General features: G+C 48.5%; 1 protein-coding gene across 1 annotated transcript; it reads left to right on the top strand.

The window, feature by feature from the left end:
• The first annotated feature begins 63,882 nt into the window (after window positions 1–63,882).
• Window positions 63,883–231,026, top strand: PAPPA2 (pappalysin 2). Its single transcript, XM_065409588.1, has 22 exons — window positions 63,883–64,522; window positions 74,906–75,968; window positions 113,239–113,384; window positions 126,570–126,863; window positions 129,249–129,441; window positions 132,074–132,195; window positions 134,997–135,489; window positions 137,149–137,277; window positions 138,925–139,016; window positions 139,170–139,363; window positions 141,174–141,311; window positions 145,326–145,461; window positions 146,107–146,323; window positions 163,535–163,703; window positions 167,992–168,169; window positions 170,362–170,575; window positions 179,539–179,707; window positions 182,867–182,999; window positions 187,353–187,462; window positions 192,756–192,827; window positions 225,516–225,614; window positions 230,952–231,026. The coding sequence occupies exons 1-22, from the start codon at window positions 63,883–63,885 to the stop codon at window positions 231,024–231,026; spliced, it is 5,076 nt and encodes a 1,691-aa protein (XP_065265660.1).
• Window positions 231,027–232,821: the final 1,795 nt, after the last annotated feature.

The following is a 232,821-nucleotide window of genomic DNA, read 5'->3' as shown; positions in this document are numbered from 1 at the left end:
GTCCAAAAATTTCAAACGTGTCCTCATGAAACTCACTTTACAAGATTCTCCTCACAAATTTTCATCTTGAATCTGGGCCTATAGACTATGAAAGCCTATGATGATGGCCAAGCTACCACTCAACCAACCAACCAGTCACCTTTTAGCTACCATATGAAGATAATAATGAGGAATTCTCCCACATAAATTCCTTGATCAACTAGACGTAAAGCTACAAAGACACTAAAATGTAACAATTCTCTACCTTTCAACACGCACTTGATCCAGCACCAGCCACTAGTAGTGGTTTGTTTATATAATCAGCTGATCTGAGAGGACATGTTCATCACGGTCTAATCTTGTGCCATTGGAACTGATATTTTTATTAATATTTATGAACATTTTTAACTCTTTAATATGACAAAATCTATATCCATTAACAAAAAAATTCTTTTACCAAATCACATCTCTTATTTGCTTAAATTTGCACTCTAAGTTGAGAGTGTGTGTTACATTTTGGTCCGATAGGGACGCGCATAAAAACAAGTTGCAAAACTTATCAAATGCCAAAAAATTTAACAAGTGTCTAAATTTGAGGCCCCCTTTGAACTTGAGGCCCAGGCCAAATGGCCCTCCTGACCCCCCCCCCCCTCTGATTGGCCCTGGGAGCTGCTACATCACCTTTCACTGTTGTTCCATGCCTTCCACCGCATTTTGCATGGAACAACCAGCGGCGGAGCTGGATTGGCTCCCCCTCCTTATAGTGGGACAAATGGTTATATAGCAGAGTGGGCACTCAGCAGAATGCTGGATGGAATTTGGGCAGCATTTACTGCCATATTGAAAATGGCTGAATTTGAGGGACAGTGATGATTCATTCAGCTCCCGGTGTATAGTGATGGTGAATGCTGGTATTGTCACGGTGTGCCCTTTCAGTGACTCTTGCTTCTGGTGCAGGAAAACCAGTACAGCATAGTGGAGGGGTTACATAGTTTTGGAACCCTGGGATGACTGGCAGTGGCCTCGAACTTCCACTTGAGGAAACAGACCTTCCTGGAGCTGTGTGAGGAGCGTGCAGGGTCAGCTCCAGGCACCAGCGAAGGAAGCAGGTGCCTGGGGCGACCAATAGAAAGGGGCGGCACTTCGTCTGTTATTGGGGCAGCAATTCAGCGGCGGGTCCTTCAGTCCCTCTCTTCCATTTTGGCGGCACTTCGGAGGCAGCTCAATCGCTCTGCTTCAGTCTTCGGCGGCAGGTCCTTCACTCTCTCTCCTCCTCTTCGGCGGAACTTTGGCGGCAGCTCAATTGGGTTTTTCTTTTTTCTCTTTTTTTTTTTTCCTGCCACTTGGGGCAGCAAAAAAGCTGGAGCCAGCCCTGGGAGCATGCACCAGAACACTTGAGTAGCAGAAGCTATATTGGTTCCCAAGCAGATGGCTATTGCCCTGTGGAAGCTGGCAACCCCAGACAGCTATAGGTGCATTGCAAACCACTGTGTGATTGAAAAGTCCACTGTCAGGGCAGGGGCTGTGCAGTGTTTCTGAGACAGTTTAACACTCTGGTTTACCCATGGGTGGCTGCCATAAGAAAAATTCCAAAAATAATAGCTGGATTGCAGAGGATGGGGTTTCAAACTGTACAGAGGTCATCAATGGCATCCGTATCCAAATGCTTTGCCCACCAGAAGGGGCAAGTGAGTGGGTGACCCAAGAAGGTTACTATTGGCTCATTCTGCAAGGCTCAGTGCACAACGAAGGCAGATTCCTGAATATCGATGTGGGGAACCCTGGAGAGGTTCCTGGTGCCAGGGTGCTGAGGAGATCAGGATTGTACTTGAAGGGGGAGAGAAGGGAGTTTATTCCCCAGAAATGATATGGCTCGTGTGACAAAGTTCCTCCTCTATCTTGGTGGGTCCTTATCAGCGGATTTTCTTTTCTCAGAGATTCACCATGTGGGTTGGGGAACAGCCCAGAGACCTTCCCCTCTGGAAGAACCCACAGTCCAGGTCAATTGGGAGGTTTGGGGGAACCCGGGCCCGCCCTCTACTCTGGGTTCCAGCCCAGGGCTCTGTGTACTGCAGCTGTCTATAGTGCCTCCTGTAACAGCTGCATGACAGCTACAACTCCCTGGGCTACTTCCCCATGGCCTCCTCCAAACATTTTCCTTATTCTCACCACAGGACCTTCCTCCTGGTGTCTGATAACGCTTGTGCTTCTCAGTCCTCCAGCAGCACACCCTCTCACTCTCAGCTCCTTGCGCCTCTTGCTCCCAGCTCCTTACACTCGCACCACAAACTGAAGTGAGCTCCTTTTAAAACCCAGGTGCCCTGATTAGCCTGCCTTAATTGATTCTAGCAGCTTCTTCTTAATTGGCTCCAGGTGTCCTAATTAGCCTGCCTGCCTTAACTGGTTCTAGCAGGTTCCTGATTACTCTAGTGCAACCCCTGCTCTGGTCACTCAGGGAACAGAAAACTACTCATCCAGTGACCAGTATATTTGCCCTCTACCAGACTCCTGTACCCCACTGGTCTGGGTCTCTCACATATCCCTCCCCCCTGCTCAACGCCAAGGGGTTGGGCAGCTTGGGACGCCAGACAGTGCACACGTGACAAGCCATCGGCGTTGCCATGACGGCTCCCTGCTCTGTGTTGCACACGGAACTGGAAAGGTTGGAGGGATAAGAACCATCTGGTCACCCTTTTGTTCTTCTCCTTGTTCCGCTGCATCCATTGAAGAGGGGCATGGTCGGTCACGAGGACAAATCTGCGCCCGAGCAGGTAGTAGCGCAATGTTTCCATGGCCCATTTTACAGCGAGGCATTCTCTCTCCACCACTGCATATTTTTGTTCCCTTGGAAGGAGTTTCCGAGTGAGGTATAGAATTGGGTGTTCCTCCTCCCCGACCATCTGTGATAGAACGGCCTCCAACCCTACTTCCAATGCATCCATCTGCAGGATAAACTCCTTGGTGTTAAATCGGGAGACACTCTCACCTGTTTGGAAGGCTTGTTTTCCTGGGTTAGGTCTTTTTGGACCGTTGTGCATGCCTCTTGTGCATGCCAGGGTTTCAGAAGGTTAACGTGATAAATCTGTTCTTGTTTTCTGCGTCCTGGCTGCCGCACCTTATAGGTTACTTCCCCCACGGGTTCAACCACCTCATAGGGCCCCTGCCATTGGGCCAGAAGCTTGCTTTCTGCCGTGGGTACCAACACCATAACCCGATCCCCTGGTTGGAACTGTAGCACTTTTGCCTGGCGATTGTAATGGGTTCGCTGGGCCTCCTGTGCCTTCTCCAAATGTTCCCGTACAATAGGGGTAACCCGAGCTATCTGGTCTCGCATCTGCATTACATGCTCTATTATATTTCTCCCCTCATTGGGTTCCTCTTCCCAGATCTCTTTGGCGATATCTAGTATGCCACGGGGGTGACGCCCGTATAATAACTCGAAGGGGGAAAACCCAGTTGAGGCCTGTGGTACCTCCCGGATAGCAAACATAAGGTAGGGTAGTAGGGTGTCCCAATCCTTCCCATCCCAACTTACCACCTTCCTTATCATAGCCTTGAGGGTTCGGTTAAAACTTTCTACCAACCCATCAGTCTGCGGATGGTAGACCGAAGTTCTCAGGGTATGTATATGGAGCAGCGTACATAGGTCCTTCATTAGCTTTGACATAAATGGGGTTCCTTGGTCGGTTAATATCTCCTTCGGTAGCCCCATTCGGGCAAAGATCCCCACCAGCTCTTTGGCTATAGTTTTAGAGGCCGTGTTCCGCAGGGGGACGGCTTCTGGGTAGCGAGTAGCACAGTCCAAAACAACAAGTATATATTGGTGGCCCCAAGCCGTCTTCTCCAGGAGTCCCACTAGATCCATGGCTATTCGCTCGAAGGGGACCTCTATGATGGGAAGGGGTACTAAAGGTGCCCTCAAGTGGGGACGGGGACTGTGCAGCTGACACTCCGGGCAGGAGGCACAGTACCTCCGCACTTCTTCATGTACTCCGGGCCAGAAGAACCGTCGTAGGACTCGTGCCAGGGTCTTCTCTACCCCCAAATGCCCCCCAAAAAGATGACTATGAGCAAGACTTAATACAGTGTTCTGGTGTTTTTGAGGTACTAGGATCTGCTGTACCTTCTGCCCCTGTACTGGTGCAACCCGGTATAAGAGATCCTTCTTCATTATGAAGTAGGGTCATGGTCCCTGGGTTTTCCCTTCCATGGGGACCCCATCTATTTCAGTCACCTCCTTCCTAATGTTGTCATACCTTGGGTCTTCTGCCTGGTCCGGTCCAAAATTCCCTCTCCCGGGGCCAATCTGCCCAAGATCTAGGGGCCCAGTCTCTGTTGCCTCTACTGGTTCAGAAGCATTAGGGTGGGGGTCAGACTCAGGTGCTTCTCCCTCCTGCGTGGCCTCCTTTTCAGCTGCGCGAGTCCGCCTACCTACAAGAGCGACCCTCTGGCTTTGGGTCAGTATTCGGATTCCCAAGGCCTTAGCTGCTCTTCTTTCCCTTTTTGTCTTTCTACCCTGTCTGGGAGTGGAGAACAAATCTGGGGATATTTCAGAGAAGATTGGGGGTTGACAGTCTGCTGTGGATGCCTCATCAATTTTAGGGTCCCCATCTTTCTCCAATCCTCCTACTGGGAGTAAGTTTCCAAACCCTGGGAAGTCCCTCCCTATGAGCACCGGGTATGGGAGTTTAGGGACTACCGCTGCTGCTACCTCAGTAGTGTTCCCTTGGATCTAGATTTTTACTGGGATGGTGGGGTAGTAACTAACTGTCCCATGGACACATGTTATCCCCATACGTTTAGCCTGCAGCAGCTGCTGACTACGCTTCACGAGCTTCCCTGAGATAAGCGTGATAGCACTCCCCGAATCAACCAGTGCTGTGGTCCCTACCCCATTTAGTTTCACTGGTCTGGTATACATATGTGGGGTTAGTGAGACCCCCACAAGGTGGATTAGGGAGCATGGATCTGCCCAGTTCCCCAGGTTACGCTGCATAGGCTCCTCAGCATTGGGACACTATGCAGCTATGTGTCCCCACTCCCCGCAGGCATAACATCTGTATGGAGCCCTAGGCGTTCCCCGGTCTCTTGGTTTGGGCAGTCTAACATCACGATCCTCTTCTCCCTCAGTGCTCTGACTCTTTGTGGCCTCTGATGGGCCTTCAGCCTCTCTCTTTTTCCACCTGGTCCCTCCTGGTGGCCCAGTCACCCGAACTTTAGGGCTTGGTGCTGCTAGTTTAACCCGGGGTGCCTCTTCCTTAACTGGTCGGGTCAGCTCCCTCGCTGTCCTTCGCCTCTCTACCAGGGCGACGACCTCGTCATAGGTGGAGGGTTCGTTCTGGTTTACCCAGGCACGAAGGTCTGGTGGTAGTCCCCTCATGTATCGGTCGATGACCAGAACCGCTAGTATCTCTTCCGGACTCCGGGACTCTGTTTGCAACCACTTTCGTGCGAGATGGATGAGGTCATACAATTGGGACAGTGGGGTTTTGTCTTCCTGGTACCTCCAACCATGATACTGCTGGGCCCGCACTGCTGTCGTTACCCCAGATCTGGCCAGGATCTCTGCTTTCAGCTGGGGGTAGTCTGCCACAGCCTCTTCAGGCAGATCATGGTAGGCCTTCTGGGCCTCCCCACACAGAAATGGGGCAAGGATGCCAGACCACTGATCTCGAGGCCAGGCCTCCTGTAGGGCTGTCCTCTCAAAGGCCAGAAGGTATGCCTCTACGTCATCCTCCCGCGTCATTTTCTGCAGCCAATGGCTGGCCCATATGAGCCTCGTCCCATCATGGCCGCGATTCAGCTCTGTAAGGGACTTCACCTGGTTTACCAGTTCCCGCAACATAGCTCGGTCTTGAGCAGCCTGGTCCATCAGCAGGCGATTAGTCTCTTGCTGCAGTCGCACTGCCTCCTGTTGGGCGGCTGCCTGGACACGGGTAGCCTCCTGCTGGGCCGCCGTAGCTTGTATCAGTGCCCGCACTACGTCAGCCATTGTGGTGAAAAAAAATAAACCCTCTCCCTTTTTTTTGTTGTTGTTGTTCTTTGTTTTTTTGTTTTTAAATCACCCTCCTTCTTCCGCCGCGCTGTGCACCCCAAGATCCCACTGCTGACACCAGTGTGACAAAGTTCCTCCTCTATCTTGGTGGGTCCTGCGCTTATCGGCGGATTTTCACCATGTGGGTTGGGGAACAGCCCAGAGACCTTCCCCTCTGGAAGAACCCACAGTCCAGGTCAATTGGGAGGTTTGGGGGGAACCCGGGCCCGCCCTCTACTCCGGGTTCGAGCCCAGGGCCCTGTGGACTGCAGCTGTCTATAGTGCCTCCTGTAACAGCTGCATGACAGCTACAACTCCCTGGGCTACTTCCCCATGCCCTCCTCCAAACATTTTCCTTATTCTCACCACAGGACCTTCCTCCTGGTGTCTGATAACGCTTGTGCTCCTCAGTCCTCCAGCAGCACACCCTCTCACTCTCAGCTCCTTGCGCCTCTTACTCCCAGCTCCTCACACTCGCACCACAAACTGAAGTGAGCTCCTTTTTAAAACCCAGGTGCCCTGATTAGCCTGCCTTAATTGATTCTAGCAGCTTCTTCTTAATTGGCTCCAGATGTCCTAATTAGCCTGCCTGCCTTAACTGGTTCTAGCAGGTTCCTGATTACTCTAGTGCAACCCCTGCTCTGGTCACTCAGGGAACAGAAAACTACTCATCCAGTGACCAGTATATTTGCCCTCTACCAGACTCTTGTACCCCACTGGTCTGGGTCTGTCACACTCCATAAGGCGTGTCTGTGCCAACTGTTATTTGAGGGGTCCCCACATACCCACTCCTGCCTTGGCTCATGGCATTGTACTCTGACAACAATGACCCTGGAAAAAGAGACTTAAATTACAAGCTAAATAACTGCAGCACAGGCATGGAGTACGTGTTTGCTAGGCTGAAAGCTCGCTGGCACTGCCTATGTGCCCAACTGGATGCCAATGTGGCAAATGCCATTCATATAATGCTCACCTGCTGCACACTTCATAACCTTTTAGATGATAAAGGGGGGAGTGCTTCCATCCCCAGTGGGCTCTGGACAAGTCTGGTTTATGAATCCTGGCTAGGCAGCTGGAGCCCATCCATGTGTACACTAGTCCTGGTTCCCAGCAGGCAAGGGAAATCCAGGGTGCCATAGGTGCTCATGTGTTGATACAGCAGGGAGGCAGAGGATGATGTGAAGGTGTCCCTTGGCACAGGCAGACATCCTGTAAAACGGCTAGAAATGCACATGAAGGCCCATTGGTACGTATTTATGGGGGGACACAGCTTTGTGAGGGTTTTGTTCCCTTGTAGGCAAAAGGTTTGTGTGCCCTGGCACATGCTAAAGACAATTATAACAGGGCACCTCCATTGGGTTATCACCTTGAGGTTGGGTTTGGTGGCAGGCTGAGTTATGCAGTCATTCTGCAATTTTTTTTTTTTTTAAGTTTTCACTAGTCACACTTCATTAGCTCTTATTGGGAGCACTGGAACTGTTTTAATGAGCTTCTAACAGTTTGCTGTGGATGGGGAGCACTGCACCCATTGTGTGTGGTAGAGTTTGGTTTCTTTTTACTTTTAATTGCACTTACCACTGCTCTAAGAAACAGCTGTTTCGAGAGCACTAATCACTAGTGTGGGCAAAAGCCCGTCAAGTTGGAGGGGCTGGGGTATCAGGAGATGCTGTTATTGCCGGTATGCTCCCTTGTTCTTTGTTCTTGGGGTTTTGATTGTCAACCTGGGTAATAAACCCCTCTTTGTGTGCTGTGTAGAAAAATAGCAGTGCCTTTTAAAGCACATAGCGCCATGCACCGCACTTTCCCCATCCCTCACTTGTGTCCATCCGACTTAAGATATTTCTGAACTTTGCAGGGGGAGGCTCAAATATTTACACTTCAGATGCCACCAGATTTTTCACACCATTCCATTCGTGAAGTAGGAAGCTTGCGGCCCATTCAGGAATGAGAAACACCTTTGGCTCATCGTTCGGGAGAAGGACCAACACACAGTCAAAGCAGAACATTTATTAAAAAGTATGAGGTAGAAGGTTTAATGGAATGCGTCAGGGGAGTGAACTCCCTTCAACTGAGCCTCAGGACTAGTCGGCCCCGCCTCCAGGCAGATTAATGAGCTCAGCTGGACTGTGGTAGGACCCACCTGCTGGTCTGAAGGGAGTCAGCTGGACTGCTTTTAAGCACAGCATCAGGTCACTTGCTGCTCAATGCTTATGCCGGCAGCTGTGCTGACTCTGTGCTTGCTTTGTTCCCAGCCTTGATCCTGTTCTGCTTGTCCCTGACTCTGGCTCTGACCCTTGAGCCTGGAACCAGAGTCATGACTCTTGCTCCAACCACTAGGCCTCCTCTGGCTCAGCAGATGCTGGGTGGCAACTGGAGAAGGAGGAGGCGGTGGTGAAGGGTTGGCTCTGGGGCCTCAAGAGCAGGCAGAAACCAGTTCAATGAGCCTCTCCATTTGGGAATGCTCCCATTCCCTATGGCATGTCTCCATGTCCAGGAACTGGCCACAAGTGTGTTCTCCTACTGAAGAGACCAGTCCCCTCATGCCCTGAAGAATTCAAAATGCTCCTGGCTTCTCCTGTCCATCCCTATGAGCAGCTCCTCCAGGGTCCTTCTCCATCTACCTCTGGGGTGCTGCTCTTGCTTGCTGGGTGACATGGTTTAGCTCTCAAGAGCTGAAGGCCCTGCCAAGTCAAATAGGAGAGCATTATATTTTTGACCTTTGGAACAAGCAGAGAAATCTCCCCCACCCCCATAACACAAGTCTGCTATAAAAGGCCAAAATTTTGATACTTTTCAGCACTGCAGGAATGTAGCTATCACTAGCCTTGCTTCTCAGACTCCTTTTGCAGCCCATGAGGAAGGAGAAGAAGCTAATAATGGTTTTAAAAAACAAAACGAACCCCCCCATACTAGTGATTTTTAGCAATGTAAAATGTTCATACTGTCTCAACGGGAGTGGGAGGAAGTGGAGTAATTCCCTCCAGGGGCCTTATTACCAATTTACAATTTCTTCCCTGAGGGCTGGCTAATGTTTGGAGAACACAGCAGTTTTCAAAGTACCAGAATGGAAAAGAGAAGTGGCTTTTCGGTCCTGTGGAGGAGATCCGGTGAGCTATGTCAGAGAGATGTTTCTGCTAATGGTCACCCCTCTATATTGCTGAATGGAGGGGTTTAGTCAGCTACAAAGGTAGACCAAGCAGATGTGCACTGCCAGGGAACCTGAAAAACCAGCTGGAGTTTTTGCTGCAACAGAAATTTGCTGAAATAGACATATAGGATTGAGGCAATTTGATTTGAAACCGTACCTACATTCTCAGCTAGTCTAGGGAGATTTAATGCAAAAGGAGACCGGAACTGCTTCCTCTACCTAGCTCAGTCCCTGCCTGACAATGGTGAAATGGGCCAGGAAAGAAGGACACCACAACTTTTGTAGGTTTCCTGAAGATTCAGCTCAGTATCACAGCCCCCCGCCTCAAACAACTGGAAAGGGACACTGCACTGTCTTTATCCGACCACCAGACCAGATCCTTCTCCCACCCCTGCTCTCTGCGACTTGTGCAGCATAACTTTGTGTGGGGACAGGGCAGACACCAGGGATAGAGCCTGGAAAGACTTGGCAATCCTCTAAGGGAGACCAGACTGCTGTCGCTAACTTTTCCTTAGACAACCAACTGTAAGTTTTCTGCATCTGTGTCCTGTTCCCTTTCCAAACCCCTTCCTCCAGTCTGCCCCGGGACAATCTCTGCCTGACTGCTGGCTGAGAAATGCACAAGTTCTGGGCCACATTAACTTTTTCCTTTATAATTTATTTGGGAAAATATGCATTTGGCTTTAAAAGCTAACTGTGGTTCATCAGAAATCAATAAATGGATGGACTGAGAACTCTGTCTTGCTTGAGGACCATTTCTGAGGTGGGTAGAGAAGGGCTGGAAATCATGGAAGTGTAGGACTGGAAGGGACCTCGAGAGGTCATCTAGGCCCACCCCCTGCACTCCAGGCAGGGCTACATAATAACTAGACCGTCGCTGACAGGTGTTCATCTAACCTGTTCTTAAAAATCTCCAATGACAGAGATTCCACAGCCTCCCTAGGAAGGTTGGAGGAGTTTTTGGTAAGGGGATTAGGCACAACAGTGCTTTGGTTTCAGCATTGCAGTTCAAAGGCAGACAGAACAATGCCTGGCATGTTATCCAGAGAGGAGGAGTCAGTGCACAAGACTTCAAATGCCTTGATCTTAAATCAGGATTCTAGCACCAGAGCAAGAGAGGGTATTGGTGCGGGTCCATTGTAACTTAAGGCTTGTCTACACTGGCAATTTACAGCGCTGCAACTTTCTCGCTCAGGGGTGTGAAAAAACACCCTCATGAGCACAGCAAGTTTCAGCGCTGTAAAGCACCAGTGTAGACTGTGCACCAGGGCTGGGAGCTACACCTCTCGTGGAGGTGGTTTTTTAGAGCACTGGGAGAGCTCTCTCGCAGCGCTACGCCGTGACCACACAAGCCACACTAAAGCGCTGCCACGGCAGCACTTTAGCATTGCAAGTGTAAACTAGCCCTTAGTAGCTTCAGGTTCTGGTAAATAGGTTGAGAACCACTGCTGTAGTGTGTGGTTCCCAGGTCTGTAGGTAATTCACTCACACCTGAACTTTAGCCATCCTGGCATTTTAGATGTGCCCTGTACAAGTGAAACCGAGCTCTTCTTATAAAGATTCCTTATGCCATTTGTGACTTTGCACTCCATATGTTTATGGAAATATGCTTATGAGTGTAAATACAATGTAACTGGAATATGCTTTATGCAAAAGGTCTCTTGTAAGGTATCATTACAAATCTTATAATCTACTGAGTGTGTTCCTCCTATTTGTATGTATGTATGTATGTGTGTATGTATCATTCTTGTATCTAAAACTAGAAATATGAAGCTAACTCTGAGGTCTTATTGAAATTATGCAAAGTGTGGGCCATTAATAGTGGTTTAGAATCTTGATGGCTCCCATTAAACAGGACAATTGATTGTAAATGGCTCTGTTTACTTGTAAGCCTTCCTGTGTTCGTGTGAGTCAGGCTGGAAAGAATAGAGGCTTGGGGTCTCACAGGACATGTGACCATGTCACCTGGTACTGGAATCCATCTTAAACCTAGTGCTTTTACATTTAGAAGGAGGGGTGGGGACCCAGAGAGACAAAAGATTCCCGCCTTGTGCCAAAGCCATAAAAGGGGGTGGAACAAAACAAAGAAGGTGTTGCCAGTCATGAGAAATCCCCTAGCTACCACCTGAACTGGAACAAGAACTGTACAAGGGGAAAGGATTGGGCCAAGACTAAGAAGGAGTCTAGTCTGTGAAAGAAGCTTATTGGAACATCTCTGAGGGTGAGATTTACCTGTAATCAGTTTCTTAATGTATTAGGCTTAGACTTGCATGTTTGTTTAATTTTGCTTGGTAACTTCCTTTGTTCTGTCTGTTATTACTTGAAACCACTTAACTCCTACTTTTTATACTTAATAAAATCACTTTTGTTTATTAATTAACCCAGAGTAAGTGATTAATACCTGGGGGAGCAAACCACTGTGCATATCTCTCGATCAGTGTTATAGAGGGCAGACAATTTATGAGTTTATCCTGTATAAGCTTTATGCAGAGTAAAACAGATTTATTTGGGATTTGGATCCCAATGGGATCTGGGTGCTGGAGATAGGAAACCTGCTGAGCAGTTTTGGTTAAAGTCTGCAGCTTTGGGGGTGTGGTTCATACCCTGGGTCTGTGGGCTGGTCCACACTAACCCCCCAGTTCGAACTAAGATACGCAACTTCAGCTACGTGAACTACAAGGTACTTACCGCGGGTCCACACGTGGCAGGCAGGCTCCCCCGCCGACTCCGCGTACTCCTCTCGTGGAACAGGAGTACCGGTGTCGACGGCGAGCACTTCCGGGATCAATTTATCGCGTCTAGACAAGATGCGATAAATCGATCCCAGAAGATCGATTGCTTACCGCCGAACCCGGAGGTAAGTATAGACGTACCCTGTGATGCAGCGGAGTAGCATGTCTGGCTCAATAAGACAGGGTTCTGGAGTCCCAAGCTGGCAGGGAAAACGGGCTCAGAGGTAGTTTCAGCACATCAGGTGACAGTCCCAAGGAAGTCTCTGTGACCAAACCCATCACACCATTGATCTGGGCACTAGGCATTTCCTGGGCCCTTCCCATTTGGTTAATCCATCCCCAGGAAATATCCTGTTGAAGGTGATTTCTGCACTTATTAAAGACATATAGCATTTGAACCTCACATTGTAGAAAGCTGAGACCTTCCCTCTCGCCAAGCTCCAGTGACTGCCCCCTTTCTTCCCCCAGTGAGAACCGAGGAATGTGCTTTAAGGTCCTGGGGATCTTCTCCCCAGCTAGTCCTAGCAAGGACGTTAGGAGCAGCCAGCACACAGCTGGCCCTCAGCAAATCTGTGGCTTGTGCTGTGCCCAGCAGCTGCCAGGACAGGACTTTGGTGAAGTTGATGGCTGTGTACCTCGCATAAGGAAGTCCCAGTAGCCATGGACAAGATGGGAGTGTACATCCATACGCTCAATTTGCTCCTCCCGCTTGGCCTGGCTGTGTAGAACAATCGTGTTCTTTGTGACAATGTGACTGATTTCCGGCTGCCCTGTCCCTTGGGCGGATGCTGACACCAACGCAAAATGAGCTTCGAATTTGAAGGGCCCCGTTGTATATCCCCTCTGTCTCAGAGCCAGAGGACACTTTCAGCGGACTAGTTCGTGTGATTGAAAAATGTGACTTCAGTTCACTCAAAATAGTTTGAAAATTTGATGCAGATTGTTTTGGCCATTCACAAAAAGCCCAGAAGAGGAGTGGAAGGTGGGGGTGATGCTATTGCTGCCCTTCTCCCTGCTTCCCCCATAACCTCTTGCTTGGTGTTTAGTTTAGGACCCTCAACTGGGACATGGGAGACCCAGGTTCAAATCCCTGCTCTAGAATGGGTGCATAACTGCCTTTTTCTCTCAATTTTTAGTTGGTTTGACTCCTTCCCCCCCCCCCCCGAATTGCTACTGAACCAAAAACCCAGTTATTCACTCTGCTCTGTACTGGGGTAGCTGGCAGGACAACACACAAGCAGGCTGCCATCATGCTTTCCACGCAAGAGTCTGAGCTTGGGGAAATGGCTCCTCTGTGCTCCAACCCTGTCTTGTGTTCCTTTTCTTCTGTCAGCTTGAGGTGGCTGAGAGGAAGGGGAGGATGGTCGGACTTGCGCAGGTCTCAGGGCCACTGGACACAAAAGGGAGATTTATTTTTTTAAAGCAATGATTGCGAGATGGATCTGAATTTCATAAGGAAAAGCAGAGCCTGGGAATCTCCTGTGCCCATGCCTCCTGGCAGGCACTGGATGTTGAGTGGGTGGGATATACCCCCTTACCACCCGATGCTCCAGCAGCAGGTGAAAGGCCCTCTTGAGATCCCTTCTAGTATTTATGGCTTTCCTGGCCTTGGATATTCAGGGGCTAGTCCTGATTTTTGAGGGGGACCATCCTTCAGGCCCACTGAAAAGTCCCCAAGACAATGTGGGGTTGGCACAGTACTAATTGTGGCATGACAGGTGAGAAGTTTTCCCTGCTGTGCTAAAGGAGAGGGGCAGAGAGCAAGACTTGGGGCAAATTCAACCCTGCACCAGCTTTAGTGCCAGTGCAAGGAGTGGCAGCTCTTCTAGTCTCTAGGTTCTTGTCCCATCCTCATCATGGTATCTGAGCCTCTTCCAGCTGTCCATTAAGTGATGTGACTAACACTGTCACTTGTGGTTTGTTCTCTCCCTCGTCCTCTCCCCGGGGATGCTGTGAGAGCCAGTTTGGAGCCTGTATTCAAGCTAGAGCAGTTTTCAGGGCTGAGACTAGTGCTGTGGCCCCGAGACTGACTTGGCCATGCCTTGGCTGGGACCTCCAATCCAGCACCTCCTCCAGCCTACCCCTTCTCCAACCTCATCCCCTTGTAGAATGCCTCCCATGCTGATGTCTTCTAAAGCAGTGGTGTAGAGGAGGCAGCCCTGGCTCTGTGGCTGCTATTGAAGCCCCCTGTGCCAGAGATATTCCCTGGTGGGGCTTATGGACCCTTTGCAGCAGCCTGGCACAAAGGTCCATAGGACAATGCTGAATCTGGGCCAGAGAAGGGCCAGGAGGGCAAAGTGAGAGTGTTTATCTAATCCCTTGATTTCAATCAGGAGCTGAATGGGTCTTTCGGATGTTCACATGAGCAGCCCCTGTTATGCTCCCTTATACAAAGCACAAACCAGACATAGACTGAGCTGCTCTCTTTCACTTTAAGTGAATGAACAAATGTAAGATCCCCATGAGAGAGCACAGTGCGTGTGTCTTGTCTCTAACAGGTTGCAGTAACTTTGAGGACAAAATGGCTGCTGCCTCTGCAAATCAACGTAAAGATAAATTACACAAAAAGAAAGGCATCATGGTCTCAAGATACATGGATCCTGCTACCTCTAGGCAACAGTGCTGTACTGCTTTCTGACTAGCTTTCTGCTTTATCTTCCCACCCTGATGCTACCGTGTCAGTTTTGGCCCTGTCACAGGGTCTGCACAGGTCTCCGCCCTCTCAAGCCTGTGCCGGCTGGTTAAATAAAGAGTCCCCATGCCTTCTTGGTGCTTCACCCTTGTGTCTTTATTTACAGTGCAACCATGTAGTCCCCTTTATTTCCCCCAACAGCTCTCCCCACTCAGACCTTCCCAGGGTCTAACCACCATGAGGCTCCCTGCCTTTAGTGAAGAGACAGCGATATAAGCCTTCTATCCCCTCCCAGGCTAGCCTCCTGACTGAGCTTTCTCCAGGACTTTTATAGCCCTCCCCTTCCTCAGCCCAGCTGCCTCTACTTAACTCAAGTCATTGCTGTGAGCTGGCCATCATTAAGGCCTGCAGCTGGGCTCTCTGCTGGCTTCCCTACCAGAAAGCAGGGCTTAGCCAGCATTTTAGCAGGGCATTCCAGGGGTTTACCCCTGTCCTGCCACAGGCCCCATGAAGGGTTTGATTAGGGTGCTCTATCTCAGAAGGTTGGCTTGGCCCTTTGTAGAAACAGAGGTCAGCTACAAAATTCAGATCTGCGTTCAAAATCCAAACCCCTCCAAAATTCAGGGTGCTCAGAGCTGGGGAGTGTGGCTCAAGGTTCAGCTGTAGCTAATCTCTGAGCCAGGAATCAGAAATATTATCCTATGGATTAAATACTATGATCTGTCAGAGATGTTCTAGATCTATTTTATCATGCCTTGGCAGGAGGGGGTGGATTAGATGACCTTTCAAGGTCCCTTCCAGCCTGGGATTTCTGTGGATGAACTTCCACAAATCACACTTGAGCTTTTGATACTTATCCAAACTTCTGAATCCTTGAGACTCGTCCATCCCTTTTGAAGCTCCTTGAGACCCTTGAATGGAAGGTGAAGTATTATTATCAAGGATCTTCACGGGAGAGGTCAATGAGCCGAAAATAGGATGGGCTGCTTAATGTTGGGGGTGTGGGATGTGTGGGTGCTAAACCTGAAATGATTTGGGGGGGGGGAGTGGAAAAAACTGGGGGTCATATTTGATTCCTTTTCCCCCCACCCACATCCAGGCCATTTTGGTTATTCTTTCTAGTCCCAAAGCATGCTAAGGTCCACCCTAGATCAATGGCCCTCTATAGATAGCACCCCAAAGGCCTTGCAACTCAATGGACAAAGGGTAGGAGGAGAAACCGACTCATCCAGGGTCACACAGTAGGTGAGTGGCAATAGAATCAATGGCAGACTATGCTGTCTCCAGCCACAGTGCCCTGTCCTTTCCCCACGAAGCTGTGGCCTGCACTCTGAAAGCATTGGGGACCCCTGGGTTAACCGCTGTGGGGTGCTGCAGATGGGTAGAACGATCCCCTCCTTGCCATTGTTTTGGTCTCTGTGGGCCGAGCCCCTTGCTAATGAAGTGTTCAGCAGCCAGTGTTGAGAGCAGGGCAGTGCCCGATGCCAAGGACTCCCCAGACAATCTCTCCCCTGCCCTTTCCCAGTGTAAACAGTGTTCGTTTTCCTGGCAGGCAGTGCATGTAACATGCCCACTTCCTCCGGAGGGCCCTGCCAACCAGCCTCGATGAATGACAGATGAAGATTGTCCAAAACCAAGCAGGCCCCAGGGGGAGGTATATTTGGCAGCGCATCCAGGCCGCTCAGGTACACAGGAATGCATCTGGGGAAGTCCTGTTCTGGAGTGCGGTGACCCCTCACCTCACAGCTTATAGGCTCGCTTCCTAACATGCTGGAATAGCCATTCCCAAGGAGAAGGCCTAGGGTATCCTGCCACACTGAGTCCAAATGCTACAGCTTGTAGTCTGAGCCGCATGCCCCCACAGCAGGGCTTGTCATGTCCTGAACCTCTACATACTAATCCTCCTTAGAATCCCCCCAGAATCCTTTGCATAGGATGGTCACCCCGCTTGCCGTGGAATTCAGATCACTCGGCAATACAGTCTCAAGTTTTTACTCAAGCCAAACTTCTATTCAAGTCCATGGGAGTTTCTTCCAAGTAGAGATTTCAGGTTTTGTACCTTCTGGCTCTCCAAGCCCTTCACAAAGGTCAGTAGGTTTTATGGGTAATCTTAGGAATGGAGAAGTGAAATTCAGTTGCCATGGTCACACTGAAAGTTACTGTCAGAGTGGGAGAGAGAACCCAGGAGTCCTGAGCCCTTGTTCATGCTCTCTCCAGGCCGTTCTTTCTGGGGGCTACTGGAGCCGGAGCAGGACAAATTGCAAGAGACTGAGGCCCAGATCCTCAGAGGTATTTAGGCACCTAGCTCCCATTGATTTCAATGGAAGTTGAGCACCTAAATCCCTTTGAGGATCAGGCCCTGAATCATTCTGCTGCAGCTGGAGAATGGAGATGGGAAAAGATTCACAATGCTCCCCTGCAATGGCTGGTGAGTGACCTCTGACATCCATAGGGGTTGCAGCGTCCATTTGACAATCGGTGCACATGAATGCATGGGGTCTAGGCCTGGTGTCAGAATTCTTCTGGACTGCTGCGGTGCTCTCAGGCTGAGTCTGGAACTACAGCTGGGCCAAACTACTGCAGCCCATCTCTAAAGGGCCATAGACCCCCACACGCCACGTGGGTTCCCCCTTCACCAGGAGACCCAGTTCAGAGTCCTGATTCACACCTTCAAAGCCTCCCCTGTCCAAGGGGCCATCTACCTGCAGGACTGTTCTCTCCTGTGCCACCCAATGCTCCTGTGATGGACAGGTGCAGTACAGCTGATGAGACGCAGGGAGGAAGCTCCCCAGTGGTGGAGATGCAGCATTCTTGGTGATGGTCACCTGACTGCAGATCTCATCATACAATCATAGACCCATGGAGTTTACGGCCAGAAGGGATGATTAGAGCAGTGGTTCTCAACCAGGAGTACACGTACCCCTGGGGGTACGCAGAGGTCTTCCGGAGGTACATCAACTCATCTAGATATTTGCCTAGTTTTACAACAGACTACATAAAAAACACTAGACCATGCCTTGTTTATACTGCTCTATATACTATACATGGAAATGTAAGTACAGTAGTTATATTCCAACTGATTTATTTTATAATTATATGGTAAAAATGAGAGAGTAAGCATTTTCAGTAACAATGTGCCGTGACACTTTTTTGTATTTTTATGTCTGATTTTGTAAGCAAGTAGTTTTTAAGTGTGATGAAACTTGGGGGTAGGCAAGACAAATCAGACTCTTGAAAGGGATACAGTAGTCTGGAAAGGTTGAGAGACACTGGATTAGATCATCTATTCTGTCCTCCTGTCCAACACGACCATTACATTTTACCCAGTTATCCCTGTATTGGGCCCAATAACTTGTAACTCTCTGTCAAAGGAGAATGAAATCCTGTCTCTCCCCCTACCCCCATTTTGGGATACAACCCCAGACTCAGCTGTTTGTATAAGCCTTTCCTCAATAGAGGGGGTGAGCTGTGTTTCCACCCACCAACAGAAAAACCACCTGTGACATCAGTCCAAGGGTGGGACACCGGGTACTGCCCTACTGGTTTGACACATAAGTGTGCCATTTTTGTATTCAGTGCCTAGGTCCTATGGCAAACAGCCCAATGTAAATGCATTGTGTGATGAGGTCTCCAAACCCTACTGGAGTCAGGAAAGGGTTAATGCGCTGCTGGGGGCCCAATCAGCCCCCCCACCACCACCACACACACACACACCTGAAGTGGGACTTAGGCTCTGAGGGAAGAGCTGAAAAGGGAGAGCCCAGCTCAGCTGCTGCCTGGCCAGGAGGGAGAGCAGGGCTGGAGCTCTCACTGTGGGAGAGAAGGTGGGCTGGGAACCGAGCAAGCTGGCCGCCTATCGGTGCCTCCCTGAAGGAAGGCATGAGTGGGTTTATTTTGGACTTTGAATGCCCTGGAAGGGGTGGAAGGGCTATGGGAGCTAGCTGGAAGGCTAGGCCACCGCAGCCTGGAAGGTGCTGGAGACTGGAGGGAAACAGGGGTGGAGCTGCTGCTGCACTGTCATGCCATGAGGGGGGTGTGCAGGGAAGGTGTGCAGCCATACTGTACAGGTAGATCCGTGAAAGGGGGATGGTACCACCTAGGCATGCCATGAGCATTAGTAGGCTGAAAGGGAGTCAGGTGTAGCTTCCTGAGCCTGGGGACAGCTCAGAATAACCTGGAGATTTCTCAAAACTGCGCTGGATGGCGGTAGCCCCCCAAGAGACCATTGCCAGTGAAGGAGAGCCAGCCTGCATGACCCCCGACGTGCCTCTGTCACAGGGGCTGTGGTGGAGGAGCTGCCTCTGTCAGTTCTAGCGCCACTGGGGACTCCCTCCTCTCAGGATCTGCCCAGTAGGGGAGATGTGGCAGCTTTCTTCTCCCTTGGCCCTGCCAGAGATGCTGGGCCAGTACTTATAAGGTACTTTGCAGAGGGAAAGGGCTAAGCTATTTTTTTGTATTACTGTCTCAATGGACAAGACAAAAGTGGCGGAGGGGAAACAGGTTTCTATGGAAAGCAGCTAAACAATGACTGGAAATATCATTGCGTTCTCAATCCTGCAACCACTATGAGTCACTTCACTCCTGTGAGGAGTGGTATGCAGCTGCTTAAGACTGAGATTTCTCAGAGGCGTCTTAAGGAGTTAGGTGCCCAACTAGGGCTGGCCAAATTTTTTTCTTCAATATTGTTTCTGATGGAAAATTGTGGTGGTGTCGAACATTTTTTCACCAAGAAGTGTCAGCTTTCCACCCAAAACCAATTCAACTTTGCATCAAAACCCCCCCCAAACCTGAGCATCAAAGCTTTTGTTTTTTGGCCAAAACATAACACATATCTAGTCTCAAAATCATTGGACCAAAACCCCAAAATTTCCATGCATGTGTGAAATTTTCCAAACAGCCATAGCATCAATGGCAGTTGACAGCTTAACTCCTGTAGGACTCTGAAAATCCTTACATCTGTGTTTGCAGGATTGGGGACATGGACACCTGAAGGTAAAAAAAATGAAAACTCTGTGTATTACCTCTGGAGAAATCCAGCCATTTAACCTGCCTTGGTTGGATAATGACACCTACCTTCCCAGCCCAAAGGATCCCAGGGTTTAGATTCTAAACTCCTTGGGGTGGATGAAGTGACTCCTGCATATGCAGTTGGGATTACGATTACTTAGGCAGCACCCAAGGTCTTGCATATGCAGAAGTCAGTTCATCCACAAAAGAAGAGCAGCTACCCCTGGAGTGGAACAGGGAAGCTGTTTAATAGCACACAGCAGTTTAAAATAGAGAAGAACAGCATATCCAGTTGCAAATACAGAAGGAGTTTTAGGAAGGCCACATGTCATTATCCAAACTGGAATTTGGCCAAGGCACAGACTAACACCCAGACTCTTATATAAAGTATGAAAGGATTTTTTTTAATGACTGCAATTAAGCAGGCCCTCTGTTTGGCTTGTCCTCCAACGGACAGTGACTCCAGCAGCAGAGCTGGGGCACTTGTCCAGCCTTGGTTCAGATGGAGGAGTGCAACCTACTAAATCACCAGTGTCACTCTCCAAAGATGGTTCTTCGCTTGGAGGATGTGACCAGATCCCAGTCAGAGGTGTTCTTGCATCCAGCTTCGCCAGTAGGTTTCTCTTGCTGCTCCCCTGGAGATGTTTCTCCTGTTGTTGACAGGCCCCAGGCCATGAGCCACTTGGCATTAGTAATCCAGAAAGTGTGCTTTGCTCTTTCCACTCAGGCACTGGCCCTCAGATGGCTGATTTCCTTCTCCCTGGAAAAAGACACACACCTACTTCACCAGTGCAACCCACACAGGGGCATTGCTCACTCTCGATACACAGTCCCTGCTTTTGACCAAGGTTGTCATTTCTAAGCCTGCTACTGGTGGCCAGCTCTGATGCTCCTGCTAAGGGGCATCATTTGTGACCCTGAATGGGCACGGGCCCAGCATGGGAGACTGCAGTAAAGCAGCTTTCTGATTTGGCTATACAAAAGGTTTGCAAAATCCAATTCAAAGAGAGGCATTTTCAGAAGATGCAATTGATCTGCTTTGGTTTGTCTCCGGGATTGAAATGCACAGTAAACAAACATCAACGGGGGCAACGAGTAAATCATGTTGATTTTTTTTAATCCTTGAATTTTTAATAATCAAAGGTGATATCATCATCCTAGGAAAAACTCCCACTCAGCATTTGCAAAGCTGCTACTCTTCTGAATCCCTCCTTAAAACTTCTCTTTGCCATGATGTCTACAAATCACCACAGCATTGGTAAAACAAATGACAAACTGTCTCTGGTTTTTTTGCTCATTTTGTTACCTCGTCCTTCCATCTTTGCGGGGGGCTGGTTTGGGGGGGTTCTTTTGTTCTCTTATCTGACGTGTAGATTGTGAGTGCTCTAGGACAGGGACTGTCTGCATTGTGATATGTCCAATTTGAGCATAGTACAACGGGGCTCTGATCTGGGATGGGGGTTCCTCGGTGGTACTGGAATATCTATAGTAAATGATATCAGTAGAGGTAGGTAGAGTAACTGCAACTGATGCTTCAGTGAAATAATTTTTGCCTGGTTTGGGATCAATAAAGCTGGAACAATTTTGAAGCTTTTCTGAACAATGTTGTGCAAAGCTCTTTACACTGTCCAGATGTCTAAAAAATTGAGTCACTTTAGCACAAAAATCTGCCTAATGAATATGGGGGGTTGCAGAAGGAGGCTCATTAGCGAATCCAGCTCTTCTTGGTACTCTGCCCTGTGCACCTGTGTGAAACCTGAGCAGAGAGTTATAGCCATGCTTAGCAGAGCCTGAACAATGCCACCGAAAACTTGTCTGGTGGGTCTGTCGTGATACACGGATTCAGGAGAGCCCAGTTCAGTTCCTGGCTCTGCCATAGACTTGCTTGGGCAAGTCACTTAGTATCTCTGTGTTGCATTGCGTTCTCTCATTCTGTCTGGCTTGTTGATTTAGACTGACAGTTTGTTGGGGCAGTGTGACGTATTCAGGGTACAGTGCAGACTAGTGAGTAGCTGTGCCATCTCTGACCTGGGCTGCCCTTTATAAGGCCTTGCTGCTGTAGCCTCCGGTCTGAACTGCTCACAAACAGCCTCCAGCATGTAAGTCACTCCCAGCCACGTTTGTGTGTGCTGCAGCCAGCCAGCCACACCTTGGTTCTCACCAGCCTTGGTTATACTGCAGGGTGACCTCAACACACTCCCAGTCCTAGATTTTTCCCCAGAAATGTACATCTTGTACTGCCCAGCCCCGCCTGGACAATACATACCTCTATAAAGTCTGGCATTTTTATACAAATCCTGTTATCTCAAATAGAGTTTCCCAAACACTTCAGTTCAAACATACCGATGTAGATAAAACAATAAAACAAGTGTATTAACTACAAAGAGAGAGACTGAAGTGAGTACAAGTAATGAGGCATGAAAGTCAGAAATGGCTACAAGAAATATAAAGATAAAATGCAACTAGTGCCTAACTCAACAAACTATGTTAAATTCAAAGAGAAGTTTTTCTCGCCACATGTGCTCAATAGTCTTACTGGCCAAACTCCTTAAGCCAGGACCCCTTCTTCGGTGTAATGGCTGCTTCCGTTGTTCCTTCTCTTGCAGTGAATGGATGGGAAGAGGGAGGGGTTCCTTGGAGTATCTGCCCCTTCTTTTTATAGTCCTGTCCCCCCCCCTTTGAGAAGCATTTTCCAGCTGGGAGCACGGCAACAGTCAGGCTGTGTGGACGGGAACCCTATGCTGTTTCTTTGCTAAGATGTCAATTTATAGCCCTTGCCGCTTTTCCTGCCAGTGAATAGCCACTTAGCAGGTAATGGCCCATTGGCCTTGTTCACACTTGGCTGAGGTGTCAGCTTGTCCTTTGTCTCTGAGAAACTGGTTTGGCCACTCCCCAGACTTGGAACATGTTTTAGTAACACCATACAGTGGAATAGTGTAACTTTACATTATACAATGTTGCCACACAAATTTTACCAGGACAATATTGACCAGCAAATCATGAGTTTTCAAATGATACCTCATAAGGCGTACTTTATCCAAAGATTATTACAATAGTGTGCAAGGGGTGAATACAGGGGTACAGTCTGTCATAAGGAAAGACTGTCTCTACCACAATGGAGTCCTCATCTTGGTTGGAATCTCTAGTTGCTATTGTAATACAAACAGTAAATAAGAGATCCTGTGGCCCCACATGCTCTAGGCAAAAAATGCTGCAAACTAGCACAGTCAAAGCATTACTGTTTACTTAGGGTGAAACATCTAAAGCTGCACGCAGTCTCCTTGGAATGGATCTACAACTTTAAAAATCTCTTACAACAGTCTTTCTCTTTTGAAGAATCTATAATTATAAAATCGCTTCCCCCAATCTTAAAACTGGGTGCTTTTTTCTAAGCATGCCAGGACTTGTTACACATTTCCCAGTTGCTTTTTAATGAATTTCTTCTATATTTTTGTACAGCACCTAGCACAACAGAGCCTAAGCTGTCCGCCCAGTAGGGATCACTACCACACGATCTTAAATAACGGGCAAGGCAGCTGTGATCCACAGACCAAATGTATAAATGACTATGAGTTAGCGGTGAGATAACACTGGTCAAAAGCTTTGACCTTGGTACTTTTGTATTTAAAGAGAGCTATTGTAAAAGGAGTGGGTCAAATGTATTGCTCCACTGGCTTCAGTGGTGTTACATCAGGGGTGGATCTGGCCCTATAGCTAAAACACAGCCTGATGATTAGGGACGGAGATCTGCAGGTTGTTCCTTGTTCTGTGTGAAACGAGATGGGTGGTCAGTCTGGTTTCTAGTGAAGAGGAGCCCATGTCCTAAAGTATGCCACCACAATTGGCACTGGCGCTGCTATTGAGGCATCTCAGCAGAAAGGCCAAGTTTTGAGGGAGTCTTTCCATTGACTTAAATGGGCTTTGGATACATGGGTATACGGAGCTGCCCGGTCATCCCTCCGGATTAAGGTCGAGACCTGTTGAAAGGACAGCATGGAGGGGAGCTCGCTGGACCTAGCTCATGGATAAATAGAGGGCTTCCATTTCCAGGGTTATCCATCTGACATCTTTTGCCAGAACTAAATTAATCTGTTTTAAAAAATAAATTGAGAGAGAACGTAGGATCAAACTGATCCCCTCCACTCTTGCACTCCTCCCCCCACGCTTGGCATCTAGTCCCCAAAAGGAAATCTAGAGCCCAGCCACCTCATAGCCATATGACAGACCAAGGGCCAGGTGTGACTCAGCATTACTGCATTGACATCAATGTGGCTGCCCCCACTTGCACTAGCTGAGAATCTAGCCCCCAAACCTACCTGGGTCATGAGTTGTTTTTTTCAATGACTTAGGCATGATTGCTCCTGACCAGCTAGCCAAACTTTACCAGCGGGTTTTGTGTCTCCGCTCCCCCCCAGGATACAAAGAGTAGCACCCAGCCTAGCTCTTGCCTTCCATCCCTCCCTCTCTCCCACACACCCCCACCCCCGCCCGCTCTGCCATCCAGCCGTCCGTTCTCTCCTCTGCTAATGGAGCAGGAACGCACAAGCAAGGTTTCCGAAAAGAACTCTGAACCTGAAGCGACAGGAGAGAGAGGCTTTTTGAATATTGAATTAAGGCTGTCTCCAGCAGTATTGATATTCCCATAAGAAAGCAGTTAGCTGCCTTAGTGCCCCATGAATATTTCATCGCTTGATTTAAGCACTGTGAAAATGATTTGACCACACAAAGCACCTTCCTGGCGTACAGACCTCATTCCAATCAAGTGCACACGGCTCCCATGTCTCGCATCAGCTATGAGGTCACCATGGCTGGCAGTCGGAGCCATCCGACACTTAGCCATCTAAATATGTCTAACCAGGGCAATCTTTTTGGCAGAAGCAAAGCAGGAATTTCCAGGAGATAACTGGTTGGGGTTCAAAATGCATTAGTGGCTGACTGAATAAAACTGCTGTGAGAGCTGTGAATGTCAGGGCCGTGAGCTCAGGGTGGCTTCTTAGGCTGCTTGCTTCAGCATTGGCTTCTCGCTCTGCTTCAGAGTAAGGAGAAATGAGAGGGTGACTATAACACTAGCTCAAGGGAGTCTTTCCTGGGGCTAGTTTCCATGGGATATTTAGATGTCAGGGAGCGGATTCTCCACTTGGGTATGCTGGAGTCACTCATGCTTTATATCAGTGTTAGTGAATAGAGACTAAGCCCCATAGGACTGAGGTGCTTAAGTCTGAGAGGGTGGTCAGGGACTTGGGGAGGTTTCTGTGGGACTAACATCGTTGGATGTTAGTGCTGAGTTGTTTCTCTCAGGCTGTTTTTATGGGGAGATAAGCCTGGTCTCAGCTTACGGATTTCAGTGCAAACAAGAGGTCTATGTACTTGAACTGCTCTGGGACAATCCTCAGTGACTGAATTCTCTGTCCCGTTCCTAGAGCTATTAGCATATTGCTCTTCAGTGGCTGTAAACTTCACAGAACAAAGCATGGGCCCCAGCCTCACGCATTGCTGGTAGTTACGCTGATGCGCAACCATAGGAGGCAGAGGGCCTTTTTCCTCCCAGCATCGCATGTGCTTTCAAGCTGTTGCTGATGTAGGCTTCACAATACACCTGTGAGGTGACTAAGTGTCATTACCCCTGTATTACAGATGAAGTCAATGAGGGACAGAGATCATCTAGCAGTTCAGTGACAAAACTGGGGTTGAATCCCAGACACCCTGACAGCCATTCTTACGCACTGCACTAGGACATGGTGTCATTCAGTTCCCAAAGCTTTGGATGCTTTGCTATAGCTTCTCTACTCTCCAAAGCTCTGGAATCTGCCAAATTAGACAGAAAATCTCCCAAGAGCAGGCTCTTTCCAGAGACTACCCCTTTATTTCCAGCTACACTACTGATTCTCCAGTGCCTCGTGCCTTGTGGAGTCACTTACATCCGTGCAAAACGGAGGTGAAAATGCTACTACTGGGATAAGCAACTGGGCCCAGATTCACTAAGAGTTCATCTACGCTGCCAGAAAACCCCAGCGGCAGCAAGTCTCCAAGCCCAGAGCTATAGACCCAGGCTCACGGGGCTTGCGCTACGATGCTACAAATAGCAGTGGAGACATTCCTGCATGGGCTGGAGCTCAGGATCTGAGACCTACCTGCCTAGCCGGGGTTCAGAGCCTGAGTGGGAAGGTCTACGCTGCTATTTTGAGGGCCATAGGGCAAGTCTGAGTCCATTGGGACTTCTTGTTGTGGGGTTTTGTTTTGGGGGGTTTTTTTGTGGTGGGTTTTTTTTTTTTCAGATATACCCTAAGGGACTTCAAAGTTAGGCATTGCCACACCTGGAATCTGCAAACCCTGGGTTAGGTGCCTAGGCCCCCTATACAATGCAGGGGGACATAAAGGGGCCTGAGAAGGCGATCCGCAAAAGCCAGCATGCTAGATCGGGAGCTGTCTAAGGAAGCTAATAGAAGTTGCTGATGAGAGGGGTGTGTCCTAAGCCCTGCCCCTCTAAGTCCAGGCTGCATGGAGGCGCTTATCTCTGCTTGCAATGCATAGCTGGAAACCCCTCCCCTGGCATCAGGCACCTAAGCCATTCTTGCAAGAACAGCATAGGTGCCAAAATGGCTGATGGGAGGAAGAGGAGGAGGAGCCCAGGGGTTAGAGCATTCACATGGGATGTGGGAGACCCCGTTTCAGTTTCCCCCTCTGCCTGAGGAGATTTCCCATTGCTTAGATGAGTGCCCTACCCACTGGACTACAGAATGATTCTCACTTTCTCTAGCCCAATTAATATTTATTAATCCAAAGTGGCATGACTTCAACAATAGTGCTTGTGAGAGCAAAGATCAGAATATCCCATAGCACCCACCTGAGAGGTGGGAGACCCCTGCTCAAATCCTTCTGCCTAATGAGGAGAAGCGGGGAATTGACCCTGGCTCTCCCATATCCTCGGTGAGCACACTAACCAGTGGGCTGAAGGTTATGATGGTAGCTGCTGCCCCCTTGGCTGCCTGGTATAAAGTGAGGCATGCTTTGAACTAGGCAGGTGGGTGCCTACCTGAGGCAGCGGTGCATGTGCCCAGAGGCAGGTGCCTAAGGTGCTTTCACCCTGCCAGCGTGGGTGCTGAGTGGGTGAGGCACCTCCAAGGTTAGGTGGTAGTGAAATGGGGGTTTTGTGGATCGCAGTGGGTCCTCAATCTGAGGCATTGGTGCCCAGGTCCCTTTGTGGATCTGGGCCCTGACGGAACCTGTTTGGATCACATTTCACATCCACTTTGCACAGGTGTACAGGACTGCACAAATACCTCAGGGTTAGGCTTTGTTTTTCATAGTATTTCAGCATTTCTATGTTGCCTGACAGGCGAGTGAAAAGAACACTACTGAGAAAGAAAAATTCACTGAATTGGCAGAAATGAGCTCGCTCTAGTTCTGTGACGAGGCTCTGGCTGGTTCTGATTTTTACTGGGCTCATTCACCCCATCCTTAAGTATTTGCTCTTGTCGCAGGCTTGTGTTTTGGAAGTGCCAACGATCAGCTCTTTCCTCAGGATCCAAGAGAGTCGTCTGAAATCATTTACTCAGCAAACATTCTAGGCAGACGCGGCTGCAGTAAGATTCCATTCTCTACATTACCCGGTGGGTTCAGAGGTCCCCTAACCGCAGCACTTAACATCTCTCTTTGCCATTACCAGACACTTCTGGGCTGATCTGGTGTTACCTGACTCAGTCACTTCAACACTGTTAGCTCTCCCTCCTTGTCTATTTAGACTGTAAGCTCTTCAGAGCTGGGCCTGTCTCACTCTGTGTTCAGCACAGTTCTAGGTGCTACTGAAATACAATTGATAACTTATCATAATAATGGCCCAAAACAACATGGAGAATTCGGAAGAGCTGGAATAGTTCCCTCAGCTTGCATGCCTCCATTCCTAGCACCAGCTTGGGGACCAATCCTGGCTTCTTGGCCACTCCCTATAACAGAGCTGTATAAGGCACTTGAACTTTTTCCCTTAACCCTGATGAGAGGAAAGATGAGCAAGTGGTGAGAAGGGTCTAGAACTCTAGTTTCATTTCTAGCTTTGCCACAGATTTCCTTTTACATCCTATTCATTTTGCATCTCCAAAATGGCGGTACTACAAGGCTGTTGGGGTTAATTCAGCCAGGTGAAGTCCTTTGAGATTCTGGGGTGGACGGTTCAAAGTATCCTTACTCCAGCAACCCAGCTTCAGGAATTACAAAGCACTTGGCAGTAGTTCAGCAGATGCCAAGTCATATGGCACATCCTGCCATATGCCATCCTCCATCCACCCATATTGCGAGCCCTGCTGGCAGCATTCTGCTTCCAGCAGCTTTGGGTAGCAGCTAGCCAGGTTAGTGTTCCAGGCTGAGCTCATCAAGGATGAACAAGTGCTACTGACTGTTTCCTGCAGTCTGCCTCTACCTTGTGTGTGTGTGTGTGTGTGTGTGAGATATGAGAGCAGCATGTTCTTTCAATAATAAATGAGAACATATTGCTGTAGGACCAAAATATTCATACTCTTTTGCAATTTAATTAGGAGAAATGAGAACCCAGGTTAAAAGGTCACACATGTTTTTATGCATACACTCTCTATTTTATTATTTCCGACATCAAAATGGCAACTGAAAAGTATCTCTCGTCCCAGGAAAAAGACATATGGCCAGATTTTCAAAAGGGCTCATCATACTGGGAGCTGAGCTCTTTTGGTAATCTGGGCCCAGTGATGGATGCTGATCATTTGAGAACCTAATTGTGACCAGGTCTGTGAGGCCTGATATTCAGGGGTGTAGCACACTAGCAGCTCCAATTCACTTCCAAGCAATTTTTCAGTAGTGCTGAAAACTGGGCCCATGTAGTCTACAACAGCAGAGCCCTAAAGTAAAACAATGTATCATGCAGTCATTTGGACTGCATTAGTTTTGGTGAGATGGATTGCTAGGCTCATAAATAGGACAGCTAGATAAGCATGATGGATGGATGGTCACAGAGCAAGTATGCTGTAGACAGATGAATAGGTCACTTTGGCTGTTAATATACTAATGGGAGATTCAGACAGAACTCAGCTTTTAAACTTGGGCACTGAAGTCCAAGTTTAAGCATCTATAATGATACCTAGGCACCTAAAACTGGTATTTTAAATGCCTACAATTAATTAGGATAGATAAAAGCCCAGAAGTGTCCATCCTGTGTTTGGGACACCTTGGCAATTGATGTTATCCAAGCGCTAAACGTTTAGGTTGATGAATGACACCACCAAAGTGAAATAACCATCCTCCTCCTCCTCCTCCTCCTCCCAGTAGCTCTACTAATAAGCCTTCCTTCCAGCCTTCAACCTGTTCCCTCCCTGATTGTCCCAGAGAAAAGATGAGCCAGAAAAGTCTACGGAGCTGGGCTTAAGCCACCCAGGGAGAGGTGAATTCCAGGGGCCTTGACACACACACTGTCTCCACTGATCACAGCTAAGTATGGAAATTGGGACCAAGCAGGTTACTCACAGTCAGCACTGGGCCTGTACCATAATGGCTGTTCCTATCTTGCTACAGCACCCAGTCTGTATTAGCTGCAAGTTGTGTGTTCAGAGGTGATCAGCTGGTCAAAATGTGGGCACGTTTTTTGCACACACAAAAAAAGTGTGAAAATATTTGTCCCTCTTTTGTGTGAAAAATGTTGAAGTGTGAAATTTTTCAGCCAATTCTGGTGATCAGGTCTTGGTGATGCAGAGAGCCTTGTATCTATGAAAACCAGGTACTTGGGGCCTTTACTTTTGAGTGTATCCCACCAATACTTCAGGAAAAGGTAACTTGGAGCTGAGGCAAGTTGTCTCCTCTGCATGGCACACCAGAGTTGTGTGGATTTGAGCCTCAGGGTGTCCTCTCCTGATGATGAACTAGTTAAGTGTGGCGGTGAATTTTGCAGAATTGTTATAATTCAACAGGTCAGTATGACTTCGAGTTTCCTGGACCCCAGCTTCGCGAAGTGCTTAAGAATGATCTTAACTTCAAACACTTGACTAAATCCCATTGAAATCAATGGGACTTCAGTGCATACCCTAGTACTTTGCCAAAGTGGGGCCCTGGTGTCTTATCCGGATGGCTCACAAGGAGTGTGCCTTTGAATTTCAGGGCACTCTGTCCTAATAGCAAGCCTTAGGTCTGTTGGCAAGCTAGGTGTGGAGTATCTCTGGTAATCTCCCAGCACACAAGTGAAAGAAGTGGATATCTCACCTCTGTCCTTTCCCAGAGCTCCTTTGTCTCTTTTCCTTCCCAAAGTCACCACCCACCTCTTTCCATGCAGCCTCCACATCTTGCTATCCTTCCCCCTGGAGAGAGTAGTCAGCTTGTTGGGCAGCCTGCCTGCTCATGTAGCCCATGCTTTAGGGATAGGTATCCTAGAAAATGGGCCTTTTCTTCAATGGAACTTGTGTCAGTCATGATGCTTTCCTGAGAGGCGTGGCTCGATCCAGCGCCCACTGAACTCAATGGAAAGATTCCAGCAGGTTTTGAATCAGCCCTATGGTTCTCTAGCTACCCGTCTACTCACTCTATGCCTAATGACAGCCTTCACTATCCTGATGCCCGTCCATGTAATCATGGCTCTGAATTTTGGGGTCTCTTGCCCCAATTACACCCCAGATGAGGATGGCTTTGTGTTCTGTAATAGACATCATTTAGTTAATTCCAATTCCAGTTAAATGTGGCAAGGATTTAGAAGGCACACAGGGAAATCAAACAATTGGCAACATCTCCTGGCTTTATTCTCACTCCCTTCTGGTTCATCCTTTTCAATCTGGTTCCATAGGCTCTAGTACTTCCCCTCTTTCCTTAAGAGCTAAAGAAAGCTCTGAAAGATTACTGGAATTGATGGGAAAAGTCTGTCTCTTAGGCATTCCCAGCTCTGTCTATAGCCATCACCAGTCTGTTAATTTCACTTAGCTATAAAATAAAAACATCCATTACTCAGCCCTCCCCACTCCAAACCAGTCTGGATTTTGCATGAAATTTCACTCTGATATCAAAAGCTGATACGGTTGTTTTCCCTCAGTCAGCTCCCCCCTTTCTTTTGTCTGACTTAATTACCCTATGATCAATCTCATAAAGACACAGCAATGCGGGAATGGCAGATGGGGGAGCAGAGCATGAATATTAATTAGCAAAGAATTCCAAACAGAGGACTTTAATTACATTCAAAGCGCAGGCTTGGAGGCAGCGACTGACTTCCTGCTGCAAAGCTTTCGAAAGGTCATCGCCTCAGCTGTGTCAGTGCATGTACGTACATTTCAAGTGGGGCGGGGGGGGGTGGGAGAAATATATTCCTGTTTTAAAATTAAAAAGAAAATAGTTATGTCAGTGAGAGCACTTCTCCTGCTGGACGCATTTAGGGAGACAATTATTTTGTTATGACATCCTTCCACTGGGGGGACTGAACCGGAGACCACTGAATCTAAAAGTATGATGCCTGAATGTTGGACTACATGATGGGCCCTACACGCTTGTATGCAGCAGCAGACCCAGGAAACTGGTTTAGCCACTAGGGGGGCCCAAAGAGCCACGTTGTATGAGTTTGGGTTACAATTTTCATAGATTCCAAGGCCAGAAGGGACTATTGTGATCATCTTGTCTGACCCCCTGTATAACACAGACCAGAGAACTTCCCCAAAGTTCTGGTTCCTGGAGCAGATTTTTTAGAAAACAAATCCCATCTTGACTTAAAAATGGTCAGTGATGGTGAATCCACTGGGACACTTGGCAAATTGTTCCAGTGGTTAATTATCACTGTTAAACATTTATGCCTTGTTTCCAGTCTGAATTTGTCTAGCTTCAACCAGCCATTGGATTGCATTATACCTTTCTCTGCTAGATATTTGTTCTCCTTGTAGGCACTTGGCGACTGTGCTCAAGTCACCCACCTAACCTTCTTCTAGTTGAACTCAATCTATTTATCTTATCTATTTTATGATCTTTTTTCAGAAGCACTGTTAGGTGTGTATAATGCTTGCTAATCACTTAAACATCCCAGAAAAGGAATAAGATCCCTGCCTTGAAGAGCTTACATATTCAAGTCTCCAATCCTGCAGCCCCTTCTAGAGCAGCGGCAATGAAACCATCCATCTTGAATCTTATCTTAAAGTGGCATAAATCTCGTATCTATTATTATTTTAATTGATAATGTGTATTGCTGTAGCACCTAGAGGCCCTAACTGAGATCAGGGCCACATTGTGCCAGGTGAAAGTAAGTCGGTACGGTACGGTACTGCGTACCAGCAAGAGCCAGTACGCCGTGCCGGACTGGATGGCTTCCCCGGCGGTGATTTAAAGGGCCCAGGGCTCCAGCCATTGCGGGGAGCCCCGGGCCCTTTAAATCACCGCCGGAGCTCTGCTGCCACTACCCCTGCAGCAGCAGGGCTCCGGCAGCGCTTTAAAGGGCCTAGGGTTCCCCTCAGCGGCCGGAGCCCCTGGCCCTTTAAATCACCGCCCGAGCCCTGCCGCCCCGGGGTAGCAGTGGCAGGACTCCCGTGGTGATTTAAAGGGCCCGGAGCAGCAGCCGGAGCCGGAGCCCCGGGCCCTTTAATTCGCCCCTGAGCCCCGGGGCTCCCAGCCGCCTCTGCAGCTGGTAGCTCCAGGGTGATTTAAAAGCCCTGGGGCTCCCAGCCACAGCTGGAGCCCCAGGGCCTTTAAATCATGAAAGGCCCCGCCTCTTCCCGGTGAGGCCACGCCCCTGCTCAGGACTCCGGCGTACCAGTAAGTCCTTTAAGTTACTTTCACCCCTGGCCAGGTGCCCCCAAGGGATTTACAATTTGAATAGACAAGGCAGACACTATGTGGAAAAGAGGAAGAATTACTGTCCCCATTTTTCATATGGGTAATTGAGGCAGAGAGAGATGTGGGGCTAGGTTTTCAAAAATCTGCCCCAGGTTACAAGAATTGAAACCAGGCCTTTTGAACCACAGGCTAGTGCCTTATCTACCTTCTGTTCCTGGAGCCTGCTGGTAATCACTGGAATTACCTTAATATAAATGCAGAGTAATGAGATCAGATGCCAGCCTTGTGTTGACTTGACTGCAATTACATTAGGAATGAATGTGACCTGCCGATCCCTTTATTCCCACTGGGGGTGGTTTCATCCCCGATATGGAAATAGCCCTTCCTGACCAGCAGGGTAACCATCGAATTCTGGTGGCCAACACAACAGGAACAAGCATGACTGCTGCCCCGCCTTACAAGTGATAGACCCTTTAATGGTAATACCCATGTTTCTTCCTGAGGAGGGATATCACTGGTGTATTACTGACCAGAGGATCATATTGGTCATCAGGCTCTTTTGTAAAACTCTCTGGGGGGAGTTATTTTCCCCCTCCTTATTTCAGGATGCACCTTTAAGGGCTGGGGGTTAGGAGATCCTGCCTTGCGGCGTGAGAAGCAGCTTACCAAAACTGTCTCAGTTCCATTGTCAGCTGTGGCTTTGGTAGATCTCAGAGGCTAGATGAGTAGACCCTTGCAAGGTTCCTGAAAGGCAGAGCTGAGAATCATGGATCTCTCCTGGATTGCTCTGGTAGGTTTGATCCCTTGCCGCTGTTTGGAGGAAACACGGGCACCTCGCCACCTTGTTTGGAGGGAGAGGAGCAATGCATGGACCTTGTTTTCCTCAAGATTCAGGCCGTTTTCCCCCACAGGCTCCCAAGCAATGGACTCGGTAGGGCGGCCATGAGGCTGGTTTGTCTGGGCGCTCACTTTGGATCATTGCTGTTCTGTCAGGAGCACATGGCAGGTGGCTGGCACGCCCAGCGTATTGGCAATGGAATGCAGCTCTCTTTGCATTTAGTGCATTGTTTCAAATCCAACGGGGTCAGAGCTGGAGTACCAGGACGTGGGGCCAGTCAGGACCAAGGTGCACTGGCAGAGCTGTGTGCAAGGTCCAGGAGTCGAAATGCAGACCAGCAGATTGGCAGCGTTCTGCGCTTCCACCCAAAAAAGCAGGGTCAGGGGTGGTATTGGGCCATCCCTCCACAGAATCTAAACATACATGGAAACTGGGGACCAGATCCTGAGCTGCTGTAATGCAGTGCAGCACCACTGACTGCAGTAGAGCTATGACACTTTACACCAGCGATGGATCTGGCCTAACATAGCTGGGCTCCATGGGGTGGTGTTATGCACTGTCCTACCATCACCACCACGTACACTCTCCCCCCCAATCCACCCAGCCAACCGACAGAACACCAGGGAGCAGCGAACGTCCCAGGGAGGAGCTAGCCCCCACTAGCTCGGCGGGCTGCAGAGTCCAGGACAGCAGCTGCTCAGGAGTGGAAGAGACGGTAAATGATGGTCTCTAGCATGGGGCTTGAACATTGGGAGATTTTGAACCCGAACTCTATGGCTCTCATTGCTTCAGAATGAGAGTGGCTACAAATCCCCAGGCCCCTGTTTGAGACTGAGCTTTGGGCTAGGGTCCCACCACCCACAAGAAACTGTTCAGAGAGACAAAGCCATCTTCTCTGCCTGCAAAGCCTGGATTCTCTACAGAGCCTTCCCAGCCCTTAGAGGGAAAAGGATTCAAGAGCATAAGGGAGGACAGGACAGAGCCCACCGCAGCGCATCCTCGGTAGCTCCGTGAACCACCTCCTCGCCCTAGCAGATGTCAAAGGAGCGCTGTCTCCTCGGCTGCAGTATTGTCTGGCAAGCCGGGTAGCGCAATCAATCCTCACAGATGGGCAGACTGTGGTTATTGATGAAGCCAATGAGCTAATACAAAATGCTTTCTAGCCTCTTTGCATCAGCATCCTTGCTCCGCAGCAGCTCTCAGTGGGTTGTTTAAAATCATGCTAATAGCCGACCAGGGACAGCTGAGGCCTAGACGTTTCCTGGCAACTTCCAGGATATTCCCTGGGCTGCACAGCCACCACTGGGAAAGAGCGTCTGGATCGATGAATAATTGGTGGCTGGACTGACTTGCGCCTAAGCCTCCTGCTTGCCCATGCGATAGCCAAGCCGGGGTAGTTCTGTGGCATCACTGTGCCTCGCAGAGTGCTGTGTAATCACTAAGGCCAGCATTTTCCGCAGCCACAAGTGGAGTCCGAATTTCAGAAGCGCTCAGCTCCTGTTGAAAACGGTGGAGAATCTGACCCCTCCTCCACATTGAGAGCACTAGGAGCTGCTCGGGGTCTCTTCTGAAAATCTGGCCCTGAGAAGGTACCCATCTCATTTACACACGCTGGCCCCGGGCCCCAGGCAGGCTGAGAGGGGAAACCTGCAGCGTCTTTGCTGCCAGAGACTGCCTGACTAGCTCTGCTCCTGGGTCTGTATAAACTTTTCCTTGTCATTTTACATTGGGTGCCCAGCAGATGCCAAGGGAACCACAAGGACCAGTGTTAATAAGCCACGGGGGGACAGAATGTCTAAGCTTTTGCCTTAGCACAATCCTCCACAGATTTCCTGGGGGTGTTTCCAGATAGCGATATGATCTGTCCTGGTCCCCCAGAGAAAGCTGTCCCCTGCTCTCCCCATGTCTTGAGGGAGTGACAAAGATTCACAGAAAGAATCATTTTCTTCTAGCACTGAACAAGGAGCTACTCCCTGTCTTCTCTGTCTGCTTCACTAGAACCTTCCCCAGACCCTGCCTGCCTGGCTTTCTGCTACAGATTTAAAGACCACAGAGGGTTTCCATCTCCTCTGGTTTTCTGCTCTCTCTCCCCCACCCCCATGCTCTTTTTGGGGGGCCTGATCTTGTGAGGTGCTGAGCACCCAACAACTTCCACTGACTTCAGTGGGAATTGCAGGTGCCCAGCACTACTTTAGATCTGAACCTGAGGCTTTGCCTGCACTAGGATATACAGTGTTTTTAACATGTTTGTGAAGACGGGCCAGAGATGCTAGCTGGTAACGGTCCACCCCCGACTCTCCACTAGGGCCAACCCCTACCAGCTAACCCCTGTTACAATAAGCCTGTTAGCTAACACATGTCTAAACACCTTTTCACCCAAGTGAAGATGTACCCTAAGGCCTTATCCAGCCCAGGTGGGATGTTAGATGTTAATTCACATGTTCTACAGGACTAGCGCAGCCAAAGCAGTGCTGACATTTAAAAAAAAAATAATAATAATAATGGAGATATCCTATGTCCTAGAACTGGAAGGGACCTTGAAAGGTCATCGAGTCCAGCCCCCTGCCTTCACTAGCAGGACCAAGTACTGATTTTTGCCCCAGATCCCTAAGTGGCCCCCTCAAGGATTGAACTCATAACCCTGGGTTTAGCAGGTCAATGCTCAAACCACTGAGCTATCCCTCCCTACTTGTGCTAACATGGGTGAGATAAAGCCTACACCTCATGTTATGAACGTTGTACATGACCGGGTCAATGAGGGGATGTGATTGCATACTGGGGTTATAAGACATTCCTGTGTGAATGCATTGATCTAGCTACTAAGGGGCTGGGGAAGAATAAACAAGAAGGCAATATGCTGGTCCCAGACAAGCAACCTCCTAGCAAACATCCAGGGTAGTTATAAGACTGGCATCCTTCGCAGCTTTAGGCTGAGTGACACAGCTGTTTGGCCAGGCTGGGAGGCTAGAGATTAAAAGGACTATAAACAGTTAAACAGAGACTTAATTCCTGCCAAGGGGGGGGGGGAGGGGGGCGGTTGAGTCTCCAGAGGCTGTGCGGGGGTGTTGTCAGGGACAGGGAGACCAGCTGACATGGACAGGGCTGCTGCAGAAGAGTATATAGGGAGTTAGGCCCAGATCCTCAGGTATTGAGGCTCCTAAATCCCATTGATTTTAAGAACCTAAATACCATTGAGTATCTGGCCTTAGTCTTCCCAGGGTCCCTGCGTGGAAGATGGTGATGCATCTAGTCAGACAGGCTGGTTGATTGGTTTTAGGCTATGTTGTCTCTGAGAAGTTTTCATGCTACGTGAATGATGCTTTGCTTTGAGGTGACTGTTTGGTCACTGACTGCTGTCGTCATTGCTCCCGAGGGAGATGAGGCTGCAGGGGAACTTGAAAAGGCCCTGAGAAGGGCAACAAAGATGATCAAGGATGTGTAATGGCTTCTGCTCAAGGACACTAAAAAAAGCAGAGCTGTTCAGCTTAGAATAGAGATGACTAAGGGGGGACGTGACAGAGGTCCACAAAATCATGACTGGTGTGTAGAAAGTGAATAGAGGAGTGTTATTTACCCCTTCACACAATACAAAAACTGGGGGGTCACACAAGGAAATTAATAGGCAGCAGGCTTAAAACAAACATAAGGAAATATTTCTTCACACAACGCACAGTCAAACTGTGCCATTCATTGCTACAGAACATTGCAAAGGCCAAAAGTATAATTAAGTTCATAAAAGAACTAGATAAGTTCATGGAGGATAGGTCCATCTATGGCTATTAGCCAAGATGGTCAGGGACGCAACCCCATGCTTGGGGTAAGCCTAAACCTCTGACTGCCAGAAGCTGGAAAGGGAAAACAGGGGTGGATCTCTTGATAATTGCCCTCTTCTGTGCACCTCCCTGAAGCTATGGTACGGGCCACTGTCAGAGACAGGATACTGCGCCAGATGGACCATTGGTCTGACCCAGTATGGCAGCTCTTATGTTCTAAATCAGACCAGTGGAGGCAACCGCGGTTAGTGCCAGGGGACTGCAGGCCAAGCAGTGCCGTAGCCAGGGTCCAAGTGTAGGGGGAGCAAACATAAAAAAGGCGCCCCCCTTGGCTCCTCCTCTGGCCACGCCCCCCCTTGGCTCCTCCCGTTTCCCCCCCCAGATTAACCCCGGGGCCCAGCTCAGGACTCCTGTGGGCTTCCCGGGGGTGCGGATACCCCCGTCCCCACCAGCGGGGTCCCGTCCCCCCCACCCTGGGTTCCAGGCTCCTGCGCCGCGCCAGGGCCCCCCGTCCAGACAGAGCGGCCTGCGCCCCTGCCCTGCGGGCCCAGCCCCGGGGAGCCCCTCGCCCAGAGGGGACCCCCCAGTGCAAGGCACCAGACCCCCGCCACTCACCTTCTGTCCTGCGCCACCGCCTGTCCCCGACCGATCCCGGCCCCGCACCGCGGGCGGATCCCGGCTTCGGCTCCGGCTTGGGGCGGGGAGCGCTTGGCCGCCGAGCCCTGAGCCACCGCAGGAGGTGGCTGTGCCTGCGGCGATGTTGGGGCCACGTGGGGCGGGATAGCCAAGGAGCCGGCCCCCTCGCTCCTCCGGCCGCGCCTGCCGCCCCCCCTCCGGCTGTGCTGCCCCCAGCGCCGGCCCGGCAGGCGCCGCTTTTGGGAAATGTGCTGAGGGGAAGCGGCTGCTTCCTCTGCACCCCACTAGCTACGCTACTGAGGCCAAGGCCCCATCTGAAAGTGGGAGAGTTGTGTGAGTTCTCCCTGAGCCAGGTGGCAGCTAGCGGCCCCAGGCCTAGAAAGGCATGCGTTTGACAAAAGCAGGAGGGGTAGTAACTACAGAACTGGCATGCAATGCAGGAGCTTTCTGAGGGAAGCAATGCGGTGAGCCTCTGTTTCAAAGGTGGGTAAACTATGGCCCGCGGGACCCTCCTGCCCGGCCTCTGAGCTCCTGCCCCGGGAGGCTCACCCCCGGCCCCTCCCCTGCAGCCTCAGTGCGCCGCGCTGCCAGCGCAATGCTCTGGGCGGCCGGGCAGCACAGCTGCAGAGCCCAGCCTGACCCGGTGCTCTGTGCTGCGCGGTGACGTGGCTGGCTCCAGCCGGGCAGTGCGGCTGTAGCGCCTCCAGCCACCAGTGCTCCAGGCAGCGCGGTAAGGGGGCAGGGAGCAGGTGGGGTTGGATAGCAGGCAGTGGAGTTCGGGGTGGTGGTCAGGGGGCATGGGTGTGGATAGGGGTTGGGGCAGTCAGAGGGTGGGGAACGGGGGGCTTGAATGGGGGCAGGGGTCCCAGTGGGCAGTCAGGAAGGAGAGCGGGGATTGGATGGGGCGGCGAAGGACAGTCAGGGGTGAGGGTTCCGGGGGCGGTCAGGGGGCGAGAAGCGGGGGGGGTTAGATATGGGGCCAGGCCACGCGTGGCTGTTTGGGGAGACACAGCCTCCCCTAACCTGCCCTCCATCAATTTCCGAAACCAGATGCAGCCCTCAGGCCAAAAAGTTTGCCCGCCCCTGGTCTATTTCAAGGGGAGGCGGGAGGGGCACATTTAAAGGCCAGCAGTTATGGCTTGTAGGCTAGTTGCTGAACATTGAATGGCATGGCCAGCCCTGTGTAAAGAGCCAGTCAGTAAATGTGCCGATCACTTTGTGTAACTACAGTGATCGGTTATTGCAGCTGAGAAATTAGAATTCAGAAAACAGCAACCAAAATGACAAGGGGAGTTGGAGGGAACAAAGATTAAAAGGGCTAAATATGTATCGCTTGGCTAAGATGAGGGACATGATAACAGTCTGCAAATATTTGACGGGTATAAATGCCAAAGAAGGAACTGAACTGCGGGGGGTGGTACAAAGGGCAGAGCTAGGGATAATAGGGTGCTGTTAAGTATGGGAAGCTTTCGGCTGAATCCTGGCAGTGAGCTCTATTAGCCTGAGAAGCTGTCTCTCAAGGGAAGTGGAGGAAACCCAAGTCACTTGGCATATTGGACAATAGACTAAACAAAACACCCAAGTACACAGCAGTGTATGGAAGGAGGGGCTTGTGGATCAGGTACTGGACTGGAACTCAGGAGATCTGGATACAGTTCCTGGCTCTGCCCTCAGACGCTCTGTGTGACCTTGGGCAAGTAATTGAGACTCTCTGGGCCTCCGTTCCTCATCTTTTGTCTGTTTAGACAGGATGCTCCCTGGGGCAGGGACTGTCTCTTGGTATGTGTATGTACAACGCCTAGCACAATGGGGCCTGATCTGGTTTGGGACCTTGAGGCTGTGCTGCAGTACAGATAAGAAAGGAAATAATCCTGCAGTGGCAGGGAGGTGTACTAGAAGAACAAACAGATCTGGAGCTAGGCACAGCAATCCACTCCTGTTGCTCTGCACCACTCCTGCAATGCAAAGCAGCTCTCAACAAGGTTTCACCTTAAAATGGTTTGGGGGCGGCTTTTGCACTCCCAGAGCAGCATGAAGCAGTGACAGCATGCTGGTGAATCTGGGCCCTGCTTTCTCTGCTGGGAACAAAGTAACATGCCAAACACTTTTGTTCCTACCTGTACATTTTAAAAAAAATCCCCCCCAAAACAAAACCCTCCACTGCACACACAATTCTCCCCTGGAGGGAGGATGAGAGAATCAATCGCATGTGACAGGTGTTCATCACCTTGCTTAATGCTGTAGTGTGGAAGGTGCTGAGATACTAGAGATGCGGGCAGTGTAAGAACCGGAATAGAATAGAAGACTAATTGTAAATACCAAATAACCCTCAGGGACACATAGCTAACATGGCTGCTGCAATCATACTTGACAAGTCTAGAGCTTGCTTCCTCCAGGGAGCTTAAAACTCTCCGCCAATATTAACTGAACATTCAGAACACCATTGTAAGGAAGACATTGTTTTCCCTGCATTAAAGATGGGAGAAGCTGAAGCTCAAAGCGATTAAAGTAGCATGCCCCAGGTTGGAGAAGGAGTTGAGCAAAGACCCCTGCAGTTCTGCCCTTTTGTCCCCTGCTCTAAGCATCCGTTCACTGCATTACCAAATAAAAGTTGTGTGGAAACCATGGCCGGTTGTTAGATATGTTAGATTTGATCATGCTGACATCGGCAGTGCATAGATGGCTTGCATGGAACTATTGATCAACACCATTGCCTTTCACATCCCACCATTCTGTTTATAATGGGACCTAGATGACAGATTTGACCATGAAGATGCTGCTGTGCTGTGGGAACTCTATGAAAAGCCAAGCATACTGGTTTGGTTCAGAATGTCAGGTACGTTTTTGCAGCCTTGAGCGATGCTGGTGCTAGTGTCCTGGCTTTACGTCTGTCTCAGGTCTTGTTGCTCCTTCTAATCTCAGTTGTCGAAGTTCCACACCAAGTCCAGGTGATATGACCAAAAAACCCCATTCAACTCAATTATCCTTTTTCTTATATCAACTTTTCACTCTTCCAGACATTAAAGATATTGGAAATGGGGAATGTCTTAGATTGATCTGGCCAGGCAGGTTTTGTGTAGTTGGCCTCCTCTTTCTCCTCCGTTGTTGGGTTGCTTTCTCATCTGAGAACTCCTCTTGCTGTCTACTTTTTCTTTAAAGCTACAGACTTATCTCATCTTCCCTAGCGAAAGTACAGTTGCACACCACCTGCCAATCAGAGTCATTAGGTGGGCATGCAGTACAAAACAACTTCTCGGTTCCACTTTCTCTCTTATTCCCACTGCTGGAACATGCTGCTAGTATGACAGACTTTGAGAGATTGGTTCCCTGTAGAGAGGGGCCTGAGCTACAGAATTTGCATCTGGATTTTGGACCCTCCAAAGTTGGAGGTGGTTTGCATAAAGGGCTTTTGATTGGCCCATTGCAGCAATAAAGTCCAGATGCACAATTCACAGCAGCATCCAGTTTGGATTCAAACCATCTGCCCTCAAAGTTTGGTGGCATTTAAATGGGAGATTATGATTTGGCTCCAGATGTCATTTATACATGCTTCCCATGGCATGATGGCCAAGGGTGCATCTGCTTTAAGAGATTCCCTTTAGGAAGGCACAAGAATTCAGACTGGACAGGTATGTGCAGCTATTGTCCTTAGCGCAAAGTGTATACAAAGATATCAGACTACAATTAGGGACAGTATATTTTATAGGAACTATATCTCATAATCTTTACGTAGTTAAATAATAACAAGGCAGTATGTGGCATAAATTACAGGAATAGCGAAGTAAGTACACTGCGTGTTGAATACCTTTTGAGGATCTCGGCCTGAGACCCGTTTGCTTGGGAGAGTGCACACGCATATTGCAGGAAGTCAAATGGATTTTAGTTAATATGTAAGAGCTGATGGAATATGATCTGTGATGATGCAAAAGTAAGGTCTGAGGGAGGCTGCCTTCTTCCACACAATGCATGAAGGTGGGAGACCTGCCTCATCCTCTCCAATATATAAAGATGTATAAGGAAAGACATTCGGTTCTGAAGAAGCCTTGGCTTATCCCTCTTTAACTCATTGCGTTCAGGTTTTGTGCAGGACAGAGCATTCTACTGCTGAATTTTTCTTTGAGGGGGGAAAAAAATCTAGGAAACTCCACACAGAGAAGACATAAAGAGAACACCGAGGTTGCAAAGTGAAACTCTCAAAAGCCTGGAAAAGCCAAAGTGAAGGTTGTGTGCATAACCTTATCTCTGCCCCTTTGTATGTGTCCATTACAATACAGTCTTAATTACATGATCACATTTCCCCCTCCCCATCACTGACGCCCCATTCAGCGTGCAGTTGAGATGTCAAACGAAGCAAGGTTATGTAACAAACAGGACTGTGGTCTGCAGGACTCCTGCAGTATGCCACACAGCAAACAATGAAGAATCATAGAATCATAGACTTTAAGGTCAGAAGGGACCATTATTGATCATCTAGTCTGACCTCCTGCACAATGCAGGCCACAGAATCTCACCCACCCACTCCTGTATCAAACCTATGTCTGAGCCATTGAAGCCCTCAAATCATGGTTTAAAGACTTCAAGGTGCAGAGAATCTTCCAGCAAGTGACCCGTACCCCACGCTGCAGAAGAAGGCGAAAAACCCCCAGGGCCTCTGCCAATCCCTGCCAATCTCTGCCCTGGAGGAAAATTCCTTCCCGACCCCAAATATGGTGATCAGCTAAACCCTGAGCATGTGGGCAAGACTCACCAGTCAGACACCCAGGAAAGAATTCTCTGTAGTAACTCAGATCCCACCCCATCTAACATGCCATCACAAGCCATTGGGCATATTTATCGCTAATAGTCAAATGCCAATTAATTGCCAAAATTAGGCTATCCCATTATGCCATTCCCTCCATAAACTTATCAAGCTTAATCTTGAAGCCAGATATGTCTTTTGCCCCCACTACTCCCCTTGGAAGGCTGTTCCAGAACTTCACTCCTCTGATGGTTAGAAACCTTCATCTAATTTCAAGTCTAAACTTCCTGATGGCCAGTTTATATCCATTTGTTCTTGTGTCCACATTGGTACTGAGCTTAAATAATTCCTCTCCCTCCCTGGTATTTATTCCTCTGATATATTTATAGAGAGCAATCATATCTCCCCTCAGCCTTCTTTTGGTTAGGCTAAACAAGCCAAGCTCTTTGAATCTCCTTTCATAAGACTGGTTTTCCATTCCTTGGATCATCCTAGTAGCCCTTCTCTGTACCTATTCCAGTTTGAATTCATCCTTATTAAACATGGGAGACCAGAACTGCACAGTATTCCAGATGAGGTCTCACCAGTGCTTTGTATAACTGTACTAACACCTCCTTATCTCTACTGGAAATACCTCATCTGATGCATCCCAAGACCACATTAGCTTTTTTCACGGCCATATCACATTGGCAGCTCATAGTCATCCTGTGATCAACCAATACTCCAAGGTCCTTCTCCTCTTCTGTTACTTCCAACTGATGCATCGCCAGTTTATAACAATAATTCTTGTTATTAATCCCTAAATGCATGACCTTGCACTTTTCACTATTAAATTTCATCCTATTACTATTACTCCAGTTTACAAGGTCATCCAGATCTTCCTGTATGATATCCCGGTCCTTCTCTGTATTGGCAATACCTCCCAGCTTTGTGTCATCCGCAAACTTTATTAGCACATTCCCACTTTTTGTGCCAAGGTCAGTAAGATTAAATAAGATTGGTCCCAAAACCGATCCCTGAGGAACTCCACTAGTAACCTCCCTCCAGCCTGACAGTTCACCTTTCAGTACGACTCGTTGTAGTCTCCCCTTTAACCAGTTCCTTATCCACCTTTCAATTTTCATATCCCCATCTTTTCCAGTTTAGCTAATAATTCCCCGTGTGGAACCGTATCAAATGCCTTACTGAAATCGAGGTAAATTAGATCCACTGCATTTCCTTTGTCTAAAAAATCTGTTACCTTCTCAAAGAAGGAGATCAGGTTGGTTTGGCACGATCTACCTTTTGTAAAACCATGTTATATTTTGTCCCAATTACCATTGATCTCAATGTCCTTAACTACTTTCTCCTTCAAAATTTTTTCCAAGACCTTGCATACTACAGATGTCAAAGTAACAGGCCTGTAGTTGCCCGGATCACTTTTTTCCCCCCTTTCTTAAAGATAGGAACTATGTTAGCAATTCTCCAGTCATACTGTACGACCCCTGCGTTTACAGATTCATTAAAAATTCTTGCTAATGGGCTTGCAATTTCATGTGCCAGTTCCTTTAATATTCTTGGATGAAGATTATCTGGGCCTCCCAATTTAGTCCCATTAAGCTGTTTGAGTTTGGCTTCTACCTCGGATGTGGTAATATCTACCTCCATATCCTCATTCCCATTTGTCATCCTACCATTATCCCTAAGCTCCTTATTAGCCTCATTAAAGACTGAGGCAAAGTATTTGTTTCGATATTGGGCCATGCCTAGATTATCCTTAATCTCCACTCCATCCTCAGTGTTTAGCGGCCCCACTTCTTTCTTTGTTTTCTTCTTATTTATATGGCTATAGCACCTTTTACCATTGGTTTTAATTCCCTTTGCAAGGTCCAACTCTACATAGCTTTTGGGTTTTCTCACTTTATCCCTACATGTTCTGACCTCAGTAAGGTAGCTTTCCTTGCTGATCACTCCCATCTTCCACTTGTAGTGGGGTGGACACCCGCTCCTGCCCTGAGGGGTTAAAGCCAGCCCTGCAGAGGAAGTAGCTGCAGCTGGGCCATGCCCCAATCAGGCCCCAGCTGGCCTGTATAAAGAGGCTGGGAGCCAGGAGCTTAGAAGTCTCTCTCTGCACTCAGAGAGAGAAGGGCCTGGCTGCAGGGAGCAGAGACAGGGTACTTGAGTGGAGCAGGGTTGGGGAAAGGCTGAGGAGCTGGGGAGCTCCAGCCTGGAAAGCCCCAGGCTGCGGCCTAGCATTAGGCTATGGGGTACTGGGGGTTGCAGAGGGCAACCCAGGTGTAGGCCAAGGCAGCAGGTCCAAACCCTCCTTCCCTGTGATGAGTGGCTGATACTGCAGTCTGCCCCATGGAGTGGGGCTAGATGGTGACTGGCAGTAGCCTTATTCTGAGGTGAGGTGGGGTTAGTGGGTGGGGGTTCCCCTGGGAGGGGAGACCCAGCGTGTGTGGGTACTGCCAGCGGGCAGCACCCAGAGCAAGGGGCACTGAGGTCCTGGGAGGGACATGGGGGGCCAGTACGAATGACAAGGCGGATCACTGGCCTGCAGAGGGCGCTCTGGGCTGGATTGAGCTGATTCCCCAGATGACCAGCAGGAGGCACTGCAGGGGTGAGTCCGGCCCCTTAAACACTCCTTGTACGCTTTCTGCTTTTTCTTAATCACCTCTCTGAGATGCTTGGTGTACAACTCCTGCCTATGAATTTTTTCCCCTTTCTTGGGATGCAGGCTTCTGGTAGTTTCTGCAACTTTGACTTGAAGTAATCCCAGGCCTCCTCCGCCTTTAGATCCCCAAATTCTTCAGTCCAATCCACTTCCCTAACTAATTTCCTTAATTCTTTAAAGTTAGCCCTTGTGAAATCAAAAACCCTAGTCCAAGATCTATTTTTGTTTATCCTTCCATTTAGTTTAAACTGAATTAGCTCATGATCGCTTGAACCAAGGTTGTCTCCTACAACCATTTCTTCTACGAGGTCCTCACTACTCACCAAAATCAAATCTAAAATGGCATTCCCTCTTGTTGGTTCTTCAACTACTTGATAAAGGAATCCATCAGCTATCACATCTAGGAAAATCTGAGCCCTATTATAATTACTAGCACTTGTCCTCCAGTCTATATCTGGGAAGTTAAAGTCTCCCATGATCACACAATGCCCATTAGAATGTACTTCATTAAAAAGGTCTCTATCCATATCCAAATCAGCTCCTGCACACCCCAAGCACTATCTCAGGGGAGGCTCTAGTAGTTTTCTTCCCCAGTGTGATTTTTGCCCAGACAGACTCTGTCTTATCCATTCCATCCCTTCTTATTTCTTTACAGTCTACCTCATCACTGATATACAATGCTACTCCACCACCTTTGCCTTTATTTCTGTCTTTCCTAAGCAGCACATACCCTTCAATACCTGTACTCCAGTCATGACTACTATTCCACCATGTTTCTGTTATCCCTATAATATCCGGTTTCACTTCCTGCACCAGTAACTCTAGTTCCTCCATTTCGTTACCTAGGCTCCTCACATTGGTGTACAAACATCTGAATTCTTGCTGTTTGGCTTTGCGCACATTCTTTACCCGATTTGTACCAGACATTCTACCACCAGTATCACCTATTAGACTGGTATCTACACTACCCTTCCTCTGTATGTCCATTCTCTTACCCACGGCTGTATCCTTTCTTACTTTGTTTTCTTCCCTCTCAATGTTAAAATCCGGCGTGATTACCTGGACATCTCCCAACCATCTCACCCCAATTCCTAGTTTAAAGCTCTCTTAATCAGTTGTGCCAGCCTCCATCCTAGAAGTCTATTTCCCTCCCTACTCAGGTGAAGTCCATCCTGAGAGAACAGTCCTCTGTCCATGAATGCTTCCCAGTGGCCATACATCCCAAAGCCCTCCTTATAGCACCACTGCCTGAGCCATCTGTTGATCGTCATAATCTTGTCACACCTTTGTTGCCCTTCTCTAGGAACAGGCAGAATCCCACTGAAGATCACCTGAGCCTCGATTTCCTTAAGCGTCTTCCCCAGCCTGACCTAGTATCACTTGATACGTTCCAGCAAGAAGCTAGCTGTATCATTCATTCCCACATGAAGGACAATCAGTGGATTCTTTCCCACTCCCGTTACGATCCTCTTCAGCCTCTGGTCCACATCCCGTATCTTAGCACCCGGCAGACAGCACACCCTTCTGTTCTCTGGATCAGATATGGTTACAGGCCTGTCTATTCTTCTCAGTAAGGAGTCCCCAATCATGTAGACCTGCCTTTTCCTGGTGATGGTGCGATGCTTCAGTCTATCCCCTGTTCCCTCTGGCTGCAAGTCCTCTTGAATCCTATTCACCCTTGCAATCCTCCGCAACCCATCCTGTATCCTCCTGGGGCTCATATTTGGTGTTATCATCTCCATTGACTCTTCTTATAGGACTAGCTGCTCTTCTCTTCTTCCTTGCCCTCTCACCTTCAGCAACCACCTGCTGTACCCCTTCTTCATTTTCCAACTCCGCAAACTTGTTCCTGAGCTCCATTTCTCCTTCACTAGCCCGTCTTTTCCTCTGCCTGGTTCTCTTAGTCACATGCTTCCACTGTCCACTTTCCTCACCTAGCAGTCTTCCCTCAGAGTTCTTTGGTCCTGCTTCCATCTGCAAGTCTGAGCGTTTCCCTTTAGCCTCCTCATGTCTTTGCTCCATCATCCTCTCGAACCCCCTTCTAAACTCAACCAGAGTTTCCACCTGCATCTCCAATCCTCTGATCTTTTCTTCGATCAGCTCTATCAGGCGGCACTTCATACAGATGAAATGTTTATCAGGTACCCCCTCCAGGATCATGTACATGCCGCAGCTTCCACATCCAGTCATCTTCATTGTGTCTTCCACTGCTTGGGTCATTACCACTGCTGCCACAGCAAAACAAACCCCCAACAAGCACCAAAACACTGCTAGAACACTGCACACTCCCTTCACTAGCCTGTCTGATCCTCTGCCTGCCTCTTAGTCTTCCCCCAAACTCCCCCTGCAAACTCCCCAGTTTACAGCTCTGTTTGCTGGCTTCTGTGCCGCTGCCTGACTGGCTGGCTACCATTATAGGACCCCTAGTCAGAGAAGTCCCGCCCCCTAATCAGGGCTCAGCTTCTCTCCCAGCACACTGCCCCTACCAGCCTCCACACATACAAATACAACTAGCTACAAAAGTCAATACCAAAAAGCTGCCACTTTCACAGAGCACTGTGCAACCTTCACACTGCATGAGATGACAGTTATGCAGACAAAGGTACCGTGTGATCATGTCATTCAAGAATGCATCGGCTGGCACACCCACAAGGGGCAGAGCTAAGGCTGCATGTGCACCTTCAACATTGGAATCTCTAGACTAGAAAGACAGTTAAACTTTGCAGCCTCAACGGTCTAATAATATCACTATTTTTTATATGATCAGGAGACACTTGTCTTCAGTGAAACAGTTAGCTCAAGTTAGTAGACTTGAGTTGCTCCACGCTATGCGACCATGCTGTGACGCTACACCGAGATTTGATTAGCAGTTGATGAGTCCTAACTTGAGTTGCTGCATCCCTACTACCTTACCTAGCTCAAGCATCAGCAGCACTGGAGCTCCAAACCCCTCCCCCAACCCCATTTTCCACCCTGATGGGCCAGCTAGGTTGATCGTAACTCAAGCCAATGATTTGTGTGTAGATGGGAGTGGGATTGAAGGCAAAACTTGAATTATAACTTGAGATAACACTGCAGTGAAAACAAGCCCTGAACTGAGAAATGACCGTAGGTGAAAAGAGATTTTGCTGCATGTAGAATAGCTAAGATGGTGTTGACCCAGAGAGAATGTAAACACAATCTCTCATGTTATGCTTTGTCTACATGCAAAATAAATTCTGGTTTTGCATCAAGATAGCTAACTCAAGAACTATCTGATGGATAGTCCCAGTGGAGACCAGGGCACTGTAGTTTTCACTTCAGTGTAGCTACTCTAGGTCAACCCCAGATGGGTAGGTGTCAGGTTGACCTCGACTTGTTACAACAAATTAAAAACTTCCTTTGCTTTGCCTCCACTAGGATTTTCCAGCCTGATAGCTACCTGGGTGTAAAAACACCCATCTTTGGTGCAGTGAAACACCACCTTCGATTTAATCAAGATACAAAACTGGAGTTAAGAACAGAGCTAACTGTGGTCAAGGCAAGGCCCAAATGGGAAAGGTCTGTTTTCAGTGTGGAGTGAAATCAAGTTGGATGTTAATCTACTACTAGAAGATTTCATAATGCCAGGCACAATGGTCATGTTCCATACAAGCTGTATAGTAACTGCAATGCATAAACTGCTCCATCCTTTCTCCTTGGGCCAGGGTTGGGTGGTTTTTGGTTTCTTTTTTTTTTTTTTTTTTTTTTTTTTTTTTTGCCAGCTGTGCCATATTTCTTCAGAGCTTTTCTCCTCTAATCCCTTCCCTAATGCCAGGAGAAATACTACCAGCAATGTTGGAGTAGCTCCAAGCAATTGATGCACTAATAAGAAACTGGCTACACAACCGACCAACATTACTTCATACATGCCCTGGAAAAAAAAAATTTCCATGGAAAGCCAGGGAAATGAGATAAGGCCTCAAAATTCAGTGTTATGGATCAGAACAAAGCAGAGGGCGAGGGGAACAAAACAATTAAACCAAAACTGATTTTCTTGTCCTGTATCATTCAAAGAAATGAACAGGTGCTGATGGTTCCACAGCAAGAAGATTGGAGACAGTCCTGGGCATTATGTTTGGATCCAGATAACTAACTTCCCAAAAGTTTAGAGGTGCTCAGCTCCTTGCTTTTGGTTCAAACCACGGTAGGCATGGGGGGCCTGATATGGAGTATTCAGGGTTGTTAGCAGGAGGAAAAATCATTGACTCTAACAGGTTCCAACCTATTGCTAAAATATACTTTACTTTGGAGATGGTAGAGATTGGTTTCCACGAGGAAACCATTGAAGTGGGGTTCCTACATTGTAGTGGTTATCTTATCTGTCTCACACAGGAACAGTCCCCAGCTGAAAACACAAGGGGAAGTTCTCTAATTTAGATAATAAAACTCATTGGACCAGGAATTGTCTCTGCTTCTATGTTTGTACAGCAGCTAGCTCAACGAGGCCCCATTCTCGATTGGCCCTAATCCTCTTAGAGAAACTCAACTGTACGCCTTCATCATCTGGGAAACATACCTTCAGCGCTCTCCAAGAACCCTATCAGTCATATTCCCCTTGGTATCTAGATGCTAAATACAAATGTTAACAAGTTGCATTTGGGGTGTTTTTTCCAGGGGGCAGCCAAAGGCACTTCTCTTACACAAAGTCCACCCCTGCTAAATTTAAAGGCCCCACTCCAAAGCATCGGGTTGCTAAACTTTCTAAAGAAAAGGTTGCTGGAATTTTTTTAACATGGGCAAAACGATGTGTTCCTCCCTAGCCTCATTCTCTGAAGCAGCTGAACTGTTTTGGCTGGAATCTTCCAAAAGTATTCTGCCTGAGGCAGACACCTGGCATGGAAAATTTCAGCCCAAACCATTAAAGTTTAACAAAGTTATAAGCAAAAGGGCCTTAGAATGGGAAGTCTTAGGCCTGGTCTACACTACGAGTTTAGGTCGACTTTAGCTGCGTTAAGTCGACTTAAGCCTGGACACGTTTACACGACGAAGCCCTTTCTTTCGACTTAAAGGGCCCTTTAAACCGGTTTCTTTACACCACCTCGACGAGGGGATTAGCGATAAAATCGGCCTTATGGGGGTCGGAATTGGGTAGTGAGGACGGAATTCGACATTAGTGGCCTCCGGGAGCTATCCCACAGTGCTTCATTGTGACCGCTCTGGACAGCACTCTCATCTCAGATGCACTGGCCAGGTAGACAGGAAAAGCCCCGCGAACGTTTGAATTTCATTTCCTGTTTGCTCAGCGTGGAGAGCACAGGTGACCATGCAGAGCTCATCAGCACAGGTAACCGTGATGGAGTCCCAGTCCCAGTCTCAGGATCGCAAAAGAGCTCCAGCCTGGACCGAACGGGAGGTACGGGATCTGATCGCCATCTGGGGAGATGAAGCAGTGCTGGCCGAACTCCGAAACAGTAAAAGAAATGGCAAAACATTAGAAAAGATCTCCAAGGCCATGAAGGACAGAGGCCATAACAGGGACGCACAGCAGTGCCGCGTGAAAATTAAGGAGCTAAGGCAAGCCTACCACAAAGCCAGAGACGCAAACGGAAGGTCCGGGGCTGAGCCGCAAACATGCCGCTACTACGAGGAGCTGCATGCCATTCTAGGGGGTGCAGCCACCAGTAGCCCAAGCGTGTGCTATCAGTCCCTCTCTGGAGACAGGGAAGCGGGTTCGGCGGACGAGGAAGATGAGGATGGAGAGAACATCATAGATAGCTCACAGCAGCAAGGAAGCGGAGAAACCAGTTTCCCCAACAGCCAGGATATGTTTGTCACCCTGGACCTGGAACCAGTAACCCCCGAACTCACCCAAGACCCTGTGGGCACACAGGGGACCTCTGGTGAGTGTACCTTTGTAAATATTACACATGGTTTAAAAACAAGCGTGTTTAATGATTAATGATTAATTTTCCCTGGCAATCGCGGCCAGTACAGCTACTGGAAAAGTCTGTTAACGTGTATGGGGATGGAGCGGAAATCCTCCAGGGACATCTCCAGAAAGCTCTCCTTCATGTACTCCCAAAGCCTTTGCAAAAGGTTTCTGGGGAGGGCTGCCTTATCCCGTCCGCCATGGTAGGACACTTTACCACGCCAGGCCAGTAGCACGTAGTCTGGAATCATTGCATAACAAAGCATGGCAGCGTATGGTCCCGGTGTTTGCTGGCATGCAGACAACATCCATTCCTTATCGCTCTTTGTTATCCTCAGGAGAGTGATATCATTCACGGTCACCTGGTTGAAATGGGGCGATTTTATTAAGGGGACATTCAGAGGTGCCCCTTCCTGCTCTGCTGAACAGAAATATTCCCCGCTGTTAACCACGCGGTGGGGGGGAGGGGTGAAGTGACCAACCCAGAGAATTGGGTGTGTGGGGGAGGGGAGTTAGTTGGGTTTGTGCTGCATGTTAAACCTTAAACCTCAGCCCCTCCTTTTACATTGCAAACCCATTTTAAATGGCCAACCCAACGGGTGCTTGGTATGGTTAATGAGAGCAGTACTGTTTTAAACCATCCCCACTTGTTAACAAGGTTAAAAAAGCCCAAAGACTGTGTCTTACCATGGCTGCCTGCAAGCTGAAATCTGTGGCCTGGCACTGCGTGAGTGATCTCTCACACCAAACCGGCAGTCCCTCAATATAAGAGGGAAAATGCGACCTTGTAACGAAAGCACATGTGCTGTGTGATGTGAACAGCAAAATCTAACGTGAAAGAGTGTACCCATTGTTCTCAAAAATGTATCTTTTTTAAACAACTCTCCCTTCTCCTCCACCAGCTGCAAATGTTTCACCTTCACAGAGGCTAGTGAATATTCGAAGAAGGAAGCGAAGGACACGTGACGAAATGTTCACTGAACTACAGACTGCCTCCCACGCTGACAGAGCACAGCAGAATGCGTGGAGGCAGTCAATGACTGATTTTAAAAAAGCCCAATATGAGCGAGAGGAGAGGTGGCGTGCTGAAACGCGGGCTGAAGAGGAGAAGTGGCGTGAGCTTGTACTCAGAAAGCAAGAGTCGATGCTCCGGCTGCTGGAGCATCAAAGTGATATGCTCCTGCGTATGGTTGAGCTGCAGGAAAGGCAGCAGGAGCAGAGACCGCCGCTACAGCCCCTCTGTAACCAACAGCAGGAGCAGAGACCGCCGCTACAGCCCCTCTGTCAGCAGGAGCAGAGACCGCCGCTACAGCCCCTCTGTAACCAACAGCAGGAGCAGAGACCGCCGCTACAGCCCCTCTGTAACCACCAGCCCTCCTCCCCAAGTCCCATTGCCTCCTCACCCAGACGCCCAAGAACACGGTGGGGGGGCCTCCGGCCACCCAATCACTCCACCCTAGATGATTTCCACAGCAATAAGTTTTAAAGTTTTAAAGTGCAGTGTGTCCTTTTCCTTCCCTCCTCCCCCACCCATCCCGGGCTACCTTTGCAATTATCCCCCTAGTTGTGTGCTCAATTAATAAAGAATGCATGAATGTGAAGTAACAATGACTTTATTGCCTCTGCAAGTGGTGCTTGAAGAGGGGAGGGTAGGGGAGGTTGGGGTGCTTGGTTTACAGGGTAGTAGAGTTAACCGGGTGCGTGGGGGGGGCTGCGATTTCATCAAGGAGAAACGAACAGAAGTTTCACACCAAATCCTGCCCAGTCACAAAACTAGTTTTCAAAGCCTCTCTGATGCGCACCGCACCCTGCTGTGCTGCTCTAACCGACCTGGTGTCTGGCTGCGCGTAATCAGCGGCCAGGCGATTTGCCTCTACCTCCCACCCCGCCATAAATGTCTCCCCCTTACTCTCACAGATATTGTGGAGCGCACAGCAAGTAGCAATAACAATGGGGATATTCTTTTCGCTGAGGTCACAGCGAGTCAGTAAGCTGCGCCAGCGCGCTTTTAAACGCCCAAATGCACATTCCACCACCATTCGGCACTTGCTCAGCCTGTAGTTGAACAGGTCCTGACTCCTGTCCAGGCTGCCTGTGTATGGCTTCATGAGCCATGGCATTAAGGGGTAGGCTGGGTCCCCAAGGATCACGATAGGCATTTCAACATCCCCAATGGTTATTTTCTGGTCCGGGAAGAAAGTCCCTTCCTCCAGCTTTCGAAACAGAAGAGAGTGCCTGAAGACGCGAGCATCATGTACCCTTCCCGGCCAGCCCACGTTGATGTCGGTGAAACGTCCCTTGTGATCCACCAGGGCTTGCAGCAGCATTGAAAAGTACCCCTTGCGGTTTATGTACTCGGTGGCTTGGTGCGCCGGTGCCAAGATAGGGATATGGGTTCCGTCTATCGCCCCACCACAGTTTGGGAATCCCATTGCAGCAAAGCCATCCACTATGTCCTGCACGTTTCCCAGAGTCACTACCCTTGATATCACCAGGCCTCTCATTGCCCTGGCAACTTGGATCACAGCAGCCCCCACAGTAGATTTGCCCACTCCAAATTGATTCCCGACTGACCGGTAGCTGTCTGGCGTTGCAAGCTTCCACAGGGCTATTGCCACTCGCTTCTCAACTGTGAGGGCTGCTCTCATCTTGGTATTCTGGCGCTTCAGGGCAGGGGAAAGCAAGTCACAAAGTTCTATGAAAGTGCCCTTACGCATGCGAAAGTTTCGCAGCCACTGGGAATCGTCCCAGACCTGCAACACGATGTGGTCCCACCAGTCTGTGCTTGTTTCCCGGGCCCAGAATCGGCGTTCCATGGCATGAACCTGCCCCAGTAACAGCATGATTTCCACATTGCTGGGGCCTGTGCCTTGTGAGAGGTCCATGTCAATTTCCTCATCACTATCGTCGCCGCGCTGCAATCGCCTCCTCCTCCTCAGCTGGTCCTCCTGGTTTTGCTTTGGCATGTCCAGGCTCTGCATATACTCCAGGACAATGCGCGTGGTGTTCATAGTGCTCATAATTGCCGCGGTGATCTGAGCGGGCTCCATGATCCCAGTGCTAGCTATGGCGTCTGGTCTGAAAAAAGACGCGAAACTAGTATCTAAAGACCAGGGGAAGAAGGGAGGGAGGGGCGGGCGACTGACGACATGGCGTACAGGTACAGGGAATTAAAATCAAGAAAGGTGGCTGTGCATCAGGGAGAAATACAAACAACTGTCACACAGAATGCCCCCCCCCCCAGAGATTGAACTCCTAAGCCTGGGTTTAGCGGGCCGTTGATTTGACGGAGGGAGGGGGGAAGGAAATGAATAAAACACAAATCTATTTTTTACATCTTAAGACGACAGTGCAGCATGACTGATAGCCCTCGGCATTTTCTGGGTGCTTGGCAGCCAATACTTGGCAGCAAATAGTATACTACGACTGGTAACCATCATTGTCCAACGAGGACGGTTAAAGGCAAGGGGTTGCTGCTGTGTAGCAATGTAGCCCCACGTGTGCCAGCCACATGTCTGCCAGCACCCAGATCGCCCTCGGCCTTTTCTGGGTGCTTAGCAGACAATACTTGGCAGCAAATAGTATACTACGACTGGTAACCATCATTGTCCAACGAGGACGGTTAAAGGCAAGGGGTTGCTGCTGTACAGTAGCCAGAAGGATCGGTAAAGGCGCTCAGGCTACAATAATCTATGAGCATTTCAGGCAACCTCTAAATTTACTTGCTTTCAGACCTGAGAAAAGCTCTTCTTTCAGATCTGCTGAGCACCCAGATCGCCCTCGGCCTCTTCTGGATGCTCAGCAGACAATACTGACAGGACGGTTACCAGTCGTAATAAACCATCTACTGCCAAAAGGCAAGGGGCTGGTGCAATGCAGCCCTACGGCTGCCAGCCCCACAGCTACCAGCATCCCGAGCGCCGATGAAGGCTACTACTCATGCTGCACCGTCTACCGCCAAAAGGCAGTAATCTGCTGCTGCTGTTTAGCAATGCAGTCCCACGTTTGCCGGCACCCGGAAGACATATGGTGACGGTGAGCTGAGCTGAGCGGGCTCCATGCTTGGCGTGGTATGTTGTCTGCACAGGTAACCCAGGTAAAAAGGCGCGAATCTATTGTCTGCCGTTGCTGTGACGGCGGGGGAGGTGCGTGACGCAATGTACCCAGAACCCCCCGCGGCACTGCTTTGCATCATTCGGGCATTGCGATCTCAACCCATAATTCCAATGGGCGCCGGAGACTCCGGGAACTGTGGGATAGGTACCCATAGGCACCCATAGTGCTATGCGCCGGAAGTCAACGCTAGCCTCGGTACTGTGGACGCGGTCCGCCGACTTCATGCACTTAGAGCATTTTATGTGGGGACACACACAGTCGGCTGCATAAAACCGGTTTCTATAAAACCGGCTTCTATAAATCCGACCTAATTTTGTAGTGTAGACAAGCCCTCAGGCAACCTCAGTAAGAGGCAGTGCTGCCAGCCCCACCTAAAATATGTCTCTTGGTCAGACACTCTGCATGGGGGTGATCCTGCTCCTACCTCCTGACTCATCAGTTGCTATTTTTTTTTATCTCTGTATGATATGCTGTGTGAATGATATGACGTTCTCCCTTCTTGAGATGCAACCTCCATCTCCATTATTTCCAGTGTTTGTTTGGGTCATTTACACAGTTGAGATCTGCTCTGGAGATGAGACCCAGATTAGCCGAACAGTGTAGCTGGGTGAAAAATCCAAGTTGGAAGTCAGCTGACTTCCATCTGCTTATATCAGGTTCAAATTTGGCTCCTTGTGTCTATTCTGTATAGTCGCCGCACTTCTTGAGACGACAGAGCAGTTGCTGAGTTTGGAACATCAATTGTGCATCTTGATCTCCACTTTTGTAAGCCGAGAGAGAGAGAGAGAGATCAGTTATTGTTCAGTGAAGGATAGATGCACCTTTCTGAATTGTTGGTAAGGTAGGATGTCTCAGGATAAATCTATTTTATGGGTTTTCACAGAGATAAGGGAGCTGGTTAGGGTTAAATATGAACTGAGCCTGAACCTTTCATGTTTCTATTTTGTTGGTCAGTGCCAAACTATAAACAGGTGTTACACAACTGGCTGAATAGTAGGACATAAGACATCATGGCTACACGTACATATTTGGAGCAATGTGGTGGATTCATCTTTAATTCACAATGCCAGCCAGTGTAAAATACTACTCTATCTTGGAAACAACTAAATCCTTAATATCATCCATGGGCAATCTACCTGCTTGGATTTCTGCGGCACTCATCACCAGAGCAGCTGTTCTCTGAGTCTGTTTTTGGCGGGAGAAATAAGATATTAGGATGGGATTTTCAAAAGCATCTAAGGGTTGTTTTTGAGAAACCCATCTTTAATCACCATAGATGGGATAACTATTGTTTGAAAGATTCTGCAAATATTCATTCCAGGTCTGAAAGAAATTCACTCTGCCTGTGTTATTTTTTGTGATTATTCTAGCAAATGGCTTTCCGGACAGAAATGGTTGTGGAAACAGCAAATGGTAAAAGGAATATTTGTTGAAATCAGTGGGGTTATGCTGAATTACACCAGCTCATTTAGTTCATTATTTTTCACTGCTATCAAGGTCCAGTATTTTATTCTGCAGGTGTGGATTCATGCTAGGGCCAGCATGGGAAATGCTGACGTACAGCATGAGCAGCTGCCTTTATGGTATCCACAGGCCAACTGGAAGCAAGAAGCCCCAGCAAGCTCCTGAGAGAGCTGCTTCTTGCTAGGCCAAGAGAGCTGGCTTCAGGGGTCCTGATCATTTGAACAGGCTTCTAATCCGCTTAGGACAAGAGCTGAATGTCGGGTGGCTTGCTGAACCTATGATCCTTCGCAGGGTCACTCGTCCCTGGTCATGCTTTGCTTTATGTGCTGTGCCCAGTGCATAGACAATGTGAGTCTCTCTTCGCCTGAGCTAGGGAGGCCAGCTGCTTAGCTCAAGTTGTAACGACTCATGCTTTTAGCCCTGGGGGTCCCCCGTTCAGTTCCTCATGTCTGCAAAGATGGGGACTGTCATTGAAGTGTGGGCTTGCCTGTTATTCAAACTGTTGGGCCTCAAAAGCTCACAGTGAGCTTTCCCTGTCCAGATGATGTATATAACCCACAGAAGATGCCATCTGTTACATTTTCCCCCAACTAAGGACCCAGGCTCTGTAGCTGGGGACTGTAATAGAATCTGGGTGGATTGGGCATAGATGGGCACATACAGCTGACATTTGGTATACAGCACGATGTGAATCAAAGTTATGCTGCCTGGCACCACAGCTGATTGTTGGATATGCAATACAAGTATAGGACAATTGGAAAGCAAGACAGCTGAAGTGTGTGATCAGACTGTGCTAGTGTTTGTGGAAACTCCTGCAAACGTCTATTCTTTGTCATCCAGCAGCCATATGCAAGGAACAGGCCTATTGCATGAAATGTGGTGCAATGTAAGGGACAGCTTGATGCAAGGCATTGTTTTGCCAGGCTTCTCAGTCAGCGTCTTTGTGCTGCTGCTGCTGCTGCAGTGGAAGAAACAGCAACATCAACGATACCAAGAGACTCTGCCAATATGGAGGAAAAAAAGGGATCTAATTCTCTGTTGCCCTGCACCTTGTGCAGTTGTGCAAGATGCTCCCATTCTGCTTTACTAGCCTTTTTCACCTATTTTGCACTGGTATAAATGACTGCAAAGGATCAGGATGATGGGGAATCAGGCCCAAGATCTCTCTACCATATTGCTCTACCATCTAGCACTGATATGTTTGCTAGACTTCATTGCGCAGATATAGGTGTCTGTGTTCTCATGCATTCGTCACATATAAAGGCACTTCAGTAATTGTTAATTTCATTTGAAATATGCAGCTTACCTCCATGTCTCTTCAAATTATTGAAATGTCAGTGGAGCCATGAAAACTGGCCACACTTGTCTTTTATGAATTTATTTTTTATGTATGTTTTCACAATACTTTGCACTTATTGTCCATAGCATTTTTTTCACCTGAGGATCTCAAAGCAATGCTACAAATTGTAGGACTCGCATCATCCCCTGTTCTGCTGACATCAATGGGAGGTACTCATACCCTGCACCTGGAGAATAGGGTTCTGGGTCAATATTATTACACCCGGTTTAGGGAACTGAAACACAAAGGAGTTACATGAATCCTTCAAAGCTACACAGTCCGGGCAAAGCCAGGATGAGAATTCAGGAGTCTCAATTCCCAACTAGCAAGAAACTTGAACTGCAAAATTTTGATCCCAATCTGAATTCTGACCCCTCCCACCCCCACTGCCTTAGTTCCAGATGATTGGATCTGGTGGAAGTCAGTCAGGATCTGTTCTAACCTCAGAGAGAATGCATCCTCTCCTATGCATTGTTTTCTCTATCTTACCCGCACAGTGGTGGGGGGCAGTGGCTCTGGCATAAACTTACCCATTGTCAGTGGAGAATGCACTAGAGCTAGCACAACTTAATATTCAGTGTCTGCTGCTGTCAGCCAAGGTTGTGTCTTCATTTCTGCATTCCAATTCCATGCTGTGGGTTCAAGACTCACCCAGGGCTTGGCCTCAGCTTTATATCTATGTGCATTCCACGGGGTATTAAAAGTGCTAGACAGCTAGGGGGGACCTCCTTCGGTTGAGACATTAAGTCACCAGCCCTTACGCCCACCTCTGGAGGCCACAGAGTTAAAAGTTAAAAACTCCATGGCACCTTTTGAAATCTGCAGAGGATAATACTGCCCGCTCTATGTGATATCCTGTTCTGTAACAATGGTGGGTCCATACCTGTGTGTGAGCTACTGTGGAACACACGATGGCAGCTGCTTGGTCTACAAAGCCGTCCTCACTGAAGTCAGTTGGTTGGCATGGTGCCGGTTTGCACTAGTAATGGATTTGGGTCCTGCTAGCTACCTCACTGCTTTGTAAGGCACTTCACAATATCTTGAAATTATCATGTAAATGTCTATGTAAAACCAAATGCTCTTTTATTCTACTACAATTGCATTAACTCTGCGGCGTTCTGGCACCCCCTCACTACATGTGCAAACAATTTTATGCTAAGGCACAAGACGAGTATATGGAGAAATCACTCTCTGTTCAGTATAGACGACAGAGGCGAGAAGCGGGAACAATAAATCAGTCTTTCCCTGGGAAAGGAGACCCTTCACAGGATTTCTCTTCTTCCAACCCTACACTCGCTGAATAAGAGTCCAGTAAATGGCGCTGCAGAAATATTTGTTTCCGGGTGTCATTTTATCAAGCAGGCAGCTAAGCCTGCTTCAGCTCCTATATATAGATCTTTCATTTTAGTGCATATTTTGGAGACTTTTATTGCTACAGTCTCTGGATCAGTCCCAGACAGGCTGTCCCCAAGGAGTCCAGTTTTGAATCAGAACCTCAGCGATCAGAAACCATTTTAAGGGTCTCTCAGCTGTCGCTTCTGTGGACTCTGAACTCCACGTGGAGTGGTAATCTAGCTAGCTTAGGGTTTTGTGGGGCATGATGATCATTAATAATAATAATTAATCATACCACTGCCACCAAACTAAGCTAAACAATCTGGTGGGCTTTGCATTTGTCGAGCTATATTACATCTAGGACTGAACTAAGCTCACACTTATACACACTGGCACACCCTTTAGACCAGGAGTTGGCAAACTACGGCCCGTGGGCCATGTCCAGCCCATGAGCCCATTTAATCCAGCCCTTGAGCTCCTGCTGGGAAGCGGGGTCAGGGGCTGCTCCACGTGCGCGTGCCGTGGCTCCCGGAAGCAGTGGCATGTCCCGCTCCAGCTCCTACATTTAGGGGCAGCCAGGGGGTGCCACCCCCGCAGCTCCCATTGGCCGGGAACTGCGGCTGATGGGAGCTGCAGGGGTGGCGACTGGACAGGACAGAGCGCAGAGCCGCCTGGCCACGCCTCAATGTAGGAGATGCCACTGCTTCTGGGAGCTGCTTGAGGTAGGTGCCACCCAAAGCCTATACCCCTGACCCCCTCCGGTGCCCCAACCCTCTGCCCCAGCCCTGATCCCCCTCCTGCCCTCCAAACCCCTCAGACCCAGCCCAGAGCACCCTCCTGCATACCAAACCCCTCATCCCTAGCCCCAGCCCAGAACCCATACCCACATCCGAAGCCCTCATCCTTCCCACACCCCAACCCCTTGCCCCAACCCGGAACTCCCTCCCACACCCTAAACTCCTCCACCCCAGAGCCTGCATCCCGAGCCAGAGCCCTCACCCCCTCCTGAACCCCAACCCCAATTTTGTGAGCATTCATGTCCTGCCATACAATTTCCAGAGCCAGATGTGGCCCTCGGGCCAAAAAGTTTGCCCACCCCTGCTTTAGACAATAACTGCTGGCAATGGCCCAGTGCATGCTGTAGACAGACCATTTGGCATTTGTCGAGCTATATTAGCAGAAGCCAACAGGTAACATTATATGCCTTGCACTAACAGAAAGCTTTCAAAGGTAGATTTGCAATATTTTGTATTTGCCTGATGACTGGAAATCCCTGTCCCTGTAATCTCTCTCTCTCAATCTCTATTTTATCTAATCTAATTAGTTTGTTCGTGATCCTGTTCTATCTTTTTCTTTCTGTCTTTTTTTCCCCCTCTGACTTCTTCATTTCTTTCTTGGTTCCCAGATTCTGATCCATCCTTTTAATTTTCTGTCTCAATATTCTGCCTGTCTTTGTTTGCTTTGTATATGAGTGTGTCCTCCCGTTTCTCCCTGAGCTCTAATTCTTCCCCCTATACATTTACCTGCCGGATGAGACACTTCTTAAGCAGTCCTCAGAGAAGAAATGTGCTGTCTTTCTCCTTTCATCACTCGAGTTTTTCCAACAGTGATATTCCACCCTATCCATTTCCCCCCTCCCACTTCTTAAAAAAACGCAGCCAGCTCCTGCTGTGTGTCCTTAAATCCATTCCCTCCAGCTTTGCCGGTTTGAAAGCCGGTACCCTGGAAGGGGCCTCCCAGCTTTTGTTGGCAACCCAGCTCCAGTCTGATCGCCACAGATAGTGCTTTGGGGTGAAGGGGGGGGGAATCCCTTCGTGTTGAGATTTCAAAACAGAACGTGCCCACCTTGAGAGCCGCGCGCTTGTGTGAGGGCGGGACCGGGCTCTTCATAAACAAATCAACGACTTCTGAAGTTTTTGTTTTTTTCACTTTAAATGGGTTTCCTTTGGCACATACTGAGTCTTTTCCTCTGGCACGGCGGGTGGGTTCTATGCACTTCTCGCTCTGTGTGTCTCTTTTGATCCGATTCCCCGCGGCGTGTTGTGAAATTAAGCAATTAATCGATTAGTATGGATTTATTTTGTGGTGTCCCCCCCACCCCCATGACTCGAATCCAGCCCACCTTCCCGCACATGTCAAACAGATGGGATCATTGGGAGATGCCTGGTGCTTGGATCGGTGCGGAGGGAACGGGGCACCCTGGTCTCTCGGCTTTGTACATTTCACACACTGGAACTGACATGAGCACTCCCCCGCTTGACAAGGGATTTTCTCTTTCCCCCTAGGTGAGGGGTGGGATAGAAAGGAGGAGCAGAGGGAAAGAGGGCGGGCAGATCTATGATGTCACAGCAAAAGTTACAAGAGGAGGAAAACACAGACATGGTTCAACTTTAAAAATAATAATAATAAAAAAACCTCTTTGGACTGCCAAGAACGGGCGAGTGGTGAGCAATGGAATGAGAGCGAAAGAGGCTAAGCTGGAGACCTGTGCAGATGCTTGTTGAAACCTTATGAATGGATGCTGAACTGCAATGACCCAGCTTGTGATCCCCAATAACAGGCAAGGACAGTGGAGGTGATGCAAGCTCACTTCCCATTTTAAACGGGGGACAAGCCAGCATGTTATTCTTTCTCGTGCAAGGAGTGCTAGGAAGCCTTCCTTCTGGGAAGGGGGAGGAGCCCTCGATTCTTCCTTGCACCTGGTTCTCTCGCTCCGCTTGTTGTCTCTGCCCTTCTCCCACCCATCCACTTTCCCCAGCGCCCCGTTCTCATGGGTTGCATTTTCCTCTTCCCACCTTTCGGCATGAGCGCCCGTTTCCACCACTAAGGGTCAGCAAGGGGGGAGGGGAAGCAGCCCGGAGGGACCAGAGAGCACGGAGAGTGGGACCAGAGATGGGAGCACGCACAGACCCCCAGCCAAGAAGACCCAGAAAACTCTCCTCAGCCCCGCTCGCGTACGGATTGCACAATGGTGCCTGCTACGCTCTGGGAAGCGCATTTTAAGCCTCTCCTGGAGACACCCATTCCACGAAACGAGGTGTTTTATTTCGGGGTGGGCGGACTGGAGGTGGGGGTGGGGTTTGTGTCTAGCAAATGTAAAGAAACCCCCCACGCTAAGAAAGGGACATGCTGTCAAAATAGCTCTCTGGGCGCGACTTCAGGAGAGCAAGGGAGAAAAAGGGGGTTTACATTGCCCAGCAAAGGGAAGTCACGCGGGTTTGCTACCTGTAGCTCTGGGCAGAAGTAGCGAAGGTGTGGGCGCCTCTGTGTAACAGGGATGGAGTGTGAGAAATCGCCGGTATCTAAGAATAACCACATGGCAAAACAGGGAGAAAGACTCTTTGCCCGTTTACCTCCGTTCCGTGTGAGACCTCCCTGTCTGGTTCCTGGGCTGACCCCTGTTCATTTCATGTGCTGTCCCTGTTCGTCTGTAGCTGATGCTTTAGCAGTGTCTCAGAGGCACTTCCAGTAAGAGAGAGAGATTCATGCAACCTCAGAACGATGCTTCCCACAGAATAACCACGGCTGAGCTCTTAGCGATACATTATTAATAATAATTAATTATTATGATTATTGTGCTTCCCCCCCCCCGCAATTGCCCATCCCCAGTAGCGTACAGACCGCTTTGGCTCTTGAGAGAAAGCGTGAAGAAAACCAGTCGCAAAAAGGCGTTGCTTAAATGGGACTGAAAAGCGAAGTAGACTGGGATGTGTGTGTGTGTGCTGCAAGTGTGGAAATTTGGTGTCTCTGAGCAAGAGTTTGGCCGGATCACTGTAGAATGGGAGCGGGAGGGGGGAGGGACGAGATTATTGATGGATTGTTATTGATTGTCTGGGCTGAGCAAGAGTGAAAACAAGAGGGGCAGCATCCACCAGTGCCCATGTGAGGAGGTGATGATTTCCAGAAGGGAGGAGGGCACGCGGAGGAGGGAAGGAGGTGGAGTGATGTGTATCGGACATCAATCATCATCATCATTTTAAAATAAAGCAAACAAACAGGGCGAGGGGGGAGCCAGACTTTCTAGATAAGTGCATCTGATGCGCTGCCCTCGTCTCTTTTTCTTCGCAGGAGCCTACAGGACCCCAAGAAGGGCGCAGATCTCACAGGGACCTCAGAGCCAGACAGTGACTGGACATCACCTGAAAAGAACGTGGACCATCTACAGGAAGGGAAGAGCCCCAAAAAAACAACCCGAGGAATGAGCTGCAAACAGAAGACAAGCCCCGATGATGGAAGTTAAGCACTAGCTTGCGTTGCATGCTCCCAACTCCTCTGTGGAGAGGGGGAGGCTATTGATCGTGTTTGTACGTGCCCCTCGGTCACCCCTCGGGTGATCCCAAGACCAGCCCGAGGGGAGCGGGAAGAGAGAACAACGAACACCTTGCAAAGGGAAGGCGAGGGGAAAGGAGCAGAGACAGGCTCTGCCCGGAAAGATGCTGAAGGGAAGTTTGTGAAGTGAACCTGAGAAGGGATGCGCAAGCCGGAGAGCCATGTGGGAACATGACCAGGCGCTCATTTGCTAGCAGCAGCTGTCCCACAAACCAAACCTGAGCGGTGTGATCCTGAGCAGGCAGTGGAAGGGAGAGACCTAGGGAAAGGCAGAGAGCAGAGCAGGGACTCCAGGAGATCAGTGGGCAAGGGCAGAGAGCCACCTGGGTTTGGATCCCAACGGGGAGAGACGATTCCCTGACCCCGCTGGGTGAAGCGCTGCGCAGGAGATCAAGCGGCGCCACGTGCATTGATTAAAAGCCCGCGTATTTCTCTCTGGCTCCGTCCACCTGCCCACTTGGCTCAAGGTCCTGGGTGCGCAGGAGCATGCTGCTGGCAACACCCCTGCTCCTAGCTACCTGGGTGCTCAGCGCTGTTGACTCTGACCCAGCCTGGAGACACCCCCAGCCGCTGGCGCTGAGGAGGGAACAGAGCCAGAGCTCCTTGGAGGGGGAACGATGTTGGCTAGGGACCAAGCTCCGCCGAGCCAGGGCCACCCCCCAGCACCACCCCCGTGCGCTCTACCCGGGCAGAGGCGCGCAAAGCCCGGGCGCACAGCCCCGCGGAGAGGGGGCTCGCAGCGCAGGCGTCCGGGAGTCTCCCAGCAGCACCGGGTCCACGGGCAAAGGCGCCGCCACCGCCGCGTGGAGCCCCGGGGAAGGCCCGGGACTGGAGCGGCTGCGGTACCCCAGGAGCGTGGAGGACACGTGGGAAGAGCCTGATGCCTTGCACCAGCGCGCACGCCCCAGGACTAGGCCCCGCCAGCTCTCCCGGCGGCGCAGCGGCTCGGGCTGGGGAGGGCCAAGCTCCCCCCCTCTGGGCGGCCTCTCCGCCCTCTACTTCTCCGGGAGCCGGGAGCAGCTGCTGGTGCGGCCCGAGGTCCTGCCTGAGGTCCCCAGGGGCCAGTTCACCATCGAGGTCTGGGTGAAGCCTGAGGGAGGACAAAGCAACCCGGCCATCATAGCAGGTGAGGTAACCCTGTGCCAGCGCATGCCAGCCTGTGGCCAATGGGGGTCAAACCCCACAGAGTGCACGAGGGAGAGCTGCCTGCTCAGCATAAGCTCCCATATACCAGTGGGTGCAGGTCCCCAGGGGAAAGGTCTCTCCAGGAGCAATACTGCATAGGAGGCAAAGCGCCAGCCCCAGGCATGGGCTAGAACTAGGCTCCCTTGGATCTGAAACCCCAGCACCTTAGGGAGAAGAGTGGGCCAGATGAATAGACTCCATTTAGGTCCAACTGTAGAGCTGGGCACAGAGTGGCATGATTAATGAATCCATCTCTTCAAACTGGGTGCCCCTGGGCTGCCCCTTGGTAACCTCTCCCCCAGCCACAAACTGGGCTTGTGCATCCAGAGCAAGTAGGTGCTGGGTGGTTTAAGATGTAGCAGGTGAAGAGACATCCAACTGTGCGAGCCAAGCCATGCCGGTCATAAAATACAATCCTGGCTGTCTGATCCAGAGCCAGTAGAACTTTCCAGCAGAATCCCTCAAAGCGCCTACTGCCTGATACTAAAGGTGCAGAGTTTAGACTTGGTTCAAATTGGCACCTCTGGACTTGATTCCCCATTGCCCTGCACCCTGTGCAAAGTGTCTTTAGATCACCTACCATTCTGATTTGGTAATGCTTTACATCCATTTTGTACCAGTGTAAATGGCTACACAGGGTGCAGGGCTATGGGGAACTGGGCCCAACCTTTGTCAGTCTCAGAGATTTAGCTCCAGACGGCAACTCTGTGTGGTCTGGGAGTTTTCCTGGAGGAGACCCTTGGGGAAATACATATCTGAGAATTGCTTAACCTGCTGCTGGCACCAGTACTGAATAGAAAACAGCATCTGGGACTGATCAGTGGAGGTATGTCCTTATGGGATAAACACCTGGCAGCTACTAGCTGGATGGTGTGATACCTTGAAACAGGAAACAAGGTTATTAATCTTTCCCATCAAGGAGTCATTGGGAACATGTGGACCTGACATGCCCTCAGGTATCTGAGGTCTGTCCCTAATCTTAAATGATAGGTCAACCCAAAAGGTTTGGAGTTCAGATTCAGTTCCAATAAGTGCCAAAAAGGTTGGATGCATCTCTAAACCTTGCAGGAACTATGCAAACCTCTTCGGTCTGCAACATTGGTCGAGAAATCTCGAGTGCCTCAAGAGATTTGGTGACTTCTCACTTCCAGTCAGGCCAGAAATACTGTAAGACAAACCTTCCTCCTTGTGTTCTGGAAATTCCAGACCTGAATGGGGGCAGAGAAGAGTAGGGGCACAGGGGAAATGGAAGGATAATGGTTGGGAAAGTTAATCAAACTGGGTCATTGTGTGTGGGTTTTTTTGAGCCTCTAAGCAGTTTTGGGTGAAGGTTGGGATCAATTTCTGTTGTAGTCAAACTGGTCCACTTATCCCTATTAAGTTCAGACCAAGTTGACCTCTCTCCCATACTCCTCTGGTCTTATAACTATTGTCATTACCGAAAAAAATTACTGCCATTTAGGAACATCTGAAGAATAATATGTACGTGTAGGAAATGAACCTCACCTAATTTCCACCTTTCTGTGCTGCTGTGTTTTGTCTGAGTTGTGGTAGGTGACAGCTTGACGGTGACACTTCGGGTTAATTGAACCCAGTCACTGGCCATCGCAGAGAGATCCCCTGAGTGAAATACCCGTATGCTGGCTGAATTAGAGATGTGTCTGAAACAACCTCCCCATAGCCCCAAACACCACTCAACTTTGGGGAAGTTCACACCGAAATCTAGACCAGATCCAAACTATTACCTAGTTTCTATGTTTCCTTTCATCAACTGGTTCTGGGCTAGGTTTCCCCATGGAAATGCGTACAATCCCCCCACTGCATCCCACTGCTGTTCTGCAGGTTTGGATGGGGGGTTCCCATTCCTCCCAGTTGAGTTAGCCATTGCTGTTCTCTCACATTCCCAGCCTTACTTGGCAGGGCTCCGGTGTTTAGTTCCCTTCAAGAGACCATAGCAGCAAAGTTCCTCCTGGTATTTGTCCAAGAAACCCCCTGGGAGATCTGGCTGCAGGGAATACGTGCCTGCTGGCCACAGGGTGGCACTATTGCCACACACAAAGGTAGCCAGACCAGTCTGATTATGACCACAGGAATCATAAGAACAGGGCAAGCTCCCCAGCCTGCACCTGTGCAGAACTATGTCTTCCCTCGGGGCCTTGCTCGCTGGTGGAGACAGGTGTTTTGGGGGGAAAGAGAGGAGAAGAGCTTTGTGGCGGGAGCATGGCTGATAAACTTTTAAGGACTCCTTTTTCCACCGGCCATTAGTGAATTTAATGCTGGCGAAAGGTGCTGTCCCACCCGCCCTGGAGATGACAGGGCCTTTATTTTGCAACAGAGCAGGTACAGCACAAGTGACAGCAGCTAAGCCAGGCTTCCCTCACCTCGCCGCAGCACCCTGCCTCTGTCCTGCTCTTGAGTGAGCCCTTCTAGCAGGGTAAGGGAGTTCAGTCTCCATGGTGCAATGTATTCTGGGCCTCTCTACTGAGGCTGCCAACAAAGGGTCTGATGCGTTGATAACGTTTGTAATATAGACACTTGTCCACTATGAACTAGGCCACCAAATCCTTTCTTAGAGGCGAAACAGCTGTGAGATGGTGCTGGGCTTGGCTGAGGCGGATCAGGAGATCAGAACTTGGAATGAAAACATGAGAGCTGGCTCTGTATGGCGGGTTGGTGAGGAGAGGCTCACAGACCTGCTTAGAGAAGGAGCCACTCTCTGAGGCCAGGGTGGTGCTGTGGGTGGGGTTGGTATTAGATAGGCTGGTCAAGATTTGTGTCTGGCCTGCAGAGGTGGGAATGGCAGCCAAAGGTGTCTGGCCAAAGGTGGGAATGGCAGCGAAAGAGTTTACAGGTTGAGGGGATTCAGTTATGGGCGTGTAGAAGACTTTTCTGCTTCTTCTCTTCCTGTTTGATCTTGCGGGTGTTCATCCCCTCCCTGCAGCCCACTGTGAGCATTTATGGATTGTCTCCCCCATCTGCCCTAATGCTCTTCCGTAATGCCACCTTAGCTCAGAAGGCTTCCCTCCACCAATGGAAACTCCACTTAACCTCAAGGAAAAGCAGCTGGAATGTCTTTTTTTCTACTAGTCTGGCAAGCGCTTGCCATAGCAACACGAGCTTCCTGCGTCTCCAAAGAGGCGGCTGCATCTTTGCTGTGGTAGGAGCCGCAGGCGCTGGGTGAGAGGCGAGGAGGGGAAAAGAGACGAACAGCACTAAAGAAAACAGAAACATGGTGTTAATTGTGCTGCCTGCCGGCCCTCTGAGGGGTTCCATGCCCTCCCAACTCTGTTCGCAGCAGGTTGAGGCTGGCAGGGTACTCTGCAGCTACACCAGCAGGGCAGCTGTGCGGATCTGGCTCTCTGGCCTGCAGGTGTCGAGTTTGGCCTGCCTGGCTAGCCAGATTTTCAAGGGGCCGGGCCCGTTGTTATGCAGAGAGGAGAGAGCTGTCCATGACTGCTGGCACTGACATTAGTAACTAGCTCCAGGGTTCCAGGGCTTGAGTCAGCCGAACGCTACTCTCCCTTTCCACCCCGGTTCTGAGTCACTGTCTGATTGGCTCCCTCTGTCCACAGCAGGGAGCTCTGTTTGCATGTTGGAGGAGCAGTTTCCTGGGCACAGGTGGCACTGCCAGTGCTTTCATGCATGTTGAGCTTACGCCAGTTCTTGGTCTCTTCAGTGTTTCCTCCCCACCCCCTTCAGTGCAGGAGCCTGAGGACGGGACTGTCATAGTGTCCCAGGGTGCCTGTGGTGTTGTCAGGGGTTCTCCCTACCTGAAGATATTATAGGCGGTAGTGGAGGAAGATAACAGAACTGGATCTCTCACATTGTCTCTGTTACCTGCTAAGCGAGGTCACCCGGGCGTAGTCATTCTAGGCCTGAACCTCCCTCTTGCTTAGTCCTTCTGGCATCTCCACGCCCTCAGAACTCTCCCCTCTTAGCTGGTTCTGTTGCACTTGGGATTGTTCCTTTGTCGGTGACTCCTGGGCTTTGGCTTCCCTGTGATTCCCCCCATGAATCCTGCCAGCATGGCCCACCTGGGCTGAGTCATTACTCCATTGCTACCCCTCTCGCTTTGCTAGCAGTCTGTGTTAGGGAGTAGCAGGCTGTGCCTCTTCATGGCCCAGGGGATTGGTTTCCCATGGCCTGTGCATTTTCTCAACTCCTCCCCTTCTCCTGCAGGAGGCCTTACAGTGCAGGGGACAGGGCACCACTGTGTGGCTTAAGGAAAGCAATTTGCCCTTTCCGTGCCTCAGTTTCCCCATCTGTAAATGTGGAATAATAAGGCTCAGCCCCCTTGTAAAGCATGCTGAGATCCAGAGATGAATGGTTATTATTTGTATTATTACTTGGTTTTCTTTTCTTTCACCCCTCAGGCTCACCACTCCTTTGGCTTCTATCCACATTCTCCTTCACCTACCTCTCCCACTTCATCCTCATTCTGCTTCCACAACACACTTCAAGCCCGTTCTGTGGCCCCCTTCAAACTTCTCCTCTCCCTCTTCCCACCTTCTAATTCCCCCTCTGCCCACTCCCTTCCACCTTGCAGCTCCCTGCTAAAGTTGCCCTACTCCCAGGGGTGAAAGTAACTTAAAGGACTTACCGGTACGCTGGAGTCCTGAGCGGGGGCGTGGCCTCAACCGGAAGAGGCGGGGCCTTTCATGATTTAAAGGCCCTGGGGCTCCGGCTGTGGCTGGGAGCCCCAGGGCCTTTAAATCACCCCGGAGCTACCAGCTGCAAAGGCAGCTGGGAGGCCCAGGGCTCAGGGGTGAATTAAAGGGCCTGGGGCTCCGGCCCCCACGGAGCTCCGGGCCCTTTAAATCACCACGGGAGCCCGGCTGCAGGAGCCCTGAGGCTCCGGCAGCGATTTAAAGGGCCAGAGGCTCTGGCCGCTGTGGGGAGCACCGGGCCCTTTAAAGCACCCCGAGAGCTCCGGGCCCTTTAAATCCTCACTCAAGCCCGGCTGCCGGAGCTCCGGCGGTGATTTAAAGGGCCTGGGGCTCCCCGCAGCGGTTGGAGCCCAGGGCCCTTTAAATCACTGCCAGAGAAGTTGGTCCAGTCCAGCATGGCGTACCGGCTCTTGCCGATACGCCGTACCGTACCATACCGGCTTGCTTTCACCTCTGCCTACTCCCCCTACATCTTTGTTCCATGCTGACACCACTCACTCATGGCTGGGTGGGGGGCGGGGGAGGGAGCACTTGCTGGGCCCCTGACAGGGGATGGTCCAAATCAGTGCTCACTGCCAGCAAAGATGTGTGGAAGGTCTATCCCACTATCACTTGCTGTTCTGATCTGGTTTCTTTCACCAGGCGTCACTCAACATCCTGCCGATTGACTCTCCACTGTCCCCATGAACACTTTTCCCAACCACCCTTACTCTGCTCAGATGTTTGCTACATTCTAACTTTGCAGCTGGAAAAGATTCCACCATCACATTTGCAGGGCCGGCTCCGGCTTTTTTGCCGCCTCAAGCGAAAAAACAAACAACCTCCCATCTACAGCCACTTTTCATTAGCAAGTGCTATTCTCTGCCGTCGAGGCATTCAGGCTTTCCTCCTATCCAGAGTACCTTTCTCTAGGAGTTGAAGATGCCTTGTTCCTCGCATCTGAGCATGGATCCTGCTCTCTCCCCGTTGCTGCTCTTGAGACTATTGATTATTCTCTCCCTCTTTTGCAGCATCCCCAGCACTCTGCTCTCTTGGCTGGGCTCTATTTTCCTGCATTCCCAGGGCGTTACTACTTCACCTCGTCCCTTCCACTGTGGAATGCCCAATACACATGCCTTGTCCTAGTCTCCTCTGGGACACATGTCTAGCATTAGCCCGGATGATCAGTTATGCGAATAGCAGCTTCTGTTCTCTGTTCCCCTTTTCTCCCCTCTCTTTTTGTCTCAGTTCTTGAAAACACCACAACAGGCAGCTGCTGTGGATTATTTTCTAAGCTGTAATTCTCCATGTCATCGCCTCCAAAACTTGGGTCAGAATTCCTCTTTAACTTGGCCCTGCCTTTGCTGAAATCTTTGAAGGTCAGGTGCAAGGGCAGAGCTGCTGGCCTGGATTATCAAGAGGTATTATAGGTCGGGATTGAAGTGCAGTGGTGGCGTGCCTGGTTTTAGCATGGCAGCGGGTGACCTGTACACGCAAGGAACATCCATGCTGATGTCATATATGAGATGTATTAGCAGCCTTTGGCATAGCTGACCACAAGGCTGGCTTGTTTATGAGACCTGGCAGGAATGAGTGGGTCTGCTTAACCTGGGTCTGCTTGTTTTCCTTGAACATATTCCAAAGGGTCAGGATGAATGGCTCCTCCTCCTCCTCCTCCACATCTCTTTGCACAGGCCTCCCTGAAATAGAGAGGACCACAGACCGCCCAGCTACGACTTCCCCAGGGAACATAAGCAAGAGGAGAACCGTGACGGCTGTGGAGGGATAGAAAGTATGAGCTTTCCAGATCACTGTTGCTCCTTCGTTTGTGTACATAATGCCTAGATACCATGGTGATGGCCAGGTCGGATATGCAATAGACAGAAAGACAGGACTGCAATGGCAGAGGGTGCTGTGAACTTGAGATGCATTGGTCTGTGTGTAGAGAAACTTGCACAATTTTGGTTGTAAGTAAGTCTCAGGCCAGGTCTACAAACCAGTTTAGTTGAGCCAATGCATCCTTGCATGTGGACCCTCTTAAATCAATTTAAATCTGGCTTGTATTGATTTGGCCTGCATTTGCAAATTAAAGGTAATTGACAGGTGAAAGGGAAATTGATACAAGCCAGATTTAAGGCAATATAAGTATGTCAACACAGGTTTACGCCAGTTTAACTAAGGGCTTGTCAACACACAAAGCACTACGGCGGCACCACTGCAGCTGCGCCGCTGTAGCGCTTCAGCGAAGATGCTACCTCCCATTGGCGTAGGTAATCCACCTCCCCAAGAGGCCGCAGCTAGGTTGATGGGAGAATTCTCCTGTCGACCTAGCGCTGTCTACACCCGGGGTTAGGTTGGTTTAACTGAGTTGCTCAGGGAGTTATACTGACCTAGTTTCTTAGCATAGACCAGGCCTTGATCTGTTTCTAAACCAATTTACATTAATCCAGGGCAATGTCTGTGTGTAGACAAGACCTTAGCAAAAAGGGAGTCACTCTGTAGTACAGGAGCAGAGAGAGATGCGTTGAGGCAGGAGACTGAGAAGTGCCCCAGGTGTAGACAGAGGGAAAACTCAGGAGTGGTATTGGAGCATAGGACATCTTGGAGTTGTGACAAGAGGAAAGGGTGCGCATATGAAAGGCATGTATATAACGCACTGCAGGTACTCTTAGCAGTGTCTGATGTCTCTGCGTGGAGCCACCACATCTGGCAATGATGTGTCTCGGTGGTGAACAGGAGGGCCTGGGGCTCTGAGAGGCAGGGAGGGTAGTGGTGTTGAAGAGTTATCATGAACTCTCCCTTCAAGGCGGGATCCCCAGACAGGGGTTGGAGGGCTCAGTTGCTTTTCTGTTTGCTGGGTTTTCTAGACGGTTTGAATTCCATTTTGCTGCCGTGAGCTGTTGGTCTTAGGTGAGGGCCAAGATTTTAAAAAGGGAACCGTGATTCTGGGTGCCTCAGATTTCATGCGCCCAATTAGAGACCCTTGAAAAGGGGTGTGAGGCGGAGCACCCACTCTCTCGAAAGGTATTTCAAACTGGTCACCCACACGTTGATGCCTTCTGAGGCCCCAGTCACTTTGGAAAATCTCGGCCAAACTTGTCTACATGAGAAAGTGGCACTGGCTTCATTTTAAGGTGTAATTTTTAAATAAAACGATTTAGTTAAATTGGTGCAAAAGCCTGTGTGGACACACTGATGTCAGCGTAAACCAGGCTAATTATAGTTTAGCTCAAGTCAGGTAACACTCTCATACTCCGGTGATGGGCAGCAGTATAAACCCCTAAATTAGACAGACTACGACTTGGTTTAAGCCAAACTGACATTGGCCTGCTTTATACAGAACTGAATGTGTCCACACAGGGCTTTGCACCGCTTTGGCTAAATCTCTTTAAACACTGATTGAAGGCCCTGTCTGCAGGAGAAAGTTGCACCAGTTCAATTTAAGCTGGTTTTGAAACATGAAGGGTAACGTTTACACAATGCCGAAGAGCCAGCTTTTGAAGGTATTTAGGTTCCTAGCTGGATTTTCGCAGACATCTATTGATTTCAACGGATGTTAGGATCCTAGAGGCTTTTGAAAATTTCATTAGGCATGTACATACCTTTAAAGATCTGGCCCTGAGTGACTTAGGAGCCCAAGGCCCATTTCCAAAAGTGATGTACATCCTTAGGAGGCTGTCTCAATGACAGCCAATGGGATTTAGGTGCATTGGTCACGTATGCACTTTTGAAAATTGCCCCCCTCCCCCAAATGCATGTAAGGGTAGGTGCAAAGAGACCTGAGGCCAAACCCACCACTAGTGCAAACCCACTGAAAATGAATTATACCTGGGGAAAATATGGGAGACTTGGAGACTCACCTGCCCTGCCTGGCCGGCTGCCCTCTAGCTGGGCTGAGGTGCATTGCTGCGGCATATAGGTGGCTTGCATCACACCTGTCTGTGCTGTACCAGGTCTGGAGAGGGGGAATGAGTCCTTCCTTTCCCTCTCTGACCCTCGCCCACCCATGCTGAGTGCATGACTGAGAAGAAAACTAGAGCGTAAAGGAAAGCTATAAATCTGTCTAGAAGCTGTTAGGGAAACAATTCCTGGAGGAGTCTATTTTGCTTGGGGTTGCCGTGTTCTAATTCTTAAAAGCTTTGGCCTGCAGATAAAAAGCGAAGCATCTAATCCCGTCCCAGAGGAACACTGTACGGAGAGCTGCTCAAAAACACCTCGCTCGCCTCACACTCGCACTCTCGCTTCTCATGCTTTCTCCTTCCCTCCCTTCTCCCTTCGCTTACTCTCCGTCCTGTTCTCCCATCCATCTCTCCCCTCCCCTAGCTGTCCCTCCACCTGCTAATTGCTTCTGCAGACAGTAGTGGCACCCAGCAGAGCACCCGGCGGCCTGTTCTCTTGACTCAGATCAGGTTCATTTACGCTTGTGTTTTCAATCTGGCCAAGATTCCCCTTCCCTGCCCCTTCCCCCAACAGAAAAACAGATGACATGTGTTTTGAGTTATTGCTTCTGGTGTTGCTCTCCTGACTGCGCTGCTGCTTTAGATACCTCCTCCCTACCCGGAGAGACAGCAATGCTTTCTGGGTCGCCTAAGGGCTTGGGAACATGGGCGGCACATGAATCGCATGTTCGAGGAGACTAGCCCCCAGCTTTGCCCCTTCTGCCCCCCTTCCCTGCCGGAGCCCCGTGCTCCCCACCATGGCTGGAGGAGCCCAGCCCCAGCCACCCTGAGTCCCAGCCTGCCAGCCCATCTACCCTAGCTCCAGCCCCGGTCCCCGCCAGCTTCGGGGGAGAGGTTGAGCGAAGGCGGGAAGAGGAGCAGCGTGGGCAGGGCCTCGGAGCGGAGCGTGGGTGGGGCCATGCCTGGCTGTTTGGGGAGGCTTAGCCTCCCCTGGCCTATGAAACGCACCGCCCATGCCTGGGAAGTGCCAGAGGATTCCACTGGTGGAAGGTTCTCTAGCCAACCTGGTGGCATGGGTTCCCGCAGCGATCTTGCCAGTGGCAGCTATGAATTTCAAGGAAATGCAGAGCGTCTTTAGGCCATTGCTTTAGTGTCTCCGGGGAAGTGCCCACCAGGCCCAGCTGTGGCGAGCAGGGCAAGATTCCAGCCCACAGTGCTCTGTCAACAAAAGTTATGACTCTAGTGGCAGCAGCTCTGTGACAGTGCCAGGTGTGGGCGCTTGCACTCGTTCAGGGCCTTGTGTCAAGGAAGCGTAGCGCATGGCCCTTGGAAGCACTCTCCAAGGGCACGGGTCATGCATGGGTGGCTGGGGAGTGGGGAGAGCATGTGTAGGCCTCGAGAAAGGGCTTACATTATCCATGAGCTTACCCACCCTCCGCGAGATGTGGGCTGTGCTGGGCAGCTGGGCAGGAGGGGGAGAAATCCCCAGGAGGATGCTGTGGAATGGCTGCAGCCTCGGGACAGGGCACCAGGACATGGAGCCCTCTGGTTCCCATAGCAGGCCCCAGAGCATCCTTTAGCTCAGCAGCAGAGTGAAGGTTTAAGAGGTTCTGCAGGTTCCACCAGATCCTCCTCCCCCTGCCTCTGAACCTGTGGGGCATAGCAGCAGGAGTCCCAGCTCTCCTGTCTCTTGGCCTGGATGCTTTCCTGTCACAGTCTTTCGTGTCCCTTGCTTTACGTTTTACGAGTCCCTTCTCTGCTCTCTCCTGCCCCCTGCAGGTGTGTTTGACAATTGCTCCCACACGGCCAGCGACAAGGGCTGGGCGCTGGGCATTCGCACGCTGCAGCGCCCAGGGAGGAAGGATGCCCGCTTCTTCTTCTTGCTCAGGACAGACCGGATGAGGAGAGCCACCGTGGTGTCTGGCTACCGCCGCTATCAGCTCAACACCTGGACTCACGTGGCCGCCACGTACGACGGGCAGTGGATGACGCTCTACCTGGACGGGGTACGGGTGGGCAACAGTGACTGGCAGGCCGGCGCCCTGCATAGTCCCTTCATGGCCTCGTGCCGCAGCTTGATTCTGGGAGGGGACAGCTCCGAGGATGGGCACAACTTCCGCGGGCACCTGGCGTCGCTGGCACTCTGGAGCGTGGCTCTGCACCAGGCCAGGCTGCAGCATGGCTTCTTATGGAAGAGCGAGGGTGCGGAAGCTGCCATGGTGCTTGGGGCTGGCTTCACCCGCCTGGAGGAGCAGTGGGTGGCCTTCAAGGATGGGGGTTACCCGCTGCTCGAGTCCCTCCATGTGCCAGAGCCTGAGCTGCTGTCTCCACTGGCGCCCCCCACCTGCGGGCAAACAGCCTGTGACAACGTGGAGCTGATCTCCCACTACAACGGGCACTGGCCACTGCGCAGCGAGAAGGTGGTGCGGTATCGGGTGGTCAACATCCACGACGACCAGGGGCTCCACCCCACTGTCAGCCGGGAGCAGGTGGCACGCCAGCATCAGGCCTTGAGCGAGGCCTTTGCCCGCTACAACATCAGCTGGCAGCTGAGCCTGCACGAGGTGCACAACTCCTCCCTGCGTCACCGCACCATCCTCGTCAACTGTGAGCCCAGCAAGATCGGTAACGACCACTGCGACCCTGAGTGCGAGCACCCACTGACCGGCTATGACGGGGGCGACTGCCGCCTGCAAGGGCGCTGCTACTCCTGGAAGAGACGGGACGGCGTCTGCCACATGGAGTGCAACAACATGCTGGACGACTTCGACGACGGGGACTGCTGCGACCCTGAGGTGGCTGATGTCCGGAGGACCTGCTTCGACCCAGACTCGCCCCAACGGTAGGCAAGGGCATGGGGAGGCTCATGGGTGGTGTAGGCTCCCACACAGCTCTATCAGGGCACCTGTGTGCAGGCCAGGCAATACCTCTGCTGGTCCAGTGCTGGGCTCCCCATACACACGGCTCTGCCAGCGCACCTCTGTCCAGACCGCCAATACTCCCTGCTGTTCTATTCTCACGTCCATGTCTTCTAGTGCACCTGAGCCCTGACATGTAGCGCCACCATTGCAGTCCTGACACAGCCCCTTCTTCCATACACCTCTCCAGAGTCGGTGCTAGCACATGAGGGGCCTTAGCAGGAATATTTCTCCCCCCCACCCCATACTAAAACAGACACGTTCTTATAATCAAAAGCAAATAGGGGGCCCCCTTGCGCTGCTCAGGGCCCTAAGCAATCACTTGGTCTGCTTATGCCTAGCGCCGGCTTTACATCTCTCTCTCAGCATACCTTAGCCCTCATCTGTAGCCCCTGCTATTCCAGTCCTGGGCCTGTTCTGAGGAGCTCCTGCCATTTGCCAAATTCACAGTGGTTGTTTTTTCGATGGACAAACATCCAATAGGAACTAGGAAATTCATTTCATTTTTACATAACTAGGATCAGAGACCAGGTGAGCAGAGATGAAACAAATTTAGCATCAGGCTATAGAACTCATCTGGTGTAAAAATCTCTGAATCGGATTCACCATTGCCCTCCAGCGACTTGGCATCACTGCAGTTGAGCCAAGTTCACTGCTGCTTTGCCATGTCAGCATGGTACCAAGAAGCCAGAATCTGTCCATTTGTGTCTATGCGAATAATTGTGGTATTCCAGAGAGCTGGTGTGCATACTGCAAACACTTCTCCATCAGTACCCTTTCAACGTTGTTAAAAGACCCACACTATCTCAGTGCAAGATACAAACAAAAATAAAAGGTGCAGGGGGGGAGGGATGCATAAAAAGAAGGAGCTGCAACTCGTCAGGATTTCAGAGCTCTGCAGAAAAGATGGGAATCACACAAATAAATTCCATAATATGGAAACATCTGGAGAGATCCCCCTGGAATCTCATGCTGTAGGGAAGAGCGAGCCCACCTCCTGTGAATCTCAAGGGGCCTCTAAGGGCAGGTTTCCCACCTGCAAACTGTACAAGGTGGCAGATCTCTTGGCCCAGCCCTTGTGCACCTCTAGCACCACTGTAATCTTGCCTGCAATGACTCAAGAGAGTGGGTACCAACCTCAGGGCAGATGGTTAGGGACCAGGGCACTAACCCCTAATAGGCTCTGAGTTTTATACTTAGATTTCACCAACCACTCATCAGGTGTACGCTCCTCAGGTACTATGACAACCTAAACATGGAATCACAGACAGTCCCCGTGGGTATGCCCATCTGACTTGCCCCTGAGGAAAGCTTATCTTTATGATAGATGGTCCCTGACATTAATAATTACAGCAATGTTCAGGTGACTCCCAGTTCCTTACCCCAGGTCACTTGCACCTTAGATCTTACACCAAAGAGAGTGCTATAATAAAGAACATACAGATTTATTAAGTAAGAAAAGGAAACAGGAGTTTTTTATAGGGTTAAAGCAGGTAAGCATACATACACAAATGAGTTACAATCTTAAGTTTCAAAAAATAATAGAAGCTTCTATAATAAGCAATCTCTGTATGATCCTTTGGGCTACCTAGGGCTAAGTACTGGGGATCTCTTGCTTATACCTAGCAAACTTGCCCCTCAGAGTCCAAGCAGCATAGGGATCCTCACTTCCTTCTGTTTGGGGTTTTTATCCCCCTCCTGCCATGCGCATTGAGCTGTACACTCAGCTGAAGGGAGGAATCCATTTGCATGACTTGTCTTCGTGTGGGGAAGGGCAGAACAACCAGTGTATTTTGTCCTTTTTAACCTCCCACAATAGTCCATCTGGTGTCGATGGACCTTTCCTGTTGGACAGGACAGAGCACTTTCTGTGGAGACCAGCAGCTCATGCTACTGAATGTCTTGCTCTTGTCTGGTGGTTTACACAGAGGCTCACACTACGACCAGTCCAATATTATCTTATGGTTATGGGATACAGAGATTATAAGGGAGATTACTGCAGGTGGCAACTCCCCAGCATCCAATCAAGTCTAAACATTAAACACATTCTTATAATTCCAATACCCATTTTAACACCACCAACACACAGGTGAGCCAGACTGATCCCAGCTATGCATTTGTCAGTGTTCAGTGGAGACCTGGAGACTTCGGCATTTGCTGGCACCTGGTTTGCCCAGCGTCACACCCACCTTGCCTCCAGAAGGAGTCATGCAGACCATCCCCTGCATTTTCATCAGGGAATGGGGTTTGCTCCCTCTTGTGCAAAAGGCTATGGGACCCACCCCCAAGCCGTGCACATCCCTGGGGATCGCACAGATCCTGGGTACCCATGACGCCAGGGCTGTCCATGCAGATGCCCCATGGCCCCATTGCAACTCTGTGCTCATGGCAGCCCTCCTCCACCTCTTCCTGGCAGCCCAGCTGTTAAGTTCAACACCATCAATCACACTGTACAGGTGTCTCTTTCCAGCTGTCTCCGCGGGGCATTCGGTGCTGTGCCAGCGAGGGAGCAGTTGCCATTAATCATTACTGCAGGTATTGTTATTAATTGTTTGCCCTGAGCCAGCAGTGTGCCGAGCAGGGTCTGCATTCCCAGAAAGGGGGGCGTGGCTCCTGGCCCTGAGACACTGCACAGCCCTAGGCTGCATCACCTTCCCCAGGGCGAAGAAACAATGTGCATCATCCCAGGATCCAGTCACCCAGCCTCGCCCTCCGGGCACGCCCTGTACCACTAAAGGGAGCTGTTGGGTCAGGGGGAGACAGCTGAGCAGGCACGAGGAAGAACCATGCACAGTGCTAAGGGGCATGGTCCCCATTTGGCCTTGCGTGCAGGGCAGCAATCCCTACCCCTCTCATGGTGTGTGTGTGTGTCACAGGATCTGAGCACAAGAGGGAGCAAGCCCCATTCTGCTGATGAAAACGGGGGAGGGGGGGGGAGGAAGGGGGGAGGGTACGTTGTGGGCCTGGTTCTCACTGCCCTGCCATTGCTGTTGTCAATCACAGTTGTGCAAAACGGACTTAAAACACTACCATCGTCCACACACAACACCGCGTCTGCATGGGGTCATTGACTTCGCAAGAGGTGAGACGGTGGAGAACCCGGCCCTGCATCCTTGTATTGATACGACCTATGTTTGCAAAAGTGCCCAGTGGTTTGGGGGGACCTATGCTTCTTGAGGCCTGGCTGGAGACACTTGAAAGGGGATATGGATTATCTGCTCTCTGCAAATCAGGCCCCTTTCGGGTGTCCTAGTTTGAGCACCCAACTCACCAAGTCACTTTTGAACCTCTTAATTGTATCCGTACCGACACTGGCATGGATGGGATCACTGGGGCCGGAGACAAGCCTGCTCATTCCAAGCTAACCCCTGTGCACAGGGAGCACTGGGATTTCCTGCTAGAGGAGGGGCACTACCCACTGCCTCCCAAGAGACAGGCAGATGGTGTCGCTGTTGGAGATGGATGTGGCATCGAGAATTCATGCAGCCTATGCCGCTAGGTGGGTGAAGGGAGGAGACAGGCGCTCGCACAGATCTCCCTGAGTCAGCAAACAAAACCACAGCAAAAGCAGCCTGCTTCCTTCCCAGGCTCTCTGTCAGTTGGGAGCTGAGCCCAGGGAAGTCTGTGGCCCAGAAGGGAAATGGGCTGCCCAGTTTCATTCCAGCCATCGGGGCTATGCCAAAGGTGCCTTTTGGATTGTGATTGGAAGGACATGTCATGCTTTCTTTAGTGCTTTCTTTCTTCACATCAGAGCGAACCTCCTCCTCTCTCTCTCTGCCTCGGCCTGGCTGGCTTTCCGTTGCATCGGGTGCTCACTGAGATGCTCCTGGGGAAGGGATGTAGCAGGTCTCAGTGACTGTGGAGGGAGGAATCTCTCTAAGCGGGTGGAAAGCTGTGAGTGGAAGTTGCCAGTGGCCAAGACAAGTAGGTGAAGTAGCAGAACCTGGTGGGAAAAGGTGCAACATGGACTTCTAGGGATCCGCGACTCACGTCCCAACAAGGGGCTGGAGAGCCTGGGGCTGAGCCAGCGCTGATTATGTGCTAAGCCTCACTGGGGAGGTTTTGGGTAACTGAAAATAAAGGGCAGCAAGGAGCTGCAGGGGTGGGGTGGGGGTGTGCGTGCTCAGAGGGGCAGCAAGGCTAGGGAAGCCAAGGAAACAGAAACTGTACAGAGCTGGGATCGACGCAGGACTATGGGTTTGTTTGGAATTGCAGAAGGTTTGTGTTTCGTGAGTTTTGTTTTGACACCCTCGGGAGAAGGAGGAAAGAGGACTGTGAAGGTGACTGGAACTCATGTGAGTTTTAAATGGGCTCTGCTGAGTGGGAGAGAGAGGCGGCCAGAGGCGTACAGGAAGGCAAAGGGAAGTGGAAATGGGGGAGGACAGGCAGCAAAGGGCTGATGGGTGTGAGATGAGTGAGGGGAAGAGAGACCAGACATTGCTGGCCTTCGGTTTTCCTTCCTAGACTCCTTGAATGTTTCTTGCACTTATTTGGACGGGCTGAGGAAATACTAGTGGAAGATGGAAGAGCTGTCTGTCAAATGGTCATGCTCCCACCTGGCTACTGTCTGAGTAATACAGCTGGAATTGTGTTAGAGCTCCTTGTCATGAGACATTCTTCCTGCCACTGCAATCACTCAGGTGGCAATAATATTCACTGTGCCGTGTCTCTAGGTCTTTACATTTTCCAAGTGCTTTCCAAGCACTAACCCATTTATGTGAGGCTGTGGCCACTTGAGACCACTAAAAATCCCCGGGCATTTTTCCCAAGAGCAGGGAAGATAAATCTCATGTCCCATTTAAATGCCAAAGTGGACAATAGTTCTGCCAACCGAAATTCCTTTTACAGTTTCATATGGTTCACTTCATGTTCTTGGCTGCTGTGTAGTGTTGCCGCGTGCTGTCCAACAGTGTTCTATCCCCAGAGCTGGCTGCATTTTACTGTGTGTAATGGGGTGGTGGTGAATTGATTCTTGTTATTTATGTGTCATTAATGAAGTGCTTTGAGTCTTTGAGGAGAAAGGGTCTAAAATAAGAGAGGCCACATTTTTTGCTGGTATAAATTGGTGCAGTTTCACTGCTTGTCCATTGACTTCAATGTGGACAACAAAATGGCAGATGAAATTCAGTGTTGATAAGTGCAAAATCATGCACATTAGAAAAAATAATCCCAACTATACATACAAAATGGTGTCTAAATTAGTTTTACCGCTCAAGAAAGAGATCCTGGAGTCACTGTGGATAGTGCTCTGAAAATATCTGCTCAGTATCTGCAGCGGCAGTCGAAAAAGCTAACAGAATATTGGGAATCATTAGGAAAGGGATAGTTAATAAGACAGAAAATATCATAATACTACTATATAAATCCATGGTACGCCCACACCTTGAATACTGCATGCAGTTCTGGTGGCCCCATCTCAAAAAAGATATATTGGAATTGGAAAAGTACAGAGAAGGATGTGACAGGGTATATAAACCCCTCACCGGACAGGAGGAGAATAAGGAGCAGCTCTGGGCTAAGGAGACTCCGCCCCTCTGCCCTTGCTGAGCATGCCCGGATTGGAGGCATGGTTTTAAAGCCAGCCAGGCAGCTCAGTCTGGGGCTGGCAAGCTAGGGAGGATGACGTTCCCTGGGAACTCCAGGAGAAGACCAGAACTGAACCTGCACAGATCCGGGGAGCAGAGGAGCAACAGCGACTGAGACTGGGGCTGGAAGCAGAGAAAGCGACGTTCCCCAGGGAAGGATGGTGGCCAGATGGGGTGCAGACTGAGGTAGGAAGTGACTCAGGGAAGCTGACTTGAGGCTGACGCCAGACAGAGACGGGTGAGCAGCTGAACCAGCCTCCCAGGGCCCTGGGTTGGAACCTGGTGGAGTGGGAGGGCCTGGGTTCCCCTCCCCCTCCCTGCACCTCACTAGGTAGGTGGTTTTGCTGCCCCGCAAACTGTAGCCACTAGGTGGGGTCGTCCCTCCCCCCCGCAGACTGCACCCATTGGGGTGACTGCTGCTGTACATGCTAAACATTAGGCAGGAGTCCCTGCGCCCCAATCACAAAGGGTAACAAAAATTGGGGATATGGAACATCTTCTGTATGGAGGAGAGATTAAAAAGTCTGGGACAGTTCAGCTTAGATAACATATGACTCAGGAGGGATATGATAGAGGTCTATAAATTTGTGAGTGATATGGAGAAAGCAAATTGGGAAGTGTTATTTACCCCTTCACATAACACAAGAACCAGGGGTCATCCATTAATTAATCAACAATAGGTTTACAACAAACATAAGGAAGTACTATTTCACACAACACACAGTCAACCTGTGGAACTCATTTCCAGGGATGTTGTGAAGGCCAAAAGTATAACTGGGTTCAAAAAGAATTAAATGAGTTCATGGAGGATAGGTCCATCAATGGCTATTAGCCAAGATGGTCAGGGACGCAACCCCATGCTCTGGGTGTCCCTAAACCTCCAATTGCCAGAAGCTGATACTGGATATGAGGGGATAGATCACTCGATAATTGCCCTGTTCTGTTCATTCCTTCTGAAGCACCTGGCATTGGCCACTGTCAGAAGACAGGATACTGGGCTAGATGGACCATTGGTCTGATCCAATATGACCATTCTTAATGTACATGAGCAGAGAATTTAGCCCAAGAAATTTTTCTTAGGCAAAACTCCCACTCATTCAGGTCTTACAGTATTTTAGGGCCAAAATCCTGAAGTGAAAATTTATGAGGAGAGGGGGCGTCGTGGGAACTTAAAGAGGGATTTGCCTAATGTGGGGGTCGGTGAGGGGAGAACTGGAATAAAAATAAAATGGACAACCAAAAGAAAGCAGTAAAATGGGAAACTTGTGCTTATATCTGGACAGAGTCTTTTAGTCCCATGATTGCAAGAGACAAAGGGCAGGATCCTGGTGTAAACCATTGCAGCTGATTTACACTATCTGAGCATCTCTAGGCCAAAGAGTTTATTTCAGAGATATCAGAGCCTCTAGTAGAGCTGGCAAAAACCCCAAACCCCAAAATTTCCATCCTGTGGGAATTTCAGAGACTTCAGTGTTTCGTTTTGTCCCAAATCAGGATGAAAAGTTGAAACTTGGAATTTTTAGTGAAATTAAATATTTAGGAATGTTTTGCTTCAATCTTATCATTTTAATTATTATGTTATATGAGTTGAAAAATTGTGACTTTGGTATTGTAATATAACACAAAAGTTGAAATGAGATGGTTGAAATGAAATATTTTGATAATTTTCCGTTGAAAATATTGACAAAATCGGTCCGTTCCTGGGAAAGGCTTTGATTTAATCCACTCAGCGGTTTCTGAGGGAGAACAGTTCTGTCAGCACATGTGCAGCTGGCTCCAGTCCGGAGGCGGGGAGGTGCAGCTAGCAGTTGGAGCGTGGAGGTGCACGCTGGTGGATGCATTGCTCGCCTGGGACCATGGCCCTCTCCCAAGGCCAGCCTTGCGCAGTCTGCTCACCAACACAGCTGTGTGTAAATAAAAAGACCCCCTAAGGAACCAAGAGAACCTGCCAGTTGCCACTGGAAGAGCTCCCTCCTGGATGGTAACAATCGTAGGCCAGTGTTACCTGGATGGTAACAATCGTAGGCCAGTGTGTGTTCTATGTATGTCTCTGCACCCAGGGGCAGATGCCAGCCTGGGATTGATACAAGCTGGTGCCATTTGGCAGAGGGGCTAATGTATCAGCCACCTGCCCATCCTCTCCTGTGCTATGGCATACTGGGAGCAGCCCATGTGTAGGGGCACACAAGAACCCTTACCCTAGCTCTGCATTACCTGTAGTCTGGGCAGCACAGGGACTGCTTGATATCTGCTCTGACAAGTACAGACAGAAAGGGAGGCAGACTGGGGTGGGGAGGAGGCAGGGCCATGGTGTCACAGTTCAAGGCAACTACACCTGTATTCCCCTTCTATGGTCCAGCAAGGGCACCTGCTCTAGGCTCCAGACTCCTCAGCCATCACTTCTCTTGGGTGGTGACATGTGGCTCTTTCCCTCCTGAGTGGGGTGCTTTCAGCCTGCTTAGTTCCCCGACTCTGCTGTGATATCCCCCGCAAAAGACAGCCTGGCTAAGCAGGCCTGCTTCCCTTCTGTCCTGCGAGACAGTACACAGCGCGACTGCCACCGTTGAGTTCCCACACAGCTCTGTCTAAGCACGCTCTTTGAGTCCTACGGTAAAAGCACTCCAGAGAAAACGTATTTAATTCAATGCCTGCCTGCTACTAAGCTCACCAGAGATCACCCTCTGTCCCAATCCCCACACGGGATCTGGCTGGTGATTTGTCCTTCAAACCCCACTCAGACTCACAAGTTCATCCCAACTGCACCTCAAAACAAGCCCCTCAGTCTTAGGGGGCATCCAGGGACCAAAGTCCTGCCAACCCTTCCCTAAGGATTGGGGCCCTCCTTGGACAGAAGGTCCTGTCCATTTGCTGGCTCAGAATGAAAGCCCCGAGTCAGTTTAAACTGAGGCAGTTTATCCAAACGTCCTTTCTTTGTCTGTTGGTCCCTGGAGAACCCAGTTTGAACCAGTATATGTGAGCCTCTCTGGAGGTGTTACAGCCTGTCTGAATTTGCCTAGCCACCCCCCTGAAGATGCTGCGGTCACCCTTCCCCATGGAAATGCGTACAATCCCTCAAGAGTACGTACACTTTTGCATTTTGAATACAGTGAACTCGTAAGAGACTTACTGCAGCACGGGGTGTCCAGGATATTGTCATATCTGTCACACACGGCAGCAGTTGCTTACGGAGCGGGGCTTGGGCAGCATGCTGCTCCATCTTGGACAGTCTGCCTGGGGCCCTCCAGGTTTGCACCGTCCCCTCGGCAGGGCTGGAGCATGGACACCACCATCTGGCCCTGAGGGAGGGAGGGTTGAGCAGAAAGGCCATTGTTGGTTTCACTCCAGCTGAGCAGTTGTTCCATCGCTGGCTACTGCCATACAGCGTTAGCACAGACGCACGGCTGGCCCAAAATCCGCGACACAGAGGGCAATGCTGGCAGCTTTGCAGAGAACTTTAACTTGCATAGATATCTAAAATTCAGAATAACAGCCTCCACACCTAATATTTGCCTACTGCCATGCCCAGCTTGTTAGTTTGGCTTCCCTGGGTTGCATGTAAACCTGTGCTTCAGTCTCACTCTGCAGTGATCAATACCCCCCGCAGGGGCGGTGAGTTATATGGACCCGTGGTGCCCGGGCTTCAGCAAATTCAGGGCCCGGGGGACCTGGCTCCACCAATGTTCAGGGCCAGGTCTCTCTCCCGTCCGCACCTGCCGCCCCCTGCGTGCCTCCCCCAGAGCGTCCCCCGGCCCCGCCTGCTGCCCTCACGCGCCTCCCCCGAGCGTCCCTGCCTGCCCACTGCCGGCTACAAGGGAGCGTCGCCAGGGCAGGCTGAGGCGGCTGCTGTGCCTGAGGAGGAGCATGGAGCCGGCAGGCAACTCCAGGTCAACTCTGGGGGGGCTTATCCTGGCTGGACCTCCTGAACAGCAGCCTGGGAGGGCTTGGGAGAGTGTTGGGCCGGGAGGGGCCCCCTCTCCCACAGATCTCGCTGCTGCTGGCGGGGAGAGGGCTGGGGTGAGTCCTTTCTGGCCCCCCATCCCAGCCTGCTGCACCCCAAACTCCTCATCCCTGGCCCAGCCCCACGCCCCGCACCCACTCCCACACCCCAGCCCAGAGCCTGCACCAAACACCCAAGTCCCCTCCTGCACCCAGAACCCCAACCCCCCTGCCCCAGCTCAGAGCCTGCACCCAGCACTCAAACACCATCCCAGAGCCCGCACCCAAACTTCCTCCCAGAGCCTGAACCCCAAACCCCCTCCAGCACCCAAACTCCCTCCCAGAGTCTTAGTCAGGTGTGTGTGTGGTGGGGGGGCCGGACTTGGACCCGTTCTGGGCACCACCAAAAATTATACAAACCTGTCGCCTCTGGCCCCCCCGAACTTTGCACTTGGAGTTTCAGGTATGAACGAACCCAAAATTTCATAGCCAAACTCTGTCGAAATCACAGCAGTTTTTTCCTGATTTCATGTTGACACCATGATTCCTGCTTGATGCCAAAGCCTAAATCACTCCAGTTTGTTGGACACTAGCCCCAGATCTCTGCTAAGACTTGCTTGTTTTTCTGATGGGAGCTTCAAGTTTGTAATGACTCTCCAAACCAAGGGAACTTTGCGTGGTTTGTGGTTTTGTTGTGAACATTTCAAACTGCTCTGGTGCTTTTATCTTTCTTGGGAGAGGAGCAAAAATTGTGTGGTCTGATCGACTTTAAGGCCAGAAGGGACCATCATGATCATCTAGTCTGATCTCTTGCACATCGCAGGCCACAGAACCTTGCCCACCACTACTGAAACAAACCCATAACCTCTGGCTGAGTTACTGAAGTCCTCAAATTTTGACTGAAAGACTTCAAGTTACAGAGAATTCACCATTTACACTAGTTTAAGCCAGCAAGTGACCCGTGCCCCGTGCTGCAGAGGAAGGTGAAAACCCCCCAGGGTCTCTGCCACTCTGACCCAGGGGGAAATTCCTTCTTGACCCCAAATGTGCAATCTATTAGACCCTGAGCACATGGGCAAGACCTGCCAGCCAGACACCTATGAATGAATTCTCTGTAGTCAATCAGAGACCTCCCCATCTAGTGTCCCATATCTGGCTGTTGGAGATATTTGATACTAGCAATTGCAGATTGGCTACATGCCATTGTAGGTGGTCTCATCATACCATCACCTTTATAAATTTATTAAGATTAGTCTTGAAGCCAGTTATGTTTTTTGCCCCCATTGCTCCCCTTGGAAGGCTGTTCAGAACTTCACTTCTCTGACGGCCCATTCTATACATGCAGGTTTTATTTTTTGTTGTAAGGAAACACAGACACACTAAGATCTGCTGCCCCCAAATCCCCCATGCCTTATTTTTCAATCTGCAATATTTTAGGTAATGCAAAATTAAATTATTTTAAGGCAGTTGAGATTAGCGTAAACTCAGAGGAAGTCAGAGGGGCCTAACAAAGTTAGGGGAGTGGGCAACATGATGTCCAATGAAAATCAGTATTGACAAATACACGGGTAATGCATATTGCAAGGAATACTTTGAACCCATCGCTGGAATCTAAATTAATTGTGACCACTCAAGAAGACGTTTGTGTCATAGTGGGCAGCTCAATTAAAATCTCTGTTTAGTGTGCAGTAATGGTCGAAAAAGCAAAGTCTTAGGATGGATAGATTTTTAGGGTAGAAAATAATACTGAAAGCATTGTATGTCACTATATAAATCAATGATATGCCTTTACCTGGAATACTGGGTTCCATTTTGGTCACCTTCTCTGGAAAAGATCTAGCAGAAATAGAGAGGGTTAAGCGATGGGCAGCAAGAATGATCATAAACTTGGAAGACTTCCTTGGGAGAAGAGATTGAGAAGGTGGGGATGGCTCTGTTGAAAGAGGAGACAAATAAGGCTATGTCTGCATGGCACAGTTAACTTGGCACCCAGATCTGTTCACCTGGATTAGCTTAGTCTGGGTGTGAGCAGCCACACTGCAAACCCTACCCATGTGACTGGGGGCTCACGGCTGCTGTACTCATATGTGTTGGGGACATAGACCAGGGTTCTTTGCAGTGTGACACTCTAGGATTCTTTTCTGTTTGGTCATGCAGATTGTGGGGGAACTTGTCTGCCCTTTAGGGGGAATTGTGTGAAGGGCATTGGAGGACTACCAGCACTTGAGTGCATCCTCACTGCAAAGCAGGCAGGTTCCTTCCCAAGTTAAAAGAGGCTCTTGGTCTCCGATCCACACACCCAGCTGGATATGTTAGCTTGGGTTTCAAGCACCTCCAAACCTCGGTCAGTGGGTTTTGTGTGTGCAGAGGAAGAGTGGTGGTGGTGGGGGTTAAGGCTGAAACCCAGGTAAGAGTCTGGGTTAACTGTAGAGAAGGGACATGATAGAGATATGTAAAATGATGAATGTTTACAGAAGAGGTGAATGAGGTGCTCCTGTTTTACCCTGTCTCATAATACAAGACCCAGGGGACCTCCAATGAAATTGAAAGGCAACAGATGGATCTTCTGAAATGATAGAACCTAATTCAGCCACAAACTGTCATGCTTAATGCAGGAATGACAAGGTGAGGTTCTGTGGCTCGTGTGATGCAGGGGGTCAGACTGTGTTTGTAATGGGCTCTTTTGGCCTTACAAATCTAAGCCTCTATAAAGTTGATAAAAGGAATTTTGCCCTTTTTTACCCAATGCATAATTAGCCTATGGAACTCCCTGTCACAAGATGTTCTTGAGGCCAAGAGTTTAGCAGGAGTCAAAAAATGATTGGGCATTTATAGAAATAATGAAAACATCCAAAATTGCATTAGGTATGATAAATAAAAAAAAAAAAAAGAGGTAAAACCCCTCATGCTGAATGGCACAAGTCAGCCGCTAACTGATGGGATCTGAGAGGGGCTTTCCCTATGGGCAGGTTGTGCCATGACTGTCCATTTCAGGGTTGTTTGCACCTTCCTGGTCAGAGGGAGGAGACTGGGCTAAATGGAACACAGGTCTGATCTGGTCAGGTAATTCCTGTTCTTACTTACACACCAAAGTTCTACTTATGGACCCTTGGTTAGCGGAATCCAGCATGTACTTTGGGTAAATGCTAGAGACTCACCATAAGATTGAGGACATTGGCAGAGCAGTGTGGAAGAAGCTTGTACTTTGGTTTCCCATGCTGTCCCTGTTCTGTGCAGGGGACAATACAGAGGGCCAGTGGGTCTCAGTTGTTAGCTATGGCTTTTGTCATATCCTCTGCACAGAGGTGAATTTCACACTGGGTGAAAAGAAGACTTATCCTCCAGGGATGTCAATTCAGCACCTGCCTACTTCAGATTTAAAACACTTTGAAAAGTCATTTAAAGTCAGCAACATCTTTTTAATAATTGAAAGTCGCAGCCAACGAACACCTCTAAAAGTAATGCTATCTGAAGTTATTCTGCACTAGACATTTTTCCACTGGTCCAGCAGCTCCCCAAGCCGGCCAGACATCTGCCTTGCATAGGTTTAGAAGGCCTTTAAGGGTGTGTTGCTTGTCTGTTCATTGTAGTGGTGAGTAACCAAAACAAACACTGCCAGGAAAGCTGTTCTCTCTCTGCCCTTTTCTCTTCTGATCCTGATTAAAAGCATTTGTAAGAAGTTATTACAGTGTAGTGCCAGAGTCATCCATAAACTTGCTTTGATTTGCTGCAGACGCACAGCTTACTGTGTTGGTGTGCTGTTCTAACTGATCCTCTTGGGGAAAAAAGCAGCAACAGCTCATTAGCAGCAATTAACACTCAACAAGCATTGCCAGATCCCGGTGTGTCACCGTTTACATGACACGGAAAGCCATTGGTGTCTGGATGGCTAAAGAGGATGAGGATGGGGTTATAGAGCTTTTCACCTCTGGGTTGCCAGCTGGAATCCGGGCAAGGTAGAAGGGACCAGAAGTTGTGATCTGATTTGAGATGACTTGGTGGGTCTCAGTCCAGTTCCCAGAGGACAAATGTCCATATCTCATAAACCACCCCCATACCTGGCAGCCTAAGCAGAGAGGCCAAAGGGATGGCTGGGCCATGAACTGCTTTCTCATGCCTAGTCTACACTAGAAAAACCCACTGACAGTTGTGTGTTCAGCCACTGCAAATGTAGAGCAAGGCAAATGCTGGTCAGGAAATCTGGACCGAGCCAATGTCTGCTTCCAGCACTTCTTAACTATGGTTTCCTGGTGCCGTGCATGACTGTCCTGATCTGTGCTTGCAGCTAAACTGTGTGCAGCTGAACCTGTTGTTGAGTATTGTCAACAACAGGCAATTCTGCTGGTGTAGAGCAGGGCTCGTGAGGTGCCTCCAAAAGGGGTCTGAGATCTGTTTATGGGGCAGAATGTGGAGATTTCCTGGCTGCTGCCCTTGTTCTGTGTAAGTGTAGAGCCCTTCAGTCCTAGGGCTGGGGACTCAACACGCTTCATCAGTAGGAAATTCACTATGGAAAAAGAACTGACCAGAGACACTTGCTCCAGATCCTGTTACCAGGCAGCAGTGCAGAGCTGGGTGGAGACTGAAAACCCTGCCCCCTGAATAGCCCTTTGAATGTTTCCATCATTTGCTTTGATGCTGCTGTGCTTGAAGCTCATTTGGGCTCCTTTCCTGCAGATGTGAAAGGGTGAGAGATGTACTGGAACCTGTGTTTGCAGACAGCGCATCTCACATTCGTATGAGGGATCTTTAACTGGCACATGACTGTTCATGCAGGAAAGGAAAGGCGAGATTGTGACCCTGGCTGAGTGAGGTGTCCTGGGACGTCCTTGCAGTCACTACTCCTATCACAAGTAGCAGCACGGTGGGGAGAGCAGCTTCGCAAGGCTGTTGCTTTCCCTCTCGGTAGGTGGGCAGGGAGTGGGCAGAGCTATAGCACCACCTTTTCCCTCTGCAATGCACTGCATATATCATCAGGGATGGGGAAGTCATCTGCACCACGAACTGGGCTGGCATAGGAAACAGGTAGGAACCAGGGATAGATTATAACTGAGTCACAATCTCATTCCTTCTGGGTCATCATAATTATGCATGGTCCCTTGCTTAGGACTTATGGCACCGAAGGCACAATGTGACCTAAGTGTGGCCGAAACTGAACTCCCCATTGCTTCTCCTCACTCCTCTCCGCCTCCTCCCTCACTTCAAACACCACCACCATGCTTCCCATGGCTCAGGCTCCCAAATTCAGCAACCCTCAGGGGACAATGTAAGGCTCAGAGAACTCTCTGCTGGCAGATGCACTGTTAGTGCTAAAGGGGAAAGAAAACATTAGCTTATAAGCAGAGGCAAGAGAGAAGAAGAAGTGCATGCTCAGTAAGGCATGGGAAAGGCAGATTTAGGCCAGGTCTACACTTACCAAGTTGCGTCAACCTAATTTAAGTCAATATACAGCCACCACAGTTATTAAATGCTTGTGTGCGCACACTCGGCTTCTTGTGTTGGCGATGTGCGTCTTCACCAGGAACACTTGTCTCTATTGTATTGTCAGCGTGGGGCATTGTGGGATGGCTCCTGAAAGCCAGTTACAGTCAGTGTAAACAACTCAGTGTCTATACTGAAACTGCGTTGTCCTAATTATATCAACCGTGACTCTACACTGCTCGGGGAGGTGGTGTTACTAAATCAGTGCAGAGAGGCACTTACGTCGGCGGGAGCCAAATTTAAGTGAAGACACTTCCACAGCTAGGTCAACTCAAGGCAGCTTACGTCTACAGCTTACTGCTAAACCTGTAGTATAGACCAGGTCCTAGTGACTGAGCAAAAGGAATATGGGAGGTGCCGGAGTTTTGATTAGAGCTGGTTGGGGAAAAGAAGGAAAATATTTTTTGAAACTAAAAATTTCTCTCTTTTCAAAATTTGAAATGTTAAAATGTTGTTCAGCTCTGTGAAGTCGGATGAAAAATGGGGAGGAAAGTTCATGAAATTTTGAAATTTTTCCTGATTTTTTCCCCCCCTTGAATTTCAAAATTTTGTCAGAATTTGAAAAATTTCAACCAGTTGTCATTTTAATACCTCATGATACGCAAGTGAAAGCCAGCTAGGTGAAGACCAGATATGGCAAGTGCTAATTTACCATATCTGCGATGAAAGTATTGATGGACCTATTGATGCCAAGGAGATATAGTGTAATTGACCCAACATCTGAGGGCAAGTTGCCAGTTGTCTGATGGATTCCCATGTGGATTATATAAAGCTTCCACGGAGGTGTTGTAATATAGTTGAACAGTTTCCTAGAATCTTCATGAATTCCAGAATCAATGGGAGAAGCCCATAGCTTATTGACTTTGAACCCAACAAAGATAAAATTGATTGTGCCTCTTCAGGTATATTTCTCTATTACACAGTGATGCCAGGATAATTAGCAAGATGCTTGCTAATAAGCTAGACTCACTGCTGCATGGTTAATTGAGACCAGACAGAGCGTCAGAAAGGAGGAGTATAGTGGATCCATTTGGCCCAGTCAAAGTGTATGCCTGGTATATTGCAGAGAAGGCCTTTGATTGAGTTGAATAGGATTATTTAAGAGGAACACGTGGGTAAATGGAATCTCTTTATATAATCCATTCAGCCAGAGTCAGAGTTAATAGTAGCCACTCTGAACCTATTGACCTGAACAGAGTCACCTCGCAAGGGTGCCCTCTCTGACTGCAATGGTCATGGAATCTTTTGCAAAGAAAAAGTCAGGAAAGATGACATTATCTTGTCAATAAATGGAGGAGGCTTGGAACACCAGGTGGTGTTTTATGAAGGTGATGTTTTAGCGATGACTATGGACCTACTCTGAGACTCATGTGACAGAATGTACTATGGAATTATCAAAAGAACGCCCAGATAAGAAGACCCATCCATTCCATAGTACTAACTTGTTCTCACCCCTTCTGACAGCAGCCCTGGCAGAATCTGGGAAGAGGAGAGAATCCCCTGATAATAGATATTGGTTCTTGGAGTAAAAATATGCTCAGAATGGACTAGCTCATGGATGATTGGAGACCCAAAGAGCGTAGTTTTCTAGCTTCCTTTTCAAGAGTAGAAAAAACATAAGATAAAAGAAACAGAAAGACCTGAGAAATACAGACATTTTGTTTCACTTTGAAGCATCTACACTGTTTAGCCGCCATATTAGAAATGGACAGAATTAATAGAAAGGATGGCCAGGTCACTATCACCTCTTAAAAAAATAGTGCTGGAGTGTAATATGAAATGTAAAAATGATTTTCCCTTGTAGCTGCTCAAAAGCCCCAATTTAGCAAAACACTTAAGCCCATGCTTAACTTTCAGCATGGGAGTTGTCCCATTGAAATCAGCGGGACTACTTATGTTTAAACGTGTTAAAGTGATGTGGCAGATCAGAGCCAAAATCTGTGAAACATTAAAAAAGAAAAAAGTTTTTTAAAAGGTTCTGCGCTGCACCCTCTGTCTACGACAGAGACCAGTGCGTTTCATTCTGCAGACCTTTGAAGACAAAACCTTATTCCCGTTTGCTCTAAGGCCTCTTTACTCTTCTAGAGTGATGTAAATGTGCCTTAGCGTAAAGGAGAACAAGGCCCTGAATCTAAAAACACAGCATTGATCTCACATCCCTTGTTTCCTATTCAATGATCTTCCCCCTACCCGCACATACTGTATATGTCCTCCCATTCACACACACTTTTGAGATATACGTATTTCACACACATATACACCCACATTTTCCTTATGCTGAACTATCACTAGATGGGAGGGAAGTCCCTTTTTTTATTTTCAAAAGTGATCGTTTTCCCATTCTGCACTTCCAGCGAGCTTCTTCCCCAATATGTCTGTGCTCAAATGATTTCACACTCACCTTTCAGCCATTCGCTGACATATACTCTTATAGTCCTGGCTGGTGGAACAATTTTCTGGGTGTTCTCATCCCACAGTGATAGAAACCTAGATAGAGAGACAAAGGAGATATATTTCTCAATTATTGGCCAAAGAGAATGAGGAAGGTACTGTATTCACCTTTTACACCTTTGCCACCTTTGGATAGTTAAGGGAAATTGCATAGTCCAGCAGCCGTTTTTAGTGGTTTGTTATTATTGCCTTATCTTTCCTGTGATTACACTGTTGGTTTTCTTAGATTTTCTAATTTTTACCACTATTTTTCATGATTCCTTATGTTTTTATGGCAATTTATCCTGAGTTTCTTGTGCCAGTTTTTCTTTTTTCCTTTCTGTCAAAAGCAAATTCCATTCATCCATCACACCACCATACTGAATGTGACATCTATTTCCTTTTCCCTCGCAAGTTGTCTTGCGCTGAGGGAGTATCTAGATTAATATCACATGGTGTATAGTTTTGTTCGGCGATAACGTCCTTATATGATGGATGAGGTTGCACGATTGATGTTTCTAATGGCACTTTGTAGCTTTTGATCTCCCCAGGTTTACAGGAGTCCCGAAAGAGGACGTGAAAGAGGAAGGTCTGGGAAAGGGCAATGGAAGCTGATCGCTACACTGCCTTGGGCTGTGACCTTGTCAAAGTGCACATGCTACGCATGGCAGGCCCACTTGGGTTTTGGGTGTGGGATCATCCAGGGAAGGGCAAGGCAGGGTGTGGCCGTGATTCAGGAAGCGACAGGAAGCTCTGAGGCCTTGATTCTGCAAACACTTTTAGATTCCATTTACCATGGGAGCAGTCCCAGTGAATTCAGTGGGACAGTTCATGTTGTTACCATATTCAGGTGTGAGCATTGCAGGGTCAGGATCGAAGTCATTACTGAGCGTGCCCCTCCAGCATGGCATTAGGAGGGGCTGTGCTGCTGGGTGTTCCTCTTTCAGACAGAAGAGGAAATTGATGTGCAGGCCAGTCTAGATCTTCTGGTGCATTTTGCAAGGATGGGGGTGTTAGCCTCATGTACTGGTGAGTAATAACATAGCATCTTCCTCAAATACCTTGCAGAGTTTCAGTCGGATACAGTGAGTCTAATATGCCACTGTGTTACTCCAGGTTCAGGCTCGTCTAACTCCACGAGTATCAGTGAATTGGACTGGAGGAGTGCAGGAATGAAGCAAACCCAGTATTCATTTTCAGTTCCCAATTCAGCAAACATTTAAGCACTGCTGAATTAAGGCCTTAAACACGTACGGGCAACTCCTATTGAATTTAACAGAGCATGACAGCCTTTGTGCAGAAACTTTAAACCAGGCTTTAGAATTCTATTGCTAGAATATCATCCTCATTAAATTGTGCAGGATAATTTAAGAATTTGATAGCAAGTTTGGGAGACAATTTCTATAGAACTCTACCGGTTTCATCCCTATTAAATTCCCTTGGACTTTTCCATATGTTCCAAACTATTGGGCAGTGTAGGTGTGTGCTGTCACACAGCTGCCATGCCCCACCCCAGAGGTGGCTGCATTGCAGCAAGAGATGGATGAAATGATCCCTGTGTACAATGTGTAGAATACCTGGGTTTCTATGGGAGGAGAAGCTAGCAAAATGCTAGCTGTTGTTATAGCAAATATGTTTGTAATGGAGAAAAACATAAGAAAGGGGTGATTTTGTAGGGCTAACAATTGTGAAAGAACAATATGTGTTTGAGCAGTTAGGGAGGTTGCGGGGGATGAAATTTTGCCCAGCTTTAATTCTTGTATAAGGCCCTGCACCATGGTGACCTTCTTTCTGGCTGCAGACAGCTGGATGCTGCTGTCTTCATCCCATTGATGCTGCAGAGCAACCTTGGGGGCATAGCCTCTGCTTTCGCCCAGCCCCATAGAGTTTAAAGTCCAGCATCAGACTGGACACCATCTCTCATCCTGTCGGCTAGAGAGACCCCCCCAAAACAAAAATGAGCGGCAGCAAGGAGACTGGCAGATAATTGGTGGGATTCCTTCAGCTCCCAGTAGAAGGTCTCTCTGGAATGATTTATACAGCATTTGGGTTGGCAGACTCCATTGAAACCATTGGAATTGTTAAATGAATGTATTGTTTTTAGTTTTCTTTGGCTCAGCAAACCCCCTTATTTAGGAAATAGGATTGTCCATTTTGCACGGGGAGAGCGTACTGAGGGCCACCAAGCTCAAGCCGTCCAGAACAGTGCAATGCAAACAAAGCTGATTGAAGACTTGGGGGAGAGAATTCCGAAAGCTAGCAATTATCGCCTGCCAAGGGCAACACTGGGGATGATAGGCGGCCTTGGATTTTTTTTGTCTGTGGTTAAAATGCAATCATTACATTACAAAACTTCCCCAATAAATTATCAAGTGTCCTTTTTATATTCAAGAATGAGGCATTATTAGAATGCTGGCTTGAGTGTCCCCTGCTCCCAGCTGGAACACCCAATCTCTTGGAGCTAAAAATAAATCTGAGATTTGACTTTATTTTTTAAGATTGGGAAGAAAAGAATCCCCCACCCCCACCCCGTTCTTTCCCTAACAGATATTGAGGCTGCAAAAATTGTCCTTGAATGAGAGAGCTTTAGGAATAAATGCAGCTAAATGGGAGGCAGTGTGGACAGAGCACTGATCTGTGACTTGGGAATCCTGGGTTCTATTCCCAGCTCTACCATTGGCCTGCTGGGTGACCTTGGGCAAGTTGCTTCCCATCCCCGTGCCTCGGTTTTCCCATATATAAGATGGGGATAACAATACTGGTCTCGTTTGTAAAGTGCTTTGAGATCTACTGAGGAAAAGGTATTATTAAATTTTAGGTTTCATCCTGTTGCCAAGCATCCCTCAGACTCTGTTGAAGGGGGTGGAAGCTGGTGATGCCCAGTCCCACACAGGGGAAGGCCCCTTAGCTCCAGGTCGCATCTTTATTATTATTCAATGGCAAAAAAGTCTATGTTAATGCAGAGTTAAGGTTGCTTGGTGGTATGTTGTCCCCTTGCAGAACGCTGAGCTGAACTCAAGCGTTTGAAAACCAGGAAATGCAGAATTAAGGTTGTCCATGTACCCGTAACTCTGCCCTCATTCATCCAATGCCCCATTATGCCCTATTAACACACATACCTTTACTCTGCTAACCCTATAGTTCACCTCCTTTTACAACTCACAGGATTCCATCTAACACTATTAAAGGGAAAATAAGGGTCAGTCATGCCACCTTCCCTCTGTTCTCCTGTCAATAGCCAATGATAATTATTTGGATACACTCCAGGCAGAGTCAGTGTGTTAGGTGTACCTACAGTAAGTGGTGGCGGCACTGCTTGGTAAAGGTGTGTTTGTGATATGAGGATGTATGTGAATGACTTTGAGGAGTGTGACAGAGCTGTGGTATTATGTTCTGCACCTCTGTGTGTGAGCAAAGGGAGAAGCTACATGGGTCTTCAATGCATCATTTCAGCATAGAATTGTGCATGCTGTATAATTAGCAGGACACAGGAGTTTTATTAGAAAGGGTCCTGTCAATAGCGAGCTGGGTTAGGAGAGCCATCCATGCATTTGTTATCTGCATGTACGCCGGGTACAGTGAGTGTGGTCTGTGTCCAGTGTAGCTGTGCTGAACAGTCGAAGTAGTAGAGAGCTCTGCTTGGTAGAAGGGTGTTTGCGAGATCTGTGGATTACTCTGAGGGGTGTGACAGAGCCTTGACTGTGATAGAGGCAGATGTACGTTTTCCACCCGCTAATGTGTGCGAGGAAAGGGGAGAGGTGCATGGGTACATGCAGGACGCAGTATGCATCGTTTCTCTGGAGAATTAGCTCAGTTAAGTCAATAGCAGGACACGGGGCTTTTATTCAGGGTGGATAAAAATCAAGGATTTTTTTTTAAAAATCAAAAAAATCGGATTTTTTTGATAAAATGCTTTTGAGGAAAAAACCTATCTAAAGATAGTTTTAATTAAGATACATTATAGCTCAAAGATATCTCATCATGGAATAGGGATTATAAATTCTAATTCTATAATATGAGACAATATATTCATGTAATGATTAAGAAAAGTTTTGTAAATGAGTTCCAATAGTTCGTGGATTAGGGACCCAATCTTATGGGGTTCCACAGGCTTCTGTATAGATTATTTAGGTTAATCTTTCTATCTACCCAATGGGACTCAGTGCTCAGTCTAGAAGATAGCATCAGAGATGCTTAGTTTTGCAGTTCTCAAACTGTGGATTTGTGTCTCCAGAGGTAACATGCTTGTTAACAGCAAAAATGTTTTAAAATCAATCAATAAATAATATATAGAGGTGAGAAATAACAGACCTCAACTCTATTGTCCCTCTTCAAATTTGTGTACACAGAGTCAATCCCTTACCTCTCTCTAAAAGTGCAAAGTTTCAGAAAGTTCAATGAATAGAAGATTGTTGGGAGTGGAATAGGTCTGGACAAGGAGAAGAAGTCTGGAGATAAATGTGAGAAGCAAGGGACATATGCTTGTTTTGTTAAAATATTATATGTTTGCTGTTGAAGAAAAAAAATCCAGAATACTTAACGTTGTTGTTTTAGTTAAATAAAATAATTTAAATGTCTGTCTGGTGATGTTCTCCTCCTAATACAGCCTGGCAAGAAAATCCTCCAAATATTAATGATTAACCTGTTGAATTGGAGATAGTTCACCTCCCAATGACTTCATAAATATCTGCTTCAATTACCTTTGGTAAATGAAATAACCAAACACTCATTCATTTTCTGATATAGCTGTAAAACTAATCTGAAAAGTTTTCAAAATAAATCACTGTTTAAAAATGTATAGTGTGTACCTTATAAAAATGAAACCTACATCTATCTCTGAGTTGTGAAGAATATGTATTAAGGTTATAACAACCAAGAAGAATGCACTTCTATGTAGAAAACCATGATTAAATTGAGTCTTCCTGACTAGTGATTTAAATTGTGATTTAAATCAATTTGATTTAAATCAAATCCACCCTGCTTTTATTAGAATGGATACAGTCAGCAGTCAGGTTTCACGTGACAGGGTTCTAATGCTGTAAGGATAGTGAAGTGTGGGGGTAGGTGGAGGGGATCACCAGCGGGTCAGTGGAAGGGATCTGTAAAAGGTGTGAAGTGGTTCTTAAGTTGTACACAGATTGTATTCTTCGTCCTGTCCCCAGAGCTTGTGCCTTTCTGTCCCCTAATAGCCTAACATGGATCCGGGGGGGCGGGGGGGGGGGGGACTGAGGATGCGGGATGACGGTCCAGTGATCCCCATGGAGAGACTCCCAGTGACTTCAGTGGGTTTTGGATCAGGACCTGAGATTCCAAGCTGCATGGACAGAGAGACTTTTTCTTTTCCCCTGAGAACTGTGCTTTAAAAGTTTGCTGTGAACTTCAGGATGTTGGTCTATAGAAACTTGCCAGCAGGGATCTGATGGTCAGAGCTCTCCCCGCCCCCACAGAAGCAGGCAAAACTGGGCTGTGCCGCCTCTTCGCTGGGCCAGCTGAACAAAAGAGGAAATGAAAAGCTGGTATAAATCAGCACAATTTCAATAAAACTAGGCTGATTTACACCAGATGAGGGTCTGGCCCAAAAATGGGACTTTGGGGGGTCCTTTCACTGGAACATTTTGGAACTCCCATTTGAAACCATTTTGAAACAGTACCATGAATCCAAAAAGTGAAACCTACCTGGGATTCTTTATCTTGGTGTCTGTACTAGACTGAGTCGCCTCTGTCAAAGCCTGCACGCTGAAACTACATGGCTGCAAACAACCTTGTGTGTTCCCCCCGTCCTCCTCCCTCCCTGTACGTGTTCCGTATAAGCCAAACATTCAAAAAGTCAGCATCAACATATTATCCCCTCCCAGACGTGGCCTGATCCAAAGGCCGAGGAAGTCAGTGGGAGTCTTTCCACTGACTTCAATAGGCTTTGGGTCAGAGCCATAGAGAAGAGTCCAGTGCTCCAAGGGTGAATGCAGCCAAGAGCAGCCTAGTCTCTCTGAAGCTATGTCCAAAGGTAGAAGAGAGCGGTGTCTAAGGTGCATGAGCTCCTGCCCAGCACTGGTCCCTCCCTCCCATCACAAGCATGAGTGCCAAACTGCATCTTTTCTACTGTCTCACGTCACTGGCTCCTGGTATATACCAAATGAAATGTGCGTTTCTAAGATTTTAGCAGCCAGCCCTCTGTAAAGTAGTTGAACATCTGATATTGCTGTTTCTCTTTCTTCCATGTCCTTTATTTCTTTCCATATCTGCTCCCAACTCTTTCCCCTCTGTCTTTTCCATTGTCAGTTTTACCTCTTATTAATGGATTTATTTCCCCCCTTCTTTCTGTACAGGCCAAATGTTCAGCCAGGCCTCAGGCTGTCGTCATGAACGTGGTGTAAATGCTTCAATAGCTAGGTGAATCGCTAGATGCGTTTGGGTGCGTTTTGGAGCTGCAGACGCCTGTGCATGCACTTCAGACAGGGGGATTTTCAAAAGAACTCAGTGGCTATGTCTGCACTGCAGCTGGAAAGTATCATTTCCACCTTGGGGAGAGGTACCCATGCTGGCTTTGATTGAGCTTGCATGTTAAAACTGGGGTGTAGCCGCAGCAGCACAGGCGGTGGCATGGGCTATCCACCTGTGCACAATCCCATCCGAGAACCTAGGTAAGTACTTGGGCGGCTACGTCTCTAGCTGCAGTGTAGTCATTCCCTTTGTTGGGCTAATTCTGTCCTCAATGGAAAAGCTCCCGTGATTTCGGTGGGAACAGTTTTAGGCCCACACTGAGAGCTTTGGAAAAGCCCGTCCTTCAAATCCTCACTCCGGTGTACGTACAAATGTTAGAATTTTCACCCACAAGCTCCATTTGTCCAGTGGCAGATCTCACGCACAAGGACTAGGATTGCTGGAAGTGCATGAAAAGGTTACTGCCCCTAGGACCTTGTAGTCATGTTTTCTGCATAAACCATGGCAAATATGGCACAGGTTGTCCACAGGTAAAAGTTTACAAGGTTTTAGGTGCTTCCATTTGCCTGGATTCTTGGCTAATCCCCCAAGTGTATTTATTGTTTAGGGTCTGTCTACACTGCAGTTAGACACCCACAGCTGGCCCGTGCCAGCTGACTCTAAGGGGCTGTTTAACTGTGGTGTAGACATTCTGGCCCAGGCTGCAGCCCGAGCTCTGGGATCCTCCCATTTCACAGGGCCCTAGAGCCTAGGGTCCAGCCCAAGCCTGGTTCAATGGGACTCAGGAGACTTGGGTTCAGTTCCTAGCTCTGCCACAGACTCCCTGCATGACCTTGGACAAATCACTTAAATCTCTCTGTGCCTCAGATTCCCGTCTGTAAAGTGGAAATATTAGTTCTTCCTTTGACTGTCTTGTCTATTTCGATTGTAAGCTCTTTGGGGGCAGGGACTGACTGTGTTTGTGCAATGCCTAGTACAATGGGGCCCTGATCTAGGCTGCTGCTGTGATGCAAAGAATAGTGATTGATAGTGAGGAGAGGGCAGGTGTGGTACAACCCTGAGGATTGCTTCAGGGTAAAGGAGAAGCATTGGAAATGGGAATGTATGGGGCCTGCAGGTTGCATTGTGGTAAGAGGTATGCACTGAGAACCCGTAGCCCTGCCGATTGAGTCAGGATGAGCACAGTTGCATTAGTAATGAAAGAAGTTGGGAGTGCTGCAGAGCATGGAGGGGTTGCAGTGGTAATAAGGAGAGAGCAGAGATGCTGCACCCTTGTGGGTTGCCTCAGGAGGTTTAATTGTAGATGCAAGTCTGGGCGGTCCATGAATTGGTAACTGGGGTGTGGGGCTCCGGAAGCAATGGAGACTGCACTGTGGCTTGTGAATCGCCATGGGGTAGAGGGATGCACTGCAGGCACGTGTGTGTGGTGGCGGAGGAGTAGGGCACGCATGCTGCAATGCTGTGGATTGCCTCTTGGTACTTAAGTTGCAGTGGTAAGGGGGAAAGGGTTAGGGTTGCCCCGAATCCCACACAGGAAGTGATTTGCGGGTATGGGTCAGGGAGGGTATTGTTATTGCTGCAGTTGGAGAGAGAGAGGGAACGTGAGAGCCCCATGGATTGCACACAGGAGAGGCACTGAGAATGGGGGGATAGCAGAGCAGAAGAGAGGATTTGCATCCAATGCATCGCCTCTGCAGACAGCGAGACAGCTCTGCGATCCAGCTGTCCCTTCCCATTAGGCCTCTGCAGCTCCTGCTCTCCACTGAAGAGAAATAGCTTGCAACATGCAGGCTGGTTGCTGGCGTCAGCCGTGGTCTGCTGTGCCCCATCTGAGGAGAGGTCAGGTGGTTCCTATTGAGTCAGCGGCTTGATCTCTCTCGTCTGTCTCCCTTCATGCCTCCTTTAATCAGCCTCACTGCAGCCTTGCTTTCCCTGTTGACAGCCTCCGGTTTCCATGCTGTGCCTGTGTGCTCGACCCGCTTCCCCCACCCCCACCCCCCGCCCGAGTCCCATCTCTCACTCTGCTTTCTAGGAAATGTGAGTCTGGAGTTCAGGGCTCAGTCTTTGAGCCTCGTTCCTCATCCGGCACCCCTGCCCCCTGTGACATGGTGCTACCATGAGGCATTTGGGCTGGGAATCGATGGGACAGCATGGTGAACTGGTTTTCTGTTTTGTAAGAGAATTTAGCTCTCGGGAAGGAATGTGCTGGATTCGCAGCCCTGGAGGCTGGAGCCCTCTCTCCCCAGGGCTGGCATTGGGCAAGGTTCTGCCATGGAGGGACCACCTACAGGGTTGATCCCTCACTGGCTCCTTGGCAACGCTGGTGAGATTGGCAACAACTCTACCCGTCGGTGTGGGGGTCTCCGTGGTGTAGGTCCCTCTCCACTGGGAACTCCGCCGAAACCCCAGGTCACTGAGCAGCCAACAGAAAATGACGTTTGGTCATTTAATGCACCAGACCAGATTCAGTCCAGTGACTCAGAGGAAAGTGATGAGGGGAGACAGCTTGGAAGCTTGTCTAGCTTTGGGTTTATTGGAGGGTGTGGAGGAGTGTGGAAATGGATGCAAACATCATAAAAGCAGTGTTATTCAGTGATCCAAGCCTCTGATCCACATCTGATCTGTAGGAGATTCAAAGCCAGCAAGCTAAGCAGCAGCATAATGCTCAAAGCACTGGCAGGTGAAGGAGGAAAAGGAGGCAAAGGAAGGTGGTTAGCAGAGCATCCAGTCTGATTAGAGACTGGACTACCCTCAGATATGATTTGCAAACCATCCAGTCTTTTCCACGGAGGGGTGGAGGGAATTCCCCCTCTTATGGTAACGGCCAGAAACTTGGGGGCCAGCGACTGATTGATGCGGATGGTTTGGCATCGTGCAAGAGAAGCATCAAAGTCTGCAAAATATAACGTGAAAAGCAAAGCAAAGGTTTTATTTGAAGGTGATGTGTGTTTCTTGCCAGTGAGGGCCTTCCGAGCTGAACATCTGTCTGTGGTTTGTGCGGGTATATGTGTACACACAGGGCTGCTTATCATGTGCAAGGGTGCAGCTTGGAACAAACTACCCCGAGGCATGATGCTAATCAGACCCAGCCGGCTCCTTCTCCTACTCCCTCAGACAGCTGTGTGCACTGCTGGAAGCTCCCAGCTGTAAATGCATCTGGATTTTCTGCTCTTGCTCTCCGATAGCCAGAGCGACTCCCTGGCTGGCAGCAAATAGAAATGCTTCATCTGCACTTGCTTATATTTCTATTTCTTAAAAGCATGTCGACAGGCTCCCATCCTGTGCCCAGAGCAGTATTGCCTAATGATCTGCTCCCCAGCTCAGGCAGGTGGATACCCATGTGTAAATCTAAAAGGGATCTCTGTAGTTTTCCAGAGTCAGATCCAAACCCTGCTCTTTCCGGGCATAATCCAGCCTCTAACTATTGGGGGTCAGGAGAGAACCTTCCCTGGGGGCAGATTATCCAATCGCCTCTAACCGCAGGGTTCTTCCTCGAGCAGCTGGTGCTTTGCATGGTCAGAGACAGGACACAGGATGAGATGCACCCCTGCTCTGATCCATTCTGGCACTTCCTATCTTCCTATCTCAAGCCTCAAGCCATTCCCTCCTCATCCCTTGCCCAAAGGGAAAAGGTGGGCTTCGCAGCATGTCCACAAGGATCAGGGGCCAGCAGCCATAGGGCCTTCAGGTAGAATGCCCTGCCAGCACCCCTGCTTATAGTCACTCAACCACCTGTGTTGCTCAGGGCACTGGCTCAGTCCAGTTGATGGTGAAGGGGCCGCCAATGGTAAATCACTCTGCCTTTCCCCAGGGAAATATGTTGATGGGTTTTTCCTCTCTGTCAAAATTGGTGGAACTTGGTGCTTATGAAAGTGATGGATGGGTAGCACTGGCTAGAGCCAGGGATTCAACCCATGCTGCTCTCACAGTGCACCTCAATCCACACCCACAGCTCACCTACTGGTCCTATCCTGGGTCCCACGCACGGCCAGTGCACCTGATCTGCAACCCCACGGCCATTCCAGTGCTGCATAGCCACATGGCTCTCCCTGTGCACCTCTGTACTCACTCACAGCACCCCTTGCTATTGCAGTGCTGGGTCCCACATACAACTCTGCCAATGCACTTCAGTCCTGACCTGCCGCCCCACAGCTCTCCCCAGGCTGAATATGCTCACAGCTTTGCCAGTGCACCTCAGCCCATGCCACGCCCACCTGCTGTTCCAGTTCAGAAGCCAGATTTCCCTCCCGCAGGGTACAAATAACTCCCGTTAACGTAAACAGGAATTCCCCATGCTATGGGCAACAACTGGGGCCCTGGGCCCCTCGCGTATCTGCACTGCATCTCCGGTTCCCCGCCCCCCAATCAAAGGCCTTCGCACAGCGCTTCTTCTCGAATATGAAATGATGTCTTTGACTCCACACTGGCAGCAACAGCTGCTTTCTAGGTCCCCCATCAACTGGCAGTGTCTGTCCCTAAGAGATGTGTCATCAGGTCCAGGTGGCTATGTGATGCTCTTATCCCATGTGCACACACCCGCATTTAAGCTCTTGGGCCCTAGTCCAAGCCCATAAAAGCTTGTGGGGGGTGGTTCCTATTGACGGCAGTGGACGTTGGTCAGGAACTTTGTGCCTCTCTAGATCCTAAGAGCATGTCTGGCTATCCTTCAAGCGTCCCTGATCCTTTCAGGCATGCTTTATCCTTCCCATGCGACCAGACTCTCTCCCCAGTTTAGCGGCAGCGCTTTGGATGTGACGATGTTGTGCTCTTGCCATGACGCGTCCATGGACGTGGATGGCACCTTGACAGGTGCTGCCCTGGAGACTGAGCTGTTAATCTGGAGTCTCCAAGCTGAGTTGGATGTGAGACCCTCTCACTCGACCAGCAAAGGAGAACCTCAGCGAAACAAACTAACTCTGGTCACAACACTGTGATGCCTCAGGCTGGTCCGGCATGATGACCAAGGGATCTCAGGGATGCTCTGTACTATGAGATCACACTATCACTGTAAGGATGGGTGGGAGCCTCATGCCAGCGACCAGTGCTGGGCAGGAGCTCATGCACCTTAGACACCGCTCTCTTCTACCTTTGGATATAGCTTCAGAGAGACTAGCCTGCTCTTGGCTGCATTCACCCTTGGCACATTGCAAATGCTCTGCCGAAACGCCTGCCTAACCACAAGCACCATGGGCAGCCCAGCACCAACTGCTGGGAAGCCCTTCCTGGAGACACCACTTCCGTCAGCAGGGGCCGGGGAACGGAGAGCCTCCCCGGTTGGCAGGGGCAGGAGAGAGGACTTTCCCTGCAGAATGGGAGCTTGGTGAGGGACATAAAAAGACAGCCAGAGTCTCAGATGACTTCAGCAGCCTGGGCGCTTAGCTTGGAGCTGGCTGGCTCAAGTATTTCCCAGTGTCTGTGGAGGGTACTTGGGAAGCTTGCTCCCAGCCCCACATCTTCACTGGCCTGTCGGCAGGGAAGGAGCTCCTATTTTTGAACGGCAATGGAATTCCTGTGGAGTTACACACTGCGTCCTTAGCAATACCCAGAGAATTCAGCATGATTTATGTTACAGCACGGGATATGTGCTGGCCTCAAAAACTACGCATGGGCTGGGGTGAAAAGATACTTTCCCATCTGATATCTGGAATGGGGAGAAGACTTAATGAGACCTAGAAATATGCAAATACGCTGCTCTGGATACCAGGGACTGCAGTGAAAGCTCACCCTGGGAGGCTGTTTTGTGCCCATGCCATCGACAGGGTCCTGAATCTTCCCATCATATAGTTTATTAGTTAAGCCTACTTATTCCCTCCTCCCTCCCAGAAAAGGGCTTCTGTAATGCCGACAGACCCCGGTCGTCAGCGGGCGGGATTGAACCTGCGGGCGGGATTGAACCTCTGACCTCTGGAGCTTAGTGCATGAGCCTCTACCACATGAGCTAAAAGTCAAGTGGCTGTTAGCTAAGGCTGTAGAGCAGACTCATTTTATCTCTCTCTAAGTGGCCTCGGTGCCACTAGATGGGACAGAACACCACACCCAGGGGGTGTGTGGGTTACACTTGCATTACAGATGCACCCTCCAGCTCCTAGAGCCTGCACTGACCAAACACAGCACCACACCCCTTCCCTTCTCCTGGCTACGCACAAACAACGCTCCCTCCCCTGCGGTGGAGAAGCCTAAGCAGATGAAAGCAGCAGCAGCCCTGTCCCTACAGGCTGTGGTGTTAACTCCCCCATAGAGCCACATGCCCGTGCATGGCACAGAGCAAGCAGAGTGACACCTCCATTCCTGCACGCTGTGAGGCCATTGCAGCTACAAAGGTGCAGAGCTGAATGCATGGCACAACACAATGAGAGTGGCACCTCTACCCCTGCAGGCTGCAGTGCCTTGTGCATGGCATAGCGTGAGGAGATGCGCACCTGTAGTGTGGGAGGATGTTTCATTTGCAAGACCACTACAGTCATATATGTTCTCTACCCCTGCTTACTAAATTCTCCTCCAGTTGATTTCATCAGGGTTGCACTGGGATAACCCAGGGGAGAGCTTGGCTGATGCTCACCAGTAGCCTGCATACTTGGATGAAGAAACACTTGTTTTGCTTCATTTGGAAAACCCGATGGCTCTTCCTTTTTCTCCTTCAGCCTGTGTTTTATTCCTCGTTGTTTTTGTACTCCTTACTCCTGGATGTCAGCTCACACCAGCCTGCCGGCCGTGTGTGTCGTCCAATTTGGAATCCTCCCATGTGGGGGAGCTGGGAAGTTATTTGGGGAATGGGGGAGGCTTGTAGCTTAACCAGTGTGTGGAGGCAGAGGGAGGTGGGAGGCTGATCCCCCCCATCCCTCAGGAGAAAATAACGGAACTGCCGAGGACGAGGGCTAGCATAACTTTGGCAGCTGAGCCAACGGCAGGCGGAGACGCCAGTTGCATGCTCATAGGGGAATTGAGGGAAATCAGAGAATTGTCCATTCCGGAGATGTTTTGGTCTCTCTAGCGTCTTTGGGGAGATTGGCGGGAAGATCTGTGTGCTTACGCTGCTTCTGTGGGAGAAATCAGGGACCATTCCTCTCTCTAGCCCATCACTCACCCCCTAACATGGCCCTGAACTGCACAAGTCTCTCGAGGGAGGAAATTATAGTTCCTCACAATTAAGGGTAGAAAAAAAAATGTTGCTGGTGTCAGGGGACCAGCAGGCGACGGCCAGAAAAACATCATGTCTCCAGAAGAGTGGCGTCAGGAATATCCCTCTGAACACTGCTGACGTCAGCCCCCGGAATCTGGATGGCTCGGGAGGGCTTGGGGCTGTTTTTCCAAGATATCACAGGTCAAGAAGCAATGTTATTTTTAAAACCTGGGTCCCCCGAGCAGCCCATGTGCATGAGGGAGCTTTTCTCCTACCTCCATTCCTGTTATGTTTGTGCTTCTGTTCCTTCTGAGTCATGCCACAGAAATGTCCTCCAGGTTTATTTATGGGCTCAGGAAGGGATTTTCTCCCCCCCTCCCAATGTGCTCTGTGTGTTTTTTGGTTGGTTGGTTGGTTGGTTTTTGTCTCCTTCCTCTGAAGCATCAGAGGTGGCCACCGCTAGAGATGGGACACTGGCCTGGGTCGGCTGGTGCTCTGAGGTGGCACTGAGCGTTCTCTCTCTCAGGTGCTTGGCTGGCTGGTTCTTGCTCCCGTGCCCTCACCATCTGTGAGGTCAGGAAGGAATTTCCTGCAGGTCAGATCGGCAGTGAGCTTGGGGGGGGTTTCACCTTCCTCTGCAGCCGGAGGTACGGGACATTTGTCAGGATCATGTGGGTACATCTCACCTAATCAATTGGCTGACATTGCAGGGGCCTCCGGCGTTGGTGCTTCTCGGTCCCTTCTGTTCTCAGCCTGTGTCACATAATAGTGTAGTCTCCAGAGGGTTTCAATACTTGGTCTAGTTGGTGTGGTGGTGTTTAGTGTGCGGGTGCCGGGTGCTGTTGATGGCCTGCATTATGCAGGAGGTCAGGTGGGATGATCTGGGAGTCCCCTTTCCTGATCGCTCCTGCCCTCGTGATGAGATGGTGTCATCATGGCGCATGCTGGGGACGGCCTGGCGAGGCAACGTAGGGGGATCAGATTGTCCTAACTTTGCTGCTCTCTGTGACTTACATGGTAGGGGAAGTGTTTTCTGGAAATGCTGCTTGTGTTGAGAAGTGGGGGAACTTGGTAAGAAATGGGGTCCTCTCAGCCCCACCCTGGAGCACAACCACTGGCTCCAGACAAGGTTTCCCAAAGTGACTAGTGATTTGGGGGTGACTCCGTTTTTGGGGCACCTGAGACACCGTCAAGGGGCTTGATTCTCAGAGGAAACAGACTCAGTGCTTTGTGAAAACAGGCACCTGGAGGTGGTTTCAGTTCGGGTACCCAAAAATGGACGTGCCTGATATCGCTAGTCGATACTGAAAATTTTGGCCATTTCAGAATCCAATTCAAAATGTCCTCTTTGGTTTTCCCGTGCCCCGTGGGCCTGCTTTTAGCCTGCTTCAGGGGCCTTGTTTCTCTCTTCCAATCTCTTTCTGCTCCCGCATTCTGCCAGCCACAGCCTCCTCTATGTCTCTCCATCCTCCCCCCGGGGGGGGGGGGGGAGCTTTCACTGCAGTCCCTGGCATCCAGAGTAGCATATTTGCATATTTCTAGGTCTCATTAAGTCTTCTCCCCATTCCAGATATCAGATGGGAAAGTATCTTTTCACCCCGGCCCATGCGTAGTTTTTTGGTCTCTCTGCCGTCACTGAATGCTGCAGCTTCTGTGAAAGCCGGTATATAAAGTACAGTTGCATTTTTTGTTTGCCTGCATGAATGGTTGAGGGGAAAGGGGGGGAGGGGAGTTCCCTTGGTATCTAGCTCCCAGTAGGGAGAAGTGGCTGCATTCTCTTCACAATATCTCCCTACCATATAACTTACAAGCTGCCAATTGCTACAGAAAGATCATGATAGCATGTGATAAATGAGGCCTTTTTCACCATTAATGATTTTATCAGCATTGTTCTGTATATTTATTCTCTAAAATGCTACATTCCCATGGTGGTGTGTTTTTTCTCCCAGAAATCTGTTGCTCCAGGTCACTCAGGGCCTGATCCAAAGACTTTCTAGTCAACGGGACTCTTTTTACTGACTTCAGTGGGTCGTGGATCAGACACTGTGTCCTTTGAGTGGACACAGAAAATATGTCCCTCTTATTTGCTGGGGCTGGCTATCACCATATTGAGGTGGCTAATGGGATTCCTGAATGCATGAGCAGTGAGAGCTTTGTGGCAGGGCAACAACTCACTGGCGCGGCGCCTCCTGCTGGTTGTCCAGAGAATTAGCTCTTCCAGCCCGGAGCACCCTCTGCAGGCCGGTGTCTCGCCTGCCGCTGGCCCCCGTGTCCTTCCCAGACCCCGGTGCCCTTTGCCCAGGGGTTCTGCCCACCGCAGTACTCCCTCACTCTGGGTGTCCCCTCCCAGGGGAACCCCCAACCCCCTATCCTCACCTTGCCTCAGTGACTACTGCCAGTCATCATCTAGCCCCCACTCCCTGGGGCAGACGGCAGTCTGTAAACCACTCATCATCGGCAAGGGGGGTTGGAGCAGCTGCCTCTGCCTTTATCTGGGCTGCCCCCTGCAGCCCTAGTATCCTTTTGTGGGCCCTTAGCTTGGCCTGCAGACTGGGGCTTTGCTAGACTGGAGCTCCCCCAGCTCCCTCTGCCCTTCCCCAGCACTGCTCCACCCTAGATACCCTTCTCAGCTTCCCCAGCAGCCAGGTCCTTCTCTCTCAATGAAGCTAGAGAGAGTCTCTCTCAGCCCTGGTCTACACTATGAGTTTAGGTCGAATTTAGCAGCGTTAGATCGATTTAACCCTGCACCCGTCCACACGACGAAGCCATTTTTGTCAACTTAAAGGGCTCTTAAAATCAATTTCTTGACTCCTCCCCGACGAGGGGATTAGCACTGAAATCGACCCTGCTGGGTCAAATTTGGAGTAGTATGGACGTAATTCGACGGTATTGGCCTCCGGGAGCTATCCCAGAGTGCTCCATTGTGACCACTCTGGACAGCACTCTCAACTCAGATGTACTGGCCAGGTAGACAGGAAAAGCCCCGCGAACGTTTGAATTTCATTTCCTGTTTGGCCAGCGTAGCGAGCTGATCAGCACAGGTGAACATGCAGAGCTCATCAGCGCAGGTGACCATGGAGTCCCAGAATCGCAAAAGACCTCCAGCATGGACTGAACGGGAGGTACTGCATCTGATCGCTGTATGGGGAGATGAATCCAAGGGCATGAAGGACAGAGGTTATAACAGGGACCCGCAGCAGTGCCGCATGAAGCCTACCAAAATACCAGAGGGGCAAACGGCCAGTCCGGGTCAGAGCCCCAGACTTGCCGCTTCTATGGTAAGCTACATGCCATTCTAGGGGGTGCCCTTACAACTACCCCACCCCTGTGCTTCCCTCCTCCCCCACCCTTCCTGGGCTACCTTGGCAGTTATCCCCCCATTTGTGTGACGAATTAATAAAGAATGCAAGAATTTGAAACAACAATGACTTTATTGCCTCTGCAAGTGGAGATCAAAGGGGGGAGGGGAGGGCGGTTGGCTTACAGGGAAGTAGAGTGAACCAAGGGGGCGGGTTTTCATCAAGGAGAAACAAACAGAACTTTCACACTGTAGCCTGGCCAGTCATGAAACTGGTTTTCAAAGCTTCTCCGATGCACAGCGTGCCCTGTTGTGCTCTTCTAACCGCCCTGGTGTCTGGCTGTGTGTAATCAGTGGCCAGGTGATTTGCCTCAACCTCCCACCCCACCATAAACGTCACCCCCTTACTCTCACAGATATTGTAGAGCACACAGCAAGCAGTAATAACGATGGGAATATTGGTTTCGCTGAGGTCTAACCGAGTCAATAAACTGCGCCAGCGCGCTTTTAAACGTCCAAAGGCACATTTTACCACCATTATGAACTGCTCCTTACTACTGTCCAGGCTTCATGAGCCATGGAAGCAAGGGGTAGGTGCGACCACGCAGTGCTGCTGACTGGGAGAGCAGCCTGAGGCAGAAGCCTCCAGCTGGCATGATATTCCAGGCAGGACTGAATCTCCATTAGACGAAACTTAAAGAAGAGAATGACCTGGAGTCATTCCCATTTTTGTTCACACGCCCCTGACCAACCTAACCGAGGTCGGCCAGGAGCACCCACGGGACGACAACGACGGCTAGCAGTCGTATTGTACCGTCTGCTGTCCGCATGTCAAGGCAAGGGGATGCTGCTGTGTAGCACTGCAGTACCACGTCTGCCAGCAGCACCCAGGAGACATACGGTGACAGTGAGCTGAGCGGGCTCCATGCTTGCCATGGTATGTCGTCTGCACAGGTAACCCAGGAAAAAAGGCGAGAAACGATTTTTTGCCGTTGCTTTCACGGAGGGAGGGAGGGGGGCCTGATGACATGTACCCAGAACCACCCGCGACAATGTTTTTGCCCCATCAGGCATTGGGAGCTCAACTCAAAATTCCAATGGGCGGCGGAGACTATGGGAACTGTGGGATAGCTACCACAGTGCAACACTCCGAAAGTCGATGCTAGCCTTGATACTATGGATGCACACTGCCGACTTAATGCGCTTAGTGGGGACACACACAATCAACTGTATCAAGTAGATTTCTAAAAAATCGACTTCTATTAAATCGACCTAATTTTGTAGTGTAGACATACCCTCAGTCTCTGGCCCTCAGCCCTCTTATAGGGCCAGCTGTGGCCTGACTGGGGCGTGGCCCCCACCTGTGGCTGCTTCCCCCAATCAGCCTAGCTTTTCCCCTGCCCCAGCCCTCTCCCAGGGCTGTTTTAAGCCTTTCAAGGCAGGAGCAGGGTGACCACCCTGCTACAAGCTTTAATACATGATGATAATGAATCCCTTGGACTGATGGCTAGCTTCGCTCAGGCACCCGCCCAACAGCAGCTGGAAGAGGGAGCTGCTCAAGTGTCATTGGCAGGTGCCTCACAGAGTCTGCCAAGGTAGCCAAGCTCTGGATGCCAGGAGCTGCATCCCAGGGTAGGATGGAGGAACAGAGAGGAGGCTGTTGCTAGCAGAATGCAGGAGCAGAAAGGGATTGGATTCTGAAATGGCCAAAACTTTCAGAAGTGACGCATGATTTCAGGCACCTCCATTTTTGGCTGCCCAAACTCTGAGGCCCTTGAGGTGTCTTGGCACGCCTGTATATGCATATCTCTTGGTCTGATTGATTCTTCTCCTCACTTCAGATATCAGGCGGGAACATATTGTTTCACCATGGCCCATGCTGTTCTTTGATCCCTCTGCCATCACTGAATGCTGCAAAGTGGAGGCAGGAGTCCGGTAGGAGCAGGGCAGGGCAGAGATCCAGGTACAGAGCTGGGAGGGGAGCAGGGAAGGGTCAGCATTGAAAGAAGGTGGGTGAGATATGAATGGAGGAACAGAGAGAGAGCAAGGATCTTACTTCAGGTCTGTTTCAGGGAGAGCTCGGCCCCTTGAGAAACCTGGGAGTGTCTCACTGAAACCAATACAGTTATAAGCACCTTTTTCTCCTTTTGGACGAACACCCTTTCTCTCCCTTGAGTTCCCCCTTCTCTCTTTCCTAGAGCAAGTCCCCTTCTCTTCCCCCACAGTGGGGGTGGTCTCTTCCTTTCTTCTCTCTCCCTGGAGTCACCCATTCATCTCTCCTCCCATTTCCTCTCCTCATTCTCTCCTTCCCCCTTTTCTCTCTTCCTGGGGGTCCCCGGGATTCCTGCTGCCCCAGGACAGGTATACCGTTACCTCGATATAACGCCACCTGATATAACACAAATTTGGATGTAACGTGGTAAAGCAGTGCTCCGGGGGGGCGGGGCTGCGCACTCCGGTGGATCAAAGCAAGTTCAATATAACGCGGTTTCACCTATAACACGGTAAGATTTTTTGGCTCCCGAGGACAGCGTTATATCGAGGTAGAGGTGTACCTTCTCTAAGAGCAGAATTCAGTCTTAACTAGGGAGAGACTATAAATAGCAAAAATTATTTATATTTGTTTGGTTGCATCTCTGCCCAAGCCCTTTAACTAACATGATACGACTCCGCATTAAGGTAACGAATTAACAGTCTGGTTGGACGTCTCCCTAAAACTGGCCAAGCCTTCCCAGACTTTCCCAGAATGCACTGGATCTCAAGGGATGGATTCTCTGGGGCTGCTTCTGCTCTGGTTGTTCCCAGGCCTCTCCCAGGGCCCTGTCCTACACCAGTTCAGCACAATCCTACTCCTTCCTGCTGCACTGAGATATCTGCTGACTGTCTCCCGTTCCCTGTCCCTGCAGGACGTACATGAGCGTGAAGGAGCTGAAGGAGGCACTGCAGCTGAACAGCACACACTTCCTCAACGTCTACTTTGCCAGCTCGGTGCGGGAGGAGCTGGCCGGTGCCGCCACCTGGCCATGGGATAAAGAGGCCCTCAGCCACCTGGGTAAGCCAGTCCTCTTATGTGACTCCCATGTGTCAGCTTCTCCCTCTGTGGCTGGTGCACAGGGGGCAGCTGCCTGCTACAACTCTCATAGGGCATGGGGAGGCAGGTGGGGCCAGTGATCTAATCCAAAGCCCAGTGGAGTCAGTGGCAAGACTCCGATTGACTTGAGTGGGCTCTGGATCAGACCCTGTGGCCTTCAGCATATGCAGTAGAGGCCTGTGTTTTGGAGCTAGGAGTCCTGCGTTCATCCCAACTAGGGGCTGTTATACTTGAGACGGCCAGCCCCTTGGGGTGGGGACGGAGCACAGGAAGAGCGCTTCCTTAGGACAGGTGCTCCTGTCCAGGGGAGCTGTGATTGGGGGTTCATCTGGAAAGGAGCAAGGGAATCTTAACATCAGGCCTGACTGTGGCCACACCAAGAGAGTCGGCGCGGACGTGCCAGAGAGGCTCAGAGTAAGAAGGTAAGTGATGTGGATCCATCCAAATTCACTGCCGTGAGCCCCAAGAGAAGCTTTGGAGAGAGATTCAGAAAAGTTCCTTTTTCTCGTTTTGAGAGTAGAGGGGCTACAATTCTGGCCAGAGTGGGGGGGGGGAGGGGGGATAGCAGGCAGGGCTGCCCTATGGGCTGTGCAGCTTCCAAGGGGGGTGCTTGTTCTCTCCCCTCCACAGCATGCTTCTGTCTAGCCCTACAGAGCCAGAACTCCCCCGCTGGGGTAGCACACAGAGAGAGGCAGCTGGGGCTGCAGTAGTAGCAACGCTGTGTTCACAGATTAGCTGTGTGTACAATTCGCAGGCTTCCTTTTGTGATTTCAAGAGAACTAAAAAAGAGATGTGAACACTTCCAGAGCAGGCCATCAGCACCAGGCATTAGCACCGACGGCTCCTCCTGGCAAACATCAGTACATATGCCAGATCTAGTCACTTTTTTAGATCCTGATCCAACACCCAGCGAAGTTAATGGAAAGATTCCCACTGCCTTCAGTAGGCTTGGGAACAGGCCCCTAAATCAGCCCCAATAAAAAGGTGTGAGCAGGAGGTGCTCCCCCAATGGGGCACAGACAGCTGCTGTTCAAACAGAACTGATGTGGTTCATGTTTCCTTCTCTTCTGCATGTCTTTTTCTTTTTCTCTTTCTTCTATTTCCCTCTTTTTCCCCCCTCCCTTCCCTCCCTCTCTCCGCTCTCAGACATTTCTGGCAGAGCCCTTTACTCTTTGCAGTCAAAACATCTTACTGAGCAACACTTAAGTAACTGGAAGTAATTGCTCCCGGCACCTGCATGCCAGACCTTGACCTTCTGCTTTCATAGCGTGGGATGTTCAAACCTTCAAATTCTAAACAGCCACTGGAGCGCTGTTTTAAAGTTATTTTTACCAGTTTCCTTTCTTCAGCATGCTGAATGCTCACAGTGCCGTGGATTTTGGGGCTGGCTTCTCAGCTGCAGAGTGCTCCACTCGCTTGTTGAGGAAGGCAGATCTCTGTGGAATCCATTCCTTTGGTTATCAAGAATCATTTTCAAGGCTCAGCCACTTGTGACTGACACTTATTTTCCTACAACCAGCTCCTCAGTCATACTCCTTCTCTTCAACCCCCTCTGACTGTCCATGTGTATCCCCTATCCCCTCCCTTCATCACCAGGCCTTTCCCGGCTCCTTTCCAGTGCATACCTCTGATTCTGTGTTCACTAAGAGGCGTGCAGAAGGCAGCGGGGTAGTCTGATGTCTCAAAGCCTTGCATTTACCTCTGGGATCATCCAGCCTGAAATCGTAAGCAGAGCTAGGCACCTGCTGCAACATTTGAGTCAAGTGCTTCAACTAAAGGTGGTGGGTGGTGGGGGTTAGCTTGGCATTAGAGACAGAGCTGGGAAGTTTGAATCTGGATCTGAACTTTGCCAAAACTCAGGCATGGATTGAAGGCTTTGGTTCAAGCCCGTCTCTTCTTTTGTGAAGGAGGGTGACAGCTTTGCATTCAATCAATAGGTGTTTCCACCACACAGACCTCACTTCACACATTGTAGCATGCATACCTGTCTCAGTTCTGAAGAGGCCTAAGAACAAGCAGACTTCAAAAAACAAAGCTTTTGACAAAGATCCAGATCCTCAAAGGAGCCTAATGCCCATTGGTTTTAATGGGAGTTAGGCACCTAAATACCTTGAGAATCTGGATCAAAGTCCCCCACATGAGGCTATTAAAGAAAATAAATAAACATGAAGTGAGAGGCAAAGTATTGTAATGGATCAGAAGCTGGTTAAGAGATACCAGAGGGGTAGCCGGGTTAGTCTGATTCCATAAAAACAATGAGGAGTCCGGTGGCACCTTAAAGACTAACAGATTTATTTGGGCATAAGCTTTTGTGGGTTAAAAAAAACACTTCTCCATGCATCTGAAGAAGTGGGTTTTTTTACCCACAAAAGCTTATGCCCAAATAAATCTGTTAGCCTTAAGGTGCTACTGGACTCCTCGTTGGTTAAGAGATAGAGAACTGAGTAGGGATAAATGGTCAACTTTTAACATGGCAGAAGAGTGATTGTGTGGGATGGCCAAAAGTTCTGGTGATATTTTATGTATTTACTAATATTCTAGAAAAGGGGTAAGCAATGAGGGGTCAAAATTTGCAGATGACACACAATTATTTAACTCAGTCAAGAGTGGAGAAGACTGTGCATCTTCAGAGGGACGAAACCAAGACAGTTGAGTGGATAACATGACAGCAGATGAAATTCACTTCTGACAAGTGCATGGTAATGCGCATTGGAAGGAATACACTGAACTACTAGACCTTCCACTCAGGAAGAAGCCCACAACAACTCAATAAAAACCTCTGCGCAATGCACAGCAGTGATTGAAACCACAAACAAAAAGTTGAGGTGAATATAAGTGATGAGATAGAGAACAATGCCAGTTTATCCTTCAGTGAGAAGCCATCACCTGGAATATTACTGTGTTTAGTTCTGATCATACTGGGGGCGCTGGGACCAATACCACCCTTCAGAGTCTGTCCACTTTGCCAGGCAGTCGCCACCTACTTCCCCTTGGAGGGAACCACTGACAGGAGGAGTACTACGCTCCGGTTACAGCTGTTACACCAGAACTAGCTAGACTACCATTGTCATCGCCGGATGAAATGGTGACTTTGACATACCCTTCCCCCCCAGATGACTTCAAGCAGTTCCAAGATCTTCTGCGTCATCTCAAGTGAACTTCAGTTCCCACTAGAGGAAATCCAGGACTCCCAACACAAGCTCTTGGACATCCTCCACACCTTGGGACCTATGAGAATAGCCCTCCCTGCCAATGAAGCCATACTGGAACTGTGTAGGACAGTGTGGCACACCCCCGCCACCTGTGCTCCTACCCCCAAAGGGGCAGAGAGACACTGTTATGTGCCAGCTAAGAGCTCAGAATTTTTATGCTTGCACCCAGCTCCCAATTCGCAGGTGGTTGAGGTTGCTTCGGAAAGATCCACCTTTGTTGTCTTCAAGCATGACTACAGTTGGTATACTCACCAAGCCGTCATTCTGTTCACGGTTCTGTTCACCTTCTGTTCACGGTTCCTGCCAAGGTACTATCTTCGTTCCTACGTTGGACAAATCCTTCCCACGTATGCATGGGAGTCCACTTTATCCCCTCTTCTCTGGACAAAACTATAATTACGTCCCTAATAGACTGAGGAGCCCTTATGGACAACCGCATGACACAAGGAAGTCCAGAATGCATATTGATGTCCTGGAACTTTGATCAGTACAAAAGGCATGCAAGTTCCTTCTTCCATTCATCCACTGTCACCATGTCCTGATAATGTCAAACAACACTACGACCATATTCTACATCAACAAGCAATGGGGAGGAAAGTCTGTCTCCCTGTGCGCAGAAGCAGTCAACTTCTGCAACCGGTGCATCACTAATCAGATCACCCTATCTGCAGCCTACCTTCTGGGGAAGCAGAATGTGCTTGCAGACTCCCTCCAGCAGATGCTTTGGGATCAACAATGAGTGAGAACTCCACGAGAGGGTGCTACATGACTTTTCACGCAATGGGAAATCCCAACCAGAGATCTGTTCACTTCTCAAACCAACAGCAAGTGTGACACGTATTGCTCCAGAGGAGCTCTAGGTTATCACTCCCAGGGTGATGCTCTCCTTCTCTCCTGGTCAGACCAGCTCAACTATGCTACCACTCTTGTCACAGGTGCTGCACAAGATCCGACAAGACAAGGCAACTGTCATCCTCATCGCCCCATTCTGGCCCAAACAGTTTGGTTCTCCAGCCTCCTGCACACATGTTGTCTCATCTGCCGATTGCCATCCTGACCTTTCCAGAGCTCCTGACCCAGTGCAACAGCAAGATCAAATACCCCAATCCATGACTGCTTCACCTCAGGGCATGGTATTTGGATGGGCATCATCCCTAGAACGTCCATGCTCCTCAGCCATGCAGGATATCCTTTCTATTAGCAGAAAGGACTCTACTAGAAAATGTTACCTGGCTAAATGGAAATGCTTCTGCACTTGGACACAGCTAAGAGGCATTATGTTAGAAGCCGCAGACATTCCCTTCATTTTGGACTACAACCTGTCTTTAAAGACATGGGGTCTCTCCCTCAGCTCCCTGCAAGTCCACATAGCAGTGATCAGTGCATTCCGTCCTCCTACTGAGGGCTACTCCAGTTTTGCACACCCTCTAACCAACCAAGTCTGGAAAGACCTTGTAAGAACCTTTCCACTTCCTCAAAAGATCCCGCCCCAGTGGGACCAGTTCTTGTTCTCTCAGCACTAACAAGTCTCCCCCTTTGAGCCTTTAGCTACTTGCTCCATGGCCCTTCTCTCCATGAAGGTCGCCTTCCTTGTAGCCATCGCTTCAGCAAAAAGCGGAGAACTTGGAACAAGGGTGGCAGATCCTCCATTCACTGTGTTCCACAAAGATAAAGTTTCCTTACATTTATACCCCAAAGTAGTTTAGGAGATTCACAGTAATCAATCCATTCACTTACTTGTATTCTTCCTGAAACCACACGCGTCTGTGGAACGTAGACTCCGCTCCCCCGATGTGTGACGAGCTTTGGCCTTTTCCCTACAGAGAACAAGACCAATCAGGAAGTCCCCAAGATGGTTTATCGCGATAGCAGAGAAAGTCAGTGAGCACGCTACCTCCTCCCAGAGAATTTCTAAATGGCTACCCAGCTGCGTTCTACTCGGCTATCAGCTCTCAAACCTCCCGCTCCCTACAGGGGTACAAACTCACTCCAGTAGAGGGCAAGCAATGACCAGGTTGTCTCTTCACGATGTAAACCCCCTAGACATCTGTAAAGCAGTCACATGGAGTTCCATCCACACATTTTCAAAACATTATGCCCTGGTGCAGGACTCAACTGCTGATGCCTCCTTTGGAATGGCAGTGCTCCACTCAACCCTACTGTCCTCATCCTCGCACCCTCATCTTGCTTACATACTGCTTGTCAGTCACCCACAGTGGAATACAATAGGGACCATCACTCAAAGAAGAAGAGGAGGTCACTTACCTGTAAATTGAAGTTCTTCGAGATGCATGGTCCCTCTCTGTATTCCACTACCCACTCTCCTTCCCCTCTGCTTTGGATCTCCTCTTGATTCAGGGCAGAGAAGGAACTGAAGAGTTGGTTGGTCCACCCCACCCTTTATCACCTCGGTCAAAAGGACGAGGTGAGCCAGGGCACATGCATGGACCAGCAGATGTCGCTTTCAAAATTCTTTGACTCTAGATGCATAGCACGCATGGCTAATGCACAGTGGAATACAATAGGAACCACCCATCTCGAAGAACCTCCAGTCACAAATAAGTTACCTCCTTTTAGTCCAGGACATCACTACAGGGCATAGTAAACTTGTTTGAGTGCCTTAGCGTAGCATGTTTCCTATAATGTAAACTTAACTTTGAATTTCCTGGGTTTATAATGTTTGGTTTTGGGATAATTACAGCATCCCCGTAATTTCTTTTTCCTTTATTTTTTTTTTTACTCTCAAGTTACTACTAGTTACTTTCAACCTTACATCCATCCAGAAGGCAACAAATTTAAAACTAATGAAAATAAATACTTTTTATATTTACATAATTAACCATTGGAACTCACAGCCACAAGCTATAAAGGCCGAGAGCTCAGCACAGAATGATTCAAGAGGGGGTCAGAGGTTCTTGTGGCTAGTAAGGCTATCCACAATTATTCAGCCTGCTTGCTTCAGGATAGAAGCCAGTCGATTAAGGCCCTAGGATTTGGAAAAAGTTTCCTTTTGAGCACGTTAGTGCAGTGATGATCCATTCTGGAGCCTTGACACCTGTCTCTAAATCAGGCCTGGGTGAGGAGGGAGTGTTACATGGGTGGCACTCCACTGGCTGAGAGTAGTAAAGTCCCTGGGTCTATAAGTTCTAGGGAGAGTAGAGAAGGAGCAGCTGGCTCCCTCCCTCCGCCTCCTGCTGTGGGTTTTGTCTGGGTCTTTGCTCTGGCTCCTCTCGCCCCCTCACCCAATCTGAGAGCAGCCCCTCCCCTCCAAATGCAGAGCGCTTAGCTCCAGGGCCCAGGGAGTGGGCACAAGGAGAGTGGCAGGAGACTCCCCACCACCTGCCAGCAGCCTGCAGACCTTGTCTCCCTCGCATCTCCAGGCCCCGGCCCAGCCCACACCCCAGCACTACCTCCATCCCCTGGCCCAGCCCCCACCTCAGCAGCACCACCTTCTCCCTATCATCCCCAACCCCCAGCTCTGCTGTACCTCCCTCGCCCGGCACTCCCAGCCCCCACCCCACCAGCCCAACCCACACCCCAGCTGTACCATCTTCCCTCAGCATCCCCAGTCCCCACCTCACCAGCCCATCCCCCACTCCAGCTGTACCATCTTCCCTCAACACCCCCAGTCCAACTCCCACCCTAGCTGTACCACCGCCCCCATCGTTCCTCACCCCACCAGCCCATCCTGCACCCCAGCTGTACCACCCTCGCCCAGCACCCCCAGTCCCCACCCCATCAGCTCATCCCCCACCCCAGCTGTACCCCATCTTCCCTCAGCACCCCCAGTCCAACTCCTCCTGTCTGAACCACTCCCCATAACACCTCACCCCACCAGCCCATCCCCCACTCCAGCTGTCCCACCCTTGCCCAGCACCCCCAATCCCCACCCCACTAGCCCATCCACCACCCTAGCTGAACCACCCTCCCCGGCATCCCCAGCCGCCACCCCAGCATCCCTGGCTCAATGCCCCCCACAAACTGCCCGCCTACTGTTTGGATATGTGCCATACAAAATGGCCAAAACCCACGTCTCGTGACCCAAGTCTCACAATCCTTTGCACCTTTGATTGGGTGGGTTGCAGTTTGATTTTTTTGACCATCGTGTGAGTCACAGACCAATGACGGTTGGGAACCAGAGCTCTACAGCATCTGTCACTGGTCACGGTGAGAGGCAGGAGACTGGCCTTGGGCTGGAGACCTCTGTGGGAAGCCCAGGTGCTACAGAAGTGGTGTTGGTGACTCAGGTCTGTCTTCCCTTGGAGTCAGTACAGCAAAGCTCCAACACGGTGGTTGGAGGCACTGGCCTCCTGGAGGTGCGAATTGTTGGATGCTACATAACAATGGAGTCCTGGAGCACTGGGGACCTCCTTGTGCTTTTCCCCAGGAGTCAGGATGTGAGTGAGCATCTGTGGCAAACCCCAACTCGATGGGTTATGCTCTTCCCTGAAATCCCCTCTGCAGTCTCTAGGCAGTGGAGGTTATTCTTCATGCCCCGCTCCCTCCCCAAAGGCAGGGCCATTTTGTTTCTCTGGGATTCTGGCTGGGAGAGGCTGGGGCCAGCCCCCCTTTTCCCCTCACACTGAGGGAGAGCTGGAGACAGCAGGCTCTCCTTTCCCTCTCTACCTCCCAGGACAGGGAGGTGGATCCAGGGAGACAAAAGGAGGAAGAAAGGGGACTCCCAAGTGGGCAGACCTCGGTGAGTTCCCTGGCTCAGCACTGGTAACTGGCTGGCCTGATATCAGGGCACAGGGCCTTTGGGAGGTCACTAGTCCACCCAGATTAGCATATGGGCTACTGTCGATGCAAAGGCCTTTGTTACAGTTATTGACTGGACACCTCTAGCTTGCTGAGCAATCTTGAGGCTCAGACCTTAGTGAGTTTGTCTCAGCACCCATAGCTAGCAGGTCTGGTCTCCTGGGACAGGCTGCCATAGGTCACTGGCTCAGCTTCTCCAGCTTGCTGGGGTAATTTTGAGGCACAGCATTGTGTGACGTCTCTGGTTCCCCATCTCTAGCTTGCTGGGCTAATGCGATTTTGGGATGCGTTAGGCGAGGTATTTCTAGTAGGGACAGGGAGGTGCTGCTTCCGTTATACAAGGCGCTGGTGAGACCTCATTTGGAGTACTGTGTGCAGTTCTGGTCTCCTATGTTTAAAAAGGATGAACTCAAACTGGAACGGGTACAGAGAAGGGCCACTAGGATGATCCGAGGAATGGAAAACCTTTCCTATGAAAGGAGACTCGAGGAGCTCGGTTTGTTTAGCCTAACCAAAAGAAGGCTGAGGGGGGATATGATTGCTCTCTTTAAATATATCAAAGGGATTAATACCAAGGAGGGAGAGGAATTATTTCAGCTCAGTAGTAATGTGGACACGAGAACGAATGGATATAAACTGGCAGTGGGGAAGTTTAGGCTTGAAATTAGAAGAAGGTTTCTAACCGTCAGAGGGGTGAAATTTTGGAACAGCCTTCCGAGGGAAACGGTGGGGGCGAAAGACCTTTCTGGCTTCAAGATTAGGCTTGATAAGTTTATGGAGGGAATGGTTTGAAGGGATAACGTGGTTTTAGTCAATTAGGCATTAGCGTGCCATCGCGGGTAAAATGAGGGTCCGGCTGTAGAATCTTGCCTGTATGCTCGGGGTACTGCTGATCGCCATATTTGGGGTCGGGAAGGAATTTTCCTCCAGGGTAAATTGGCAGAGGCCCTGGAGGTTTTTCGCCTTCCTCCGCAGCATAGGGCAGGGGTCGCAGGCTGGAAGATTCTGTTGCGGGTGGGTCAGCTTTTGTGGCCTGCATCATGCGGGAGGTCAGACTAGATGACCATATTGGTCCCTTCTGACCTTAAAGTCTATGAGTCTATGAGTCAAGGCACAGGCCTGGGGGAAATGACTGGAACACCACCTCTATCTTGCTAGTCTGACGTGAAAGCACAGGCCTCTGGGACATCACTGGCATCTCTATCTTTTTGGGCTTCTGTGTGAGGCCCCTGGCTTGCTGGGATGATGCAAAGGCACAAGACTCTGGGAGATTAGGGTTAGCTCGCTCATCTGATGTCAAGGGCTCTTGTGAGCTCACTCGCTGAGCACCTCTAGCCCGCAGGCCTGATATGAGGATTTCATTTAAAGCCAATTGAAATCTGTGCCAACAGGATTGCATAAAATGGAGGTGGGAGAAGGGAGAGACAGCAGTGAAAGGAGGGAGTGGGGGGAAGGCAAGGCGGGGGGAGCGGTTCTGCTGCAGTAGATTTCTATCCTTCCAGCAGCAGCAGATTTTGAACCACTTTCAGGGGCATTGCATTGGGAGACCCCACCCAGGTCCCAAACAGTCAGCATGCTGAAATTTATCTCACCAAGGGGAAGGAGGGAAGGTGGGGGGAGTTCTGGAAATAGTGCAGCATTCTCCCTTTATTTCAGCTCCATCCATCCATCTATCCATCCATTAGCTTTAACAAAAATTGGCTTTCCTTTTGCTGGTGGTGGGGAGCTCAAGCCTGGGGTCTTGGCAAATGCTCTCTGCAGCAACTCTCTCTACTTATTAGAATAATTCTTTATTCCTCTCCCGGGGAAGGGGTTTCATATTTCAGCTCAAAGGTGGGAATATTAGATTACAGGGCCTCTGAGCGATCAGACCCGAATGGATCGGTTTGTCATTCCTTGCGGTTAGCGCCACGGGATCAGTGCAGGGCTTTCATATCGCATTCATTTCTTTCTGAGCATTGTTTTCTTTCTGCACGTGCGTCCCACCCTCTCCCCTTCCAGCTCTCAGGCAGGGAGCCTCCCGCCTCGCTCAGACTGGGGTTTGGCTGGAGAGAGGCTTTTTTCTCTTGCACCTTTTTTTTGGATTGAAATGCGAAGAAGCTTTGTGTTGGTTTGCTGGCATCTCCATCGACTGAGCACCCTCTCTTACCCACCCCCAGCATGTGAAAGCAGGTCTCTTCTCTGGGCAGCTCCCGGAACATCTTTGGGACATAGAGAGTGGTGGAAGCTGCATGCCGGGTGCAATTGGATCAGAAAATGGGAGGAAGGGGTCAAACGGTGTAACTTGCACCAAATGGGTGCAGAGCAAGGCTCCAATTCATACCTGGGTCAGTGCAAAGTCCAGCGCAGCTATTGAGCTTTCAGGGCCATGTCTCTCTTTAGTCCACTTTTACAAGATACCTGCAGGGCCAACAAGAAAAGCATCAGTCCAGCGCCCTCGTCGGCCCACCCCCAGCATGCCCTCTCTGCTGGAGGCTCCGGCAGGGGAAGAGAGGTGCAGAGGCAGCGGGATATGAGGGGGTGTTTTCTGCTCTGGGAGTATTCACCAGGGGGGCCATGCAGTCACTTTGTGGCCCCTTTTCACCAACACAAAGGAGCTGCAGGGTAACTGTGAATTCAGCTGCTGGCGTGTAAAACAAGTGTAATTTACACACCAGTGGGCTCACTGGGGGAACAGTAGGAAAAACAGCTGACAGGAGCAATGGAGCTGCAGAACCGTGCCAAGCCTGCACAGTGCTTTGAATGTGTCAAGTGCTGCGTGGGGGCTGTCACTTCGTTACTGATTATTGTTATTTTTTGAATTCTCTCGTGGGGCCGCAGCCTGCTCTCTATTGCACTTGTGTCAGTTCCGAGCCATTCCAGCAAGTCATTCTGAATTCAGGCTGGCGGAGCAGAGAGCAAATTCCGACCCTCTAAACCAAATCCTGCACTTCTTAAGCCTCCCTCTTGTACCCCTGTTGGGAGATCACTGGCGGATAGCTCAGTCAGTTGCCTGTACTGGTGCCCCTCACTCCCTCCTGTGACCTGCCTGGGGGCTCCTGAGGGCTATAATACTTTGGTCTGATTCTAGTTACTGGGCTTGGTGTGGGGCTGGCTGGCTGGAGTTGGTGGCCTGTGAGATACAGGCGGTCCGACTGGATGATCTAGTGGCCCTCTCTGGCTTTAAACTCTACGACTCTAAGGATTGCTTAGGGGATAAACAGGGCAGAATCTAGCCCTGTGCATCTGGTTCCAGTCATACCCTGGTATACATCGGGCATAGCTTCACTGAAGTAGTCAGAGTCTCCTGGGTGTAAATCCGGACACACTGAGGTCAGAGTCATGCCTTCCCTCAGAAGGAATGCCTGCACTTCCTCGGGCTGAGGCAAACACGAGCAGCACTGGTACTGCAGCTGTCAACCGGTGTTGCAATAGCACAGGCAGAACCAGGAGGTAGAGTAGCAGATTGGTCCATCGACAATAGAGTTCAAGCTTGCCCTGGGGTATGTCTGCCCTGTAATCATGGGGTAGAATTGGAGCACGTGTAGGCATATCCAAGCCAGCTTAAGTGTAGCTAGCTCGGGTACTGGAGTAGTGAGGCCACAGAGGCATGGGGTTCAGCGTGGGCTAGCCCTGGGAATAATTACCCAGCATTCCTGGGAGGCTTGTACAGTCTGTGCTGATGGGCAGGCTGCTACCGCTTCACCGCTATCAGTAGCTGAGCTAGCTAGAGTAAAGCTGTCTCCAGTCTGTCTACAGACTCTGCAGTCACACCCACCATGCAGTATGGACGGACACTCAGACAGCATTGCTGGCCCTAAGAATGTGTTTGGGTTTTGGCTTTTCCCTCTCTTTTTTTTCTTTACCCCCTTTTCCAGTAGCAAAATGAAAAAAGGGAAACAAGGAAAAAGCAGGAAGGGGCTGAGGGAGGAAAAACGTCTTTAGTTTTGTACATTTTTTGGTTGAAAACCTGGAAAATGTCAGAAGAAACCAAGATTTTCTGCAAAAGTTTTCACTGGGGCCAGGGAGGCAGTTTTCCATTCCCAGTGGGAAATTCGGAACCAGTGCTAGTACAGCCCTGGAACTGTAAGAGGAGAGAGGGTGCTGAGGGTCAGGGTTGCCATGCGTTGGAACAGGGCCTGGGGAATGCTCACATGCTTGTGCTATGCTTAGCTCTTACCAGTGCTATTAGCCCTGTGACTTTTGTAAGCATTAAACCCACATATAGTTTTTAAGAAAGAAGCAAACACCTTCATCAAAGCAGGGGATGGCGTGAGGGGCTTGACTTTGGAGCCATTCCTATCTGGGTGAGTGACTCGGATGTCTCCACGGGGGGCTCAGTAACAATGAGAAACCAGTTGGTGGGTCTCAGTTCTGTGTCTAGTCAGCAGATGTCTGTGTTGCCCCCAAAAGCCCCATCTAATTTCCACCTTTGTTGGCAGTCTCAGCAGAGAGACCAGGGATTGCCTGAGCGTGGAGCAACCGGGCCATCTCTCTAGGGCCCCTTTTTGGGATAGAGCGGGGAAGCTTGGGCTTGTGTTGCTATGACCAGCAGGTTCCAGTGCATTCAGTCTCGCAATTTTCACCAGCTTGAAAACTCCACTGCCCAGAAAGGGTGGGACTTTCAAAAGCATGCAAGTGAGGTGGGAGCACAAATCCCATTGGCCATTGTTGGGACTCATGCTCTTGAAAAGCCCACCCCAAATGAGTCATGGATTCAGGGCCAAATTCAATCCTGGTGTAAGCAGGCCCCGCTCCACCAGCTTCTTTGGATCTGCACCTGGGTTTGAATGTAGCCCTTAGTCTCTGGGGAGGAGTCAAGACTGTCATGGCATGAGCATCACACATCTCAGTTGGGTGCACCAGGTCAGAAATACATTTAGAGGTTACGCAAGGCTGTAAACGAGAGTTTTATCTCAGAATAGACATTAAAGGAAATCGCAGCTGAAATGATCTGATGACCCAGGTGTTGGAATATCAAAGGACCTGACCCAGGGAGGTGCTGATCAGCTCCTTCAAGGCGCTGAGTGCCGTCAACTTCCTGAAAGTCTGTCTTGCCTCTTGCATCAGACACCTTGTTTGTGATCGCTAAGAAAACTGAGACATGAGTATTAACTGGACTAAACCATTATAGGTCAGAGGTAGTTGCTTCCCCACGTATCTCTCTTAATTATACTGAATGTGCTTTCAATTCCAGGTGGCGTGGTCCTCAATCCAGCCTATTATGGCATGCCCGGCCATACCAACACCATGATCCATGAAGTAGGACATATCCTGGGACTCTACCATGTCTTTAAGGGAGTGAGCGAAAGGGAATCTTGTGATGATCCCTGCAGGGAGACTACACCTTCCATGGAGACCGGAGACCTCTGTGCCGACACAGCCCCTACCCCCAAAAGTAAACTCTGCCGAGATCCAGACCCTACCAATGACACCTGTGGCCACACCCACTTCTCCGGAACACCGTTCAACAACTACATGAGCTACACAGGTAACGGGAGGGAATTGTTATTGTATCAGCTAGAAATTCAGCTTGTATTTCATTCCCATCTGTGTACTCCCTGGATAGTTCCTTCGTTTCAGGAATTTGGGCCCCCCAGGTATCCAGGCCCACCTAGAACTTCAAGTGGCATAAAATAAGCACTGGGGCTATACCAATTTATACCAGCCCAGTATCTGGCCCTTGGTGTGTAGGCAATACCCTGCTCACCCCTTTGTTCTTGGCATCAGTGATTTTTCTCCCTCCTGGCTTGACTTTCTCTGGATGACCAAAGCAGTATTGAGACCAACATGTGCAAATCTAGGTGCCTACGTTCAGGCATTTAAATCTATATTTAAGCACCTAATTAAATGTCTGATTTAGGCACCTACTCTGGGTTGAGATGCCTGGTTTTAAGTCACCTCTGCCCTGATTTCCAAACGTGCAGCGCACTGACAGCAATCATTGACTTCTACTGGAATTGGGAGTGCTTGGCAGTTCTGAAAATCAGGCTGCCCTCTGCCAACCCACCAGGCCAATTCTCCTCTCACCCCACTGCCCAACAGGAGCTATTCCATTGCAATCAGGGGTGTGAAACTGGGGTAAGTGAGCTGAGACTCAGACCCCTGGACTCAGCTGAGAGCATTGCCACTCCATGGATACAACTACAGACGGTATTCTAGGCGCAGCAAGCATCCAAGCACCAGTGAGTTAGTCCATCAGCTCACCTCCTTTCTCTCTGAAGCTGGAGACCAGAACACACAGTGGATCTTTCTTCCGGGATTTTCTAAAGTGATGGAAGGCTGCTTGGTTAGAGGGGCTCCCTTTCGTTGTATGGTGGCCGAACAAATGGATACAGAGGGTAATAGCACTTCCTTTCTCCCATCCCTTGTGTGCCCTGCTTGTTTAGATTGTAAACTCTCCAGAGTAGGGACTGTCTCTCATTATGTGTCCATACAGTGCCTAACGCAGTAGGGCCTTGATCTGTAATTCAGCTGATAAATGATAATAAAGGACCAGATCCCCGTGAATTGGCACGACACTTTTGACTTCACCGGAACTCTGGCAGTTTATATCCACTGGGGAGCTGGCCCAGTAATAATCCTCGGGCACTCTGGGGGCAGAACAAATGGAACATCTCAGCATTTGGGTCAACATTCCCTCTCTGAAGAAAACCAGGGTCCTAAGTCCAAAGCAATGCAAGGGTAAGGGCTGAGCCCCTGCAGACTGGTGCTTTGGCCTACACAACCACTGCATAGCGGTACGATTGAATTCATTATCCTGTGCAAGTGTTTTGTGGTGCCACTGGTCTGAAAGGTGCCATACAAACATAACCAACATCTGTTCTTCTGCTGACAATCAGTGAAATGGGCCAGACCCTAAAGACCTTACTGAGTTTTTACTCAGGCCTAACTCCTCCAAATTCCAATTGACTTAAAGCTCTGAGGCAGAGGTGCTTTAGACACAGCAGCGGCTTTGATGAGTGAAGAGATGTTTGCGATACCTGGCTGGCAAATATTAGGGTCGATAATAACATGTGCCGTTATGCATGCACTAAGCTCAGGGTAATCAGATCTCATGCTCCAGGGTATAAGATGGTCACCCGCTGGGCTCAGGAAGGAGTACGCGTCCCACGCGCCATCCACACCATTGCACAGTGGGTTGATTGGCTTCTGGGACTCCTCACCTTCCCTGGCAGCAGCAGGTCATGGCAGGCGCTGGATGCAGGATCCTACATCAGATGATGTGCTATGGGCCCATGCTGTGGGCTGGAAGCTCAGCGGATGTAAACTGGCATAGCTCCATGGAAGCCAGTCCAATAGCGCTGGCTCTGGCTCCGTGCTCCTTCTATGCATGTGTTGGAGGAGCGCAATGGAGCATGCGGAAATGCCTGGTCTGCCCCATCATGGCAGCCACGCAGCGTCACTAGCAGCGATGCCCTCTCTGTCCTTTATGAGGTCTGATGAGAGCCACTGATTTTCATCTGTCCGTTCATTTTTTTAAAAAGAACCTTGTGGTGTGCGCCGAGTCCCCTGTCACGCCCCCACAGCTTCATCCCCATGTGGCTTAACAAGGGTATTTGGCCATCGGCATGCCCCAGGAAAGCAACCCTGTGCTGCGGAAAGGTCTACTCAGGAAAACAAACAGCTGCTGAAATAGTGCCATCTAGTGGCCGACTGGAGAAATAACATGAGAGGAGTCATGTAGGACAAGCCATTGGGAATCTCTCTAGCCCAGGGCATTTGTGTTCTTCTCTGGTCTTCCAGGAGAGCCTTAAAATGGCTATATTTAGTAATAAATACTGCTAATACTGCTAATGACCACTTATATAATGCCTTTCACACAAGGATCTCAAAACGTTTCACAAACAAGTCCCCTCCTTCCTTTCTCTCTCAGACGATGACTGCACGGACAGTTTTACCCCCAACCAAGTGGCTCGAATGCATTGCTATTTGGATCTGGTGTACCAGCGATGGAGCCAGAGCAGAAAGCCCACTCCGATCCCCATGCCCCCGGTGGTCACTGGGCAGGGCCAAGACTCCCTCACCATCCATTGGCTGCCTCCCATTAGCGGCGTTCTCTATGAAAGGTAAGAGACATTGTCGCTAAGAAGGTCCCATGCTTGGCTGAGCATGCCGGAAAACTGGCGTAAACTAAAACGTGCCGGCATGTCTGATGGCCTCTTGCTTCCTCTAGATCAATTTGGCCGGGGACCAGTTTTGTAGTCCTACCACTGACCTTGGCCCGTAACTGGATCCCTAAACAACTGCCTGTGCTTGCTTCCACTGGGAATTGCTTGTCACGATTTATTTGTCCGTGGTTCCCTAGGAAAAGTCATTTGGCACTGAACCAGGGAATTTCAGAAGTTAGTGAAGGTGATGAAGATGAGTTGGCAAAACCCTCAAGCTCTTTGCCAACTGGCAAACCCTGCCTGTTTTTTGTGTGTGTGTGTTTGAGTGGGTGGGGAGCGGGCAGCGATTTGTTCAGCTGCCTTGTAGAAATAGAGGAACGAGGCAACACCCCCAGCTCCCCAGTTATGTCCACCAGAATAACACGTCTGGTTACAAGTTTACTACTGTGATGGCAGTGTGTGCTGGGGTGTCAAGCGAGCGTCCTCTGAAAAGCATTCCACTTTTAGGGGGCTCAGGGAGAATGCCAAAGAGTTGTGTGCCATCAGGAGACAATGCCAAATGCAATCCGAGAGCGCAATTACTGAATGAAAAATGAGCTTCACTTAGCACTTACTGGATAAACTACTGATTTATGAGGAGGGAATATGGTCTTGTGGTTAACACACAGGACCAGGAGCCAGAAGATCGGGATTTGGATCCCTGCTTTGTGACTTTGGGCACGTCAGTAATATTTTCAGATGTCAGTATCTTAAGTTAGCCCCTTCAGTTCCTAGCTAAGCACCTAACTAAAAGGAGCCTGACTTTCAGGGGTGCTGAACAGCCACATTCATCTGGAATTGTGGGGGCTCGTCATTCTGAAGATCAGGCCTCTTTTGTCTGAGTGCCTGACTATGGATTTAGGCACCTAACGTCAGGCACTCAAGTTTGCAGATATTGTCTACACTAAATTAATATTTAATATTTAAATCCTCTGAGACTCTGAGCTGGGAAGCACTCAAGATGGGCAGCAGGTTATTACTCTGATGTAGAATTTGCGTCATATATATTTTTAAAAATCACGTAGGCCAGAGTCCTAATCATGAAGTCAGTGAAAAGCCAGTGTGGCCCAATTGATAGAGCACTGGTCTGGGATTCAGGGGACCTGCCGTCTAGTCCTGGCTCTGCCACTGGTCTGCTGGGTGACCTTGATCAAGTCACTTCCCCTCTCTGTGCCTCAGTTTTCCTATCTGTAAAATGGGGGTAAGGATATTTATGTCCTGTGTAAAGAGCTTTGAGACCTATTGATGAAATGTGTCATATAAGAGCTAGGTATTTATTTATTTATTACTCCCTTTGACTTCAGTGAGCTTTGGAGAGGACTGTATGTAATCTGTCCATTTCTTTATTAATGCCCCGGGAAATGTTTGTATAGACCTGACACTGACAGTAGCTGAGGCCCTGATTCACTAGTCCATCCGTGTTCACCAAAGCACTTAAGCGTGCGCTCATCTTTAGGCATGTGCTTCTTCGGTCCCATTGACTTTAATGGGACTTACGCACATCCTGAAAATTAAGCACGTTTAATTGTTTAGGTGAATAGGGCTTAAATATTGTCTTCATTTGGGGCCTTACAAAGGTTAGCGGCTTGTGAAAGCTGTGAGTTACAATGGTGGTGCAAAGCGGCTATGCCCATAAGCCGTTTGGAAAAGAATAAGAATAATACTTTACACTTCTCTAACAGCTACCAGCTCAAAGCCCTTTGTGAAGGTGGGCGAAGTCTCGCATCCCCCTGAAAGCATTTTACAAATCTGGCCTTTCAAATGCTTTTTAATTCAGAGAAAATCAATTTCTGAGGATATCCTGGCCAATTACGGAATAATTGCTCCCTCACTGCACCAAATGGCTCATATGCAGTGCTGTTCCTGGCTCCCGAATGGCATATGTCACCCGGTGAGGGCACAGACAGGTGTCTGAAGCATCAAATGGGCTTGCATCATTAAAAGAATGGCCCGAGAAGGAAAGCAGAGGCTTATGATTGAAAAATACTGCAGAGCGTTCAAGACTAACTGAATGGAATGTTTTGACATTGTCTTTGGAGCAGGAAATACTCCCCCAGTCCCTCATTAGCTTAATGCTGGCACTTTAATTAAACATGATCATTTGTTTGTATTATGGGGGCACCTAGAGGCCAAAGCGGAGTGTACGGCTCCACTTGTGCCAGGCTCTGTACGTACGCATAATCTGAGGCGCACTCTGGCCCAGACTGCTTGCGGCCTAAATAGTCAAGGCAGACGCAGGAAGGGCTATTCTCCCCATTTTAGAGAGGGGAAACTGAGGCACAGAGCGTTTACTAACCTGTCCGAGATCACACGGGGAATCTGTAGACAAGCTGGGGATCAGCCCAGATCACCAGTATGGCATCTTAACCAGAAGGTTTCCCTTTCCCTCCCCAGCCTATGCCAGAGCTGGCGGTGAGAACAAGCAAGCCAAGCAGCTGGCTCTTGCGGGCTTCCCACATCATGCAGAGATGGGGATCAAGTGAGGAGAGTCCAAGTCTGATCAGAAACTGGGGGGAAAGAGTCTTCCTCATTCTCTCTCTCTGTTCTGCAGGGACCCCAGCACCCTCTGCGGGGACTGCGCTGAAGATGGTACTTTCAGCCAATATGTGCATGAGGCCTCTTCCCCTCGAGTTTGTGACTCCTCCGGCTACTGGACCCCTGAGGAGGCAGTAGGTAAAGTACCTTGTCCTCTCTCACTCACGGTGACTGCCGCTTCCCTCAGTGGAGATGAGATCATCCGAGGCCCAATTTTCCATATCGGTCTGATCTATCTAAATTTAAATATGCAAAATCCTCTTGGGAGAAGATTGCATAAGGTAAAGCTCAGCTCCCAGGGAGCATACCGGAGATAACAGCGACTTCGGGGTGCAGGGAGCTTGTCAGTGTTACTAACAGCTTCCCAGGAGAGTGTTGGAGAGAGAAAAGAGGCACCTGGGAACCTGTTCAGTTGGATTTATGTCACCAAAAGAAAAGCCAGTGTATGGTGCACCCAGTTCTTAGGGTCTGATCCAAAGCTAAGAGGAGCCTTCTCGTGGACTTCCAGGGGCTTTGATCCAGCCCTAGAGAGTGGCATACTCTTCCCAAGGTGTTGGCGACAATCTCATTTCTTGGGTCATTTAGGTCCAGGCAGAACCCTGGAGAACACAGCATAAGGAACAGTCCTTCTTCCCCACCAACCGGATGGACGGGATGAACTGATAGGTGTATCCAGTTTCAAGTGTTTATGAGCCAGTTTAAAAAGCACCCTATGGCAGGTTATCTTGCCCCAGGCCTTGCCTTCCAGACAAGTTACAACATGAATCACACTGGTATGCATGTGCCCCTGGCATAGGAAAGAGCCAAGGGTTTCATGGTGTCACTGGAAACTTCACTTCGAGACTGGAGCGGGGTGGAAACATCTCTCTCAATCAGAGAAAGTGACAAAATGAGGGAAAAAAGAGGTTTGTGCCAATTTGGTTAAACAGCAGAACATTTGGAGCTGTCAGCTTCAGCATTTCCCATTTCCCAGGCTGTCAGATGGCCGTGTCGTCCCTTACAGATCAGAACTGGCTTTTCCCCTTAGCAGATGCTAAACTTTTCTCCACACCAGTGTGCAGTTTTCACCAGCACGTGTCAGCTGGGGTGAGAGAGAGAGGCACTTCTGCACAACCTGGGGGATTTCATGGGGACATGAGTCCAGGCCTTGGATGGGCATTAAATAGGACAACTGTTTGTGGCCTTGGGGAAAATTGGGCATTTTCAGCAGAGTCCGTGAACTTGAAATTGGTTCTTACGCTCAGCTTCTCTTTCCATGGCTCAGAGCACATCCGTGTTGGTTTCCCTTGCTGACTGCATAGGGCTCAATCCTGAGCAAGCTTTGCTGCCGCTGATGGGGTGGAGGCAAAGGTGGCCCTCGGCCCAGTCCGCTCCTGGGCTGAGATGGGCTCCGATGAACAGGACTTACACTAAGTGGAGTGGTCCCCTAGTGACTATTCTGCTGGCTTGGGATCACCAGTGTACCATGCCCTCTCCTGCCGTTGGCCCACCCCAGAATGCCCCTAACGCTTTACCCCACTCCCTGTGACAGAAGAACCTCTAGCTGCCCCTATAGAAATGCATCAAGTTCCTTTTGTGCTGCTTAGCCTGGGCGAATGATCTAGTCCCCGACCCCTTCAGCCTGGGGACGTTTGGAGATCAAATAAGAATTCAGAGGCAAACTTGGCAGCATGGGCCCATCTGTACTGATGATACTCAGAGCCAGCCAGGTGCGCTCCCCTGCTCCTCCTCGCTCGAACGCACTCACCTAACAAGGCCACAAGCCCTGCATTGGGATCTGCCTGAAAACTAGTTTCCTTAACTTCTCCTCTGTCAGCTTGTGCCTAAGAATGGGAGGGATGGTCAGAACGAACCCTAGCACTAATACAGGGTGAGAGGTGCCGGCAATGAACTCATGCTAATTTCTCTCCATCTCAGGTGTATAGTTAGTATGCCAGTGGCACTGAGACCAATCACAGAATCCTGCTTAGTTCAGTCCGTGTCTGTGTGTGTCCAGGCATGTGTGGGTTTGTGTGTGTGTGTGTGCAGGTATACCTGTGTTTCTGACAAAATGCATGCGTGTGTCTGCAGGTGTTCCTGTGGATACACAGGTATATAGAGTGTGTCTGTGCCTGAGTCATTGTACAGTTCTGTGCAAAGGGGGGATGTTTGCACCGACCTGTTTGATAAGATTGGGGGAGGGGGTCCTGTCTTGTGCGAATTTCTGAGATTTTGAACATTTTTCCCCTCCCAGATCAGAACAAAAAGTCAAAATCTCGAACATTTTTCTGAACCGATAAACTGAAAAATATTCTGGTTTGGGATGATTTCGAAACATTTAGATTTGGACTTTTTTTTCATTTTTGAAACATTTTTTAGTATAAATGAAGTTAAATTTTGAAACAAAAAAAAGCAGTTTTGAACTGAAAAACTCAAATGTTTTATTTAGCCAATGGAGAAGTGACCCATTTCGACAATGTCAAAACTCTTTTTCAACTTTTTATCGGTCGCACAATTCATGGAGACTGGCCCTTCCCACAAAACCATTGGTTTTGGTTTTGGTTTCGACAAATCAGCCAAAAACATTTTGTTGAAAAATTCCTAGATACACATGTTCAAGCCTGTGTATGTCTGTACGTGTCGGGTGGGATACGTATGTTTGTTTCTTCATGCTGTTAGGGATCTGAGGATTTATGCATGGAAACACAAGTGTGTTTGATATCTTTATGCTCTGAGACATTTGAGCACACACTGTATGTTGGTGCCTATGTGTGGATGTGTGCGTATGATGGCATCGTTGTATGCACATGTGCGTATGTATCTGTGTTTATATGTGCATACATCTGGGGGTGTTCACCTCAATGTGTGTGCATGTATGTACAGACTATCATATATCTCTGTTTGCTACTGAAATGAACTGCCCTGCTCCTTATAGGGATCTATATTCTCCCCTTGTCTAGGCCCCCCGGATGTGGATCAACCCTGTGAGCCCAGCCTGCAGGCCTGGAGCCCAGAGCTCCACCTGTACCACATGAACATGACTGTTCCTTGCCCCCAGCCGCATGGTTGTATCCTGGAGCTGCGTTTCCTGCATCCCGTGTACCCGGAGTCTCTCGTGCTGTGGACCACCTACCTCTCCACAGACTCACCCAAGGCCTTGTCTGACATTGAAATCCTGACAGAGCATGGGGAGTCCGTCCACCTGGGCCCCCTGGACACTTTCTGTGACACCCCCCTCACCGTTAGGCTCAACGTCAACAGGAAGGTGTCTGGGGTAAAGGTCTACACCTTTGATGAGCGGATGGAGATAGATGCAGCTCTCTTAACCTCCATGCCCCAGAGCCCCCTCTGCTCCAGCTGTAAGCCTGTGCGGTACAGGATCCTGCGGGACCCCCCGTTTGCTAGCGGCTCCCCCATAAAGGGGTTGCACATGCACCGAAAGTTCACCGACACGTGAGTAGCAATATCGGCCCACCAAAGGCCGGGGGTGGTTGTGGTGCTGTTCTAGTTCTCCTTGCTTTTCTGGCTTCTGCATTTGGATTCATTGATGTTTTTAGAACTCAGCCTCTCTGTGGTGAGCAGTGCCATGAATGCCCAGCCTCAGAGTTTGCCCAAAACACCCCATTGCATATGACAGTTCCATGACACTAGCATGATACTCACCAGGAAGCTGTATCCCACTAGAGAGAACTCTTTAACTTTGACACATTTCCCCATCCGTGGGGCCAGGGTAATGATTGTTCAAGTCACATAGGGTAGGGGATAATTTCATGTGATGGTCCACCTAGAGGGAAAAGTGGCAGGCTCCTCTGATTACTTGCCACAGATCCTCTTTCTGTAGCCTCAGCTCACGGCAATTGTAGAATTGGGGGGAACCTATCTGTGCTTTTGGCTTTGTGTCTGTGCCACAGTGCAATACATTCTAGTGGCATGGATATATTGGCACCCTGAATGTTTTATTGATATAGAGATGGGCCATAACCATAACCTGAGATCCAAATACCCCCAGACTTTGGGGACATGGGAAATTGGAATCTAGATTGGAATTTGCCAAATTATCCCTGTCTGCCTACCTGGTTAATTTACATGTTAGTTTCAAACACCCTGAACTTTGAGGGGGTTCAAAGCCCAGATCTGGATTCAGATCTGAACCGTGTGGCTTCTTTCCTCTATCCATCCATGCCCAGGCCAAGCCAGGCAAATTTTATTGAGGTTCTGAGTCCCATCTCTCCCACTCCTTGCCTCTCTTGTTCCCCTCCATCCCTCACACACACCAGCTTACCCTTCTTCCCCTTGTAAAAGCCAGGATCCTGTGTTCAGAGCATCATTAGACACTGGGTACACATTTCAGAAACTACTTAGGACCCTAAGTCACATTTTCAAAGTGACTTAGCCTAATTCTCATTGAAAGTCAATGTGAATTAGGTGCTCTGGAAAATGGTACCTGTTAACTCTTCTGCACATTCTGTATCGTATTCCTAGGGTGTGGCAGCCATGACTGTGAAGCTTGCTTTAGTAGCCTCCATCTTTTGTTTTTTAATTTTCTTCCCCCCAGTCTCTTTCTTTAAGGACCCACAAAGGGAATGGTGGGTAGAATAGCCCATGTCTCCATTATTTTGCCCACAATATCTGACACTTTCGTTTTTATTTATTAATTTCCAGTTCCACATTTTCTGTTTTTACCAAGCGTGATTTCAACATGGTGCTTGAATTATATCAACGTGGCCTTTTTTGTTTGGACTAATTTAGTCTCTCTGGTTCTCTTGCACCTGCTTACAACACTCACTACTGAAAGCAACTTGACCTATTTTTCATTAACGTTTGTTATTATAGATCATTGTATTACTTAATAAACTGACATACTCTTTACATCTGAGCTACAATTAGGGTAAATTCATCAGCCAGTTATTGCAACACTTCCAACCTAGCAGGGCAGCATCCACAGGACCGTTAACTTTCCATTCTGCTTAGGTACAACACACATGCTTTTTATAACCTATAGCATCCCCTTTGCCTCTAATGAATCCACTGCAAATGGCCACATATGGACGTACGTTTCCCACGTGGTATTTGTTCTCTCCTAGTTTGTTTCATTCCTCTGTGTTTCTGCAGGGATGTCACACCGGGCCAGTTGTACCGCTACCAGGTGCAGGCCATGGCTGGGGCAGCTGTGGGAGAACCGTCTCCATCTTTGATCCATACCCACGGCTCTCCCTATTGTGGAGACGGAAAAGTGACCATGTAAGTGCTGAATTCTACACACATTTGGGAGATGTTTTTAAAGCCATTTGGTCTAGTAGGGTAGATCCAAAGGTAAACAGAAGACCTGATCCTTCACTCCATGACACCAGATTTATGCCAGCGTAACTCCACTCCAGTCAGTGGTGCCAAACCATTGCAAAAGAATGAAGGCTCAAACCCAAAGTGTTTTGCAAAATCTAATGCTTCTTAGAAGGTAAAGATGGGCCTTGCGAGGTGCGGAGTTTGGATCTGGATTCTGATCTGAACTTCCCCAAAGTCAGTGGGTGCTTGGTCCAATGCTTAGGCCAGAACCAATCTCTATAAAGTGTCATAGATTTTTAAACCCCCAAAGGAGCATTCTGATCATCTAGTCTGGCCTCCTGCATAGTGCAGGCCAGAGAACTTCACCCAATAATTCTGCATTGTGCCCAGTAACTTGTGGCTCTCTGATAGAGCATATATTTTAGAATGACATCCAAACTTGATTTAAAGACCCCAAATGATGGGAAACTTACAGCATTCCCTGGTAAGCTGGTCTAATTCTTAACTATCTTCTCTGGTAAAAATTTGTGTCATGTTTCCAGTTTGAATTTTTCTGACTTCAACTTGATTGTTTTCCAGTGAAAACAGCTTTGTAAATTGTTAGCTTCCCCTTGCAGTGTTGTGAAACCCAATGCAAAGCGATTGTGCTAAGTGCATGAGACCCAACAGGGGAAACTGGCTAGAAGGGCCAGATCCTCAGCTGGTGTAATTCAGCATGGCTCCATTGACTTCATTGCTGATTTACTACAGTTAAGGGTCTGGGCTTCTGGAGAGTGAATGACCACTTTAGTTCCACTGTCCAAGCTGAGTGAAGTTGAAAAAACTGAACAAGCAGCGTAAATGCGAGGCAAGTAGTAGAGATTTGTGATATGCTTTTAACGTGACTGATCTAAAGGGCGGTTGGGAACACAGCTTAGGAAGTCTTGTTTAGTAAACAATTTTAAACCGTTGGGAAATAACATTGAGTCAAAGTCAAGAGAGTGGAGAGACAAGATTGATTTTCACATTGTGCATCTTTGTGTATGAAGAGTGTGTGTGAAGCAAAATTGCTTGAATATTTGAAGTTTTAAGTGTGAAGGTGTGTGTGTGCGCATGCGTGCCTCTGTGTGTGTGGGTGCACACATGAGAATAAACCTGAATTCACTTAAGCATGTAATTTTTTGCTTGTGGTTTTCTCATGAAATGTAGCACGTGGCTATTGCTTTTCCCTCCTCAGTCACTAAACTCATCCCTATCTCTTACCCCACCTTGACTTGTCCAACACCCAGTGGAAAAACTGGCCATTCTTCACATCTGACATCACTGGCGGCTCTTCTCCTCTGACACAGGCTTGGTAGTTGCACTTGCTCCCATCCTGAGTTCTCCAGGGAAGATGGTGGTGGGGTGGGGCCTCTTTTCTCCCACTCTGGCTTTCCCAACTCCTTCCTCACCTGACAAGAGTCAGACTCTTCTCTCCCTCCTTGTAGCTGGCATCCCATGATTCCTCCAGTGAAATCTGACTTGAGGGTTGTCCTTAAACATGGGGTCCTGACCCTTATGGAGCTGAAAAGCTCGAAGGGCAGCTAGTCAAGAGGGCGTTAACATTTCTTGCTGACGGTCTCTTAGGAGCTTGGAAGAGGAGTGCGATGATGGAGACCTGTTAGATGGAGATGGCTGCTCTGGGAAGTGTAAAAGGGAAAAAGGCTTCAACTGTGTTGGTAAGTCATGTGCTGAGTCAGCCCATTCCTTCTCTCCTTGACCACCCCCTTTTTGGGCTGCGATGGCCACCCGAGGGAAGGGTATAGTTTTTTCTCCTGCCCTCAGCAGAAGCATTGTAGACACTAACCTTCTAGTCTTTGGCCTCTCTGCAGGAGAGCCGAGCCTGTGTTATGTTCACGAGGGGGATGGAGTGTGTGAGCCCTTCGAGAGGAGAAGCAACATCCAGGACTGTGGCCTCTACACTCCCAAAGGGTACATGGATCAGTGGGCAGCACAGGCCTACACCTCCCACCAGGACAAGAAGTCATGTCCTGTTTCCATGGTGACCGGAGAGCCTGTTGTGAAGGTGAGGCTAGGCATTTCCTTGTACCGGGAGAGTCCCAAACCTGATGTGATCTCCACAGTGTCCTTGCCTTTCCTGTCTCTCCTGATGGAGCACCTATTCATAAAGGCCTATGCGACTCAGTCCTCCCAGCAGAGCAGCTTTCACGCATCAGGCGGCTTAAAATCAGCCATATAAACTGGAAAAGAAAATCCAGACAACAATCCTGGCATTGCCATGATGTGTTAAGCTTTGCTTTCCGTCGCACTGCATGCATGCTTATAGGATCAGGGTATGAAAGGATATAAACCCTCATGCTTCAGGACATATGCCCACCACTTAGTGTCTGAAGCAAAGCCCCTTGAAGTTAGTGGGCATCTTTCCACTGACTTCAATGGGCTGTGGATCAGGGCTGAATGGCCTGGAAGAAACTTTTCCCATAGGTGTGTTTGTGCATACTTCTCATTGCATCTTCATCTGAAACATTTGGTGCAGGTTTTTGAGACAGGATGCTGGCCTAGATGGACCTGGTGTGGTCTGGAAGTTCCTATAGCTCTGTGCTCCATCCTCTTAAATAATATATCATCTTAGTTTGTAAAGTAAGCTCGTTGAGACATGGTCCCTCTCTGCATATACCATTGCTCTGAAGAGAGGCAGTGTGGCCCAGTGGATGGTGCACTGGACTGGGATTCTGGAGACTTGGGTTCTGTTCCTACCTCATCTGTTGGAGGACCTTGGGCAAGTCACTTCACAGCTCTATGCCTCAGTTTCTTCATCAATAAAATTAATGACACTGATATACTTTGTGATCAACTGGTGAGAAATGCTATAGAAGAGCCAGGTGTTATTATTACATCTGTCTGTACAGTGCTTTGTACCTTTTTGGTGCAATAATTGTCATCAACCCAATAAGGAATTGAGATAAATTCACAATATCATATCAATATTTTGTACAAAGACGCTAAGAAAGCGGAACAGGGAGCATGGAGAAAAGTGCAAATATTGTAGCCACTTGTGTGTGCTCTTCTCTGGCTAGTCCTAGTACAGTGGACAGTCTTAAGACCCCATGTCCCTTGTTCCAGAGGAATCAAGATTTCAAGGGCCAGGTTCTCATCTGGTGTAAAACTGTGTGGGTCCACAGGACTATACTGATTTATGCCAGTTGAGGATCTGACCCTATATATTGATTATTCGGAACGTTTTTTCTTCTAGACTATTGAGCCTGAGTCTCAGCTGTTGTAAGTTGGGGTCCCTGTGCTGAAATCAGTGGATTTGTGCTGATTTACACCGATGATCTAGCCCAGGGATCGGCAACCTTTGACACGCGGCTCGCCAGGGTACGCACCCTGGTGGGCCGGGCCAGGCCGGTTTGTTTACCTGCCGCGTCCACAGGTTCGGCCGATCGCGGCTCCCAGTGGCCACGGTTCGCCGCTCCAGGCCAATGAGGGCTGCGGGAAGCGACGCGGGCCGAGGGATGTGCTGGCCGCCGCTTCCCGCAGCCCCCATTGGCCTGGAGCGGTGTGGGAGCCGCGATCGGCCAAACCTGCGGATGCGGCAGGTAAACAAACCGGCCCGGCCCACCAGGGTGCTTATCCCTGATAAAGGTTGCCGATCCCTGATCTAGCCCATAGTCTCTTTCCCTCAATCCCACAGGTACCCTGAAATATTCTTTATTCAAGCAGGTGACTTCAGTCACCCCTCCCCTTCTGCTCTGGTTAACGCTGTGGTGCTTCTTTCCTGGTGGGCATGTAGGAGGCTGGTAGTTCTCTCCCTTCCTTTCCCTCCATGCCCAATGCTGCTGCTGCTGCTGGGGTTGAAAATCTCTCCTTTCCAGGTGTGCAGATCCCACCTTCAAGATATGCCAGAGCATCATTCCCTCGCTGCTTGGTTCCCCTGCACCACCAGCCATGACAATGCTCAGGTTGCTGATGGGGAGAAAACACCCTTGGATGATGAGAGAGTTTGGCTCAAAGTAAGTGTCGTTGGGCACCTGGGCTTAATAGGGAGGATACTTTGTAGGAGTCGGGGAGGGCTTTCCTATCCTTGTCCCACACTTTCAGGGATAAAGGCCAATTCTTTCCCTTCCTCCTGTCCTGGAGTAATGAAGAGCTCTCCCTCAGCTGGGTCACAAACTCATCAGCTACAGCCAGGCATTCTACAGATGAGTTGTAGCAACTGAAAGCCAGTGACTGGCACATGTATCACTTGTTTCATCCCCTTTAGCATGTGAGTCTGTGGCAGCAATCCATCCTGGAAGCTGCCAGCGCATGGATCACCGCAACGAGGGAGACAGAACCCTACAACAGTGTTCTGTAAATGAAAAAGCCATTGCTAGGCAAATACAGTAATTCCTTGCTTAACACTGTAGTTATGTTCCTGAAAAATGCTACATTAAGCAAAACAATGTTAAGCTAATCCAATTTCCCCATAAGAATTAATGTAAATGGGGCGGTTAGGTTCCAGGGAAATTTTTTTCACCAGACAAAAGACTATATATTTTATATATATATATATATACATACACACAGTATAAGTTTTAAACAAACAATTTAATACTGTACATAGCAATGATGATTGTGAAGCTTGATTGAGGTGGTGGAGTCAGAGGGTGGAAGAGGGTGGGATATTTCCCAGGGAATACCTTACTGCTAAATGATGAACTAGCACTCGGCTGAGCCCCCAAGGGTTAACACATTGTTGTTAATGTAGCCTCACACTCTACAAGGCAGCACGAATGGAGGGAGGGGAGACAGCACGGCAGAGAGAGACAGAGACACACACCGTGTGTGTGTGTGAGAGAGAGAGAGAGAGACACGCATTGCCCCTTTAAGAACGGTGACCCCACTCTAAGTACGGTGCCTTTTTAAGTAGATTAGCAAATTGAGACAGCAGCTGCTGCCAGCAAGCTCCCTCCGTCCTGAGCCCTGTCGTGTGTCTCCCCCCCCGCCCCCCCATGGAGATAAGGTACAGAAGTGGGGTGGGGGGAGCGGGACATCATGACATTATCACCCTTCTTCCCCCCACCTTTGCACAGCAAGCAGGAGGCTCCCTGGAGCAGCTCCAAGGCAGAGGGCAGGAGCAGCACACGGCAGTGGGGGGAGGGACATCTGAACTGCCTGGCAATTGATAGCCTGCTGGGCGGCTGCCACACAGGAAACTTAGGGGAGCGGGGAGCTGATGGGGGGCTGCCGGTCCACCCTGGTTCCACCAGCTAGCTTCAATGGGCTGCTCTTTCTGCAAGCAGTGGACAAAGCAGGCGGCTGCCAAACAACGTCAGAAGGGAACATTGTGCAACTTTAAATGAGCATGTTCTCTAATTGATGAGCAATGTAACAACGTTAACTGGGATGACTTTAAGTGAGGAGTTACTGAACTGAGAGGGGTTATTTGAGATTTTACTGTTAGTCTTCAAGGGCACCTTTAGCATCGCCCTTCCTCCAGTGCAGAGTGGGCGCAAACTGCTGCTGTTCTGCTTTAGCTCAGTTTTCACACAGGTTGCACTGGTGTAAATGACTGTACAAGGGGCAGTGTGGCCCCAAGGCCTTAGGGCCGGTCTCTTCTGGGAAGTGAGAAGGCTGGCCTGGAATTCCTGACCATGCCCACAGACATGTTAGAGAGGATGGGAGTCAGGGCCTTTCTGACCTGGCATCTGAGACTCTGTTCCACAACTGCATTGGCCTCAACTCCACCAGGGAGAATAAAACCTGGGTTTCAGTCACATAAGGAGGACTTGAGTAGAAGAGACACAGGGAGATGATACATCCATTAGGGAGATGCAGTTCATACAGTGCTGATTTTCTGATTGTAAGTAACTACGGTTTCATTTTATGTGGCTGCTGCCTTCTATTATTGGGAGGTTGTTATTTGTCTTTGCTCTTTCCGTACAGTTTATATGGGGCATGTTGCCCTGTTTAGTCCTAGATTATCTATAATTACCTTTTGTTAAGGCACTTGGAAGACTTAATGCATCATTAATTATTGGTCAATAAACAGTGTTATTACCTTTCTGTCCCTAATACCCCTGTATCCCTAACGTCCTATGCCTCTACAGAGAACTCTACCTACATAGCCTTCATTCTCTTCTGTCTCTATCTCTTGGACCTTGCCTCTGGGTTCCCTACTGTGCTTATGCCAGGGCAAATGCCCTCCATTTCTTCCTTTACTCACAAGAAAGAGGAAAGCCCCCTCTTTGTGTTGCCTTGATGGAGGCTCGCTTTCCACTTCTCACCAGGATTAACTCTTATTCCAGTGCATTGGAACTTGTGGTCAGATGTTTATATGAAAGACTTTCATTACTGGCTCCACACGCTCATTTTAGGTGTGCTATTATTTTCCGCCCATAAAATTATTTATGGGCTAGTAATAAATATGCCTATGTTCTTTCTCTTTTATAGTGTTTGCCTGATTGCTAACAGATTGGTCTGGGAAGCAGGTTTCTTATTCACACATGTGTATGAAAAAACACTCTCCCATACAAATATAGCTGTTTACACACACATCTCAATAACACGTGCATACACCTCCACTTACAGGACTATTTTAATGCTCCATGTCACATGCTTTAAATGAGCAATCACATTGCTCATTAGGTACAGGATTCCAGTTGTATGGAATGAAACATTTTCAACAGGTGGCACTAAAGAGCAAAGAAATCATTGTGCCCCTATATGAAGGCACAGACGTAAGTGGGTGTGGCCATCTGCTGAAGAATGCAAATATCTGTGCAACATAACTAGCCTCCCATAGTGCACCTCAGCATAGCTGGTATACTTGCAGATATGAGTTATTCTGATTTATGGAGGAGCACTTTCCAGTGGCAGTGCTTTGTTCTCTATTTCCTACACATCAGATTCAGGGAAGATTTGGAGTCATGTCAGAATGTAACAAGCAGGAAATTAAGCAAAAGAAAAAAAATTAAAATATAGCCAACTGCAGCTCAATCCATAATAAGAAAAAGGAAGCACATGCAGGGAATATTTAGTGAGATAAGCCAGATACGGCAGTTCTAACTTAGAAACAGATTTTGCCAAGTGCCTGCACAGGGGAGCAGTGGGGAGGGATGGAATAAGGAGCTTCCCCCAAATTGGCACAAGCTGAGGATCTGGCCCTCACAAGTTAGGTTGGGATGAGCGCTCGATATTGAGGTGCTTATCCAAACCACCCAAGCTTCTTGGGTGTGCAGAACTGGAACTCTCCATGGTAATGTGCTTCCTGCTTTGGAGCAGGCTGTGGTGCTGACGGGATTGACCTTCATGGTGTCTCAGGGCTTCCAGTCCTGGACATGAGGTGGAAATGCAACAAGCATGAAATAATAATGGGAGGAAAATGTTACTGGGAAATTGCCCAGCCTCAGTGATGGTTGAGTGGGAATTTGGGGCGAAGGTGCAAAAAGATATTTCCTCCATCTTGCTTTGCCCCACGGCTGTGCCAGCTCTTTGTGGGCCCCAGTGAGTGGCTGCAAAGCTGAAATACTTGTCCCACCCTCTGATCACTGTATCCCTGCTCACTGTCCTGAGCTCCCTGGGGGGCTCCTGGGCTATTCCTCATTATGAGGTAACGCTAGGGTGACCAGGTGTCCGGTTTTCGACCCAAGCTGGAGCCCTCACCCCCTCCTGCACCCCAGCCCCCTGAGCCAGCCTGGTGAAAATGAGCGAGTGAGTGAGGGTGGGGAGAGTGAGCAACGGGGGGCAGGGTGATGGAGTAAGCGGGGGGTGGGGCCTCGGAGGAGGGGCAGGGCTCAGAGAAGGAGAGAAGCAGGGGGCGGAGCAAGGGTGTTCAGTTTAGTGCGAGTAGAAAGTTGGCAACCCTAGGCAATGCTCAATACACACGAGCCCTCTTCAGTCATGGAGGGCCATCACCCATTTGTTTATTTGTCTGATCAATAGCATTGCTTCTAAAATGCAAAGCCCTATCCCATGTAGCTCTGTCTGCTTCGCTGTAATCCCCCACCCTAATGTCCCCTCTGGCGTTGTACCCTCGTGCGCAGGTGTGCTTCGACAGACCCGGACTGGCCACCTCAGTATTTATTTTCCTGGCCTCTGATGGCATTGCCCTGAGCGACCAGCACAAGCCGACTGTGACCGTCCAGCTGGGCGATGAGAGGAGGCACAACCACTCGCTGGGTGAGTGCACTCAGAGCTGACATGAGGAGGGGAGCTCCCCTTTCCCTTCTCCTCCTCTGCTCCCTCGGCACCTGAGTCCCTCTCTGCTTCGCCCTGGGCTTTCCATTGCAGGGAGCAAGCAGTCTAGCAGAGTCTGAGGAAGCGCCTGAGCAGCTAAGGCAGGGCTGTGTCAGACAGCTCCTAGCAAACGGCCCAAATTGTTATGGCCTCTTTGGCTCAACCTGACTTCAGTGGGAGCTGGGAGATCTCAACACCTCTCTTGCAGTGTCCTCCTTGAGCTCCTTCCTGCCTCTTTTGTTGGCTGAGACGGTCTGTGCCTCAGGGCAGACCAGGATGAAGGAGGCTGTGGTACCCTCTCTCTGGTGGGATCCTCTCTGCATCCCGTTTCTCTCAGCACTGGCTCTCCCTCTCCTGCTTTCTTGACCCTAGTCTAGTTGCTGGTTGGCCCGAAGCAGAAGGATTTGCCTTTGCCTTGGACGTGTCCTGTCTGATTTCCTTGCTGGGAAGGAATCCCTTGCAGGTTGCTTAGTGGAAAAGGCAGACCACAGGAGTAGCGTCTGAGCTGTGGAATAACCCCAGGCAAGCTAAACAATCCCAGAGTTGGGCTAATGGCTTCTTTCTCTCTTGTTACTTCATCCCCCTTAGGGACGCATGAGCTGTCATGTCAGCGGAACCCATTGGTCATCAACGTGACCCACAGCCAGGATTTCCTTTTCCACCGGATCACCTCCGTGCTGCTCAATTTCTCCTCCCCGTTAGTGGGCGTCTCAGCCGTGGCCTTGCGAACTTCCTCCCTCCTCAGCTCTTCTGCGCTGAACACCTGCCTCCTGGAACACGAGGGACATGGCCTCCAGAGACACAGGTACCACATCGCCTCGGATTCTTCTGTGTTGCTGCTGGGCAAGGGCCATCACTCTGCTGGCTTTGGGTCTGTCACTCCTGCAGAAGGTGACATCCAGCTTAGAGCATAACTCCTAAGGGCTCAGCCAGAGGGAGACATCCTTTCGCTCAACTAGAGCTGCTACCTCCTTGTTCCGGGACAAACACTGTAGGTATAACTAGACTTCGAGCTGGAGCTGTGAATTCCAGCTCGAGAAGCCAGACCTGATCTGGCTCTGATTTCCAGAGTGCTAAAAATAGAGAATAGTTTCGGTGGCACAAGGGGTGTGAAGGATGAGCCACTCCAGGTGCATGCCAGCTGTTTCAGATAGGGCAGCTAGTCCTCCTACTACTCATGGCGCTACGGCTGTGCTCTAGTCTCGATCAGAGCTAGAGCAGGCGTGTCTCCTCGAACTGGGATTTACATCTCCAGCTTCAAGTGTGGACATAGAGTATAAGGAGTAATCCAGGGTTGGTAGCTCTTTCCCATCTCTAATTTCTGCTTCTATCGCAGTAAAGAGTCGTGGCTGGAGTAGAATATAAGGGGCCCATGCAGCCACCAGATGAAGGGCAGTGCAAGTGGGTGAAGTCCACACTAGGTTTGGACATCAGCTGGAAATCACTGCAGTTCCTGCACCCAGCCTACCCCCCTGCCCTTCTCCCTCTGCTGCTAAAACAATAGAGATTCTCTCTGGAGTTAGCACTACACTTTTAACTTGGGCCCCTGTCCCTCTATACATGTATGCACACACTCCCCATCACCCTTTCTGCTCAAATTGTTCAGCATTGCACTCAGACAAAAGGTATCGAGGTTTGATTCACTATCTGATTGCAGGAAAAAATAGTTAGGAAAATAGTTCAGTTTGGTGTGTGTGTGTGTGTGTGTGTGTGTGTGTGTGTGTGTGTGTGTGTGTGTGTGTGTGTGTGTGTGTGTGTGAGAGAGAGACAGAATCTCAGTGTTAAAAGAATGTCATTAGGATTAAGTGAGACGATGCTAATATTAAGGTCCCCTGAGCAGCCCTGATTCAGCCCCTTGTTGCGTAGCATTATGATACAGTCTTTAATTACAAAAACAACGAGGAGTCCTTGTGGCACCTTAGAGATTAACAAATTTATTTGGGCATAAGCTTTCGTGGGCTATAACCCACTTCATCAGATGCATGGAGTGGAAAATACAGTAGGCAGGTATAAATACACAGCACATGAAAAGATGGGAGTTGCCTTACCGAGTGGTGGGTCAGTGCTAACGAGGCCAATTCAATAAGGGTGAATGTGGCCCATTCTCAACAGCTGACAAGAAGCGGTGAATATCAACAGAGGGAAAATTATTTTTTGTAGTGACCCAGCCACTCCCAGTCTTCATTCAGGCCTAATTTGATGGTGTCAAGTTTGCAAATTAATTCCAGTTCTGCAGTTTCTTCTTGACGTCTGTTTCTGAAGTTTTTTTGTTGAAGAATTGCCACTTTTAAGTCTGTTATTGAGTGTCCAGGGAGATTGAAGTGTTCTCCTACTGGTTTTTGAATGTTACAATTCTTGATGTCTGATTTGTGTCCATTTATTTGTTTGTGTAGATACTGTCTGGTTTGTCCAATGTACATGGCAGAGGGGTATTGCTGGCACATGATGGCATATATCACACTGGTAGATGTGCAGGTGAATGAGCCCCTGATGGTGTGGCTGATGTAGTTAGGTCCAATGATGATGTCCCTTGAATAGATATGTGGACAGAGTTGGCAACGTGGTTTGTTGCAGGGATTGGTTCCTGGATTAGTGTTTCTGTTGTGTGGTGTGTAGTTGCTGGTGAGTATTTGCTTCAGGTTGGGGGGGCTGTCTGTAAGTGAGGACTGGCCTGTTCACATACTATTTGTCCTAAGGAGCCCTGCCTCTGTCAGACCTTGATCCAGCAAAGCACTTAACCATGTACTGAACTTTTAGCATGTGAGCAGTCCCATTGACTAGAAAGATCAACTCACATGCTTAGAATGATGCACGTGCTTGTCTCAGCGTGCTCAGCGCCTTGCGGGATCGAGCCCTGGACATCCTGGCGTTAAACATAACATGCTGGTTAACAGCGTCCCTCAGGAGATAAAGTTGAAACTTCCCAAGTCAGCTTTGGCACCCACCAGTCTCTCATTAAACTTGGAGAGAGAGAAACACGAGGAGAGCAACTCTCCATAAAACAGACCATTGGCGGGAGCTTGACAGATGCCTGCCTTTCCATTTGTGTTTTGGTTTCCTTCCACTTTACCACCGGATGTCCCAGTCCTATTCCAAAAAGCTCCACTGGGGAGGGGAATCTCCTCTTTTCCTGCTAGGATTTGGGTGCCATGCTAGATTCCTCAAATACCTCTGCCCGGAGCTCCCACCCCATCCCTCAGAGGCTGCTCCTTTACCAAGTCTCACGCAGCTACTTCAGTAATAATACTAATAATTAATTAATAATAACATGCTTTAATTTATCAGTGTCCAGTGCGCCAAGGCCTCCAAATATCTTAGTAAAGTATGTAACTGAGGAGCAGTATTTGCAGAATAGGGCAGCATGTTCCAAATAAATCACACTGCAAAGGAAAAGAGGGAAGAACTGACATCCAAGATTGAATGAATAAATAAATAATGCAGAAAGCACATTCAGAGCCAAAGAGACAGAGCTGAGAAGGAATTAAAGAAAGGTGGTAAGATTTGTTCTAATGATGATAACAGATGATGATGATGATGATTGATGATGCAAAGTTTGGCTGTGGATCCCGATCCTAATTTTTCCAAAGTTTAGAAGTGTCCAGATCCAGGGTTCGCATTCAAGCAATTATGCAGATAGTGTCCAACTGGGAATTTTGGATTTTGTCCATGCTCATCTCTAATACTAACTGTTACTGTTGTTATAAGTTTTCTTTATGAATGGTACTGAACGAAAGAATGAAGTAAGAGTGTGTTTGTGTGTGTGTGTGTGTGTGTGTGAGAGAGAGAGAGAGAGAGAGAGAGAAAACACTAATGTGATGTAACTGAGTTATGCAGAGTTCTGGAATGCATAACCAGAGTTTCAGGGTGAATGTGATTTACATAGCAACAGAAATCGCGGCTTTCTTAGTGAATAAACTTGTAAGCGTTGGTCTCGAGCCCTCACTGAGGGGGCACCATCCACCTGAAATCGAGTCAGTTTCCTTTTGGGAGTAGTCACGGCCACACATGCCCCTCAGCCCCTGCCAATGGTGTGATTTTATAATCACATTTTCCCAGACTTAAAAATATATTTCTTTCTCCAGTTGCTGTGTGAAAGACCCACACAAACAAGATGGGAAACCGACTGATACTGAAGGAAAGGTGGAACGGGCCATACACAAAGGCTGCCAAATACACAAAGAAAACAAATTGAAATGATAGGGAATGGCATATTTTTTTCCCTATGATCTCTTTATTGAAATCTCAGGGAGGTTATTTGTAGCAATAATGGATACATTTCAGACCGAAGTATCATTTTTAAATGAGTGGTGTCCCTTTCAGTACTGGCATGAGATTGCAAAGAGACATATCACCTAGCCTTCACACCGTACGAAAGCGGATTTTAAAGTACATACTGCCCACTAATGAATAGCATAGCTTTACAAATCCTGTGTCTGAGTCCTCTCTAGTGTAGCTCCCCTGAAGCCAGCGGACTCATGCAAGGCATAGAACTTCATGAGTTGATGTACACCTCCTGGGGTTGCTGGGAATCGGACTGAATCCACAGCATAAGCTTTGTAAGCCTCACTCATCATGCCAAGTGGAATCCACGCCTTCAATGATTTTTCTGTGGGTCAGGCTTGCCCAATGAGGTGCTGAGCTGAACGAACGCATCTTCTGCCAGCGGTAGAACATGCTCACCAGCAGCAATGGGAATCATGGGGCTAGTGGTACCTTGTCATACTCCCTTTGAAGGAAGGAGACTTTTATGGGACGAAGGGATCACGGGGGGAGGAGACAGTTGGGGATGGGGAGTCACACCTCTGAGCTCTTGGCGTATGGACAGGTGTGTGGAGGCAAGTCCTGGGGAAAGGGCAGGTTTGCACGGACAGAAGGGATGATCCATCTCTACCCCTCCTCAGGCTTTTGTCTGAGCTATAGGAGAGGGGATAAAATTGTGGGGGAGAGATGCCCCCTGCCGGCTCTGGAAGAGGAGCCAGCCTCCTTGTCATCAGTGTGCTGAGTTTGTCCTGCTGGGTGGTAGGGGCAGAAACCCACATAGGTCTTTAAACCTTCTCTTTCTTCAGACATCATGTGGACTGTGGTGCTGGCCAGGCTGCTTTGTCTTGGCTCAGTTCAGCGTGGTGCTGACACCACAATCTGTGGCAGCTGTGTCTTCCCTTTCCTCGCTCTGTGACTTCCCAGAGCTGGGGGCTTGGTGGCTCTTCCTCCACCCTCTCCAGGAGGCATCATGGTTAGGCAGGGCGCTAGGAGCCAGGACTCTGGGATCTAGTCCCCTGTTCTGCCACTGACCCTTGTCAGGCGAGCCATTCTGGGGGCTGATTCACAGAGATGAGCGCCTGCCACCTCAGGTGGAAGGAAGAGTGCTCAGCACCTCTGGCCATCAGGCCCCCAGGACCGGATATTCCAGTGAGCTCCTCAGGGTAGGTGCTGTACTTGTTTGAAAATCAGGATGTACTGGGTACTTTGGAAAATCTGGCCCATGTTGAAATGGGAGCCGAGCTCTTTTTGAACCCTCATGGGAGTGCTGAGAACTTGGAAAGCTTGCCCTCTGTGCATAAATGTGGGCATCCAAGAAATGGGGCATCCAACATTAGGGCCTTTGCTTCTCTTTGCCTCATTGTCACCACCTATAAACCCAGTATAACAGCACTTACCTTCCAACCAGGGGTCTCATTAGGAGTCAGGAAAGTGCTTTGGGTAGCTCGAATGACGTGGGCTTTAGAAGTGCAACATATTCATATCATCCCCATCTTGTGGACAAGAGGGTCCCATGCTTGGGGGGCAGAGGACCCATAAAGCCCGGCTCCCCCTGATTCCTAGTGTGCAGAAGTCATAATAACAATAACAGAGACTCTTTACCAGCTCTGGAAGCGCCTGGCTAATTATTTCCCCCTTTCTTTCATTTTAAAAATGATTTTCAAGTCCAAAACAAACATACCAGAATATTAAAACAAAGCCTAATAATATATTGGATATAAATGCAGGTGGAGTTTGGGAAGAAAATACCCTATAAAAGTTCAGGAATAAAACATATTAGCAGGTTCAGAGACTTCCACTCACCAATAAAAGATGAAATCTGTGGTGTTCCAGTAAAGAATTGAACTGACCACACATGCAGTGTGTATGTAAGCCTATTATTAAAAATAACCCCACAAAAGTAACAAAGGAGACTCGGAAAAAGAGGTTTCCTGGCCTTAGTCTAGTTTCATTTCCAGTATAATAAAAATAACATCCCTGTGTTTCTCTTGCATCTTTCATCCTGAAGGATCCCCAAGTGCTCTGCAGCCTGTACTACAATAAAGAGATCACACACCCACACATGAAATGCAGGCATCTCCGGGGAACATGGCAGTCATTCTGCACTGGCAACGAGACATAGTTGTTTCAAAGAGGGGAAGCGATTAGTCTCCCCAGGTGAAACTGCAGGCGGAATTATAGGGAGTACAGAAACTGCCTTAAGGATCACAAGCTGTCAGGCCTTTGAATGTTGTCTCATCCAAAAGACGCCCCCACCCTCAGTGCCCTCTAACACCATGCTGGGTCAGGGGTGCAGAGTGGATGGCAGCACATTGACTCCCCTCCTCACCTGGCACTCCAGGAGCACAAGGTTGTGCTTGCTCCCCGTGCCAATGCTGGGAGACTGAGTTGCTGTCCTCCCTGAGCCCACATGGGGTCAGCCATCGAAAGCTCCCAGCACCAAGGAAGGAATGACTTCAGCATGTACCTCGTTAGGACCTGAGCCAATGCGCACTGAAGCCAGTGAGAGTCTTTCTGTTGACTTCAGTGGATCTTCCCTTAATCCCTTAGGATCCACTAGGAGGTCTACACAACTGCTTATGTCACTGTAACTTACAGGGGTGTGAAGAAGCCACCCCCGCGAGTGACGCAAGTTGCAGCGACCTAATGGCGCTATGTCAGTGGGAGACGCTCTCCTGTTGGCATAGAGCGTCTTCACCAGGCACGCTGCATCGATGCAACTGTGCCAATGTAGCACTTCTAGTGTAGACTAGCCCTATGACATCCTACATAGGGCATCTCTACAATGCAGCTGGGAGCAAGCCTCCCAGTCCCGGTAGACAGACTCGCACTGGCGGGGCTCAAGCTAGTGTGCTGAAAATAGCCAGGGGGTCAGGTGGGCTTGAGAGGCGACACTGCAATGCTCACAGTGCTATTTTTAGCATGCTGTCTTGAGCCCTGCTAGCATGAGTCTGCCTATCCCGGTTGGGAGGCTCACTTCCAGTGCCGTGTAGACATACTCTCGTTGCACCCAGAGTATCTGAAGCAGCGCCTCTGCCTGGTACTTCAGCCCCTTCCAGTTAATTGCTTTTGTTCTCCATCCAGCCTTTCCCTTTGCATGTGAACACCGAGCCACATTCCCTCCTGTTTTCTTTGGTATGGACTGTACATCAAGTCAGGGCAGCAGATTTTATTTATTGACTTTTTAAACTGCATTTTATTTTTAGCCTGTTGGAGTTTACGTTTGCTTGTGTTGGGAAGTGCCTTGGCACTATTGAAATCCAGTCTGCATTGTATTCTTACCCCCCACCCCCCAAAGTTTTAAAGGATTAAAGAGAAATCTGGTTTTGGTTTTTTGGAAGTTTTTAATTTTTGCCTTTTCTTGTTCAGCAAGGGAAGAATTGCAGTTCCCTAAGCTGTTCCCTTAGCTTTCGGGCCCAAGTATCTGACTTTTACCCAGGAATGATTTGGCCTTAGGTTTTGGTAATTAACTCCCAGGCCCCTCCAAAGCTGAGCTATCCCCTACTGAGAGGGCGAACCTCAAAAGGAGAGCTGGACCTAACCAGAGCCCCAGAGCCAGCCTCTTGGTGGGGATGGTAATGGGAGGACATGGGCAATATGTGGGTCAGGAAGAGAAGGCAGAGTGGGGGAGGGGAGGAGGGAAAGAAAAGGAGAAGGACAAGAGGGAAACAAAGGAAGGAAATGGGAAGAGCCAGGCAAGTGTTAGAGGGCGGGGATGCGAATGAAATAGAAGGGATACACAAGTTTGTTTGAAAAACATTTGTTCCAGGCTAGTTTAGCACTGGTGAAAGGTATGGGACTGAGAGCCCCGTTTATCGCATACAGCCTGGGCAGCATCACAGCAAGCTTCCTCCAGGCTGCCCCACCCACATGCCTGTCACCAGACCTGGAGGGACCCCCCACCCCACCCCACCCCACCCCACACATTTCTAGGGGAGAGATTCAGATCTTGATAATCCTAGGTTGTAGGGCTGGATTTTGAACTTGGCATGAATAGACTCCAGCTCCGCCCTGAAGTCTCCTTCCAGCTGTTTCTCCTCAGGCAGTGGTGACTGACCCCTGGGGCATTCCTTGGGCATTAGTGACAGGCATGTAGGACTTGATGGCTGAGCTCTGCCACCCAGGGAACTCGTTTCGGTGAGCTGTTCACCTATCCCCAGAATGCCCAGGGCTAGGGCCGTAATATGGCAATGCAGACAAACATAAGTACGTATGGCTTTTTTGTGGGCAATGCTCTTTCTTCTGCTATATGCAGGCCATTTCTAGAGCTTAATGCCTTGTACATTAGCTATTCAGAATGCTTGAGCCATCTCGCTCCATTCCACTCAATTTATAATCTACAATAAAAACACATTTTCATAGCTCAGGGTACATGATTGCACTGAAAAGGCCTCTGCCTTTGTCATAGACTCTTAGATTCATAGATCCGAAATCCAGAATGGACCATTAGATCATCTAACCTGCCCTCCTGTATAGTGCAGGCCACAGAATTTCAGCCAAGTTATTCCTGTACTGAGCCCAGTAACTTGTGTTTGACTAAAGCGTCTCTTCCAGAAAGCCATTATTAAAGGGGTAGGGGTTGTAGAGTCGATTTCCAGCAGTACATTCAAGGATGTTGCATTCCTTGCCCAGAGGCAGAGAGGTGGGCAAAGTAGTCCTGCTCCAGCCTTCTTTGTGATTGTCACATAGGCCCTGTCTACACCAGAGAAGTCACTAACATTGATTCATTGGTACGAATCAGAGCAAAGCTGGCACACCAGCTGTCTGCCATTTCCAGCACAGCATCATCTAACCCTGCTAGGAGCAAGTCTAACCAATGAGGTGCTTAAAACTAGGTCAGCGGCTGGAACGGCCTCTACACTAGGGTTCCTAATGTTGCCAACAGCAATGGACCTGAGCTGATGTAAACAACGGTGGGGGATTTTTCCTCCAAGGCCTTGTGGCTTCTATGTTAGATATCATCCCCTACCCATTTAGCGCATATATGTGTCAGTGAAAGGCACCTTAGAAATACAAAAGAAAGGGGGAAGGTTAAAAATTATGTCAGGGCTGAAGGCAGCTCGCCTTCCCAGTGAGAAACGTGCTTGTTAGCATGAGGAAATGAGATACTGCATGATTGGTCAGCTCTAAAAAAGGAGACACTAACTCAAAGAATAGGACAGGAAAGGCCGTCTTCATACTAGGAACCAGGAGCCAGCTTGCAGAAGCCTTGAAGGCAATTTGAGGAGTCCCTGTCAGTGAGCTCCCGGGACATAAGGGGATGACTCAGTGCTGGATTTCTCAGTGTGGCACGTGGGATGAGAATAAACCGCATGAGATTCCTGTGGCCACTTGAAATGGGCTCTGAGGAGAACCCTTGCTAGTTGGTTGTGCACGTCTGTGGGGAGGGACCACAACTTCTTGGTGGAATGTGCAGTGTAAGGAGAGATGGAAATTGCTCTTGGAGGCTTGCATAAGTGGATGTTTTATTTTTTAAAATATCAAAAATCTTTTAAAAAGGGTCAAAATGAAACATTTCATTTCACCTAAACAACATTTTTATCCTCTTTTTCAATTCATAAAAATTTAATTTTCAGTTTGACCAGAAACAATTTTTTTAATTACTAGCTAACTAAACAATTGTGACTCACATAAACGTAGACATTTTTCCAGTTTGTGTCATAGTTTGTCAATTATAGGTATTGATGTGATGGTTGGCATGACCATGTATTATAAATGGGATGGATGGATGGATGGATAGATAGATAACCTTACAGTGACAAAGGCACGGATAACTGTAGTGAGGTTCTCATCTGTAAAGAAAAAAGGTCATAAGCTTCTAGCCAAGTGTGGGTAACAAATCAGTGGTGTTGGCTGATGCTGCTCGTTAGCCAATCAGAAGCAGCTGAGAATCCAGCAGCACCCCCCCCAATCTGCCAGTTCTTTTCAGTGGCTTCCTATAACCTACAAGCGCTATTCTAATGCTGTCCAGGTGAGTCTCACCAGCTAGCTGTCATCAGTATCTCAGGGTCTTGACCAATGAATCTCAACTATAGCATCTGGCAGGGAGAGGCCCTGTGTATACACAACCCCTTTGTGTGTGCCTCAGAAGTGACAGACTTGCTGTCGCTGTCAAAGAGGGAATCAGGAATCCGTTCCCACCAATCCTGCTCTAGCGTTGAAATCTGGTGGCCCAACTGGGAGTCAGGACTCTTGGGTTCAGTCCCCGGCTCCGCCACTGCCCTGCTGAGCTGTTTGGCAAGTCATGTCACTTCTCACTGCCATATTCCTCTATCTGTGTAGTAGGGATAATGACACTTACCTGCCCCACAGGGACTTTGAGACTTAATTAGTTATTGTCTGTAAGGTGCCTTGAGAGTCCTTGATAGAAGATGATATCTTGGATGGGGAACGTACTATAATTATTAGAAAAGGAGACACAAAAATGCTCCCTGCTTAACTCTCCCTGGACATACTCAAACGTGTGGGGCAAAGAGAATGAAATTGTATTAAAGTAACAGAACAGGAACAAGCACCTTCCTCAAAGAAGCTGCTTTGGTTTGAGGGAAAAGAGAACATCAGAGAAGACCTCTCCCAACCATCATACCACGTTGCATCATGCTCCACCAAGGGGAGAAATCTCCACCACTGCTTTAGAAGCATTAGATCCCAGAGGAAAATTCTTTTTCCTTCCGCAAAAGACCATGGAGATTTCCAACAGAAACTGCACTGAAGGAACTTCTCACACATATACAATCACCTCTCCTCATCTATCCATCAATCTGTTTTTGCCAGATTGCTTTGGGGTAGGCATCTCTTATTTGATTGGCAGCATGGCCCTGATCCAAAGCCCACTGAAGTCAATTCCAAGACTCCCTATGGCTTCAGTAGCCTTGAGCTTCCATTGTCCATCACCCTGTACATTGACAGCAGTATAGAAATCACTTCTAATAATACTTTTCACTTGTTAAAATTGTGGCTTAATTTTAAAGGCTGTTTTGATAGCAGCCAACGAGACTGCAGCCTGGGCAGATGTTACAGCAGATTTATGGATGATTTATGGTGTCTTAGAAGGTTCTGTTTGGTTTGGTTAAGCCCACCAGTATTTTCTGGGCTCTTTGAAATATTCACAATAAAATCCAAATTGTCATGTTTTCAGAAATTTGAGGTTTTCATATTTTGCTTTGCTTGCAAAATTGGTCCAATTTCCTGAAAAACCTGCACAGTTTCACAGCTATTGGAGCCCTCTTTGAGCAGTTTCAGATATTTCCAGATTTGAAATTTTGTTTGGTTGATGAGTTTTGCTCTCAAGACCCAGGGGACGGTTCAAAGCATCACATGGTTGTTTGCCAAAATGGCCATTTGCCAAAATGTCACAACAAATCATTTGTTTGGGCTGCAAAAGAGGCTGGGATACAAACACCATTATTTTTCGAGATGTTGCATGGAGGAAAAAAATAATATTGGCTACTTGATTTTTCTTGCACGACCCTCATCCAAAATATCTAAGTGTCATGGGACTGCAAGAGTGGGCTGACGGGATAAGCTGTATCCATCTGTTATAATCAACAAGAGAAAGAAAGATCTATTTCACGCTGAGGTCAGAGCTGTGCTGTCTATGGCATGTCCCCACAGATACTGCTGAGGAGTATAGATTCCATGGGCCATTATGGACAGACACTTGTTCCTGAGAATCATGCCAAACCATGGTATGCTATAGATTCTAGCCTCTAAGCTGGCTGTAACACATAGACCATCTTTTGTGTGTTTGTAGAGCACCTAGCATAATGGGATCCTAAGGGCTGCCACAGTACATGATGTTCTTTTTATGAGTACTATTCTCCTGAAAAGGAAATCTGTGATCAATGATCACTGAAACCATTCTGGAGACAACCAAGCCAAGCCCCCTCCCTTGATATAACTCCTCTGAGGTTTATGCCAGCAGAGCTTTTGACCCAGCCATTTTTAAGCACTGTTGTAGCTGGCATAGTTCTGATCCCACAGCCTACGCTTGTCACCCCATCCCCAAGACTGACAGGGCCCTGTTCAGTATCAGAACTGGCAAGCAGCATATTAAATGGTCTCCAAATGTCTCCACAGCATCATTGCAGCGCAGCATGCTGACACTGCGTCGCTGGCTCATGAGCTTACGAAGTTGCGTCACAACATAGGTGTGCAGCAGACGTCATGGTGCTGTGGCACAGAAATCAATATTGCAGGCTTCCTAGTTTTGTCACCCCAATATTCCTCTTCCAGCTTGATGTCTTTACCTGCCTTTCTATAGTAGATTGTAACATCTTTGTGGCATGGACCTGGTCTTATAAAGTGCCAGAGAAGTAAGAACAGGACAAACTCCTAGTGACTGTAAGCGTCTCAGGGCAGGGACCACTTTTTTGTTCTATGTTTGTACAGTGTTTAGCACAGTGAGGTCCTGGTCCAGTACTAGAGCCCCAGGGTGCTACGCCAATGCAAATAATCAGTAGTAATAAAAGTGGCATCCTTAGGGTGGCTTGCAGAAAATAAGCAAATTCCCTTGTCACATTCCTTGTCATTGAGAGACTGGAGATAAGAAAATGTCCCAAGAGAAAAGACCCACCCCCCCACACACCCAAACACCTGAGAAGGTTACATTGAATAAGAGCTCAGATTATTCAATGGGAGGTAAACACAGGGATGGGGAAGGGTTGTGCCCTTGGGTATTGGGGGCACAGTTATGGAGCAGTACAACCGCATGGAGAGAGAGGAGAGGGAGGTCTACAATTGGTACCAGATGCACTCGGAAGCTAATGACCTGACAAGCGCTGTGCTCATAAAACAAATTCTTTCAAAAGGAAGCAAATGGAAATATAAGCTAGTGAAAGAATTTGCAGCGGCTGCCCTGAAACCATTTCTCACTTCATAAACAGGTCTGTGCAGGAAAAACAGCCTTTTTTTTTTGTGGTCCTTTCTCTTGCCATTTTCCCCTCCTCCATTCACCTCCAACCCTGAATGGGCTGTTCCGCGCGGGTTTCCATGGCAACTTTGGCTAATGGGATGTGGCTGGAGTCGGCAATGAGTTCTGTTCGTTCTACGCATAAGTCTGCAGCATTTTTTGGTGACTTCGCTCAATGAGTATTTGTCCGTGGTGGCTGAGTGGGTTCCTTCCACACAGATGGCTCCTGCAGCTGTAACACCTGGTGCTAGCAACCTGTGAGCTCTCACGAGCTGAGCTGGCTTGGGATTTGGATGGGAGACCTTCGGGGCCAGGGGAGGACCCCAGCTGTTACAGGAAGCTGTGTGGCTGATTCACTAGGTAGCGCTCTTCCCTCTGAGCAGCTTTAGGGGTGCTGTGCCTCTTGGAGGTACTTCCTTTTGGGGGAGCCATAAAACCAAGGTCTTGAGCACTTGCAATCACTAAATATCCCCTGGCACTTTTTTGCAAAAGTTGGAGCATAAACCCCAATGTCTTGGCCAAATTCCATTCCAGGTAATTACATTCTGTGTATTTAATTTCCCTCTGCAATTTTAAATGGCTCCAGCATTTCCTCTTCATTTTCTTGAATGTTGCGCAGTATTGCTGTGGTCAGTGACAGAGTAGCCGTGTTTTATCCAAGCAGTGGCTGCATTTCCTTGGCGGGGGAAGTGAACCCTCTCCGCAAACAGGGAGCAGTGTGATGGTAAATCACATTTGAAAGCTGCCCCACGCTCTCCCTGATAACTCTGAATAGTGTTTGTACAGAATGCAGTGTGATTATTTTTGTTTGTGGTACAGTAGCACTTTGAGACTCCAGCTGAGAGACCAAGGCCCCATTGTGCTGGGTGCTGTCCAGACACTCAGTGAGAGACAGTCTCTGCCCTGAGGAGCTTAGAATCAAAATAGACAAGACAGGATGTGTGTGTGTGAGGGGGAAGGATTAAGGAAATGAGACACAGAGAGAGCACAACTTGCCTGAGATCACACAGGGAGTCTATGGTAGAGCCAGGAGTGAACCCTGAGCACCAGGCCAGCACCTTAATCACAAGCCTTCCTTCTTCCTACTCGTCTTTTACTATAATAAGTAGACTAAATTCCTGGCTGCATGCATGATGGTGCTAATGGGTAGCTGTCAAGACTCCTTCCCCACTCTGAACTTTAGGGTACAGATGTGGGGGCCTGCATGAAAACTTCTAAGCTTAACTACCAGCTTAGATCTGGTCCGCTGCCACCACTCCCAAAGTGCTAATTCCCTTCCCTGGGTAGCCTTGAGAGACTCTTCACCAATTCCCTGGTGAATACAGATCCAAACCCCTTGGATCTTAAAACAAGGAGAAATTAACCATCCCCCCTCCTTTCTCCCACCAGCTCCTGGTGGATCAAGGTCCAACCCCCTTGGATCTAAAAACAAGGAAAAATCAATCAGGTTCTTAAAAAGAAGGCTTTTAATTAAAGAAAAAGGTAAAAATCATCTCTGTAAAATCAGGATGGAAAATAACTTTACAGGGTAATCAAACTTAAAGAGCCCAGAGGAACCCCTCTAGCCTTAGGTTCAAAGTTACAGCAAACAGAGGTAAACACCCTAGTAAAAGGTACATTTACAAGTTGAGAAAACAAAGATAAAACTAACACGCCTTGCCTGGCTGTTTGTTTACAAGTTTGAAATATGAGAGACTTGTTCAGAAAGATTTGGAGAGCATGGATTGATGTCTGGTCCCTCCCAGTCCAAAGAGCAAACCACCACCAAAACAAAGAGCAGAAACAAAAGCCTTCCCCCCCCCCCCCCGCAAGATTTGAAAGTATCTTGTCCCCTTATTGGTCCTTTGGGTCAGGTGTCAGCCAGGTTACCTGAGCTTCTTAACCCTTTACAGGTAAAAGGATTTTGGAGTCTCTGGCCAGGAGGGATTTTATAGTATTGTACACAGGAGGGCTGTTACCCTTCCCTTTACAGTTATGACAGTAGCAAGGACACCTTCTGTCGAGAGTAGGTAAAGCCCAAATCCTAGACCCCTAGTTACTCCATATTCAGTTTTTAGCACATTTCCCTTTTTAACACCGCCACTTGACAGTTTCCTTGCCGGCCCTGCGGTGCTGAATCAAAGCAGAGATGGTCCTGTGGGGAGAGAAGAGGGACAGGAGAAGTCGCAGAGCGGGGAAGATGGGCTGAGAGGAATGAGGGAGAGTGTCTGAGGCCATGTCTACGCTACAGACACCGTAGTGGTATAGCCATGGCTCCAGAGCTATGCCGCTGTAACCCCGTAGTGTAGACACAGACTACAGCTACAGAAGGGGTTTTCCTGTCACTGTAGGAACACCACCTCCCTATGTGATGGTAGCTAGGATGACAGAAGCATTCTTCCACCAACCTAACTGTGTCTACACCAGGAGTTAGATTGGCATAGCTCCGGCACTCAAGGGGTGTTGAGCCCTGAGCTCCGTAGCTATGTTGACCTGAGTTGTAAGTGTAGACCTGGCCTGAGCTTCCACACACCGTTCAGTCCAGGATGTATTTAGCTGCAGTGGATATGTGTCCAGTACACAAACCCCTCAGCTCAGTGCTTTGCTGACACAGCCTTTGCAGGAGCTGGCTACATGTATATTGGGTTTGTTCAGGTCTCCATAAGGGGTTTTTTGGGGGTGTGCCCGCACACAAGAGTGACCCTAGGGGAGGAAGGCTGCTCGAGTGGTTACGGGATAGCCAGGAAGTCGAGAGACCCCGATATGTTTGTGTGTCTGAATGTGATTGGATGTTTTAATTCAGTTCACAAGCCTTTAATAACATGACAAGCTATACAAGGGTTGTCACAGTATATACGAAACACGAATCTCCCTCCCCCGATGCAGGTATTGCTCGCTCTGAGATAGGTGTGACAGCGTGTGTGTGACAGAGACTGTGTGTGGCTGTCAGTGCATGAGGCTGTGCGTGAGTGCAGATGAGCACTGTGTCGCTCTGGGGTAGGTGTGAGAGTACGTGGGAGACTGTGTGTGAGCACAGATGAGCACTGTTCTGTTTTAACTTGTGTAACTAAATGATGAGTGATTTCCCCTGGGATTTGCTCGGTAGCCTAGTCCCTGCCCCCATTTCCATCTGACGACCATTAACACATGACAGAGATACAGGCTTGCAACAGCTTACACGTTTGTAGAGTAAACCCAAACATCTGGGAGATCCCTTGTGTGGGGGCTGTGTGCCATTGAGCAACTCACTGCTCCACTTGTGGCCGTGGGTTGTCCTGGGATTCGTTAAGGCAGGGTTGGGGCTCCTTAAAATCCATAGGGTCCCCTCAAAGCCCCTTGTTTGTACATCTCCACTCAGCTGTCACAGCTTTTCTGAGTTTCCAGGGGGCTCTGATTTCCTAGGGCCAGCAGGGTCCCCTTAGGGATGCAGAGAGGTAGGAAGCAGATCCCCAAACAGCATCATTTTATGTCCTGATCCTGTGAGATGCCGAGCACCTGCAGCTCCCATGGAAGCGCAAGATGCTCAGCGCCTCTCAGGATGTGCCCTTAGTTATTATTTTCTAATGAAGAGCTGATGGGAAAAAATGGTGCGAATCCTCAAATAGCATAAATTCAGCACTGAAGTCAGCGGAGCTACACTGATTGACAACAGCTGAGGATCTGGCCCAGCATTTCTTAAAGGGACAGTCTTCCGGGGGGGGGGAAATATCGGAACAATCCCTTTGCCTGCAAAAGGAACCTTCGATCTTTTAAAATTGTCATGTGGGTTGTTGTTGGTTTTTTGCCATTTTTACCTTTTGCACTCAAAGCCTGCTCTTGCTAGACTGTCTCTTATTATGTGTTTGTACAGCTCCATAATGTCCTGGAAATGTGGCTTTGAAAAACCTGCCCGCTTGGGCCCTGATCCTGTGATTGGATTCACATGGGCTGATCTTGGTGCCTGCTCAGTCTCGTTAACTAAAATGCTGTTCCCCAGGGTTTCAAGGGTCTGATTCACACTGCACCTAGCGGCTAAAACTGAGATCAGGGCCCCATTGCGCCAGGTGCTGCACATACCCATAGCGAGAGGCAGTCCACGTCTCAAAATGCTTACAACCCAAATAGGTCAGACAGATGAAGGCTGAGAGGGGAAACAGAAGCACAGAGGGGTGAAGTGAGGAGTCCAGGGTCACACACATGGCAGCTCAGTGGAAGAGCTGGGACCAGAACTTAGGTTCCCTGGCTGCCACTGTACTGCTCTCTCCACTAGACAGCACTGCCTCTCACCCAAGCGTAGGACCGGGGCCTTAACTGTTAGTGTGTGGGAGTTTGTGTGCTGGGAGCAGGTGGAGATTAAACTAAGGCAGAGCCAGGGGAGTGGGGGATATGCTGGGCTCCAGTACCCCTGGCAGAAGAACACATCTCTTGTCCCCAGAGCAAACCTTCGTGAGTGCATGCCTAAATAAGAAGCTGTTGGATATGGGGTGGTTTGAGCCCCCTCACTCCATCCTTCCACTGGTGCTGCCACCTCTGCAGATTAATTGAGGACTAGACTGCAGGGAAACTCCCTGTGTTAACCATCTGCCATCCAGCGTTTCCCTTAGGAAACCAAAGGGGCCGGTGTGGAATGAGCTGAGCTTTACAGCCTGCCAATCCGAGAGAACCGCAAATCCAACCACTGTGTTGTCTGTACTGACCAGTCCTGGGCTGGACATTGGAGCCCTGGACACCGACTGCGCTGACCCATCCCAAGCAGGGTGCTGGCGCACGGGGCATTCCCTTGTGATGCCGCAAGGGAGGAGCTCCTCCTTCTGCAGAAGCGCTGGGATTCCCCACCATGGGGAGCTGCCTTTTGATTCTCTTCTCCCACCTTTGTCTCCTCTACAGCTGTGCCCGCTGGACCTGTGGGGAGCAGGGCAGCTGCATGCCACTGCAGCTCGACCATGCCTTGGTGAACTGCACGTCCGGTGGCCCGGGACACATGAAATGCGCTGTTGCCTGTGAAAAGGGATTTGTCCTCCAGTCCAGCAGCGGGAAGGGTCTGAGCCCCAGGGAGGTGAGTCCTGGTGGAAATAACCATGCAACCTGACTGAGTGACTGCTAGCTGAGACAGGCTGCTACCCAGCTCCCTCCAGCTTGCTTGGGGCACCCCCAGCTCTGCCAGTGCACCTCAGTCCTGACCCACAGCACTCCTTGCTTTAGTCCAGTGCAGGACCACCACCCTCAGCAAGACCAGTGCCCTTCAGTCCCAATCCGTGGCACACTGCTGTTCCAGACCTGGGCCCCTCACAACCCTGCTAATGCACCTCAGTCCTGACCTGTGCCACCTACTGCTCTGTCAGTCTGGGGTCTGTTTGGCACCGGGGCTCCCAGTCAAGCCAAACTGAAGGATGTTATTGTGAAGTGAAGAGTGATCTCCCAGGGTGTAAAGATACTCCTGGGATGGTGGGGAGAGAAGTTTTCCTGGAAATCTCTCTTCTGGGTACCAAATACAGGAACACTTTCAGTAAGGGGACACATCTGTCATGGGTACAGGATCACCCCTCTATTTGATTTCTTCTGGAATGTAGAAGAGAGGTGCCTCATCCCCACCTCTCCCCGGGTAGTAGTCTCTTTCCTGGGTGTGGGGCTGAGGTCAACCAGCAGGGAAGAAAGCAGCCACCATTATCCTGCTGCTCCCCTGTGGTCTGCCTTTCCTACTGCAAGTTCTGCTAGTCATATTTGGATCTCTGTGTCTCTGCAAAGAGCAAACACCCTTTCCCTACCTCCTTGTTAAATATGCAGCACTAGGAGAAACTGAGGCACACACAATAGTCATACAAAATATCATGAAAATTCCCCACTTCATCACAGTGTGCAAATCTGACATCAGTAAGTGGGCATAAGGGAGTCTACCAGAGTGAGAGCATATCTAAATTGGTGTCATTTGCACAATGAGGGGTTGGAAGAGGATACACAAAGTTGTACATTAAAAGCAGTGTGTGAGGGGAGCTACCTGAATGTACACCTTCCTCTGCCTTCCTTATTAGCTGCTTTCCCTCCAGCAATCCCCTTACCCAGCAAGTTACACCCCCATGCTCTCTCTTAGGGCTTGTCTGCACAGGGACATCCAGGAAAATTAATTCAAATTAACAGAAGGTGTGAATTTGAAGTGGATTAGTTCAACCACATGAAATCCCTGTGTGAACACCGAAATTCAGAATTCAAGGCGCCTCAGTCTTCAAAGTGAATTAAACCAAATTAAGGTCACTTTAATTCTGATTAACAGTGTCCACACAGGGGTTTAGTGAGGTTTAAATAATCCACTTCAAATTCACACTTTTCCTTAATTCAGATTAATTTTCCTGGATGTCCCCATGTAGACAAGCCCTCAGACTCAAGGTCATCTCTGATGGAACTCCATTAAAGTCAGTGGAAGTACATCAGGGATGAATTCAGCCCAGCTAAACTCCCTCTTGCCCATGCCTCAGTTCATTTCTGAATTTATCCAGCGACCTGTGGGTCAATCCTGTGCCACACCCTCCAGCTTTCCCAGCAGCACTAGCACGGAAGCGGCTGATGAGCAGACAACCCCTTGTATTGCAATATGCTGCTCTCTGCACCCCAGAGGGCCAGTCCCGATGAATGAATTAAATTGCCACATACCGCATTTGCAAATTCAATCTGTTAGACAAGCGTATTATCCAGCGAGGAACTGAACACCAAGCGGAGGTGATGGTTGTGGCAGTGCGCGAAGTCCCTGAGAGTACTCTGTGTGGCGTACCAGAGGAACAGATGACATGAGTCCATGACAGTTCCGGAGGGAGAGACTAGAATGACAGGTGTCTCCAGAGTGTTGTCACTGTTAAAGAGTAAGGTAATTGCTCGTGTTTTGATCAGAAAAAAGTAGGTTAAGAGAGAGGCGTTTGAAGGAATCTGGATGAGGAGCTAGGTAATAGGATATGGAGCCTTTCTTCCTCTGTCGGTCACTGGTACTAGTCTGTGTGACATGAATTTGGCCTAGTTCCGAGCAGGCAAGGGTCTGTGTTTTAAGCCACCACTATTGCTAGCTCCCTTGTTAGCTGGGAGACCAAGGACTGAAGGGCCTGGATATTGAACTGTCCTAGAAATGATCCTTGCAGGTGGAGGTAGAGTCCCTTTGGCAGGGCGCTGGGCACAATCCATACTGTATTTGCGGTACCAATAAGTATGGACTGCTGGACTTGAGTCTGTCAGGGTGGCGCCTCTCTCCAGCGCCGGACAAGAGAGCACAGAGTGAAGTGAGGTGAAGATAGATGTGGGTATAAGGAGAGTTTAGGAGACTTTTTCCTGAGGCTGGAAGCAGTTCATGTCTGGAAGGGACAATGCAACTCTGAATGTGTTTCCCTTCAGTAGTAGTTAGATGGGCACTTAGAGAACTATTAGAGTACGAAGATTAATCAGGCAGATGGATGAATCTAGACAGGCTGCTTGGCCCCTGTCTCTCCGAAAATTCTATTAATCATGTGGCCTTCCAGCTAATCCCTATGTTGGTCGAGGCAGATGTCACTGGACGGCAGGTCCCATAACACACACTGGTCCATTCTCAAGAGGAACAAAATGTTCTTTTTGTCTCTAAAATGAAGTCACACAACATAAATCTGCCTGGTGGGAGTTCTCAACATTTGCCAGTCAAATGGGAAGTGTATGGGCAGGGCTGGGCTTGAGGCTGTGACCCAGCAGATGGGATGTTGCAGGTGGCCTGTGGTGAGTTTTGCAGACTAGCACTGCTCTTCTAACTCATCACAGGGCAGTGGTAGCTGTGGGGTCTCCATTATTGGGTGAGCATTTGGTGGGACGGTGATGCTTTGGGAATGCTTCTGTTGTGATTTCCCATGCTGCTGGGCAGGTAAGTGTCATTGTCCTATGCTGCTGCACGTAGGCCTCGTGTACACTGCAGAAGAAATCGTGCTTCATGTAGCCAGGGTTATGGTTATAGCTAATGCAGCTCACTACATCCACACATTTTTAGATGGTAACCCATGTGCCACGCAACTGGATTTATTTCAGTGCATTCTGGGAAAATCCAAGTGGCTATCCCATCCAGCCCCGCTTCCCCGTGCAAGGGGCAAAGGATTATAGGTGGCTTTAAAATTGGTGCAATGCATTTTCAGATGTCCTCCGCCACAGTGATAGATATTGCATTGCAATTTCTACACTATAGAAAAAACATTGTTTAAAATGTAACTCCATCTTGCATTGTGCACATGCTGAGCCACAATTTAACCGTGCCCCTGAACTGGGCTACATATGTCAGGGCCTGTTTGTTCTGCAGCTGTTCAGTGAGTTTGCAGCCAGGTTGTAACATAGTTGACTACACACACAACATGGGTGTACCACATTTCGAACCTGATCGTGATCAGGGTTATAATGTGATTGACAGATTATAACCAGAGTCTCAGGTGGTTCTTCTGTTGTGTAAAGGGGATTTCTTAACTGTGTTTATTTACCTGGTTATCCAGTCATCCAAATTCCCAGGTGTCTGTGGGTCTATACAGAATAGAAAAATAAGCTTGGAAGACCCACTTACAATATGGCTGTCCTCTGATATGGTTAAAATAAGGCTCTTTTTTGCAGCGTAGAAAAGACCAAGTCACATTTTCTAACATATTACAGCCTGGCTTAGGAGCTGTGTGCTAACCATGTGTTTTGCGAAGTCCGCCACACTACTAATTGATTGCAAACATCTCTAATGTAGATGACCCATACGTTACCGCAAAGGCCCCACTGTGTAGCATGGGGCCACACATGCATTGTGCTCCCAGAGATGGCAACACGAGCACATGCCTTGTGCAGGACAAGGGATGGTTTGAGCATGGTGTCCCAGTGGAGGAAGGAAGGGAGAGACGCTGCTATTCTTTGAAACCCAGGCCAGCCTTTTTGCCACTGTAGTAACTTCTAGGCTGTGTCTATGCTGCACACCACTGGCGGCAGTGTGTAGGGTATGGGTCGCTACACACTGCAGTGACAAGCAAGCTGCGTCCATGCTGCAATATGTAGCTACGCACATCAGTGAAAGGCTCCAGCTGTGGGGAGCTGCTGGAATCCTTCCCTGCAGCGGGGAGGCAAAGGGACTTAGACTGCTAAAAACAGCAGTGTAGACGGGTGTGTAGAGCCATGTAGGGTACATACTGATAAGGTTCAGGCTTGTCTTTACTCTCCTCACTGAAGCTGTGCCTCACTGTCAACACTGTTTTTTATACCCATGCTGGGGGAGCATGCAGTGCATGTACTCTACATGCCACCATAAGGTCTGTGCCATGTAGACCTACCTTTAGACTACAACTCATTCGTAAAAATCAGAAGCAGGCATGTTTTCTTCTTAGAAAGAGTTTCTGCTGACATGCAACTCCGGGAGGTGGGACAGATCCGTGACCTGCAACCCCGTGGACTGCGGAGTTCCTGACCAGTCACACGTGTACTATGCTGAGTTCTCCTGCCCTACCGGGACCACGTTCCTGGAGCGCTGCTCCTTCTCCTGCATCAAGCCAGCTAAGCTTCAAGGTACGGGATGCCACAAGTGTCCATCCTTGTTCCGTTCAGAGCTGAGCTTTGCCTCTCCATCCCTACCAGTGTTGTTCTGACTTTGCCAGCCAAGCAGGCTTTAGGTCTTCTGAGGCCACCTGGGAAGATGTGCTTTATCTGTCTCCTTCCCCCCCAGTACTAATGGCAATCCCCATGGCCACTTGCTGCCTGCCACTTCAAGCCATGGAAATGTCCCCTCCTATGTGATTGTGCAGCCTCTGTTAGCCCCTTTACATAGATCTGGGAAGCCAGGAGTGGAGCAGAAATGCAGCTGGCCAAATCGGGATTGGGGGAGGGCTTTGCTGGGGACAGTCAGACGGGAAATCAAAGAATGGCACATTGGCTAAGGGGCATGTGTATGTATGTGGCACTAGACTGCTGGAAGCACAGGGCCTTTTGTAGCCACAGAGGCCACTACTGCAGTCTATGGCATTATGACTCCATATGTTGCTTCCTGCCCACCACCTCCCTCAATCCCTAATTTGTGGTTTGAAGCCAAGGTAAGAAAAGAGAGCTGCTATTCCTGTCTCTACAGGACAGAGATGGATGGGATTTGGGGGTTATTGTCCTGACAATTCCAAGCACTGGGGCTTTGTGTGAGTTTCCACTAGCTTATTCACTCTAGCATCACCTACAATAAATCATTTTAATGGGTGTGCTATTTAGCGAGACATTTATAGCTGAAATGTAGGAAAATTGTTCCTCTTTTTATCGAAGGTACAAACCACAGTCAATGAATCTGATTTTCCTGACAGTGAGCATGCCTGCAGATCCCAGCATGAACTGAGCAGTGCAGCGTGTGAGAATGCCTATAGTCAACAGGCCAAATTTTGACCTACATAACACCGTTGCCTTCAGTGGGGCTGCTCAGCTGCAAAGGAGGGCAGGATTGAACCTAGTTCATACAGATGTCTTTGTTTTCATTCCACCGGCTCTTGCTCCCATTGAAGTCAGCAGAAGATTTGCTTCGGCTTCAGTGGAAGAGGAGCAGGCCCATCCATAGAACGCCATGGTCTTCTCCAGTGGCTGAAACAATGCCTGCCTAGTGGATAAAATCAGAGAGTCCCATCAACTTCACTAAGCACTGGATTGTAAACTTAGATTGTAAGCTATTAAGACAGGGACCTGCTGGCTTCATAGTTTCATTGACGTGCCTTGCATCCTGGTGGGCATTAGATCAATAATAATAAATACTAAAGATAGATTATATGATCTGTGTGGCATCAGTCGTGGGCACTACCTTGCAGGAGATCCAAAGTAAGGAGAAACCTTATGACTAGCTCCTTGGGACACAGGCCCTCCAGGAACGTCGGAGGGGCCGCCAGTGCATGCAATGGAGCTTAGCTTAAGCTTAGCTAAGAGTTGTGGGAATACCATGCCAGCCAGAACAGACTTCTGCTCACTTCTCCAGGCTGGGTGGGCTCCATTTTGTCCAGCACAGGAATCAGATATGAGGGTGTAGAAATGTGTTGGAAGATGGTGCTACATTTCCCATCCCTTGTCTGACTGTTCCTATTCATTTATCTTTGGAGTTTCTGAGGTACCAGTTGTGATGACAGCTAAGCAGTGACACAGCCCCTAAGGAGAACGATAGAATTTATTAATTATTATTATTATTGATGATGTATTAATTGCATAGCACTTAGGGGCCCCAGTTAGGGATTATGGCTCCATTGCATGAGGCACTGTAACAAATTGATGGCCCCCGTCCCACAGAGCTGCCAGTTTAAGACAAGTTACAACAGGTGGCTACAACAAACAGACAGGGGAACACATGAGGAAACAAGGCGATTGCGACTGGCATGATAAACCAGCTATCTAGTCATTGCTGAGTTTTCCACAGGCATCACAGCAGAGGAGAGTTTTAAGGAGGATGTGAAGGAAGTTTAAAGAGCTTGTCAAATTCCTTTATAGAGAGGTGTCCCTCCTCTCCTAGGAGTTGTTTCATTGACTTCCCACTGCGCTCAAATGGTCAATTTCAGTAAGGGTCTGACCTAATGTCAAGTGAAGTCAATGAGTTTCTTTCCATTGACTTCATTGGCAATGGCATCCGACTGTATAGGAGCAGCTCTTGCTGATTTCCATGCCCGTAGGGTTGTGTCTGCTTCAGGGAGTCCTGCTAGAATTCTCCTGTGTTCTGAGCATGCTCTGCTTCTCTCTCATGGAGTCAGGACTGAGTCAATGGCTGACCTGCCTGGAGGATGGGCTCTGGTCACTCCCAGAAGCTTACTGCAAACTGGAATGTGATGCACCTCACGTGGTTGCCAATGCCAAGCTGCTGGTGCCCCGGTGCCTGCAAGGGAACCATGACGTGGGTTCTGTCTGCCGCTATAAGTGTAAACCCGGATACCACGTGGCGGAGAGCATGGAGAGCAAACCCAGAAAGTAAGTCCTAAGCTCGTCTGTCTCAGAAGCTTTTCCCATGTTCCTCTAATCCTTTTATCTTCATCTCCTCTACTGCTTACCATAGTAGAGTCACTGGGGACAGAGAGATGTTTGCACACTGGCTTTCCAAATTAGCTTGGTTGCCTATGTGTATACAATTCATCGCCATTTCCTAGTGTTCACACACGTCACTGCGTAAAAATCAAGTGTACCTGTTTGTGGGGAAACTGATGGGAAAAAGATGTAAATCTCCATTGTACTCGCGTGCGCACATGAATAGGAGTCCTGCCATCCAGTCTTAAGCACGGTTGTACTGGCTCAGTACTCAGCAAGAGACCTCAAAGAAAAACGAAGGTTCTCCCTGAAGTGCTAGTGGTGGTTCCACAGATGGTGCTTGTCTCTCTTCTCTCTTAGGCAAGTGCTTAACTATAGGCATGTGAGCCCTCTCAGTGACTTCAGTGGGGCTCTTCACGGGCTTAAAGTTAAACATCTGTGTGAGGGTTGCAGAATCCGGGCCTTAAGTGGGAATTAGCTGATGCCCTACCATGAGCGCACTGTGCTGCTGGAGTAGCTGTCTTTGAAATGAGGGATAAAACCTCGCTCTTCACTGCTCGTGGGCACGAAAGAGCTTGTGGTGATTTTCTGTGGGGACAGAGATGTTAACCCAAGTGTCCTGGCAAAATTTCAATTGGGTAATTACATTGCAGTTGGAAAACGCTTTCTCCTCTGCAGGAGATGGTGCTGGTGAGACGGGGGCACTGATCTCTGTACTGAGCCAGTACCCTCCCATTGTGCTAGAGGGTGCTGCAGTGTCTTTTGGGGTGAAACACACTGGGGCCCGGCTGGTTATGGTTATTAGAGATTCCGAGCTGGTGTTTGTGCACTCCCCAGGGGCTTGGCCCAATTCCAAATCAGGTTATTACCTTCTGATTATTTAATCTCCCCTTTCAGTTTTAACTGGATGCAGCTTTCTTCTTCCCTGGCTCTCCTGAGCCGTGGTGTAGTGCTGCTGTGCACTGTGAAATGGTTGTCATCCCCCCCCCCCCGCCCCATAACGGATTAAGTGATTACTGCACACACCTTTGTCAAGTACTGTCAGGGGTCCTGGCACTGCGAGGAGCCAGACAGAAGTACAGTCATTATTGTCATGCATGATGATACACATGGGACTGAGACGGCATTGCAAATCAAGGCTTTCTCAGCAATTAAAATTGTGTAAACTAGAGTGAATTTCAGGGTTGTAGTCTGAGTATTTGTGTGCATTGCTGTAGCATGTAGGAGCCCCATGTCCTGGCCCAGCACCCCTTTGTGCTGGGCACTGTACAAACCCAGAAGAAAAAGATGGTCCCTGATTAACATCTGCGTTAACAAATACAGTGAGGGCCTGATCCAAAGCCCATTGAGCTCAGTGGAAGTCATTCCCTGGATGAGTAACTGTTGATGTGTGATTAAATCTTGGTTTACACATGTTTACTTAAGAGTTTACTGATTAGTTAATTATATTTATAAAGCATCTGGAATCAGTGGGACACCGTAACTTACATGCCCAATATAAGCTGTGCAGACTTTATTTTTTCATGCACTCTCCAGCCTGTCAAATCTGGCAAATGCACTGACCCAGCTGTTAAGGGGCTTTCCCTTCATTGCTCCTGGACAGACTATGGGCAGTTGAAGGTTTTTGCAAATCTATCAAGCTCTCTTTGGGTTCACAAAACTGGTCGGTGTTCACAAACCTTCCTCCTGTGAAATATAAACCTGGGAGGGGTTAAAGGTGGCCTTTGGCTACTTCAACGTATCCCCCAGTCCTAGGGCAACCAGGGGCTGAACCCCAGCGCTAGTCAGAGAAGCCACAGGTTTGGTTAGTTCTGCTGGCTGGAGATGAGCAGAGCACATTGCACCCGAACTCTGCCCCCTTCTCTCTGGAGGACTCGGTGTGAAATGCCCTGAAGGTGACTCTCTGCTGTTCTAGTGGTGCACAGTGATCTTAGTGAGGCCTGGAGTTATTTTTCCCCCCATGTTGATTCATTTAAAATAAAGCATGTTGCTCTAGCTATAGGGAACCCTGCGCTGTGTAAGGATGAGAGAACCCACCTTCCCTCCATAGCTCAGCTTGTGCAAATAGATGCTTTTTAGGTGGTATATTTCTGCAGTGATGCTTTTGTTAGACATTTTCTCTCTAATCCATTTTTCACCCTGCTAGTTAAACAGATTATGACTGACAGTAGCTCCTAAGCCCCCAATGAGGATCAGGGCCCCTATTGTGCTAGGTGCTGTATGGAAACATTAAGAAACAGTCCCTGCCCCAAAGAGGGGATCATGCAAGTAGACAAAAGACGGAGGAAGGCAGTATCATTACCCTCCTTTTCCCTGTGGGAAAGCCAGGCGGAGAGAGGAAGTGCTAGGTTTTTAAAGGTATTTTGGTGCCTAGATGCTTTTGAAAATCTCACTAGGCACCTATCTGCCTCTTTAGGCGCCTAAATACCTTTAAAAATCTGGCCTTAAGCAACTTTTCCAAGGTCATACAGGGAGTCTGTGGCCAAGCTAGGAAATGATCTCAGATATACTCCGTCCCAGTCCAGTATCTTAACTACAAGGCCAGCCTTCCTCCCTCTTTCTGCTCCTTTTTTCCCAGTCCTTCCTAAGCAGATGCAAGATCACAAGTGCGCATGTCAAACTCTCAGACCTATGTTGTTTGAGTGGCTTCAGAAGCTATCCGTATCCTTGCACATTGCCGGATGTGTGGGATGCTGCCTCCCCCCTCCCCATCCCTCAGCCCCAGTGCCATTCCCCTGATTGTCGCTGCGTAGTCATTCCCTCAGATTGAACATTCTGGGGCTGGCGTTCCAGCTGGGCTGGAATTCCCTCTGCTTTGTTTGGTTTTAATTGATTTTTACCAGTGGGAAAGCAATTACACAAAGATTTGTTTTTAAATATGTACACAAATTCTGCCGCCTCATCTCCTGATACGATCCCCTCTAATTCCCTAACAAACACCGCCATGGCTGATTACATAAAGGTGGAATGCAATTAGGTAACAATGATTGGATTGCTACATGGGGAATCTAGGCTGGGCTGTCAACGCTCATTCTGAACTTCCCAACTTTTGTAGGTTTCTGCTCTAATAAGGAAGAGTTGAGAGCCCCAATGACCTTAATTTAAAGACATTTCTCATTCCCTTGGTGGAGGGGCGGGATGTACAAGGAAATTCTTTGTCTGATAGAAAAGGCTATTCAAGAGTTGCTCCAAGTAGTTAGACGACCCTTAGAGATGTTTATTGACAAAGAATCCCTTAGGAGATTGTGAGCGTACAGTTAAAGGTCTATGTAACGATTGCTACCATTTAATTGCAAGGGACTCTGGAATGGCGTGACTGAGGATTGTGAGCGGGGAGGTTAGAAGCATCTTGAGCTTTTGTCTGCACTAGGGAAACCTAACGATTTCCAGCTGTCGGCAACACTGGTGCAACTGACCAGCTGTCAGCCACATGGGGAGGTCTCACATAGACAGGCCTCCACCATTGCGCCCTCTGACGAGTCTTACAGACAAGGGGTTACAAACAGCAGTGGCTGTGGGAGCCATCGCTAGTGCTCACCCTTGTGCTGACAGCGGTTTAGCCCACCAGCATTAGCAACAGTGGGGAAATTTGTAGGAAATGGCCTTCATGTGGAGAAGGCCTTTTTCAGGGAGGGGAAGGGGTTCCTTGGAGGGCACTGAATTGAAGACTGCGATAATCAGAAGGGGCGGGGCTAGGGGATAATATTTCTTGAGATTGTGATGATTGGATGCAGGAGATGGGTCTCATTGTGTCCCATCTGGATGAGGCCTACTTAGGAATCCTCATAATTTGGTTGGGTCTCCCTTGAAAATGGTTTCTTTGGGCCATCCAGGCCCCTCAACGACGTTGGTACTTAAATACGAGCCTCTGAAGTCTCCTGTTGCTTGGGGGATGACAGGAAGATTCCTAAACAAATACACACTTCCAGAGGCCTTCTCCTCGCTGCCAAAGCCTGCTCTAAAGAGAGAACACTGCCATGGTGCTGTGAAGGCCACCAGGCTCAGAGAATAACAGGTCCACGGGCAGGAGGCCACTGCGAAGGAGAGCTCTATCCCAGGAGCCAGCAGCAGTGGCATCCCAGCCCATCTTAACAGCCGCCATAACAGGGCAGAGTGGGAGTGGTGGGTTCTCAGGTAACTGGGCCCTGAACCATTTGGGATTTTGTAGATGAGAGTAAACGTCCTGGAGGAGAATGAGCAGTGAGTGCAAAGCATGGCACACTAGGGTTATATGCTCATGGCAGCCTGTCCCGCTTAGGAGGCGGACAGCCCAATCCTGCGCCAGCCATAGCTTCCAGTGTAATGCCTTGCCGTTATTGGCATGGGTAAGTGTCCGATGTTGACCCCAGTGACTGAGCCAAGAGAGGATAATGGCCCTATTGTTTCTGCCAGCTGTGGACGTTTTCCTATAGCTTAAGGGGTGGTGGCCTGTGTTTTTTGGAGTGGAAGGGCCAGAACCCTGTGTGATTTCTGTGATAAGCGTATCCTCTGCTGCACAGGAATTCATTCCGCTGGCTGATTTCAAGGACAGCATGAAGGAAGGTCTATTCACTTGGAATGGGATTTGCAAAGCTGCCTACGGGAATAAAACTAATGGGAACCGAACTTCCAAATCCTCTAGGTGCCTTAGACAGCCTCAGCCTAAATTCCTTTCAGCCCCTGCCTGTCTCCAGTCTCTGTTGCTTTCGTCCACCACAGGCGCTGACACTGGAGCCGTCCCCTCACTCTCCAGTAGGGGAGATATAAGATGCCAGAGCGGCTGAGCAGCAAATGGGTGGGTGAGCATTTGAGGCACTGGCCAAAGAATGATTTGCATTCAACGCAGCCCTGAGATGGCCCAGGAAATCCAGACTGTAATGAACTGCACCCCTTCAAGTGGGACATCTGATGTCTCCAGCTCCCTGTGTTGTCCAAATACTACAGGGGACTGAAGTAGACCATGAAAGGGGAAGAAAGGTGGATGTGGGGAAAATGAAATGGAAAGAGTTAGCAGGATAGGGGCTGGAAGCACTTCAGAAAGGCCATAGTGGGCAAACAAGGACAGACTAGTCCAGGAGCCATCCGAGTGCACCAGGGCACAGGGCCATCTTACATTAGCTGGGTATGAGCATGGGCTTTAGCTCTTAAGCCATAGATTCCCCATCCCAGACAAAATACAAATGTCCTGCCATAAAGCAGGGGAAAGAAAACATAGGCTGACAAACAGACTCCCATGTATTTACATCTCTAATAGCAGCAATAAAGATTTACACCCCATTAGCTTGGGGCTGGGTGGTTGTGTGTGGTTTTTTTTTTTTTTTTTGTCCCTCTACCATTACAAGGGGAGAGAGGCAGAAATCCAGTGACCCAGCTTTTCTGTCTTTTAGTTTACCAATAAGCAACCCACCCCCTCTCCTTTTAGACTTGGAATCTTTGAATCTCCTGCCATTGGCAGATAATGTGAGCTTTCGGCTGATTTACGGCAGTCCCTCTTGGCGTCGGTGCAGTGGATCCTCTGCTCCAAGTCCTGGCCACTCTAATACACATCTGGGCGCTAGCCAAACTCCCTGCTGCATGGTTCGTGGAGCTTTAGAGACCGACATTCATGCCTTTCACATCAAACGCAGCTCCTGCAGGCCTCATAAGTCTTCCCTGCGGCCTTCACCTTATTCCCATTAAACATCTGCTTGAAACACTTGATTTTTGATTTTATTTTCCTTGGGCTCCGGGTTCCCCTGCTAATCCTAAGTAAATGTCGCTCTCCGAGATCAGAAGGAATCAAGGTGTTTTTCTTGCACAGCGAAGTTTAGGGCTACGGGTTTTAAAAGTCTTTCCCCCCACCTCTCCCTCCCAGCACCTTTCTGGTAACAGGCTGCTTAGCATTCCTGGGTCAGCAGTATCAGCACTGGTATAGCTGCCACCTTCTACCTCGGGGTCAGGGAAGGACAACCCTATTGGGAAGTAGCCTGAAATGGGAGATTTGCCTTGGGCGGGTCCCCGAAGATATGAGTTATTGTTTAGGATTCGAAGGATGTGCCTTTTTCACATTGGCAGTGGGTGGGGTGGGGTGGGGTGCATCCGGTGCCAAACTCTTTCCTATCCCTGGAATATTCCACTGCTTAGGAGGAAAGTCGGCATGCTCCTGATAAGCCCCTGTGTTAGTAATCTATGGCAGATGTAGTTCAGATCCAGCGGGCAGAGAGCTGCAGTGTTTGCAACCAGCTCCATTCCCCCTCCCGGTTCCGTCTGACAAAGCGTGATTTTCCCCTGTGTGGCTTGGGCAGACTGGCAGGCAGCTGGAAGCCCCAGTGTGTTAATTCTAGCACCACATCAAAGCGAGAAGGCGAGTGATGAGTAAGGATCTCACTCACCACACAGGACACCTGTGCAAATCCCACATTCCTTAGGCATGTTGCAGGCTCCCAGCCCTTTCGATACTAAGGGCGTGTCTACGTGGCGAGTTACTGCGCCGTAAGCCAGAGCGTGACTGCAGCACTGCAGAGTCACACCTTGGGTTGCTGAGCAGCAACTCACCATATCAACAAGACCTCTGGCTCTCTCCTTATGGAGTTACCTTGCTTCTGCTGAAGGGCCCTTGGATGCATTTTTGAAGAGCAACAGTGACATACAGTGGCTGGATCAGTTATTCCCAGGTGTTTGTCTAGTGAGTGTATCACGTCGCTGTCCAAGCCCAAAGGGATGCTTGTTTAAAGGACATTGCTGAATGATTGAGGCCCAGTTTATGAAGCCCCTTCATAGCCTTTCTCACAGGATTTATTTATACTACAACCAACTTTAGCTCCCCTATGAGACACTGCCACTTGCTGAAATGCTATAGTAGAAAAACAGGGCTAGATTGTAGCTGTAAGGTCATGCCACACGAAGCATTATGCAAGAGGCATACAGAATGGGCCAGACTGACTCTCCTGTAGCTCTTTTGCTGATACAAAACCTAGCATCACCTTTTGCCAGTGCAACCTGATGCTGTGAGGACACACTGCATTGGTGAGGGCAGCCAAATAGGAATACAACCTGCTGAAATAGCTATATCAGTGGCAAGACTTTTGCCAGTAAAACTTCCTAGTGTAGACAAGGCCTCAGAGGCACAATTTAGTCCCTGCACTGCAACTGATGGAAAGCGGCTATGCACTGCCCCTTATCTGAGCTGGATTGTAAGGTGCTGATTCAACCTTTTGTCTCCTGCCCCTATTTCTGCCACACACAATGGCTCCCCTGCTTTTCAGATCCTATAATCACACTAAAGATGTGCAAGGAAATTAAAACTAGCTGGCTGGCTGCCTATTGTGTCCTAGAAACTTTTAGCTGCTGCCTCCTAGGACTGTGTCTGCTGGAGGTGAGGGGTGGAGAAGGAAAAAGTGGGGGATCGGTCCTGGACAATGAAAATCATCATTAAACTTGTAGAAAAGTCCAACAGTAAAGGAGTATGACCAGTAAAAAATCTGGGAAACTTACAAGCGGTCAAAAGATTGCAGAGCAGGGTCAGCCAAGAATAATTAAACATTGAATTTAATAAAGATCCTGTCTGCAATTATATTAGCTAGGGTAAAACTCACCAGAGCTACCAATCCTAATGCATCAAGGGGTGTAAACTCATTCGTGGCTGGAGTCACAAAGACTTTTCTCCCCCATGATATGAGTACTGCTCAGTTGTCCCAGTGCATCGTGGGGTTTTTATGCCTTCCTGTGAAGTATGTGGTATGTAGATGGTTGCCAGTAGTAGAATACTTGAGTAAATGGACTGTTGTTCTGTACATTTTTCTTTTTCATTATTTTTTTGGCAAGGATTTAAATGTTATATTGTTTTAGCAATACAAGCTGATATGGGTCTGTTCTGGTATGGCAATTTCTATACCAGAAAGATTTTTACAAATTGGATGGAGTACAGAGGAGAGCCACAAAAATGATAAAGAGGCCAGAGGGATTTACTGATGAGGTACATTTGAATGAGCTAAGTATATATCGCTTGGCTACGGGATAGGGCACGGCGATGGAGTGCACATATCAGAAGGGTTTGAGCAGCATGAAGGGGGAAGAATTGTTAGGGTGGCACAAGGGGAAATAGCTGGGAGAGGGCAAGGGGATGAAATTGAGGAATGGAAAAATTCAGCTAGAGAAGGAAATGTTTCCTGATAGTGAGATCTGTTAAACTGGCCTAATCTCTCAATTTAAGTGAAGGAAGTACCACGACTTTGGACATTTAAACCTGTACTGGGCAAAGCACTGGGAAATGTGCTGTAGGAAGCAGTGCTACATAGGGAAAGGCCTGGATAAGGCTCTGATTAAGCAACACAGCGAACTCATGCTGAAATCAAGGCGAGTTCAGCACATGCTGAGAGGTAAGAGTTTTGCTGAACTGGGATGGATTTAAGCATGTGATTAAGTGTGTTGCTGAAGTGGGGCCTAAATGAGTTGGAGCCCGATCCAGCAAATCACCTAAGCATGTGCTTAACTTTCAGCGCGTGCTTAAACCCTGGGGCTCAAGCAGAGGTTTCAGTGCTTTGCTGAATGGAGGCCTTAATGTCGTTTCTCTGATTCTATGCTCAGACCTAGGCAGCTCTATGTGCAGAACTATGTGTTATTCAATATTGAGTATTATTTGCAATCCTAGTAACAAAAGCTTCCAAACATCCACTCAAATTTGCATGCAGGAGGTATTGTTGCTCTCTTCTCCACTCCCCTCCGCTCCCTTTCCCTTCTCCTGGCCCCTACTGCACTTGATCAGCAGGTGTTGTGGATTTGAACACCGTTCCAGCCAGGAGCTGAATGTGAACTTCCTGTAGTCTAGGGGAAAAGACGTAAGCTGAAGCCACAGAACTAACAGCGCCCCCTTTCATAGGTGAGCATTTGCGGCTTTGGGGTTGCTCTTTGGATGTGCGGTACAGTAACTGTCTTGTGCATGTGTTCCCCAGAAAGTTATTGAAGATCCACTGCCTGGAAAGTGGAGTCTGGGAGGAAGGCAGCTGCGTCCCAGTGCTGTGTGAGCCGCCCCCTCCTGTCTTTGAGGGGATGTACAATTGCACCCATGGCTTTGAGCTGGACACCCAATGCGTGCTCAGCTGCAACCCGCAGAGCAAAAGGGTAAGAATGACTTCTTTAAGGGGGAATGCAAGAGCACAGCAAGCCAGCTGGAGGATACCTCGGCAACCTTGTTTGGGTATGGCTTTGAGCTGGCCTGAAAGCAGCATGGCTGGCTAACGAGATGCATTGCAAAGGATATTCCGTGCCCTAGTTCTGAATTTATTTGGTGTACTTGGTGCAATCAGCATCTAGGGTGGGATTTCCTTGGGAGCCTGCCAGAGACATTTGCACTGGAGTCTTGCAGGTGGATAGAGGAATTTTTCTCTCTGTCAGTTCAGTAGAAACTAGGACCTCAATCATGTGAACACTTAGACATGTGCAACTCATGTGTGTTAAAGTTAAGTATGTGTGTTTAGTGAGCAACTGGGGCCAAAGTAAAGGAGAACCAGAAACAGGCCCTGATTCAGCCAAGTACTGAAGTTTGAAGGGGAGTTAAGCATGTGCTTAAAGTTAAGTACATGCTTAAAGGCTTTGCTGAAATGAAGTTTGGATTTCTGTGCTTGGCTTGAATGGACATCAAGACAATTCCTGGGAATTAGAGCAGAACCTGGCCTGGATTTCCTGGCCTACCTGGGACAGATGCTGGTGCCTGCATCAGAAACCAGCATCTACCACAATGCTCTTCTACTGACCCAATCCGTCTCCTGGAAAAGGGGGACATGAACCAATATACAAACCCATAGCAAAGCTGAAAATGAGCAATATTTCATGACTTATCTGGCTGTTTAGCACAATAGCTATAGGATCCACACCTCAGTCGTCTTGCTACGCTGCTTTATTTTGTTGAAGTGTTGTGCACATGTGTGCGCACACAAACCATAGGGGCCGGATGGGTTAAGAACACTAAAATGGGGCACCTTGGCTCCTGGTGTAGGAGAGTGGGAGGCAAGTTTGTATCCTAATTTTGTTCCATTCCAAACTGAGCCCCATGCATTACCCAGCCCTAGGCAACAAGACCTGCAAGCTGCTTGAATTATTCAGTATAAAATAATTCAACAAGCTCAACTTCAACCCAATAGGTATTTAAGAAATGTAGGCCTCTCTTCTGTTCACAAAATGTCTGCAAAGCCATCATAATTTATTTTAAAGGTTAGTTTGTCATTTACAGTTCAACAAATAGTTTTGCAAAGAATTTTTCACCTATATTGATATGCACACTGGTCATGGTGAGCATTTCCTAGCTGTTACTGATGCCCAAAGATTGTCTCCCTAACTCATGTGGCACTGGTCTGTCCCTTAATTGGGTGACCTAGACGTTGGTCTACACTTCAGAGCACAGTATAGAACTTTTTGTGCGCTGTAGCAGGATCCACACAGCGAGTCAGTGTGCGGCAAGCTAGTGCGCTGTAGATCTACACTCTGGCTTGCCACGTGCTAACTCGCTGTGTAGACAAGCCCTCAATAAACAAGAGGAGCCAACGTTGTCTGCGGACATTCAGAATCGTTTGTTGAATCTGGCATCCAACTAATGGAGAGCCTTACAGAATGGGTGTGAGTGCATTTCCATTGCAGAGCCCCAGGAATGTTTCTTTGCGCTGGTATTTGCAATGCTCTCTTCCAGTGTTCTTGCAAATGAAAATTTACTCGCTCGAATGCTCATGAAGGAGCAGAAGTACTGAGCTGCTTACTGACATTTGATCTGTTGGCCAGGTAACCTGCTATCACCTGATCCCTGGCCTCAAAGCCATCCCTGGGAGATGAATTTCTAGGTTCAGGTGGCACTGAAGCCAGCTTCCCTTGGAGGGCCAGCCAACTCTGTGACAGCCTGATGCAGATGTAGCATTGGCAGCTGCTCTGCAGATTCTATTTATTTTGGTATATTTGGGTTTTGCAGTTAGCCTGTAAGCACCTGGCCTGGGATTCCTTTCTTTCCCATCCACTTGTAGGAAATCTCAGGTCTGTTGTCAATGTCTTTGTGATGCAATGGTTTTCATGGGCTCTCATAGACTTTAAGACCTGAAGGGACCATCGTGATCCTCTAGTCCAGGGGTCGGCAACCTTTCAGAAGTGGTGTGCCGAGTCTTCATTTATTAACTCTAATTTAAGGTTTTGCGTGCCAGTAATACATCTTCATGTTTTTAGAAGATCTTTCTATAAGTCTATAATATATAACTAAACTATTGTTGTATGTAAAGTAAATAAGGTTTTTAAAATGTTTAAGAAACTTCATTTAAAATTAAATTAAAATGTAGAGCCCCCCGGACCGGTGGCCAGGACCTGGGCATTGTGAATGCCACTGAAAATCAGCTCGTGTGCCGCCTTCGGCACGCGTGCCATAGGTTGCCTACCCCTGCTCTAGTCTGACCTCCTGCACACCACAGGTCACAGAACCTTGCCCACCCACTCCTGCAATAGGTCCATAACCTCTGGCTGAGTTACTGTGAGGACCAATAAAACCCAACACCTGGGAGTCAGCTAATGGATCACAAGTGGAGCTAAGCTCACTCTCCCAAAAGGGCCAGTCCACCCAGCAACAGTCACACACTCTTGTAATACTCATGGAAGAAAATAATTTGTACTGTCAACAATTCTGCTTGTTTTTAAATGAAAGGTTAATAACTTTTCATTTAAAAGGTTAGAAACAGTTGAAAAGTCCCTTTTAAGCATGCCCTGGGAGCATTACTAATGTTTTAGCAGAGCTTAGCAGAACCCTGATTGGTTTGTGACATACTCTGTGGCAAGGGGCTTGCTCAAGAAGAGGAGCTGCTCACTGATCAGCTGCTGCTGGGGCAATTTGCAGAAGGACTGTTGCAAGTGTCTCATCGAAATACATGTGGTGAATTTCCTGTGATGGGATCAGATTGCAATTTGGAACAGTTTGCTTTATAAGCATTTGGTACTGGCCATCATAGATTGGATTCCCCATTTTGGCATAACTTATAAAAGGCTGCATGCATCCTGCTCTCCCTGTAGTCGATGGAGAATTTTGCCTTTGATTACAGTGGGAGAAGGGTCATCCTAAACTTCATTTTGTGAAATTGATGTTAGTGGGGAAAGGGATAATATGATTTAAATGGGCTCCAGTGGGAGGCAGGTTATACTTTCTGGTATAACTACATGTGGCTAGAGCAAGGGGAATAGACACAAAAGCCATTGCAGAGCCTCTTGTACTGGTTGTACAGTGCAGTAATGTGGATTCTTCTCTCTTTGCTTTTCTAGGTTCCTATCCTTTGCACTAAAGAAGGCTTATGGACAGAGGAGTTTAAATTGTGTGAGAACCTGCAAGGCAATTGCCCTCCACCTCCAGAGCTGAATTTAGTGGAGTACAAGTGTGAACAAGGCTATGGCATTGGTACGGGCAAAAAAGGATGTTGATTTCTGATCCAAACCCGCTTCTCTTGGAACAGGCTGTTTGTTGAGTCAGCCGGGTCTATTGCGGTCCCACAGGACTAAGTGAAAGGTCACGTTGACTCTTTTGCTGCTCCAGAAACATTTAAATTTATGACAAAGTTCCATTTTGTTTTTAGTCTTCTGTCTGCACATAAAGCCAGTTGGGCGGTTTATGGATGTACATAACATCTGGCCATGTTAGCAGAAGAGCTTTAATCCTAATGCTGGCTTCGGGATAAGGATGTGTAGTTTCATGAGGCGAAGGAATATGTCAGCAAGGCAAACCACAGCCGTTTGCAGTATTCGTCTACCTTTTGCAGTTGTTTTTACTGTGAGTGGTTGTGGTGATGATGGTGGTAATTCCTAGAGGGATGACCTGAGTTACCTGGCATGTGAAACTAGGCAATTTTACTCTTCATGGGTCCATGCAAACTGTTTCTTTCGTCTAAATCCACTTGGGTTTATATCCCTCCCGCTTTAAAGCAACACTCAATCATAGCTGCCACATTGCACTTGGCTTTGTGTCTAAATGGAGTGTTAACGCAAAACCCACATAGTTTTCAGTGCAAAACCGTAAATCACCCAAGTTTGATCAAAACTGGGCCCAGGCTGGTGAAAAAGGCCCATTAAGTTTAGCAAAACTTCTGACAAGCCTGGTATGAGTTTGGGGCATGTGATGAAACCCAGGCATTTTCCCATGGCTGCAGGCTCCATTAGGAACATTTTGCATAGCTGTAATTTGATTTCTTAAATTCTTTATTAAATTTAAGAAATAAAAAGATCAAGGGCTAGATCCACAAAGGAATTTAGGCACCAAACTGCTACTATAGGCTCCTATATTCAAAAGTTAGATCCTCAGAAACCCTGCTCAGCTGTCACATAACCCTTTAGGTACCTAAATTTCCTAGCCACCTAAGTTTCCACCAGGGAAGTGCCCTAGGTGCCTACATTTCCACCAGTGGGTATGCACACAGTCATCTATATCATGATGGAACCAAGCTGGTGGGCACCTCAGCCCCGGTGGGATTCTCAAAGTAGGCATTCCCCCTCTGCTTCACCTGTGGGGCCAATCCTGTCGATGTGCTCAGAGGCAGCCTCTCAGCATACCTGCCGGATCAAGCCCCCCACAAAACATGGCAGCAGTTGTGACCCTGCAGCCCACCGTCAAATCCTCAGCCTGCCTGATTCAGATCACGGATGTGAACCTCCCAGGCGAGTGCCCTACCCACTGGGATATGGGGTAGGTCCCTTTGGTTGAAGCTTTTCTGCTTTGTGTGAAGTGCTTTAAATAGTCATCAGAGCGGGGACCGGAACCTGGGTCTCTCCGAAGCCTGCCTGAACTGCTGGGCTGTCGAATTGTTCTCACTCTCTCTGGCCTGATGACTGCTGAAAGTATTTCCTACCAAGTGGAGCAGCTCCCCCAGGAGAGATGGAGGACTATGCCAGAATACGCTGTAGTCCAGTGGTAGGGCACTTACCTGGGAAATGCAGACCTGGGGTCAAGTCGCTGCTCCACATCCGGCAGAGGGGGGATTTGATCCCAGTTCTCCCACAGCCTGTATCAGTGCTCCAGCCACTGCACTATAGTGCATAAGGCAGCTGCCACCACCACTGTTTATTGTGAGATTGGGCTGGCCTGGCTTAGGTACCTACCTGCAGGAGTAGGTTCATGGCTCTGAATCAGAAGTGGAGACAGGTGCCTGCCTCCAGCCAAGAGGGTCTTAGGCCACACGCCTCTCCTCAGCACGTCCTGCTAGCTCTCTTACAGGGCTCCCTGCTCAGCTTGGCTTTTGAGGACCCTGTCTTAGGTGCCAAACTCTCCCCGTGCATTGCATAGGGAACCTGGACACCTAACTCGGGGCAGTAAATTCCACCGAGTGGCAAGTGGCCTAAACGTTAGGCACTGCAAGACTGAGCCTAAGTCTGTGGATCCAGCCCCAACAGTGCAAACACACTGATATTGCCTGAACTTATCAAAACATGTTAGAGAGGCAGCGCCATCTAGTGGAAAACACATTGGCCTGATGCTCAGAATACCTGGGTTCTAGTCCCACCTCTGCCACTGACTCGCTGTGCGACCTTACGCAGATGACTGCACCTCTCTTTGCCTCAGTTTCTCCTCCCACCCTTCCTCTGTCTTGTCTATTTAGACTGTAAGCTCTCTGGCCCAGGGATGGCCTCTTGTGATGTGTTTGTACAATGCTCAGTACGATGGGGCCCTGACCTCAGCTGGGGCCTTTAGGAATTATTGTCACAATAATAATAGTTGCTGTTAGTTGATATAATAACAGTACAAACGAGACCCAAAGCAATCACAGTAAAATAAACTGAATAACACTAATATCCTCCTCCCCCCAAAACACAAATATTCCCTCCAGCCTTCAGAAACAACACACAGACCAGACAAGCTGAGCCATCCCAAAGCTCCCCTGGTTTGGAATGCCCTGGTATATGGAAGAGTAAACTGCCTCTATCCGTGGCATTATGTAAATGGACATTGGTCATAACATTTGTACAACAATGAAAGCAGCTGCATTAACCTTAAAGCATCACAGTAAAGATCCCTGTGGGATTGTCCCATGTACAGTTCAGTGCCTTCAAAGGAGAGTTCATCTTGTGTCTTACTCCTGGGGGAATTCTGTGCCAATTTTTTTTTTTAATTCTGCACACAACATTTTAAAATTCTGCAAAATGCTGCATATTTTATTTGTCTAAATAACACTATATAATCCACACCAGTTTCAATTATACCTGTCAGCAACTATGTCTGTAACAATACAGACACCCACAAAATTCCCCCCCCCCCGGAGTAGAGAGTTAAAGAAACCCCTATGACAACCCAGTTTCTGTTTCTCCGCTCCCTCCCCACCAGACCCAGCTGGGGGGGCCAGACACCTGCACTCCTCCTCCCAGAGCCCAGCCATGGGGCACCCCCCTTGCCCAGACACTCGCAACCCCTTTCCCCCAAAGCCCAGCTGTGTGCCCCCCCAGCCCAGACACCTGCACCCCATACTCCTCCAGAGCCCAGGGATCCAGAGGGTGAAACAGCCTGATGCTGGGTCCTGGGCTTGTATGGAGTTCCCTGCACGCTGCCTTCTTCCTTCAGGGTGTGCGGGGAACTGCAGCTGCCAGGAGCTCTCCAGCTCCATCCTCCTCCCCCCAGCATTGGCTTCTATTTGCAGGCTAGGGAGTTGGGCTCTGCCAGGACCAGAGGTCCCTAGTGGCGGCCAGCAGCTCTGCAGTGCCAATTCTGTTGGGGGAAAAGGAAATTCTGTGCAGAACATTAATTCTATGCAAATTCTGCATTGCGCAGTGGCGCAGAATTCCCCCAGGAGTAGTATCTGTACCTTTTTACCTGTGTAGCTGCCTCCACACTAGTGATTTATATTAGGCTGAGATTTTTTTTTTTCATTCTAATTAACCTTTTAGCCTCAAGATAATCAATCTTTTAGCCTTTAGCTCTTAGGAGCCAGGTCTTATTGTACTGCCATAGGACAATAAGTCAGTAGTTGTGGCCAACTTGCATTCCATCCTGAGATCCTCATTTAATACCCCGTTGATTGTGCAGAACACAGTGCTGTTCTGTGCTCAGCTGTCCTTCCTGCAGTCCCCAGGAGGCTGGAAGACATAAACTATGGACAGCTCTCTAGTTCCAGAATTTTCAAGCAAAGATCTGCACTGCAAGGTCTGATTTGTGGGGATGTTTTTCAGAAAATCCAAATGTTACAGGTTATATAGTCAGTTGCATAACCAATAGATTTTATTCCCTTAGGGCCAAATCCCAGTTCCACTCAAGCCAATGGGAATTTTGCCTCTGACATTATGAGGACCATGGTTTGGCTTGTTGAAGATAGTGTAGGAATCACAGTAGGATCATCGCTAAATATACAGGACACTCCTATTTTTATGGGTCTGTCCTGTGTCCTGCCAGCCGAGCTTGCAGGACAATATAGAGTCACCAGGGCACAAAAGTCACTTCACCACTTTCTAGATGCTTCCTTCTGCATAACATTGGACTTTGTTTCCGCTGACTTTTCAGTTCAGTTCTGGGGTGGGCAGCATAGCTGTGTGAATTCTCCCATGATTGGTTGGGATTTTGGAAGGGAATTCTAGCCCAATGCCCAGAACTGGCAAATAGAAGGTCTCTCCTGGGTCTGCCTCTATCACACTGTAGTGCCTAGTTCTTAGCACTGGTGAAACCCCATTCCCCCAGAACATAAATCCCTTGTTACCAAAGAAAGCGCTACAGAGTGTGCAGCCCATAAATGTAATGATCTATTGGTGAGTCTCCAATCCTGTGTCTCTTCTACCCCAGGTGCAGTGTGCATACCATCCTGTATAATCCCCCCCAGCGACGCAGTGATGCTCCCCGAAAACATTACTGTTGACACTATGGACCACCGTCTGGAACCTACCAGAGTCCAGGTAAAGAGTGCGTGTGTGTGGGGGGGTGTCTCTCTGATTAAGGTACACTGAGGCAGAATGGTTCCTGAGCTGTGAAGGTATCATTTTGATTCCATTGTAGCTGGCTCCCGGAGCAGCTTTCAGCAAATTCTGGGGATTAAAGGTGAGGTTTAGCTTTATTTACAGATCGCCTACGTGGTTCCTCCCACCCCCCATCTCCCGTGGCGTTAGAGTAAAGAGTGGCAGGCCTGTGGGAAGAAGGAAGAGAGAGATTGGGAGAAGGAGGGAGCTTGGGAGAGACACAGACCTTCTGGGGAGGGGAGTGTTCAGCAGGGAGACACACCAGACTTTATTCAGAGAATGGTGAGCAAGTTGGAGAAGCCCCTCCTGCTACCAGATGCGAATGTGGAGCGAGCAGCCATCTCTGCCTAAAGAGCAGAGGGAAAGGGGTTCTACCTTAAAACACCCAGGCAATCAGACACAACCACGGAGCTGGATTTAAAGGCACTGGACTTCTGCAGACCAACCCATCTCTTCCCTGGGAGCTGTCGGGGCCTCAGCACCTCTGACAATCAAGCCACCTATTTACATGCCTGAATATGGAATTAGGTGCTTCCTCTTAGACATCTGTTATGGAATGGCCATAATGTATTAAAGGCAGGGCTGGTAGTGCTGCCTATAGTTAACTTCCCGCAACACATCCCATTATAAAACCCAGTTTCAGTTGTTTATAACTTTGCCAATCTTTAACCATTAAGGGTGACATTTTTTAGGCTGGGTGTCGAATTGTTTTGGAACGTTTCAGCACAAATGGCTTAGCCATTTCCGAAAACCAGATTAGGGAAAAATACATTGTTTTGCCCATGTTAAAAAAATTATTCCTGGAGGAGCTCTAGCACCCCGATGCTTTGGAGCAGACACTTGACATTTGGCAGGGAGTGGCCTTTGTGTCATTGCTTGGCCTTGCGTCATCTGCGTGAAAATCCACCCAAATTTGTCCAAGTTATAAACCCTTGAAAAGACTCCATTCACACATGCTCTATAGAGACTTGTTAGACTTTGGCAGCTAAATTCTCCACAGATTCTGTCTGCACTGGGCATGCTTCAGCCCAGGGATGCAGGGGCTGAGCAGGACTTTTCCTGGAATTGCTGCTCCCTGCTGCTTCTAGCTAGAGTGGGGCCAGGCACCAGAACTATGACCACAGAGCCTGTTTCTCCTACGCTCTCAGTGACCCTCTGCCTGGCACCCAGGCAGCCTGGAGGAGGAGGAAACCACCTGACTGAAACGCAAGGGGAGGACAAGAGCTGGGGTCTGAGAAGGGAGTGGTGTGCTAGAAGGAGTAGATTGGAATAAGGCGCATGGGAGGAGGTGTTACTCGGGGTTTTCAGAACCCCCAACAGGCAACTTAACTATTTTACTTTAGACGGTGTAAGGAATAAATCAACAGGGACTCAGTGATTCTGTCTGACCAAGGAGTAATACAGGTAAGCGTGCTCTATCTAAAACTGCAGTTCATTAGATTTAAGCACACACAAACATAAGCAATAGGTCTAGAACATTCCAGATATTTACCTAACATCTGGAACGGTATTGGGTAATTAACAGCAGGTTCGCAGTGGTCAATTGCTCACCCACCGTAGAGAAAGGGTGTCAGGAAAAACGTTTCTCAAGGTGGCTTCAGAGGACTGCTCCAAAGTATACTTTATTAGCTAATTTTTTATCATTAATTTTTATAAAACACATAGGTTATAATGACCCCTACTGTATTATTATTTTTTAAATTTTAATAAACTGTTAATATTAGAAGCATCTAGACTTATGTTTTTTTCATTATTAATGTTTTTAGACTTAGTTGTTTACTTGTTTGTTTGTTTTTATTTTGATTAGCAGAAACTGCCAGCTAGATATGACCTTGCTTTTGAAAGCCTGTTTTTTAAATTAACCCTCTATGTGGTGTTCTATTTTATTAATTTAGGGTGGCTGAATGCACATACTTATGGTTGCAATTAACTTGATTACATTTTGGCGTATACACACCCTTTAAATCCAGGGCAACCGGGGAACTGGAACAGGGGAGCATAGGGGAGTGTGGGAGTGTGAGACTGAGGGGTGCAGGGTAAGACTGAGATCAGATGAGGACCTGGGACTGGCTGGGCGGGGAGCTGGTGAGATGACTGGGACTGACTGCGGCGAAGAGCTTCTGGGGTGGAGGAGGAGAGACAGGACTGGTACAGGGACAGGCTAGAGGGTACACTGACAGAAGGGGTCAGTCTTGAGGGGAACAGGCCCACTCTAGAACCTGGACTGGAAGCCAAGAATCCAGAGCCTCAGCATTCCCCTGCTCTCATCAAATAGCTGTGAAACCCGCTGCCAAAGTGTGTCCCTCTAGAGTTTAGTGGCTGGTTCACAAAGAGGACAGTAACCTACTACAGCTATCAGTCTAGTCTTTCTCTTCCTCTTGGTGCCTCATCCCAGTATCTCCTGATGTGCAAACTGGAAAAACAGAAACTCCATCAAGTGGAATCACATTGACACCACATGGGTCATCATCAGGAATCTTTAGATCCACCACAAAGACCTCTGCCACTTGAGCTACAATGATGAGTACCAGGAGAAAAGCCCATGGGGAAGTTAATAATTCTGTCTTCAGAGCAGCGTTTGAGTAGCGTGCAGTAAATAAGGCCTGGGGCCACCCTTTGACAAAGAGGAGAAAACCAAATATTGGCTAGCTGCTCCTTCAGTGAGCGCTGTCCATCCTGCGCACTGAGTGAGGCATGTCATTGAATACTTTGTCATACAACATATGCACAAGGGAGCCAAATCAGGATAGCACAGGCAACCTTAATTCAGGCATTTCCTAACTAGCGAGTGCTTGAGCCTGCAACTTTAATAATATTCTTGTAATGGTTTCTGTGTGTAATATAATATGCAGTACAAAGACACAGACTAGAAAGTGTCCATCCACTGCTTTGGACTCTTGGGGGATGGAAGGTGCTGCAGAAATCCAGGAGGAGATTTAGGAGCATGAATCCCACTGATTCTTCAGTAGGACTTGTGCTTCTAAATCCCTTAGGTGCTTTTGGAAAGTCTCTTCCCATGGGCCACTGTCTTTAACAAATACACAAAACAACATAGATACAGGAGCTGCAGTCACACACAAAGCCAAAGGAACACTCGCGTCTGGCAGACTTACTAGCAGCTCAGGCTAAACTTCCGCCAGGCGTCTCAGGGCGCTCTCACCTGTTGACAGCTCTGGGGACTCATTGCAGATTGTTTCCAATGCCTGATGGTGGTGAAGTGTGGAGCCTTCACCTCCCCCGACTGCCCTCTCTCTTTCCTTCCCCTCATGTGCTTTCCAACAGAAAGGCTCAAATACTTGGGATTATAACATCCAAAAGCAGCTCCGCCAGGGGTAATATTTCTTAAAATAAAAATGAAACGCGTCAGAGGGGGTGGAAGAGAAGCAAGTAATATTATTGGGAGCCAACGTTCTCTTCCAGCCACCTTTCTCCCCTCCTGGGAGCCTGTAGGAGGCTCAGGGTTACCAGAACTTCATGCCTGTGGATACTCCTGTGCGCCAGTTTGAATCAGACTGGCTGCAAAATCACCGGCCTGGGAAGGGCCCAGTCGGGGGCTGGGGGAGGGCTGTGGCATGTGGGATCGTTAGCTGGGTCTTGGAAGGAGGCCTCGGGTATGAAGGATCATATCGCTCAGCTCTGCAGGACGCCGGCTTTTGGCTTTCCTTCCGCCAGCACCATCGCCTCTCGTGAATGGGGGATGGAGGAGAGCAGGGGAAGGGGTTATTTTAAGAAAATGTCTTCCCTTTGCCAGGACCTGTCACTGAAACATGTTTTATTCGCTTCCTTCGCCTCTGCTCCTTCCTTCCTCCCTCCCTGCTGATAGACATTTCTTTCTTCCCTCGGAGCATGTTTCTTCTCACAGTGCTGGCCGTTGGTCAGGGACCTCTGCAGCAAGAGCTGCCATTCCAGCAGAGAAGAAAAGGGTGGGGGTCCTCAATGAGCCTACTTACTTAGAGTGACATAGGGTCACGCTCCAGTTCTGACTCCGCCACTGACTGGCTTCATGCCTTGGGCAGGTCACTCCATCTCTCTGCCCTAATATCCTCCTCTAGACCATGGGGGGAGGGGTAATACTGCCTTCATCTGACAGGGCTGTTGGGAGGATCAGTTACTTAATGTCTGTATGCTGCTGAAGCGTTCCATGTGGCTGTTAGGTAAAAGGAACTGAACAGGCTCGGCTCCCTCAGCCAGCACTCTGTGCCACTGTCCTGGCTGGAATTCGGAGACCCTGAGTGGAGGGTGGTGGCCTAGGGATAGACTCTCCCTTATGACTGAAGAGGTTGGAATTGAGGAGGGGGCACAGTGAGAACAAAGTTGGGCGATGGGTGAGAGACTGAGAAAAACTATGGAGGTTGGGGGTGGGGGGAGGGGTTAAACAGAGGGGCTGCTCTTTTAGCCCCTGGGAAAGCTGAGAACAGTAGGGGTGATTGGAAGGCCCTCGCTGTAAGGGTAAACGCTGCGGGACAGAGCTGAGAGCATGCTCAGTGCAATGATTATTTACGTGCCCTTGGGCTGCCATCTGCTATTCAAAGATATGTTTATGTCAAGCAGAGGGAAACCCAGCCAATAGGACTGCCCAGCTAGGTGGAACATCCTCACGCACAGCTGGGCTGATAGCTCAGCTAAGCCATGGGCTTCTCGATCGCCCAGCCAGACATTTCAATTCACAGCCATGGGATTGCTCAGCTTCTGCCTCTCTCTTCCTACTTGAGAATCCCCTGTTTATACATCCCAGGATTGCAGTAGCTCTGTTGGCAACAGAGTCATACTGGAAGCTCATGTTTAGCTGATTATCCACTAGTGCTGAGGCCAGACCTTCTTATCTGTGACCATCTAACTGGTGAACCAGTTGAGCATCTCTAGAGGAGCTGACCCGAGTGTGACAAGCCAGTGCATTGAGCCGCCATGTCCCTGGCCTCCACCACCTCTCTGTCGCTCTGGAGAGTTTAATTCCTTTTTATTCTTTAATCATCATCTTCAGAGATGCCAAGTTCTCAGTCCCTGCTCTCTTCAAACTCAACAGCACTCGTACTCGTTAGGCATGGAAGGAAGGTCCCCATCTGGACCTCCTCAGCTGGCAGGAGTTTGGCTATGACAGGATCTGAGGGGTGGTGAGAGAGTGGAATCCTGGTGATGCAGAGAGATGTGATGGTATAATAATTCTAATAGGCTCCTAGGGCACCTTTGCCTTTCCTGAGTCACCTGACAGCGGTTTTCTCCTTTTTCTCCATAGAACATTGTGTGCACTGGCCGGCTGCGATGGCACCCAGACCCTACAGTCATTCACTGCATCCAGTCATGTGAGGTAAGGCCCCTGGCATGAACAGCACTTCGGGCTGGGGTTTCAGACTCAGTCCATCATAGGGGTGGGGCTAGTTTGCCTTGGCAAGAGTTTGAATGGTCTATGGCAGGGTTTTCTGGCTTAGCAAAGAGGCCAGGGTGTGTGTTCTTCATAAGCAAAGGAAAAGCCTGTGCACCAGTTGAGTAACGTGACAATGACAAGTTTGGATTTTCAAAGCACCTTCTCTCCTGCTAGGGTGTCTCCCCTGGTGGGCAAAGCCCAAAAGGTTGGAATAAGTGCCCAGCCTGACTGATCTGAAATCTCCAGATGATGTGAGTTTAGAAGTTTGGTCTTGAAATCTTATGAACAGAGGCTTTCTCATGTGATTTCTGTCACTCTGGACCCAGGCTAGCAACAGGAAGTGTGAAATGAACAACAGTTAGAGATGAGGTCCACACCACAGAGTTAGGAGGCAGATCGGAACTTTCCCAAAGCTTGGGGGTGTAGGGATGAATTTATTCACACTTCTTGGAAGTTCAGGTTCTGGGAGAAGGCTCTTGTCAGCTCTTTTATGCTGTCCTTTATCTCCTGTATCCATAAGACAAGCTGGACAGGAATTTAATTCTACAGGCCACAGCACAGAGCTAATGAATGAATGCAAAAGGGTGAAATAAACGAGTGATGAGCAAGTATGTGTGCCTAACGTGTTTGACCCGCAAGTTCCAGAGGGGGGGGGCTGAATGGCTTAATCGGTCACCAGTTGGTGGAGTGCTGCTGGGCATGAGAATGACACAGACCCATGAGCACAAGACATGTTGTCTCATTGGAGGCAGCTTGCATTTGGGAGCAACTTTACACCGTTTGATCATGTTGTATGGTGCTCCATGTGCTTCTCTTGACTGTGTAGTGTCTCCATGTACTGTATTTATTCCAACGGACGAGTTTTGAGGAGGAACTTAAGCACACAGAGACGGTCAGGTCACCCTCCAGGGCCAGTCCAGGTAAGTAGCAAGTGGATGGCATTACCGTCTCAGGGCTGTTTGGTGAAATGAGTTTGCTGGTTTCAGCCCATCTCCCAGGGAGCCCCTAACCAGTTGCTGCTGTTGACAGTTTCAGCAAAGAAGTAAAGGCCTGAATACTTGTAAAATACCTGCTTCCCCTTCCAGGTCAGGAACAAGGCCTGTGGCAGGGCTGTGTAAAAGCCACTTGCATGGCTCTGCCCTATTCCATGGATAAATAGGAGACTTGAGTCTCCAGGGCTGCCAATCTGGCACATTTCACAAAGCAGGGTTTTAAATCAAAGAGAGTGATTCCTCCCCTGAGTCCAGTGAAGCAACGTAAGTGTCAATAAAGAATTGGGTAGTTATACGGATATCAAGATTATCCAGATTATCATAACTAAAGACAACGAAAATGGTATGGAAGAGCCATTGAGCCTCATGCTTCAGGGCTCTGCACCTCACCTCTTGTTTTGAGCAAGAGCCTTGTAGAGAATGGTGCAGGAGTGCTGGCTGAGGGGCAGCTAGAAGCTACTGCAGTCCCAGCCTCTGCCAGCAGGAGCATTGAGTATGAGAGAGCACCTAGCCACCCCAGGACCTCTGATTATGAGGGAATCACTGGCTGTGCAGGAACTCTTGCTGACTACAGTTGCAGTCTCTTCCAACAGGAGTGACTAGCAGGTGGGGTATAGGAGTGCTGGCTGAGGGCAGGATCCAACCTGTCCCAGCCCTAGCCGGAGTAATTCTAGGGAGCTCTAGCTTCCAAGCCTCCAGCTGGAAATATCAAATCACTTTCTGATGACATTGGAATAATTTACCTTGTCTCCATCATGCATCTGGCACTGGAGCAGTCCAACTGCCCCGTCTCTCCCCGTCTTCCTTCTCCACCCATTAATCTTGCTGTCCATCTGACACTCTCTCTGGCTCTTGCCAAATTCCCCATCCAGAGCGTGGTGAGGGACGTAATGCAAAGAGCGAGAGAGGGATAGAGAGTGTTCGGAGCGCTCATCAGGAAAGCAATTTAGTGTGGAGTGGGCTCTGCAGCTCAAAGGCCAGCGGAACAGCTCATCCTGTGCCATCAGTAGAAAAACAGATGGCAGTGAGGGGGATGGAGGTGGGCATGCAGAGTGTGCCGGGGAAATAAACACCCAGAGGACAGTGTGAGTTGGGAAGAGAGATCAGAAAGCCCAGTGCTGCAGAAGGAAGCCACTGGATGAGGCATTTGGGCGCTTTGTGGCATTGTTTCCTAGGCCACCACATTAACCTCTTCGCTGGCTAAGACTCAGCCCCACACCTCCTAGGCCAAGGGCAGGGAGTAGCCCAGGAGGGACCATCGGCTCCTCCTGATAAGGGAAGAATGAGCAGGCTGCTTCTTCCCCCACCTTCAGTGATTGCTCGGTTGACCTGTGCTGCTGCTCGTGGTTGAGAATTGGCTGCCACCTACAGCTCTCTGCCGCGGTCCCTCTGGCTGCATGGTCTCTTATTCACACTGCATTGTGGGAGTGGTTTAGGCAACTATTTTACTACCCATCTCACTGTTAATTCACCATGAGCTGTCGCCCCATGTGGCTCTCAAAACACCACCCAATCCAAACAATGCAGTGAAGCAAACATGTCTTGGTTCCATTTAGCAGGAGTGGGGTGGTTTGCAAAAACAAATTGAGCACTGGTTTTGAACTCCCAATACCAGATGTGAGCACACTATTTTGGGCATGAGAACCCACCTACGGCTTGCATTCCTTGCCCTCGCGGCACCTGTCTGCACGTCACCATTGCAGGCAGACAGGAAGGGCTAGCTGCATGAGAACTAAGAGCAACATGACAGATGGGCCATCAGCAGATGGCTTCAGAGTGGTGCGAAGATATCAACTTCCAACCCAGTTACCAACACGGTCCTAAGAAGGATGCAAATGGCACCTGAAATACCTAACGATTCTCCTGTGCAGCGCCATAGGGAATGATATGATCTACTGATGGTCCTCAATACAATGTTCTATAGATGTAACAGCTGGTTATTAGGTTTTCTCCCTGTGTCCACCTAGCATATGACTAATAATGAACCGATTGTTCCGATAATCTGATGCAGTGCTCTAGAAGTTCATATGTAAGACTGAGAGGCAGGAATTCCCCGGTTCCTTTCCTGGGTCTGCCATTGACTCATGGTATGGCCATGAGCAATTAACTTACCATTTCTGTGCCTCGGTGAGCCAGTAAAATGTGGGTAATAATTTCCCCTGACCAACAGGGTGAGTGTAGGGATAATGAATTAATGTTTGTAAAGTGTTTTGAAAATATAAAGCACTGCATGAATGTTAAGGTGCAAATTCTGTTCTTGGTTACATGAGTGCAACTTCTATGGAAATCCATGGGAGTCACACTTGCAACTGAGAGCTGAAATCGTCTCTGAGGAATGCTGGGTGGACTCGGCCTACAGATACCTCCACATAGCTCCTCTTGAAGACACTGAAAGTTGTGTGTGTAGATCTGAGGGCAGAATGTAGCTCCTTATAATTGAAGGGGACATCAGACTTCCGATCCTCATGACACAGGCTGTAACAAGGACACAAATTGGCATCACATTACACAGGGTGGATTTGATTTAAATCAAATTGATTTAAATTACTAGTCAGGAAGACTCAATTTAATCATGGATTTCTACATAAAAGTGCATTCTTGTTGCTTGTTATAACCTTAATACATATTCTTCACAACTCAGAGATAGATGTAGGTTTCATTTTTAGAAGGTACACACTATACATTTTTAAAGTGATTTATTTTGAAAACTTTTCAGATTAGTTTTACAGCTATATCAGAAAATAAATGATTGTTTGGTTATTTCATTTACCAAAGGTAATTGAAGCAGATATTTACAAAGTCACTGGGAGGTGAACTATCTCCAATTCAACAGGTTAATCATTAATATTTGGAGGATTTTCTTGCCAGGCTGTATTAGGAGGAGAACATCACCAGACAGACATTTAAATTGTTTTATTTAACTAAAACAACAACGTTATGTATTCTGGATTTTTTTCTTCAACAGCAAACATAATATTTTAACAAAACAAGCATATGAATTTTTGAATTTAATTAAACATTCAAGTTTTTTAAAATCAGGTTTGTTTCTGTTAAAATTGTTTTTAACTAAAATAGTTAAATTAAATATTAAAAAAAAAGCAAAAATTAAATCAACTATGTCAGCCTTGTCCAGATCTATTCCATCCCCAACAATCTTCTATTCATTGAACTTTTTGAAACTTTGCACTTTTAGAGAGAGGTAAGGGATTGACTCTATGTGCACAAATTTGTAGAGGGACAATAGGGTTGAGGTCTGTTATTTCTCACCTCTATATATTATTTATTTAAAAACATTTTTGCTGTTAACAAGTATGTTATCTCTGGAAACACAAATCCACAGTTTGAGAACTGCAAAACTAAGCATCTCTGATGGTATCTTCTAGACTGAGCACTGAGTCCCATTGGGTAGATAGAAAGATTAACCTAAATAATCTATACAGAAGCCCCTGGAACTCCATAAGATTGGATCCCTAATCCATGAACTATTGGAACTCATTTACAAAACTTTTCTTAATCATTACATGAATATATTGTCTCATACTATAGAATTAGAATTTATCATCCCTGTTCCATAATGAGATATCTTTGAGCTATAATGTATCTTAATTAAAACTATCTTTAGATAGGTTTTTTCCTCAAAAAGCATTTAATCAAAAAAAATGATTTAAATAAAAAAATCTGATTTTTAAAAAAAAATCATTGATATTTTTCCACCCTGAAATTACAGGCAGTTCTCAAACCAAGTGTTTGGAATGTTTCTAGGTGTTGTTTTATTGAAAACTGGAGTAACGGGCTAATCACTAATAACTTTATTTGGGAGCTTTTCATTCACCAAGTGTTCTTTGCCTTGTCGTTACCTCATATAGTGAAAACCAGCCGAGTGCTCCCGTTCACCCTCTCCCATAACACAAGAACAAGGGGATACTCACAATCTCAGGGCAAGGTCCACACTGCACACGCGGGGTGGGGGGGTGATTGCAGAAAGTTTAGGCATAGACCCACTAGCTTTAATCTAGCTGGTGTGGCTAAAAAATAGCAGTGAAGATGTGGTGGCTCAGAGGTCTGTAGGGGTTGTTCAAGACCACCCAGAATCCTGGATACATATTTGCATTCCTAGCCCGCACCAGGGTCAATGATGCTGCATCTTCTCTGCTATTTTTAGCCGCACTAGCTAGATTAAAGGTAGCATGGGTGTGCCTACACATGCTGCAATCACACCTCCGATTGCAGTGCAGACATACTCTCAAACAGAGAGAGACATGCTCTCAAACGGAGAGTGGCGGCGCCCTTCCAGCAGCAGCGCAAAAATAAGGATGGCATGGTATGCTATTGCCACCCTTACTTCTGCACTGCTGCCTTCAGAGCTGGGTGGCCAGAGAGCGGCAGCTGCTGATTGAGGGCCCAGCTCTGCAGGCAGCAGCGCAGAAGCAAAGGTGGCAATACCATACCATGCCATCCTTGCTTCTTCGCTGCCACTGGTGGCAGCTCTGCTTTCAGAGCTGGGCTCCTGGCCAGCAGCTGCTGCTGTCCAGCTGCCGAGCTCTGAAGGCAGCGCCGCCACCAGCAGCAGCACAGAAGTAAGGGTAGCAGTACCGCAACCCCCCCTACAATAATCTTGCAACCCCCCCCCACAACTCCTTTTTGGATCAGGACTCCTACAATTACAACCCCTTGGAATTTCAGATTTCAGTAGCTGAAATCATGAAATTTACTATTTTTAAAATCCTATGACCATGAAAATGACCAAAATGGACTGTGAATTTGGTAGGGCCCTAGTTATAAGGACTATTGATCCTGAAGCTTCTAGGAAACACATTATCCCCAGCAGGAGTCAGGAAGCCACTTCCCTTCTATGACATCAGATGGCACAATCGGTTGTATCGGGAGGATTTTGCGCCTCACTTGGAATCATCTGGTCCTGGCCACTCTTGGAGACAGGATTGCAGATTTGATGGGCCATTGGTCTGACCCAGTGTAGCAATTTCTATGTTCCTGGTTGTAAATCAGCTCTTAACAAAGGTGGTTCTGTAGTCAAATCTGTTCTGGCATGTGATGACTCACTCCTTCTGTGTGGGTGGCCAGCAGGAGCTCTGTGTTGCTGCATTTCAGCCGACACCTCTTGCTGTACTCTTTCTAGGAAAAAGAGGAAATTGGACAGCCTTTATTTGACTTAGTCTTGTAATAGCTTTAAGTCTCTACCCTTGGATCCCACAAGCCTTGGATGCTGCGTTTTGGGGGGGCTCCTTAACTCCATGCCCTCAGCTCAGTTCTCATGCCGGGTGATGGCCTGTGATGAGTAATTGGATCACCAGCCTTCATAGCATAGCAAAGGGAGACATGGCATCGCCTTTAGTCCATGTTTTAAGTTAGCTGTCAGGCTGTTGAGATGAAGCTATTGATCCACCTCTGAAATCAGGACTTTGCTCCCGGGAAGCTGCAATAGATACTTGGCAAAGGGGCACTGGAGGGAGGGAGGGGGAATTGAGTGTGTTTGTGTAATAACAGCAGCATTGTGTGTGCGTGAATATGTGATCTGTACCTAGGCATGTACACACACGAGTGTAGTTTCTCTGAGGTTAGTAGTAGATCCTAGCAATATTTCAATCCCTAATTCAATCCATCTGTGGCTGCATTCCACAAATTCTCTCTAATCCTGGCCCTGCTTTTATGCCCTCTCCCTTCTCTCTCTCCAGCTTGTTTTATATACATATTCCAGACCCAGGCCTTAGGTGGCCAGCCTGTGACTCCTGCTCGCCATATAGGAACCTGGGAAGCATTGGCTTCTTGCAGCATCTGGGGGGCGATGGGGAGGGGAGGGAAGCCTGAGGTAGTCTTTGGTGCCAAGTCAGAGCCACTGTAGCACAGAGTTCATGTGTTCCTGTGCTGTGATGGTGACAACAAAATCACTCCAGGTCTGTGGAAAGCTTATCTCTCTCCCCAAAACAAATTGGTCCAATAACAGATATTACCTCACCCACCTTGTCTCGCTAATAGCCTGGAACTGTCATGGCTACAACTACACTGCATACAACTGTGTAAATATGGCAGGGGCTCAATTGTGCAATAGGATGGGTGCCCCCAACTCCCAGTGGAGTCAACGAGCGTCAGAGGTGGTCCCACCCCTTGCAGGACTGGGATGCCCTTGTCTTCAAGTCACAGCTGATTGAAAAAGCTGAAGTTTGACAAGCTGGGTTCTGTTCTACCACATGTGGCAGCACTAAAACTGCCAACCGTCCCAGCGCCAAGTTCCCCATTCCTGGTGATGTTGTAAGATGCAGAGACAATGCAAACAGAGAATAAACCAATGGGGGGCAGGTTGCTGTTTGGACAGTCACTTCTCTGACTGGAAGCCTATCATACCCGACTCAAGATGATAAGTTCTTTCTGGCACCAATAGCGCATTCCCTCCCCCTGCTGTGTTCAAACAATTCCTCGCTTGCTCTTTTGTCAAGAACTTCTGGAAGAAAAAAAACATCCTCTTTTTTTGAATCCTGTTTGACTTGGTTTTCGGAGGGTTCATGAGGGACAGGGAGGGTTCAGACGTCAAAATCCCCCTCTCCAGGGAGCTATATAGTTAAAGGGGTAGATAAATATGGTTAAGAAATCTCAAGGGGCTGTTATTTGAAGAGGAAGAATTACCTCCTCTTGGCCTTGCTGTTTTTCTAGGGACCCCTAGTGTTTGATGTGTTGGGGTCAGGACCATGGGCCCTTGGTTGGAAAGTGGAAGCATCTATGTTCAAATCTTTCCACTCCTGTAAGGTTCCTTCCACACTGCAAATAGAACAATATTGTATGCAACCAGTCTTTGATATGCTCATCTGACATCATCCTAGTTCATAACATGATTTGTCAGGGCTACCCTGCAATGCTTTTCCTGGCACAAGTATAGAATCATAGGACTGGAAGGGACCTCAAGAGGTCATCTAGTGCAGTCCCCTGCACTCATGGCAGGACTAAGTATTATCTAGACCATTCCTGACAGGTGTTTGTCTAACCTGCTCTTAAAAAACTCCAATGATGGAGATTCCACAACCTCCCTAGGCAATTTATTCCAGTGCTTAACCACCCTGACAGACGGAATAAATTACACTGTATGTGTCAGTTACATTGTCCTGTCTGCTTCTACCTCATTGTACAGGCCCATTTGCATGAATGCACTGTGGACAGCTATCCCATACTGCCTCAGCCGCTAGTGCTAGGAGCAGAGGATTGAGAATGCTTTTCATAGAGGGTAATGCACTTTGAGATGCCCTCCTACATGGAAACTTGGAAGGAAAGGCGAACTAAGCTGGTTACACACAAATGTGGTCATGTCTGTACATGTACTGAAAGCTGGTTACAGTCTGACAGTCATGTTAGAGCCCTGCTCCTAGGCAGGGTCAAAACACAAGACAATCACACAGGACATACCCAGGATTTAGCCTGGCTGCAGAACATGATTAAAGTCCCATCCACACTACAGCTTAGAAAGGAGTTATAACCAAGACCCCTGGCTCAGTTGTGTTTGTAGGGTAGGTAGGTCCTAGAAACCATGGGTAAATATGTTTTGTGTGTGGAATCAACCGTGATACAACCTGATTACAAACTTGCTAGAAATCTGTTGTGTAGGCAGATCCTTAACTCATAGCTCTGTTTATTCTGCCTACTGCACTGGGCTATGATCTCCCCTGAATTCCTAAGCATAACTAGGGTTGGGCCTTTGTCTGCTCTTGGATGAGGGATCTCCTTGGTGTTGCAGAAAGTGGCGCTGATGTTTCATTAGGTAGTTCATTCCCCTCTGACTCAGTATTGAAGCCGGGCTCCAATATGGTATATAGAAAGGCTGTGCTGCAGTGCGTGCCATCTTTTGTAGGAGATGTAAGACCAACATGCTGGTCATTAAAGACCACATGGCAGCTTTGAGAGCATGGATGTTAAAATGAGTGTCCTGGCCAAATAGTAGTTTGAGTGGCAAAATGTTGTCTTGCTAAATAGTGTTCTCCTTCCCTTCCTGTCATAAGCTGTTTTGTGATGTTGCTGTGCACTGTTAGACAGATGCCTTGTTCCGCCTCAGAAGTGACTGCACTTCAGCGGTGGGAGAACTGATTCCTCTCTAAATTCGGCAAGGCTCTGAAAGTCCTTTGTAATGAAAGGGGCGACGTACCGGAAAGGTGCTTGTGGAACTAGTGTTATAAAGGAGGAGGATGGTGGCCTCTAGAGGACTGGTGTGTGCGGTGAAATTATCACACTGCCCTCTGCATGGGGACGGCTGGGCTGGTTAGCAATGAATATGGCCTTTCACAGGGACATCAAGTGATCTTGCTCTTTCTCCCAGGTCAGGTTTATGGGGAAGAAGCTCCTCATATCACTCGTAAGTGCAACATCCAGTTGGCTAAGGAATGGTGATAATGGGCTCTGAAGAGAGTCGTCTCCGATTCTCTTTAGCCACTTGGTTGGTCTCTGGTGTTGAGGACCTCCAGAGAGGGTGGTTGAAGTGGTGAGTAATGGGGGAGAGGGCAGGAGAGGGGAAAAATAATCCCCACCCATTTCCAAAACACAGTCACCATCTGGCATGGTCCAAGGCAAGTACCTTTCCTCTCTTCTCCAGGAGCATTTTCCACCTGCTCCCATACTGCTATTCACAGAGCTGCACTTTCGGCACCATGAATACCGTGTTCTCCCCCTCCCCAGTGTTAGGAACCTGGAAATGCCAAGGCAAATCTCAGTGCTGGTTTTTTTTAGTAAAGTTCTAGCCCTTTTTCTTGAGAAGATAGCCTGGAACGTGCAAAGCAGCCCACTCCAACAGAGACCCATCAGCTGGGCTGACGGAATGCCACTGCTGTGTCTCTTAAAGACCAGGAGTTTGTTGTGGTTCCCCATGGCGCTGATGGTGCCAGAGCAGCCAACCTGGCCTCTAGTCACAAGGAGGAGCAGCAGCTCAAGCGCATGGATGGCAGCACAGGCTGCGGAGGAAGCTCAAGCCTGAAAGCAAGAGAGTCCTGGGTTCTAAGCCAGGCTCTGGCACTTACCCTCTCCCTGCCTGCTGTGGCATCAGTTAAGTGAAGTCACTTCACTGCCTGAGGTCCAATTAAGTGATTTGGGTGTCACAATTTCCTGGGTGCCCCACTGGAATTCCCCAGGGCTTGATGCCTGCTGTGCCCATTGACTTCAGATGGAGGTGGGGGGTGCTCAGCACTCTGGAGAACCAGCCCCAAACATGGCAAGTTGGGCACCTAGAATCTGAGGCACCCCCAATCGCTGGCCGCTTTAGACAGTGCAGACCTGACTGTAAAACGGGCTCAGGGATAGCCGCTAGACAAGAGAGCTGGGAGGGTTAAACCTGCCAGTGATTGGGGTCTAATGGCCCTCATTTCCTATTTGGAAAACTGCTGCTGGAAAACTTTACTGCTGCTGACAGATTAAGGGCTGGATCGCAGCCTAACACATTCCTGCAGAGGGAATAAGGAGGCAGAAGGCACCCCATTGCACCAGCTACCTCCAGCACAAGAGCCTTGGTTCTGCCCCTCATTGCGCCAGGCAATGCAGATGTGCCAGGCCCTGGTGGACATATATTGCAGGGAGTATCCTCCGGAGCAGGGGGGGGAATCCAGGAAGTAGCTTGTTACTCCACTTCTGAGGCAGTGTAACTGCTCATTGCCCCTTACGCAGCACTTGGGCTGCCAAAGGCATGACTGGTTCCCAGACAGACGAAGGACAGAAAGGGAAAGTGAGGTGAAGGGACTTGCCCGTGGTCACAGAGTAGGTCAGAGGCAGAGCAGGAAATAGACCCAGCTCTCCTGACTCCAGTCTAGGGACATGGATAAAATGCCTGCTGTTGAAAGATTTAAAAGCTAAGAACAGTTTAGCTTAGAGAGGGGACATGTTAGTGGTGGAAAGAAGGTAAATCAGACATTCCTATTGGTCATCCAAAACCAAGGGGACTCTGCAAATAGGGAAGATGAAAGACAAGGAGGTGAAATGACTTGCCCTAACTCAGTGGCTTTCAACCTTTCCAGATGACTGTACCCCTTTCAGGAGTCTGATTTGTCTTGCCTACCCCCAAGTTTCACCCCCCCTTAAAAACTACTTGCTTACAAAATCAGATATAAAAATACCAAAGTGTCACAGCACTGTTACTGAAAACTTGCTTACTTTCTCATTTTGTCTGTATGAAATTTTAGTTTGTACTGACTTCAGTAGTTCTTTTTCTGTAGCCTGTTGTAAAACTAGGCAAAGCTCTAGATGAGTTGATGTACCCCCTGGAAGACCTCTGCATACCCCGCAAGGATATGCGTACCCCTGGTTGAGAACCACTGCATACTGCAAGCTGGAGGCAGAGCCAGGAACACAGTATTCCAGTAACTGACTCCCATTCTGTTCTTTGCCTGATATACACCCCCCACCCCACCCCCAGTGATACTGTACATATTGTATGACCTCCTTTAGATAATCAGCATTGGGCACTTTCTACACAGGCAGTCGGGATCCTCAGACCCCAACATCACTGGCTACCCATTGTTCCCCATCTTGTCTCTCTTCCTCAACATCTGTCACCTTCCCTCTGTCTTTTGTTTGCCTGTTCTCTCTCTCTCTTTCTATTGGCTGATCACTATCTCTCATCTAATGACAAATAGATGGAAAATCAATGACCCTTCTGATAGTAACTAACCTCCCTAGCCACAGCCAACTGCTATTCCGACATGAATATCTTCAGCTCCTCCAGCCTTGTACATTGTTTTTCTTTTTGTGTAAGATCTGTACAAGAACTTGGCAGAAATCAGATACAAGTGGGTCAGGAGGCCCTGGTGGTTTTTAGGGCTTGTTTTCCATAACCCATTCTATCCTGTAGCATACTTAGCGGGAATGGCTTGGCAGGAGATCTAACCCACAGCAAGAGGCAGGCTGCTGAGGGCAGCATTTCAGGCTGGGTGCTGCTGGAGTACAAAGCCCTGGTGTTTCCTTACACACGCAGAACCAGTACACGAGCAGAAGGCACTGGGGACTTGTCTTTGAGAGCAGAGGAGTGCTAGTCGGGCCGTGTGTGGCATCTTCTTGTTTAGCACCTCTTGCCAATTCTGGTTTTGTCTCTTCTTCCCACTGGGGCTGCTCTGGGGAAAACAGGGAGGGTTCACTGCAAATGCAGGACTAGTCCAAGGATGCACACCCTGGTGCCCCCAGACAATCCATGTACTCACCCAGAGACACAGAAGATCCTATAAACACCATGAAGGACTCACCCATCATCAGACTGTGCTTAACTACAGACTCCAGTACTGTCATTCTAAGAAACAAACCAAGCGGAGGCCTGAGCCTGTGTTGTCCTCACCCCAGAGCTCCCAAGAAGAGCAGGAGCACCAGAAAGGCAGGATGGGGCCCGGGTTTGCCCTTTTGTCTGCACATTGCACCAATTCACATCAGAAATTGTGCTGGATCTTCGGTATTCCCCTCCCCCAAGTGGATGTTGGAACCATTGACCTGCAGTTAATTGATGCCACTTGCACTGGCATCCAGCAGAACCACCAAGTACCAAATATGGATTTGGTCATATTTTTACGTCCTGGACTGTTTCTCGTAACTAAGACATTGAGATTGGTTGCTGCCGCCATGCCAATAAGATATGGAGGGGCCCCCACCTCAGCACTGCGTGCCCTATTGAATTGGCACAGCAAACCCCACCAGCATCCTGGAGTTGTGCTCCCATCCATTCTGCTCTTGCTGTGCTGCGTGTCCTGGCAGAGCCAGCATTCAGTCCCTGAGAGTTCTCTGCTGCCAGGCTGGCGCGGCACTTCAGAGGAGCAAGGCAGAAGAAATGTCAAGATGCATTTTTTTTAACATCCCAGTAGATTTGCAGATATCAACCCTAACTCAGTAGCCCCACATGTGAAATATGCTGACCTTTGCAATGGAGGCACGTCTGAGCCAAATCCAGGATCCAGATGCCATCCCCAGATTCTGGCCAAGGTCGGCTTCAGGTCAGGGTCCAGATGTTTGCAGCTGGGGCCCATCACTGCTGTGCAATTCCACTTCCCAAACATCCCTGTAGCTCCGTAGAACCTCCTGACGTCTCATCCATCTCCTCCTCGCCCCATGGCACCAGCATCAAGCAAGCAGCCTCGTGGGCATACTTGCCCAAGGGTGCCCGATGTTTGCCCAGCCCTCAGTTTGCTATTGTCGGCATTGTCAGTTATCTTGCATCACCTCTTTCCCCCAGGGTGTCTGAGAGCTGGTGTCATGAGGCTGACCCTGCATCTCCATATTAGACCTGCCCCTCCATCAGAGCTAACTACAGTGTCATGGCACTGGTGCTAGGGTTAAGTCCTGGCGTAATTTAGCGAGGGCCGCAGGGCTTTACTCTGAGAGTATGTCTATACTGCATGCTAAGCTCAGGTTTGTGGGACCCAAGCTTGTGGACTCAGTGTTCCCAAGCTGTGTTTGAGCATCGACACTGTGTTGTAAACCTGGGTTTACAATTGCTGGACCCAGGTCTCACAGCCATGCTAACACGTCCATACTGCATTGCACAGACCATCTGACTCAGATCTGCCTGCTTGACTTGCGTCCACACTGCAGAATTACAGGGTTTGGACCCGAGTCTCACTGGGACTCGGACTCTAAGCCACCCCCCAGCAGGTTCCTAGGACCTGAGTCCTGAGTGCTTGCTGACCTGGGTCAGACTGATTTGTGTGTGGATGGGAGGGGGGCTTGGGCTCTAACCTGAGTTAGAGTTTGGTCTTATTGTGCAGTGTAGACATACCCCGAGTGAATGAGTAGTGATTTCAGGATCTGGCCCATAGAGATGAGGATCATGTGCTCCCCTCCTCAGACAAAATGGGTTTGAGTTGGGGGGTTTTAGAGTTCAGAGAGTATCCTTTATTTGTTTACATTTTAATTAAAAGTTTTCTGGATTGAACTCCCCTCTTTCTGTGCAAACCTGGTGGCACTGATCCCGAGGTGCACTCACTAACCTGGCCTCCCTGCAGCAGTTAAAATGCAAGGTTGGGAAGATCCTGTGATACTATTGCTCGACCTACTGGGATTAACAGTCCTCATCCAATGGGAGTTGTTCCATTGATGTCAGTGTGCTTTGGATCAGAGCCGTGGTGATGTTCCACACAACAGTGCAAAACCCCAGGAATGCTGATGCAGGTGCCAGTGCCAAATCCCTGAATACTGATTCAAGTTGCCCCCTTTATCATTCTGCATTGCTGTCTTCCAAGGTCATTGAGGGTATGACTATGCTGCAGTGTAAGCCCAGGGTTAGTAGAACTTGAGTTAGCAGACCCTGGGCTGGTTAACCTAGGGCTTGAGCTTCTACACTCCTTTGTAACCGTGGGTTAGGAATTGTTAAACCCAACCTGGGGCTCCAGTATCTACAATGGGCCCAAGTCCAACCACCCATATCCTAGACTTCCTAACGCCCTCCTAAAACGTGGCTGCTCTAGCTCTGTTTGTGGTTCAGTGTTGGAAAACTTGACTGTCTACCAATTTGACTGTGCAGAGGACAAAGAAAGTCGGCCCATGGAATTGTGGGATACTTTTGGTGGACTCCAAGAGCATGAGCTCAGTGGGGCTGTGTCCATACTGCAATTCAATAGGGCTTGAATCTTGGGTCCAGGCTTGACTCAGGTGCGGACCCTCCACCTTTGTGAGGTCCCGGGACACTAGTTCCGAGCCTGGGTTAGCACAATTTATGTATCAATGGAAGGGGGACTAGTATTGCATCTGAGTTTGAACCCTGGGCTTACATTGCAATGCAGACATACCCTCAGGGTCAAGCAGCAATGCGGAGAATGAGCTGTGTTGCCTGGGAGGTCTTCCCCGTCTTCTTTCATATAGAAATAGCAACATTTACAAGCTAATAGAAAGGTTTGAAATCCAATTAGGGCTTCAGGAGAAGCCGAGTCTACCTTTGCTATACCTCCTGGAAATGAAAAGATGGGGTGTTCCTTCACAATGTGTTCAATGGTTTGGAGGTCTCCGCATTCACACTGTGTCCATCCGTCATTCTCCAGTTGTGCATCAGTTCCACGCATCTTCCATGTAATGTCCTAATTCCATGATAGTCTTCGGTGGAACAAGAACCCAGACAGTTGGACAGTGGGTCATCTGTGTGGGAAACCAGGTTAGGCAATTGTAATAGTACCTTCTAGCCTTAAAATCTGTGAAACTGTATCAAGCACATTCTTTACAGACTGGGTCTGAACTGGGCTTTTCCATCTAGCCATTGAGAAAATGTAACTGTGGGGATAGAAGGAGCAGACGGCCCACTGGTGTCAAGAAACTTTCTAGAGAGCCCTGATGTTCGTTACTGGGTGAGCCGTTCCCTGCATGGATCATGGGCAAAGCACATTGTTAAGCCAATGGTACCAGAGCCAACAGAAACCAGAACTGATATTTGTACATGGAGTGTTAGGTCTCAAACAAAAATACCCCGTTTTCTCAGTGGGTGATTGTGGAGTGAAGCAGGGTGGGGACAGAGATATGGGGAGCTGCTATAGAATATGCTCACACAGACCTGTGAAGAGCCCAGAGTAAATAGGAGGAAGAATGTGTAGCTCATTTGTCTGAAGTTTCTCACTCACTGCAGTCAGCTTAGCAATGTAGTGCAATGGCTTTACAAATTGCAGGGTCCTGAGATGTCTAAGGGTCATGGAGGCCTCCCTGGCCTCAATGGAGAGAAGTGCCCAGGGGCTTTGGCCAGCATTCAGCTCTGTTACCTTCTGGGCCCTCACTGTGTGGCTCAGAGCTGATTTCCTTTCTACATGCCTGGCTGCCTCAGGAGGGGGAGGAGGGAGAGAAAAAATAATAAAATAAATGACACTCAGCAACAGAGGGATGGCCAAGAAAAATATTTAATCCAAACAATGAACTTTGATGTTTCCTCCCACAGTCTGCATTCCGAGCCAGCTTCCATGGGCAGGCGGGAGGAGCCAAGAAATGCCGGGCTTGCTGCCTCGCCAGCTTGTGTGTGTATATGTGCGTGCAGCACACGCGCGGTGAGGACGCTGCGGTGTAGCATTACTGCAACTGGCTCCTGCTTTCGCTGCTGCCCTCCCATGTGCTTAGAAGAGGCCAAGATTATCAGAAGGGACTAGTGGTTTGGGAGGGCCTGGATTTCTAGGAGCCCAGCTTGTGGGCCCTGGAGGAGAGGGCTCAGTGCTTTCTGAAAATGGGCTCCTTTTTGTCTGTTAAAGAGGCAGCCAGAATAATTGGACATTTGTGAAGAGCTTAGCTAGAAAGCCTGCGGCAGGAAGGAAGGGAGAGCATGCAGTGTAGGGGGCTGGGAAAGGGGAACAGTGGAGCTGTTACTGACATTGACAGGAGCCCCCTCCAGCATGTGCATCCTTCATTCCATTGCCCCCTCCCTCCCTCTGCCCCTCCTCCCAGGCCGGCCCATACTGCAAAGCATATGGTAACTGCATAAGCCGTATGTGACAACAGTTCCCTTGGACTCGTGTCCTGATGTGGTGAGACCCTGAGATTCGCTTAGTGATGCAACACCTGGAGCTGGAGGGTGCTTGTGGCAAGTGTCCTAAAATCCTTTGATTCAATTTCACCTGCTCCTGCAGTGCAGGTTCGTAACCAGCCACTCCATGGAAACCCAGTGATCACAGACCGTAGTGGTGACTCCCAGACATGAGCCTTACTCACAGTGCTTTCCTCCTTGTTACCCCTCCTCCCTGACAAATATCTTTGCAACAGCTCCAGAGACGCATTCTGCATTGTTCCCCCTCCAACTCATCTAATGTAATCTCCCAGCTCCAGCGCCCCGGGGTGGCCATGGAACCGTGACTGTACCAAGGGCAGTAACAAGTGAGGAAGTGGTATTAGAAGAGCAGTAGCAAGAGCAACAGTGGCGGTGGTAGAGTGGGACTGTGAGCAGGTCTTCACTACAGGGGGGGGTCGATTTAAGATACGCAAATTCAGCTACGCGAATAGCGTAGCTGAATTCGACGTATCGGAGCCGACTTACCCCCCTGTGAGGACAGCGGCAAAATCGACCTCCGCGGCTCCCAGTCGACGGCGCTTACTCTCACCTCTGCTGGTGGAGTAAGAGCGTCGATTCGGGGATCGATTGTCGCATCCCGACGAGACGCGATAAATCGATCCCCGAGAGATCGATTTCTACCCGCCGATTCAGGCGGGTAGTGTAGACCTAGCCTGTAACAGCCTGGCAGCTCCACTTTCTCTCTGGCCGTTCATGTTAGCAGTTCTCCATCTTCAATACTGAAATGTGGCTTGTGGACTGTTGAGTTTTCTCTCCATCCTCGTAATATATTTCTCAATCCTTTACTGCCTAGTAATCTGTCTCTGATATTGGTTTGGAATGTACAGTGGACAAGGAGTATGACACGCAATAATTATTGGCTCTCTTGCCTAACTATCCAATTTGCATGGACAAATGATTTGCGCAGGCATGTCCAAGGTTTTGCATGTGCAAAACCAAAGGCACAAAATAGAAGTGTCAAATAGTGAGTGTGCAGGAACATACAAACTCCTGCCACTTTTACCCAATTTTCTAAGATGGGATATTGAAGCAAATTCCTTAGTAGGACCTTAAAAAGGATTTGATTCATGCAGTATCATTAAGGATAAAGGGCCGCACGTTGCTGTCAGTTACACTGGTATAAATCTGGAATCATTCCAACGAGTTAGGAATCTGGAATTCCTCTAGTAGAATAGGATAGAGATCACAGGCACTTTCAGTCCCCATTCTACAGTGCAGAAGTGAATCAACAGCTGGGGTTAGGAAGGAATTCACCCCTCCTGCTAGGGTAGTATTACATAATTGGCCAGGTGCACTGTGTACTTCTTTTTATCACCTTCCCCTGAAGCATCTGGTATATGCCACTGCCAGAGGCTAGATACTGGAACTAGATGGACTACAGATCTGTTCTGCTATGGCAAATCCTACTTGCCTAAAAAATCATTTTCATCTAAATGTCCATGGCAAAGCTCCAAACACACAGATATTTATGATATTCATAATTTATTTTTCACATTCAAGTGCATTCCTAGGATCCATCTACTTTATTCATCTGCCTTGTTTATCTTCTCTGTCACTGTGTGTGTGTGTGTGTGTGTGTGTGTGTGTGTGTGTGTGTGTGTGTGTGTGTGTGTGACTTTCTCATGTTTCCGCACAGTAACTCAGCCCATCATAAGGTCTTGTAGGACTGATCTGAATCCTGATCCAACTGCCCCCGATGTTGCTGGAAAGACCCCCATCAATTTCAGTGGGAAATAGATTGGACTCAGGATGAGCATTTTACGCATGTCTCTAAAGTGTATAGCAGGCTCTGTTTACTTGGGAAAGGAGCCAACTCACAGCCAGTAAGCTCTGCAATGGATCTCAAGAATTTGCAGAAGTAGTGAACTGGAAAGTGTGTGTTGCACAAGACATTCTTCCCCACAGGGCATCTCTCTGCATAGGGTGAAACCATACGACAAAGCCCTCTGAAGTGCCCCTATTCAGTAGATTTTATTATCTAAATAGACAATGTGCAAACACACAAGGAGTGGGGTGGGGCGCAGCATGAGATTTGTAACAGCCCTTTCCTGGTTTCCTTCTTTCCTGATTTTTTAAAATGTTATTTTTAATTCTTCCCTATTCTGTTGTTGTTGTTAAGGCTATTTACATATTCAGACATTTTATATATTATCATTATTATTGATTACTGTAGCAGCTAGAGATCCCGAGTAAGATCAGGGCCCTGTTGTACTAGGCACTGTACAAACACACAGTGAGAGACAGTCCCTGCCCCAAAGAACATACAGCCTACATAGACAGGGTAAAGGGGGGTGAGATTTACTGAAACAGCCCAGCTCATTTGCTCTGCTCTGCCAAAGCAAAGCAGACACCAACCCAGCTTAAGCTTCACATGGCCAATGTAGCCAGCGTAAATATCTAATTCATTTCCCCCGTCTATGTAGTTCGTTTCCTTTCTGAATGTCTCTAACCCTGGACAATGAAACCCATCTAGTCATTTTCACTGGCTCACATGCACTAGCCCACTATTGTTGTATTTGGGGATCCATCTCTTCTTCCATTGCTTAAATCCAAAGAAGCTGTTTGCGCTGAATTTTTTACATTTCTATTAATAGCTGATGTGCATAAACCTTCCTTTATAAAACTTTCTATTTGCTTCCCATGAATCCTAAATTAGAATAAAAAGTAGCCTGTGTATGTATGTATATGTCTGTTTCACACCCACATCACTGCACCCGTCGAGAAATTGTACTTGAACAGGAGTGGGCAAACTTTTTGGCCCGAGGGCCACATCTGGGTATAGAAATTGTATGGTGGGCCATGAATGCTCACAAAATTGGGGTTGGGGTGCGGGAGGGGGTGAGGGCTCTGGCTGGGGGTGTGGGCTCCGGGGTGAGGCTGGGGATGAGGGGTTTGGGGTGTATGAGTGTGCTCCGGGCTGGGACTGAGGGGTTCGGAGGATGGGAGGGGAATCAAGGCTGGAGTAGGGGGTTGGGGCCTGGTAGGGGAGTCAGGGGTGCAGGCTACAGGTGGCGCTTACCGGAAGCAGCAGCAGCGTGTCCCCCCTCCGACTCCTATGTGGAGGCACGGCCAGGCGGCTCTGCTGCGTGCTGCCCCATCCGCAGGCACCACCCCGGCAGCTCCCATTGGCCACAGTTCCCAGCCAATGGGAGCTGCGGGGGCGGCACTTGGGGTGGGGGTAGCGTGCAGAGCGGAGCTCCTTGGCTGCCCCTATGCGCAGGAGCCAGAGCGGGGACATGTCGCTGCTTCTGGGAGCCATGTGGAGCAGCCACCGACCCTGCTCCCCAGCTGGAGCACCGGAGCGGGGCAAGCCCCAGACCCCGCTCCCTAGCAAGAGCTCGAGGGACGGATTAAACGGCTGGTGGGCTGGATGCGGCCCACGGGCCGTAGTTTGCCGTTCCCTGTACTAGAACCTCTTGTCTTCACACACAGAATCATAGGACTGGAAGAGACCTCAAGAGGTCATCTAGTCCAGTCCCCTGCACTCGTGGCAGGACTAATTATCTAAACCATTCCTGACCGGTGTTCGTCTAACCTGCTCTTAGAAATCTCTAATGATGAAGATACCACAACCTCCCTAGGCAATTTATTCCCGTGCTTAACTACCCTGATAGTTAGGAAGTTTTTCTTAATGTCTAATCTAAACCTCCGTTTCTGTAATTTAAGCCCATTGCTTCTTGTCCTATCCTCAGCAGTTAAGAAAAACAATTTTTCTTCCTCCTTCTTGTAACAACCTTTTACATACTTGAAAACTGTTATCATGTCCCCTCTCAATCTTGTCTTTTCCAGACTAAGCAAACCCAATTTTTTCAATCTTCCCTCATAGGTCATGTTTTCTAGACCTTTAATCATTTTTGTTGCTCTTCTCTGGACTCTCTCCAATTTGTCCATATCCTTCCTGAAATGTGGTGCCCAGAACTGGACACAATATTCCAGCTGAGGTCTAATCAAAGCAGAGTAGAGCAGAAGAATTACTTCTCGTGTCTTGCTTACAACACTCCTGCTAATACATCCCAGAATGATGTTCGCTTTTTTTTGCAACAGCGTTACACTGTTGACTCATATTTAGCTTGTGGTCCGCTATGACCCCCAGATCCCTTTCCACAGTACTCTTTCTAGGCAGTCATTTCCCATTTTGTATGTCTGCAACTGATTGTTCCTTCCTAAATGGAGTACTTTGCATTTCTCCTTATTGAATTTCATCCTATTTACTTCAGACCATTTCTTCAGTTTTTCCAGATAATTTTGAATTTTAATCCTATCCTCCAAAGCACCTGTAAGTGTACTCTGTATGCCATTATCTAAATCATTGATGAAGATATTGAACAGAACCGGACGCAGAAATGATCCCTGTGGGACCCCACTCATTATGCCCTTCCAGCATGACTGTCAACCACTGACAGCTACTCTCTGGGAATAGTTTTCCAACCAGTTTTGCACCCACCTTATGTAGCTCCATCTAGGTTGTATTTCCCTAGTTTATTTATGAGAAGGTCATGCAGGACAGTATCAAAAGATTTGCTAAAATCAAAATATACCATGTCTACTGCTTCCCCCCATCCACAAGGCTTGTTACCCTATCAAAGAAAGCTATCAGGTTGGTTTGACACAATTTGTTTTTGACAAATCCATGCTGACTGTTACTTATCACCTTATTATCTTCTAGATGTTTGCAAATTGATTGCTTAAGTATTTGCTCCATTATCTTTCCAGGTATAGAAGTTAAACTGACTGGTCTGTAATTCCCTGGATTGTCCTTATTTCCCTTTTTACATCTATAGTCAGAGCCTGATTCTCCACTGCTTTGCATGACTATTTACATCAGTGCCAAGGAGGTTTTGCACTCACTTTGCACAGGTGTGAATGAGTGGAAAATGAGGCCCACAATCAATACGTTGCAGATCTAAACAGTTCTGTTCCTCTTTTCCCTTATGAAGATTTAAACCAGATGCAGTCTCTTTAGAAGCAAAAACAACTAGCTTCAATTTATCTCCATATAAAAGTTAACAAGAGTCACACCGACTTACTCCAGGTCTGGCTTTGGCCGATTGTCTTACTTTGCTTCAGGTCTGTGTTGTAACAGAACTCGCCCGCCCTATCTCATCTATCAAGTCAGGCACTGATTTGTGGCTGTTTTGTAGGACAAAGTAACCCTGCGGTTGCTCCTTGATGTTGCAATGCAATTTATGCATTTTGATATTGTAACATTACAAAATCGCCTCATTATGCAGCCTCAGGACCTAAAGTAGGAAAGATCATCAGTGGGAGACCTCAATTTAATTCCTTGCTGTGCCACAGACTTCCTGTGTGACCTTGGACAAGTCCTTTAGTCTCGCTCTGCCTCATGGGGGTGTTGTGAGGATAAGTGCATTAAAGATTGTGAGGTGCTCAGATGCTAGGGCGCAGGGGGCCATGGGAGTACCATAGATGGATAGACACGTTACACTGCATCCTGACCTCCTGTGAACTGATATGCACTCAAGACTATTCAAATATCTTACAAGATGTAGTGTCCAGTGACTGTAAAGATCACTGAGGTGCAGCCACGTCTGAGGTAAAAAACAGCAGCTGTGCTAGACAACACTTCAGGATGGGATGTGAAAAAGAATAGTGGGTCAGATGCTCAGCTTGTGTACCTCAGCATTGCCCTGTAGAAGTCAATGGTGCTAATCCAGGTTGCACCAGCTGAGGACCACCCACCCTCTCCAGTCAAACTACAATCAGAAGTAGGAAGAATGTAATGAGTTGATTTGAAATTTGGTCCAGACCCCTGAGGTTAGCACGTCTGCTCTTTCAAAAAACCTCTTAATGATCACAAGTTGGCAGGAGAACTGTGGTTGTGCATCTCATGGGAAAGACCAAGGTAATGCGTTTTATTAACGAGACGGGGACAGAATGGATTTGCAGTATCTGGTCAGAGCTTGGACACCTTTCACTCACTGAGACACAGGTCATGGAACTTTGCTTCTAGCTCTTTCAAGCCTTTGGTTCAATCAGTCATTTTTTATTTTCCTCTTGTATGTTTTTCCAATGTAATTTTGAGCATGAGCTGTCAAAGTTTCCCCAACAGACGTTGCCATAGGAGCCTGTATTTGTTTAGGGTGGGGACTTTTGTGGGGGAGGGAAGGAGCAATTAGTTCTAGAAGGTATACAGAGAGAGAAAAAATCTCCCCTCTTCAGCCCCTTCCCCCATAACTAGACACTGCACATGAGAAATGATCTGGAAATCATTGAGACCCATGTATCTGAGACAGGCAATTCTTTGCAATTACATGGAAACGAAATAAGAAATAGATTTTTGTTTTTCCAGTGACTCATGACATATGGAGCAGAGTTGAAGGAAAAACTACAGCATGGAATCGTGCAAAAGAATTCAGACCCCACATCACACCCTTCCCTGGGTGCTGCACTAGGGTGATGCCGTAGATGGCACTCTTCACTCTGAGACAGGGCCCAAGCATGGTGCTAATGCACATGGTGCCCTTTTTCAAATGGGACAGAGGACTGATGTCCTCACCGACAGTCAATTAAGACCCCTTGGCACTTTTCACAAATGTACAAGTATTAACCCTGCTGCCTGCTCATATTCCAGTTTGGGTAATTACAGGCTGGCTGGCTATTCCCCCAACAGTTTTAGCTGGATACAGTGTTCTTCATTTCCTGGCCTAAATGGTGTGTAGCATTACTGTTAAACCTGTGCAATGGATCCTAACGCTCAGGAGCCCTGACTGCCAATCCCGACTCTGACAACAACCAGCTGTGAGGCCTTGAGCAAGTCACCCAATGTCTCGTCCTCAGTTTCCCTATGTTGAGGGGATTAATGGAGGTCTGTGAAGCACAATATAAGGGCTAAGTATTATTAAACACCTTTTGCCTTCTATCCCAGAGGTGTCTGCATTTCAGTGATGGGTGCGTATGCACGGTATGAAAACTTGGTAAATTGCTTTGCTTCCAGGAATGAAAGGTATTAGATAAATACAAGTTGTTGCTATTATTGTTCTTGGGTCCCATGCTGTAGGGTCAAGGGGTAGGAGGAGGGGCAAATGTAAATAGGCAGTTGGGGTACAGGGTAATACCAGCCCAAAGCCATCGACCATGCCTATGTAACAAGAGAAAGTATGAAACATGTGGTTAAGGCGCTGGACTGGGACTCGGGGAGATGGGCTCAGTTCCCGGCTCTACCACAGACACTGTGTGACCTTGGGCCAGTCACTTCAGTTCCCTGTGCCTCAATTTCTCAACTGTAACATATGTCCTTTCTCCCACCCTGTACCTATCTGGTGTATGTAGATTGTAAGCTCTTGAGGGCAGGGGCTGGCTCTTACTCTGTGTTTGTCTGCTAGGTCTCTGAGCTTGGTTAGGTACTGCAGGTGCTACTGATAATGGGAGTGGGGCATTAGTCCACTGATTCATTGATTTTCCACCTGTCCTAGCTCTCACTTCATCCTCCCTTTTGTGGCAAAATTACATCTGGTTTGTCTTGGGTGTGTCACATGGTGCTCTACTCACCACTGGGTGATGCCGTCTTCTGGGGATTAGCTCCACCCAGTTGAGTGCCCCCTTCAGGTCTTCCAACGTGCAGTTTTCCTCCCACTCCTGCAGTCTCTGTCTCTGAGGTAAGGGAGAAGGAACAGGGAGAGGGGGGATTAGAAACCCCGGAGAAAGCGTTTACCTAGTAGGCCTAAGAAAGAGGGGTCTGACTAGGAAGGCTGAAGAGTGAGAAGCTTGCAGAAGTACAGTAGGAAGTAGTCCGGGGTGACAGAAGTAAGATTGGTGTAGATGCAGACCATAACTGCTCGCTACAGGGCCCTGGACTGGAACCCAGAGTAGAGGGCAGGCTGGGTTCCCCTACCAGCCACTGCAGAGTAGTGTTGCTGGGGCAGTGAATGGGAAGACAGCCTGAGTCACTGTGGGAACGACATAGGGCAGCGGGCATGAGGACTGCCTGTCGTTGTTTGTGTGCAGAGACTCCCCTGGAAGGGGAAAACACAGAGCCGCCTGGCTTTGTACAAGTTCCCTCACAGGGAGCTTCCTTCTAATTAGAACCCTCCTCACAGCCTAAATTTCCCCCCTTTGCAGCTTAATTGGTTGATTGGGCCCACCTGGCCTTTTGGGGCCAGTGTAGGGAGTAGACTCCATCACAGGCCCAATCCCAGGTTTTGTTCCTATCAAGTCGTGAGGACGAAAGTAGGCAGATGGAGACCACTGATGACAACGTGGGCTATTATAATTTGGCCCAGCTGCAGTTGGTGGTTATTGTGATGTATTTGAATGTGTTGGGCAGAATGTTGAATCTATTTATGTGACTTTGCCGGTATAGTTTCTTAAGCAGTTGCTTATGTTGAATCCACTGTTCTGTAGGGGTTACTATGTTTTTCATCTGTCTCTATGCAATACAGAGTCAATTGACATCAAGGCGCCAGCTGTCTGCGCATGTCTGTGTTTATAATCAGGAATTTGTGCCATATTCACAATACACAACAGTTGAAAATGAGGATTTCAAGGACCTTCTATGCATCAGAGTCACAAAACAGTCTGTGACATAACATGCAGTCCCTGTGGGGGGAGAGGAGTCTGCTACAATCAGCAATACTCGGAACAATTAAACTAACAGCAGCAAGGTGAAATGTCAAGCTGTATTGGAAAAATGGAGGCCTTCGTCAATGCCATGAAGGACTGGCCTGCATAGAGAGAGAGGCTGGAGCAATATTTTGAAGTAAATGTGATTCCCCCAGAAAAACACGTAGTAGCATTTCTGAGTGTGATGGGAGGAAAAACATAGAGTTTAGTACGCAGTCTGATGCCCCAGAGAAGCCAGCCAGCAAAACCTTTAAAGAGAGAGTGCAAATAATTCAAGGGCACTTGTCATCCAAGTCCCTGAGTATAGGAGAATGGTTCAGGTTTCATAAACAGAATCAGCTTGAAGATGAATCTATTTCCTCCTTTGCAACAGAGTTAAAAAAATTATTAGAACACTGTGGCTTAACGAGGCACCAAGAGACAGAATTGTGTGTGGACTGCTTAATGAAAGCATACAGAAGAGGCTCTGAACTGAGGAAAATCTTACCTCTAAACGCACAGTAGAAATTGGAGTAGCAATGAAAACTGCAGCAAGGGATGCAACAGAATTGCATAGCAGCCCTCAAACAGAAGTTGGAAAGCATAAACTATCTGTAACCCAAGGCAAGAGCCAGTCCACTCAGCAGACAGACACGTCATCAGTGTGGAAAAAGGTTCCATATTCCTTCTGATTGCCAATTTACAGATGCCTACTACAGAAGCTGTAATAAAAAAAGTCATAGCCACGCAGTTTGTCACACTAAGAGAAATAAGAAAGAGACTAACACAGGGTATAGAAAAAGGAATATCAATGTACATTCTGTAGACAGAGGCAGTAGTGATACATACTGGGAGAGTGGAGTAGCCAGTCTCGGTATATATAGTGTGAGCAAAAATGACAAGGCAGCAATCTGGTTGACACCCCAGGTAGCAGAGAAAAACACTTAAAATGGAATAGAACACCATCTCTGCAGTGTCTGTTATCTCACATTCAGAATATGAGAAAACTTTTAAAAATACAAACTGAGGAAGACACCAATGTTACTAAAAAGTTATACAGAAGGGAAAACAATGCCAATTGGAGTGATGCACGTGAATGTGGAGTATAAACACTGCTTATTGTTATTAAACTTATATGTCGTTGAGAAAGGGGGGCCGGCCCTGTGGGGCCATGAATGGTTATGTAAGGATCCTCTGGAGTGGATACCTAGAACGATACTGCAGTCACTTTCAGCAGACTCCACTAAAACAGTCAAACAGCAGCTGGAAGGGATACTGAATCGGCCTTGGGAGTATTCAAGGAGGGCATAGCAACTCTAAAACACATGAAGGCTGAAATAATCCTAGATGAGAAAGCACAGCCCAAGTTTCATAAAGCTCAACCTGTCCCTTACGGTATCCACTCGAAGGTAGACGCTGAATTGGAACGTCTGGAAAGGGAGGGCATACTTTCAGAAGAGGCCAGGAGTGAGTGAGGAACTCCGATCATTCCATTTGTAAAAAAATGTGGTGCAGTAAGGGTGTGTGGAGTGTTTAAGAATACCATCAACCCTGTACTGAAAGCTGAAAAATACCCTTTGCCTCGATATTTTTGCTACAGTGGCAGGGGGACAACGATTTAGCAAAACCGATTTGTCACAGGCCTACCTACAGATGGAAGTTGAGGAAGAGTCTAAGGCAGTGGTGCTCAAACTTTTGTAGTGGTGACCCCTTTCACACAGCAAGTCTCTGGGTGCGACCCCCTCTTATAAATTAAAAACATTTAACTCTATTCTAAATGCTGGAGGCAAAGCTGGGTTTGGGGTGGAGGCTGACAGCTCACGACCCCCTAGGTAATAACCTCACGACCCCCTGAGGGGTCACAACCCCCAGTTTGAGAACCCCTGGTCTAAGGCATATCTCACAATCAGCACACAAAAGGGTCTGTACCAGCATAACTGGCTAGTGTTTCGTATTGCTTTAGTTCCTACTATATGGCAATGGGCAATGAACCAAGTTTTGCAAGGTGTCCTGAGAACACAGTGTTATTTGGATGACATTACTGTGACCGGTGGAAGTGATAATGAACATCTGGAAACCCTAAAAAGGGTATTAAAACGTCTAGGAGAATATGGGTTACGAGCTAATTGCATAAAATGTGAATTTTTCAAGGACTCAATGGCTTATTGTGGGCATGTTATTGGTGTGCAGGGCCTACATAAATCTCAGGAGAAGATTAAAGCAGTCCTGGAAGCTCCACCGCCAAAGGATGTGTCACATCTTCGATCATTTCTGGGATTTATTAACTACTATAGCCGATTTGCACCAAACCCAGCAACCGTATTGCATCCACTGAACTGTTTACTGCAGACTGGTCAAAAGTGGGTTTGGTCAGCTGAGTGTCAAAAATGTTTCTGGAAGCAAAACAATTGGTCACATCAGACAGTGCACTTTAACCCTCCTTGCCTATTAAGTTAGCATGTGACACTTCCCCACGTGGAATTGGGGTAATTATATGGCTCAGAATGCCAGGCGGCAGTGAGATACCCATAGCATTTGCTTCAAGATCGCTCACAGTTGGAGAATCTAACTATGCACAAATAGACAAGGAGGCTTTAAGTCTGGTATGGGGTGTGAAGAAATTCATCCAGTGTCTATATAGGAGAAAATTCACCCTTGTCACGGACCACCAACCCCTAATAGCAATCCTACATCCAACGGAAGGAGTTTCTGTGACAATGGCAGCACGTATGCAACACCGGGCTCTCTTCTTAGTTGGTTACATCTGTGACATCGAATTCAAATGCAGATGGGCTTTCCTGCCTGCCCGTGCTAGCTGAAGGACAACCTGGAATAGAGACAGAATCTGTCGAATTTGTTTCAGATTGAGTGATCCCCAGTGACTTGTAGTTTAATCAAGCAAGGAAACCAGGAGGTATCCCACACTAGCTCAGGTTTATGAAGCCAGAAATAGACTGATAGCCCTAATCTGGCACCCTTTTACACACACAAAGGTGAGCTTACCCTACATCAAGGGAGTGTCATATGCGGAATTCATGTTATCATACCTAGTAAACTATGCACAAAAATATTAGAAGAGCTCCATGTAGGACATGTAGGGCTAGTAAAAATGAAGGGACTCACCAGAAGTTTTGTATGATGGCCAGGCATTGATACAGCAGCTCACTCAGGGAACGTTCGTGATGCCACCAGGTACAGCTCATGCCTAAACCAGTGCCATTACACCCCTGGGAATGGCCATCCGCTCTCTGGACATGTCTGCATATTGATTGTGCAGGAACATTTTTAGGAATGATGTATCTAATAGTGGTGGATGCCCATTCCAAATGGCCAGACGTGTTGTTTTTTTTTCTTCATGAAAACCACCACAGCTGTACAAACAGGAGAAAAACTTCTAAGTTTGTTTGCAAGAACTGGAGTGCCAGAGCAAGCTGTGAGTGACAACGGTCCTCAGTTTAGTTCAGAAGAGTTTCAATGAGACATGAAGAAAAACGGTACTAGCCATATTCCCTCAGCACCATATCACCCAGACACAAATGGTTTTGTTGAAAGGTTAGTACAAACTTTTAAGCAAGCCCTGCGATCCATGACAGATAAGCGGTCATTACAACCGAAGCTGTCATGCTTCTTGCTAAAATATTGAAACATAGTACATACCATGACGAACCAAACACCTGCAATGCTGTTTATCAGCCGAAATCTCAGGTCACCCGTGGACTTATTAACGCCAGATCTACATCTACAAGTTAGAAATCATCTAATAAGTCAAGCGATGACGAAGGACCAGTGCACCTTGTCAGGTACAAGTGGGTCAAACAGTTCTGGCACATTATTATCGGGGACACAGTACATGGCTTCCAGCAATTGTTAGTGCACAAACAGGTTCTTTGTCCTACACAGTACAAGTGACACCCAATATGTTTTGCTGCCACCACACTGACCAGTTGCGAGATTTGGGTGTGACTCCGCAGCTGACAAAAGAGGCAAAATTTGGAGAGCTGCCAGTTGTTCCAACATCAGTGCCCCAGTTTGACACAACCACCAATAACATTATGCTAGAAAGCAGCTGTGCTGAACGACCAGCATCGTCCGAGGGAACATCTGAGTCAGACATTGCTGGAAACACACCGCTTCCTCAAGGGAGTGCTTAAAATGTTGGCAGATGCTATCCAAAAAGAAAACGTAAGCCACCTGAAAGCCTTGACTTGTAACTGGACCTTGTTTCCCCCACACACACCGCCAAATACTTCTGAAGTTGATGTGCCCATTTCATTTCAGGGAGCAGGATAGAGATGATGTAGGGAATATTTTGAGCAGAGTGTTGAATCAGTTTACGTGAATTTGCAGGTATAGCTTCTTAAGCAGTTGCTTATGTTGAATCTGTTATTATATAGTGATTACTATGTTTCTCATCTAATGCAATACAGTACAGAGTCAGTTAGCCGTCATGGTTCCAACTGTATGCACGTCAGGGATTTGTGCTGTGTCCACAATACACAACAGTTACATCTGTCAGCATTGCTTCTGCATCGGGAGAGCTGCGGCACTTATGGTGCCTGGTTCTGCGTTTTGGCTTCCACTGTTGTGGGGATAATGCCATCATGTTTCAATGCTCATTCTCAGTAACGCATGCCTTGGCTAGACGGGGAGGACTCTGCTAATGGGGGGTGAACCTCAGAGGTTTGGAATTTTGGTTCAGATCAATGCTCAAAAGGCTGGATGTCCATTTGGGCCATCAAATCCACTTTGCTCTGCACAATAGAACTGGTAATCTCACAAGATCAGGATTTCTGGCTGTATTTCCAATATGTCCAGCTCCTGATGAGAATAATCTTTCCAGTGGCTTTTGGTGCAGGTCAGTACCCAATAGCATGTAGACTAGAGCCAGGTGAATATTTAATTCCTAATAATTTATTCAATGAATGCTGCCTCCTTTTTGTTATGACCAGAGTGTGACATCACATTTATGTGTTACTCAAGTTTATTCATGAATTTCTCTGGTAAATAATTCTCAGTTGCAGCTTGTTCCTGAACAGTTCATTGCAAATACTTCGAATTCATGCAATGGTGTTTAGTTACACAAGTCACATGTCCTTGTTTCTCATCGCTGATTGGGTATTTCTCTTCCATGATTATATGACTCGTAACTAACCAGCAATGGTGCAAATTTTGGCTTGTGTGTTTGAGTGTAAGCTTTGCAGTCAGAGAGCTGCCCTGTTGGGTAGTTGTGCAATCTGAAATTCCCTTTTGTCTGTGAGTGAAGTTTATTCACTAGAGGCTTATCTGGTCTGGGGATTTTTTTAGCTACACTGATAGAGGTGCACCAATGCTAACCCAAGATGAACACATGCTGCACTATTGTAAAAAGTGACCTGTACCTGTGTGGCTACTGGGGTAACCCACACCAATGCCAGCCACTTTTTACATCCATGCAGTGCATTTGTACTAGGCGTTTGTAGCAATGTAGCTACATCAGCCTAACTATACCGGGATGGAAAAATCTCACTGTAGGACAAGAGAGGGGTTTTCCAAGGCACCTAGGTGACTTAGGAGCACAACAACACTAGGACATGTGCTCCTAAATCACGTGGGTTCTTCTGCAAATCCCACCCCAAGCCTTGAATATTCCCAGAACATGAACACAAAATGGGGTTGGAGTGAATTTGTTTAGCAATTCCAGCAAATGTTCCTGAGCACTTGTTTTGCAGTATTGGCCCAGCTCTTGTAAGGACACACAACAATGAGAAAGTTTTACAAAATTGTTGTGTAAAAGGCTGAGTTTTGGCCGAAGGTAAAGACGGGGGGGGGGGAGCAATTTTCCAGCACCTCTAGTCATCATTAGGATGGGGCCCTCTACAGTGAATCACAGTCACAGGCTGCTACTCTGAAACCAGTTACAAATCAGGGGCTGAATTTTGCCTTGCCTTCTGTGGGCATGCAGGAAAATGAAGCAAAATGGCACGAGAACCTCCTCTCCCCTTAGTGCACTGGCCAAGCATGGCTGTGGTGCTTGTGCTCCCATCTGGCAGAGACTGGAGGAGTTTAGTGCGGAAGATGGTGATAGATTCCCCAAAGGAGGGTTGTGATGAGGTTGGGGCCCTGGCCGTGTCCCCTTTCCTTGGCACACAGGTGGGATCATTTTGCACTCTGGATAAGGTTATCATTAGGGTCTGTGCTGTGTGACTCTACCCAGTGCTCCTATGGATACTTGGGAGCTAAGTTGTAGCATCTTGGATGTGTAGCGATGCGAGACTCACCCGGCCCGGCGCCTCCTGCTGGACGTCCAGGGAATTAGCTTGCCAGCCTCCGGAGCGCCCTCTGTCGGCCGTTGTCTCGCCTGTCGCTGGCCCCATTGTCCCTCTCGGACCCCGGTGCCCCTTCTCTCGGGGTTCTGCCCCCTGCAGTACCCCGCAGTCTAGCTGGGTCTCCCCTCCCCAGGGAACCCCTAACTCCCTATCCCCACCTCGCCTCAGTCTTGGGCTACTGCCAGTCACCATCTAGCCCCCGCTCACTGGGGCAGACTGCAGTATAATTGCCACTCATCATTGGCAAGGAGGGTCTGGACCTGCTGCCTCTGCCTACCCTTGGGCTGCCCCTCTGCAACCCCCAGTACCCTTCTTGGCCTTTAACAAGGCCTGAAGCCTGGGGGTTTTCCAGGCTGGAGCTCCCCAGCTCCTCTGGCCTTTCCCCAGCCCTGCTCCACTTTAGGTACCCTGCTCAGCTCCCAGCAGCCAGGCCCATCCCTCTCAACATCTAGAGGGAGACTCTGTTAGCTCCAGCCTAGCAGCCCCTTTATAGGGCCAGCTGCGGCTGCTTCCCCAATCAGCCCAGGCTTACTCACAGGGCTGTTTTAAGCCCTTCAGGGCAGGAGCGGGTGACCACCCAGCTACAGATGGATTTGCCTGCCCTTTTTCTTAGTCCCAGGCAGATTAACCATGTTCTGTGCTGAGCTCTGACTGTGTGATCAATAGGCAGACACTACACAGCCTCTCTCATACTTAGCTGTACAGCCTAAGCCATGAAGCTCAGATGTGGAGCCAAGATTTCTCAAAGTCTAGGGCCCTGATCGCACCATGACATTGACTTCAGTGGAGCCGCATCGAACTGGAGTAACTTGGTGGAAGAGCAGGCCCAGGTAGCTCAGAACTGGTTCTGAACTCACCCAAAGTTCAGTGGCATTTGATTCTGAGGTTTGGTTTGGTCCATTGTAGAGCTAAAGCTGGCTGTGAAGCTCACCTCTGGATTTGAACTTCCCTGAATTTCAGGGAGTTTGGTTTGGGCCCGTCTCTAGTGGTAGGTGGCATTCTAATACACTTCCCTCACTTTTCATGGCTGTACAGAATTGCTCCTCAAGCCATGGCCTACACCCCCTTCAGAACTGAGCCCCACACTGGCCAGCTGATAGACTGCTTTTTTGGGGACACTTTCACTGTAAAAGCTTTGGGGAAGTGTGGCAGGGTTGGGCCCTAGACAGTGATGGTGATGCATGAGGGCTTTGTTGAAGACCCGCAGTCGCAGGTCTTGGGAGGAGTTTTCCATTCATGAAGCATCCTAACTAGTCTCCACTCAGCAGTTTCTCATTTCTCTCCCTAGCCTTTCCAAGCAGATGGCTGGTGTGACACCATCAATAACCGGGCGTATTGCCAGTATGATGGGGGTGACTGCTGCTCCTCCACACTGTCCTCTAGGAAGGTAAGTGAGCTTCCCAAAGGAGGCAGAGGGGAACGGGCCAAGTTCAAATAAGAGCTCAAGGCAGCCAATGGTTACAGGCTTCGCTGCACCTTGGAACGGAGCCTGCAGGCTGATACCCAATCAAGTGGAAAGCAGACCTCAAGGGGCTTGATCCAAAACCTACTGGGGTCAGTAATTGACCTAAATGGGTTTGGGGTCAGGGCCAATGGAACTAAATGCTCAATCCAACTCCCACAGACATCCATGGGACACTTTTCCCTTCTGGAAATTGGTCACTCAGACAGCATCAAGTTACTACAGTAAGATTTGGCGTTACAATGTTGCGTGACTCAGCATCTCAGTGATGCAGTGATTTTGTCATCCCACCCAGTTTCTTTTTCTTTCTTTCTTTTTCTCTTTCTTTCTTTCTTTCTTTCTTTCTTTCTTTCTTTCTTTCTTTCTTTCTTTCTTTCTTTCTTTCTTTCTTTCTTTCTTTCTTTCTTTCTTTCTTTCTTTCTTTCGTCACTCTTGCTGGACTTGGCCTTTGTATTCCACCTTAGAAAGCTGTGCCTGTGGGTAATTTAGCAGTTGCCTCTTTTGATTTGTGAATCAAACTGGCCCCTCTTTTTCTCCCATCCCTAGCTACCTTCTTTACTACCCTTGCCATCACACCCAGGTTTCACAACATTTCCTTCCAAAAGACATCCAAGAGAAAAACAAACCTTAGGGCACGGTTACTTTTTCATTCCAAAAATATGTGGGTGTGGTTCTTTTCTTCCTTCCCTTTATTATGGATCTCAAATCATTTGTCCTTTCATCACTTGTAAAAAAAAAAAATCAACTGCTAATATGTAAGCTGGATGACAGGAAATGGGTGTTGTACTAAAATAACTAGAGCAGGGCACCTACAATTTCACTTGGCGATCTTACAGAATTGCAGTGATACATTGTAGGGATAGGACTGAATGAAACTCTGATGATCTTGGGGATGGAGAGAGGTGAGGTGGTGGAGGGCGGGGGTTGTTGGGGGGGTAGCAGTCACCTAGCTCCATTGTGAATCCTCCAAAAAGCAGCCAAATCAAACCGCTGAAAAGAATGACTCGTTCCATCTCCTCAGAGCCCCACTAGCTTTTCGCATGAGCACAAAAACCCACTGAACTGCTTTGTTCATATGATCAGAAATGGAGGAGAGCAAGAAGTTAGGCTCAAATACAAAACAACTTTCATCAGATCAAATTGAAAGAACCCAACATGTCTCTAAATAACAAAGAATTCCCGGCTCCGAGTTTGGTCTGTATGAAGATCTCCAGGAGAAAGAATGGATTCCAAGACCCTCATCTGTCAACTCCCTTGCCTGTGGTACCCCCTGCTACAGTGTTACTACGGTCCAGCTCGGGAAGGTCCTAATCACAAACTGCTGCATGCAGCAACACTGGTAGTCTTGCTGCTACCAATTAAGCCACATAGCAAAGCAAGCTTACTTGGTTGGGTGAGGTCAAGGACTGGCATAGAAGGGGGTGCTGCAAATCGGGATATATGGTCACTGGCAGAGCTGGAAGATTCAGTGCGGTTAGAGCAGGGGCTGCAGGTCAGGACAGAGACCCCCTAAGTGCAAATGCACTACATAGATCTAACCCTACCCCCCCCCCCCCCCCATACACACCACCACCCAATTTTTTTCCTGGAAATCTTTTGTTTTAGCTAAAAAAAATCTCTCCTTTTTTTTTTAATCAATCCTCCCCAATTTTCAGTTTTTTGTCAAAAATTTGAAAAAAATACCATTAAATTTGCAGAAAATACCAATTTGAACAGTTCTAACCAGCACCTTTCCCAAGCTGCCTCTGTGTTCTACAGCTTCTTGGCTTTCATTTAAAAACGATAGTCTGTAGCTGTTTTGATTGCAAAATATACCTTGACAACATGAACCCAATGCAAACATCTGCCTGAGTTTGCACACAGCATGAAACAATAGCACTGAGAGGGGTGAACTGCCTCATTCGGCTCTGTGGTTGTTAACTCAGATGCCAGGCATGGTCATGAACATATGCACCGTGGCCTCTCAGATGGTAGGAGCTTATTTTGTGGGTAGAGTTTGGAGAAGTACCTCTAGTTCCCTCCACTCTCCACCATTCAACCCCTGTAGGGCATGGAACATGTCTTAAGGTATGGGCTGCATCCAGTACAATGTGACCCAAAACCTGATTGAGCCATTTGGGTGCTACTGTAATACATAAGAAGAACCATACCGACCTTGGCTGGCTCCTGAACTGGCTATCTGGGTGACCAGTCCTGCCTAACTTCATTCCTGACCCAACTCTTACTGAATCATGGAAAGACCCCAATTGACTACAGTGAGAGCCCTAGGTTAAGCCCTAGTTATTGGAACCAATTAAAAAGCCATTGGTCCTTGTATTCTACCCTCTTGATCCTCAGAGGGGCTCATTGTAATCAGGTTTCACATCCCTTTTCCAGGGATGTATATACAAATGCGAGAAGTATGGGTAATAAGCAGGAAGAACTGGAAGTGCTAATAAATAAATACAACTATGACATTGTTGGCATCACTGAAACTTGGTGGGATAATACACATGATTGGAATGTTGGTGTGGATGGGTACAGCTTGCTCAGGAAGGATAGACAGGGGAAAAGGGGAGGAGGTGTTGCCTTATATATTAAAAATGTACACACTTGGACTGAGGTAGAGATGGGCATAGGAGATGGAAGTGTTGAGAGTCTCTGGGTTAGGCTAAAAGGGGTAAAAACCAAGGGAGATGTCATGCTAGGAGTCTACTACAGGCCACCTAACCAGGTGGAAGAGATGGATGAGGCTTTTTTTAAGCAACTAACAAAATCATCCAAAGCCCAAGATTTGGTGGTGATGGGGGACTTCAACTATCCGGATATATGTTGGGAAAATAACACAGCGGGGCACAGACTATCCAACAAGTTCTTGGACTGCATTGCAGACAACTTTTTATTTCAGAAGGTTGAAAAAGCTACTAGGGGGGAAGCTGTTCTAGACTTGATTTTAACAAATAGGGAGGAACTCGTTGAGAATTTGAAAGTAGAAGGCAGCCTGGGTGAAAGTGATCATGAAATCATAGAGTTTGCAATTCTAAGGAAGGGTAGAAGGGAGAACAGCAAAATAGAGACAATGGATTTCAGGAAGGCAGATTTTGGTAAGCTCAGAGAGCTGATAGGTAAGGTCCCATGGGAATCAAGACTGAGGGGAAAAACAACTGAGGAGAGTTGGCAGTTTTTCAAAGGGGCACTATTAAGGGCCCAAAAGCAAGCTATTCCGCTGGTTAGGAAAGATGGAAAATGTGGCAAAAGACCACCTTGGCTTAACCACGAGATCTTGCATGATCTAAAAAATAAAAAGGAGTCATATAAAATATGGAAACTAGGACAGAATACAAAGGATGATTATAGGCAAACAACACAGGAATGCAGGGGCAAGATTAGAAAGGCAAAGGCACAAAATGAGCTCAAACTAGCTACAGGAATAAAGGGAAACAAGAAGCCTTTTTATCAATACATTAGAAGCAAGAGGAAGACCAAAGACAGGGTAGGCCCACTGCTTAGTGAAGAGGGAGAAACAGTAACAGGAAACTTGGAAATGGCAGAGATGCTTAATGACTTCTTTGTTTCGGTCTTCACCGAGAAGTCTGAAGGAATGCCTAACATAGTGAATGCTAATGGGAAGGGGGTAGGTTTAGCAGATAAAATAAAAAAAGAACAAGTTAAAAATCACTTAGAAAAGTTAGATGCCTGCAAGTCACCAGGGCCTGATGAAATGCATCCTAGAATATTCAAGGAGCTAATAGAGGAGGTATCTGAGCCTCTAGCTATTATCTTTGGAAAATCATGGGAGACGGGAGAGATTCCAGAAGACTGGAAAAGGGCAAATATAGTGCCCATCTATAAAAAGGGAAATAAAAACAACCCAGGAAACTACAGACCAGTTAGTTTAACTTCTGTGCCAGGGAAGATAATGGAGCAAGTAATTAAGGAAATCATCTGCAAACACTTGGAAGGTGGTAAGGTGATAGGGAACAGCCAGCATGGATTTGTAAAGAACAAATCATGTCAAACCAATCTGATAGCTTTCTTTGATAGGATAACGAGCCTTGTGGATAAGGGTGAAGCTGTGGATGTGGTATACCTAGACTTTAGTAAGGCATTTGATACGGTCTCGCATGATATTCTTATCGATAAACTAGGCAAATACAATTTAGATGGGGCTACTATAAGGTGGGTGCATAACTGGCTGGATAACCGTACTCAGAGAGTTGTTATTAATGGTTCCCAATCCTGCTGGAAAGGCATAATGAGTGGGGTACCGCAGGGGTCTGTTTTGGGACCGGCTCTGTTCAATATCTTCATCAATGACTTAGATATTGATATAGAAAGTATGCTTATTAAGTTTGCGGATGATACCAAACTGGGAGAGATTGCAACTGCTTTGGAGGACAGGGTCATAATTCAAAATGATCTGGACAAATTGGAGAAATGGTCTGAGTTAAACAGGATGAAGTTTAACAAAGACAAATGCAAAGTGCTCCACTTAGGAAGAAAAAATCAGTTTCACACATACAGAATGGGAAGAGACTGTCTAGGAAGGAGTACGGCAGAAAGGGATCTAGGGGTTATAGTGGACCACAAGCTAAATATGAGTCAACAGTGTGATGCTGTTGCAAAAAAAGCAAACATGATTCTGGGATGTATTAACAGGTGTGTTGTGAGCAAGACACGAGAAGTCATTCTTCTGCTCTACTCTGCTCTAGTTAGGCCTCAGCTGGAGTATTGTGTCCAGTTCTGGGCACCGCATTTCAAAAAAGATGTGGAGAAATTGGAAAGGGTCCAGAGAAGAGCAACAAGAATGATTAAAGGTCTTGAGAACATGACTTATGAAGGAAGGCTGAAAGAATTGGGTTTGTTTAGTTTGGAAAAGAGAAGACTGAGAGGGGACATGATAGCAGTTTTCAGGTATTTAAAAGGGTGTCATAAGGAGGAGGGAGAAAACTTGTTCACCTTAGCCTCTAAGGATAGAACAAGAAGCAATGGGTTTAAACTGCAGCAAGGGAGGTCTGGGTTGGACATTAGGAAAAAGTTCCTAACTGTCAGGGTGGTTAAACACTGGAATAAATTGCCTAGGGAGGTTGTGGAATCTCCATCTCTGGAGATATTTAAGAGTAGGTTAGATAAATGTCTATCAGGGATGGTCTAGACAGTATTTGGTCCTGCCATGCGGGCAGGGGACTGGGCTCGATGACCTCTCGAGGTCCCTTCCAGTCCTAGAATCTATGAATCTATGAGCGACTCTGCAAACCCATTTGCTTCTTTCCTTCCCCTCAGGTGATCCCATTTGCTGCTGACTGTGACCAAGATGAGTGCACCTGCCGGGACCCAACGGCCGAAGAGAATCAGTAATGGCACCATGAGCGGCTTCTGTGGGCGAGGCGAGCACCAGAGGAATAAATGGGAAACAACCGGGGCCGGTGGGAGAGTGAAAGGCGGCTTGGGAGAGGAAAGAGGAGAGTTGGGAGGAGGAGATGGGAAAGAGTCAGAATCAAAATAAGGACGATCTCTGCATGAAATTGGGCACAGGCACCCAGCATTCTGAGGCATCGTGTGAAAGGAGGGATGTGCATGATGAGGAGAAGGGGGGAAACAAGTGACAAGATGGTGGATTGAGAGCGGGAAGACAAATCTGCTCAACACATAGTTATACCTCCTTCCCTTCTGTCACCCCCTTTCAGAACCAAAACTGAGATCCAGGACTTGAGCCAAAGCCCAGTGAACTCAGCAAGGATGAGTCTTTCCATTGACTTCAGCCAGCTTTGGATCAGGCCCTAGAGCCAACAGATGAGAAGCTGCCATGGACACTTTATGTTACAGTATCAATGGTTTGCCACCTACGAGTGTCTGTTTGCTCTGAGTTTCCTCACTACTCACTTCCTCTACTGTATAGGCTCCTTTTAGCAAGGTTGAGGTAATTGTGATCTCTCTGCAAATATTTAAACATAATTCTATATATATATATAAATATATATATATATATAAAATATATATTATATATTTTTTGCTGTTTATTAAGCTGAGAAAGAATACCCTTTGTAACACCCATGCTGCTGTGAAGTACAAACTATTGGAAAAAGAGGTTGGAAAAGAAGTGAACTTCCCATAATTTGCTGGGAGGGAGAGGGAAACAAAGAGACACCAAGCAGGGCCTTTAATTCTAATAGGAGATGCCTTGCCAGTAACCCAAAATTAGGGGCAAATGCTAAGAAGTACTGAGCACCTACAAATCCCAGGGACTTCAATGCGATTTGAAGGTGCTCAGCTTCATTCAGAATTTGGTCCTAAGACAGTATTTGAGATATGGTTATCCTTCAAAATATATGACAGTACTCTTGAATAGTTCTACCAAACACTACGGCTTACTATAGTGTTACTACATGATGGTTACTCTGGAATACTATAGTGCTATCACTCGAGAATACTTCACTATGGCCCATTACTCCAGAATTTTCTAGGGTGGTTCATTATGCCAGAATACTCTAGTATGTTCTAGTGTTCTAGAATACTCTCATATGGTCCATTACTCCAGAATTTTCTAGTATAGCTCGTTACTCCAGAATACTCTACTATGAGCCATCTCACACTGTGTTATCATCCTAGTCACTGCTTTGTTCACACTGTCTCTCTCCCCCTTCAGCTGTTGGTGACCTGGGTTGGAAAGGAAAGTGTAAGAGCCAGGCAATCAAGAACATCCCATCCATAAAGATAAGGTCCATTCTGCTTAAAACCTCCTCTCTGGTCATGGGATCTCCATGATCCAAACATGGTATTGGCAGCTTCTCAGAGTACACCTGGAAGATGCTGCACTAGCTTAAACCACTTCCCAGGAGAATTTTTGTGTCTTTTTTTTCTTCTCCTGGGGTTCATTTTTCTGGTCTTCATTGCCCTTAGTTTATACCATAAAATATCAAGAGATCTCTTAGCCTGACCTCTCCCTTTTGTAGGTCACCAGTGAAATAATTCAGATGAGTTTCTAACAAAGTATGATCCCAACCAACAACGTTTGGACCCAGAACCAGACTTCCCGGAAGTTCACATAAGTGGGTTGGAATCAGCCCATTGGAGACAGATGCCAGACTTGGGACTTAGAGCTAGATGTGAATTGCCCCAGTGTTTGAGCTTTTTCAGATCTGGAGTTTAGATG

The sequence above is a fragment of the Emys orbicularis genome, chromosome 8 (genome assembly GCF_028017835.1).
Source record: "Emys orbicularis isolate rEmyOrb1 chromosome 8, rEmyOrb1.hap1, whole genome shotgun sequence".
Classification (NCBI taxonomy): Eukaryota; Metazoa; Chordata; order Testudines; family Emydidae; genus Emys; species Emys orbicularis.
The sequence above is the reverse complement of the archived record's forward strand: the minus strand, read 5'-3'. Positions and strand labels throughout refer to the sequence as shown.

Coding starts and splice junctions, on each gene's coding strand:
- PAPPA2 (XM_065409588.1), top strand. CDS start 63,883: ATGCTGCTGGCAACACCCCTGCTCCTAGCTACCTGGGTGCTCAGCGCT. Junction 75,969..113,238: donor GACCCAGACTCGCCCCAACG/GTAGGCAAGGGC, acceptor CTGTCCCTGCAG/GACGTACATGAGCGTGAAGG. Junction 132,196..134,996: donor GACCCCTGAGGAGGCAGTAG/GTAAAGTACCTT, acceptor CCCCTTGTCTAG/GCCCCCCGGATGTGGATCAA.